This window comes from Lingula anatina, chromosome 7 (assembly GCF_051362555.1).
Source record: "Lingula anatina isolate TDL-2025a chromosome 7, LinAna3.0, whole genome shotgun sequence".
Classification (NCBI taxonomy): Eukaryota; Metazoa; Brachiopoda; class Lingulata; order Lingulida; family Lingulidae; genus Lingula; species Lingula anatina.
Genome location: NC_141773.1, coordinates 3,451,399 through 3,714,220, shown reverse-complemented (window position 1 = coordinate 3,714,220; position 262,822 = coordinate 3,451,399). Strand labels below are relative to the sequence as shown.

Here is a 262,822-nt window from a genome sequence, read left to right as displayed (position 1 = left end):
ATTCCCGTTTCGAAGTCGGTTATCTATTTTTATCAGACTGAACACTGATAACGTAAGGGTTCATTTCTAATCAAACTTTCGTTCTACATGAATCGATCAATGGTGCTGAGTAGAATACAGAAAAATCCGGTGATCATACAAACACGTTAGAAATAAGTGGAGGCGCGCTAATCTGTTAAACTGATTGCCTTGGCCGAGAGCACCTGCAGAGTTTGATCGATCTACTTAGAACAATTATTTCAGTGGGAATGAGCACACTCAGTCTACAGTGTAACAGGCGCCTAATTATGATAACACTTTGTTGCATAACTTTTGTTTTAACTATTTCTTAGCTTGATAAAACTTCGTGCTGTTAATTGCCCGTATGTTCTGCTCTGTTCTCAAGTCAGTTTTCTGAGTTTTGGGCTACTTCATATTAACCCTAAAATTTAAAAGTGTATGTGTTAGTTGATAGAGAGATGCGTAACCAGTAGTCCACTAGCTGTCATTCAGCAGTAAGAGAGGCCCAGGGTTGTAAAATGAATCAAACAGAAAAAAATTAATTAGAAAACATATTTATCCAATAACAAAAGATCCTCAACACGTGTAGATACAGTGTATCTCACATGTAACTTCATCGACTTTGGATAAACAAAACCTTATCTTAGAATTAGCGCCTGCGCTCTAGCTGTGGAATAATAACTAGGTCTCGATGAATCAGCAACTCCCTACACCTGCATGAACAAAATAACTGGGTGAAACATTTCCCATCCCCATAGATAGCAGACACACTGACATAACTCCCAATGACACAAAATATACTGACATCAGACTAACTTTCTTAATGGCATTACTTGAACATGTGCACCCCGCTGTTTGTAAACAAACCACTGCACCGCTCACAGTCAGTAGCTCCCTCCGCCAGAGGTCTCACGACTGCACGACTGCACGACACCTGTGCCCATGGTCCTGAAAAAAAATGGCAGTAGTTCACACCACAGCTTGTTAGTTGACACCAAAATTAACCCTAGCAACACACAAGAAAAGCCAGGAAAAACGAAAAAAAAAACATTTTCTATTTTCATTTTCATTTTCTTTTTTTAGTTAATAGCCCTTTTAATTGAATGCTCAAGTCTTATTTGCTTCAGTGCGCGAGGAAGCTGAAATCTTAAAATGTATAAAATCATTGCAAAACCTTGGTTGGTATTTTATACAGAATGCATCGATCATTTGAGGTTCTTTTCTACTTCTACTACTATTTTAACTACATGTACTACTCCCATAAAGTGAATTAATTTGTACTCGTAGAATATAGTAAAGTGGAATGTAGGCCTATATGTAAATACCGGGGCATTTGATTAGGCTTTTGTGAGTCGAAAAAAATATAGTTATTTTTTCGTCAAAAGATTCATCAAAATAGAAATTCAGTAAGTCTTCTAATTGATATGCTATAATATAACATTTATAACACAGTTACTTATATTTTTCTTGATATCTGTGCCTTAGTCTGTCAATGCCACGTACAATTTGTCGAGAAGCCCATTCAGAGAATGGTGCAGAAGGCCAGTATTATTAACGGACTGGGCAGTGACTAAATCGACGTAGTCACTGTATGAATATTCATCAAATGTCAAACCATTGTAAATAAGTACACACACACAAACACACACACACACACGTGCAAGTGTATTTTGAAAGCTTTTCAAATCTTCGCTAGCAAATCTTCGCTGAGCAAAATAATATTAACGCATCACGTACATGCAATACTTTAAACGTTTTATGAGCATTACGGCTATATATATAATCATACGAAATTAATTGTTCAATGTGCTACAGATAACTGTCCTTACCCAATTACAAGTTACATAAGTAATCCACATGGGGTGTTTATATTTTGCTAAGTGTATATATTTTGTCACATTTTTACGATTTGATGACCTGATTAATAACCTCAGTAAATATAGCACCCTCACGCTATTTGTAAGGGGTCAGGTCGTAGAGGCTCGGGCTTCGAGGAAGGCAGTTATTTTTATCTGTCGCATTTTCCCAGCATGGTACACACAAGGCACGTTTTACAAAAAAAAAAAAAAAAAAATTTTAAATACTTCGTATAATTTTATTGAAAGACTGGGGTATTTAGTACAATTCTAAAACAAAAGTTAAGAGGTGATTATACCTACATTCATGTGATTTTGCCCCAGTATAAAACTTTGAACTGTTTTGTTTTTGATATCCAGTATATTGACCAAAAAGAGAACAAAGACTCCCAGATCTCCGAACTGGTATGTCAGTTTATGTAAACAGATCTGGAGACTCATAGAGTTGCTGAGGGTGTCTAGACCATAGATTCATGGCAAGCTATGCACAGTTAGAAAACAGTAAACGTAAAATTAAACCTTCTTGTCAGTTGGAAATTTACCTACATGTAATCAGCCTTACAGCAAAATAGGGGCATTTTAGGTTAATCATGTAAATACGGTACATGTATATTTGGTTTATTTTCTCATTAAAAAAGTTTTTAAATCATAGAACTCTATAATAATATGGCGCATGTCGGCAAGGACACAGGTATTGAATTATTTTCTGTATCACTTTAAGCAAATTGCGTTAGGGGTGACACTCTTTTGCTGGGGGAGTAAATACCACAGTACAGAGTTAAAATACTTAATATGGAATTTTTTTATCATTTTCATTTTTGAGTACAGATAATTTTTTTTGGCTTTATTTATGAAAAATGTGTGTCATTGAATGATATATTCAGTCTTCTATTGTGAGATATTTTAGTCAGTGATATCAAATGTGACATAAGATGTCATTCCAAAGAAAAGAACACCGCCAGAAAACCATATCAACAGTTTGATGTCAGTATTTACTTTAAGCTAAGATATTAAAGAAAATGATAGCCTCAGGACAGTGCTATGCTACACAGTCAAATAATTCATTACACTAAATCAAGTAGTAACCAACAGCGGGTAAGACCAGCAGCCGCTTGCAGCGCCCTCGCACTACATGGCATACCCTGTGACAAGTTTTTCAGAGATTGGATGGGGATATCATTCCGCGCAGTGATATTTGCCTGCTATAGGGAGTTACAACCGCCCACACTGATTTTCAATCGGTTTTATATCTGAGGAGTTTTCAGGCCAGGGTAGTTGCTGAACCCCTTAGTTTTGAAAAAAAAAAAAAAAAAAAAAAACAGTGATTCTGCGAGCTCGATGTGGGGGTACGTAGTCATCTTGGTACACAAAAGAAGATGACTCTTACATTGTTAACATTGTTTTTGTAGAATGTTTCTGTAGGAATCCTGTTTGAGGTTGCCTTAAAAAAAAAAAAAACGGGTTTTGGCAACGGCATGAAATGCTCCCCAAACAGAGACGCTACCACCCCTGCTTGCACCCAAGGCAGTAAACAATTGTCGTTATATACCTCTCGTACACGTCGGCATATACGGATTCGACTCTCAACTCTAAATACTCCATATTTGGCCTCATCACTGAAAACGACGTGTTTACAGTGGTTTGGCTGCAAACGCACGTGGTCCCCAGACCACTACAGATGTCGCTGTACAATGTATATGAACTGCTGTTAACAGCGGTTTCCGCACTGGTCGTGTAAAATAACCAGCTTGCAATAATCTCTTGTTCACGAGGGACCTTTAAACTTTAGCGTTTGAATAAATGCCGAGAAAAGTGTTCATCTACTGCGCACACAGGGCTTAGCCGTAGACAGATGCATGGCTACATGTGGACGAGAATCACGTTCCTCTGACGGCTCTGGTGTGCGAAGCACTGCGCATGCTTGGAAACACCCCCGAGCCTTCAAGAAAGGCTAAGAAGAAAAGTCTGAGCCAAAAGGCTATATTGGCATTTTCAACCTTCAGCTCTTTCTTGCCAAACCTTTATCTATATGCAGTCAAGATACACAAAATTGTTCGAACTGAAGATGTGAAAGGATCGTCAAATCTTATTAGGTATCGATCCCGCCATTCTGAAGCCGGAATACGGGACATATTCCTTCGGTATCCATCTCGTCGAGGACGAAGAAAAATGTCTCAGGTATTTCAACAACATTAAAAAAACATTAGATAATACTGACGAAGAAACCTTTGGTATTGGTTACGGCAACGAAATACACCTAGCAGAGTATGCAATGGGAACCAAACATGGGGTGGAGGTCGTCATGTTTCGAGGAGAGATTTTAGCGGCATTCATCTCTGATTGTGGACCTACCCGCTTTCCTCTCTTTTTTAAGACTTCATCGTGTATTCCGTTATGTTTACCCCTTGACAAGCAAGGATAGATGGTAATGAACTGGATACTAGCCGTCTTCGAAACAGATATCCTTTTCCTAAATTTCTTAATTGCGTGTGGGATACAACCCAGCGTCCGGCCATTGGAGCCAAGGTGCCAGCTCATAGGGGTCATGTGTACCACAACAGCCCACGCCAAGGCACTATCGCGGCCGGGCATTGCTACACTGGAGATCCTTGCTGAGGCTCATGAAAAAGGAGAAATAATTTTCTTTCCAACAGAGCCCAACTTGGAGGAAAATGAGCCTTTTGAGAAGCCGTTATGTCATGTAGCTGTTAAGGGGAAATCTGTAGATGAAGCGAAGAAAAAGCTAGCTGTTGGCAGTTTGCAGGAAATATGGGATAAACAACCAACAGTATCCAGTGGAACGCTTTCTGTCCCCTTTCGTGGAGTTATCTTGGCCATGAAAGACAGTGACCCAACCGTAAGGAATGCAGGGTGTGTTTCAATGAAAACTATCAGAATGCATTTTAACACAAATCCATTAAATATCAGCCTAGATAAGTAACTACAACATCATTGAATGAGCGAGAACCAAGGTTATTTTATGCGTTTTACAATGCTGTTAATTGCACCATTATCTGACTAAATATCACAGATGAAAACTTCTATCCTTTATAGACTCTGTCTCCATAGCCTTTGATTTCTGCTACAGTAGTTTAATAGCTAGCATACTTGAGTAAAACCTAAGACGCTGCAACTTTTCCACTTTTCATTCGTACTGTACTGTCAACGCCTGTTTATTCCCCTCGTGATCATTGTTTTTAGTAGTAGTCGCAGGTAGTACTACTAGTGGTGCCCTTTTAACAAACATTGCAATGTGGATGTGGGCAGTAAGCAGTACATAGAGGGGCAAACCTAGGATCGGCAGTCTTTTTTTTTTTTTTACTCCGAGGTATGTAATCTTTATTGTACTATAATACGCTATATAACTATATGACGCAACGGCATTATTGGTTGTGACCAGCGCAATGCTACATGTGGATGGCATTTTTTTAAGTTTATTTCATGTTGTACTTCATGAAAGGAGGCATAGAAATTAATTTTTTCTTAAAATAAACAAAAGAAGTTAGACGGAGAATTTATGTCACAATTAAGTTAGCAATTAACAGGGGTAGCTATCTTCTAAACCGCCCAAGATATACCAACATGTTACATATCAATAGAAAGCTTATTTCAACAGCTTTTCATTTCATATCCTTATTTTATTATGTAATCGTTACGTAATGAGATATAATGCTTAATAGGTGTGCTCAACATGATCTTAACACCTTAAAAACTAGAAGTCCACTTCAAATGGACATGTGTAGACAGCTTGACTCGTGAGCCCTCACTTGGATCAACAAGGATGCGCCTCAAATTAGCGACATGTTTTAAATTAGCAGAGATATCAAAATAAACCTGCTTTCCAGTTCAACGAGACCCCCTAGTCTAACTAAAGCACGCGTAAGTTGAAAACAGAGCTGATGTTATGAAATCCCAGAAACATATTTTAAGACAAACCTTAGATCTAACGAATGAATGCCAGCTTTCTTCGGTTGAGAGTTCTAATTAATTTTGACACTGGTCTAAATCGTTCTCTTTAAGCCATAAACTGAAGCAGAGAAATCAGCCTTTTAGTGCTCCCCGGAGATTCCAACGAGATATAACCAGTGAGCTGCATTGGCAAGCTGAGAAATTTAGTTATTTATACTGGTTCAACCCTCTACTCACTGCCTATGTAACTGCCACTATGACTTTCATCCATTTTCAACATTATTATTGAACATTTTCAACCGGAGGCCCCCTCCATGCATTGACAGCAGCCACCATGTTAGTCGTGACGTCAGCCTTCTTCACCACGTGACACCTAGGGGGATTGCCTTTGCCCATATACGTCTCATCTATATGTCTGCTTTTTAGAGCTTTAGTAGATCGTCAGAATTAAGTTCACTGATAAATTCAAAATGAAAAGTATTGTTTGGCAAGCGAAAGCGGGACGTTACTCACAGAATGTGAAAGGCTTAGCAGCAATCTAGTACGGGGAAATATACAGCTGCCGGTGGAGCTGCCTATCAAACACATATATGGTCAAGTGTGACCTACTTTAAAACTCAGACACGCTACCACAGGGGTAAATCAGCAATTAGGCTAAAATTACGGGTTTATTTGTAAACTTCCATTATTTTAAGATAGGCTGATATGTAGTTGATATTTCATCTATCTAATACTGACAAATTCAGAAAAACACCCACATTTTGGCCATTTACTGTTAATTGCTACCTTAAGTGTCAAATAAAAATATTACTTTTGCGGCTAGGTTTGTTTGGATCATTTAGCATAAATGAGAAATAGTTGCGACATTTGACATACAGTGTAAAAGGTCAATATTTCTATGTAAGTGCTCGTCATTTCTTGAAAAAATGTTTATATATTATATTATATTATATTATATTATATTATATTATATTATATTATATCCGAAGAATATACTCAGTTTGCTTAAGATTTTTAGGTGGCAAAAAGGGTCTTCAGAAGAATATACGAGGTAACTGTACCATAACCGTGGATTAAAAACAGATGAAACGTTTTTGGAGTTCATAGATTGCATATTTCAAGAAACTCCATAAACTTAAAACTTAAAAACTGATTACATATAAACTTGTAACATGATAACCTTGAAAACTTTAATTACATTGATAGCTGTGAAAACTGGAGAAAAACTTGATAACAACATGGTCCGGAGAGTCCATGAGGTTGAACTGAATGCATATACAGTAACAGGGCGTTTGAATATGTGGGGAAAGTTATGTCACACATGTGAACACATCTCTCTATAGAGAGAATCACTAGCTTTATACCGGGGGAATGTACCAAATACCAAGCGTATATGAATATGAATTCCTTTTCAATAAATAACATAACCATACACTTAGGAATATCAAATCGACACACCTATGTTGATCATTGAAATTATTAATTATTATTAAGTTCATGTTTTTGTGGAAATAAACATCTCTAATTTACAAAGAGCCGATTGTACCACCTGCATGGTTACAAAGTGTGTAGTGCATGCGCAAACTGATTGTGACATTTACACGTTGGCAGTCTCATCACTGTGTTTAGATATTAATAATATCGGCACAGCGCAAGAAGTCTGAGTCTTAAGGTTGAGGGCGACATATTACTTTCTGAAGACCCGGGAGACGTTTTCAATGCTCTTTACTTAACAACAAGGTAAGAATTTTAAACTAAAATATGGGTTATTTTTTCCATGATTTTGCCATTTTCAATTCCGATATATTGACATAGTTAGGGTCCCATCCCATACCTTAATATAAGTATTACAATATGGGCAATACTAAAATTTTTGAATGTATGAATGAATGTACGTGTCATTCTACATGTATACATGTACAGGGAACAGACAGCATTTGGCAATTTCATACCCATGTGAGAGTTATATTATATTTATCATGAAATACCATTTTTAAACCCATTTTCTCTCAATAGTTTGTAGTGCAGTTTGCGAATGAAAACATGAGTGTTCATAAAGTAATGTGACGTTATACAGCAACTTCGAGCTTTGAAGCCAAAACATTTTTTAAGAATGGTTCATAGTCTAAGACACTGTGTCTATTGTAAAGCATGATCTGGAAGACTCGAGAACGGATCGTTTCAAATCAGACGTAAATTTTGCCATTTGAGGGTTAACATTTTGCCCAACCTAAGTCATTGTTTAATAGGCAGCAACCCCTAGGATCTACATGCACTTTGTATTCTAGCTGTCTGCCTTGTACTCTTCGAAATAAAAAATGCCTGAAACTGAAAAATAATCACCAAAACGGCTGCTTTCACAAATGCATTATTTGGCTTCTAAGGTATGACGGTACCTCTATGTTCTATTTGGTTATGTATTAGACTTCATTACATTGATCCAAATCCAATTCCCATTTGTTCTCAACCCTTATGGATATCCTTCCGCGAATTAGAAAAAATGCTGTAACATACAAATGGCTGTATACTGTCTTTAATCCTACTGGTCCCATTTAAAGACAACCTGTTTATCATAAACAAGATGAATGTGTCTGGTTTTAACCACAACATGAAAATACCGAGGTATCGATCTGCCTTGCATACGAAAACTGTTGTAAAAATCTGAGGAGAACGTTCTGTCGTTCCCTATCTAGCGCTGTTAACCAAAATCAACATCATTATTTCAGGGATAATAGATACATATGTACATATGCCACTTTTTATAAGCTAAGTGTCGCTCTTTATAAATGAAAAATATCATCATTTTAATAGTGCGAACATCTAAGTGCCATGGGAGTTCGTTTCGTTACAATGGTAATCAGTTGCAATTCAATATGGTACGATGTAATCCGTTTCAACCTTCACACCTAAACATTTTTCCTTGTCTAAGTTGTGACCTATCCTATAAACGTAATAAAAATCTGTCCATGGCATTTGCATAATGCTGCAAAAATAAAAATTAACTAACTGAACCACAAACATAACTTCCTTCTCAGAGGTAAAAACACTATTTAAAATGTCTTTGTTTTACAAATATTAAATATCATAATTTCATAACATTTACCCTTTGTCTCCTATTCAGACATGTAACGTATTATGAAAAGGGCATCTGATGTGGTGTAAATGCCAGCAAGTACTAGTACTTTATGAGAAAATAGATTTAAACGCGATAGGTGAGTGCAAGCTAATGAAGGGAAATGGTGTGTTAACAGAAGTTATTGCATATTCCAATAAAAATAGTGCAGTAAATGATGCAGTATTATCTATTGATATGAACATTTACCCTAATAGGCACGTAAAATGGACCACTGCTCTTTACTCGAAGAAATTAAGAAAAGTCAGTTTTGGTATGATTTGCAGCAAGGACTGGGATTTTACGACTTGCCAGAAACCATAGAGAGAATGCAGGTAATAATGTGAAATTATCAAAATACCATAAGTTAATCCAGAAAGGCCCAAGTGAACCCTTCAATCAACGTTCATAAAAATGGGTCTTTTTCGTCCATCTAGCTTGCATCTTATTTCTTTCAGTCAAAAGAATGGAAGAAAATTATCTGCTAATGTTAAAATAGTACATTTTCATGTGTATTCCTACAGTATGTCACTGCCACTTGCAAATTTTTACAGAATCGGCGGACTAAATCTACGATTGAAGAGATCACGATGGTGGTACTGGGGGAACCTCTCACCTGTCTGAACCTGTGTTTAGAGGGTGGGAAGCAGTGTCCTGGTGGTATGTTACTGGTACCCTCTTTAACATGGCTTCAGAAAGAACCCACCAATGAAGGAGATCTGCAAACCTTACGAGTACACAAGGCTGTCACATTTGACTCTTGTGGTCGGACATTTTTGGACATCTTCACTCCACCTCGCCGTGTCACTTACTTTATTAACCTTTCCATAGGTATGATATCCAGAAGTTAAATATAGCATTGTGTGACAACATCGGTTAACTTCACTCTCATTTATTTATCAATTCATTTTTAAGATACTTGTTTAAAAGATGTATTATATATAATATTTGTTTACTTTTTCATTTTTATTTCTCTTATTGCAGATGAGGAGATATCGGATGTACGCTTGCACAGTGAAAGTCACACCAGTGTCGAATTTGAGAAAAAATTAGATTGCCCACTAGGAGTCACGCAAGATTTGATGAAGTATTTGGATGATCGAATTCTCACTCGTATTCTGGTAGCGGACGCTGGTGTTGCCTTTCCCGATACGTTGGCGTTCGTGTTCAGATCACGAATGCCTTATTACTCGGAGAGAAATAATATTTCCGTTGTCACTGTTGACGATAAAGAAGACGGAAAAGAGGCAACGAAGAAGGAGTTGGATGTTTTTATTAGTTCTTTGTCTACAAAAGAGATTAAAGCGGTACGTTTATCAGCGGATCCCTCTTTTTATGTGTTTGTAAACTGTATATGTGTTTGTGTGTGTGTTGAGAGAGAGAAAGAGAGAGAGAGAGAGAGAGAATTCCTTCTACAAAAATAATAATGGGTAAAATTATTAAAGTTGACAACCTTTCTTTTCAGTCACCCGCTGTTCCAAGTTGATATTGCTCCCGATCTTTCATATGTATAAATACGTGTTTGGTGGTTTAATATGTTTAGAGTTTGACGGGCTGACAACAATTTTCACAAAATATTTTTACTGTCTAGGTAGTTGTCAAGGCAGGTGAGCCTGCGTCACGAAGTGTTACCTACCATTCTGCCAAAGACGTAGAGAACATCTACAGCGCCGTATGTCAAGGTCTGGCTGTTCTGGAAGATGGGGAGAGTATCATAGTGGAGGCATTTTGTGAGACTCTTAAACCACTACCTGTCCCTCATCTTGACTATGAGGAACAGGCAGGTACGTTTCTTTACAGGTTAAATATATACAGCAAATGCCAGTATTTATAAAATATGTATGAGTGCATGGAATGGTTGTGTGAGCCTTTTATATTTAAAGAATATACCCCATGTATTTTCTCATAAAGGAATCACGCGACCAGTTTACTGACATCTTTGTTCTGCTTTTCTTTCAGTCGGCATCAAGTCAAAGGCATTGTCCTGCACAATACGAGCTGTCGTCTGCTGCACTCCTGATGGGAATCAGCTGGTTTCAGACATTGTCTGCGGCATTGGTCACGCGGACAGAACGCTCCATTGCAACAATACTTTACCATTGTCTCTGGAAAGCTTTCTGATTCAGTGGGGGTTACAGAATAAATCCAAAATTGGAAAGGTGGGTCTTTGAAGTAACTTAGTTAAAAAGCTGAGATCCCTGCAGAAGCAATGAGGTAATGGCAATACATTTAAGCCACAAAATCTGTAAAAAATAGAATTTATATTATGTACATGATTTACAGATACGTTCAATGATTAAAGAAAAAGCGGAGGATATATTGGGAAATTGGATGAAGCACGAGAACTGTCTCAACAAAGAACGCGGTGGATTATTGGCAGAAACAGGCATTATAGGTAAATATTTGAATAATTTAAGATTTAAAACAATATTGTGTATATCTCTAAAGTTAACATTTTTTTGAATGCAAATAATATACTGCTCAAAAGGGCGTAAACGACACCCGCCTTTTAAGACGCAAAAGTTTGAGACATACCTACTATTATGAAATTTAAGCAATTCTAAGACAAAGTCGTCATTATGTATTGGATGTCAGTGTTGCAATTCAAATATTTTTTGCTCGCTAAAAGTAAATATTATTATTTTTATAATGGCGGGTGAAAAAAGTAAAAATAAAGATAAAATTGCATACGTTCAAACACAATGCACGATTTAAATTTTTTTATGGTAAACAATAAAAATCTATAATTTGTAATTTTTACGCTTACAGTTATTGAACAGTAAACTTTCTTTCTTAACATCAGCTGTTCTAAACGTTCCCTAACTTCTTTTAAGTAGTGTATATGAGATAACAGGCTTATTTTGGTGGGTGAAATAAGTAAAAAATAAATAAATAAACAAATTACTTGGCTTCAAATACAATTCACGATTATTAAAATATAATGGTAAACAATTATAATTTTATGGTTTAAGTTATTGAACAGTAAACTTTATATCTAAACATCAGCTGTTCTAAGCGTACCATAACTTCTTTTAAGTAGTGTATATGAGATAACAGGCTTACGCAGTACAAAGACGACTCAGAAATGGTGGTAACTAGATTCGCTTGCTCTGGCTTTATTGCATGATAAAAAGCTACATTTTTTTTTAGATATATTTATATTTTTCAGGAGTCAATTTTGTCTTGACTCAGCAAGAAGCCGGCAGTTATGAGGCCGTTGCTGTCAGTGTCAATAACAGCAGGAAAATCATTGAAAACACACAGATGTGCGAATTGCAGAACCCTGCCGAGCTTGGAAGCAGCGTGCGCCCCCTGGTGGCAACCATGGTCAACCGTAGTCAGCGATTTCTTCTTCGAGGAAAGAAAATCCTCCTTATTGGTGGAGGAGAAAGGATACGTAAAGAGTTCGTTTGGAGAGCTGCCGAGGAGTACAATGTTAAGGTAAATGTTTTCAGCAGTAGAAATACATATTTAACACTTGAATTTAGAGGGTCCGTGATTTGAAAAAAATGTTATACATTTTTTTTATTTACTTTACTTTAAATATATATCATGTCGTAAACTTGCCGTTTAAAGTCTATATGAAATTTATTTTTATAAGAAGTTTTATTAGAAAAGTATCAGAATTGTTATTGATATCAAGGTAATAGTCGTACCTACCTTGAAATGAAGTCTTGTTAAAGAATGCTCCTTAATGCATGTGCGTCTTTTAACTCATTTCAGATCATTTTGATTGACCCTGATCCTAACCACAGTGCGGTGAAAAGGGTATACAAGTTTATCCAATGTGATATAGAAGACCACAGCCACGATGATGAAAATACCAAGAAAATTGTCCATCTACTGCGCACACAAGGCCTAGACGTAGACGGATGCATGACAGTGGACGAGAATTACGTTCCTCTGACGGCTTTGGTGTGCGAAGCACTGCGCATGCTTGGAAATACCCCCGAGGCTTCAAGAATGGCTAAGAAGAAAAGTTTGAGCCAAAATGCTTTGTTGGCATCGTCGACCTGCAGCTCTTTCTTGCCAAAACCTCATCTATATGCAGTCAAGATACACGAAATTGTCCGACCTGAAGATGTGAAGGGATCCTCAAATCTTATTAGGTATCCCGCCATTCTGAAGCCGGAATACGGGGCATATTCCTTCGGTATCCATCTGGTAAAAGACGAGAAAGAGTGTCTGAAATACTTCAACAGCATTCAGAAAACATTACAGAACACGGATGAAAAAGCGTTTGGCATTGGTTACGGCAAGGAAATGCACCTAGCAGAGTATTCACTAGGAACAAAACATGGGGTGGAGGTCGTCATGTTTCGAGGAAAGATTTTAGCGGCATTCATCTCTGATTGTGGACCTACCCGCTTTCCTCTCTTTTTTGAGACTTCATCGTGTATGCCGTCATGTTTACCCCTTGACAAGCAGCGGCAGATGGTAATGGCCACAAAGCAGTGTGTTGACGCGGTTGGTCTCACAGATGGAGTGTATAGTGTCGAGTTTAAAATGGCGCCGACGGGACCGAAACTGATCGAGATCAACGGACGAGTAACCGGCGCCCATTACCGGAACTGGATACGCACCGTCTTCGAAACAGATATCCTTTTCCTAAATTTCTTGATTGCATGTGGGATACAACCACGCGTCTGGCCATTGGAGCCAAGGTGTCAGCTGATAGGGGTCATGTGTACCACAACAGCCCACGCCAAGGCACTATCGCGACCGGGCATTGCCACACTGGAGATCCTTGCTGAGGCTCATGAAAAAGGGGAAATAATATTATTTCCAATGGAGTCCGAGTTGAAAGAAAATGAGCCCTCTGAGAACTTGTTATGCCAGGTAGCTGTAAAGGGGAAATCTGTAAATGAGGCAAAGAAAAATCTGTTGGCTGTTTGCAGGAAATATGGGATAGACAACCAACAGTATCCAGTGGAACGCTTTCTGTCCCCTTTCGTGGAGTTATCTTGGCAATGAAAGACGAGTAAATAAGTTGTTATTGTCATATTCATTTTCACACAAATACACACACACACACACACACACGACGAAGGTGCGGTGATGACAATCCTTGCACTTGGGCATCGGTCTCCGTGTAATAACTTTTGTTTTCCCATTAATACTATTATAAAGCATCACGAACGTTTCTTTCTTTCATTCTCATTGCATTTTCATCTGTTTATTTTCATTATTATAAACATTTTGAAAAAAGGTGCACCATAAACATTACTCAGTTCATATATGGTTTCATGAATAGTATATGTTGTTTTCTTGGAGTTGTTTTCGTGGTGTTGTCCTGGTAATATAGTAATGGTACAGCTGTCAAGAAAACAGAGTGGGTAGTACAGATAACCATTATATTAGAAAAATATAGTTATGTCAAAAATGTTCTAGGCATCAACGTATATATATGTTACTATTACCTATAAGTGCGTGAATAAAAAATAACAATAACGTTTTATATAATTATTTCCCTGGTGATCATTATCTTTAGTAGTAGTTGTACCAGCACAGGTTTTAGTACACGTAGTAAAAGTAGTACTAGAAATAGTAGTATCCTTTTGCCACACGTTGCAATGAAGGCAGTACGTAATCCAAACATAGGGGCGGTAGTGTTTTTTGAAGATTGGTACACAGAGGTATTTTTAAAATCTTTATTGAACTGTAATATATATCGCAAAACTATTAAAGATTGTGACCGGTACACTGGTACATGTAAATGCCATTCTATTAAGTTGCTTTCATGTTGTACTTTATGAGAAATGGCACAGAAATTGGAATATTCTTTAAATGAAAAACAAAGAAAGTTAAAGAAGGTCAATTTAGGTTAGATTACTGGGCTAATTATCCTCACAATTGCAAGTTAGTGTCAAATAAAACAAATTAAAACTTCCGACGTGATTTGTTTCAATACATTTAAATGCAAAATGAACGAAATTAGACTTAAACTATGGACATCGCAAAATGATTGACAACTAGTAGAGAAAACGTCGTTTAAAAGTGCAGTGTATGTACCCTTAGTGGTATCTCGATTGGCCGAGACGTAGTCGTAATTACGTTTAAAAATCAGTATCTTTCATTTTGGTAGTCAGTCCGGATTTCTAAAAAAACAGGCAATATATTTCAAAATTGCTGCATGGTGCGGGTCCATTGAAAGTGGTATAGGCATAAGTCTAAAATTACTAGCATTTACAAGGGGCAATGGTTCAAATCACGAGCATTTTGAAACCTCAAATTATTTTGAATTTCATCATTTTATGGATTATAGTCACTAAATAACATGAAAATTGCTGTTAAGAAAACCATATCGACGCACCTATTTTAATAATTTAAATTATCCTAAATTAATATTCTGTAGGGATTTGCGCTATTTAAATCTCCTAAAGTTGACTGTGTAACCCAGTTACTTAACGCATGCGCAATGTGATCATGACATTTAACACGTTGGTGGTCTCATCACTGTGTTTTTATATAAGTAACATCAGCAGAGCGTAAATTGTTCAGAAGTCGGTGCTCAAGCTTGAACTGCCATTTTTTTAAGACCCGAGAGGCGTTTTCCATTTTCTTTACTGCTTCAAGCTTGAACTGCCATTTTTTTAAGACCCGGAAGGCGTTTTCCATTTTCCTTACTTTTCGTGAAATCGAACAACAAGGTAGGTAGGACCTTTTTTTGTGAACTTTCTTTCTTAAATATTTTGTCCTGTTTTCAGTACCGATATATGGACATATCTACTACCTAAACCATCCCATTCCTTTATATTACCATTACCAGGCGAGCAGTAATAATTTTTGTTGCACATCACTTCTAGCGTAATATCTCTATTCTTATATGTATTTTCACGTTTGGTGTATTTTTTAATGAAGGTTTCTATCATTTTGTACACGTAGTCTACAAACAACAGGCAGCATTTAGCACATGCGTATCCATCATCATAAACTTACACATTTAAGCCTTTTAAACTGTCTCTCACGGTTGGTAGTGCAGTTCGAGAGGGAAACTGAATTGTGAACAAAACACACATGATCCACCAAAGAAAGAGACGTTATAATGCAAAATTAACATTTTAATGGAATTAAGTGTCTTAAAAAAGGCAGAGAAGAAAATTCTTATCTTACATTTCAAGGGTGTGCCATTATCCACAAAACTGTGTACTGCAGGATGCCAAAAGATCGAAAACAGACCGTTACAAAGTAAAAGTAAATCACTGGGAGTAAACACATTGTCCAATTTTTTATATAATTGTTTGATAGGAGTAAATACAAGGAAGATGACAACGTCGCGCAGCCACCCAAACGTTTTACATTGCTGTCTTTCTCGTCCTCTTTTGTTTCCCTCTACTTAAAATAAATATCAGCGTAAATGATAATACGTAGAGGAGTGAGACATAGATGTGTGCTGTCACCTGACCTCTTTAATATCCATAGTGAAATAATTCTAAGCAACATCTCTGATCATGATGGAATAATAGTTAATGAACAAAACATCAACAATCAAAGGTATCAAGAGAACGGTCCTCATTGTAGATTATGGTAACAACTCCTAAGAATTCTGAATACACAGAAAAGAATACAGTCAAAAGAAAACAGGAAAATGAGACTGGAACTATATGCCAAATAAATTGAATACATGGTAGTATCAAAGCAAAAACAAATACTTAAATGTAAACTTAGCAAAGAAATAAAATTAAAACAACTATACCAATTTAAATATCTCGGGTTCATGTTGACATCAGATGCGAAATGTGACACAGAAATAAAGAAACGTACAGCAATGTCAAAAGACACACTTAATAAGATGAGCCAAAGACCAAGGAACACGAATAATTTACTTGACACAAAAATAAGAACATTGAAATCCTACGTCTGGTGAGTCTTCTTGCATTATTGTGAATACTGGGATATCTTCAACAACACAGAGAAGAAACTGGAAGCTACGGACATGTTGAGAATATCCAGGACAGAAAGAAAGACTGAAGAATTGTTACAACTTGCAGGAGTACAGCGCTCACTGATGAAAACAATCAGAAAAAGACAAATGAAATCTCTGAGCCATACCATCAGAAAAGACGGGACACAATACTCGTACTCTGCGGAAAAACTGAAAGAAGAAGAAGAAGTGGAAGACAAGGAACTTCATGCGCCGACAGCCTTAGGCCTTTGCAACAAGCCAACGACTGTCCAACAACGAGCTCATCCAATGGACCGAAAAAAGAATAAACTGAAGTACCATGATCGTTGATGTATGAACGCCGTGACATGACACTTGAATAATATGAGTGATAAATAATAAAGTTACTGCTTTCATAAACGCTTGCATTTTGATATTTGAATAACGGTACCAGTATGTTGTATATGACAACATATAGAAATTCATTACATTCATCCTGTATCTACACATTGAATTCTCAGCCCAGATACATCACTTCCAAGGATTTGAAAAATACTGGTATACTACTACAGGGGTAGGTTCACCTTCCTGTAAGTCTTAAAGGTCAGCCATCATAGCTAATTGATATATAAAGCTGCATTAACCGTTGTAGGATTAATGTATCTGGTTAATTTCAATGGCAGAAAAGTCGAACTTGGCAAAATAAAGACCCCATTTCCATAGATTTTAGATCGATCTATCCCTGTGGGGAGTTTCACTAGATTACTGTCAGCTTAGCCTGCTTAAGCGTCTGTCCCGCCAACTAAAAGCTGTTAAGGGGTAATTAACTATGGTGCGCGCTCGGCTGACTGCAATTTAGCGTGAACCCCCATGGAGTTAGGTCGATCTAAATCTTAATCTCAGGATAGATCTAAATCTCTGGGAATGCACCCAATGATACCAAGACTGTGTATCGCTTTAGTGCAAATTGTTCATTACAAATTCAACACCCATCATTTTGAGCTTAAAAATAGATAAATATACAGTATAAACAGTTTACCGTTCACGGTAGTTTAAATTCAAACTTAGCAAAGAAATAAAATTAAAACAACTATACCAATTTAAATATCTCGGGTTCATGTTGACATCAGATGCGAAATGTGACACAGAAATAAAGAAACGTACAGCAATGTCAAAAGACACACTTAATAAGATGAGCCAAAGACCAAGGAACACGAATAATTTACTTGACACAAAAATAAGAACATTGAAATTTAGTTCTGAAACAAGGAGCAGAACTGTGCTAACGCATATCCCCTACTAAAAACAGTTTTAACATATATTTAAAAGAGACATTTGAAAAAAAAACAGGTGAAAATTGGGAAGGCCCATGAACAGTAAGATGATAGTAGTAAGAGAGGATGTTTTCAGGCACGGTACACTTTTTAAATGCAATTTTTTAATCTTAGTAAGCTGCTTTTTTTAGCCACCGACTGGCTCTGATTTACAATTCTTGCTATCTTTAGCAGGAGCTGTAAACAGGAGCTGTTTTTAACTATCTATTTGGATTAGGTAGAAGTAGCTTCCCGTTTTATTTTATTATTTTTTTTAATTATAGATCAAACTGTTTTATAACCACAGCTTAGTGCATCTGCGCCCAATGACCACTGGGCTGTTGATGTAAACACAAAATGCATACCCCTGTAGGTTATAGTGTATGTGTGAATGGGGAGCGTGCTAAGAATAACAACAACGTCTCAAAACCAAATTCTTAATTTATTTATATATTGCATTATTCTATTATTTTACTCTGTATATTGCTCCAAAAGGAAAATGATTTCCGATTTTTATAATTGGCTAATTAAACTCTTATCTTATCTTATCTTATCTTCAGATTAATAAAAGAGAACGAACAATCACCGTCCCGTAGACTTTGACAGCACTGGCCGTCGTTTGTTTAAACTAAACGTGTAACCCCACGGATCGTAGTGCTGGTCATTTTAGTATGTGTGTCTTCTCGAAACTTCTCATTGTAATTTTAAATCCCCTTTGCTAGCAAATTTTAATGACGATTATTTTATTACATAAAACGTTTTGTCATTATCATTTCTTCTCTGTTGCCGGACCCACGGGTCATAGCACTGGTCATTGTAACTTTAAAGTTTTGAAGCTTTAGAAAACGGTTATAATTCATTTCTATTGTCCGACCCCACGTCCCACCGTCTACATCAGTCAAATGTATGACAATTGACATTGAAACATACAGAAAGTTCGTTTTGTCCACTTCAAACCTCATTGTCAGCGAATTTTAATGACGATTATTTTCTATTATTTAAAAATTCGTTCTTTCAAATACCTCCCCTATGGCAGATTTCCCTTTATCTGTCAAAGCACGAGTGCCAATTCCTGCGAAATTATGTGTGAGTTCTGGGACATCTAGTTATAATTCGAAAATTTTCATTACAAAATCAAACGTGTACCATTGACATGACCCTTCCTCCAGTCCTTTCGTTTTTAAAAGAGTCAAACACGTAGACGGGTTTATTACTGTCCACCGCCATTTGCACTGCCCACCCTGTTCCACCGTCAACCATCTTGTTCATGATAACTTTTCCGACAGCAAAAACAGCGTCGGGATTTTTCACCTGATACCAGTTACGTTGAAGTAAACTGTCGACAAAAGTCTTGCCCGTGGGAAACTTTCTGTGCAGTGACTTGTTGGCTTTAAGCAAATGCACGTTAGAATCTTTAGTTCTTTTTTGTTCAGAACTTTTCTAAAAGGATTGCTTGTAGCGTGGCCTGAGAATAAATACACAACTGACACGCAGAAGAAATTGAAGAGGTCTTTTTAGAGGAGCAAGTTTAAGCAGTTCCGTTCTGCGATGGCTACACGTTGTCGTTAGACGACAAAAGATCCCCTGTTAGAATCAGCTACGCAGAGGGTGATTCCGTTGCCGCGGTCATCGAGATGGGGTATACAGATTGGTTGGCGTTCTTGCGGCTGTTCCCGAAGTTCGACGTAGCTCTAGGCAAGAAAAAAAGACGCCGCCGCCGGTCCACCGCCAGGTACAGATATTGTGCGCCTTATCTACAGCTATTTCGTAACGAAGAAAATCGTGCAACTGATGAGTGAAAATTGCTGCGCCATCGATCTCCCCAGCCAAAAGCAACTTGCTTGTATCGAACCAGTATGGAGCGTTTCGGTTTATGCGTTTATTGAAGAAGCAGTTCGACATGTCGACAGCAGCGTCATACTACTACAGACTTGACATTTAATATGGAATATTTCAGTTTCGAAGGTGTGCCTAGGTAGAAATGCGTTCTTTTTTCAAAAAACTAAGATCTCATATAAGATATGTGAATGGAGAAGTGTGTAGTCAGGTGTGTCGCTTCCAATTAACTGAATACCAGGTTTGTTACGCTGCTGCATTATGTAATATGAAGTAATTTAATTGGGTAGTGCTCCTTTTGGCAGGTCAAAGCTTGGCTTTGGCAAAGCACGGTTCTGTCAAAAAAGTATCCATATGTCGGCAACTACTGCATAGAAGAATTTGAAATTTTGCATGCAAGTGTTCGGTTTTGCAGTGTGTAAAATGAGCTATGCAGTGCTTTGCAAGTTTGTTAATCTGTGGCAAAATGGCGCGAAAAAGACAGACATTGCCAGACAGTTAATTGCGCCAAACGAAACGGTCCGCACAGTTTTATAGAGTAATGCCCAGACTGATGTACCTACATAGAGGCAACACCCAATGTATTAAAATCTTACCACCAGAGTACAGGACCCACTGTCTTTCAGGATATGCTATAGCAACTAAACAAAAACCACCCAGTCCGTTCAGAATGAGGGGTAAATAGCCACCAAAACGCATTTTTCAAGGCCCTTAGCGAACACCAAACTGGTTTTAGCAGGTTAGAATACCAGACGACCTCCGAGGAACCCACTGTAAACAGCAAAACATCGTTGTATGTTTCTCTAATGAATTAGGGACCATGACCGTTTCTGGGTTGAGCACTAAAACCTCGTGGCTTTCTTTATTGAGGTCAGATTTCACCTGTACCGCTCAACTAGTCAAAACAGAGTTTACAGACATCCAGAAGAGGCCAACGACGAAGTGTGTGCCGCCTCTAAAGTGACTTAGGTCATTAACAGCGTCAGTATTTGAAGTGGATACCACATTGGTGCCAAAACACCAATGGCAGTCATCGACGAAAACCTGAACCAGATTAAATAAAGGAATAATCTGGGAAACACTTGACTATCATTTGATAGGGGGCACCTTAAGAACAATTTTAGGTTGTACGGTGGGATTGCCGGTTCACACAGAGCACTTTTAATAACAGATTACTTAGAGAACCAAGGGAATGAACAGCTACCTTGGTCATCAAAACCGCCATATTTGAACCACGTAGACAATATGTGGGTAGGCCATTACTCGCCAAATGAATGGCCTACATGTCCTACAACAAAACTGGGCCAAATTGGACAGATTTCGACCGATGCCTGGAATGTTATTCCAGATTGAACTCTAAAAACATATCCCAAGGAATGCCTTGCCGCTTGAGAGCGCTGGTAGCAGCCAGAAGAGGTCAGGCGTAACAGCGACTGTTACTGTGAATAGACACTGACATGAGGGTCCTTTGTGGAGCGTGTAACTCTTTTACAGATAATAATTTGGAAAATATGGAGATCCAAAATATCTCATTTAATGGTTGTCGTATGAAGTAGAAAAGGCAATGTGTTTTTGTTTGCTTCTCTGGCGAATTCCATTAATGAACTGATGTCACAATGACAACAAAGAGATAATTAAAAGTTATTAGAACACGATTTTAATCCTTATTTTCATTTATCAGTCAGTAAAATAGGAAAAAAACTGATGAAAAATGATTTGGAAAAAATATTCCATATTAAATGTCAAGTCTGTATATACGGGCCTACGAGATTTATTGCTCTACTAAACTCTGAAGGACGACCCTTAATCCAGCGCGTACAGTAACTCCGGGTCGCGAGAAACTTATACACGACGTGATAATAGGCCTTCGCAGGGTCAGAAGCAATATATATATTACTAACGTCGGTGATAAAATGTTTGCGTTAAACGCGTGCTTAATGGATTCTCACTGTTGCACTTAATCCTCACCTAGCTTTAAAAAATAACGAAGTAAAGATTTTTTCAACTGATTTATTGTGATAAAAACTCATTTGTGTTGCAAGGGGCAGTTATGCAATGTTCGCCTTCAAAAACTGCCCGAGCGGTTTAACCTATTGTGCTTGTGAGAAAAGATTTGTATTATTCTATTCCATGTATGAGCGTCTTGCGCAGTCACTATTAGGACGAGGTATACGGCATTCTCCAGCAAGTCTCATGAACACAAAGGTACGTTAGAGCTGTTCTCTGTTCATCATCTCTGAAAAAAAAGGAAAATTAAAAGCTTTTGAGCTATAAGCATGGTATAATTGTTCTCTGTCTACCCGCAAATGACGAATTAACATTCACATGTTCTTATGTAAAACGTTTTAGCATGCAGTGCTGTCAAAGTCTACGGGACGGTCATTGTTCGTTCTCTTTTATTAAGACGTTGTTGTTATTCTTACGCACACTCCCCATTCACATATACACTATAACCTACAGGGGTATGCATTTTGTGTTTACATCAACAGCCCATTGGTCATTGGGCGCAGATGCACTAAGTTTTGGTTATAAAACAGTTTGATCTATAATTTTTTTTTTTAAATAAAATAAAACGGGAAGCTACTTCTTCCTAATCCAAGTAAATAGTTAAAAACAGCTCCTGATTACAGCTCTTGCTAATAATAGCAAGAACTGTAAATTAGACCCAGTCGGTGGCTAAAAATACCAGCTTTTTAAGACTAAAAAATTGCATTGGTTGCTTAAAATAACAACTTATACTAAGACCAAAAAATTGCATTTAAAAGTGTACCGTGCCGTAGAGTTCGGGGCTTGAAAACCTCCTTTCTAACTATAATAATATGATATCTAAGAAATAGTGCGATAGAAATATGTACTGAAAATTGATACGAATATTTATGCTATTAAAAGGTACAAATGGATGCGTGCGCAATCAAAGAAACCAACACAAGTCTATTTTGGCAGGATTTGCAGCAAGGACTGAGTTTTTACAACTTGCCGGAAACTGTAGAGAGAACGCAGGTAAGACGAAATTTTTCAAACATCAAAGGTAAATCCAGAGATCCATGTCATCACGACACCTTATCAAAAGTCGGTCCTCTTCGTCAACTCACATCCAAAAGCGACACTGCAGCACACGGATGTAATTTTTCATGTGTAGCAAATACCTGAAATTTCGCATTTCAATCCCAATATCACACTCTTCCATGACAGTGCGTTGGGTGCCCCGCGGAGATCCTGGATTTGCCCGGGGGGATACCTTGTAGTTTATTTCTTTCAGTCATAAAAGGATGAACAATTAATTTGCTGTTCGATATCTATTCACGAAGAGATATGTACAGAGTATATTTTGTTGTGTGTTCCTGCGGTATGTCACCGTCCGTATCGTATGTAAAATAAACAAAGTCTTGAATATGGGGACAGCTCATTTGCTATTCTTTGTAAATGATGCGAAATATTTATTGGGGATTAGGCATGTATGATGAAACCTATATTTTAAAATTGTGGATGACGCTGCTCTAAAACGTGTGCATTTTTTTTACAGAACCCACGACCAAAGTCAACGGTTGAAGAGATCACGATGGTGGTACTGGGGGAACCTCTCACCTGTCTGAACCTGTGTTTAGAGGGTGGGAAGCAGTGTCCTGATGGTATGTTACTGGTACCCTCTTTAACATGGCTTCAGAAAGAACCCACCAATGAAGGAGAACTGCAAACCTTACGAGTACACAAGGCTGTCACATTTGACTCTTGTGGTCGAACATTTTTGGACATCTTCACTCCACCTCGTCGTGTCACTTACTTCATGAACCTTGCTACAGGTATAATATCCAGAAGTTAAATATTACATCATGTGACAATAGCTGTCATCGTGTATTAATCTGTATTCATTCGTCGTTCTGTTTGACTATTCATATTTCGTATATATTTTAAAGCCTATAGCAATGTCTTATTAATTTTTTCAAACCACACGCTTATTATCTTATCAATTAATTGTTTCAAGTATCTTTCTATTCAGTTGTATTTCTTTCTATTTATTTATGCAATTTTATATGATAAATTATATAATTTTTTGCATTTCTAAACCCGAAAATTCATTCACTGGATTAGAATTTTTTTGCAAAAAATTTGAAATACATATCCTATTGCAGATGATGAGAAAACAAATGTTTGCATGCGCAGTTACAACGTGGATTATGAAAAAGATTTAGAATGCCCACTGGGAGTCACGCAAGATTTGATGAAGTGTTTGGATGATCGAATTCTCACTCGTGTTCTGGTTGCGGACGCTGGTGTTGCCTATCCCGATACGCTGGCATTTTTGTACAGATCACGAACGCCTTACAACCAGGAGAGACGCAATATTTATGTGGTCGCTATTGAAAATAGAGAAGACGGAAAAGAAAAGATCAAAAAGGAACTGCCTGTATTAATAAGTTCTTTGCTTGGAAAAGGGATGAAAAAGGTAAATGTTAATAATAAGCGAGTCTCCTCTCTCTCTCTCTCTCTCTCTCTCAAAAACAATAAAAGAGAATATTAAGTGAATTGTTTTTACCATATTTGCATTCTTTTAAATAATAGGATATTTTTCTTTATCTGTGAGAGGAGAAAAAAACGCACAAGCATGTGGATATGTTATTAGTGGATATATATATATAAGGCGGGCGAATAAGATGTATTTCCTCGAAACTCAATTATCGACGATCATTAAATTAACATTCAGTCACCCACTCTTCCCACTTGATCGTGCCAAGATCTCAAAATGTTATATGCTTTTTGTGCATGCGCATGTCCGGTGTTCATCCATACAATCCTCACAAAATAACTTCTTATTGTTTAGGTAGTTGTCAAGGCAGGCGCGAGTGCTTCACGAAGAGTGTCCTACATTTCTGTCAATGACCAAGCTGGCGTCTACAGTGCCGTATGTCAAGGTCTGGATGTTCTGGAAGAGGGGGAGAGCATAGTTGTGGAGGCATTTTGTGAGACCCTTAAACCATTACCAGTCCCTCATCTTGACTACGAGGAACAGGCAGGTACGTTTCGCTATAGGAAACGGCAAAATACTAGCATTTTTAAATCTGTCCATTTCTAAAACTATCCATAATCAGTTAATATTATGGTTGCGCTTTCCAATTTCATGTTTATCTAAAATATAAGTCACATGCTTTTACTCATAACGAGATCACACAACAGCTTAATCAGCATTATTATTTTTTCTACTGTTAGTGCAAATCATTTATTTTTAGTCAGCATCAAGAGCAAGGACTTATCCTGCACAATACGAGCTGTCGTCTGCGGCACTCCTGATGGGAATCAGCTGGTTTCAGACATCGTCTGCGGCATTGGTCAGGCGGACAGAACGCTCCATTGCGACAATACTTTACCACTGTCTCTGGAAAGCTTTCTTATCCAGTGGGGGATACAGAAGAGATCCGAAATTGACAAGGTGAGTCGTTGAAGTAACTTAATTAAAGTGCTGATATCCCTGCAGAAGCAAAGAGGTGATGGCAACACATTTATGCAACAAAATCTGTAAAAGCCCATCTAATTCATATCATGATTTGCAGATACGTTCAATGATCAAGGAAAAAGCGGAGGATATATTGGGAAATTGGATGAAGCACGAGGAGTGTCTCAACAAAGAAGAACGCGGAGGATTATTAGCAAGAACAGGCATTATAGGTAAATCATGGAATAATTTAAGATTTAAAACAATATTGTGTATATCTCTAAAGTTAACATTTTTTATTGAATGCGAATAATATACTAATAAAAAAGGCGTAGGGGACACCCGCTATATAAGGCGCAAAAGTTTGAAATATGACCATGCACTGTTATTAAATTTTAGCAATTCTAAGTCAAATTCGTCATTCTGTATTGGATGTCATTTCTGTACTTAATTGTGTTGCAATACAAATAATTTTTGCTTGTTAAAAGAAAACATTAGTGTTATAATTATTATTTTGGCGGGTGAATAAAGTAAAAATAAAGATAAAATTACATGGCTTCAAACACAATGCATGATTTTTTTAAATATTGTGGCAAACAATTATAATTTATAATTTGCAATTTTTACGCTTAAAGTTATTGAACAGTAAACCTTCTTTCTTAACATCAGCTGTTCTAAACATTTCCTAACTTCTTTTAAGTAGTGTATATGAGGTAACAGGCTTGCGCAGTACAAAGACGACTCAGAAATGGTGATAACTAGATTCGCTTGCTCTGGCTTTATTGCATGATAAAAAGTTACATTTTTCTAGATAGATTTATTATATTTTTCAGGAGTCAATTTTGTCTTGACTTAGCAAGAAGCCGGCAGTTATGAGGCCGTTGCTGTCAGTGTCAATAACAGCAGGAAAATCATTGCAAACACACAGATGTGGGAATTGCAGAACCCTGCCGAGCTTGGAAGCAGCGTGCGGTCCCTGGTGGCAACCATGGTCAACCGTAGTCAGCGATTTCTTCTTCGAGGAAAGAAAATCCTCCTTATTGGAGGAGGAGAAGGGATACGCAAAGAGTTCGTTTGGAGAGCTGCCGAGGAGTACAATGTTAAGGTTAATTTTTTCAGCAGTAGAAATACAAATTTAACACTTGTATTTAGAGGGTTCGTGATTTGAAAAAAATGTTATACGTTTTGCTTATTTAATTTACTTTAAATATATATCATGTCGTAAACTTACCGTTTAAAGTATATATGAAATTTATTTTTATAAGAACTTCTATTAGAAAAGTATCAGAATTGTTATTGGTATCAAGGTAATGGTCATAGCTTTCTTAAAATGAAGTCTTGTTAATGAATGCTCCTTAATGCATGTGCGTGTTTTTAACCCATTTCAGATCATTTTGATTGACCCAGATCCTAATCACAGTGCGGTGAAAAGGGTATACAAGTTTATCCAATGTGATATAGAAGACCACAGCCACGATGATGAAAATACCAAGAAAATTGTCCATCTACTGCGCACACAAGGCCTAGACGTAGACGGATGCATGACTGTGGACGAGAATTACGTTCCTCTGACGGCTCTGGTGTGCGAAGCACTGCGCATGCTTGGAAATACCCCCGAGGCTTCAAGAAAGGCTAAGAAGAAAAGTTTGAGCCAAAATGCTTTATTGGCATCGTCAACCTACAGCTCTTTCTTGCCAAAACCTCATCTATATGCCGTCAAGATACGCGAAATTGTCCGACCTGAAGATGTGAAGGGATCGTCAAATCTCATAAGGTATCCCGCCATTCTGAAGCCGGAATACGGGGCATATTCCTTCGGTGTCCATCTGGTCAAAGACGAGGAAGAATGTCTGAAATGCTTCAACAGCATTCAGAAAACATTAAAGAACACAGATGAAAAAGCGTTTGGTATTGGTTACGGCAAGGAAATGCACCTAGCAGAGTATGCACTAGGAACCAAACATGGAGTCGAGGTCGTCATGTTTCGAGGAAAGATTTTAGCGGCATTCATCTCTGATTGTGGACCTACCCGCTTTCCTCTCTTTTTTGAGACTTCGTCATGTATGCCGTCAAGTTTACCCCTTGACAAGCAGCGACAGATGGTAATGGCCACAAAGCAGTGTGTTGACGCGGTTGGTCTCACTGAGGGAGTGTATAGTGTAGAGTTTAAAATGGCGCCGACGGGACCGAAACTGATCGAGATCAACGGACGTGTAACCGGCGCCCATTACCGGAACTGGGTACGCACCGTCTTCGAAACAGATATCCTTTTCCTAAATTTCTTAATTGCGTGTGGGATACAGCCCAGCGTCCGACCGTTGGAGCCAAGGTGCCAGCTCATAGGGGTCATGTGTACCACAACAGCCCACGCCAAGGCACTATCGCGACCGGGCATTGCTACACTGGAGATCCTTGCCGAGGCTCATGAAAAAGGGGAAATAATTTTGTTTTCAATGGAGTCCGAGTTGAAAGAAAATGAGCCCTTTGAGAACCTGTTATGCCAGGTAGCTGTAAAGGGGAAATCTGTAAATGAGGCGAAGAAAAAGCTGTTGGCTGTTTGCAGGAAATATGGAATAGACAACCAACAGTATCCAGTGGAGCGCTTTCTGTCCCCTTTCCTGGCAATGAAAGGCGACGACGCAGCTGTAGGGAATACGGGAATGTGTTTTTATGAAACAATTTGACAGTTGACAGTTTTCATTTTATGGCATTGGTAAAATCCATTCCATGGTAATTGGATTTCATTCTTTTATTTAATTCTATTCACCTTATTTCTAAACGGTAATTTTAGTATAGTTTCTTATATATATTAAGCAAAATAGAGGACTCTTAACTGTGTAAAGGGAGAGACATCTCTAGTACTCATAATGACTTGTTTATATTCAATCATTTTGTGTATTTATTTGTGCTGAGACAGGATTGCTCTTCAAAATGAAAAGAAGGAAAACTGGCATTAGATAAACTTTTCAGCTTTTGCTTTCCTCGTGCTTGTGCTGCACAAATGAAAATGCATCGATGTCTGTTTTCATTATTTTAATGTGGAGCATATATATATATGAAAGTTCATAAATGTTGTGGTTACCAATAAATTTTCATAGAAGTAAACAAAGCTTTGTCGTTTTATTTGAATTTAATTGAAATTTTTTTACAAAGGCCAAATCTAAATCAGTTTAAAATCTCAAAATATAATTATCTATTCAATTTCCGTCCTAGCACTTTTTCGAGCACGTAGTGATGTGCAAATAATTTTACGCATATCGCCTAATGCTATGAAGCTTGGCAATATTTTTCATACTGAAGATTTAAAAGGCTAATATCATCTTTTAAATTAATTTACAAACTACAAAGGAATTGTCATGATTAATATTGCCACGAGCTATAACTGACTGATAACTTGAGACCACTGTGTCGAAAAAAAAATTTCCACAATTTATAACCTGGTCTGTTATCCACTAGGACCCCCCCCCCCCAAACTTGGGCTCTCCCGACAAGACCGATTCTGCTTGAGGTCAAGAGACCGGTGAGCGTGTTTCCAAATTTCTGCAATACGCTAGCTAGATGTTCTCAGGAGAAACAGATACAATGACTTATGTTCACAAACTTCGTGATTTCTTTGTTGGTTTATATTTATCCAACACAATGATACCATATGGCGTTTTCAGATTCCGCACAAATTAGATTTTTTATATATGTGGAAAACGACTCAATGGCTAACATACACCAGAATACTTTTATTCATCTGAATAAAAATTCGACTGAATCACAAACAATGAATAATATTTCTAACCCTTTAAATAAATATTTCATTCTTTTTAACACGTATATCACATGTACATATATACACACGCCGTGTGAAGCTTCAGAAAAAAAAGTGAGAAAATGCATTGCACTCTCTCTCTCTCTCTCTCTCTCACTCTTTCTCTCATCACGCTTAGCTCATTTTCAGTTTAAAGCAATAATAACTCTTCGTTTCGGCCAAAAAATGAATTTTCCTGGAGTAAACAACAATTTTCCCATACTTACCAATGGTTAATGAATCCATTTTTACATTCAAAGTTAGTCCCTGGTTTTTTTCTAAAAAGTTTGGTTTTTTGTTAAAATCTCTTAAGAGATTTTAACAGAGTATAGACATCAGTGGAGGTCACGTGGTCTAAAGACAAGTTCAGATATCAGAATAAAAGCTATAACTGCTGTTTTTGTGGTAAAACAGAATATATTATATTTCTATGAGTTATTCACAAGGTTTTTATTGTGAAATATAGATCTCATATGAAGAGTTATTATCCCTTTAAATAACGTATGTGGGCTGTGTTCATACAAGTTCCTTTCTTGGAGTCTGATTGCTGTCAGTCGAACTAAACGAGTTATTCAAACCTCCATCTGCCATCAATTTTGGACCAAAGAAGTCCACGTGTGTACTTAAATCACTGTAACCGTCGTTATTGTCATCACATGAACTCGGCCCTGTCCCGCCTGGTCGTGATATATCTGGCAAGATATTCCACTCCAGTGGGGAGGAAAAGTTGACTGGGTTTGTCTCAGATCTCTGTTCATAATCTTCACACTTCCTGAGCTGTGTATCAAGCTCGTTGTACGTCCCAGGTAATATTACATCAGAGACTACAGATTCTGTGTCAGATAAGCAACATCGAGTATTGAGATACGGGTTCGTCACATATCGTTCCTTTAGTGACGATGGGTAATTGGGAAAGAGCATTGGACCCGCTTTTGCACAGTGCAGTGGCGTTTTAATAGATGCCGTTTTTGGTCGCACGGATTGTTCTAAACGCTCGGCCACAGTAAGTTTTGATCGTTTTGCTTTCTTGTCGCTTGTTTTTGGCGCCGACTCCTGTTTGGACTTGGTGACTTGCACAGTTGTGCCGATAGCCTCGACCTCAGAAGTGTGTGTTTGATGGTACGTTACTGAGGGATTGGCCTCTGTGACTTGAGGTAAACTTGACGTTTTAGACTCTCTCGAATAATTTTCATTCGCACTGTTTTCAGCAAGTTCTGTAGAATATAAGAAAATATTTTTGAAACACAAACATAATATAAAAAAGGTAATTGAATGAATATACAAACAAATGAACGCTTTAAATGGGTGAACAAATCATATTATATATTGCACTTTTGTTAATATATAATTCCTTTTATTGATATTTTAGTAGATATTGCGAAACAAAATAGGAGTTAACACGTCTGTATATATAGTGCTAAGGATCAACTAACATACTTTTGGGCAACTTCTGTCCTGTTCGGTTCGCGACAAATTCCTCTGTGAACGGCAGAAGCGCTATCTTTTCATTATTTGGATTGCAGTCAGCCTTGCCACGTCTGATAAGAGGAGCACCCACATTTCGCATTGCCATGGGAGTCGACGTATATCCTGAAAGAGAGGTCAGTGATTATTAGAGGTCAAGAAGACAATCGATTACGAAGTGCACCCCGCAAAAAGATTCATTATTCAAATGGCTCATATTTTAGATAGTCCATATCATCACTATTAAAATCTGCTTGACATTTATATCTTTTTTTTATTCGTGCACCTCGGTGACAATTTTTATTCAACACACACAACGCAATTCAATGCTGCTTACAGATTTCCTTACAGAGGTTTACAGACAATACATCACGTTGTGATAAGTAGAAAAATACACTTACACAAAACACTGCATAATGACACTGACGCTCACGCACACACATTGATATTTAATATGTATGCTTAATGTATTGAAAGCAATATTAATGCACAATAAACCTTGCTTTCTGTGCTACTCAAGACAATTTCCCCACTGTCGTAAGTTGAAACACGTTTAATAGTCATAGCGTAAGTATGGTGTAAGTATGGTTAGGAAAATCGCCACAAAAACAGAAAAAATAAATACATCCTTAATGTTTTAGGTTATTTCATATTTCTAAGACGGGTCTATACATTAAGAAGATGTATTCGTAGAGTCTTATTATACCTGTCCGTGCTGCCATGTCTTCTTTACTGCAACCATTCTGTAAGTTGACCAGTGATAACGCATTTTTCTGTAATTTGGGTGGTAGCCTACTGAATTCCTTCGCTTCTATTTTCTCTGAAAATGAAATCTAAAAAAGTGAATTATTTCATGTGCTCTTTATAACCGTTATCAAAGGTCTTCGAGGAGTATATTAAGCTCTTTGTGTTCAGAGGAATACCATGTACATTCAAACTATCGAAAAGTTAAATCTCAAAACATTCAGTTATTAATTACAGGTAACCACAGCGCCACCCAATCGGAGCAGAATGACTAAAAATGAACATTTCCATTAAATATGACTGTACAATTGTGTTGCCTGGTATCTGTTTGAAAAGGAGAATAAATTCCGTTATACCCGCTCTCTCGTCGTCGGCGAGACCCTCTTCTCCTAATGACCGCAGTCTATCTTCCCTAAGAACTTCTAGCAATCCACCTGCTTTGTACAAATGTTCACTGCCATTCAACTCGGTCCCTTAAAGAAAATAAGGAAAGAGACAGATCACATTTAAGGCAGGTGAAAATGGTTGCGTTTGTGCTATAGCGGGCGCTTGGTTCAATTTTTGAATATCTGGTTGGGGTAGGAAAGATGATCACCATTTATTAGGTTTGCTAGATATGAAAATAACTGTCATAACAGGTGAAGAAACAACAATAATTAATATTATGTGTGATGTAGAAATTAAAGCAAATCAAAGGGCAAAAGTAATGTAATGTCAAATTTGAGTCATTTTCGGGAAGAAATTAACCCATAAGTTATTTCATTAAAGTGAATGGAAATGAAAAATAATGTTTTAGATTATTTCTAGTAAATAAGTCTATATTTAAGGGATATTATAATATTTAGACAGAGGCCTGAAAATCATTCAAATTTGACCGCATGTGAACTTTGACCTACTTTAAAGCTAGATTGCACAATAACATTTTTGTTACTTTACCTATTAGAACAATTTTTCAGCTAAATAAATGAGCCTAACTTCTATTCATACCTTCATGTAGCAAACCTATTAAATGGTGAGTATTTTCCTCCCATATCCCCTAATTCAAAAACACTTCAAGTATTTGTGTGATCCATAAATGTCTCATACTGTACAGTAAACTGTCAAATCTCATGAAATCTCTTTCATGAGGGCAGAAATTATCAGAAATTACCATGCCCTTAATATTGACTAACAGTCTCTTTAAAAATAACTTCACAAGTTTATTTTTCATAAAAATGCCTCAAATTTGACCTCAGGTGACCTCTGACGTCATTTGTTAACAGGTTACTCAATATTACGAAACTAACTTTACTTATTTCTTGAAAATGCATATATTGACGCAAAAGTGTTGCTTTATATCATATGTTTTCACTATATGGATGTTTATACTCTCATCTGTTAGGGTGTTACCGTATATAATGACTACAAACATAATGAAAGCTTCTGATTTGAGAGTGCTACCACACATAATCTGACTCCTGGCTAAATTTATGAGATTCCATATGATACCAATGAACCTAAGTCACCCACTTCGTACCGATCGACCCCTCTACCTGACAAACTAAACGGTGTGGATTGAACCATTATCGTAGCGTATTCGTCAATCAGAATAAATCCTGGTTCCACTTGTAAGGCTGTTTATTCAAAGTCTTTTGTTGATTTTACGCATTTAATGCACTTATATGGCCGTGTATGTCCCAACGTGTATCTAGGTCAGTCGTCATATTTAACGGTTTGATCTCGCCAATAAGTGGACCCGTGCTAATTTGAAGATTGTGCTTTTTAGTCATCCAATTATTATTATTATTATTATTATGACAAGACACATACAGGACTTACCTACAGCTATGATGTGTAGGGGCACGCCTTCACACTTTTCTACTAATTCCTCAAGTTGGTCATTTCTGAACTTGACCGAGTCGCACACCTCCTGCAGCAATGACCCTCCTTCTTCGGTGGTCAATCGAGACAATCGGACTGGGTGATAAACTCTGCCTAGGGAGGCAAAGTTAAAACTGTATTTTGATACCAATAATACCCATAGGTTTTGGCATTGCTTGACTAGGTCTCCAATCAGATTCAGTAGCAATGTTTGGATGGGCCTATCCTGATGCAGATAGTCAGGGTCGGTATCCGTATCCTCTTTCGTACCGGCTGTTAAGTCATTCTGAAGCTTGGACTCAGTAAAATTCTTTTCATCAGCAACGACAACGTGCTCGCAATTATCTATTAAGATGACGTATCTCTTGCACACCTTATCAAAATGGTTCTTTATATGCGCAGCCAAGTCGTGCTTCCAGTTAAACTGCGACGCCTCGTCGAAAGGGTCATGGTAGTTGAACGATGTAGGAAACTTCGTGGCTAGATTGAATCGTTCAATAATCTGGAGTGCAGATTGTACTCCTGTGAGATCCACCCTCGCCACATAAAGGGGCACTATTTTGTCATTATCTGTTCGATCAATTTCGCAGTGGCTGGTTTTCCCAGGCGGCAGGCATCTTGCTACAGACCTCTCTTCCCTGTAGCGCTTGTCAACTTCTCGTACGACTCTCTCGGCAAATTCGGTCTTGCCGATGGCAGGTTGGCCGTAGATTCCAAATATGCGAAACTTTTCCCATCGATTCAAAACTTCGTCCATCTCCAATTCACGACCAACAAACGTGTACCCCAACTGTGTCATGGTTCCTCTCTATCCCTCTGCGCCAATTCTGAATTTTGGAATCAGTTAATCTGAACAATCTATATTTAGCTTACGCCAAAGTTCCCAGTTTCTATATTGGCAGTTTCTGCATATGATTATGATTATTATATGAAATTTATGAGTCATCGGAGATTGATCTAGGTCACTCTTTCTTATGGCCTACAAACAAATTAAATCAACCGGCTTTATCAACTTCTGACAGAGTTCCCTAAAAGTGTACACAAGCCATACGTCCATTGTGACATTGTTCACTCATTAAAGATATCTTTCATTTATTTCTGCATTACAATGCTGTACACTGATACACGCTATATATGCTAGTGATTATACCGACAGTCACATATGTAGCTCATGTAAACATGTTCTAATACTTTTCCAGTAGAATAGGCACTTGTAGACGGTAGTGTTGTTTCACAAAACACCACACTTCTCGCTCTATTCATGGTTTAAAATGCCAATCTATGTTAAGATCTGCAATGAATAAGCAGATTTCCCTAGCATTTCGCTATTTAGACTATTTAGGTCAATGCTGCATGTGTCCATTTATATGTGATAGGCTAGAGATAAATACATGCGCGTACCTGCAAGACACCAATGTCTGGGTTGGCACACTATACCCGTGCAGGAGCATTATCCACTCAGCACATTTTTCAATCACGTCAGTTTTTTCATAGTATATATTGTACGTACGTATATATTGTGCGTATGCACAAGGACCGAAACGAGGCTACAGGAAATTAACTCGCTAGCGCAGTTTTTTTTCTATATATCCATGTCTGCCCATTCCCCCAACACTCAATTAAAATAGGATCCCTATGTGACTGCCAGAAATTTTCGTGGGCACGTACAAGTACATTGCCCAATTTAGACATGGGTACATTTTCATATATTTCACCACTTAATGACAACACTATGTTGATACAGAATAGGCCTTTGCTGACTTGTGTATCATTTCAAAAGCTGTAAATAACATACTCTGTGGTATCCCAACTAAAAGATAATAATGCCAGTACCTCTGTACTTTGACATATGGGTGTGTTACGTTAAACAGCCCTAGTTCATAAAAGGACCAACTGCACGCACTCGCACTGCTGGTTCTTTTGTTGCAGAAAGGTCACATTTTCTTTGCATCACGTGTCAATAGTAAACAACATGGCGTTCAATTTAGAGCACCCTATTTTCTTCGGGCGAGAAAAGGAAATAAAGCTTATAACAGATTCTTGGACACAGCATCGGATATTTGGTATCTATGGCCCTCCCGGGATTGGTAAGGCAAGCTTAACGAGGGAGATTTTGAGACAGGTGTCTGCGAAGGCGTATAATGGTGACCTATGCACTACATTCTTGTCGATGCAAAGAGTAAACAGTGCAAAAGACTTCTTTAAGTACGTTGCTCTCGAATTATTAGAAGACAAAGTGCCTTTGCTTACCGGCGATTCCACCCCTGAGCTGCTGCAGCAACAAATCATTGAGCATTTAAAAAATATTGCTCCCTGTGTGTTGATTTTTGAAAAATGCGAACACATCGCCGTGTCTGAGGCAACCACGAGAAACGTCAGTCATGACCTGCAGAATGTGCTGCTCACGTTTGTTTTTGACGTCATAACCCAGTGCCCTGACGTGAGGGTCTTCATCGTTTCCCGCACCAAGTTTCAGTTTGCAAGACTGAGCAGAGAATATTTTCAGCTGAGTTTAATGCCACTCTGTATTTCAGATGCAAAGGCGTTATTACTCGACACTTTTTCTCACTCCCATGCAGAAAATGAAAGTCCATTTATAGATGAAGATACTTTGACCAAACTTGCAGAACAATGTACAAGATTGCCCCTTGCTTTAACCATTGTAGGTAAGTTGAATTTATATATATTTCCGGGAAGTAATATTTTGGGCAATTAAGAAAGTAGATTTTTAAACTTCATTGTCATAATCTATTTATTTATTCATCCAATTATTGTACTGTAATGTTATGTTGAGAATACCTCGAATTTTCTAGCCATTAAGAGAGAGGATATTATTAACTTTCTAAACATTACTTATTTATCTATAATTTTTTTTCATTTCGTTAAAACATTCTCTTGAGAATATATACCTCGAATGTTTGTAGGGAGCATGCTACGTGATGGTAATCTGAGCCCAAGTGAAATGTTGGACCTCATGAAGGAAGAACGCCTGAAAGCTCTCAGTGACAAGAGTTTCTCTGACTCTGAGAGAATAGGTGGGTTTACTTTGGAGAAAGGTATATATTGGATGACAAAAACGTGTTTAGGAAAATATTGAAAGGCATATCTATTGAGATAATTATTTCTCCCTTTCTAGTTACTTTGTCTCTCTTTAAAAGTGGCCAAATACAATGTAGAAAAAAAGATAATAGAATATTGTTTTTTAATGATAATTTCGGAAAAACCAAGACAATATAATTGTTTTATTTATTTTCTTTTTCAATTTAAGATAAAGTGATAACAAATCACCTTGCACGACTGACAGAAGTTTTCAGACAGCACTTAGCGGCCATTGGTTATATCCCTGGTCACTTCAGCAAAGAAGCCGTTGCTGCAGTTTTGGGTATGGGTATATAATTGCATGTCTTTTATTTATTTATTTATTTATTTATTTATTTATTTATTTATTGCAATTGTGTACAAATGCTCCGGACTGTTGAGCACTCTGTTCCACACTCACGCTTGTTATATATATATAGCATTATAGCATTATATCATGTAGGCATCAAGCAAGACACTGGTGGCGTTAAAGTCGTGAAAGAACTGTCAAGAGTGTCCATTATACATGAAGAATCAGCAGGATTGTCTTTAGTACTGAGACAAAAGATGAGATATGACATCAACTCGTTGATGAGGGAATATGTGGAAAAGCATGTGCGGATAAGGGAATTACCAGGTTAGTTCTGTCAAAGTATTAAAAGGTTTCTGAACACAGGTAGATGATGTCGGTTTTATCTGCGGTTTAAGAAATTACTGAGCTTATGGTAATATCAAAGAAATAGAAGCGAAATACACATTTAGAGGACTAAATCGTGTTGAGTATGAGTACATCAATTCATTACCACGAGAACTCTAGAGTCTCTAAAGTCAACATAATGTGTTCTTTTCAGAGGTAAGGCTACGTTATAGTAAGTTTTTCGCAGATATTCTTCAGTGCGTTAATGTCCAAATGCAGTCCAAGAACTCAAAGACTGCCACTGCCACCATGAACGTGGAATGGAAGAACTTGGAGAAGCTGCTCACTCAGGCGATGCATTGTACTGAAGACAGCTACAAGAGTTTTATAAAAGTAGCTGTGCTGGCAGAATACCCTATCATCAACTTTTTCCAAAGTATGTTATTTTTTAAGTGTGTCAAGTCACAAGTATAATTTCACTGTAGTAAATTTGTTTCATTTGGTGTTTTGTATCTATAGTATTAAGTCTTATTCATTTCAAAGTATTTGATGATTTCATTGTGAATATGTATTTCCTGATTTTTGCCATGACATCTACATGACGAAATGAATTTATTCAGTTGTAAAAACGTCATTTTAAAATGGAGCCAAGGTTGCGTTAGTTGTTTATACATGAAGGACATTTATTTGGGCGAATTAAAGCATACAGATATTATTAACAGAACAATCATTCAAAAATCTCAAGTATAAAACTTATTTTAATATTTTTATAAACAGTTTTGTTATCACGATTATGGGTTAGTTGCTTATTATGCAGAGGATAGCATTGGCTTCTATAAAGACATGATGGAACAGGCTAGAATGTTTGATGGTGCCGACCACAGACATCATGGACTTATGTTATCAGCATATGCACAGGCGGTGACCAATATTGAGGTAAATAAATAAATAAATAATCAGTTTAAGGTATATAATTTGCATGACTTTCCAAATGTATATGAGACCATATATAATAAATGTTATTTTTGAATCCGATGTGTCTTACAGCTCACCATGAGTGGTTAGTTAAGATGAGGTATTTTGTATTCACTTCTAACTTAGATGTTGTACGTTTTGTGTTCTGCTAGGTTTAAATCTGCTACTTATTTTCTGTCATTCTATTACTGTACTTCTCTTTATTAGTTTCGGTATTTCATCTATTTATTTTTTATCTCATTATTTGTCACCAGGATGTTGCTTTGCGTATGCACTCGTACCCATATGTCAAACACAAAGCCTTTTCATTTAATTGCAATAACATGTATATTCCATCATTATTCCAGTTATGCTGAACGGTTGTATTTACGACAAATAAGGTCATAAACAGTTAGTATTGTAGTTCTGGCTTTGTAATATTTCAGGGAGATATACAAAAAGGCATAGATTATTATGAGAAGGCGAGGGTAATTCTTTCCGTCAAGGGAACTCCTATAGACATGGCCTCTCTGTATCAGCACCTGGGTTGGAATTACTACAAGACTGGTGACCTGAATAAGTCACAATGGTAGGTTAAGGATGAGCTTTAGCTTTTGCGCCAACCCACTCTGTGATGGAATTAATTTTTGTTGAATCTATCAGTGTTCTAATAAGGTGATTACATTTAAGACTCGATCGTTTCTTCCAAGATAAAACAATTTTTTTACATTTGACACATAACTTTCTGGTATTCCTATAGAGTCCTGTTGGTCGTTTCATTGGAAATTAGCCCAAAAACCTCTGGGGTCCTATAGAGCATGTCTTCTGAATAGGAAGTCTATAGGACGCGCAATATCATTTCTTTAGGGTCCCATAGTGTCCTATAGGACTCATGTAGGATGTTGGCTTTTAGTTACATAAGTAATGTAACCTTTAAGATGCATATAAAGTCAATGTTTTGCAACAAAAGCCAACCAAATATCAGCATATAGTTTCAAAACAGTATAACTAGGAGAATTACCCAAATTTATTGTTTAATATTACCCGAAAATCATATTTGAGCGGATTTTTCTCCTAGCTTTCTATGCTGTATTTAAAAGGGGCAGAAAAAAAGGGTTAGATAAGAAGTTAAACGTCTGACCAAAACTTTAAAGAAGGGAGTACTCTAAAGCTCTAATATGGGTGATCGGGTGGTTTAATCAGTTTATCCCTTGGCATATATCGAAGTTATTTGAGTTGTATAAGAAACTACAGGTAGTAGAATTGGTTTATATGTGTTACTGGGAATCCATGCTCCACCGGTTCATATGTACCTTTAAATATAGATGATGTTGTATTTACAGGTACCTTCAGAAAGCATTCAAATTGGAAACGGATGGTGGTATGCACACAAACCTTGTTATGTGTCAAACCCTTTCGACCTTGGGCCTCGTCTTTACAGGGATGGGTGAGTAGTAAAATCATCACTTTATATACACGTGCAGAATTTTAGCGCCTTTGAACTACAGTGTAGAGCATAAAATTGGAAATGAACACAGTTGTGTGATAAAGGCTACCAGTATGTGTGGTACATTTAGGAGTATACGTACACACACTGGACAAAAGAAGTGTCACCCCCTAACTCAGAGTAATGAAAGTAGGCAGATCTTGGGTATTTATAATGCCTGGTCTACTTATAATGTGACTAATGAGTATAAAACCGCTATACCATGGAATTGTATTGTTGGTCTTGTACATGTACAGCAAATGTTATTCCTGTCTTCCTCCAATATGGCAAGATACAGGCAATTATCTAACGGCTATAGGTGCAAGTTATTAACCTCAAGAGGCGGAATATAAGCAATGTCAGAATATCGATACAATTGAATTGTTCAGTCAAAACCGTGCAGAGGGTCTGGTCTCGGTATAGAAACACTGGATCAAGAGACAAATTGCCTCTGATGGGTCGTCCAAGAAATAATACTGGCTGTGAAGACCGACGACTGATTTTGATGTCGAGGTTGTCAAAGTTCGACACTGCTTGTCAGTTGACAACACAGTGGAACAATTTCACACATAAGAATGTGTCTGTGAAAATTGCTAGGCGTCGGTTACATGCTCAGAGAGCGTACAGCAGGGTAGCAAGACTGAAACCTCTTATATCGTTACAAAACAGGCAACGTAAAGTAAACTAGGGTCAACAGGATCTGGAACTGGGCAGTTCATGACAATTGGTCCTATATATTTTTTCTGATGAGTGTCGCTTTGGTCTGACCTCTGATGACAAACGGGTACTATGCTGGCAAACTGCTGGTAAAGTATTTGAACCACATGCACTGAATTTTCGAACCCTAAGCAGCATATTCATCACGGCGTGGGGCTGCATCAGCATCCATGGCTTGGGCGAATTGATAGTGGTTAGTGGAAACATGAATCACTAGAAATATATCGATGTTTTGGAGTCAGGCTTTCTACCATCTATTACTAACATGTTTGGTGACAGGAATTATCCATTTGTTCACCAGGATGACAATGCTCCTTGTCACAGGCCCAGAGCAGTTGATGATTGGTTTGACCAACAGGACATTCGCAGGGTGATGTGGCCTGCCCAGAGTCCGGATGCAAACATAATAGAAAATGTGTTGAATGATATGTCAAAACTTTTTACAAATGCCCGACTAACCAGCAAAAAACTATATTCAGTGTTTCATGCTTGGGCCAGCATAAGCCCTGAACGCATCAGACAATTATATGAAACCTTGCTTCGTAGACTGGCACCTATTATTAGGTCACGTGGCTATGCCACTAAGTACTAATTTTGGACTTGAAACTGCATATTTTGGTAGAATGTATATTTTGTTCTCATTTTGTGATTTTTTGTGAATTTTGATGTTAATAAAATGATACCAGGAGCATATCATTCCACAGTCATTTATCTCCCCCATAGTATTGGCTCAGTAGGGGTGACACTTCTTTTGTCCAGTGTGTGTATATGAATTTCAGCTCGTTTTTTATATTTTATAAGCTAAAAAATGATTGATATCACAATTGCCCTTATTATAATAATTTCAGGAAAGCTTAAAGAGGCCATACGCTATTTTATGCACTCCTTTGAGTTACGCGTATCCAGCTTTGGAGAACATCCTTCCATCGGTGGTATGTACAACAATATGGGAATGGCATATCTTGAGCAGGGAGATGATGACCGAGCACTCAAGAATTTTGAACTTGGTCTGAAATACAAACGAAAATTTATGAAACAGCCCAATTTAGCCGTGGTTGACTCACTAAGTAACACAGCGATGTTTTACGTCAGAAAGGGGGATACTGAGAGAGCTTTGCCTATGCTGCAGGAGGCATTAGCTATGTGTCAGCGAATTGGAAAGACGACAGAAATAGCTCTCATTTATGATGATTTTGGACTTGTTTGTATGAAGAAAAAGGAGTTTCCTGAAGCTGAGGATTATTTTCAGAAAGCTGTTGACACCCGAAGGGAACATACCCCTAATCATTTCACATTGGCTGAGCACCTGCTGCATTTAGGACAGGCACAGGCTGAGCAAATATACGAGGCAGTGGCTCAGCGAATCGACCAAGAAAACGTGGCACCAAATGGACAGACTGTGATAACTGAAAACAACAGCAAAGGGTGTGAGCAAGTGTTTGGATACCACGATGGCATTTTGTCCACGAATAAACATAACACTATGCCCAAGGCGACTGGTAGGCCAAACCAAAAAGTTCTAAACTGTGATCAGTATCGAAATCTATATGAACAAAGTCTGTTCAACTTTGAAAAAGCTGCTGAATTAACTCCGCAGGTTCATGAGCAATTCCCAAGGTCTAAAACGCCGTTCATAGTTTATAAGGAACTGGCAAAGCTTTACAAGATGGCTGGTGAGGTCAAAGCATCGACGAAAAACGAAATGTTGGCAAAAATGGAAGTGACGCGTTTGAATGGACTTGGTGTACAAGTTGATAGAGATTTTTAAGTAAGGAAGCAAAAATGTTTTTTCGAAAATTTGATCGGGTTTGGGTCAACATGACTGCATTAAATGTTTTGTTTTTTTTTTTTCTTTGAAAAACAGCTCAACTGTGCTAGTACAAAAATTAAGTAACGGCTTGAAACTGGGTTTTGAATGGCATTTTAATTGAGTAGATTGAAGAAAATTACTTGACCAGCTGAGCATACAACAAAGCCTGCCGTTGTCTCTTTAAGATAATAATCATTATTCAAAGCGTCCGAGAACAACCTGGCTGGCGCAGGCTGCGGAGCACAAAGATTTTGAAAAATAGTTTGAGGAGTTCTTTATATAAAGTAAGTCTTCTTCAATCTCAGTTCATAAGCGTCTTAGAGAGATCCCAGGGCGATCCAAATAATACTCTACCATGTATATTTTACACCTAAAACAGCCCCCCCCCCCCCCCCCCCATCAATTGTAATTGGTTGGCTACTGGCCCTGAGGCATACCTAAAGTAATCTGCTTCTGTCCGCCGATTCTGACATGACAACAGTGAAAGGATTAATCAATATATTCGTTTTGATATCCACCGAAATGTCAACTATTATTCCTGACATGCATGTCCTTTCTAAATGTCTTTTATTATCCAATATTTATAATTTATATTTGTATGAGACGATTGTTTCTTTTTAACTTTATATTTTCTGACTGGCGGTCGAATACTCTAAAATAAGTTTTATCTTGTGTGATACTTATGTAATCAAGTCTCCAGAGCATCAAACAAATATCAGACAAAAATATGACTGTATTTAAATGCACTGGACTGTACTATGGGACCATGAAAAACGAAAATTCATTAAAATATGTTGGTCCTGGTGGCACAACTTTTTGCTTATACATGTGTTAGGGCTAGTAAGTGCTGCAATCCCAATACAATAAATAGATTAATAACTAATAATGCTTTGTTTCTGCGTGACTTTGATTAAATTGTATTTTGACATATTTGCATAATGATATAAATTTGTACAATATTTTTTAAGTTTTATTTTTGTATCTGTGTTCATTTCGTAAATGCGTTACAAGCCTTAATCCATGTACCTCAGTCAACAAGATCTACTTAACTCCAAGTTCCATGTAAGGAGCATAGAATTCTCAAAATATTTGTCAAAGTACATATAGTGTTAACTGATTACTCAAAGGAACCTCTATGTGAGACCACAAAATTAATTAATATTAATATGGAAGATGTTCATATCCATATAATGTAATATAACTAAAGCATAGATTCCATTCACACGGGCGCCGTGCGATGAAATTGTCGGTACGATTATTTTAAAACGTAAAGAGCTACGGGTTACGCCGAGTATGTCTTCATTACGTGCCCTTAAATCCGTACGACCGTGTGATTTCGCACGGCCCCCGTCTACTTCCGCTTAGACGGCGTACGAAAAGGGTGTTACGGGCAGTATACGTGCACCGCACGGGCATCGAATTTCAAACGTAATCTAAGATTAAAATGGCTTTGTTTGGGCGTGATTAATGTATTCAGAATTTAAAATTGTGACTTCGATTTGAATCTGGCCTGCGACATATACCAATACGTGTACTCGTATGAAGAAAAGACGCTGGTAAACATTAGCATTGTTTACACCTACCACACCTTTATTCATAGTTTGAAAAGCCCATGTATTTTTAGATCCGTGACAAATAAGCGGATTTCCCTATGTTTTCGATGTAGGCCTTGTGCATTAATAGGCTGGAAATAAATACATGCGCGCACCTGCAAGACACCAATGTCTGGGTTGGCACACTGTACTTATTTTATTTGCATCAGGTGTCGAATGGTAAACAACATGGCGATCCATTTAGAACTCCCTACCTTTATCGGCCGAGAAAAAGAAATAAAATTTGTAACGGATTCTTGGACACAGCATCGGATATTTGGCATTTATGGCCCTCCCGGCATTGGTAAGGCGAGCTTAACGCGGGAGATTTTGAGACAGGTGTCTACAAAGAGGTATAATGGTGAACTATGTACTAAGTTCGTGTGTATGCAAAGTGTAAACAATGCAAAAGACTTATTTAAGTATGTTGCTCTCGAATTATCAGAAGACAGAGTGCCTTTGCTTGCCGACGAATCAACCCCTAAGCGCATGCTGCAGCGACAAATCATTACACATTTGAAAACAAGTTCGCCTTCTGTGTTGATCTTTGAAAAATGCGAGCACATTGCTGAGTCTGAGGCAACTACGAGAAGCGTCAGCCATTACCTGCAGAATGTGCTGCTCACGTTTGTGTTTGATGTTATAAAACAGTGCCCTGATGTAAGGGTCTTCATCGTTTCCCGCACCAAGTTTCAGTTTGAAAGACTGAATAGAGTATATTTTGAGCAGAGTTTAATGCCACTTTGTATTTCAGACGCAAAAGCGTTATTACTCGACACTTTTTCTCACTCACATGCAGAAAATGAAGGTCCATTTATAGATGAAAATACTTTGACTAAACTTGCAGAACAATGTGCAAGATTGCCTCTTGCTATAATCATCGTAGGTAAGTCGAATATATGAGCATTATCTAAAATGTAATATAAAGACACAATTAAGGACGTTGATCTTTAAACTTTAATATTATAATTATATATTTATTCTTATTGTTATTTTTTGTGAAATATACTGAAAATACCTCGAATTTTCCCAGGGAGCATACTACGCGACGGTAGTCTGAGCCCAAGTGAAATGTTGGAGCTCATGAAGGAAGAGCGGTTGAAAGCTCTTAGCGACGAGAGTTTCTCGGACTTTGAGAGAATAGGTAGGATTACTTTGGATAATGAAACGCTCAGGGACAAATTATTTTATGCATTTAAACCAAGGTAGATACTGGACGACAAAAAATGTGTTTAGGAAAATCTTGAAAGGCATATCTATTGAGGAAATTATTTCCCCCCTTTCAAGTTACGTTGTCTCTCTTTAAAAGTGATCAAATGTAATGTAGAAGAAATTTAATAAAGTATTCTTTTTATTTAATGATCACATCGAAAAAATCACACGTCAACATTTTATCTAAGTAAAAATAAGATAAAGACAATATATAAAATGGTTATATTTAGTTAGTACATCTGATATGTGTGTGTGTGTTTTTTTATTTTTTATTTTTTTCTAAGATAAAGTGATAAGAAATCACCTTGCACGACTGACGGAAGTTTTCAGACAGCACTTAGCGGCCATTGGTTATATCCCTGGTCATTTCAGCGAAGAGGCCGTTGCTGCAGTTTTGGGTATGGATAGATGCATCTTGAATGTATGATTCTGTATAATATACAGCCATCAGAGTACTAAGACGACTTGTGAAATCATTATTATATTTGATGAAAGTTTGTGACACTGATGAAGCAAAGACCTGGGAAGCTTGAATTACAGTTTTTTTTTTTTTTCTGTATGGTTTTATATCATCTGTGTCATTTCGAAAGAACATATATACCCGAATGAAACGGTGTGATCTGACCGATGTAAAACAGTGTAAGATAAATGGTATAAAAAAAGATATTACTGCCTCTGAAGAAAATCTCTGCTTATTATATTACATGATACATATGGATTGTATAAGTGTCTAGTTTCTTCGCTATTGACGTAAACCTAACCTTAACGGCTGTTTCACGATCAGGGTGAACAATTAAATGTGGTTAATGTTACAAGTGTCTGATAAATTAACAATTTATGATTGGAGATTGCTGATAGACTGATACCAAAGACACTGCTCATAGGAGCAAAATAAAAAAAGAATTATAATAATCGGACTACAATTTACAAAAAAATGACCTATTATGTGTCCAAAAAGTACCTATTTCTAGCTGTTACGATGGGTCATTTGCAACTTAGGTCATACATATGATGCACTAGCTCTTTATGTCAATGATTTATGGTGAATATGATATTGGTATATAATTCCCACAACATATGTCTTCTCTTCTAGCAGGTTCTTCCAAAGATATGTTCTGAGAAAAAAATTATTTTAACCATTTTGCTGAAACAGGCTTTTGTACACATTTTACTTATTTTTGTTAATGCAATGAAAAACATATTTGATAAGGCCAAATATTACTTTGAAATCACCTATGTGATAATAAGATGAATTTACCATGTTATGACTTAAACATAAGAAAGGAGTTGTGCATATGTAACCTTTATTATTAATGCTATGGTATTTATAATCATGAACCCCTTGGTGTCTCCTATTTTTTGTAGTGTCCGTACCCCCCTATCTATTTTATTTAGGAATCACAGCATATTCTGTCTGATTTTATTATTCTATAATGTCTACACTGACATTTATTTTGCAGGAAAAAAATTGCACATAACCCCTTATTATTAAAAGATATGCACAAATTTCGTGCCAAATGTAGTGTCCGTACCCCTATTGTAGTGTCCGTACCCCCAAGTTATACATTATCCATTGGATAACTGACTACTGTTCAATGATGCTAAAACTTCAAAATATGGCACAAAATATTGTTCTAAATTATATACAATGTATTCATGTCTAATGCTTAGATAAAAATATGGAAAATAAATATATATGATAAAATAATACTAATTAATTAAAGCCAAGCAAGAAAAATTCTGCAAAGAAATAATATCAATAAAGATGCTATTGTTTGCATTAAAATTAAAAACATTGATTTAATTATATTGCCAAATATACCCGATATTTATATTGAAAAACGCACAGCATACAACATCTTGAAGTCAGTAGTTTTCAAAAGCGGCAAATACAGGCAGAGGGCCAATCTGAGCAAACATCTTGAAGTGAAGTCCAAACAGTCACAGTTAAGGGATACACACTGGTGGAAAACAAAAAAACGGACTCCAAGAAAAGACAGGATACCAGAAAGTGTCCAAGAAAGGGTGAGAAACTTCTACTTGAGCGCTGAAATAAGCCGAGAGGTTCCAGACAAGAGAGCAGCGATGAAAGTTGGCTCGGAGTTGGTTCAAAGACATTATGTGACACTAACTTTGGAAGATGCTTTTGCAAACAACTACACCCAGGAGATAAGATAGGGCTGACATCATTCTGTAAGCTACGTCCAAAGCAAGTACAAAAAGTCTCTGAGACTAATCGGAGGACATGTCTTTGTCAGCCTTGTTGTAACGCTGCGCTCAAAGCAAAAGGTCTGAAGAAGTTTGCTGCAGAGTTCTGTAAAGACCAAACTGACCTTTATTTTCATTATATACTAATTTAATATTTTAGTTTTTTTCAGTTTCTTAACTGACCTCTTACATGGTAAATATTTGTTTTAGTTACTGTTGATATTGCCATGGCAATTTTGTGTTTACCGTGATTTTCTACTTAAATTCCGAAAAAAGTAAGTGTAAAATCATTCATATGTTATATTTCTGTATTAATAAGTTTTAAAGGAAATTACCTTGAAACACACACACACGTGTATATTTATTTATATATATTTGATTTTGTGTTAAGGTTCAAGATGTTGAGAATGATGAGACTCAAGTTACGTTCATAGTCATCCATCCATCCATCCAAGGTGGAAAACCCAAAACCTTTGCCAGTTGTCACTATGGGATGTCCTTTCCTGAGTCTTTGGATAGCCTTGTTCTTCTCGATCCATATCTGATGCCAGGCATTAGCACAAACAGCCATGATTTATTTAAATTGACCCTAAAGACATTACAAATGAAAGAATACATTTAACTGTTTATCTGGAGTGCGGTGATTCTCCAAAAACTTCCTTTTTTTGTTTTATTTTTATTTCTTTTCAATTGTTGGATCTTTATTTTAATATTTTTCATTTGATATTGACACAAATAGCAGGAAAAAATATATTATTTCAGTTATAAAAGCATCAGTTTCTTGCACGTGAAGTGTCCGTACCCCCTAATCATAGCCAAAGGGGTGTCATGTTAATTTGAACATAACACATAAACTAATTGTTGTTGTGCTCTACAATTTTGGGTTTTCATAGTTAAGATGTTATTCTTTTTGCTTGTTACAAAATAAAACACATGCATCAAGGATGATTTTTCACTCAAGGTGACCCCTATTTTGTACCCCTGATCGTGAAACAGCCGTTAAACCTAACTCTATCCCTCTCTTTTTTCTTTCTTTCTCTTTCGCTCTCACAGTAAACAATAAACTTTCATTTTATACAAGTAAAGACATGGTGCATGTTGAAGGTTAAAAGCCTTCTATTATATCGTGTATCGTATTGCACATGGTAAGAGTTGACGAAGCTTGCACTAGTGCTCCTGATTTGGTCTTAAAGTGCAATTTCAGATCAGAACTGGTCTGACGTGGTCTTTAGGATTATCAGAGTGATCTTAAAATGGACGGGATCTGTATTTAAGTTCAACAACGACCTAACTCCCAGTGAGAAAAGCCTATAATTAGTCCAACTTTCACTACAGTGGTAAAGCAATTATTCCCCCTCACACATTCAGCCAACCAGAGGGCCATTGTGTGAGTTGATAAAAGGTGGTCTCTTGTCAAGTAAGTGCTAATTGTCCAATTGCCAAAGGGTGATTTTCAAACATCATTTAAGACCAAATCTTTCGCGCTAGTGAATTAGTTAGTATTCACATCAAGACTAACACTGTTTCTAATACACGTCAATAAAAATTAAATGTGCGAACTTGTGTTCCCAATGTAAATGTCAGCTTGCATTTACTGTTGTACCATTGTTATTCGTAATTAATATGGAAAATATATATATCATAGACATCAAGCAAGAAACTGGTGGCGTTAAAGTCGTGAAAGAACTATCAAGAGTGTCAATTATACAAGAAGAATCAACAGGATTGTCCATAGTGCAGAGACAAAAGATGAGATACGACATCAACTCGTTGATACGAGAATATGTGGAAAAGCATGTGCGGATAAGGGAAATGCCAGGTAAGTTTTATCAAAGTATTAAAAGGTTTCTGAATACAAGTAGATGATGTCAATTTTATCTGCAGTTTAGGAAATTACTGAGCTTATGGTAATATCAAAGGAATAGAAGCAAAATTCACATTTAGAGGACTAAATCGTTTTGAGCATAAGGGTTCATTTCCAACGAAACTGTTGTTTTACGTAGATGGATCCAACTCCATGGGATCTCTCGCTAAATGCGACCAGATCAACAGATTAACACAACCCCCTTGCCTTTGCGAAGAATACAAGAAAGCTGGCGATTGTACGGGTATGTTGGAAACAAGGAGAGGCATGCTTATCTGTTAATCTGATATCATATAGCAAGAGTCTTGACGGAGCTGGATCGATCTACATAAAACAATACCTTCACTGGAAATAAGCCCTCATTACCACGAGAACTCTAGAGTCTCTAAAGTCAACATACTGTGTTCTTTTCAGAGGTAAGGCTACGTTATAGTAAGTTTTTCGCAGATATTCTTCAGTGTGTTAATGTCCAAATGCAGTCCAAGAACTCAAAGACTGCCACTGCCACAATGGACGTGGAATGGAAGAACTTGGAGAAGCTGCTCACACAGGCGATGCATTGTACTGAAGACAGCTACAAAAGTTTTATCAAAGTGGCTGTGCTTGCAGAATACCCTATCATCAACTTTTTCCAAAGTATGTTGTTTCATTTTAAATTCAGGCGTAGAAATGTGTCGAGTATACTACCACTGTAGTTAATTTGTTTGATTTTGTGTTTTGACTTTTTGGTAACATGTCACCTGTTGTAGATGAAAAAATTAATTTAAGTTGTGAAAACATCCATTTAAAATGGAGTCACGGTTGTGTTAGTTGTTTGTAAGACATTTAGTACGGCAAATCATAGCATGTAGATGTTATTAACAGTACAATCAGTTATAAATCTCAAGTATAACTTTTGTTTTAATATTTTTAGAAACAGCATTGTTATCACGATTATCAATTAGTTATTTATTATGCAGAGGATAGTATTGGCTTCTATGAAGACATGATGGAGCAGGCTAGAATGTTTGATGGTGCCGACCACAGACATCATGGACTTATGCTATCTGCATATGCACAGGCTGTTACAAATATTGAGGTATATAAAAATCATTGTAAGATATTTAATTTGCATGGCTTTCTAAATTTATATAGAAATATTTATAATATTTATTCAAATCTAAATTTCTAAAATTTAATAGACCACGTCCACGATACAGGTCCCCACTTCTTTTGCGTGTAACTCACGAAAAACGACTTCATGTCAACGCTATTTAACCACCAATTCAGGATTACAGGGAGCTTTTCCAACTCTGTGTAGTTAATTCTTCTGTAGTTGATTCTTCCCTGATAATTTTTATGTGTGTTTATTGTTACATTTTCCAAACTTAATTTTAACAAATCTACGTTAACATATTTTAGAAGCTCTTGATAAAAAGAAAAACAATAATTTAAATTGATACATATAGAGCTAATGAAACTCTTCTCTCATCTACGTTAATAATTTTCTAGTTTTTAAACATGTTGAAACTTTTATTAACAATAAAAACAAACAATGCCGATCCTTGTCACAATGCTAAACAACCCAGAAAGATGACTAATTACAGATATATATATATATATATATATATATATATATATATATATATATATATATATATATATACACAATGATAGAGGTAAACATAACATCACTTAGCACCAGACAAGATGTCGCATGTTAAAACTAAAATTCTTAACTATAATTTTAACAAATCTACGTTAACAAATTTTTAGTTTTTAAACATGTTGAAACTTTTATTAACAATAAAAACAATACCAAATAAAGAGAATTAACGTAAAAAATATATTTAAGATTACAAATGACAACTTGAGAACAATGACTAATTTTTGAAGCAGTCCATTAAAACCATCTGTATATTAAAGATGCAAAGGTATCATTAAACTCCGATTAATTTTACTGCGGCTGAACAACAAAACTGACAGAGTCCTCAAAAAAGTTGTAACAAGTTATAACGAACCACTGATCATTTGGCGAGAATAATCTTTAGGAGGTTTATCATGCACATAACTGTTCATAAAAACAGATCTTGTTTTCCAACGTCCAAGTTTCATTACAGTATCTGGTGTGCAATGTTGAACTGCATGAGTTGCACCAGTAGGTCTGAAGGACTTTGCCGAAAACCCTTGATTTTCTCGTCCTGCCAGTTTAATGGCTTTGTTTAAAACACAGCAATTTGAGTTGCTGTTAATGCTTTGCTTGGATTATTTAGGTTAATGAACAGAGCCTTGCCTCCTGGTTTTCTAAGACATTCAGTCCTATTAATATAACATCTCAACACTGTCACAGGGTTTAACTTTGCACACTTTTTCATCAACATCAATGGTTATCTCAAATCCTGACCGATCGCTGTCATTTTTTATTCCCATGAATAAAACCTTAAAACAATCATCATTTTCTGATAACCACAATTGATCTAAATTAAATGTTTTATTATCCACTTTACGCAGCACAGGATCAAATGTTTTAGCTGTGGGTGCGATATCTGATGGTCGACACATACATAATATGGATAGCAGAACAATGCATTTAAGCTGAAGTAGTTCCAGGCTTAATGTTTCATTGTCACTCCAACTTCTAAACATACCCGTGAATGCTGAAATTGGCATTACTCTAGATCTACATCTGGCTGCTTTTGTCTGAGATTTTAGGCATGATTTCTGGCATAGTTATTAAGTTATCTATATTATATTCTTCATATAAATGGAAGAGAGCGGCATGAACAATAGCCAGCTGTGACTTTGGTCTTTCCGAGGAATCAGCAACAGAACAGAAGAAATCCACTATGGTGTTAAAATGTATAGAAGGGAAATCATCCTCTTTCATAACACAAAACTTTTTTAATTTGTTTATAGCTCTTTTGTATGTCATTAAAGTGGATTCTGTCCATGCGAACCTTAATTGTGTTGCTGCACGATCTGACCACCCTTTATTCACAAGTTTTCGCCGCCATATATCCTCCAGGCATATATGTTCCATTTCCTGTTTTTCACTGGTTCTGGATATATGAGTGGCTTCACATTCTTGTACAAGGCTTTTTGTTTTCGTAGTTTGAAAGGTGGCGACACTGAGAGATTCTGTAGAACCTGAAACCATGGTTGGGATGGCCACCATGGAGCTACTACTGTTGCCCAAGCTTTTTGTTTTACAATTACTTGCAGCACTTGGTTTAGTAGGAATAATGGTGCACTTACCCAATTGTTGTGGTTGACACAGTCTTGTTGAGCTAGGGCATCTATATCCCACTTGTGAGTGGGTCTGCGTACAAACTGTTGTAATTTTGTGTCAGCGCATTTAACATACTGGTGAACCGATCGCAAGAGTGCGGTCCCCATCTCTGGTCGAGGCAATGAAACATCCTTGGGTTTAATTGCCATTCGTAGGGACCCTCGTAACGACTGAGTCTGTCGGCTCCCTGATTTTGTATTCCAGGAAGATGTTTTGCCGATATGTGCATTTTGCTGTGGAATGCTAGGGACCATATTGAGGCTGCCAGTTCTGTTAAAAGTTTCGCTGGCCTTCCTAAATGATTTAAATAGGCTACTGTACTGATATTGTCTGACAGAATTTGCAAATGTTTGGTCTGAACTTGTGAACGGAATGAGTGAAGGCCCATTAATACTGCCATTAGTTCGCGGGCGTTGGAGTGCATGGGCTGTCCCACTGTCCTTGGGCTTCTTGACCATTTAGTATTGCTCCCCATCCTATGTGGCTGGCATGGGTTACCATTTGAAGATCCACTGGTTTGCACAAAATATTTAACTGTTCCCTCATCTAACGTTAGTACATCATCCCAGCCTTCCCGTGTGCCAAGTAGACGATAAGTATTTCTTAGCAATAGTTTACCAGGTAAGATTGCTTTAGTCATAGCAACACAGGTACCTGCAATCTTTGCAATTCTACGTGCAGTTAGATGACGTGTCTCTACTGCATACTTTATAAGTCGATGTAGATTTCTTATACAGGTACAGGGAACTTTTATAATAGGAACCCCCTCTTTCGTCTTTGTAATTATTCGATATCCTATATATTCCACTGAATAACAGGGCTGTAATAAACACTTGTCCCAATTAATTTTCCAACTGAAGTTTTGTAATACTTGAGTCACAATGTTTTTGTGTTCCTGAATGACATCTAATTGTCCGCAAATAAGAAAATGATCAACATATAATGATAGGCGGATGTTTAAATGTCTCAAGTATGTAATGACATGTCTAATTATCTTGTTGAAGTAAAACGGACTGTACACACACTGGACAATAGAAGTGTCACCCCTACTGAAACAATACTATGGGGGAGATAAATGAATGTGGAATGATATGCTACTGGTATCATTTTATTAACATCAAATTTCACAAAAAAATCACAAAATGAGAACAAAATATACATTCTACCAAAATATGCAGCTTCAAGTCCAAAATTAGTACTTAGTGGCATAACCACGTGACCTAATAATAGGTGCCAGTCTACGAGGCAAGGATTCATATAATTGTCTGATGCGTTCAGGGCTTATGCTGACCCAAGCATGAAACACTGAATATAACAGAGTTTCTCTGCTGGTTAGACGGGCATTTGTCAAAAGTTTTGACATATCATTCCACACATTTTCTATTATGTTTGCATCCGGACTCTGGGCAGGCCACATCACCCTGCGAATGTCCTGTTGGTCAAACCAATCATCAATTGCTCTGGGTCTGTGACAAGGAGCATTGTCATCCTGGTGAACAAATGGATAATTCCTGTCACCAAACATGTTAGTAATAGATGGTAGCAAGCCTGGGGCCGGTTTCACAAAGCAGTAGTTAGTTAGAACAACTAACTACTGAACTACCTCGCTAACGAGCAAACTTAGCGATTTTCGAGGGGTGTTTCACGAAGCAGTAGTTAAAGGGTTTGCTTCATGCCGTCAGAATGGCCTGAACGGAACATATTCTTCAGAAAACATGCCCAACTAACGATATCTTTATCCAAATACACAAATTAAAAGCTCATTTTGTAAATTTTTGGCTTTAAAAAACGTCCTATTTGCTCGGCCTGGGAGTTAATGAGCTACGTGGTCACGTGGTCCAATGACGACAATCGAGCCACTGGAGAACAGAGCGTGCTTAGCTGTCAAACTGAGCTGCATTGTCTACCTGTAAGATGACTTCTCTGGCTTCTGATAAAAGTTTATACTCATTCAAATCTCTTACCCGAGGGGTCTAAATCCTCGTGAAGCTGTGTAAAACCATTTCCCGTCTAGTCATTTCTTTAACAAGCATTTCATTATGGTTATCCCAAGTTGTATAAAACACTGCATTTGAATGAGTTAAGGGAAATGTTGATTATTGCATATGAGGTCCATGTTATTTGTGAAATTCATTTTATTTTATCCGTCTTGCATGCTTTTCTTAAACTGAGGTAAACGATGCCCGTTACCTTTACAAGTCCCATCTTAATCATCCATCTAACTGGAACTTCCTTTACCTCTTAATTAGAGGGTTAAATGGCATTCAATTTGTCTTGCTTGTATCGAACGCACACTCTATCTAAGCTTTACTCCAGTTATCTCAGGTAAAATTCTACCTGTGCGTCAGTTACAAAGCGCAGCTCCCGTAGACCTGGGGGTACTAGATAAAATCTGAACACCAGGTTTATCGAGGAGCTAGAGAAAGAAAGGAAGAATTTTTCCTGCACAACTTCATAGGAATTTTAACACGGACTTGATCCAGCTTAGACCTCCAAACTAACAGGGTGACATGGGCAATTTTCACAAACAAATCATAAAACTATATTTCAGTTAACCGCCTTTAAAATAAATATACCGTTCTGGGTAAATTAAAATAGTTATTAAATCGCAAGAATATTTTTGACTTAAATGATGATTTTATTATTAATGGAAATTAAGCTACTATATGAGGTACATTTGCTGTGATTACGCTGTCCTTCATGTTTTGCGTAAGTCTACATTTTGCTGTATGTGCTTGTAATCTTTTTAAATATGTGCGTACAATTTTTGCAGGTCTGGTTACCCCCCTGTTATGTGATGAGATTATTAATTTGGCAATTAGTTCCTTAGCTTATTTGAATAGAATTGCAGTGTAAAATTTTCAACAAGATGTTGGCGAAATAGCCCATTACTCTTTGTAGGTATTTCCCCCGTCAAAGTTTGTCTAAAATTATCTTTCAATCTTTACTCTTTCAAAGACAGTATAAAGTTACCTGACATATTTTCGTGTAAACTTAATGACAAGCCAAGTGTCTCCAGTTCATTCCGTACTCAATTTTACCCAAGCAAATTTTTTTCTTGAGTAGATCTTTATAGCACGGTGTTATAAGCTTACAAATTTGCAAAAAAAAAAAAATTGCGTACTGACGCAGAATTTGCGTTTCAAGTTATAAAATAATCAATCTTTTAAATTATTTAATATTTCAGATGAAATAATCTTCAGAAACAAATCCTCAAAGCATAAACGAATTAGGATAACGAACCATTTTATTATAGCAGTTCCCATTTTTTCTTTAATATAACGCTCTTTTTCCTGTTTTTCCTCAACACGTTTTCTTCCACGGAAGCTTCAAGATACCCTGAGAGCAATTTCTTTTATTAATGTTCGCGACCGTGTTTGAACTTAATTGTTTAAGTATTGATATTTAACGTCATTTACAAATACCAATAAAATCACCCCTTGAAATAAATGAGATATTTTGAAAAATATGAAAGCCCACCAAGACGAGTTTCATACCTGTTATTACCTGGCTTGGGAATTGCAGCGGTGCATAATTAACAGGTTTGTTGTAAACGAGCTTTTGGTCAACTACAATGCATTTAAAATGCATCAGCAATCAGTAAGTTTGCCAACTGATGACAATTAATCTGAAAGACTACCAGCTCTTGATATGATCTAAACCACCTGAGGTGACCATGATCTAGAGCATCGCAACTATTGTCACCGAAGTTAGTAAGTAAGTCACGGAAGACCGTCACAGACAAAGAAAGATTGTCAACGAGAGCTGCAATATTGGTGAATCCCACGGCAACACACCGAGGCATAACGAAAATTCCTCAACTCCGTTCAACACAACTTTCCTTAACTTCTCCGTCTGTATGCAGCTCAGTTGAGTCTCATAGACCTTTATCGTGATTGTCGTCACAGTACCACGTGACCCAGATCTGTTGCTTCATTTTTGCATATTGAGGTGAGGTTTACTAAAACGCTTTTTTTTCAACTAATAGATTGTTTTTATAATTTTTAAATGGCGGGGATCGATTAAAACATACCTCTAGTGTATAGATTGAGTGCTGTATCTTCAAAATTCGAGAAATGGATTTTTACATGAACATTGTCCTTTAACTCATCGCTAAGTTCAGTCGTAAAGTTCGGTCGTTAGTTCTCTCGTTACTCACCGTAGTCTCGAAACCGTCTACCGGAAGTGGAACTCTTGCGTAAAAGTGTCACGAAAGCACTAACTCTCCAATTTTTGGTGGCTGGAAATGCATAAGAACGTCTGCTTTGAGGTCGTCGTAAAGCATCTCCACCACCTTTTTGCCGCTCTTTTTGTCACAGCTAGGCGCAACCTCTCGTAAATTGCATCATCGTGTGTATATTCTAATAGATTCTGCCTTTCATGAAAACATCGTACATTTGTAGTCTACGTTGCCGTCTGGCGGTACGGTTAGCAAGAAAGGTAGCCGCCATATTGGATACAAAGACAAACGACAGACAACGGTAACTAAGCAACCTTTTTATTTCACTCATTACGCATGCGTACGATGAAACTCTAGAGTTAGCGACTGGTCTGACCAGTCGTTAAATATCCAAGGCAACAACGAGACAATAACGAGCGAGAGAACTAGCGACTGCTTCGTGAAACAGCACTCTAACTAGCGAGAGGCTAACTACCGATCGCTAACTAACTACTGCTTTGTGAAACCGGCCCCTGACTCCAAAACATCGATATATTTCTAGTGATTCATGTTTCCATCAACTACTATCAATTCGCCAACGCGATGCTGATGCAGCCCCACACCATGATGAATATGCTGCTCCGGGTTCGAAAATTCAGTGCTTTTGGTTCAAATGCTTTACCAGCAGTTCGCCAGCATCGTAACCGTCTGTCATCAGAGGTCAGACCAAAGCGACACTCATCAGAAAAAATATATATAGGACCAATTGTCATGGACTGTTCAGTTCCAGATCCTGTTGACCCTAGTTCACTCTACGTTGCCCGTTTTGTAACGATATAAGAGGTTTCGGTCTTGCTACCCTGCTGTACACACTATGAGCATGTAACCGACGCCTAGCAATTTTCACAGACACATTCTTATGTGTGAAATTGTTCCACTATGTTGTCAACTGACAAGCAGTGTCGAACTTTGACAACCTGGACATCAAAATCAGTCGTCGGTCTTCACGGCCAGTAGTTTTTCTTGGACGACCCATAAGAGGCAATTTGTCTCTTGATCCAGTGTTTCTATACCGAGACCAGGGACCGGTTTCACAAAGCAGTAGTTAGTTAGAACAACTAACTACTGAACTACCTCGCTAACGAGCAAACTTAGCGATTTTCGAGGGGTGTTTCACGAAGCAGTCGTTAACTCATCGCTAAGTTCAGTCGTAAAGTTCGGTCGTTAGTTCTCTCGTTACTCACCGTAGTCTCGAAACCGTCTGCCGGAAGTGGAACTCTTGCGTAAAAGTGTCACGAAAGCACTAACTCTCCAATTTTTGGTGGCTGGAAATGCATAAGAACGTCTGCTTTGAGGTCGTCGTAAAGGATCTCCACCACCTTTTTGCCGCTCTTTTTGTCACAGCTAGGCGCAACCTCTCGTAAATTGCATCATCGTGTGTATATTCTAATAGATTCTGCCTTTCATGAAAACGTCGTAGTCTACGTTGCCATCTGGCGGTACGGATAGCAAGAAAAGTAGCCGCCATATTGGATACAAAGACAAACGACAGACAACGGTAACTAAGCAATCTTTTTATTTCACTCATTACGCATGCGTACGATGAAACTCTAGAGTTAGCGACTGGTCTGATCAGTCGTTAAATATCCAAGGCAACAACGAGACAATAACGAGCGAGAGAACTAGCGACTGCTTCGTGAAACGGCACTCCAACTAGCGATAGGCTAACTACCGATCGCTAACTAACTACTGCTTTGTGAAACCGGCCCCAGACCCTCTGCACGGTTCTGACTGAACAATTCAATTGTATCGATATTCTGACATTGCTTATATTCCGCCTCTTCAGGTTAATAACTTGCACCTATAACCGTTAGATAATTTCTTGTATCTAGCCATATTGGAGGAAAACAGGAATAACATTTGCTGTACATGTACAAGATCAACAATACAATTCCATGGACCAGGTATTATAACTACCCAAGATCTGCCTACTTTTATTACTCTGAGTTAGGGGGTGACACTTCTATTGTCCAGTGTGTGTAGTTCCAGCCAAAAGGCAGCACTTTCCACACATAATATTTTTGGTTTAAAAAGAATCCAAAAAAAAACTTTCTAAAATCTTTATGGATTGGTACATGAAAAAAAAAACATCTTTAATATCCAGAGTTACCAACTCATCATTAGCCTGTATAATCTTCTTGACACTGATTATTAATCCTCGTTGACAAACTTTGGAGGGTTGCACGACTTATTGAGTTTGCGCAAGTCTGTTATAAGTCTATAATTTCCTTTCTTTTTTTTGGTATACAGTATATAATAGATACGCAGTGTGGTTTTTCATTACATAGAGATACATACCCCGACTTAAATAGTGAATTGATTACTGTAGTTAAAAAGACATGTGCTTGTTCAGTTATTGGCCTATTTGGCAACTCATATTGCTCTGGGGTACCTTGAAATTTTACCTTAACGCATTCAAGTATGACAGACAGTATAAAGTCAGATGCACCAGTCTTTATCCAATAATCAATATTCTTGGAAAGTGAAGTCATTTTAGTCACCTGGGGCTACTGTCCATGATCCAGTTCAGACTGATCATTTGCTTGATTGACAGGTTTTACAAATCTGTTATAGTAATTGTCCCTGCCTCTGCCACCACGGTAAGGGTAGCCTCTGCCAATACCACGCTGTTTGTCTCTGGAGTCGGTAGCTTTATTTATTTCAGCTGCCGTTTTGAGTCTGTCACATACCTCGGGTGTGAAGGTAGACGTATTTTTTCCTATATTTCGAAACCACTTTGCAATGCCATCAGGGCATTGGCTTTGCACCAGCAGAGTGGCATTCTTCCTGCAGATATTTCATGTGAGCGCACTGAATCATTAAAATATTCCCCAATTCTTCTTCTGTTGTTCAAAGTGAGGCTCTTTGTTTCATCTGGTGAGTTCAGGGATGCTAGGAGTTTCATAGTCGTTTCCACATATAACGAGCGCTTTTAGCTACGATGTTATTAGCTGTGAGTTCTTTAGGCTACCCCCTGTCGGGTTTTATTTAATTTTAGTTCATTTTGAAGACGTACCTTCTGTACCTTCTTTCCCTGTAGCTCCTCACCGAGAGCACCGTTGGATATAGCCTACTGGTGGGCCTCGGTTCTTCCAGTGATGCAAACCCACGTGGTTGCTCAATGCCCGCAGTTGCGGAGGCCTCTGAGGCTTCTAAACGTTTCAACCTTACTTTTGTTCGTACCAGAACATTGTGTATATTTGCTGTTTCACTATCTAGGTTATAGAATCACAAGCCATCTCATACAAAATTTACCGTTTTCTCCCCTTTTTTCGCTGCGCCGAACGCGCTGACCTTTCTGGGATCGCTTAGCACCAGACAAGATGTCGCTTACTGCATGTTAAACTCAAATTCTTAACTATAATGAATATGAAGCAAAACACGGGTAGCCTATATTATAAAAGGAGAGCGTGCAAACAAGAGGGGATTTCATCTTGTTGATTATAAACTGTCGATTCAGTGTGCTTTCTTAACTCTGTGAAGTTAAGTGTACTCTTTCCTGATCATTTTTGTATGTGTTTTTAAATTAAATTGTTACATTTTCAAAAATGTATGAATATAAAGCAAAATACGATGCATATCCTAAGCGGAAGGCGTGCTCACGAGATCGACTCCTGTGCTGTTACACAGTTTCGTGGACGGGCATATATATATATATATATATATATATATATAGGGCCTATATATATATATATATATATAATAGGGCCTACCTCGATGTGTGTTTCAGCTCACCATGAGTGGGAAGTAATAATGAGGTATTTTGTATTCGTCTCTATCTTAGATGTCGTACGTTTTGTGTTCTGGTAGGATTAAATTTGCTACTTATTTTCTGTCATTCAGTTACTTCTCCTATTAATTTCGGTGTTTCATCTATTTATTTTTATCTCATTATTTGTCACCAGGATATTGCTTTGCGTATACACTCGTGCCCATACCGTATGTCAGACATAAAGCCTTTGCATTTAATTTCAATAACATGTATATTCCATCATTATTTCAGTTATGCTGAACGGTTGTATTTACGACGAATAAGGTCATAAATAGTAAATATTGTAGTTCTGGCTTTGTAATATTTCAGGGAGATATACAAAAAGGCATAGATTATTATGAGAAGGCGAGGGTAATTCTTTCCGTCAAGGGAACTCCTATAGACATGGCCTCTCTGTATCAGCACCTGGGTTGGAATTACTACAAGACTGGTGACCTGAATAAGTCACAATGGTAGGTTAAGGATGAGCTTTAGCTTTTGCGCCAACCCACTCTGTGATGGAATTAATTTTTGTTGAATCTATCAGTGTTCTAATAAGGTGATTACATTTAAGACTCGATCGTTTCTTCCAAGATAAAACAATTTTTTTACATTTGACACATCACTTTCTGGTATTCCTATAGGGTCTTGTTGGTCGTTCCATTGGAAATTGGCCCAAAAAACCTCTGGGGTCCTATAGAGCATGTCTTCTGAATAGGAAGTCTATAGGACGCGCAATATCATTTCTTTAGGGTCCCATAGTGTCCTATAGGACTCATGTAGGATATTGGCTTTTAGTTATATAAGTAATGTAACCTTTAAGCTGCATATAAAGTCGATATTTTGCCACAGAAGCCAACCAAATGCCAGCTTATAATTTCAAACAGTATCACTAGGAGAATTACCAGAATACATTGTCTAATATTACCCGTAAAGTGATATTTGAGCGGATTTTTCTGCTAGCTTTCTCTGCTGTATTTAAAAGGGGCAGAAAAAAGGTTAGATAAGTAGGATTACTTCTGACCAAATTTTTAAAGAAGGGAGCAAACTAAAGCTCTATTATGGCTGATTGGGTGATTTAATCAGTTTATTCCTTGGCATATCGAATTCATTTGAGTTGTATAAGAAACTACAGGTGGTAGAATTGGTTTATATGTGTTACTGGGAATCCACGCTCCAACGGTTCATATGTACCTTTAAATATAGATGATGTTGTATTTACAGGTACCTTCAGAAAGCATTCAAATTGGAAACGGATGGTGGAATGCACACAAACCTTGTTATGTGTCAAACCCTTTCGACCTTGGGCCTCGTTTTTACAGGGATAGGTGAGTAAAATCATCACATCACACATTCAGAATTTTAGCGCTTTTGAACTAGAGCATAAAATTGGAAATGAACACAGTTGTATGATAAAGGCTACCAGTATGTGTGGTACATGTATTAGTATACGTATATGAAATTCAGCTGTTTTTTTTTGTTTTTTTTTTGTTTTTTTTTGTTTTTTTTTTGTTGTATTTTATAAGCTAAAAAAATGAATGACATCACAATGCCCTAATTCATGATAATTTCAGGAAAGCTTAAAGAGGCCATACGCTATTTTATGCACTCCTTAGAGTTACGCATATCCAACTTTGGAGAACATCCTTCCATCGGTGGTATGTACAACAACATGGGAATGGCATATCTTGAGCAGGGAGATGATGACCGAGCACTAAAGAATTTTGAACTTGGTCTGAGATACAAACAAAAATTTATGAAACAACCCAATTTAGCCGTGGTTCTCTCTTTGAGTAACACAGCGATGTTTTACGTCAGAAAGGGGGATACTGAGAGAGCTTTGCCTATGCTTCAAGAGGCATTAGCTATGTGCCAGAAAATTGGAAAGACGACAGAAATAGCTCTCATTTATGATGATTTTGGACTTGTTTGTATGAAGAAAAAGGAGTTTCCTGAAGCTGAGGATTATTTTCAGAAAGCTGTTGACACCCGAAGGGAACATACCCCTAATCATTTCACATTGGCTGAGCACCTGCTGCATTTAGGACAGGCACAGGCTGAGCAAATATACGAGGCAGTGGCTCAACAAGTTGACCCTGAAAACGTGGCACCAAATAGACAGACAGCGATTACTGAAAATAGAAGCAATGAATGTGAACAAGTGTTTGAACACCATGCTGGTATTTTGCCCAAAAATGAACAGAACACCATGCCCAAGGCGACAGTTAGACCACACCAAGGGGTTCTTTGCTGTGATCAGTATCGCAATTTATATGAACAAAGTCGGTCCAACTTTCAAGAAGCTGCCAAATTAACTCCTCAGGTTCATGAGCAATTCCCAAGGTCTAAAACGCCGTTCACAGTTTATATGGAACTGGCAAAGCTTTACAAGATGGCTGGTGAGGTCAAAGCATCGACGAAAAACGAAATGTTGGCAAAGATGGAAGTGACGCGTTTGAATAGACTTGGTGTACAAGTTGATGAAGATTTTTCGATGGAGGAAGCATGACATTTGCTCCAAGAATAAAGACAATTGGCAGTTTAGGGATGGGTGTCTGTAGGATTCAAATCTGTTATATCGTATATACCACTACCGTGTATTTGATAGTGACAAAAATGTTTTTTTTTTTCGAAAACAAAAAAATATGTTCAGGTTAGTATTAAACGGTTTTGTTCTTTGAAAAACTGTTCAGCGGTGCTAGTACAAAAAAAGTACAGAATGAAACTGGGGTCCCATTACAAACAGCTTCTGATTGGCATTTTAATTGAGTGGATTGAACAAAATGACCGGCTGAACATACAACATAGCCTGCTGTTGTGTTATGCTCCTAGAACAACTCGGGGCTTAGGCTGCGGGGTACTGAGATTTTGAAAAAAAATCTGAAGAGTTCTTTTAAAAATATAAGACTTCTTCAATCTCTCGGTCATTAAGCGTCTTAGAAAGATCCAAGGGCAATCTAAATAACATTATACCATGTATATTGTGGACCTAAAACAGGTACCCCCTCTCCAATTATAATTGCTTCGCCACCAGCCCTGAGACACATCTAACGCAATCTGCTTCTTTCCTCCTATTGTGATACGACAACTGTGACAGGATGACACAAAATATCCGCTTTGATATCCACCGAAATCCGAACTATTATTCCTGGCATACATCTCCTTTCAAAATGTCTTGTATTATCCAATATTTATAATTGTATGAGATGATTGTTTATTTTTTCTCTTTCTTTATCTTATCTGACTGGCAGTCCAAGACTAAAATAAGTTTTGTCTTGTGTGGCGTACATGTACTTGTGCAATCATGTCACTAGAACAGCTGCATCAAACAAATATCAAACAAAAAATGACTGTATTGTAATGCGCTGCACGATACCATGGGACTATTCCAAATGAAAAAAAGTTTTACTACATATGATATAATGAAATTAGTTAGTAGTTCAAGTCGTCTTTTGGCTGTCTCTGAAGAGTAATATTAATAATATTAGAAATGTTATCATTAAAATACGTTGGCCTTTGTGGCAAAACAGCTTTTTGCTTGTACATGTATTAAAGCTAGTAAGCGCTGTGTTCCCAATACAATTAATAGATATGAATAGTGATAAACGAAACTTTGTTTCTTCGTGACTTTGATTCAATTGTATTTTGACATATTTACAAAATGATATAAATTTGTACAATATTTTCAGAATATTATTTTAGTATTTGTGTTCATTTCTTAAATGCGTCACAAGCCTTAATCCATGAACCTCAGTCAACAAAATCTACTGAGAGTACATCCCAGTTTAACTCGAAGAACCATGTAAGAAGCACAGAAATTTCAAAATGTTTTTTAAAAGTACTATGTACATGCCATGCTAACAGATTAGTTAAAAGAACCTCTATGTGAGAAAAAAAAATTAAAATCAAGTTATACCCATATGGAAAATATTTGATCAAAGATGTTCTAATCCATTGACTGTAAAACTCAAATGGTTTTGTTGGGGTGTGATTAATATATTTACAATTTGGACTTGAATTTCAACCTGGCCTACGACATATAACCTGTAAAAGTACTTGTATCAAGTGTCGGTATATTCGCTTGTAGACATAAGGTAGAGCAGATAATTGGCGAGGCGAAGCCGAGACAATTATCTGCTCTATTTCGCGTAAAGCTCAGCGCCGAGTGCTTTATCTGGCTTAAAGCATGAGTAATTAACCCTGTGCACTGGTGCGTGGAACGCATTCGTGGTGACGTGACTTTACACGAAATAAAGCACGGCGCGACCTATTGTCTTTTGACAGGAGAGTGCTTTAAGCATTGTTTACGCTCACCACACTTCTATTCATAATTTAAAAAGCCCATGTATTTTTAGAACTGTGACAAATAAGTGGACTTCCCTATGGTTTCGCTATTTAGGCCATGACCAAATGTGTAGCATTGATTTGCAATAGGCTAGAGATAAATACAGGTGAGTTCAGACATCAATGTCTGGGCTGGTATATAAGGTACATTTACTGGTAGGTCTAAGAGCAGTATCATCTCCCATACATTTTCAGCCACGTGAGTCACATTTTTAGTACATTGAACGCACTAAGAACCAGAGGATGGAAAAAAAGATGTTCGCGTTCTCTTACCTTTATTCTAAATGGTAAAAATATTTCGCTTTCTGTTAGCTTTTTCTCTGAATTGTACCCCCTCCAACCCTCACTTAAAATTTGCTTCCTATGCTACTGATCATGATAGAAGTCAATGTAGGTACATACCGGTCCAATATAACGCACGTATTTAACCCAACTTAATCATCGGCCCAATCTTCCTATAGATATTACCCCTAGAAGACAACCCTATATTGATACATTCTAAATTGTCTCCTGCATCCTTTCGAAAACTGTAAATTTACATTTATTTTGGTCTTCCAACTAAAATATTATCACCTTTATACCCCTTACATGTAGGTGTGCTAGTTCACAAGGCAGGAACCTACTGCACGCAGTTGAACTGAATGATCACAGCTGATTCTTTTGTTGCAGAAAGGTCAAATTTCCTTTGCATCACGTGTCAATAGTAAACAACATGGCGTTCCATTTAGAACACCCTACTTTCTTCGGCCGAGAAAAGGAAATAAAACTTATAACAGATACTTGGACACAGCATCGGATATTTGGTATCTATGGCCCTCCCGGCATTGGTAAGGCAAGCTTAACGCGGGAGATTTTGAGACAGGTGTCTGCAAAGGCGTATAATGGTGACCTATGCACTATGTTCGTGTCGATGCAAAGTGTAAACAGTGCAAAAGACTTCTTTAAGTACGTTGCTCTCGAATTATTAGAAGACAAAGTGCCTTTGCTTACCGACGATTCAACCCCTGAGCTGCTGCAGCAACAAAGCATCGCACATTTAAAAAATATTGCTCCCTGTGTGTTAATTTTTGAAAAATGCGAACACATTGCCGTGTCTGAGGCAACTACGAGAAACGTCAGTCATAACCTGCAGAATGTGCTGCTCACGTTTGTGTTTGACGTCATAAACCAGTGCCCTGATGTGAGGATCTTCATCGTTTCTCGCACCAAGTTTCAGTTCGCAAGACTGAATAGAGTATATTTTGAACAGAGTTTAATGCCACTTTGTGTTTCGGACGCAAAAGCCTTATTGCTTGACACTTTTCCTCACTCCGATGCAGAAAATGAAGGTCCATTTATAGATGATAATACTTTAACTCAACTTGCAGAACAATGTGCAAGATTGCCCCTTGCTCTAATCATTGTAGGTAAGTCGAATTTATATACATTTCCGGGAAGTTATATGTTACACAATTACGAAAGTGGATTTTTAAACTTTATTGTCGTTATGTATTTGTCCATTCATCCATTTAATGTGTTGAAGTATTATCTTGAGAACACCTCGAATTTTCTAGACAAAAAGAGACTGGGTATTATTTACTTTCTAACCATTACTTATTTATCTATCAAATAATATTTTTTTCATTTTGTTTAAATATTTTCTTGAGAATATATACCTCGAATTTTCCCAGGGAGCATTCTACGTGATGGTAATCTGAGCCCAAGTGAAATGTTGGACCTCATGAAGGAAGAACGGCTGAAAGCTCTCAGTGACGAGAGTTTCTCTGACTCTGAGAGAATAGGTAGGTTTACTATGGAAAATAAATGTTTAGGTAGAAATATTGTCATACTGTGAAATACTTTGACAAAAAAAAAAAAAAAAAAAAAAAAAAAAAAAAAAAAAACCAAGGCAGATATAGGCCTACAATAACATTTTTTTTCGAAAAATCTTTTCAAGCCTATACTGAGATAACGATTTCCCCTTGTCGAGTTACTTTGACTCTCTTGAAGTTTTGGTCACTTTTTAAAAATATGTTAAGTTAAAGAAAATGTGGACAAGTGACCAAATAGAAAAAATGTGATAAGTTTTTGTTTTTTATTAATGATTCTCTCGGAAAAATCACACGAGAACAGTTTAACTAAGTAAAAATAAAAAAGACCAAAGTAAGACGCATTTCATTAGTTTCTCTTTCCCACGTTTTTTTTTTTTTTTTTTTTTTTTTCAGATAAAGTGATTAGAAACCACCTTGCACGACTGACTGACGTTTTCAGACAGCACTTAGCGGCCATTGGTTATATCCCTGGTCATTTCAGCAAAGAGGCCGTTGCTGCAGTTTTGGGTAAGGATAGCATGCTTGAGTCTTTGAGATTCTGTCCAATGTATGTAGTAGTCTGGGACTGAAGAAAGAAGACAACTTTAAACAACATTATATTTTATATTCGCTGTGACATTGCTATTTAGTGAAGTACTGGTCAAATGGCAGTATATTTTTGAGTAAAATGACTAGTAAGATGAATTACATATAGATCCGGCTGTTTTCAAAGGAAATATGTCAATATATTGATATCCTCGTGCATTTCATATGTTACAGTCTGTAGCTTCTGCACACGTTCAAGGTTAAAATTGTACTTGTTTCTAATAAAGTAAGGGGATGAAGTTTTCATTAGTCCACAAGTTTTGCCCCCCCCCCCCCCCCCCCCCCCCCCAAAAGCAATATGAGGACAAATAGTACAAATGTCCATTCCTACAAGTATGCCGGAATTATTATAAAATTGCCAAATCTGAAAATATATCATAGGCTTCAAGCAGGAAACTGGTGGCGGTCAAGTCGTGAAAGAACTATTAAGAGTGTCCATGATACAGGAAGAATCAACAGGATTGTCCATGGCACAAAGACACAGGATGAGATACGACATCCAATCTCTGAGAAGAGAATACTTGGAAAAGCACGTACCGTTAAAGGAATTACCTGGTAGGTGCTTAAAGTTACTACACACAGGTAAATTTCACGAGGCAATGCGTGTACCGATTCTGACTCAATTCTCCTGGACAATGTCCCCGTAAGACTACCCATCCAATGGACAATTCTCTCCCAAGACAATTCTTTCCCTACCCCCACCCCCGACGATTCAACCAAGACAACCCCCTTTTGAAATTTCTATTTTAGGCGTGTATTCATTTCTTGAATATTTTACTAAAAATAACAAATGAGAGAGAAAACATAAAGCAAAAATATAGGCTGAATGCCCTAATTTGTTGATAATTTAAGCTGCGATACACTGAAACTATTTAAGGAATTCATCCAAATGAAATTAAAATTTAGCGGATTGTACCATATCTTCTAAGAATTTTCTCATTATAAAATCAACAATATTGTGTTATTTTCAGTGGTGAGGCTCCGTTATAGTAAGTTTTTCGCAGATATTCTTCAGTGTGTTAATAACCAAATGCTGTCCAAGAACTCAATGTTTGCCACTGCCACCATGGACGTGGAATGGAAGAACTTGGAGAAGCTGCTCACACAGGCGATGCATTGTAATGAAGACAGCTACAAAAGTTTTATCAAAGTGGCTGTGCTGGCAGAATACCCTATCATTAGTTTCTTCCAAAGTATGTTATTGAATTATTTTTATTATTTATTTTTTCTTTATTGAAAAACTAACAAGTATACTAGAGTTTGTCTTTGTAGATCTGCATATTTCAATTTTTTTAACATTTTGCATGTGCATGTATTACTTTGCTTTCTGTATAATGTAAAATGCTTCATTCTTTGCAGCGTGTGTATATATTTATGTGGGTAGCTGAAAATGTACATTAGAAATGTAAAATGTCCGAGAACCAATGAAGATTATTATTTTGTCGGTAAAAATTAATCTATTGGGAAAGTACCCGTTAATAACGGAGGCACGGTCGGGCAAGATGATACTGTACAAAGTAAACACATTTTAACAAGACGGTTGTTCAAAAATATCAAATATATAATATAGGCCCAGTATCTATAAAACATATTTCTCAATCACGTTAACGGACTAGCTATTTTTGCAGAAGAAAGCATTGGCTTTTACGAAGACATGATGGAGCAGTCTAGAATGTTTGACGGTGCTGACCACAGACATCATGGACTTATGCTATCAGCATACGCACAGGCAGTGACCAATATTGAGGTACATAAATAATTATTGAAAGGTATACGATTTGCATGACTTTCTATATTTATAAAAGAAGACGCACCGTTTCTTTTAACATTGGATCCGTTGGGTATGCCTATTTAAAGATTGCAACTTATTGGCTCTAATGTTATTACTTCATTTATGATTTAAGGTCATTTGCTCATTTTTTCTTTTTCAGTTTTGTGTAAAGTGGTTTCATTTGTGCACGTGTGTCTATATGACAGTTGCTATGCATATTTCAGGGTGATATACAAAAAGGCATAGATTATTATGAGAAGGCGAGGGTAATTCTTTCCCTCAAGGGTACTCCTGTAGACATGGCCTCTCTGTACCAGCATCTGGGTTGGAACTACTACAAATATGGCCACCTGAATAAGTCACAGAGGTAAGTCTTAAAGATGAATTAAAGGTTTTGCACCAAACACATTCTAAAGAGAAATATGCATCTTTTATTTTCTCCTGTTAAAAGATATCAGTGTCAAACAGTTTCTAAAGAGACCTGCCATGTGAATCCCGACTCTCATATATTTTGGACTATGAATCTTTGAGTAGAGGTTATATTATAATGACAGGTACCTTCAGAAAGCATACAAACTGGAAGAAGAGGGGGGTATGCAAGCAAGCCTTCTTATGAGTCAAACCCTTTCGACCCAGGGCCTCGTCTTTTCTATAATGGGTGAGTGAGGTTATCACGTTACGAAATCTTCGTCGTTTTAAAATAGGAGCGTGATCTATTTAAGGAGCAAATAAACTGAAGAACGGCTGAAATTGAAAAGAGTCAATTTTCTTAGGAAATTAAGCTATTTCGCAAGCTGTAAGTGTATACGTAATACGTCATTGGCAGTGTGCCACTACCTGTATTAGTTAACTCATGCGCCTTTGTGCAAAAACCAATAATGGTATCAACATTGCCCTTATTCATGGTAATTGCAGGAGAGAAAGAAAAAGCCATAAAATATTTTGAGGATACCCTTGACTTACGCATATCTAACTTTGGAGAGCATCATCCTTCCATTGGGGCTGTCTACAACAATATGGGTCTGACATATCGCGAGTTGGGAGAGGATGATAATGCACTGAAGAACTTCGAATGTGGTCTTAGATGCAAACGAAGATGTATGAAACAAGCCAACCTGTCCATCGTTTACTCTCTAAGTAATACAGCAATGCTCTATGTCAAAACGGGGAATTTTGACAGAGCTATGTCTATGCTGCAAGATGCTTTTTCTATGTGTCAGAAGATTGGAAAGACGACAGATATAGCTCTCATTTATGATGACTTTGGACTTGTTTGTATGAAGAAAAAAGAGTTTCCTGAAGCTGTGGATTATTTTCAGAAAGCTGTTGACATCCGTAGAGAACATACACCTATTCATTTCACATTGGTTGAGCACCTGCTTCATTTAGGACAGGCACAGGCTGAGCAAATATACGAGGCAGTGGCTCAACGAGTTGACCAAGAAAACGTGGCACCAAATGGACAGACTGTGGTTACTGAAAATAACAGCAATAAATGTGAACAAGCATTTGAACATCATGATAGTAATTTGTCCACGAATGAACAAAACACAATGCCCAAGGCGACTGGTAGACCGCGCCAAGGGGCTCTACGCTGTGATCAATATCGAAATCTATATGAACAAAGTCGGTCCAACTTGCAAGAAGCTGCTGAATTAACTCCTCAGGTTCATGAGCAATTCCCAAAATCTAAAATGCCGTTGACAGTATACAAGGAACTGGCAAAGCTTTACAGGGTGGCTGGTGAGGTCAAAGGATCGACGAAAAACGAAATGTTGGCAAAGATGGAAGTGACGCGTTTGAATAGACTTGGTGTACAAGTTGATGAAGATTTTTCGGTAGAGGAAGTTTGACATTTGCTCAAAGAAAACAGCCAAATGGCAGTTTAGAAACGGATGTCTGTAAGATTCAAAACAATTATATTGTTTATGTACCAGAAGGTCCCCCATGACATACATGTAGAGTCCGCTTCCCATTTATTTGTACAGGTGAGCCTCGCCCTAGATTTTGACCCACTCAGATCAAAGTAACCAGAACCATTATAACTATATGGAGGACGGACTTTCTGTCACACAGACCCTCAGTTTCGCGCCCCCTATACCGAGTATTTGATAGTGACAAAAACTGAAGAAATATGGTTTAGATCAACATGACTGGATACATAGTAGAGGCCATGACACAAGCACCTGTGGTTCAGTATTATGACATTCAAAAACCAGTCACAGTGCAGTGCGATGCATCAGAGAAAGGAGTTGGGATGACGCTACTTCAGGAATTGAGAAACGCCTGTGGCATTTGCGTCACGAGCATTGTCACAAACAGAGCAAGGATATGCAGAAATAGAAAAAGAGCGATTTGACCAACATATATTTGCATGGTCGTGAAGTTATAAATGTGAAAACTGATCATAAGCCATTAATTTCCATATTCAAAAAAGCAATTCACTCAACACCCACCAAAGAGATTACAGAGAATGCTGATGCGTTTGCAGAAATATAATTTGAATTTGAAATACTTACCTGGATCAAAAATGCACATAGCAGATATGCTGTCAAGAGCATATGCCCCGCCGAGCGCTAAATTGAAGTAAAAATAAGTTCCAAGATGTTACATATTCCAAATGTCTGAGGAAGACAAGTTGTGTGAGGACATAGAAAACATTAAACAGAAGGAGCACGTGTCTCTGCCACATCCTACGGATAGGCAGATACAGCAAAGAACGCAGTCAGATGCTTTGTCCTGGAGCAAAGTAGGCCAAGATTTGTTTACTTTGCGAGGAGAGAACTATTTAGTAACTGTTGACTATTTTAGTGACTTATTTTAATTAGATAAGCTGGAGGACAAGTAGCACGGTAATTGAAGCTACTAGTACTAAAGCTCACTTTGCAAGACATGGTATTCCGGAAGAAGTCATTTCGGTTAATGGACCACAGTTTATCAGTCAAGATTATGAGAAATTTTCAAAAGAATGGGGTTTTGAATATAAAACAAGCTCTCCATACCATAGCCAAGCGAATGGCAAAGCAGTCAAGATTGCAGAAAGACTAAGGAAAAAATGCAAACAAGACTTGCACGTAGCTATTTAAGAATGGGGTAATACTAATACACCAGGATACATGCCTATACGTCCCCGCACCGATACTCCCCCGCTTCTTTACATCCCCGCATCCATACTCCCCCGCTCTGATACTCCCACGTACCGATACTCCGCAAAAACACTTCTAAAAACCCTTTCTATAATGCTGTTTTTCAAGATGCACCATCCTCTTGGGACCCAAAGTTGACACATTTTATTCGAAATATATTGGGGAAAATAAAAAACGTTTCACGAAGTCGATCTCAGACTTAGTGTGCACCATGACAGTACGTAGGCCTACAGCTCTTCCTTGTGATTTTTGAGAAATGTTTTTTGCAAAATTAATATCGTTCTCCTACTGTAGTTACCGTATATATTATACGTCCTTTTATTTATTTATTTATTTATTTATTTATTTATTTATTTACTTAAAGCAAAGTTAGTTTTTATCTAAGATAACGCAGCTATGTCTTTTCTTCAGGCAATGATAAATTCGTTAAATTATTAAGTAATAAAAAAGCAGTGCTAAAGCGCTTCGTTTTCTGTCTTCTTCCTCCAACCTTCTTTTCTGCTCTTTAAGCTTCTTTCCCTTGTCTTTTGGAGGCATATTAGAATCTGAATTGAGCAAAATTCAAAATTTTTGCACAACGAAATTGTAGAGACACGAGCATGCGTCGTGAGCACGCCTTTTATACTCGCAGTCCCGCCGTGTTTTCGACTTATTTCGTTATAGATGTGAGGGCGTGCGCCGTGCTCAACACGCAAAGGGCACTTCTCCTTCATTGCTTGCGACGTGCATCTTGGACCACGCAAGTCTCACTTGCAACCTCAGGGATTATATGGTAAAAGGGCCACTTTTTCAGAAAAAGAACCCCCCTTTTGAAATTGCTGGCTACGGGCCTGAACCTACTAGCAAACTCCTTTCGAAGGGAGCAAGTTTCGCCTCGTTAGGCCTATATATAGGGCCTACACATACATACATTATGGTAATTGTTTAAAGCTGCATAATACAAGTTAAAATTGTTCTAGATATAGTATGTTTCAGAAAAAGAAAAAAATGGTAATTTTTAAAGGCAAGGAGATTAAGCAGAGTTTTAAAGGAAAGGAGATATTGTGCAGTTGACTGTCTTGATTAGTTATTTGAGTACTCTCTAGTACAAGGAGATTGAAATAAAGTGTTGAACGTGAAACTTGCGTTTTCTGGATTCATGTGTGAAACCGCGTGTCGAGCTAAAGAAGCAACGACGAACAGCATGAAATCCAAGCAGGTATCAAATTTGAACAACGTGGTGAGTGTTTATTATAAAATTCTTAATTTAGGAAATATCCTTGAACGTTTTCATTGCAAATTTAATGAAGTTAAGCGCTTTTTGCTAGTGGCAAACTCGGGGAATCCCAGCTTGGGGAATCCCACAAGAGAAGCCAAATCCGATTCCTGTGCCTATGCGTCAGCGGAAACGTATTCAATGTGAGTCAATTTCCCGATGAAAACTTGAAAGAAAATGCTGGGGCACGTCCTTCTGAATGGTTTTCAATATATTTCAAGAGACTTTTGTGTCTAGTTGAACGTTTTATCGACGCAAACCACGTCACGGGGGTTAGTCATAAACCGAAGGTCACTTCCGGAAAGTTACGTGAAGTTACAACATGTTGTAGGTCGAAGAGTTAAAAAGTTTCGAGAATATATCGTGTAAGTCCAAGTTACAAGTTAAGTTACAAATTAAATAGTTACAAGTTGTTGTAAGTTACAACCTGTCGAGAATACGACCACTGTTCTTTTACAGATGTGTATATCTCTATGTGTGTTCATTTTCAGAACAGGCAATTTCAGAACCCGAGAGTGATCAAGAAAAAGCTGGGGGTTATGAAACGACAGGAAAGCAGTGATTGCGAAAGCCGTCGGACCACGGCCATATGCCGGCAAAAATTCTGTGGGCTGGAAAACCCTTTTAACTCATCGGCCCACATGTCCGACGGACTAAAGTCGGTTTCTTTAACAGACACCTCGCCTCATATTTGAACTTATCGTAGAGCTCTAAGTGCGCAAGTAAAACTTTAACTTGCGCCATACTGGTGCGTACAAATAGCAAACACTATTTTTTGTAATAAAGGTCTATGTACATTTAATGTCGCTCGAAGTGTGCGTAGTGATGGTGTGAGGGCTGACATGTGACCCGTTTCACAAAAAATGTATCGAAACTGAAACAACTACAGGTCAATGAAAATCGTAAACAGGTCGCTCAAACTGCTTACGACAGGCCACGCGCGGACCTCTGAGAACACCTAACTACACGTGCTGGGTAAACAAGTATGGCTTCCGTCGGACTGCATGTTGAGTAAACGATAAGTGAAAAGGAGAAATATTCATTTGCTTTTTAGATGGGTGCTCTTAACTAATTTTAACGGATATTTAAGTAATATTGCACCTTTAGCGGTGCTATATGTCAAAATGAGGGACAACATCATTTTCAATGCGGAAAATCCGCAATGGCACAGTCAGGGTGCAAAACTGTCCATTATATTCATCTAAACGAACTAGCTTAGATATTGAATAAAGATTCTTTTCAGACTCTGGCCCGTACCCAGGGATGGTTCAGGGGTTTCGAAAGAACCGCCTCTTATGCTGACAAAAGGTCCACTCTTGGTAAAATTTGATCTAGGTACATGGCGTTTTTATGGAAAAAGACCCTCCCCCTTTTAAAATTGCTGGCTACGGGCCTGCTATGAGAGCAATAGCTTTATTTTACAATAAAAATGGAATTTGTCTACCTTTTCCATGTAGTGCAATTATTTGGCATAGTGCAATTATCAATTCTGAAGATTTTTTCATTAAATACAGTTTTTACTGTACAATTTTTCGGACAGTATGTTTCTTTTGGAAGATTTTTCCACACACTACAATTATTTAGGACTTCAGAGTAGTAGCATCAAGCCTTTTTTCATTGAATTTAATCATATAAAAAATATTGAAATACAATGAGTTTTCTTTAAATAATTCATGGCACACATTTTAAAAAAATGGCCAAGTGGTCCAAAATGGCCCGACCAGATTCTGACCCAGGACAATCCCTGCTAACAAACAGACAAGCATTTTTCCAAGAGTGAAAATCTAAAAAAAGTTAGATAAGTTGGAAGCTCCACTTCACTATGACTTATATTTTAATTTTAGTCAAAAATTGGAATAAAATTTACAAAGGATACATGATCTTGTGTTAAAAGATTAGAAATTAAGATAAGCAACCCAGATATAAAAAGGATAAAACTTAAATGCCAGAAAGCAACCAAAATGAAAGACGTTTAAACTTAAACCTTTAAATATCCTATTACATCTGGCCTGAAAATTTAAAAGCAGCGATTTAAAATGCCAGACAATAATATTCATCAAAAATGAAGTGAAAATAAACAGCTTAATTATTTTGTTGTGGGCCGGTAAAAAAAGGTGTGGGCTGACAAAATTTAATTTGCTCCAGCCCACATGTCTGGTAAGTGTTCAATCTCTTTCGCAATCACTGGGAAAGATGAAGAAAACAGGTAATTTCACCAACTGAGTTATTTTTTCCCAAAGTTTATTACATTAAGTGTTTATTTCACACTATTTTCAAATTGAGTAGTGTTGGGCAGATGTTGGGTTTGTGAAAAAAAATTAAAGGGCCACCTAAAAATTCATGATGTTTAAAATGTAATTGCATATACATGTACAAAGGTAGTCATGGTATTTGAAATATGCAAAGAAGTGTACTTAGAAAAGAAAGTAGAAAATTGTTCATAACAGTTGTCCCTTTAACGTGTGTGTTTATTCTCAGAGCCTACATGTACATTATCAGAAACAAGGAAAGCAGGGAATGCTACTCAAGAATCTGAAGGGGATGAGGAGTAAGTTTTTACCTTAAAATTAATTGTATTGTTATGAGCTTGTAAAAAGTTTCAGGGCTGAATTTTGTAAGAGAGGAGAAATTGCAAGCCTGATATTAAAGTTACACAAATGTACCTAAATTTTCCTGAGGTTTATGACAGTCATCCTATCCTCACATCTTTGCTGTTATACTACACATTGCTACTGTTTAATACTTTTCTACATTTATAGATTTGATTTGGCACTGGAAAATTTTTCTGATGAAGAAGAGACTTTGTTAGTTGCTTTATCTTTGGTGGTAGACACTTTAATGTCGATTTATATTATTTATTTTGTCGTAGAAGACGCAGAAGACCCAGAAGACGGCCTAAATCCGCCCCTGCTAACTCCCTGGGGGTTCACGCTTAATTGCAGTCAGCCGAGCGGGCACCATAGTTAATTACTCCCTTACAGCTTTTAGTAGGTGGGACAGATGCTTAAGCCGGCCAAGCTGACAGTAATCTAGTGAGACTATGGAAATGGGGTGTAGGATAGGCCTAAACCACAGCATATGAGTTGCAGCAAGTGCATATGATTGCTGCTATTGCAGGCGTGTTATTTGAAGGTCAATATTAAGTGTGGAATCGAGACAAGCAGTGTTTATTTGTATGTGTATTTTGTATGTGTTAATAGCTACTTAACTGGTATGTATAATGCCATTTTATTACTTGCAGAGCTTGTAATGCTAAAGGCTACCCGGAGGTTGCCCAGAAGCAGCCAAGACGAGTACAGGTAACAAATTCATATATTGTTCTTTGCAATACTAATCGGTTAATTGAGTCTCATATAAGTTAAAAATTTTTATAGATATTGTGGATATCAAAAAAGTGAGTGGTAAATGTTTGCAGTTGTTCTAATACATTTTTTTCAGAAGCCATTTTTTATTTCTCATCTTTTGACAAAAATGCACATGTATTTTGTCATAAAATCACTTGTGCTACCAACAAAAAATATAAAGATGTAAATTATGTGGGGTTTTTATAAGTAGCTGTTGGTGTAATGTGGAAGAATGAATATCCAATGTTATGATTTGTCCTTCCAGAAGTATTGATTGTGATAACTGTGATTGCTGCTATTGCAGGCATGTTATTTGAAGGTCGATACAGTACATGTATTAAGTGTGGAATCGAGACAAGCAGTGTTTATTTGGATGTGTATTTTGTATGTGTTAATAGCTACAAAAATGGTATTTATAATGCCATTTTATCACTTGCAGAGCTTGTAATGCTAAGGGCTACCCGGAGGTTGCCCAGAAGCAACCAAGACAGTTCAGGTAACAAATTCATATATTGTTCTTTGCAATCCTAACAGGTTAAAAGGATAATAACTCTTCATTTTGGCCAAAAAATGAATTTTCCTGAAGTAAAAAACAATTTTCCCATACTTACCAATGGTTAATGAATCCATTTTTACATTCAAAGTTAGTCCCTGGTTTTTTTCTAAAAAGTTTGGTTTTTTGTTAAAATCTCTTAAGAGATAATAACAGAGTATAGCCATCAATGGAGGTCACATGGTCTGAAGACAAGCTCAGATATCAGAATAATAGCTATAATAGCTTTAATTTGTCGTAAAACAGAATATATTATATATTATAATTTCTGTTATTCACAATGTTTTTATTGTGATATATAAACCTCATAAGAAGAGTTATTATCCCTTTAATTGAGTCTCAGATAAATATGTGCTATTAATTTTTATACATATTGTGGATAACGAAAAAGTGAATGGTAAATGTTTGCAGTTGCTCTAATACATTTTTTTCAGAAGCCATTTCCTTATTTTTCATCTTTTGACAAAAATGCACATTTATTTTGTCATAAAATCACTTGTGCTATAAACAAAAATATAAAGATGTAAATTCGTGTGGGGGTTTTATAATGAGCATTTGATGTAATGTTGAAGAATGAATATCCATTGTTATGATTTGTCCTTCCAGAAGTATTGATTGTGATAATTGTAGACGTTTAAAGCGTAGTGAGTATAGCTTAAATGCTGGTCTTTCAAAAGACTTGAGTTGATCTGAACAGCCATTTGTGTAAATCGTTAAAACACCAGAAGCACATATGCATTATATAAAAGTGCACTAATTCATTGTTCAATTAGCAATATTTAGTTACCGTGCTCTAAGGGTACCTAAGACATTTTAAAGTGGAAGTAAATGATGTCAATGTATTTCTGACATGGGGATAAACCTAGTTAATATGATTTAAACGTAGCACAAGCGTCGCCTGCTTTAGTTAAGCCCTGTGACGTAGTACATATTCTGCCTGTACCCTTAACCTGCACAAGGCCTTAAGCCAGGCCACTTCTATGGCTTAATTCAAAGCTAGCTTGAGTTGTGCAGCAGCATACGCATAGCCTCCCTCGCGTATTATATCACTGATTCCCACCCACCCGCCCTGTTGCTTGTTTACTTAGTCTTTTGCATCTGTGTGAAAAGTAATGCACCTTATATATATATATATATATATATATATATATATATATATATATATAATATGCATGCTTATGTATCAGCTTCATTACCTCTCTTGGAGGACTTTATATTTTTATTAAAGAATTGTTATTGGTTGTAGTTTTAGGTGTAAGTCCTAGAGTAGTTTGTAACCAATAAACTTTTTAAAGCCGGTGCAGTGTGTTGTTGTTAAATGGTTAAATGATAGTAAATTGTGACATTGAAGGTAGAGTGGAAAACATATTGGAACTAATGATTTGATCTGAATCTATTTTAAGCATATTATCCAAGTGTAGGGTGGTTCAAGCCGTGAGACCTGACTGATGAGATTTAAATAATGCTTCTTGTATTTCCAGAGGTGGCAAAACTACGGAAAAGAGTAAAGACATTGGAACATAGTAAGGGATACATAGGTAGGTTGTTATACAGCAATTCTTTTTTTGGTTACTTTTCAGTTTAAATATGGCAACCTCCACTTACATAGATGTTTCAAGAAACAGCATGTTCAAAACCTGTAGGTCTATGGGCTATCATGTCGATCAGTTTAAAAAGCACTGCACTGGCCTCACTTTAAGCCAGGTTTTATTTTAATACTTAGTTTCTGCCCTTGACGCTTTAAAAGTAGTGCCAAACTTGCTTACTGAAGTTTATAGAACAACTGTTATAACAAGCAGCATAGCTGTAATAACTAACCTTAAAACAGAGAAATTTGGTCCAGTGGAATGGAATATGATACCAGTTTAAATACTAAATGTACACACATTGTGCTGAATATACATGAGGATTTTTTGGTTTGTTTTCAGAGGATGATTATGCAATTCCTAGGCCAGGTCCCCTACCAAAGAAAATTGGAGAAAAATATAAGGTATGTGTTTTAATATTTATACAAATTTGCCTCTAGTACCGGTATGTCCATTGACATGTGTCATTGTTAAAGGGATAATAACTCTTCGTTTTGACAAAAAAAAAAAAAAAAAAGAATTTTCCTAGAGTAAACAACAATTTTCCCATGCTTACCAATGTTAAATGAATCCATTTCTACATTCAAAGTTAGTCCCTGTTTTTTTCCTAAAAAGTTTGGTTTTATGTTATAATTAAGAGATTATTACAGAGTATAGCCATCTATGGATGTCACATGGTCCGATAACAAGCTTAGATATCAGAATGATAGCTGTAACTGCCGTTTTTGTGGTAAAACAGAATATATTATATTGCAATGTTTTTATTGTGAAATATAGATCTCATACGAAGATTTATTATCCCTATAACTCTATTTTAGCTCATTTACTCTATGGTGCTTGTGTTTCTCTTTGATGATAAGCAAAATGTTACCATCCAACATTCCTGTGGGTTTGTTGTTTGATGTAAATAATTATTTATCATATCTTGTTCCTTTCTGATTATTTGTATGAGAGTGATTTATAAAACAATTAGTTTAAATCATATTTCTGATTATGTCTTTTCACTAGATGGTTGAGCTGGTCCCAGGCAGCTCGATATATATTCATTGCCCGGACCTTGTTTCTTGTTTCAAACCTGGGAAGATGAAGAAAGGTAGTGTGAAATATGGTTTGAGGATGGCTAGGCGGCTAATGTCAGTTTTCTTTAGCAGTGAAGAAATAGCAAATGGCACTCTACATAGCTCTACTGAGGGGAAGAAGCAGCTGAATCCCAGGACAATTAAAGCAATAATAGGTACATAACTTATGGTCTAATTTAGTAGTCTAATTGCACATATACCCTTGAAGTAATGGAAACTTGTTGATTTTGAATCTTCCATTTTTAACTCACAAATGTTGCAAGTATAATGTAGACTTAAGGGTAGTGTTAGCTATATCTTTCTTAATCTGTTTTTATCTATTGTATGTTTCAGACATCTGTTCAAAAAACAGTCCAGCCACCCCTGGCCAACTGCGCCAGGCCATAGCCTGCAAAATTACATCATTTTCCTGTAAATCAAGAAAAAACAAAAAGGTGTGTATATATGTACCCACTTCAGAATTATATTATTTATTAATCCAGTTAATGAATGGTAGTGTTGTTTAAGGCGCTTTTAATTTCCTTGGCTGCTATTAAAGTTATAGACTTCTAGAAAATCAACCAAATGGACTGGAATTGTAATATCAATTGTTTTATTTGATTTGATAGAGCCCAGGTAAAACCACAGAAGACTGAATGAATAGGATATTTGTCATCAGAGAACAACAATAGGTGTGTGTTTTGAGCTGAAGTATTTTCAACACTTAATGCAAGTCATTGTTGTAAAAGGTGTTTTTAATTATCTTGCATGGTTGCTATTAAAGTTGAGGTCTTCCCAGAAAAACAATCAAGCGAACCAGAACTGAGATATTTATTTTGTCTTATTTGTTTTTTAGGACACCAGATCAGATCACACTTGTCAAGAGAAATTGATGTTCCAAGGAACAGCATATTCAAAATCAAAGTCTTTTGAAAATGAAATTTTGTATGAAAAATGTGTAAATAATAAACTATGAAAGAAACTTCAATCTGTCTTTTTTTATATATAGACCTCAAGGATGAAGCTACTGAATATCTGCTGACTGTCAATTTATTGGTGCCTGTTGAAATTACTGTATATATACTCCAAAACTACCTCCCCACAGCAGTACGCGAGCATTGCTTTTTTCTTATATACCCAAAACTACTTCCATGGATCAGTACGCGAGTTGCTTTTTTTTATATACCCAAAACTGCCTTCACGCAGCAGTACGCGAGCATTGCTTTTTTTTTTTCTTATATTCTCCGATCTACCTCAGTGGAGCAGTACGCGAGCATTGCTTTTTTTTCTCATATACTCCTAATCTACTTCCGTGGAGCAACACGCGAGCATTTTTTTTTTTTTTTTTTTTTTTTTTTTGTCTCACATAGTCCAAATCTACCTCCGTGGAGCAGTGCGCGAGCATTGCTTTTTTCTCATATATCCCAAAAAGCGTGTATCCCTGCGTGGATGAGCATTGTTTACCACTTAAATTATCATTTTATATTTTTATTAGGCCACACTTTTATTTTTATGGATGACATTCTCTGGACACCCAGAAATCGGTGCGAGAGGGCGAAAAAAAAAAAACAGTCCAAAAAAATACTGTTTAAGTAAAGGAATGCTGTCAGTACACAGCTTGAAACACAAATTTACCACAGAAACACGTATCAAACTGACAATATGTCTTTATCCATGCTCTCAGCACTGTGAATACTTCGTAGAAAGGTAAAAAAAAGTCATGAATAGATATGCTGCATATTACCAAATCTATTTGAGATAATTTAATGCATTTTGTTGGTATACCAGTCAATAAAACAAATATTGAACAAACAGTATGTCTTTATTTGTGCTCTCAGAATATTAAAGCATTATGAACACTTCACAGAAATATTTAAAAATGATGCAAAGATGTGCTTAATACTACATGTACCAAGTCTATTAAAGGTCATTTCGGTAGATGCCGTTTTGTCTACTTTGATTCGCACGAAGCAACCAAACTGTCGGGTGGCCTGTCCGACCTTCAGCCCACCAAATACCTCGACGCCTTTGTCGACCCAGTTTTCTCTAAAAAAAAACCTGGTATGTGCTGCTTTGGACTGAATGTCACTGAAATTTTCGGGCGATAATCGCTGGCCGCCGCCAGCCTTTCGTATAATTGTAGAAAGATGATATCTCCATGCCAAATATCAATGGCATACCAATCCAAAACGACGGCCTCCGTCCTCTTTATGACTTTAATTGTCGTGTAATTTGACAGTAATCCTAGAGATGAATTTGACGACAAAGCCGCCAATTTCCACGTGGCGATAATAGGCATGCGCAGAAAGCTCATTTTCCGGCAAAATTCAATAAGGACGTTAGCGACAACCGACTTTTTTTTTTTTTAGAACGGACGAAAATCGGTGCGCGCGTAGGATGTCATCCATAAAAAAAAGTGTGGCCTTGGTTAGAGAGCCTGTAAATGTAAACCATTTCTTTGTGCTCAATAAATTATTAAAACTACCTCCGCTGAGCATTGCTTTTTTCTCATCTACTCCAAATCTACCTCCGTGGAGCAGTGCGTGAGCATGGCTTTTTTTTTCTCATATACTCCAAATCTACCTCCGTAGAGCAGTATGCGAGCATTGGTTTTTTCTCATATACTCCAAACCTACATGTACCTCCGTGGAGCAGTGCGCGAGCATCGATTTTTTCTTATACTCTTTGAAGTATACGATGCGCGCCAGTGCAGTACAGCATAAGCATAATGCTTTTCCTCTGCTTCATCGGAGTAGATTTGGAAGCTAATTAGCATATTTGAAACATGCTTCTATCATGCTGCTAATCTTCTGCATTAATGCTCCCCACTGTACAACCCTATGTAATTTTTGGAGTAGAATTGCAGTAAGCTATACTTCATTTCTACTGGACATATTCTCCACACCACTACTGCACTAATGCTTCTTTGCTACTTCGATACTACTGCATTTTCGTGCGTGTATGCATCTCAAAAATATAAAACTTTCTTAGCATTGCTATATATGATATAACATTTAACATATGATATTCATTTTATACTTATTGCATGCATGCATGTATATATACTAGTCGTCGTAGAATAGTGAGCCTGCAAATGCCAAATCATGTACACATTTAGTGCTCAATAAACATTATTATTGTTGTGACGTCTTTTAGTTGTTCAAGTCGCACTTGTTTTTGAAGAGCAATGTATATCATAAGTGTATTTAATTATTGAAACAATGTTAGCCCTTGAAACACAACGGTTTATTAGTCCTATTTTCTCACTAAAGAATAGTGACTTACTAACTAAGCATAGTTTTTTCTGAGTTTGTTTCAATTTTATCATATTTACATAATGACATACATTTGTGGGATATTTTAAAAATTTTATTTTGTTATTTTTTCTTCATTTCTGAAATACTTAACAAGCTTCAATGTCTCAGTCACCATCTTCTTAGATGATCTACTTAGACCCCATTCCCATGGATTTTAGATCGATCTATCCCTGTGGGGAGTCAGCTTAGCCGGCTAAAGCGTCTGTCCGCCTACTAAAAGCTGTAAGTAGGTAATTAACTATGGTGCGCGCTTGGCTGACTGCAATTTAGCGTGAAACCCCAGGGAGTTATGTCGATCTAAATCTAGATCTCTGGGAATGTACCCTTAGAGTAGCTCGCCAGCTGACGCCGTTGCTAGCAACAAATCAATATTCTATACCGAAATATCTACCAACCAAAAAGGCCACAATGCTAATTCTATGGCAAATAGATACACATGTATCTGTCCTTATGTCACCCGGGACCAGGTCTATTTAAATACACTTTAGCCTTCTTTAATTTGTTTTTTAAGGTGAAATGTAACATTGACATTACCAATGAAATATATACCTGAAAGCGATACGACTAACAATGCACCTAGCAGAAAAAGACTGCGTACATCAAATGAATAGTGTTTACGATACTGTTTTCTCTGGGACACTTTGTGATTTCCCTATCCATCATCCTCTGACAGCAAATAACATGCCACAAGGTGTCATGGTGGCACACGTGCTAGCAAAGGTGAAAACAACAAGTTAAACGTATCTTGGATTTACAAATAAAAAACAGGTGATTTTTTTTATGTTGGGAAGTTTTTATAGACGTTTTTAAGAAGTTGCATCTTGCTGTCCAACAAAATCTCACTCGTATTATTACAGAAAAAAAAAAAGCTTCCAGCCTCGAACGTAAATAGATACATGAAAATTGCCATATGTCTGTTGTAGATTATTTGACCAGAAAAGCAGGTATGAACGCGATAATTAATTTTGATTAATAAATGTTGAATTACTTCAATAAATATTTTATTAATTGGTTTTTAAAATGTTTAAATAATCTAAGTTAAATGCACTACAGTACGTTCTTTTGCTCATGTTGATTCATGTAAAAGTTTGTTTATATTTAAATATTGACAAACAACGCAATGTTTTTTAATCAATTTAGCTTTATTTTAACATATTTACATATATATACACTTGTACAATCAAAACATAATTTTGGATGATAATTTTACATTAATATTGTTAATACTATTTTTTCTTGAATCTTTTGGCCTGCACTTATTAGTTTTTTATATTGAACTATGTGGATATTTTACAGTCCGATCAAACGTCACATTCTGGATTACAGTCATCAAAATAATATTAAAACGAATTTGTATTAAATCTAAACTTAAAAATCGAAAACTTATTAATGAGAAAAAAGATTAATACACAATGGCTTAAATGTTTTTGTTTTTCTGTTTAAATACTGTACACTCAACATCATTTCGAAATTAACGTATTATATGTCAGTAGCTATAACGGATGAGCCAAAAATGCACGTCATATTTTGAATTGATTCTTTGTTCACGATGCCGGGATTTAGCCATCTACCCCGTCTAATAAATAAATAAATGTCTGCAACAAGCTGTATTCAAACTATATTTATATTGGAGATCAGGTCCAAAGCACACTTCAACGTGTCCCTTAACATGCTCTCTGGGTTGTCTGAAACATGACACAACGTACTGAGTTCGCATAAACGGCCCGGTACCCATGTCCTGCCACAAGTGACAGTCAGTCTCTGAACCCACTAGAGGTCAGGAACTTGTTTAGGGGGTCCTCTCTGCCTCACCCGGGCAGTTCCCTTTCTCTCCCGAGCTGCTCCTTCGTCTTAGTCCTGAAATAACACCGTCTCAGTAAATAAATTGCATAATTTGCTAATTATTCTGAAATTCACTGAGCACGAAATGAACCTTTTAATATCTGTTTTTGTTCATAATGTTACTCAGTTATTAAGCACAGTGCACTGATGAGTTGAGTTTCTAAGGCAAGCGTCTTATTTTAATTCGACAATGTTTTTGAAAACATATCCCGTTGCATTCCTTGCCCTGTTTTGCTTCAGTAATTCGGCTAGTAGCGCAAGCATCCAAACAAACAATCCTTCCCCTATCAAAACATCGATTCATAAAGAAGAATCAGTCTTTTTCCTTTGTCAGACAAGATTCATAAGTTGTTTTTAGTAGGTGATCTCGGTAACTAGATCGTTCCACAATTGTGGCAGGAGCTATGAGTTACGTTATAGATATACCGCCAATAGTGTCACGTAGCTATGTTTACATTCATATTGTGACCTGAGGTGTATGCATTCGTAAGACAGATAAATCCTTGGCCTTCAAGCAGAGAATTGTGCCGAACAAATGGTATTTTTTTTGCATATGTTGATGATATTTTTACATATCTATTCTATTTTTAGCTTCTTTTCTTGTCAATTTTAACATTTTGAATACATTGCTCTCTCTGTCTATAGTCAAAGTGTAGTCTTTTTGCAACTGAGATTTTGCAAAAACTGTGGCCTTCAATATGTTATAATCCTCACATCACCTTATACACTGTAGTCGACTTAAATGAAAGACACTGCAGTTTCGTTTTTTTTTTTTTTTTTCAAATCGAATTGCTTTATAATGTTTAAGTTGTATGGCCAATTTGCCATAATGTTTGATGTGTATGCGTATATGCAGTGTCTGACAAGATACAATTGACATATATAACTTATGTGCAGATCTGGAGATGATCATAAATGATAAAATATTTACATAACACATCTGTCCCGCATTTAAAAGACATTCATAATTATCATGAAAAGATGCTGGTAGAGATGTTTAAAAACTGTTACAACTAAAAAAGTGCCATATTTACTGAGACAAAACCTTTCTTTGAGAAATTGTAAACTTTTGTTAAGTCAATACATGTGTCTATCTCAGCTATTTCATAACCCTAATAATTATCAGTAAATATATTAAACTAAGTACAAAATAAGGAAAAAAGAAAATTTTGTAATAATTCGCACTTCGGTTTGGCATTTTGTCCAAACATTAATAGCAATCAACCTATCTGTTGTGTTTGTTACCTCATATCTCACATGATATGGAGGACATATAAATAGCTATTTAATAATTCTCAAATATGAATTGGCTCAACACTTACGCCCAAAACGAAAGAAGTTGAATATCTTCTTGGAGTGTTTTATGGGTGAGGTGGCCCCTGGACACTGTGTCTCGGCGGCAAGGTCCCCTAGAGAATGCTCCTCATTGTAGTGCAGTGTGACGTCAGAATACAGGGGGCAGACCCCCAGCGAAGACTGTATTGGCCACAGAGACGCCATTCTGTGAAATGCTGAAAATAAGAGAAATTCAAAGACAGGAATAAAATTTTCAAATAGTTACATGCATGCACTTGTCACACTTACAAAGATCCCATAACCAAATGACATCCACAGCCCCTGGTCTTTGCCAAGAGAGGAGACATTTTTAATTTAAGCCCCAAGGAAGTTCTGTTCGCACACCAAAATAAATGAACATATGAAAACAAAATAGTCAAGTAAAATATGAAACCCCTCCCATTGCTACATATACTGATCCGGTAGCGGATAGACCGTGAAGATATGCAATTCATCCAGTTGCCAGTTTTTTTGTTTGTGTTCTTTTTATCGCCATTAACATTTTATATAGTCAGCGTTTAGATAGGAAAGTTATAGTTTGTAAGGCGCGTTTACACTTTTTGGAATGTGCCATAACATGACTCATTGTTATTTTTATTATTATCTTGCCAATTCATCGTGCTTAACTGCCTAACACGTGCACACCACACTGTTCAACCAGCGGGTCATTCTACTGCCTTGTACACTGTAATCTTTCCAGTGGTGGGCGGCATTACCGGTACCACTGAATGTTCAAGTCGTCAGTCACGGAGTTTCACTCTCCACCCATGTGATATAGTGTAGCACGGGCCATCCACACAACATGAGCTTTAAGACGCTGCATTGCCATCCACACAACATGTGATTTTGACATAACGCACTAAACTGTCCACAACCGATAATTATCCTACGTTTACTTGGGGGAGGCAGTGGCGCTTAACAAATAACCATATATCAGGCACTACTTTACATTCGAGTCATGTGTGGAAGTGTTATTTGGCACGCAAGAACTACCAACAGTGTGCTTCGATCACCCATCTGTGTTCTTTTGTGATGGCATTATAAAGCAGATGTACTGGCACTGAATGGCGAAAGCTATTGGCCAATGCTTGCAATAGCACTTGGTACTGTGCTAGCAATTATACCGCCTAGAAGTCATTTCCACGATTGTGCCTTGTAGAAATTTCATCGACTTCAATTTTAATTAAAATTAATTACTGGTTTACGTAGACAACACCTGAGTTGAATTTAGTATGGAGGAACAGTGCAAGAGTTCTACATGCACGCTTATATCTGACGTATGAGACTTTTATAATAAGTTTGCTTCATATTTTTATTATACTGAAATCTCCTTATATACTTAAATATCCCCCCTTCTTATGGTGTTTTCACTGAAAATTTGTACCAACCAATAAATTAACTAACTTACTAACTACAGCGTGTAACTAACGTACTTACTTACTACCTAACTAATTAACTAACACTGCGGCTCTTTGCCTTTACACCTTCTTTTATGTTCATGCGTTATGTTACCTGAACGTTGTTACTGTGCTTGTATTTGGCTTTTCAAACGATATACAGACTTTGCCGCTTACATGACACCTGTTCAACACACTCACCTACAGAGTACCTATTGGATCTGATCTCGTGCATACATTGAAGCACATCACATAATTCTGATAATACTGCAGCCCATACATATATATATATATATATATATATATATATATATATATATATATATATATATACTCGTTACTTATCGATAAGGGCCATTGTCAAAATTATCGATTTTATTGTAAACTCGACTGATTACCCACAGTATCATTATGCAGATACTAATTTGGTTCTTCCTATAAATTATTTCTGAACGCGCGACTGTGATCAGTGCACATATCAAAACAGTTTTGTCTTATAATAGTCATAAAAATAATAAAAATCAGCGCTCAGTATCCTCATGACTTAAAGTAATTAGTTTTTTCTTTATCCAGAAGTGCACTAGCATACCCCCTACCCCATGCTCTTTACAGGGTCTACCTTATAATAAAAACGAATGGGTGTGAATTAATACACAATTTTAATAACATACCTTTCAAGTCTAATGCGCACTGGACAATGTCTCAACGTCAATTCTAACACAGCTGTGTCTCGAACTCTACGTTGCTGCCGTATGGGGATGTCCTTGCCAGGCCTCGTTTTTATTTACTTTTTTGTGTCACGGTCGACCTGTTTTCCTCTGATAGGAAAGAGGATAGCGGCAAGAAACCGCTTTAAAATCCGAATAATAAGAAGGCGGTGACACGGGGACGCCTAGGACATGTTTACACGCGACAAACGATCGGCCGTTTTCGGTTGGTCTGATCGGGGTGGTAATGTTTGTGTAAGTTGGTATTGTAAGTTAACTTTAGAATCATTGTCCTATAAACGGCCTAACTGGTGTCGTCAGAGGATAGATTGTTCACAGAAACGTGACCTGGGTTTGCCTGATAAAGCCTTTTAGACACATGTCCAACCACACTGAACATCGGTCTGGACTCACTCCCATGATACCCCCTCACCCGACTCCGACCCCCTCCCCCATTCCCACCCCCATTCCCACCCCACCCCTTCGTGACAACCATAACTTGCAATCAAGTAGCCGCTTCCAGCGTCGCGCTATCAGGCTTATTTTAAATCATGCAAACAACCAAAAACCAACGGTAGATACCCATATTCAGCGCTGGTCTTGGTATTGATATGTGTGTGAACGTCCCCATTGACAGAGTATCAGTTTCCACGTGTACTTACACGTGTTGAAAAAAAAAACATCCACCTTGATTGGACAGTGACGATGCTGCAATAACCTGTCATCTCTGTACGCATGCTGCAGTCACGTGTAATTGGCCATGGCTTTGGCCATGATGACGAATGCAATTTCCCATTTTCACAATTAAATACGTTTCGCTTTTAGTCGACATGATATGAAGCAAAAAGCGATTTTAATATCATGTGTAAATTATTAAAACCGACTAGAACACTTGGCAATTAATGGAAACGATGTCTTGTGCCAGAGTTGTACAATGTACGCGAAGCAAATACTTATTGCAGATAAATTGCACGATGGCAATTTGCGAATAAATAAGAAGTGAATTTTATATGCGATAACAAATTTCCTATCTGTCAGAAACGAAAAGAAAAATCTGTCAACTTGGGTATTTTACGCCAGCGTTTTGCCTTTTGTATCGGTGTCTTAAGAAGACACCCCCGATTGTATATATTTTTTCTAATTCATTATCATAATGTCAAGCCTAATTTTATATGGACACATGTGCTTGGTTTTACATTATCTGTTCAAGCAAAACACACACATACACATTGTGTCTTTGAGAATTTAGGCTACAGAAATGTCCTTGCGCGTGTCCTCAGGAAAGCTGTCACCTCACGTTAGAGGTTAGTTCCAAGTAAAGAATATTTTTGTTCAATAGGGATGAAATTAAGCCCTGTTGTTTACGTGGTATAATCTTACAGCAAGTACGTGACCGTAATGGCAAAATGTCCCGACTACAGACTCGTCATTTACGAAGGAGGGATGATTCACAAAGTTCTCTTCGTTTTCTCTTCTCAAATTTCTTGAACTTTTTAAAGAGCAGACCACATAACTTCATTTAAATTAACTATTACTGATCTATCCTCAGTCAAACTAGACCAAAATTGTAAAGTTTAAATAATTCGTGACTGCTGTCCTTTTAATCGATTGATTTGAGATATGTCATGTTTGCGATTATGCAAAACCTCAAAAAAGACCAGTTTTCAAACCTTAAAGTTTAATTTCTCGCAAAGTAATTTTACAAAGTTTAAAAGATAACAAAAGAAATTAGAAAAAATTAGTTGCTAAACCTAAACGGTATCAGTTCTTGAATGATTTAGCAGCGACATGTATCAACTCTTATTTTTAATACGATTTGAAAACAGTACTTTTGTCTTTAAAGGGATAAGTTCAGAGTTTTATTTATTTATTTATTTATTCTATTGTTTTTAATTTTTTTATTTTATTTCATTTTTTGTTTTGTTTTGAAAAAGACGTGACGTACATTTTGCATAGTGGTACAGTTTATATCTTAGTATTTGGTAACGCAGGTGCTCGTTCAAGTACACCCTACCTTCAGGGAACCCTTTCAAAGATCTGGGTCACCGACATATTCACCGTGCTGTGCAGAACGTTCACATGTTCTAATTTTTTTGTTCTTTTTTGATAAACAACATGGGCAAAGAGCCTTCACATTTAAACACCTTTTTTTTCAAATTTATAAAACGGATTCGACGCACCGAAGATAATAACGACACAAGGTACGCTTCAGAAAAACTTTTTTAATCAATTTTAAGGGTTTTATTGTCCTAAGAGTCTGAATAGTGAAATATCATGATCGATCAGATGCTTTGACAAGACTTGAATATGATGTGGGGGATTTTCAAACGAGTGGAGGAAACTTCTAAAATTACATTTTGACGGGAAAATATCCCATGGAGTGACCCTTATAACAGATAAACACGCTTCTTATTGTTTCCAACGTATTCCTAAAATCAACAGCTTTTCTATGTTCTATTCAACGCCAGAAGGTGGGGGCTGCTAAACTGATTGTATTCAACGAGAGTCCCCGCGGAGTTAGATTCATCAACGTAGACCAATAGTATCAATGGGAATGAGCCCTAATCGTCAGGCCAGGACTAGATTTTAAAATCTTTATCTATGTGGAATACGACTGAAGTTCAGGGCAACTTCCGGACTACAGTTGGGTTCTTTTATTAAAAAAAAGACTCCTAGGCCTACAACGGTGTTCAGGTCTACTAGACACATTAACACGCTCTTTACATTGGCTATATTTAGATGATCTTCGCCCCGATCCTCTTACACGTCTTTTGCACCATTTTTCTATCCCAATACTTCCTTGGAGAAAAGAGCTGCCGTGTATCATTTATCAGGTCACCGCACCAGGTTCGTTGTCAACGGGGCACCCAGATTACTCGGTATATGACATTTTTAAAATGGCATGCGTACTTGACTTAGTTTCACACTGTGTCTGGTGCAAAATAATACCAAAAAGTTCAGGACTTTACAGATTCAAATAATGGCAGTATGCACATAGTTGTCCTTTATGTCCTCCAAAATAAATGCACTTTGTCAGAAACCAGAATCTTAGAGGATGAAAATCTAATTAAGACGACAACTTCCTCAGAAGTCACAATTTAAAGGTGGGTGCGACTAGCCTACTTCTATCTTAGAAAGGCTGCACAACACAAGTTTCGTTTGCTATGTAATAAGCGTGCCTACAGAGTGTAACTGAGAACCTTTATATACAGAGTGCGACATAACATAAGAAAATATTTTGAATTTCATTGTTTCATAGACGTGGCTTTAAACAAATGCTCTCAGCAGCTTTTGGACCAATATCGCACTTAAATATAATTATAAACAAAATCAAATACAGATTACTCAAAATAAATCAATAAATATATTAATAAATAAATAAAACAAACAGTCATAAAAGAATTATTTTAATTATTTTTTAAAAAATTACAAATTGTTTGCACATTGAAACATGTACTGAAATGGGGATGTCATTGTGATTTGTTAATGAAAATAAAAACCTCAGAAAATTATTTGTAAAATTGGGATATCCGAATAACGCTTTAACTTTATTTTATTTTTTTTTTACTTAAAATCAGTCATGCGTTTTTGGTTGCTTCACTGATGGTGCGTCTGCTTTGTAGCTGTGACTACAAACTAGTAAATTTTCTACGTAGTTTATTGAGGCATATTGCGTTGGTGAGGGTGATCTCACCTAGCACAGTCTACTTACTGAGCTCTTATGTAACGTAAGACTCGAAACGTAAGAACGTCACGCGCCACAGTGAACCATGCGGGTCTTCCACGTGCAGGGCCAGAAGGAAGGGAAACTTGAATAGAAGTAGGTTTTCGCCCGGTCTTGTTAAGTTTTAGTCGTTAGTGGTCTCATTGTAAGTGCCCCAAGATATGAGATACTTGCTTGCATAAATTACTAACGTTTTGCTGGATTAGGGTTTTAAAACCATTGGAAACGAAAAAAAAGTGTTTGGACATTCTTCTGACCGTCTGCAAATAGAAATTAAGTACATATATTGTGCATTTCATTTTTCTAAATTGCATAAGTCACGATTTTCAGTATTAAATTATTCACTGTACCTACTTAATGAATAGAGTCTTTTCCACGGTCACGTGACTTCCGCTAAATTATCCGTGGGAACGCGAGATTTTGCGGGATTTGAAGTTTCAGGGGGAAAGTGTGGAGTGTACACGACGGACGCCATATCGAGGAGTGCTCATTTCAATCTGAATTTTCAAAGTTTCGTAACATGTTAATACCTGATTTTTTTCGAAAACATTCATGGGAGCAGTTGGAATAGAAATTTAGCAGAAGTACCTGATGACTTTTCAATGAAAGAACTAAAAACGTACCTCATCGACAGCAAAGATAGGACATTCGGTACTTTTGTAGTATACCCCCCCCCCCCACCCTGTAACTTCCTGAAACTTTCATTTTTCAAACATTTTTTTACAGTGTCTTTTGCACCTATGTCAAAGCTGTTGAAATAAAATGTTTTTGTAATTACCTGTGGTCTTTTTTATTAGTTTTAATCACGTTTAATCCACCCCATTGAAAAACAATGTGAAAATTTACAATGTAACCGCAGCTTGCTGCGTTTTCGTTGGCTAACTCTACATGTACCTTATTTTATGTGAACATAGGATTGATACATTGTATACTTGGATTTCCTCTGTGAAATTATTATGAGCTACTTGTTCACATAAAATTATCTTAGGGTTAGCCAACGAAAATGCGGCAAGTTATTGACTGCGAGTGTAAATTGAAGATTCTAACTTTGTATTTCAATGGGCTGGATTAAACGTGATTAACACTAATAAAAAGTCCACAGGTAATTACAAAAGCATTTTATTTCAACAGCTTTGACATAGATAAACAATAAAATGTAAAAAACTGTTTGAAAAGTGAAAGTTACAGAAAGTTACAGGGTGGGGGGGGTATACTACAAAAGTACCGAAGGCCCCTTCTACTCTTTCCCCCTGAGAAACAGTCCCGCACAAAATGGCGCGAACTGCGCATGCTCACGATTTCGTGGAAAAGACTCTATTGGTGAGTGATCACTGGCTATTGTTAGGCTTTTGACAGAATATTTGGGATCGTCGATCTTGACACGTCCGATTTGGAGTGGAGGATCTGAGACAATGGATGTGTGACAGTTATGATGTCACAATGTAGACAATCTCCTGCAGGGGGCGTGCTGTCCCCACCTGGCCTAACTCACTCACCTGTGGTGGCCTATCTTGGCGCATGAAGAGCAGACCAGGTGAAGGAAGGAAAAAACTCTGATCACAATGTTCAGCATTTTGACTTCACACTTTCTTAACAAGGGCATCTATTTCTTTGTTTATGGCTGGCATTGCCAGTGAGACATGGCGTAATATTCCAATACTAAAACACTGTTGACTTTCAGTGTTAAAGTGAACCCGAGTGGCTAAATTCACTTATTCTTGTGACAACTACAGTCTAACTAGCAGTGATGCACAAAGGCGGTTGCCACACCCTGATCGGGGGTGTGAACAACTTACCATAAATTTTCCACCTTTAGGACTCCTATGAGATCTCCAAATAGCTCCTAGCCTGTCTCTACTATATACACCAAGTGGCTTGATGCAGTAGGATGAGCTTAGGAATGTTGGCTGATTGAAGAATAGCTGCACAGGATGAGTTGCCTCTGTGGCGGTCTCTCAGTGGAGTGAATCTGAGTGAATCTCTTCTTAAATTTTCCGCTGCTCTTTTTCTTTCTCATAGGTGGCGCACTGTCCACTGCACAATCCACAACCACAACAGTGTAGTCTATGTGGAGTTATTTGAAATATATATTTTTTTTGTTGTGAAAGATGAGCTGGCTGTGGATAAATTGTCCCCCCCCCCCCCAGAGGCACATGCCCTGCCTCTTGCCATTATAATAGTGTTTTTCTTGGTCCCCAATGAGTGACATGAGAAACCTCCCCGGTATTAACCCTCATGCCAGTTGCCAAGCTGCCAATGATTGACTGGTGTTCTATAAAATTTCTCTTATTCTTATTTAACCATGCTTTGCACAATGAATGGGATGAAACTGTGAAACATGGATACCATGTGTTTTTTCTATTTTCTTATTCGTATTTATATGTACAATTGCCAAGTTTTATTAAAAACGTTAAAAAATTTCACTTCCAGTGTTCATTGATCTCATGTAGACGATGTTTTTTTCAAAAAGTCAGATTTTTCTTTTAATCCTGCAATGATCAGTTCTTCCAGATCACTAGTGTATATCCTTACACTTCATTCTTCAATAATTCTAAGAAGACATTTTCCCTCAAAAAGGTAATGTATGAAATTACTTCAGATTTTTTAACATCCATGATAAAACATATTACATTGCTCTAGTGTAATGGGTATAACCAATACAAATCAGTTGTTCATTCAATTCACTTCTCAGTTTACTTCTCATCTGTTACAAAACTGAATGTATTATAAGGGTACTTGCTTCACAGTTAAACCGCAATTTCCCCAGCCTGCAGTTACCATGTGAAGTGACTTCAAAATATCTGTAAAGACATCAACAGTGCATGTAGTAGCACAAACGGAGCATCAGTAACTCTTAGAGCACCAATTTCATTATGTATGGGCCTGAAATCATTTCTCCTATCAAGGGAACAGTTGTGCCATTTTCTTAAATATACATAATATATATTATTAAATTTCAGTTGATGAAAAGTAAGGAAGGCAATTTTATTTATGTATGGTCAATTATATAAGATGATGTGTGATGAGTTTACATAAACCAAATGATTTGTGATGTTATGTTGAATAATTTTTTCATTTGCCAAGGGGCTCTGTAAAGTGGAAGACTTTTGAAATGGTGTGTGACACATTAATGCATTTTCACTGTGACATTTCGCATTTTTGGTGATGCTTCTGGGTGATATGCAAGGCAAGTTACTGCACTGATGAAGATGAGGGGGCTGGATTGGAGGGATCTTTTACCTCTGCTGTGTTCAAGTCTACAAACCCTACCAGGTCATTAGTTTTTGAAGATCAGACAAGTCCATCTTTAATTTTCATCTTGTCAAATGCAAGAGCACCCACCTGGGCTACTGAAGACATTTTAGTAATTTAATGTGGTGTTGGCTACCACTGATGCAAGAAGATACAGACATTCCTTCTAAAAAAAATGGTCTTTCCAGGTTTTTGCCGTATGAATGTATTGTTCGTTCTCTTTTCTCATTGATGGCAATGCAATTTTTCTATATGTACACATAAAGGGTTTTCTTTGTTGAATTAAGCAAAGTATAGGTGTGGATCATGAGGTATCTTATAAAGTATGTTATACATGAGGGAAATTGCGTCCTTTTCAATGTCAAAGACCTTGCTATTCTGCATTCCATTCTTTCTTCCTTTATTGTTTTGGAAGGCTTACACATGTCCTGATCTTTTGACAAGAAAGATATTATGACAGTAAGTGCCATGATTTCTTTAGGGTTGCTGATAACAATGGGCAGTGGTCCTGACTTACCCATTATCTTAGCATCTTCACAACTTTAATGTAATATTAAATGAGACTACTGTATGTGTCATAATGAACCCCAGTACATGGTTGAGTCCATTCAAGGCATTGAAGTGTTTCAATGATGTGTTTTGTACCACTGATGCTAGGAAGTATTCTTTCTAGAATAAAAACTGGCCTTTCAAGGTTTTGGTGGTAATGTGAATGTATTGTCCATTCTCTTTATGAGATATTAGTGAACTTCATGGTCCTTTGAGTCGAGGCAGTAGATTGTAGATTCCCTTAGTTTGAACTATAGGAGGGGGACTCTTGTTGTAGGCCTGAATAGATCTCATGTGTAGTTGTCCAACATTCTTCTTAATGCTCTACAGTTACTTTATGTGAATAATTTAATTTCTTTCCATGTCTACATTAAGGCCCATCCAGATAACAGATATATATCCGTTTCTCAAGAATTTCTGACTGCTGCCAGTTGTTTATTTGTATGAAACTAATGCTGTCTTCTGTTGAAAGTTTAAATAAATTTTGGGGTATTTCATATGTATCCTCATTTCTGTTGATGACATGGCTGCAGCTGTTGTGTAATATTAATTAAAAATTGTTTTAAAATACTATATGAAAAAATGGCATAAAAATGTTCATGTTTTCAGTGGCATTTCAAATGTATATAAATACAAGAGAAAAAAAAACATTTTAATATTCAAAGTTTATCATATTATGTAACAAGGTTCCCTTCCACGAGTGAATACATATCGCAGGCTCAATCCTAATTCAGGCAGATTCATATACATGTATTATTGAGCATAATGCATTTTTAAAAGCAGAAGTTTATAAGTAAGGTGCATGTTACTATTTTACAGGTTAGAGACTCATTTACACTAGGTCAGAGGCCAGTTTGCGTTGGTGTCCTTTGCAATGGCATATATACAAAGCAGCATTGAATTTACTAATAGTTTAAATGGAATATTCCATTTCATTTGCTTTCTTTGATCAAATTATATGGCAATCAGGTCTTACTAAAAATTAAACTCCAAATCACTGGTAACCATTTTCTTACCTGTAAATTAGTTAAAATATAGGGTTGTGCTGCTTTTAACAGTAAGTGTATTATGCCAAATTGGGATTGGTGCATTTAGGATGTGCCTGGATTGGGACTGTGCCTGTGACATGTAGTGGTATACTTGCAGAAATGTTCAAGCAAACTCCACAAGGTGAACTGTGCAATACAGTCCCTGTTGCTAACAAAAAGAGGGGTCAGTCAAGAAACCCCCAGGAGAAGAGAGATGGAGGTTGAAACCAGAGATTTTAGATGAATTGGAACAGATTGGAGTGGTGATGGGTGGCTCTTGTAGGTGGTGTGTCACCTTACACCTTGAAGGCAAGTAGAGTCCCTTGCAAGAATTGTCATGGAATCATGGAGTAAGTGTCCTACTTAGTTGTCTTATATTTATTTTTCTTTTGTCATTGCCATTTTCAATTCAGTCAGTTGCCAACGTTTCTCTTGATTTTATTAGTTTAATTACCAATTTTCCTTTTCTTATCTTGTGTAAGTTCTGTAAAGAGAGGCTCATAGAAGTTAGATTCTTCCCAGAAATCCTTGGATTTTTCTGGATTATAAAAGTTGGATACTTTTTAGAAATTCCTAGATTCTTCTAGTTGATAGAAGTTAGATTTTTTAAAACTTTCTCTTCTTGTTTCTTATTTTTCATACAGTACAATATAAATTTCTGATAACATATTAAATACACAGACTGAAAAATAAAACAGCAATTTGGTGTATAAATTGTGTAATATTGTATGCTGTACATAGGCAAAATGCCTTTTCAAGTTTTTCTCTTAGTTTCAAAGAGAAAGAAAAATTGTTACTCAATCAATAGTGACTGCACATTTTAGAATATTGCTTACTACTTTCAGTGTACAAGGACTGAGGATCAGCTTGCACTTGGACAGATTAAAGGACTTGCTAGGACTTGTACAGGAGTAGCAACAAGCAATGTGCACTTAATTGCATAAGTTGCACAACATTTGAACCGTCAAGTGTGAAGAACATGAAAAAGTTGATATCAAATAGAGGAAATGGGAAATACTTACAGAATATTGAAATTAGCAAATGATGGAAATATTATTTCTAAATTGATGGTAATTAAAAGATTGAGGCAATTACTAATCAAAATTTGTGTTTCTGAACTGTCAAGATCAAAAGGCACTTGGACAGGTTAAAAGATTGGCAGAAAGAGCAACAAGCAGTGTCCTTGTGATATTTACAAGCAAGAAAAAGGTCAGATAGAAGAATGTGACAAAAAGTTGAAATGTAAATAATAGTGATCAATCTAGAAATTTTGATGTGATATATGACCCATGTGCTCTTTTTTCCCTTGGTCATTTTGAGAGTATGGTACATCAAGGTATTGAAAATATGAATTGGAATCTTCAATTTTAGACAACAGGCGGTGTATCCAGACTTAAGCAAATTTTAATAATTAAATTATTTACATGTATGTCAGTGTATTGGCGATGAACCTGGATTGCCACTCAAGTAACAAGTTCATTCCATGCACTTACAAAAAAATCAGATTGTGTTATTTTAATAATAAATCCGAGTAATGCCTCAATGTGAAGGACTGCAAACGTTTTAATCCAGAAAGAACATGTTAATAGTGTTTAGATAATGTTGAAGTAAATATCGTCTTTTTTTACCACTCCAGGGTTCTAAGTATCACTCCCTGCATGTCAAATATATATTTTAAAGTAATATAACTATCTACGCTGTACATGTATGTCTTTAAACTGAAAGCAGTTGATTGTACATTCAGATTATCATAAAATGCTACCAGGGTGCATTCTCTTACCTTCCACCCGTTAGCCAGTTCGACCCATTAAAATCAGTTGCAAGTTGTACAAGTGAAAATATTTTTTTAAATTAATTACATATCTGCGTCCAGATTTCAAATTAGAATTTGAATTGAAATAAAATTTACGGTAATATGCCAAACAATTCGACCAAGATTAATTAATTAATTTCATGGAAATGTCAGTTTGGTCGTACGCTGATCATAGAAGTGGCCAAATATGGAGCTCAATGAAACTAGCCAGTTTTTCTGTGTTAAACTAATTGTCTGAATTATATAAATGCAATAGTGCATTTGCAGCAAATTAATTTGTAATCAAACTGAATATAGATGTTAAATGTTGATGGTGATTTTACAGTATTCCTGGACCCTTAGAAGATGTCACGATGAGCTCTACTTGTTTCACGCGATCAGATAGTAAAATCTGGTTGGCTGCCTCTCGGCCTGTTGACACCGCCCTCTCCATCAACGCGGAAGGATACGCCGTTTTTAACCAATCACCGGCAAGATGCAAATTTGGCAGACCACATTCCATTGGGAAGGACGAATTAGGCCGGAACATCTGCAAGTTGAGTTCAAAAGATGAAAAGTTCTCAAACGAGTTGACATGGTAGCCTAAAATATTGAACATCCTTTCGAAAATCTCTGGATAAATCAGCTTCACCGTGGGAGAAATTATTGTCCACACTTGATCGTCTGTAACGTCGCCGTGCGCCCATTTGTAAAGGTGGAATTCCAGTACAGAACCACCGGTCTTGTTGGCCCAGGCGCTGGCCTCTTGTTCCAGGCGGTGGTACTGCGCCACGAGGTTGACTGGGGTGTGTTGGGGAGTCTCGAGAATATCTGGTGTGGACGCGTTGAGCTGCTTGTCGAACCAAACACGGAGAACCTGGCGGAAAGGGGTGCAAAAATATAATCAGGTTTGCTCTCTTTTTTCTTTCTGATAAATTAGGTCTGAAATAAGTATCCTTTATGTGTGAATATAAATTTTAAAAGCAGTATTCACTTTGTATTTGAATCATCAGGCGTTTGAGTGTCCGCTTAACGTGTACAACTGACAATGCTTCATCAGAAAACGATGATATCAGACGAGCTTTTTAGAAGATATGTATTTGAATGAAGTAATCGCCAAAATGTTACCTTTTCAAAAGAAGTCTGTAATTGCATAATTGTAGAGAACGTTAACTGTGCCTACCTTATAAGGTGGGGCTAACTTCATGCGAGACACTTTACTCCATAGTTTAGACAGACTATCCGTTATTATGGGTTTATTGCCGTAATAAGACAAAGTCGCATTCAGAACGCTTTGCGTGCCCACGATGTCCATCGCTGAAACCACGTGATCATACACGACAGCGTCCTTGCTATCACCGGTCACCTGTCCTTGGTCACTTATGGTTAGACGCTCAACTGAATAGTTGGAATGCAACCTGTTAGAATAGGAACACGTGTACAGCTGTAGACTGACGGTCTTTCATGTTAACATAATATTGCAAAGAACTGTATTCCTATTCATTGCGCGTTAAATATAAATTAATGATTTTTGTGTCTGGATTATCAATGGTGTAAAACATTTTATTCGAAATTTCACGCAAGATTTATTTAAACTAATTGACATTTTTAATTCTGTCTATGTCTCTTAGATTTTATTTAAATATATATATGTTTTTTAATAAGATTGATTTTTAGTAGTGTAAATTTTAAATGGTTTCCAATGAGAGTTTATGATTAAAATATTGTAGTCATTTTAATGATTTTAGTATATTAGCCATTATTGTAAGGCGCCTTGAGATAGAATGTAAGGCGCCATATAAGAATCTTATTATTATTATTATTGATAGTCCCCTGCTCACACTATAATGTAAAATAGTACCTTACCCATGCGCTGTTCAGATTCTTACAGGCCCGTAGCCAGCAATTTCAAAAGGTTTTTTTTTTTTCTGAAAAAGTGGACCTTTTTCCATAAAAAAACTTCATGTACCTCGATTATATTTTACCCAGAGTGGACCTTTTCCCAGCAAAAGGGGTGGTTCTTTCGAACCCCCTTGGCTACGGGCCTGTTCTTACAAACATTTTTTATAAAAAAATTAATTACTTCACATGGAGCTCGGACAGCCGATCAAGCCAGGGCTGCAGGATGGCTTTCCCAAAGCTGTATATGGTCACCTCGCGGTGGTCAGCCTCCGCATTGGTCAGGAAATAGAGCTGCATGTACCTATGTTAAAATATGCTTCAAATCTGATAATTTATTCATCTATGGAGCACAAATTACACTAAATTTTACCTGTATTAATTTAATAGGAAATATTGCGCCCCCTCTCCACTTACTAGATTGGTCTTAATTGAAACGGGGAAACAGGTAAAATATTCCTAGTATCAAAAATATATGCCTTTTTGAACATTACTTTTATTAAACACCAGAGGTGCCAGAGGTATTAAATGTCAACAATAAACTATAAACCATAGCGAATAATTTGAGATACGTGTTCCGGTATAAAGCATACATGTATACATCACTTTTGAAGTTCAGTCGGGGCATTATTTATTTTTAATCAAACCCTCTATACACCAAAACTTCAAACCCAATATTGTTATTTTAAAGTTAGTTTTCCGTTTTATTAAGCATTCTTTAAGTTATAATCATAAATCATATAAGTATAATTACATGAGCATCTCAGCTGCACTGATGGCCCTGGGTTCGTTCAAGGTCACAGAGAGGGCGGGACGAAGGAGAATATCGTTCAGATCTCGTTGCACGCCACGCATGGTGGCCCACTGGTCAAATGTTATGTTATCATACCTTAAAAACAATGATATTATTGTTATTATTCCACAGATCATTTTTCGTCATGTGGGTATCTTATTTGTTTGCGTATATTATTCTTGGAAAATATCCTTTTTGTGTCACTTTGGTCAAAAGACAAAATCATCATCACATTTTGAGGCAAAAGTTACTTTATGCAACAGCATATGTACAAGACGAGACAGTGTAATGGTGCTAAAATCGCTAATCCAATAACTTTGTCAAAAACCTTCCAGTCTACAGGTACAATAAATGCCAATGTGATAAATTATAAATTGATAATAAAAACAGACAGTGCCCTAATGTTTTAAACAAAGCCGTTGTCTATAAAAGATTAATGAATCAATTTTCTTACAAAGACCCGGATGCAGACTTAACTTTCAGTACTTACTTTTGATACACTGTGTCGTAGTCGAAAAAATCCAGATCTGGCAACATTAGACTGGAGAGAATAGCGTCCGTCAGTTTGATATTGGGGCTCCTACTGATAATGCCTAGAATGATATAATAAATAAAGGCACTACGTGCTTTAAGATTAATCAAAAGAATGGAAATAACCTTATCATTTTCAGCATTAAATGAAACACAGGCTGCTATTGGTCAAAGCTTAATCTTTCTTATTTCGAACACCCAACCGTATTAGTTAATTATTTAGTTGCTAGTATTGCCACTAGTATCCATATATTTTTTCATTGGCCATATATTATATTTAATTCAAATTCGCTCATATTGTTATATCATATCAAAATATAAATAATTCAATAATTAAGCATTGTGTCTTGAAACCTTTAGTATGTGATTGAAGTACAGCATAGTAGGGCATTGAGGATAATGGTATACCACTTACTACAGGAGAGGAGCAGCAAAATCATCACATCTATAATAATAATAATAAGCAAAAATCCCCGATATGTCGGATCGATCTATGTGGAACGATAGTTTCGTTGGGAATGAGCCCTTAGTCACGTGGCGTCAAGTCATTTGAGACCTTGACAATCTGATTAAAGGCCCTTGATAACAAGATGAAAGGCAGTCGGCCTTGTTTGACGACACCTCTAGACTACGCCCCGACCAATTTAAGTGGATCTATTTACTGAACCTGATAAAGTGACGACTGCTTCCTTTGTCATAAGAGATGAGGACACTGGTGCATACAATCCAGGGCAAGATGGTTACCTGAAAGGTCATTTGGTGTCCGTTGGACACAATGGTGTCAGGCTGATGTAACAAAACTTCAGGGCCTCATCTTGGACATAATAACGAATTTATGTCCAAGGTCTCATTAATACTCTGAGTCCCGTGTAACACAAGATCTAAAGTTGGGATTGTAACACAAGGGCTGAATATTACGCATAATTTCTTTGACCCAGTCAATGAGTGACAATGAGTATTTTAGTAGAAAAAGTGAAGGAAATAGTGTGCCCTGGTCTTTAGAACTTCAGTGTCCCTAGTTTCGGATATGCCCTCTCCATAAGTCCGATAGTCTCTAGCCTACCCATGGGTTGAACGAATATGCCCCATCCCAAATTCCATTTGGTTTAAGCTCACCCACACCAGTAGCTTAAACGAAAATGCCCCCACTCCATTCGTTGGGTTTAAGTTGGTTGAACGTATACGCCCCATCCTAATGTTCACTAGTTTCTAGCTAACGGATACGCCCCTCTCTCTTTCTTTTTTTTTTCATACAATAGTTACGTGTGTTAAAAAGCTAAATTTTTGATTAACATTATTTTATATATAGAAACTGTGGTCTCTAGCTTACCTAAAAGGTTGAGCGGATAAGGTCCCTCGCTGTAAATCGTCTCCGGCTTGTAGTCCAAGAAGATGTAGTGGACGGCCTTCCATACCCGAAAATTGTTGTCGATTTTCAGACGCTGGCGAATGTCTTTGAATTGATGGTAATTAAAGAACCATGCTACGGAATGGCAAATTATAAATAGATTGTGAAATGAGAATGTGAACTGAGAAAAAATGTATTTTAAAACAAAACTATGTAGAATAGGGTCTTGAGAGGAACATATTGATTAGTCCACTTATAAAGATTTTTTCCAAGGATTAATGAATAACGCATATTTAATGAAAAATATAAGTCGTTTGATAACTTAGAAAGCCCGTATAGGTCGTTTTCTGAACGATTCGTCTGAATAGCAATTTGTTAGCAAATCTGTGTTCTGTCTTACCTCAACCTGATCTGATTTTCTTTCACAAATAATCTCCCCCAACCCCTCCCAAAACTTTTCTTTTTCATTTTGAAGAATTTAGAGAACAATTATTTTATGGACCCTTTAAAAAACATTTAATTTGACGCCGACCCGAGGGCTGAATAATGCCCAGTCCCTGCAGCCCCCTACCATGAAAGCCATGCTCGACGTCAAAAGCTCCAAGCCCTGGAATGTCGACCCTTCTGGTAAACAATTTCCCGCCGAACACGTCACTCTTCTCCTTAACTGTGACGTCATAGCCACGTTCCGCGAGCTCTAGTGCAGCTGAGAGGCCAGCTAAGCCCCCACCTTGGTAAAGTGCGTATAAAAATAGTTCATTCCATAAGAAAGCCTGTACGGTGCGGTTGCGTCACTTTAGTTTAAATCGTGCTTCATAAAATATGGGTAAGATACGTTTAAAACGTTGTTATTCAACAATAATGAAAACATACACGATATGAAACGAAATAGATAGATCCTATGATTGCAGTAACAAAAATTAAATAGATGTATGGTATGAACATGCTCTACTAATGAATGGATGTATTCAGTCATCCAGTAGAATTAGAGTGACAAATATGTATATAAATCTGATACTGGAACTAGTGAGAGAACAATTTATCAGGTTACAAACGTAAGTTCCAGGATCAAAAATACAGTACAAAATGCATTAATAAGAGGCACCGATCGAGATAGGCCTATAGGTTCGCAGATAGCTCTGAGTTAACTCCTTTTTAAACTCCTTTTGAAAACTTACCTAGAACGAGAACTCGTTTTTGTATGCCATCCGGCAGACGGCCAGGGTCGCTGGGGTTCGCGGGCGGTATGGTTCGAGGAGGTTTGGGGAACGCCCAGACGCTAACCAACAGTACTAGCGCTACAATACAATGGTGCAGTTACGCGTTAGAAGCATGTCACGTACCAAAGCCCCTAGTGATACGGGATACCATTGATTTGTACATGTAAACTTCATCCTAGATATGACCCACCTACGTCACGATAACCCTAACCTGTACGAATTTAATGGAGGGCGGACGCTCTGTTACCATGACCCTCGTTTTTTTTAGCACTGCCCATTTAACCTTGTATCTTCAAATAAACTTTTTATTCACCCTTTTGTTTTTAGAAACAGTACGGATTTCAATGCCTTTTTAGTTCAAGAGTGAGGGAATCTAAAACCAATATCTTACACATTAAATAGAGAAACAAATTGTGCATGTCACGTAAGAAAATGCAATTGAGTGAGAAACCGTAAATCAATATCTTTTAAATTAAATGGAGAAACAAACAGTACAAATCACACAAGAAAATGCAATCAGTTGCAGAATTACGGCCTAGTTTCTGACAGGAGGAGGAGCTGCATCTATAAATTGTGTAATAAATGGACATTGAGATAACTTACCTAGAGAACACTCACGGATGATCATGACTTATACACTGTTCCTATCAGCCTGATATAATCTGGCCAAACAATGTGGCAGGTATCTTTATATTTACATCAGTTTAGGACTTTAATCCTTACACAATATGATATAAGTTTGCGTACATGAGATATATATCTTATCAAAGGTTAAGAGAGGTAAACACTTCGTTGATGGGGTATAATTCGTTTGAGGACCAATGGGTCAATGAAAATGCCCTTTACCCTCGTTTTAAGCGGTGGTTTTTCAAATTCTGCCATCCATTCGATTTCAATTCTCGCGCCGGCTTCCAGATCACGCGCGATTTCAAAGATGGTTGACGAGCGGCAAGGTTTACCAGGAGGTAAATACCCTTTGTTTTACTTCACTAATCAAACGGATCAATGTTCCAGTGATAGGTTTCCACGAAGTCGGGGAATCAGTTTATTTTCTTTTTGAGTTTTCTTCATATTTACTGTATTTATTTAGTAATTTGCCATAGTGTTCGTTAGCCCTTCAAGTTAAAGTAAATATCGCTATAACAGAAGACACACTTCCATTATTTACCGTGGACTAAGCAACAACAACAACAACAACAACAACAATAATAATAATTATAATAATAATAATAATAAATATAACAGGCGCTAGTCTTAAAGGAAACTAAATGACTCCGCAAACCAATGCCGGCAAGCTGATCCCTCAGACGTAAACACATTCTCACTTATATTTACTAGGCGTCTTCAGGAACTTTTTACATTTCACAAATCTTTTCATAGCAAGTATTAAGGACCGCCAGCACGCTACTTTTACCTTATACCCATCACACGTAAACCCTAATTAGGAAGAGAAGCAATAAATAAATAAGACTAATCATATAAGTAATTTCTTTCTTCACTAATATTAAATATAAATTTCCAATAATTATGTATAATTTGAACCAAAATAAAAATAGAAATGATTTTTTGTAAGGGTCCATTCGCTGACCCTATCGTACTAACTGTGGATCGATCTATCTGCAAGGGGGGTTCTCGCTAAATTGCTTTCCGCTTAAGCGGCTTAGATGTCTGTCACGCCTACTGAAGCTGTGAGGGGATAATTAATTATCGTTTAACAGCTTCAGTAGGTGTGCCAGAAATATAAGACGCTTAAGTGGAAAGCAATTTAATGAGAAACCATTTGGAGATGGATCGATCCTGTGAGATCGATGTAGGTATGGGAACCCAGTATAAATGTCGTTTGCGACAAAGCACGTGCTCGTGTGTGTCTGGTCCTGTGCAATCATTTGGAAGGCACATTCCCTTTAAATTAGTCCAACCGATGATGACTCTAGTCAAGTATCTGGAACTAACCGACCAATTAGACCTGTATCTAATAGGTTAATCACTGCTGCAACGCCGACATTGTCAAACAATGTCTTCTATGTGGAGTTTTAAGTCCGTAAAATCTGCCGGGCTTATGACCCCGTTTGAACGTTCGGACCTCGATTTTGGCCTGCTATTGTCATAACTCAGATCTGTACTGACATAATCCACTTTATTGCTTGCAAACACCCATCGAGAAAAGTTTACCCTAAAACCAGACGCTGGTTTTCGTTTCTTTGGCAATAATAAATGCAAGTGGTCCCAGAAGTTGTTTTCAGTCCTAGGCCTTCTCTCAGATGGCCACCGCACTGGTTTGGCGATCTTAAGTATATTTCTGAGATCTTTGTCTGTGGAACTTATTTTGCTTATGTCCTCATATATCAAAGGTATAATGCTGTGCTTGGATTGAAGCATTTCCAACTGCGCGCTAAGAAAGTGAAATCTGCACCAGCCGTTCTCGATAAATCTCGGAGAGAGAACGAGAATTGTTCTTCGACTTGATTCCACGGCTTCTATAACACTGACACTTAGGACTAAAAGTATGAATAAAATAAGAAAGAAAAACATTATAAGATAAACGGAAACTAGTCATTTATGTTAATATTAACGTCTTCCATTATTATTGCAAAATGAAATATTGGTGCACTAAATATGCGAGTTATGTCAGTTCATGTGCACAGATGCGCGAGCGTACGTGCGAGTATGTGTGTGCGCGCGCACGTGTGTGTGTGTGTGTGTGAGAGAGAGAGAGAGAGAATGACAGAAGGAGAGCAGGATGAAGGTGACTTAACATTCAAAGAAAATTTTCCAGTAAGGATCTCGGACCATCCAATTTTCAGAAAACCCACCTTCTCCAGGCAAAAACTCCTTGTAGTCAACACACACTCGCATATTATATGTCTGTTCCAGTTTAGGAACCAGTGTTCGAACTACGAATATTTCGTCTACCGAGTCTGGGCAGTAAGATACGAATACATCATAAAGCTTATCATCTGCAAAATACAAAATTAAAATAATGTCATGTCATGAAAAACAGCAGCGTTAGAGAGAGAGAGAGAGAGAGAGAGAGAGATTAATAAACATCCACGGAAAAATCTCAAGGAAAATATATTTAAATACAGGTACAGAAAAAAAAATAATGTATTAAAAGAAAAGCAAACAATTAACACAATTTACCTGTATCTTCGTACTTTCCAAAATACCTCTTCGCTCTCAGTTTTATGATAAACCGTTTCTGGTACACGACCCAAGGCAAAACCACCACTGTCACCACAAACAACAACGCCAGGCCAGTGATGGTCGCTATGGCGGCACGGTTGTCAATATGAAAAGGTTCGTTAGTACCAAGTGGCTCAGATACCAAGAGCTCTGCAACAACAACAAAAAAATTAATAATAATAAATAAATAATAATAATAATAATAATAATAATAATAATAATCACCAAAATGTAGGTATTAATAACACCTTAATAAATTCTACAGTGGAATTCAGATGTACACATGGTTGGCTTGACGATGAATAATTTGTCAAAAAATAAACAAAAAGGTAGGTCTAAATGAACGTCAAGAACCAGTGGTGTAAAAGATTTGCATCCAAACACACACAAAGGCATGCACATCAATTTAAAACCCTAATATCAAATAAATTCCTTCAAACACGCACACACCAAGGCAGTCACAATCTTTCTCACCTCTTATCTCAACTGACACATTACTGGACGCCGTCTGCGTGCTTGCCACACACACGTACTCCCCCACGTCCGTCCTATTCAGTGGCGAGATTTTCAGGACATTTAGAAAACGGGTCCTTCCTTTGCCGCTGTAGAAATTCTCGTGGAAGCGAGAGCTGATCTTGCTGATTCGCTGTCCATGGCGTAGCCACTAAAATAGAGAACGAATATAAAGAAACAAATACAAAATACCTTTCTTTGATAAAAATTGATGAATATTTTTACCACAGCCAGGTCGAACTTTGCCGCCAGTCAGCTGTCTTTTAAGACAGTTTAACTTTTAACGTGCTGATTCCTAATGACATTGTAGAGCCCGAAGGGTGGGCGGAATTTGAAAACCATCGTTATGTGTGGGCTAAGGCCTACTTAATTTTCCCAGATTCCTACAGAGTTATGGCGTATGTCAGAAAAGGTAGAGAAAAGTTTGGTTAGTCTTTCATTATACTGCAGTTTTTTTCTGTGGGGGGAATCAATAACAGTCACTGATACATGTTCGTGTTATCTGTCGCAGTGGGCATGATAACGGATTTTCTGCATACACGTATAGCGTCAGGTGGTTCACACAACACACGCCACCTTCCTTAACGACCCAGGCATTTCCATTGACAAAGCTGCGCTTTATTCTCGTTAACTCAACAGCAGTGCTTGTCCGGTAAAGAAGTCAATTTAGATGTGCATTTCTACCAGTGTAAGTTAAGTTTTCAAAACAATTTGTAGTCGGAGCGGAACTGCAAAATGGTATCTCGTTGTGTGTTTTGTTCCTGTTCTATCTTAGATACCGCGCTGTCCTTTGACGGGTTCCTTTCTACGCAAGGCAGTAGCTTAAATTACAAAAATATACTGAAAATTCCGTGATGTTATTCTGCTAAACGGTTGCATTATTGTCACCGCATCAAACCGATCGTGACATTTTTCGATTCAACAGTAAGTTACTTTGACTAAAAAAGCCTTTGCGCGTGCTCCAGACGATGTCGAAAAGCATTAAGCAAGGCACACGCCTCGGCTTATTTATCAAACCGCAAACAAAACACGTGACAGTTTTAAGGACAGCACCTGTACTAGCCAGTAGAAACACGTCACATGTGAGGAGAATCCAGGGGAATTCCCCATAAGGAAGTACCTTTGGTATTCCGTTCATGCATGAGCAGGTTTCATTGGTTTACGTTCCATGTCATTTATCTTTTAGGATAAGATAAGTGGCTTAGTGATCGAGGTAGGTGGGACCAGCTTTGCGGTAAACACTGCTGCTGCATGTGCAAACAGACAGCAAAAGTTAGGTTAATTTGACTGTATGTAAGGGGTTAAAAGACCTCACAAATTTTAAGCGTTCATATGTCCAATTTCAAGCGGCACATAAACTTCTGTTTAAGTGTCCATTCAAACATACACTATACATACACTACATACACTTACCTTCAATTCACACGTCTTGCTATCGAAAGGGCGATGAAAATCAAACTCACAGAGGAAGAGGAGCTCTTCGCTTATATTTCTAGACAAAAAGGAGATAGTAACATCTGAAGACAGGTGAATTAGCGTTGGTGTTACACCGTCCGTTTCGCCCGCGGTAGTCACAGCTGACCACACGCTAGGTGATGTCAAGTGGCCCTTATCGCCTGCGGTTGTCCATTCGCCTCGTGCATCAAGGGTGGTTGTCGTATATTTCTCCTCGTGTGTCGTAGCTGACGTAGTTGGTGACGTTTGCAAACTCGGTGACCACGAGGAGGTCACGCTGACATTGAAATGGGTTACCCCAGACCCTTGGTCTGGCACATACCGTGTTGGGACATCCGTCCACGAAGAGGGGGTCTTGTCGGGTGGTTTGGGTTGCGGCGTCACAGTACTGGGTGAAGGAGTGACAACTGTCCCTGGCCTTGGTACTGCAGTACGTGGCGATGGCGATGGCGTTGGCGATAGCGTGGTCGCTGGCATGGGCGTTGGCCTTACAGTACGTGGCGGTATCCAAGGCGTTGGCTCTAGCCCCGGAAACACTGATGGAGTAGGCCTTTTTGGAGTTTCTGGCATGGGCGTTGGCCCTGCAGTTCGTGGCGGTATCCAAGGCGTTGGCTCTAGCCCCGGAAACACTGATGGAGTAGGCCTTTTTGGAGTTTCTGGCATGGGCGTTGGCTGTGGCCCCGGTCCTTTTGTTGGGGTAGGCCTTCTTGGAGTTTGTGGCGTGGGCGTTGGCTCTGCAGTACGTGACGGCATTAGTGAAGGTCTTGGTATTGGTGTTGAAGATGGCGTCGGCCCGGGCCAAGTCGTCGGCCGTAGCCCTGTAGGACTAGGTCGCAGTGCTGTTGGCATTGGCGTCAGTATTGGCGTCGGTCTTAAGGTTGGAGTTGCAGGTGCCTTTACAGTAGAATTCGTTCCTGGGGTTCCTCTTGCCGTAGTCTGACCAGATAATCCTGGCGTGGAGTCCGTACCTGTACTGGGCCAGAGGTCCTGCGTGGGTATGAGAACCTTTGTTGGCTTCCTAAAGCTCGTACTGCTGTGTTCTGAGGAGGTTCCAGGAGATTTTGACACTGTCACGATTATTGGGGGTGGCCTGGTCATTGTAGAAGTAGGAGTAGTGGACGGGGAACTTGACACTGTGGAAGTAATTAAACTTTGATCTGGAAGAGTATGAATCGAGTTCATAACTAGAATGTCTTCCGTATGAGGAAACGTTCTATTCCAATCTGAAATATCTTCAGCTGGCTTTTTAAACTTAAGATTTTCAAGAAAAGAAATATAGCTGAATTTTGACATAAAACTGTAGGCTTACCATTTAATAATAATCACGAGAACTAAGTACTGTTTAGTTTTTTCATTTTTCAAACTATAAAGATACTTGTATTCGTTACACAAGAAAAACATTACGTCATTTCTTTACACAGATTCTATTCGGGGAATTTTAAATAGATCCACAATGGTCTATTTGCACCTATGATAGGAAAGACCATGCAACTTGTCTTTTACAACTGAATGCTCCGATGGACAGTTTTCAATTGACACATAACACTACAACTTACAACAATGTGGCTCACCAACATATGCAGACGGCCACAGTTGTCGAAAGAGAAATTCATTTCATAACTCGATGGCTGATAGCAAACAAGTGATGTTGATTAATATTTATTAGGAATACGTACCGCAAAGCTCCCCTGTCCAGTTCTCGCAGCATCGTTTCCGAAGTCTCGTTGCCAGGCGGGTTGCGGTCACGTGACGAGTCTTTGTAATACGTCTATAAAAGACAAAATACACGAGGAATTTAGATTTAATTGTCTTTATATCATGGGCACTATTCAAGAATTGGACAAATATCTCCTTAAATTGTCTAAAGTAAGCAATCTTTTTCCAAAAGGTCATTGTACTATCCAGATATTTCATCCGGCCGAAACAATACTTTGATATTTTTCTACTTAAAAGATTTTATGTAATCTCAGTAGATCTTAATTGTTTGGCATCTTAGCCATTCAGGGTAGCCGCGTGTATTTCCTCCTATTACAGGGGTATCCCGCGAGTTATCTTTTTTTAAACAACTTCACATGGCACAAACTGAATTTCCTATAGAAAGGTCAACGTGCCCCCTCCATCACCGAGGTACTTCATATCAAATACAATTGACATACCCCCGATCTATAAACTTGTTTCACTATTCCGATTCGCTCTCATAGTGGGGATGGAATCTGTTGAAATCAACTTCTATTCGTAAAATAAACAAATGTAAAAGGACTTCCAATAAAGTACAGAGATCGCGATTTTCAAGACAGATTTGGATAGGAGATACATGTACCTTGGGATGAAAAGAAACTGGAATAATTTCCAGAAAATATTATTATTTTATTTTCTTAAGTTAGCCATTCATTGCTAATCAAGTGACAAAGTACTAGGCAATTGCTGGTACAAAAATTGCTAAAACTATTCGACGAGTGTACAGACATGTAACAAAACCACAGACACACGTACTTAAGCGTATTCAGACGCATTTCCTGAATAAAATGATTTACATCACAATGTCTAAATGTAGATCATAGTTGCACAGGTTATGTTCTATGTCATCATTAAGTCAAATTTGACCGTGCAGCACTTGCAGTTTCGTGCATTTTTCTTTTTCATATTAATTAACATCCGATTATTGTGTGTTAAAAAAATCATTATACAATCGGTATGTGATATTGCACTCGGCTAACCTCGGCTAATTCCGTATATTTACCCGAGGTTACATTCAAATTACGTAATCCGTGGAGGACCTGGAATGTGAATTACCTTTGCACGCGGCATCTGCCCCACCCAAATATACCACAGGACTGAGTGACGGAGACATGGGTGACCACGGGTTCGGCCCTCAAGTACGTTTCCTGGTACCTGTAAACAATACAATGCTATTATGTTAATTTAAAACAGTTTTCGTCATTTTTGTTTACATTAATAATAATAATAATAATAAATTCAATGGTATCTTTATGTATATTGTGAGGAGTTTCAAACATAAAGTATAGGTTTCGGCCTATGGAGGACGTTGTCTGGTTGATTAGCTATATGACCGGTTGAATGATACCCATGTGACAACTTTTTAGTAATGTTCTCTTTTTCTCTATAAAATGCAAAAAAAAGACGTCTTTGGTGTAGTCCTTATAATGCTCAAATGCAATGAAATTTATACAGTTATGTTATGTGTATCATTACACAGGTCATTAATATCTATACATTGACCTAAACAAATTCGTCATGACCTCTCTGACTCAAGTCGATTAATAAATGATAATATCGATTGTCTAAGTAATCCCGATCTAAGACCCCATTCCCACAAATTTTAGATCGATCTATCCCTGTGGAGAGTCTCAATAGATTACTGTCAGCTTAGCCGGCTTAAGCGTCTGTCCCGCCTACTAAAAGCTGTAAGGGAGTAATTAACTATGGTGCCCGCTCGGCTGACTGCAATTTAGCGTGAACCCCCAGGGAGTTAGGTCGATCCGGATGGATCGATCTAAATTTCTGGGAATGCACTCTAACACTGGGTCTGTTAGATCTGTTAGTCTGCGGATCAACTAAGGTTGTGAATGCAGCCTATTACAGATAACGTGATCTAGAGTACACATTTTAATCATTTCTTAACCTGATTAGGTATTTAAATCAGTTCAACACTAATGCATGCCTAATATGACTAACACGTACATTCTTGTTGTTATTATAATCTACTCAGAACTGGGAGAAAGGGCAATCTACATGTATAGATCTACCGCTGTCTATTATACTAGAGGCCTACTAAGTGATGATATTAAATCCACACCAACATTCTCGACAGGGGAAAATTGTTTTAGATTTAGCCACAGACATATCCCTAAATATCCAGTGAAAAAACAATCTGTGGGCCTGGCGGTGTAGGGGGTGTGTGAGAAAATGGGGCTTTGTAATTACTGAGACGACAAACGCAAACAAACAATAACCCATCCTTAGAAAAGAAGCGTATTTCAAACATTAATACTTTGCTGTAGAATTGATTAAAATGTGAATCTTTTAACTCATGAAATAGATAACATGTGACCTGGTAATAATAAAGGCAGACCTGGTTACGTGCCTTTTGTAGGTAAAGTCATATATGTCGCCTGCCACATAATTTGAAAACTGTACTCATAACAGACGACAGCGACAGAAATAAGATGTTGATGCAGCGATACTCTCTGACCGCAGGGTACGCTAGTAATTAATCTGACACAAAAATGTTGAAGGTCCACACTGACTGTGATTTTGTATAGTACATGTATTTTAGGGGTCCCTATTATCATAAGGTAATGCAGAAATATCTATCGACATCCTGGTTACCGATTATAAGCAGGTATGCTAACTACATCAATCTGGTTATGCTTTTTTGTCCTCAGCGTCTGGATGCGTGCTAGTTTCTATCATGGACAAAACTGCGAATTAACTTTTGCGAGAAACTTGAAGAGACATTTTTGAAAGAAATGTATGCAGAATGCGTACAATTGCGGACGCCAGTGGCATGTGCAACGACTACAGGTATGACTTCCTTGATCTTCCTTTTCATCTTTTGATTTATTACGAGTCACCTTGAGTAATTTAAACACAATTAACATATAACGAGTCACCTTGAGGCATTTAAACACAACATATTTCATGGATCACTTTGAGAGAGAGAGAGAGAGAGAGAGAGAGAGAGAGAGAGAGAGAGACCTGCTAAAATATCAAAACACCGTGCTTCTGTTAAAAACACTGAGCCATGCACAACCATAGTAGTGGATGTCCTACTTACACCTCGGCGTACTCCTCAAAACATCCCCCTTCCGCCAGCGCCAGCGTCCTCTTCTCCAAGCTGACCGTCACCCAGCAGAGCGCTAGCCAGATTTCAAACCACCTCATGTTCTCAGTAATACCCCCATGCTGTATCACACACGAACTGGTCTCAAAAGTAACATTACGCTCTCTAAATCTGTTTAAAACAAAGTATTAGGAGTGTCTAACTAAATATACACCAAGCACTTTAACCTTCCGTGTTATTTCCATGCGTGACGTGACCGCGAACTCACCGCCGGAGGCATGTTTGGCAGTCTCTTCCACCCAGGCGGGGGATGTGATGAGATCACTCCCGATATTCTTTTGATATGAGTCCCCTAATTAATCAAATTAGAGCGATAAAGAGTAAGACTGCTACAACTCCGGCCAGTACAACCGAGCGATAAACCATGGTTATCTTTGTGAGCGGATGGATACGGAAGGAGACGGGCGGATAATATTTTCATTGATAACTATATATACCGCGGTATAAGGCCTATCGTGCAAAAAATATTCTAAGAAATATTGCGTTGATTTTATTTAATTGTCTACATTTCTTTAAGTAAGTAAACGGAGATTTGTTCTGCGTGATAAATGTTAAACATAGCATTTTTAAAAAAACGAAATCTTGTCTAAAATTTGGCAAATGACAATTTTAAAAAATTAGAGAAAAAACACAATATCGTCTATCGATTGGGAGAAGCAATTTAAATGAGGGTGCATTGTTCAGGCCTTTACATTTTTCATATCTTTTAAACATTAATTAAACCTGTGAACTGCATGTAACTACAAAAACTGTACATAATCGTTTATACAGTATTTAATTGTCCAAAAAAGTTATATAACCTCTTCTCCCCGCCCAAAACACACACACACAAACACACACACACACACCAGGCCCGTAGCCAGGGGGGGTTCGGGGGGTTCGAAAGAACCTTTTGCTGGGAAAGGTCCACTCTGGGTAATATTTGATCTAGGTACATGGAGTTTTTGAGGAAAAAGGTCCACTTTTTCAGAAAAAGAACCCCCCTTTTGAAATTGCTGGCTACGGGCCTGCACACACACACATGCGGAAACAAACACACTCACACACACCACGGAGAATAAACACGTCCAAAAAGGAGACTACTAGTAGGCCTACATGTAGAATTAATGAAATACAGTTGGTGTTGTGCTGACCCTAATTCACAACACCCATCAACTAACTTTGTATTATTCGAGGGTTTGTCCGCACCTACCATGGCCCATAGGAGCCTACGCGTGCGTCTTTTAGACGCCCCTTTACATGCGAAAACGACAAGGCCTATGCCGAGTTCGTCTTTTACTACAGAGCTTTGAGAGCCGAAAATGACATGGCTGTGTCTCTTTTGCCACTTACTGAACTCCACAGATGCGAGATTGACACGACCCATGTCGCGTTCGTCTCTCAAATGACACTGTTATAAAACATGAAAAAGGCATAACGTGTGATTTTCGCAGCTGAATAAGTAGACCCTTATAAACGAAGTTGACGTAACTTGAGAGTCATGTCGCTTTCAACTCTTACAAACCTCCAACAAAATCTATCTCCACACAGACGCGCGTGACATGTACCAATCATTGCGGCTGTTTGCGTCTTTTCGTGGCTTCAATTTTTTCAGCGTACAACCTCAAAACTGTAGGAAAGTCTCCAGAATATTTATCTTTTTGCAGTTAGGAGTCCGCGTGTCTAAGGTGTATTTGGTACAGAACAATTTTGTCATTGGCAACGTTTTTGAATAAGTATTTAAGTAAAGAAATTGATTCTTTTTAAAATCAAATAATCCGTTTTCAGTAGGTCATCAGAGGAAATCTTCAGTATAGCTAAAAACGAGGCTGCTGACACTGTGCGACGTCATACAGAAGTAGAAAACTCTCCAGAAAACACGTGAGCTGGGGATAACCTTTATAATGAGTGTTCAAGTCCTGGGAATATCGTCTTAGAAAACAATGCAAAAGCAACAAGCAAAATATGGTGAATACGTTGTGTATAATACGATTTCGCCAGAACTGAACTGAAAACCAGAAATATAACCAGGAATAATTATAAATTCTGACAGTTTTTGCTCGCTTTTACGAGAGACTTCGAGGTCGCAAGACTTTGAATTCTCTCGAATGTTTACCATAACATTGGAATGAGGAAATAATTCTAAACTTCCAGAAAGAAATACCTAGCCTCCTAGGGATTGCACGTACCTCGCGCAGTTGTGATATCTAATACTTTTGGGATTAAGATAAAGTAACTTTCCGGACACCTTCTAAATCCACCTTCTTGTACACAGATTAATTGGTCGAAATGCACTGTATGGTCTCAAGACGCATGACATGGAGAATTTACGCGTAAGAGAAAGGCTATTTTTGGACTTAAACAACATTTTTAAATAACACCTTTACATGACATTTTTAGAGTCTTAAGAGCATAACATGTACACTGTACCTTATACAGTAGGTATGCAGCGTATAAGGTTTATAGCGACTTTAAAAGATATAAAAAGGGCAAGTTATGTCAAACCATGTCCTTCGTTATACTCCAGCAAATCAACAATAAAGAATAGTAGTCCGTGAAAATTAAAAGACCTAAAAGACTGTTTATGAAATTACAAAAGACGGAAGCTTCATTAAAACAGGGAGCATGCGCGCCATCTGCATTTTTCGTGTATCTTTTTGATAATTTTTAATCTCTGGTTACTGGTATTTATATCATTGCTAACCCTATCCAATTCCATTATCTTGTAGTAATCGCTCAGTTCTTTAACAAATTGAATATTTTTATGTCACCAGCTGTTAAATTCCTGTAAAATTAGTTTCACCATTCGTAAACTAATTCATATCAAACCTTGTAATAAAGCATCGAATATAGGTGAAAGGGGAGCTCTCTGAGGCATCATAGCTTCCCTTTTGTTCACAGAAAACGGAACACCAGTGAGTAAAAATGAACGAAAAACACTTCAAAACACTAATCATGAGACGGTGCTTCTAAATCTTAACTGTTTATTGTGCAGTGTTTTCCTTCAAAAACTGAAACAGTGCTACAGTATATCCTATACCAGTATATCACATTTAACACAAACACACTATCCAATCTCAATATGAGATACACAATTACATATCTCATTACACATACATGTATTATCACATTCACATATAAATTAACCATTAAAAAAATTAAAATAAATTTATAGCCATTTTTGTAAGTGTCATTAAACTTTAAAATAATTAAAACATTTTAATGATCACTAATGAAGAGTCGGTCAACAGTTTTCAGCAACTTGTAAACTGAACATATATATTCAAGTTTTGAATAATAATAATAATAATAATAATAATAATAATGACTCTTAACTATATAAAAAGTTGGCAGGAAACAAGATTTATAGCTAATTTGCCACTAACTATTATTCATCAGAAACGGTTTGTAAGAAGAAGCAATTCATGGAAAATTAATATAAATATTTTTATTTATTAACTTATTTTCAATTTATCATAATAGTCTTATTTTGGTATGATTTCAGATCAAGCAAGTTCACTGATAAAATTAAAATAAATTGTAGTTAAATACTAGTTGAAATTGCCATTAAACTTAAAAATAATCGCAATTAATAAATACTTGTCATTATTAAATAATAACAATGATATATGCTGTTGTCATCAATATAATTATTACTACAAATCATCAAATATCATAGAATTGGCTCGACTTTGTAAATAGCTCATGAGGACTCAAAAAAAATATTAGTACAATAACATCATCTTTGATGCATTAATTAGGAGGCAGGAAATACTTTTCACAAAATAAATAAATAAATAAATAAATAAATAAATAAATAAAAATGTACTGCTTCACCTTAATATAGCCACAGCTGTCATTGTAATTCTTTTCAACTGTGGCACTGTAGTACAAATAAATAAATGTTTCTCTTCAACCTCTCTAGGATAAAATAGCTGAAAAACCACCTCCTCAGTTTAATTCAATGATGAAAATACAGTTTCTCATCAAAAAATTTCTTTGCAACATATTCTATACTTAGTCTTAAATAATTTGTTGATTTATTTCTTCGAAATACATAATTCTAGTACAGACTGCATCCATTCTTGATATTTGTAGTGTTAGACTAAGACATGAACACAGTGTATAAGTAAAAGAAAAATCACAATTTTAACAAATTCTAAAGCAATGTAACCCCTCACCGAAATGTCTGAAGATAGTTTCTTTTCCTTAGAATTTAAAGCAATTAATATGTGCCATCACGTTTCCAAATGAATCCATTTACAAAGAATATGATCCTGATAGGAGCAGCTTATATAAAGTCACACACAGTAGTTTACTAAACATACCGGTATTTGTTTATAAAATAGAGAGAGAGAAATTGTTGAGAAAATAGAGATAGAGAAATTGCTAAGAAAATAGAGAGAGAGAAATTTTTGGAAAAAAAAGAGGGAAATTTCTCCAACAGCCCTACTGTCTATCAGTCTATCAGTTTTTCTCTTAGACTGAGAAAACTTCCAAGGCAAAATAACATCTGGTTTCTGTTCTTTTTTTTTGTTCTTTTACTAAGCATCTCCATTTTCTTTACAATTATCTTGCAATGGAGCATCCTGGAGCTGCTTAAGAGCCCAGTCTTTCAGCGCCTTGAGAATAAAAAACACATCCGATCAAATTTTGAAATACAAGACATGTAATATAAAAACTGTTTTGAGTCAATTTGCAATGCTTTTCATATTCTTCAATTTGCTTTTGGAAAAGTAAAGTACCATATTTTTTTACATACATGGGAGCCACAGTTTTACAACAAAGGGTAAATATGTAAAAAGATTAGGGGAAGCTGGCAGTGAGTGGCATGCGATCCATGTGACCACCATGTCTGTGTAAACAGGTGCAAATAGCGAATTGCATTTGTGTGGCAACTCACTGAATAATTCAAACTGTATGCAACTCGTGCAACCCAATGAATTTGAATGCCAAATCTTAAAACATGATATTAAAATGATAACAAAGATTTCATATTCACTTCTTTTGAGAGGTTTTTTTGTAAAAACCAAATAGAGCAAAAGATAACACCAAACCCCTCACCTGTATCCCGTCGTACAGATCCACACAGAACTCTTTCACAAAATCCCTGGGGAGTGGCTTGTCCAGGCCGATTCTGTGACTCTCTTCCAGTGCCACTTTCCCATTAAAGAACACGAAGCAGAGCCGGGTGGTCAGCTCCTCTACTGGACGTAGGAAGGCAGGACCACCGGCTATCAGCTGGAATAAAGGTCATTTTCATTCTTTACAATCATGAACAATTAATTAGAGTTTGGTCAATATAAAAGCATCCTGGAAGGTATCTTACAGATTCTATACATATTTAAAAATGTCCACAAGTAATTTTTTGTCTCAATCTCCAGTAAAGTTACTTGTCTTTATTGATTCCAACATTAAAAATGACAACCTAAAACAGAAGTACTGTTGACATTTTCCTCCTGATAAAAATTAAATTTTGCACAAAACTGTCCAAGCCTCAAACAACGTACATGTGCCTTAATTTATATGATGTGTTTATTATTGATGTGTGTGAAGATCTGTAACTGCTTGGGATGGAGGGGATAGAAATGCTTACTGTGACAGCTGCCTCATCCAACAACGCAGCACACATCTGCGCCCCCGTCCTGATGCCTCTCCGGTTCAGGGCAGGTCGAAGAATTTCAAAGTCTGGAAACATGTAAAAGCTTCCTTCTGGTTTCACACATTTTACCCCTATAGAGGTCAGCTCACTGCAAGATGAAACTTATACTATATTGGATCATAATGAAAGACTTTTAAAATTCATCACTATATATAGAATTTGTGGTGCTTTTACTGCATATAATAAAACTATTGGGTCACCTGCTTTTCAATTTTGTTGCCACCTTTCAATAGGAATATTCTGATTTTAAGAATTTATGACTTACAAAAATACTTCTATCTGTAAAATTCCTAATTTTTCCAATTGAAAAGACTGAGTCATTACCAAAAATGATTCGGGACAAAAAGAAATCATTACATACGTGTATGTGTGCTCTGCCACTGCCTCATAGATGCGTCTGGTGTGAGAAATATAGTCATCACAGTGTTCTGTGTGATTGAACATCTAGAAATTAGAAAAAACTACCATTTTCACGTTTTCTGCCTGCTTTAAGGAAAGTGTTTAAAGATCAAAAACATTCATTATATAATTATAGCAATTGTCAGGAAATGGCACCATTAATAATATGCATTATGCATAGGTTTTTTAGGCCGCTGTTTATTAATACTTAATTTTTTTTAATTTCTAGGTAAATAAATTAGATAAGGCCACACTTTTTTATTTTTATGGATGACATCCTCTGGGGACCCCAAAATCGGTGCGAGCGGGCGAAAAAAAAAAAAAACAGTCCAAAAAAAAAAAACTGCTTAAGAAAAGTTATGTTTTCAGTACACAGCTGGAAACACTAATTTACCACAGAAACACGTATCAAACTAACAACATGTCTTTATCCATGCTCTCAAAATATTAAAGCATTGTGAATAGGGCCTACTTTGTAGAAAGGTAAAAAGTCATGAATAGGCCTATATATATGCTGCATATTACCAAATCTATTTAAGGTTATTTCATGCATTCTGTTGGTATAGCAATCAATAAAACAAATATCAAATAAACAGCGTGTCTTTATTTGTACTCTCAGAAAATTTAAGCATTGTGAACACTTCACAGAATTGTTAAAAAATGAAGCAAAGATAGGCCTATGCTTCCTACTACCAAATCTAAAAAAGGTAATTTCGGTCGATGCCATTTTGTCTACTTCGACTCACACGTAGCAGCCAACTATTGGGTGGCCTGTCCGACCTTCAGTCCACCAAATACCAAGACGCTCTTGTCGACCCTTTTTTTGCTACAAAAAAAACCCTGGTAAGCCTATGTGCTGCTTTGGACAGAATGTCACTGAAATTTTCCGGGCGATGATTGCTGGCCGCGGCCAGCCTTTCGTATAATTGTAAAAAGGTGATATCTCCATGTCCAATATCAATGGCAAACCAATCCAAAACGATGGCCCCCGTTCTCTTTATGACTTTAATTGTCATGTATTTTGAAAGTAATGCTAGAGATGAATTTGACGGCAAAGCGGCCATATTTCCACGTGGTGACAATACGCATGCGCAGAAAGCTCATTTTCCGCACTCGGAACTACTCGGATGTCTCCACAGTCGACAATGACAGCATGGAGCTTGCGGAATTAGCCGAAGATTGCCGATTGCATTTTCCGGCAAATTCAATAACGACGTTTGCAACAACCGACTTCCTTGGGGGGGGATTTTTTTTTTTTTTTTTTTTTTTTTGGAGAACGGACGAAAATCGGTGCGCGCGCAGGATGTCATCCATAAAATTAAAAAAGTGTGGCCTAATACATATATTATGATTCAGAAACAAAATTAACCTCATAACAGGTACAAAGAGCATATTTCACTTGCTGAAGAGGAAGAATAACTAAACAGAGGCAGTTGCTACTTTAGAATATCACATTTGTCCATTAAATATATTTCAAACAAATTTACATGCAAATTTTGCCCGATTCTGAGGGGATTAGTTGACTCATATTCCACAGGGAATCTACTCACAGTTATATTCCCAAGAAACATGACCTTATAATTTACCCATGATGATCTAATCTTACAATAGGTGTACCTGCAGCCATTAATTATGGAAGCTAAAGGTTACTATACTCACCTTAGCAGCAGCGTACTGTATGGGAGCAGGGGCACAGGAATAACTGTGAGTGGCAGCACTTTTAACAGCATCTCTTAAGGATTTTAACTCGGCAGGAAAAATGTGGTAACCAAGCTGAAGAATGAGACATCATAAATTTCATGCTAAATACAGTGTATGATTTAATTTATAAAATTCAAAATTAAATCTTTTGCTTAAGAGTCATCATTGAGAGGCTTCAAAATGATGACGAGTTAAGTTATTTATGGCAAAAAAATGACTAGTTGTCCATCTTATGAGTTTAATTGAGATGTAAATGTATATATAAATATTATTTTTCTTCTTTTAAGTGCATTAACCCATGGTCATAAACTGATGTTTTTTTATCACAATTATAAAATAGTTCTGGAACCTTATAACACACAACTGATAACATTCTAGCACTCAAATAAAATTTGGTCACCTGAGTAATTGCCCACAAAGCTTGATAGAAATTTCTTAATCAAATCAGAAAAATCTTTAAAAAAACAGTGAATCTGTTTTTCATCTGAATATGGGAAAGGAAAAACTCTCAAATATGGACACCAGTGTAAAAACATATGTTATATGTAACATGCATGCACACAAAATCACACACATACACATTATAGGTCTTAATTATTGTTATAATACATCATTGTGAACTTACTCTCCATCCTCCGGCACTGGCCCACTTAGATAACCCTGTGCTGATAATGGTGCCCTCGGGATAGAACTGAGAAAACAAAACAGCACGAATTGCAATTTTTTTAATCCCCTGATGTGCAAAAACACATGAAATATATATCACCACATAACACTTACGTAACTGCCTTGTACCTGGTGAAAATCTTTAATTTAACTCATGTACATGTAGTTTAACTATTTAGTTTAACCTATGTCTTCATGGAATGAGCTGCAGGATAATCACAACTGACTCCATGCACACTCAGACAAAGCGATTTTTAAAAGATATATATAGATATATAGATATATATATATACAAAGAAGCCATTTCCTTTTTTACCTTTCCAATGGATTCATGTTTCCCATCAAACTTCGTCCTGGCGTAGATCTCATCGGAGAGAACTATGATGTTGTGCTTACGGCAGACCTCACTAAAAGTAAACAAACAACAAAATAAACGTTCTTTTGGAGTGTAACGTGAACACATCTACACTGACTGTTATATTACCTTAAATTTAGACTAATAAACAATGATCAGTTCTTAGATTATTATTTGACTCATTTTAAATACTTGGATGGTAGTTTTGGCAATGAGGGTGGTATGGCAGATTTAATAATTAAGAAACATATGAAAATGAAATTGATATAGAAAAGATGGACTAAAAGTATTTGCTCTATTTATCACATACACATGTATACATCAGACAAACAGCAGTCCAGACTTGATTTAAGTTAGTTTAAGACTTGCTAAATTAGGCTTTAAAATCATAAAATAATATTATTCCAAATCAAATCCAATTTATCAAATTTGTTTTTATCTTAATTTTGAATGAAAACTATAAAAGAGTTCCATGCACATCTAAAGAAGATTACTCTTTTTAATAAATGTTGTATTTATTCTGAGATCAACAAAACAATAGTCACCATTAATTTTCAACTTTTTTAGAAGCAAATTAAAAGCAATTCTATGATAAAATATCTTTGAAACTCTTATCTGAATTTACATTTTAATTACCATTACTACCTTTTAACAATGACTGAAAAATGACCTGTCAACTTCGAATTGTGAATTTATTTATTTATTTACCATATTACTTTATTATTTCCCATAATTCCCTTTGTTCTTTTATTTCTTATTTGTTTTTGTTACTTTCTTTTTCTCTATACCTAAACATGATTTTGAATCCATAGGGGAAGTATGTGACGACTTTTTTAGAAAGAAAAAGCACTGTATGAAAGGACTTTCAGATGAAGTTACTCGATACATTTCAATTATTATTATCATCACCTTTTAAGATAAAAGAGGAAAAGAAAAAGTGTAATTGCATCAAATGATTCCTTTAAAGATATAAACACCACTTCTGTTCATTTATTTATTCATTTATTGTTTATTTACTTCTTTCTTTGTCATTATTTCACTAATTATTTTATTTATTATTTTTGCTTTGCTTCTACCTATTTAGTAAACAGATGATTTTGAATCTGTAATAGTAATAAATACTCTAATTAAAAATTCACCCTTTCTTTACCATATTAACACATTATATAGATTCTAATACCATAAAAACTAAAATACACCAAAAAACAAAATGCTCATAAAAAGTAACCTGATTCTATGAAGCTGGGCTTTTGTGTAGCACACGCCAGCTGGAAAGAAACCATAGCAATAGGAAGGGGACACGCTCTCGCAGGCACGTCATGCATGCCTCCGTGACACGTATCATGCAGAGTTGGCAGCCGGCAACGATCCGCTTGCAGGTGCTTGCAGATCGTCATGAATGCACCACATCTGGCATGTACGCGCAGTAGACAATCCAAAACTGGATCGTCCTTTCTCTTAAAGCCTCCACATTATATACATGTAACCTATTATGACTGTATAGTCTGCAGACTTACATTGTATTAAATAACAGTATATATCTACAATGTAGCACTATAGACAACAGAAAAGTTCACAGCAGACTTTTACATAAGCATGTTATTAGATCAATTACAAATGTGAGATATATGCAGTTGCATGTTTACTCTACACTTTCAAGGTGATTTTCAGAATAACCTCCCCTGTCCAAGTCACTTAAAATTTATTTCAGTTGATACTGGGTACATACGTAGCCTGGTGACTATGGTGCTCTCACTTTAGTAACTCTACTGACACCATTTTAATTTATTTATCTTTATGAAAAAAAAACTTTCTATACAGTCCTCCTTCAACAAAATATGTCAAAAAGAAAATTGATTATTGGTCCTTGATAGCAACCCCCTTAACTGCATCATCCACCCCCTTTAATTTCTCTGACCAAGAACTGTTTTTTTCTTGAACATGTTCCCCAATAAATAAGCTGCAGACTACAAAGCCATATGAACCAATATCTCATACACCTTTCCTGCTTCACGCTGAAAAACCAAGAGTAGATAACGAGGCATCGTCATACAGACACAAGTTATGACAACTGATTAAATTGACCAATCAAAGGACAGCTTACAGCCAAGGCAAGGCTCACACTGGCATGATAATTCAGCCAGCAACCAAAGCAATTTAAAAAGGAAACATTTTGATCAGATGCATTTTGCAAAAAAAAAAAAAAAAAGCACTTAATATATCTATTCATCTATTACATTTTAAGCCAAAATAATAATACAAACATTCCGCGGGCAAATGTTCCGAATTAAAATCATGCAAGTGGAAGCTCAAGCCTTGTACAATTATGTAATCCAGCAGATTTCATAAAAGTTCATCTAAATATGTATACATAGATTTCAGTAGTATGTTAGTATATAGTATGTAATTGTGTGTTTTAATTTGGGTTAAAAAATAAAGTTTGTCATAACAATCAGTGTTGCTAATCTTGTTCATGTAGGCAATATCAATGGCATAAGACCACGTTATACTGTTATACATGTATATGCTTCCAAATGCATTTTTTAAGTTGAACACTTACTCAATATAACTTCAGATTAGATAGGTCCAAAGTTAATTGCATTTTCTGAAGTGGATACCCAAACAATTCTTGAATTGGTGCTGTAGTCTTTTCATTGTCTTTTGTAAATAACGATGGTAAAAACTTCCAAAGCTCATTGTCATGAATTAAGGCAGGGTTAAAATGCTCAACCCTGATCATAAGGTTTAAAATGTTTCATCTTTTTAGAAACTATTTATTTTTTCAGACTTCTACACTCAATCAACATAGCAATGCTGAAACAAATTTTATTGATCTTAAAAGAGCAAAGGAAGGGAAGCCAGTTCAAATCTGTCAATACAATGACAGTGAAAAACATTACTTAACAAGAAATAAATAAGACTCACAGGTGTCCAACCAGAAATTTAGAACATTTCTAGCAGGTGTCCAAACAGAAATTTGGAACATTTCTAGAGGAGAGACAGGCAAGACCCCCCCTCCCCCCCCCCCCTCCCCAACCCATAATAGCAAGAACAACTGTGTTAAATTATGGGAATGGCATCTTTTTCTCAACTGGGGAACCTGTATGTGATATTATATGCCCCCCTGAAGCAGACATAGAAGCAAACTGGTTGTTATGACATTGTAAATTGTCTGTTACTATTGTGCTTGTACGTAAAGATGAGCTGTGCATGAGGTTTTAAGGTGCAACCGCATCCTACATGAGCTGTCAGTATTTATAACTTTCTCTAACACTATAAATCTTTCAAAAATTGTTACAAAACTCATTTTATTATTTAAAATCAGTCATAATGCAGTTCAACCTCATAGTTAAGAAAATTGTTTGGGTAAAAATATGATATGTTATCATTTATACCCAAAATATCGGCTGAAATATAGCTCCAAGAAATTCAATATTTTTGTCTTTAATGCTGCAGAAACAGTATACAGATATCAGTTTATAACTTTTACTGGTAGTGGACTTTTGACACACTGTCAGTTATAACTCTGTCAAAACGTTTCTTGCCTCTATTCCCATATTTGTATTAATTTACCAACAGCTGCATGTAGTAAACATTGATGCAGGGGCGCCTGTTTGTATATTATGAACCTGCATTTCTCTTAGTGCTAATGAATGTGTGAGAATGTGTAAACTAAACCCTCAGGGTGCCATAACTTACTTGGATTATCAGGGTTACACATGATCATCAGACGGTTCTGCTTGAGATTATTTTCATTCACCACCTGCATATATAAATAAATAGAAAAAATGTCGAACTTTAGAAAATAATAAAATTAATATAAATATAATAATTATGTTTTTACTTGAATTTCTCATCAGATCAACAAACTATGAAAATATAGCAGTCTAGATGACAAAAATATACAAGTTATATACACTGTTGCTTTGAAACAAACATTGTACTATATTATCAAAATATATACATTTAAACTCTGTACTCATTTAACTCTGAAACTGTGGGAAAAGAAAATGTGTTTGAGTTTTAAAATTAAAAGATTAAAATTAGGCAATGCCAGTAGAGTTTAACTAATACATGTACTAATGAAAGAAATATATGTTCCAGCAGATATGTCTGAATTTTAATGGTAAAATATAAAGGTGACATTCGAGTTGCACAGTGTCTACAGGCTGGCATGTACAGTAGTATAGTATTTACATGTAGTGCAGTATATACTCAATGAGCACATGGGCATTTCCCATAATTCATCTGTAATTCGTTACCTTTTCAATGGCCTCCGGGGTGACCCTCCATCCCCTCTGAGCACAGCTGTCTATCAGGAAGTGACGATGATGTGTTAACACAGACTGCGGCTGGTAGGTTGTCCATGCAGGAGACAGGATCAGAATGTCTGTGGACAGTAAAATACAGTAAAATATTTACCATTATACATGTAAGTGCATGCAATATCTGTATCTAATGAGTATCAACTCACTACATTTAATATATATTGCTGCTTAATGCACTGGTTGATGTAAGAGTTTTGCTTAAAGGATGGGGTAACAAGGATTAAGAGAATTTGCCTCGCCATGTTCAATGACTCATGATGTACATTGTACTTAGTAAAACAGTAGACGTTACCAATGTTACGTAAGACACAGGAATGGATAAATTGGCTGAATTCATCCTGTCTCACAAGTTATACACTGTGTATTTCTGAGGGAGGAGGATAAGGTTGTACCTGAGGAGCTAAGGGAGGGTGCCAGGTTCATACCTGTATTACATCTGTACTAGCATTTAAGTGGGCCTTTCAAATCTTAACTAGCAAATTCAATTATAAAGCTCAACTAACATATCCAATTATATCTCAACTAACACATTCAATTTTATCTCAACCAGCACAATTGACATGAATCAACCAACACAACCAATGGTAATTAAGTACTACGGTATCTTCTTTGTGGATTACTGATGAGTTCCCTATTATTTTGATTAATTAAAACACAAAGAAATTTCAAAGGAATTTCACTTTTTAAAGTCTAGCTGATTTTTCACAATAATATCTAAATCATGGGCACACAGTGGCTCAGAGAAAATCATCAGTTTTCTAGTGCAATTTACCTGCATATTCCTCTTACCTCCATTGAATATACTCATTAGCAGGAATATAAGTTCTTTGCTTCCTGGAGCTACCACAATATTATCTGGGTCAATGTCAAGGTCATCGTGTCTGCTGTGGAACCTGCTAATACCCTTCCTCAGCTCTGCTATACCTGAGAAGACAAAAATCAATGTTTTCAAAAATCCAATTAATTTACCCAGCTAGTGATTAATTGGTGCTTCAACTCATTTGGATAAGCACACATGTAAACCCAAAACCACACAGAAAAAAATTCATATCAATTTTCTACTGGTGATTCTCACAATTTTGATATATCATACATATTTTACATCTTTTTTAGAATTCACCTAACAAATAAGCAGTAATTAAAGATATTTTTTCAGTAAATGACAACGAAAAAAGTATTTCAATCAGTGATATCATTTTCCCATATTCTGAAAAATCAAAGTAACCTTGAGTGGCGAGATAAGCCGTCTCCTCTGCATGCTCCCGGAGTCCCTCAGCAGCACAGGGTAGAAGGGGAAACGGGGCCTGACCAAAACCAAAGTGGTACACCTTCTTACCTTCCTTCAACAGCTGCCTGATGTGCTGGATGGAGAAAAAAAGAAACAAGGTTAATGTACATCAGCAAGCTGCATTTGGCTATATATGGATTTCAATTTATCAATTAATTTTCATTACTTAAAATTACACTGTGCATTTCTTATCATCCAAAGGCTATAATCAGGTTGAATTAAACTTAAATGATCAGGAAATGTTAATTTAAACATCAACATGAGGAAAAAAATTTGTGTGTACATATTATATACCAATCAGATCATGAAAAGTTTGGAGAAAATGTCTGCATCTGTTATCAGTAAGCGCAGGCCTAGCATAGGATGTGTGCAGTGGGAGCAACAGTACATTCAAACTACATATATACACAGGTGGACTGCAAACAAATCTATGGCAATGGCAATTAAACTAATAACATGTCATTTATCTCAAGCAGGGCAAGGAGCTATAGTTATAGGTAGTTTTTGCATGAATTACTGTGAACAAGAATGTTGAACTTGTACATTTTAAATGTAATTCGAATTGTACTATTAGTCTAGTGTAAGTTTGTTGCGGACTAATTGTGGGAACATTTCATTCATATCATTACAGTAATTAAAAAAAATATGATGATTAAATTAAATTTTTCTTCAAATATTGTTGGATTTTGTCATCAGAAAAATAGACCATATCATTTTAGAAAACAATTACACATGCTTTATGTAGATATCTGTACGGCCCAAGACATGAATTTTAACTCAAGTCATAACTCAATCCACTAAATTTTGTCTAGTGTGAATGTTCCCAATAAGTTAAAGCAGGATCAATAATGTTATCTATCCATAAGTAGGTCACTAGTAAATGCACTAGTGTACTGATCTCTATATGACTCTCAAAATACATGTCCTATAAAACCCCTATGTAATATATGGGAAAAAGGAAACAAACTTGATAGAAAAAAAACTTAACAGAAACCATAACATACAATGTTGCATGCATAAGTAACCTTTACTTACATGTATTAGCATAAAATAGTAGACATAGATATATATGTATTAGGGTCACTGATATATATATATATATATATATATATACACAACTGAACAAAGTGTATTCATAACAAAAAGAAAATGAATAAATGATACAGATGCTATATCTCAGAAGCAAGACTTTGTTTGAGACTGCTATCTGTACATGTCCTTAGGAGGCACCCATAAATTAAGAGACCAAAGATTTCACGGTTCACCAAATCTTCAAGGGCTGCCCTAGCTGTTCAGTACACAGATAATGTGAGCACCACGACATGTGGTTTACAAAAACAGGGTCTCATGCTCTAGCTTTGTTCATCTGATGGGTAATTTTCAAATTTTAGGGACTTTTTTAATCAAACACGAAGGAACTTAAATAGCTAGTGCTGTCATCTGTGGACCTACTTGAACTTGCCATCCATGAAACTGCATGCAGCATTGGAGTGCTTTTTTTTTTTTTTTGCTTAGTCATGGTTTATCTATGATTACGTATGTTTTCATGTATATACAGGTAGCTAGCTTACAATGCTGGCATATTTATATCATACATCATTCTGAGGTTTTGATTTGTTTTCAGGCTAATGCAAGAGATGCTACTTAATTCTAAGAACTAAATGTAGTATCAAAACACATTTCAATATAAATATGTCACATTTAACATATACATAAAGAACAGTAATAATAATGAAAAAAAAAAATTCGGAATACTGAAGCTCTCATAATTGTTATTAATACCCGAAAACAAAAACTCCTCTAATTCTAATTACCTCATTTTGTGCCAAATTAGCAGCTGCAGAATAATTCCCCAGATCAGGCCGCACAAGATTACAGAATTCTCGCTTTTCTATCTCCATCTTGGCACTTAAACTGTTATCTTCAAGGTCGCTGGTATCTTGATCCTGTGTGTTGTGCAAACCAATATAAAGGTCGCTGGGTAATTTGTCAACGCCCTTACCATCTACTCTGGCCAATGAAATTCCAGCCATTCTTAGACTCGATTAATTTTCCACAACTTGTCGAGAATGGTCTACTAGAACAGTTGGATGACTGACAAAGTGATAATCAATTATATGCACAAGTGCTGGAATCTAATCTGTAAAGACAAAATAAATCAATCATATTATACAGATAATGGCTAGAACAAACACTACAATTAAGCTGTTTGTTTTCAATTTATAAACAAATAAAGTTTCATTTTTCAACTGCTTCAGAAAAAAATTTAATGCCTATCACACCCTCATTTTCCTGATGAATTCTGGCAGTCAGCAAACAATTTTGTACCTACTGACAAATGAAACTTTATTTACTTACAAGTAATGGCTTCTTTTTGAAAATTAAAACAAATAAAATACAAGTTGCCAATTTTTCAAGGGTGTAAAAAATCGATTTGATTTTGTGTCCAAAAATTTGTTTAATTTGAGTGGATTATAGTCTTAACTAGACAGCATATATTACATGTATAAAGGGGGAAAATAAGCAAAATGCATAACTTCAGAAAATCACACTATTTCCCCTCTGTACCATATGACAGCATCAACAGCTGGTAAGTCAGCTTTTGAGCTTTTCTCTCACAGTGCAAACATATTAAGCATACAATAATGTCCTTAATGTTTCCCATACATCAGTTTTCAAGCAGTGTGCATCACTTCACAAGTGTGCACTAAATAGTGTGCATGAATCTTAATTACAAACACTGACCCAGCAACTCTCATTTCTTACAGTATTTTATTTCATTCCTCTAAATTCTATTCAAAACATAAATATACCTTACTTTCTTTTCTGCTTAACATAATTTACTAATCTATCAATTTTTCTAATCATTTATTTATTTATATGATTTGTCATTATCTAATATCTCATATATTCCTGAATCCCTGAAATGCATTAACATAATGACCTGTCAGATGTATTGTCATTGCCAAGTGCCATATACTCCTATATACATGTACAATAACTCAGCATCTCAAATACTATATTGATTTTTTGAGAGATTTCCATTTGCCTTTATTTCCCTGAGGATATATGTGATATAAACAGCAATATCTACTCAAACTACAATAATGGATGCATTGATTCAAGGTTACAGAAACACTAGGTGTGGTAGAAATATATACCTCTCTCTCTCTCTCTCTCTCTCTCTCAGTAACCCTCATGACCCTCACGATATGTACCTCACACAAAATTAAAGTATCACATTTTTCCCCAGTCGATTGAAATAAAATTGGAGCACATCTCTGAACTTGAACTCACCTCAAACCGTTTTGTAAACCGACTGCAATAGAAATTAGGGTAGTACTCGTCTATATATATACAAATACTGCCTTTCATGTAGTAAGTATTGAACAAGGTTTACGTATTGACCTGTACACTATTCCAAATGTCAGCAAGCCATATGTAAAATGCTGTAGTCTACCTGAACATAGATCTGATATATGCAGATACAGTTACTGTACACTTCCTGCACTGGTATACGCACATTAGGGATGTAATATTCGTATCTCTGAATAAAAAATTTTGTAGGTTAATTTTCTTTACTTTTATTATTTCTCCTTTTTTCAACCGAGATTTATAATCAATTTCTGCACTGATAAAAATCTGCTAAAAGACTAATGCATATCATTGACTGTAGCTGTGGAGTCAAATGAATATATTCTGATGCAAGTATTTCAATGTCATATTGAATTCTTAATATTTATATAATATATATGCTAATGACATTTGATAAGAGAGAATCAATTAAATGGGAACTACCTGTGTGCTCACTGCCAGAAACAATTTAATAAACATGTTAATATCACCAACATATGGGCCATGCAGCTGCTGTGACAATATTGACAGTGAGTTACCATGGATCACGCCAGTCAACAGGGTATTATGCCTAAAAACTGGTTCTGGAGGCAGAAAGTGCAGGTGACCTAGCCAACTTAGCTGACCTAGATGCCAGGTTATAAAACATTTTCTTTGCAGAGCTGTTTTGTGAAATTGCAAAATTGGGATGTTAAATACACGAGTAGCTAAATGTTTGAAGGCATAAATAATCTGTATATGACTCTCACTTGAACTTGCATATGTCTAATGGAAATTTTACCACTCTTAAAAAAGAGGTACAAACCTCAAACCACAAAAACCACAAGGAGGTATGCCTGGTCTAAACATAATTTAGAAAAAAGACAAGTATTGCAGGGGGGGGGGGGGACAAATGACGGACTGAATTGTGAAGCTGGTCATCGGTTGACTGTCCTGGGTTTGTGCCCAAGATGTAACTGACTAATTCCCCTTCAGAAAGTAAACTGGCAACCCTGCCCCCCTCCCAATCCCTGCACCCCCCCCCCCCCCCACACACACACACACATGCATAACTTCCTGTGCTTTGGATGTATGTTTTTTAAGAAGGTGGTCAGTTGCTGACCTTAATACCCCCCTTGACGGGGTCGTCTCGATAGTCCGAAGGTTCATTGGTTCGAAAAGTGGTAACATTTTCATCGATTTTTTAATCAAGGGTTCATTGGTCCGAAGGTTCTACAGTGAACATTCGGACCAATGAACCTTCGGACTATTGAACCTTTGGACTATTGCTACGCCCCCCCCCCCTTGACCACAACCCCTGGCTCCAATAGATGACTATATTATGTAGAATCTAAGGCAAACCTAGATCTGTGACCTTCATTGTGTAGGGGTCCACTTCCACCCTACCCAGGTTCTTCTAATATTTTACTTGTCACTGATGCATGGGAGAGGGAATATATAACTACAAACTCACATCTTCAAAGTTCCAAGTCTAAAAGTCCTTTATTAAGTCCAAGCATTCAGCCTTTATACACATTATCACCAGAGAATCTATCTGCCTGCCACAGTGGCAGCAACTCATTTAAATACTAATTGCAATGCAATAGATAACAATTGAGGGCTTCTACTTTTAAGTTATATCAGTTCTACTTATCAGGTATACCTATACAGAGGATGATAAATATTCATTCAAGACTGAAGTAAGGTGAATGATAATATGCTGACTGATTACAAGTATAAACATAATATGTAAATGAGTGATTTCATCACATGCATTTAGTGGACCTTAACAATTGATATTACCAGTAAGTACAAGAAAAAAAGAAATATGCAATACTGCCAGCATGCATGCTTCTATAACTAATACATTTACATTTAAACCAGCAGGAAAAGAATCTGCATGCTTGCCATATGCTTATACTGCTGCCATTAAAGCATTTCAAATGTGTGCTTTCAGCTGTGCCTTGATCCACTAACCCCACATTAAGACATTTTACAAGGTCACCTAAGCTATTAGTACTCAGGTACTCAGTACATACAGTATGTTCTACAAAACTCATATGTACTACACTTACTAGTGCGTTTATAAGTCTACAGTCTTATTAGGGCTGTGTTGTACTTGCAGCAGCATCTTTCAATGTGTTTGGGCGATATTTAGCATGTAGGCCAAACATAATATAATGTACTCTGATTGAGCTGGCAATTCACGTGACAGTACTAAAAATACATATACCAGGTAGATCTATTGATTATAATGTCTTATTAGCAGTTATATGAATCCATATATGAATCATGTATGTCTGAACACAATGGGAATGCCTGCACGTCTTACATAAGACCTAACAATACTCCGAGGTGGCAACACAGCAAGGATCAATGCAAGTGCTATTATATTATGAAAAAAAAGCAAATAATAATAAAAAACAAACAGTGGCTACTACCAACTGGATCTGGCGCACGTTCATATAAATGCATAAACGTAAATAAAACTAGCTTAACATTATCTTTTAATTTTCACAGCCTTAGGATAAATGCGCCTATCAAACAGCCACTACAATTAAAGTGTTGCCTTTTTACTGCATTTGAAAAGACTAATGAAACCAATATGCCGTTGATTCAAGTCTGCATGCTTTACCGTACGCGTACGTGAAGATTTGCTGCTTACCCAAAATTTTCAGCACGTGAAAATTCCAACAGTCTTTAGCTCATACACACATTTAACTCAGTTCTATACATGTACACTTAGTATCTTTTCTATAATTCATGTGCTCATATGGCCGATTTGTGAGTGGTTATGACACTGCAGCAGAACACAAAGCAAAGGAAGTAAAGAAAATCGATGATCCCGCGTTTAACTTACCCGAGCTGTTCTGATCTGAAGTGAGTAGTTTCACTGTTGCCAGCGAACAGACTGGTGCCAATATACGACGTCACGCACCACGCACACGTGCCAGCTCCCGTGTTGTGTTTTGGTATTATCTAAACTTTCAACAACATTGCAAGGACAATAATTATATATATATTGTACACGTGAGGATATTTCTGCAAGCACAAAGCATGTTTATTTGGGTATCGACCTGTCAGAACCGGTCAGCCACCAGTTTACTATAAGTTGTTTATTTTCAGTCCCAAATTGAAAACATACCGATATGTAAGGCTACATGTACAATGCAGGGGCTGATCCAGGATTATTTGAAGGGGGGTGTTGCGGATGCAAAGCCGACCCCCCCCCCCCCCATGCAGTTGGTTAAACCAACGATTGTTTTATCTATATAATTTACTCATTTTTCTCTCTATCGCATTTTTATCATAATCATTTGCGTGATTTTAATTTAGATGGATTTATCAATCACGTTGAATTTTAATTGACACTATAATCATTAATGTTACTTTAATTTTTATTCTTTCTTGCTTTATTTTTTCACATTATGGTCGCCTAGTGTGGCTTATATCCGTTTTCAGACGAAACAGCACGTATTCAGGAGGCAGCCGGCAAAGAAGGTGCCACAGTGCGTAAGATTCACAACCTGTCCCTCCCTCGTATCAACGACTGCGACACGAATGCGTCATTCACAACTAGCACAATTGGCGGGCCTAGTACAAAGGGTATCATTTCAATTTTAAAAAAAATTTATTGGTAAAACTAGGCAAATATTAATCAGTGGACGAGCTTCTTACCATTATATGTAGCACAATAGGATACGTAGGTCACATGGATGGAATTTTTGTCGTTTTGTTGATTATGCTATATTATTGGGAGGGAAAAAGCGTGCTTTCTACGCTAATTTCTTGCCCATAAACATCCCAATACTTGACTTGTACAATCATAAGTTGGATTTATAAGAAAGACATGAGCACGTGCATCTTCGCCAACAATATTTTTTAATGTGTTAATTTTTTCCTTTTTTAATATGTGCTATATAAAACTACTTAAGGTGCGTAAAAGATACAAGGGTCCTTGTATGAAATTCCTGAACATTTGTTATATAAACGCTTGATTCTGTAAAAATATAAAAATGCACATGTATATAAAAGTAAATTTAACAGTTAAACATTATTTTCCGATAAGTTTTGGGCGAGACAAATTTAAGAAGTCTACACATTGGTTGTCAGATAGGGACATTTGAAACCTCACTAACAAATCTTTCCTGAATCGTTCTGGTCCCATCGCAAGCAATACTCTATAGGGCGATTTGCAGAGAAATGCTACTTATTAATGTGATTATTTATTTTGTCGTCGACTGCGATATTTACATGTATACGTTCATTGAGAACCAAAGTCACGCTTTGTCAAGACATGAAATACAGAGATTATCGTCTAGTCAATTTCGTCAAATCCGCCTTCCAAATCATTTCTGTCAACCACTGTATTACCTAAAAGAAATAAACAGTTCTGTGAAGTACTGTGATTATTCTTCTTTTAAAAGTACAAAGGGGGTTGGTCATTTGAATAGAAAGGGTACATCAAGTATAACAAGTATACATCATTTTTACCTAAATTCACAGTAAAAAGGGTTAATACAGCAGTCAATAACTTTTTACACTCTCTTGAAACTGACATTAAACACCTTATAACTGCAATATTATGACGTCACCTTTTTACGGCTACATGACGTCACCGCTGACGTTGAATTTTAAAGTGACGTAAGCTTAAACACTGTACAGAAGTAACATACCTTCCAAGCAACGGTTCTGCTCCCGGTATTCTGGGTGTTGTGCCTCGTATTCTCGCCTGTAACGCGCCAAGGCCGCCTCTCGTCTGCTCTTCATCTGAGACATGGCAGTTTGTTGGAACATTGACAGCTGAAGTGGAAGCGAAATGACGTATTGAGATGGCAGCCTTCGAATATTTTTACCACATGATTACTATCTAATGGCGGTGTGCGTTAAAATCACTTATGAGAAATCTACATGATTATGTACGTTGTATCATGCAAGAGGCATTTAGTACATATACTAAGATACTAGTATTAACCTGTCTCTTCAGCAGTTCAATCTCCTCCTCCAAGTCTCGTATTCGTGCTTGTGCCCGTTCTCTGTCTTTCCTCTCGGCCTCGAAGTCCTCTGTGCATATCTGGATCTTGGTGCGGAGGAGCCCCGCCGTGGTGGGGGAGCTGGGCGGGCTCTGGCGTTCCACCTGCGTCTCCAGTTCCTTAATATGGCGATCCTTAACGTCGCAGAGCTCCTTAAAGTGCATGAGCTCGTCTTTTAACTGGCAAAGATAAAGGGCAGTCATAACTTGTAATTTCCCAAACCAATGAGGTATATTCTCTGACTGTACTATTTTATGTTTTGTTTGATTTTACAATTTTACTGTACATGCGAACCGTGAATTTTGGTTACCGTATTTCACTTGGTAGTGCCCGCGGCCTCTTATCACTGTTAAGGATTTTTGGGGAGATCTCTAAAGCAATTGCTTTATTTTTAAGAACATTTCAAAACATGCATAATAAACATACCAGTATAGGTAATTACTGCATCGACGTTTACTTAGCAACGCGATTACAGAAAGGGACTTAAATCTAGGCATGAACTTCTATTTACGTTTAAAGGATGCGTGTGTGTGGGGGGGGGGGCGCGTCTACTTATGCAATGGCTTTCTTTTCTTTTAAAATTCGGCAAAATGCAGTGTTAAATAAACAATTACAGGTTTGACATTTCGTAATAAAAACTACATTAAATTTTAAAACCCTGATATCGCTTTATCAAACGCTGAAAGATGGAATGCCGAGTTAACCAACGATGGTCGAAAACTGGGTGAGAAAGTGTGTTTATGTGTGTGTGTGTGTGTGTGCGTGTGCATATGCGCGCGCATGCTGTATAGCGTACCACTTCCTTTTCTCGATGAATCTCGTCAATTTTCGCCTTAACACTGGCAATCGTCCTCTCGGCGTCCTCTCGCATTTCCTCGTCGCAAGTTCCCGCGTGTTTCTCGTGGGACTCGGAGACCTCGAGCTTCAGGTGATCCAGCTGTTGCATGAGGGTGTTGACGTAGTGGTCCCTCTGAGTGTTGTACACCTGCCAGTGCATGTTACCGCCCATCACCTGGAGGGAAAATAAATAGGTAACTGACAGTGCACAGCTTGAAAAATAATCACAGTTATGAAAAAATGTTTGGAAGGACCTGTCACCTTCGCCATTGTTAACCGTGTGGGCCGTATGTGCTGTGCTGCCCGACCTCCACAGGCGACATCTTACGGAGCAAGCGTGCATAATCCGGAGTGCAACTTTAAATAGCCTTGTCATTATTATATACAACAATTTTGCAAATGCCGTACCCGACTGACCCATTACTTATACACGATAAATAAAAAAATCAATATGAAAGAAATAACATATGCTGATTTACCGTGTGAAGTTTTTTGTTCAGAACTTGTATCTCTTCCTCAGTTTGTTTCTTTTCCTGTCGATAAGAAAAATAATGCCATGAACATGAAAACATATTGAAATAATAATGTTACAGCATCAGTATTCGCATCGTGCTTACAGAAAATTCAAGGTTTCATTTTCAAAATAATAATAATAATAAATAGAAAAAGACCTTTTCAACAGCACTTGTGGTAGTCTTTTGCTTCAGTTTTTCCAGTTTTTCAAGTTTCTGAGCCATGTCTTTTGCAATCTGAGATGTTTTCAGCAGCTGCTCCTTTAGCGTTTTTCCTTCGATGAGCGTTGATTCTTTTTCCTTTACAGAATCATACATCAACGACTTCATGGATTTCAATTCCTCCCTCAACCTGAGGATTTCTTTTAATTTCTCATCATTCGACAAGTGAATAATCTCGTTTAGTTTGTCGATCTCCTCAACGCACTTCTGGTGTTTATGCTGCAAAAGAAATGTCCATTTATTATCAAGAAATATCTTTTCGATCATTGAAGGATCACTCCAAAGAAAAAAAACTAAAAACTTTTTTTTAATACCGCTTATTGCACATCAAATATTGATCCTGTAAAAAACCTTCGTCAATAGATTTCAAAATTAAGTCGTTGGTTCTTGAGTTATAAGCTAAGCTAGCTGTTAAGTTCGTGCTTGTGCTAGCCACAGCTAGCACGCACACTATATTACTGTGATTGTTGGCCAAAAACCTTTAATTAAAGAGGCATTAGGAATCAAATTTTTGCCACAAAACCCGACCAAATACTATCATACAGTTTCAACTAACATAACTAGAATAAGAAAAATCAAATGGTATATCGTTTCACATTTCCCGAAAAGTGTATATTTTGCTTTCTTTCTGTGCTATATATAACCCTTGGTCATATTCGGCAACTAATTTGAATATCTGTGCTATAGTGCCCGCAGCAATGCACTGTACATTACGCCAGTTTGACAGACTGACGAAAAGGAGGGACGGATAAATAAGGCAAATTTACGACCAAGAATATGGAGAAGGTGCAGCTTTTAAGCTTTTTATGGCTGATTTAGTGATTTATTCGATTTATCCCTTGGCAAGTCGACTTCATTTGAGTCGTGTGAGAAACTAGTTAGTGGTTTACATGCAATGCAATATAGGGAATCCGCCCTCGCTTCATATGTAAATTTAAAGACAGTTAAAAGGTTCATCTCCGTTTCCTGCTACAGTTGTGAACTCCTTAAAATAACTATCTCCAAAATCTCACCAGCATTTCAGACAATTTTAGTCCTCTGCAACTCTCAGAATGGCAGTACGCTGGATGACCGGTAGACGTCGCTGCACTCGCGCCTCTGTCATCGGCAGTCTCACGCTTGGCCACCTTATGTTCACGTGGTTGGGTCATAGATGGCGCCACAGCACGCTTTTTATCCATAGTGAGGGGACGTGGAATATGGACGAGATTCTCTGGTGTATTGTCTTGGTTGTTAGCTCTCTTGGAAAGTTCCTATACACCTGAAAAGATTATATTGCGAACACGTCAGACCAAACAACTGAACGAATAAAAATGAAAGACAATATAAAAAAAAATCTGTAACGAGTTTATAATATTAGCTGTTGTATGAAGCAAATGTGAGATAATACACTGTCACCCGAGCGATATATGCCATAACACCTCGAGCGTCAGCTACGCACTCGTGTATGCCACATAACCCTCGCTGACGACGGATCTATCTTATTTACACCCCATTTCCATAGATTAGATCGACCTACTTTAGATCGACCTAACTCCCTGGGGGTTCACGCTAAATAGCTGTCAGCCGGGCGGACACGAAAGTTAATTACACCCTTACAGCTTGTAGTAGGCGGGACGGACATTTAAGTCGGATTATCTGAAAGTAATCTAGTGAGACTCCCCGCGGGAATAGATCGATCTAAAATCTATGGGAATAGAGCCTTAGACCACGGTCCATTAGCGGGTTATGCGAGTTACACCACGTCTGAGTCTTTTGTTCATCACTTCCACCGTGGTCTAATGAACAGGCCTAACCAACTACCAGACTCAGCACCTAAGGATCCTGAATTAACCGGTATATCGGACCAGACTACCCGTTTTCAAGGTGTGTATCAGATCACATTTCGGAGTATCAGTCAGAACACCGACAGGATGAGTCCATGCTCGGCTGCCACCTTGATTGGATAGTAAACGATTGTCGTATTTAATCGCTATATGATTTTAAAACCGGGTGCATAAATTTGAAAGCCACTTAGATGAATCTTACACTGCCACATTAATCTAATACAATGCAAAAAAGCCCTATCAAAAGTGGTTAAAACATTCAAACCGAATGTCGTAAAGTCCCCATATACCCCACAGTGACAATGAAATAGAGCACTCTAAAAGTAAGAGTACAGTTTAAGGTTGTTCAGCCGAGCGTGGATGAGCCCGCAGTCGTCCTACAAAATTTGTTCTGGGATATGATACTCCGAAATGCGATCTGACACACACCTTGAAAACGGGTAGCGTGGTCCGATATACCGGTTAATTCAGGATCCTTAGGTGCCGAGTCTGGTAGTTGGGTAGGCCTGATGAATAAAAACGCACAATAAATTGTTTCTATAATAGCCGACACGTTGGCCTACATTACATGAGTACGCCATATAGGGTATTCATGCAGGTATAGGGCCTACGTAAAAAAGAGGCTGTCGGTACTGCTTGACGTCGGATTTTTATTTGGGAGATATGGGAGGGTATCTCAAAGTTAATGTATAAAACCCTCAAAAATTGGTGAAATCAAGGCAACGATCACAGCGAAAATCAGGAAAAATCCCAGAAGAGGAATGTGTTCGTTACTTGCGCGACGTAGGCCTACACATGCAAGTGTGTCTCCAACGCCGCGCGCGGAGGCGATTTGGAGCATATATTTGTTAAAGAGCATAAATTTTAGGCGAATTAAGCTACCAAGATAACTGAAACTTTGGGGAATGGCCGTGTTCTATACTTAAAATCTGTATACTATTTTTTTTTTTGGGGGGGGGGGGCTGATATCAGAGAGCACAACATGTAGGCTACATGTACACCACATATACTTTGTCTAAGGCTCTGTTCTCACAACTTTTAGATCGATCTATCACCGCGGGGAGTCTCACTAGATTACTGTCAGATAATCCGCCTTAAGTGTCCGTCCCCGCCTACTACAAGCAGAAAGGGATAATTAACTTTCATGTCCGCCCGGCTGACAGCTATTTAGCGTGAACCCCCAGGGAGTTAGGTCGATCCAATGTAGGTCGATCTAATCTATGAGAATGGGGTGTAAGAAAGTAATAATAATAATAATATAATAATAATAATAATAATAATTTATTTTTCTATGGCGCATTCCATTAAAAATCTCAATGCGCCTTACAACATTCACTTAAAAGAGCTAAATAACACAATACTAATATAAGAACACATTACAATTTTAAAGGACTAAGAACTAATTTAAAGAACCAATTATTCATATTCTAAAATGATAAGAACCTAAAGTGACAACATTTAAAATTAATCATAAAATTACAGTACACCTTATTAAAAACTAAAATTAACTATATGATAGCTACTGATAGGCTATTCTAAAAATATGAGTTTTCAAAAGCTTTTTAAAAGTATCTATGTCACCTGCTGCTCGTATTTCAGAGGGTAAAGTGTTCCAAACTTTGGGTGCATATATCATCAAGTAGCATAGGCTGTGCACAGATTAGGCCTACATGTAGACCTATTAAATATGCTGAATAAGCCCTAAAGTTTACGGGAGGTAAGCAAGCGTTGTACAGTTGTTTACAGTCCTTAACAGCCGTTGGCGACCGGAAGAAGGAATTCCCTTTATCCCCACCCACCGCTTTACCCGAATGACTTAATTGTAGTTGAAGAACATGGGGAGTTAGCCCCCCACCCCCACCCCAACCCGCCAGTGCCCACGCCCATATAGGCCTATGGTCTTACCTACAGCCCCAGCCCTATATTCTGGTATATACGCACGACATGCTTCTGTCAGAGAGTTAGGATATGGAGGGATCAAATAGTGTTGCTGTGACGGTGGACCTCGTTGTTTACAAAGGAGGAAATGTGAAAGCTTTAATAGGGCGGATAGATACGTACGTAGGCCTACGGTTCGATGACACCCCCCCCCCCCACCCACCCACCCACCCCAGCACCCCCACTACCCCAACCAGCCCCACCAACAACCCCAGTTCTATACGCTGTACCCAAAAGTGAATAACATCACCAATTTTCAGTTAATGTACCTAAAGAATACTGTACCTGGTTGGAGCTTCGCTTACTATGACCCTGACCCCGTCACCTTGACCGTAGAAAAGTACGTCGCATTAATTGGGGAATCCCCTTTTCCGCACAACAAATATTTGACTTGAATACAGAAGCATGTGCTTGGTAGCCGAAGAATGCCGTATCGGGTCTTTCCATCGACAGCATGCTGTGTGAAATGTATGCCTGTTGGTAGTGATGTCAACCTATGCCATTTTAATTGAAACTTAGATCATTATTAGTACCGCGCATCTTGAAATGTCGTACGTATGTGCCTGAGACAAACTTTTCTGTTGTTATGGAAAGGTAGCTATAGGTTTTCTGTGTTATCTTCATGTGACTTTTTTGGACTTTGTTATTGTAATCTTCTTATTATTACAATACACACCTGTTAACACAGGGACCAACCCGTAACCCTATCGTACTAGCAGGATCGATCTATCTCCGAGGGGTTTCCCGCTAAATTGCTATCAGTTTAAACGTGCACGAAAATGAACACCTCCCCCCCCCCTCCCCCAGCAGCTCCAGTGGGCGTGACAGACATTTTAGCCGCTTAAACTAAATACAATTTAGGAGTTAGATCGATCGTGTTAGTGCGGAACCCAGTCATAGACTATATACTGTTAGAACAGGAGATTCCCTCGCACGCCCTACGGCCCACACCCTGGCACACACACACACACACACGCGCGCGCTCGCGCTCGCGCGCGCGCGAAGAGGGGGTCAGGACACCCCCTGACACCCCCTAAATCTGCCACTCCACATACACACACAAAATTACTCTACCCCAAAAATTACTGACTGAATTTTCAGAATATATATAATCCAATACTCAAGTAACTCTACCTATACCAAAAAAGGTATTGCTTAGTTGGCCTTACGAGCCTGTCTTCAATCATTTATCTGTTTTGATTGCAAAATAAAATTTATTTTTACATAAGAAGGTACTCACAAGGCAAACCTATTTGGGAGGTTTGATATCCTCCATTAGATGTTTGGTAAATACATAATTATATCATATAATTAGTCACTCAGTCAGTACACTTCAAATATAATTTTTAATGAAGCAAGCTATGCTCACGGCTACGGCGCTGGCTACGGATACGGTAAATATTAAGGTATTCAAGTAAAGTAAGCAGCGATAATAGTTCTTTTTCTGATTTTTTTGTCGCCCGGCCCGCTTTTATTAAATGTAATTAGCGATTTAAAGTTTGCAGTAAATATTAAGAATTTGCATGGTTAAACGCTTTGAATCTCACCAGTAGATCTTGAATTTTATCAGCACAGCAAGTTACTGTAGGTTTTCCAGTTAAGCGAAAGACAGCTCAATATTAATCTTGAAAGAGCGGCAAATAACAAGCTCTATTATAACAGTGCAAATGTAACATCTTTATACAGCAGTTTTGGATGAGAAAACGAACTGGTACTGGATAAAACAGTAAATACACTTATCCCACATTGCAGGGTATCCCAATGTTTTGGGCACAAGGCCGTACAAGATGATTTACATCGTTTTTGCCCAGTTTATTGGAAGTATATGTAACAAAACGTCGAACCAGCAGCTTGAAAAAAGATGAATAATTCATTTATGAAATACGTCTACTTGCTTTTAAATCCATTTATTAGCATGCATGTTTTCACTTAAATTCGTCTCACCATCTTACTGTATGGGAATCCTTTTTTATTGTGCCAATAAAAGTGTATAACATTTTATAAACTGTTTGGTGGTTTGATGGCGTTGATGCTTTCATTTAAGACCCCATTTCCAGAGATTAGATCGATCTACTTTAGATCGACCTAACTCCCTGGGGGTTCACGCTAAATAGCTGTCAGCCGGGCGGACACGAAAGTTAATTACCCCCTTACAGCTTGTAGTAGGCGGGACGGACATTTAAGCCGGATTATCTGACAGTAATCTAATGAGACTCCCCGCGGGGATAGATCGATCTCTGGGAATACAGCCTAAGTCACTTTGTCATGGTGTTCACAGCTACTAGCACAACAGCCAAAACCTTTATCATCTCTGGAGTTCCTAAGACTCCGTTTTTGCCATTAATTACTTCTTTATATCTATTAACAACTAAGTATAAGTTGCTTAAATATTAATGTGGTCTGTTTGGGTCATAATTCAGTTATCGAGACCAGTTTTCCGATGTCTCTGTGGGAAATCTCAGCACAAGGAATGTAAACACAGTATGTATCACCTGGTCGTCGTAACTGTGGTAGGCCTATGGTGACTGCGGCACACTAGTCGATGCAGCATGGACATGAACAAACACCATGTCAAATATTATTATCTATTACGTTCCTGCCTGCTGAAACGATTTCTCTTCATAAAGTTCCATTTGGTTAGGAATACATCTTCAGATACATGGTGAAGCAGATCGCGGTGAACATGAGAACGGCCAGCAGTGTCGCAGGTTGGGGGTGGGTGGCCGCGTTACATAGGTCGGAGTTACATATACACGCTGCCTTCTCCCCGCCGGCAGTGTTGACCTTTGCGCATATCGGTTTCTCATTGTGAGAGCAACCTCTGGTCACGCCGTCTGGAATGAAATAACAATGATGAGTTTCGCCTGTAGCCACGTGGAGTCTAACCCTCTCCGGTAATGTGCCAGAGTTTGGCTCGACCCTCACCTCTCTATTGTGTTAGCGGAGTCTCTCGTACACAATATGTGCCAGAGTAGTGCACGATGTTAATTTCTCTATTGTGTTAGCGGAGTCTCCCTGTACACAATTTTGCCAGTGTAGTGCACGATGTTAATTTCTCAATTTCCTGTACATTTCGTGTACAGCGTCATCATTCAATAGATTTGCTAACTTTGAACTTGTTAGTCTGATGTTGTGAATTAGGCCTAACAGATCCGCGGATCAAATATGGCCGACCCACTTGAATGCTTGTTGTCTGTCCTCCACGGCGAATCTATTCAGTACCCGCTGATTTGTTAGAGCGTGTTCTGAACAGTGGACTAACAGATCCGCAGAGCAAACATGGCGACCCACTAAAAAGCATGCTGCTCAATGCAGGATTAGACACTGAATAGATTTCCTGCAAGGATTACGCAACAAGCATTCAAGTGGATGGGTCATTCTGGATCCGCGGATCTGTTAGTCCCTGTTCTGAACAAGCTTTTAGGCTTCGTTCATATGGAATGTCTATTTTCTAAAAATCTATTTTCTATTCGCGCTATCTTATGATCACGGTCTGTGCCCTGAATATCCCGCCGCGTAATTACTGGCAGCGCGAGCCAGTTACTTATAGTAACTTATAGTAACTGGCTCGCGCTGCCAGTAATTACGCCGCGGGATATTCAGGGCACAGACCGTGATCATAAGACATACCGCGAATAGGAAATAGAATTTAGAAAATAGACATTGCATGTTAATGAAGCCTTAGTCCGCTGGTCTGAATAAGCTCAGAGAGAGAGAGAGAGAGAGAGAGAGAGAGAGAGAGAGAGAGAGAGGTGGGAATCACCTGTAGTGACGAGCTTGGCACAACCATATTCGCAGAGGACGGTTTCGTCGTCGGTGTCAATTAAGTTTGGGTAGTAGGGGTCTTTACAGAATGAGCTGGTGGGGGAGCACTGGTAACATTTGACCGCAGACGCTGTAAAGACAGTTCAAGTTAGAAACCGTTCTACGCCAGCACGGTGTCGGTTGCATGAATACGAATATAAAAATGTAGTATATACATGTATATTGTAAGCTTAAGGCGTCTGTAACGTTTAAAGGGATAATAACTCTTCATTTTGGCCCAAAAATGAATTTTCCTGGAGTAAACAACAATTTTCCCATACTTGCCAATGGTAAATGAATCCATTTTTACATTCAAACTTAGTCCCTGTTTTTTTGTTTTTTTTTACCTAAAAAGTTTGTTTTTCTTTTCTTTTTTTTTTTTTTTTTTTTTTTTGGTTATAATCTCGTAACAGAGTAACAGAGTATAGCCATCAGTGGAGGTCACGTGGTCTAAAGATAAGCTCAGATATTAGAATAATAGCTATAACTACCGTTTTTGTGGTACAACAGAATTTATTATATTTCTATGAGTTGTTCACAATGTTTTAATTGTGAAATATAGTTCTCATACGAAGAGTTATTATCCCTTTAAGCCACAGCTGTGAAACTTTAGATTTACTCTTCCTTTGAACAGCGAGATCCCGATCAAAAGAATACCATTGGAATTGCAACGCAAGTGCCCAACCATAATTAGAAGTTACAGACGCAAGAGGAACTCTCGCCTCAGCATTACAGCCTACCTGTATGGACGTATAAGATCATAAAAACTAAGGAAATCATCCACGTCTTCATTTTGTATGTTCCCATGGTCTGGCCAACACTATCCTAGCTGAGTGTCAGTGCACAGTAAAAGCTAGCTTGTTAAATATTAAAATATACCTTGTGATGGGGTCGCTTTTACTTCTTATTGCTGATATGGGTTAAATATGAAATCAAGATCGAGCTGGCAATACGGAAATCTAGAACCTAGGGTAGCCAACACTGTCACAGGGTGGGATTCCAGGCGTATAATGTCACCCAGATAATAAACAGTATTTCCTGCATTCTATAAAGATGGAGACTGTAGATATTTCGAGCCACTAATATTTTGAGGTATTAAATACTGCAAAACAATCTTTAACAAAAGACGGTTGACAGATAACTTATTCTTTTTATTAATATTTGTTTTAAATAATATTTCATAGAAATTCATTTTATTCATTTTACGGTAACTAATGTAAACTTATCAAATGATATTGCAAATAAAATATGACTTCTTGCACACCCGGCACTTTCTTATGTAGTGACTTCGGTTACAGCCCATTTATGTGGAGCTCTGGGCTGAAGATAATTCTAGCTATGAGCACCTCTATGTAAATTGCTATTAAGATACCAGACCCTTTAATAGCTTACGCTGCTGTCAGTTCAAAAATACATTTAAAAACGAAAAGAATCTGGATGTTGAAGATGCTGAAAAAGAAAAAGCCTAAGTCGTTTACTGCTGTAAAGACAAAATTGAAGATGAAAGACAAAACGTGCCTCCTATGCAACGAACCATATTAACGTACAAAGTATTGACAAAACATAACACAAACTTTGGCCTCAGAACAATTGATGAAAAGTTTACTATCATTTTAATATCCCAATATGAAGAGACCCTCATTGCATTAGCTCAGTTTCTCTCCTTTGCTTTGCTACAGCTGTGTGTGTGTGTGTGTGTGTGTGGGGGGGGGGGGGGGGGGGGAATAGAAACCAATGCTGCACTTATCGGAGCAGTAGTAATAGTTAATAGTAACTTCGATTAAACAATTGTCTTTAATAAGTTAATTAGTAGTCATGCCCCTTGTAATTGGTTGATAGCATGCTCATTTAAATCTAAATTACATTAATATTGTCATGTTCATCCATCCAGGTGTATCCATACGTTACAATGAACAAACCTAATTGAACTAAGCTAAACTACGCTGTCTACATGTTATGCGCAGTGAACGCCGACAGTGATAATGATAAGGGTGACTACGATGGGCAACAATGGTCGCTCACAGCGAGGGCGCTACCACCGCTGTTTAAGACGTAATTTAACCGTAAGAGCGACGGAAGCGATTTTTGTTATTATTAGACACATAATAAACAAATAAACATACCATGAAATCGAAAAATTAAATTGGGAACAGGCAATATATCACAGGATTTGTGAAAATATACACCAGGGGCCAATTCCATAAAAGCATTCTAACTTAGAATCATACAAGGCCTTAGAATGTTTTTCCTGTGTTTTCACTAAATATATGGAGAGCCCGTCTCCGAAAGGGAACAGGACATTTCTGTGTAGTGCACCGATTTACAAGCAGTTCTGCAGACAATGTGTCATTTTATTTGTTCCCGAAATCGAGACGCCTCACACCGCGTGAGCTGCGTTGCACACGGCTACAAATGGATATATCAGATCAGAACTGTTAGACTGACACGTGGAATAAAGACCTCAAGGAAATTACAGCATCAAATGAATATATATGAAAAATTAATTAACTCGAGCGCCTCGAGGAAACTTAAATTTGGTTTGAAATAAAATTACAGTAAACAAGGCTTATCTATCTTGAAAATAAATTAAAGATTGTTTATTTATTTATTTCATTTTTTTTTTTTTTTTTGAAAGAAAAGAAAACTGTAAACGCCGATTTTTTTTTTACTTTTTATTACATGATTATTATATCATATTGCATGTTATCTGCATAATAAATAAATAAAATATTTTCTTTTAAGCTACAAAAGGTCCCCAAAACAGTTTTGCCGGAGTATCCATGGTGCTGTGATAAAACGATACTCCTGCGTTCACGAACTCTTGTCTGGTGATCACCCCGTCACTATCCATGTCAAGGGCCTGAAACGACGGAGTGACAGATAACGGATGAACGCCAAAAATTCTTAGAAATGTCGCATATTCATGTAAAGTCGCATAGCCGTCGCCATTGGCGTCCGCAACTCCATCGAAATAAGCTGTCATCCACTTTCTCAGTTCTTCATCAAAATTTGGATCGCCAAATGCGCGCAGGAAGTTTTTTGTTACATAATCAATTGTAACCTCTTCTCTCTTTTCTGGCCCAGCCCAGAAGTATTCCCATCCACCACTGATTAACCCCTTGAAGACCTCCAGTTGACCTTGACCTAGATGCCCTTTCGCATTTTCCAGACACCAGTCCACCATGTCTTCTCTGCGAACAACGCCGTCAAGGTCGTGATCAAAAGTCACAAAGAAAGAACGAATCTTGCGATGCCAAAACGGGGTTGCGCTATGACCAGCGGACATATTGGATACCTTTACTGGATAAAGAACAAAACTGCACTAAATATTATCGTTAAAGTTGAAAACTAAGCCAATCTAAATATCTCATCTTTATTGTTTAAAACGTGCACTACTTTATTCTTTGATAAACGCAAATAGTTAGAACAGTGCTCTGAAATCTTGATATAGAAAATATTGTACATTCTTCGAAAAATGTCTTATGCTGCACTTGCCTTGTGATATGCCCACTTGGAATATTCCCTCGGCTAGCAATAAAACCGTGAATACTAAAAACGTAAGAACAATTCGCAGATTGTCTCCCGCGCTTTACTTCAAGCACACAAATTTAATTTTCACGTTATACGGGTAAAGGAAAATTTAGCGCTCACGTTATGGTAATTCAATAGTAAGTCAAATGGGCATTGCTTTAATGTTCTGCATTTTAAAGATAGCCGTTACGCGGTGATGGTGAAAACATTTTACACGTGAATTTCATTATTCGGTCTGGTTGCGTCTGGTTAATTTAAGTGAAAAGTTCGGTTCTTATATACCACACTGCATTATATTCATTTATGCACGGTTTACAATAAGACCTTGGTGAAATTTTACAATGGACTGGTCATTTTTGGCCAAGATAAAGACTGGATGTTGACGCTCTCGCCTCCCTGAGGAGGAGCCGATCACGTACCAAGTTGCACCTACAACGACAACGATCAAAATTAGCATTTATTCAGACAGACACAACGTATCAGTTGGGTCGGTTCAACTATGCTGGGGATTCTAAGTAGGCCTACAATCAGTGAAATCAGCTTGATTGCCTGCCACGCCTCCAGGTGCTGATATGGGATAATTTATTAATTATTGTGCGCTCGGCTTCCAGAGCCTCTGAGGCTACCTGGACCTGGACACGTTTCATTCAGTTTAGTCGACTGCACGTAGCGAGAGCCCCCGCAGAGTTGGACTGACCCCACTGGCACGATGTGTCTATCTGAATGCTCCAAAAACCTTCCCTCTTCTGGGGCCACAGATTGATCTTTCGCTGGATTTTTTAGAGATATTTCTCTGGCAAATTCTTGAGCACTTTCCATTGTATCCAGGGAGAATTGCAAAGAAATTAATGTCAACACTCAGCCGCAGGCCTCTAGTATAAAGTAACCAAAACCCTAGATGCGGGCTTTATTGCCACACGTCCTGAAGTCCCCATCGTATACGTGACATCAAAACCTTTTTGCATGACTCCCACAGAAATAATTTGGGGGTCACTCCCGAATTTAAACTTGGATCTTATAATATTTTATAAGGGATTCAATGTTTAATTTACTTTGATTCACTCGAGCCCTTATTGTTGTCTGCATCATCTTACTTCCAACTCAGAGGGTGCCAGGGCGCAGACACAGAGTATAAAGAGAGGTTATAATCATGTGCGATTAATGCCTTGATTAATGTAGGCTAAGGACAGTCATGGGCGGTTTATTTTAAGTTCTTGGAAGTGATTAACACGTTTCGCTAGATGAATGTCATGAAATGAATATCTAATTTGACAAATATATAATTATAATACCACAATATATAATACCACAATTGAGAAAAAGTTTAATTTTCGCACTTTCTTTATTTTAGGGCGTAATGCAACAATGTAGTATACCGGGTATATATTTTATGAAAGTATTTTAATGCTAAAGTAGCCTTCTTTGTGAGGTTCGAGTTCCGGAAATAAATTTATCCAAACATTAAAAATTTCACAAGAAGTCTTAGAAAACACTTGCCAAGTTGGGGGATATGCATTCTTGTAAACACAAAAAAATAATAATAGTAAAAAAAGTAATAATTTAAAAAGAATTCTTTTCAGCATGACTTTATAAACTTGTTTACTCCGTTTGATTCATTTTTTTCCACCAGAAAGAAAATATTTGCTCATCTTATTATTACAACTAATTCAAAACTAGTTTAACCTTTTTTCTGACCAATGGGTATTAAATGAATAAAAACACAAAGTCCAGAGGGTTGACATGTCTTTATGAAATATAAATAAATAAGAGGAACGTCAACCGTTCATCCCACACATAACTGTGTACACAGTAATTGAGCCCAAAATTAACAAAACACAAACACAGTGGAAGACAGACAGCCATCCAAACTGTGCAGCACATCCAGCTTTCTGGCCATTATAAATCTACGAGTCTCAACACATCCACCAGTATCATAACACAATATCAATCTACCAAGACAGGGGGGGGGGGGGGGGGGGGGGCGGGGACACTAATCTAGAAGCCTTATAGAACATGAGTGTTATACTCAAGCAATATAGCTGTACTGGTACATTTTGAGGGGTTCTATGATGTGGTTCCGCTACAGAGAACTTTACAACTTTTCACAAATTCTCCAAAGTTTCACTTCTAGTTCGTAAGGTCTGGCCGAAAATACACGTACGCCTAGAAATGAGCATGCAATTCCATTTTTGCAAGTGTGAAATATTGTGAGTGTTATGATCCCTAAAAGCCACAAAACAATAACTTATGGGTCTGGTAACTCCACATTCCATGCCAATATTTCTTAACATATCTTTTTATCAACGCTATTCCAACTGCATATTTCTGTTAACCTGTTTAGTGCGGGCCCCCACTTGGAATGGATGATTTTGTTATAGCCAGGATATTAAGTTAATTTCTCCAAACTTATCAAACTTGGAAAAAAGTCATGGCGGCACAGCTTATTGTGATGTGAACACATCATATTGCCCTCAACATATTTGCTTAATAAGACCGTGGTGACCACCAACTTTCCCTTAGGTAACTATACCTGTCCAAAGGGTCAGCCCCCCTAGCACTCCTGTCCACGTGTTTCTTTTAATTTACTGATTGTACCAGCCCTCGCGTGAATGTGAACATTGCTGGGGGGGGCACCAAACGATAACTTTACCCATTTGACAGGGGAGCTTAGGGCATGTCAGGTAGGGTACACACAACAGCTGAAGGGGGGGGGGGGGGGGGTACGTTATTCTTGAAATGTTTTTGTTGAACATCAAATTCCTAATGTTTTGCATGTATCGTTTTTAATAATGCTCTGAAAACTATTTCAGTACTTGCATGGCATTTTCCCCTGTTGACAGTACCACTATATATGAGTAAAGTGTCATCACGAGTCTTGCTTATTTGACCATGTTAAGGAAAACATGACACAGCCCCACCCACTTTGCCATGGCCAGTTTCATTATAACCTCAACACTTAAAGTCTTTCTACTTCTACACCTTGATCAGTCCCATTGTGTTTCTCCCTTGTTTTATAGCTGTCAGCGAAAACATTTTTATCACTATATAAACTCTGACACTATTTCTGTCTGCTCAAAATCTTTTCAGTTACGGCTACAAGTCCCCTTCTTTCTACAGAGTCTTTTAACTTGTTGATCTGAAAGACTGCCTCCTTGCAGTGTTGTCTGGCCATGCTTCGTGTGTGCTCAAGGCCGTCACTCTGAAAAACACAAAGATATTATAAGTAAAAAAAAATAATTATATATAGTGAAATATAAGTGTTTACAGCAAACAGAAAAAACTTTGTCTATCTGGTCGTCATGTTATACAGAGTGAACCTAAAAAAATTAAATACTGCAAAGGTCCATCAAAGACAATTTGTATCAGAGCAACCCTCACAAGGTGGGTGAACTGTGGGGAGCAATCACATAAAAATTCAAGGAAATCCCGAAGGATGAATGTGCTTGAGAAATTGACAATTTTTTCATGACGTATGCAAGTGTGCCCATTTGGAGCATATTTTAAAAAAACATTATAACATTTATGCAAAGTGGCCAAAAAAACTGAAACTTTGGGGAATGGTCATGCACATATTGCAGTTTAAGTCCAGCAAATGTCTTGATATTTGATGGACCTTTGTAGAATTTAATAATTTCTTTCTCTTTTTTTTTTTTTTTTTTGGAGGGAGGGGGGAACCTGTATTATATATTCAGGGTTGGTCATATTAAATAATATAGAACTATTCTAGATCTTGGTGTTATGATATGAAAAATGACATAAAATATCACCCTGTCAGTGAAACTACCTTCAGACTTATTCACCAACATCCAAGCTATTTCCACCCCAAACAAACTTATAAATAAACACCCTTACCCACCTTATTCACCAGCTGCCAGGCTTTCTCCACATCTCCAGGTTCATTGAACCGCCTCATGATCATAGCATGGAGCTCTGGATACTAGAAAATATATTTTTCAAAATAACAAAAATTCTGTTTTTTTTTTTTTTTTTTTTTTTTTTTTTTTTTTTTTTTTTTTTTTTGGTAAATGAAACGATGATCCAATTTCCTCTGCCTTTTAGCCATTCCCGTAAGGGATCATAAATTGTAAAGGAATGAAGGGACAACACAGACTAACTGCATGTCTTTAGTCAGAGATGATATCATGATTTGAGGTCTTTTGTTCACGTGATAATCAGGTAAAACAGACAATTAAATATTGCTTGAAGGTATCATAAATCCATGAAAGCTGTCTATTAAAAATATCAAGCAATCCTAGACTCATGTCTGCGAGATATATAGTCTCACCAAATGAATAAGACCACTGAACAATAAGATATAACTAACTAAACACTGAAATGTATCTTTTAAGGAAATTGAGTGTACCTGCTGTGATGCAAATAACACGGGGGCTGTGGCCAGTCCTAATTTTAAGTCAGCAGCAGCAGGTTTTCCTAACAGTTCTTCATTTGATATGAAGTCTAAAAGGTCATCTATCAGCTGAATGAAATATAATACAACCGATGATCAATACCAATTAACATTTCAGTTTAAATTCTACATAACAACAGCCAGTCACAATAATATGTTAATCATTGTTAAATCATAAATCACCACTTACAACATGCATCTGAATATGACTTTGATTTTAGACTGATATCAAATTTAAAAATAAATAAAACAGACATAAATGTTTCAAACTCCAACCTTTAACCTTGAATTCTGGTCCTAAGAAGTCACCCACCTGGAAGGCTATCCCTGCGTGTTTACCATAGTTATATAAAACTTCAACTATTTCATCAGAGCAGTTGCTAAGTATTGCCACCTAGAAATGTTTGAAGAAAAGAAACTGGAGGTGCCTGGTACTCGTAAATTATCTTTAAAACCTCTAACTAAACTGATTACATTCCACTGGCAGAAGACAAAGGTTGGTGTGGCAATTTTTTATTTAAATGTTCAACTTTTAAGGTACACATTAATGACATGCTTGTTGTTGGCAATGTATGGGCAGGGCCGTAGCCTGAGCAAAATGCCAGGGGGGGCAGTAAGCGGACACAAAGGGGCGAAGCTACCGAGGGGGGTGGGTGTGGTGTGTAAAATTCCAAATTCCAGGGGGGGCAGCTGCCCCCCCCTGTCCCCCAGGAGGCTACGGCCCTGATGGGGGGCAGTCCTTTTGTGAAAAACTACGCTTTACTACATAGCATAGAACCTAAATCAAATTTGGATTCAGAGTGAATCTCTTCTAACCAAAAGGATGGCTGGGTGGGAATTTATGTGATTGAATAAGAATTTGCGACTACAGATATTCCACTTATTTAGAAAAATGTGTACTGTTTAAGTATTTATTTAACAAAATATCTTTCAATAAATCATGTATTGGATATAATTCAAAACCATTAAAAAGACAACTTACTGATTTACAGCTGTTTGCTATCAAACTAGCAGTTTTCTTGTATGTTTTTTTGAGGTAGTGGTTGAATCTTTTCTCCTCATCCTCCTTCGATCCAAGTTGCATAAATTCCCCTAAAATAACATCATTGTAGTTATTGGGTATTTTTTTTTAAATTTTGACATCACCAGTCAATGCTGGATATGTAACCAATTTAGGCATTTTGATGATAGATTCAACAAAACTTCTGCATTAACTTTTTTTACCTGGCATTTTTCTTTTATTAAAGAAAACCTTTTTATAAATTTGTCCTATATTTTTTTTCTAAAATAATTAATCAGAATAATTTTAACAGTGCCAATAAACACTCATGATGACTGATCTGTACAGATTACTACCTTTTCTTATTTAAGTCCACAAATGTTAAACAACCATTTTAGGTAAAACAGGCACTTGCTTTGAGTAAATACACCCAGCAAATACACACCCAAACTAATATTGTGCCAGTGACCATGCATTATTCATACAGTATAATAGATTAAAACCTCAGAAAAAAATCACTATTGCTGATATTAAAAATCAATAGCCCCTACGTACCTCGTACTAAATCATCAAGAATAAGTGACATCACACCAACAACTTCCTTATTTCCTATCCTTGCTAAAACTTGGGAAGAAACAGACAGGATAAAATCTCCTGTTAGAATTGCCTGAAATTATAATCATTTCATGATAGAAATTTTGCAAAGAAAAAAGTTTCCATCACATAAAACTATCATCTGCAAGCTAGGTAATAAAAACAGTAAATCTGAAAGAAATTAAACATAAATAGATTTTCCAGCATTCATAAAATACCGGTATTTGAAGCATAAGTTTTTGTTTAACTTCAACTCCTTAATACAAATATTTAGTACTCTGAACAATTTCAGTAAATAACTTCCACTTTTACATGAACATGATTACTACTAAAATCAACACTGAAGCAGAACTGAATCCAGCATGCAGTAAAGTGACTACTGTAAGTTGACACGACTTACTTTTCTTTGGCCCCAAAGTTTAAAAACACTAGGTTTGCCTCTCCTTGTGTCAGAAGCATCTATAACATCGTCATGAACCAGAGACGCAGTGTGGATCATTTCAGCTACCATGCCAATCTTTTGTTGGCTAGGTAATATACTGGAAATATTTTTAAAAATACAATTGTTTTCTTGAAGTCTAACTTAAATTAAGGACATAACAGTGCTTTTTTTCATCATTCTAAAACTATATTCGTTCTTCCCATTTATAACATAAGTTAAAAAGTGCATACCAATTGTCTACTTTTTCAACAATTACACTTAGAGTAAAGAACTACCTGGAACAAAAGTATTTCAATTTTTGAGTAATCACTGCAATTACCACTTTCAGATATTTGTTTCATCTTTAACGAATGCATTGACCATTACCTATTGATCCCTTCGTGAATATTACAAGCTTTTGCAGCTAAGAGAACTACCATTGGCCTGAGAGATTTCCCTTTGCCATCAAAGTGGTACTGAGCTGGCTCCAAGATATCCCCTGATCCAGCACTATTGTAAAGCTCCTTCAACAAAAACAGTAATTTAAATTTTTATTAAAATAAATAACAGACGATAAATACCTGAAACAAGATATCAAGGATGGAGAAAAGAGTATTTTAAAAATTACATGTAGGTCCTGTGACAATATAGTAACAATTCTTTCTCAATAACAAAATTAATTTTACAAAGTTAACATAAAAAAAACTGTCAATTCTGCCTCTGGCATTATATATCCATACGTGAAAGATATATAGTAGGTTTAAACTATCAAAAACCATTTTAAAAATAGGCACTATTTCCCTAAATTCACAACCCATTCAAATTCAAAAGAAATCTGCCGTGAAGTCTTGCACAAATGAAAGAAAATAATTAAGTGGAAATAAAAATTTTAATCAGGGACATATATGCAAGTGACTAACCTTTTGTATATCATCTGTCAGCAGTGACACTTCTTTTTCTACTAATTTAAATGGATCTACATGTGAAGGCAGTTGTTCTGGTATATGAGGTATATGTTGAGATGAAGAGTAAGATCGTGTTTGATGGCTAAAGCTCTGTCTGTGTTGATCCTTCTTCATTGCACCAACATTTTTAGAAAAAACTGGTAAACCCTGTAAAAAGATGATAAAAGAAAAGAATGTTATGTATTTGCACATGGGTATCATGCTGATGAAAAAGAGCAAATTTTGAGTTAGTTCAGTGAAATTTTGAGTTAGTTCAAATATTAAAAAATATATATATGAATGTAAATGTATTCAAAATAAATAAATATAAACCCATTCCAAAATATTTCAGTATTCACCTCCTTCTCCACTCTGTAACTCTCTAATTTTCAATGTTCATCAAAATTATGTTGTGTGGTGAGAGTACTGCTCAATGTCCCCATTATTCAATTGGATAAATTTTGATTTAACTTAATTTTAATGTTGAAGTTTAATTATTCACGATTTTCATTTTTTGTCTTTTTCATGAGAAAATATAAAAAGGCAGATATTGCCTCTTCATCTATGTAAATCCTACAATTTGAAGTTAAATGTCGAAAAGATATTTGAAACTTTTTATTTCATATTCAAATATCAGTTAATTCAAAAACTTGAAAAGTAAGAAAATGCTAGTTTTACTCGTCTAAAGGGAACAGATATTTGAAACGCTTGCAATCGGCAATTTTCAATTTTCCCAGTGCCATTCAGCGGCTATTCATATTCCCAAAAATTTTAATATCTTATTAATAACAGAAAAACCAAAGTTTAATAATTTTTAAAAAATTAATTCGTCTGCCACTGCCAGAACGAGAGTAGTTTCGTAAGGAACTCTTTACCTGATTCACTACTGCATTATTTCTTGTTGACCATTGAATATGACGTCTGTTGAAGCCAAGAAGAAATGTACAAAACTGTCCTGATTGTAAATATCCAGTTGCCAAGTTTCGTTTAAAACTTGGTAAAATTTGAGTGCACCGACATTTCAGACACACGCGACTCGCCATGGCCGGCAGTGACCTTGACGCAACTACCCTGACATCCGAAGCTAGCCTCTACACATGTCTGTAGTTTCTATATTTTTTGATTACTTTCGTACATTAAATCATTCTACTGAAAAGAAGATAGGTTTAAAATTATTAAAGAATTTTCTTCCATATTGAGTGTTATTGGAATATGTTTATTACTTATATGACTACTGTAGGTATATTCCACATAAAACTTGTAAACAAAAGAACATATATTTTCAGCGCTCTACATGTCAAGAAGTACCCGGACATTTAGCTTTACGAAACACTAGTGAACATTACAGAAGAGGGCTAAGTTATTGGTGATTAATGTTTACACTGCGCAACATACTTGTAAGGTATGGAAGCAGTAATGGAAGTAAACAAGCTATTGTAATGGGAACGCTGTTCTCTTCCAGAACAGTCAACAGCGACCGACCTTCATCTGAACTCTTGTGTTCAACACGTTCATTTTGTAAACAAACCCCACGTGTTTGGGAGGCAGGCGAAATGGCAACCTTAGAAAACCTGCAGTTTGACAACCTTGCGCTACGCGCACTGCCCATTGATACCGAGAAGAAAAACTTTGTAAGGCAAGTCCGTGGTGCCTGTTTCTCCAGAGTAGAGCCGACACCTGTGACAAACCCAGAAGTTGTGTGCGTGTCGGCGAAAGCAATGGCCTTGCTGGACTTGCCAGAGAGCCAGCTACGGAGGGAGGATTTTGCCGAATATTTTTCAGGCAATAAACTTTTACCTGGTGCCGAAACTGCTGCCCATTGTTACTGCGGCCACCAGTTTGGACAATTTGCTGGTCAACTTGGAGATGGAGCTACAATGTAGGCATTCATTTCATCCCCATTTTGGGAAGAAAGTGTGGAAAGTAATTCTGAAATATTAAAATTTTATTTTAAAAAATTGCCCTTTTAATAGGTTACCATCGGTCATTTCTGCATTAACCTTTCTGCTTGACAAACAGTGCACAAAAAATATGAAATGAAAGGTTTGGCCCCATTACTGCCGGAAGGTGTTAAAAATTGTTAATTGCTGAATATATTGTTAAGGTTCAAAATAAATCAGTTGAAAATGTGGGAAGACTTTTTATTTTATAAACATTTTAACATAAATGACCTTAAAGAACTAAATGCAAATGCACTTCAATAATAGTGATGTTGACATTTCAGGTATCTTGGTGAGGTGATCAATAAGAAAGGGGAAAGGTGGGAAATACAATTTAAAGGAGCTGGAAAGACACCTTTTTCTAGGATGGCAGATGGCAGGAAAGTGCTGAGGTCTAGCATAAGGGAGTTTCTATGTAGTGAGGTAATACCACTCGGGTATTCTGATAGTTTTATGACATTTTTCTTTCTGAAATATTTTTCATGTTGCATAAGCCAAGTTTTCTTGTGAAGTTTAGTTGACCAAAAGAGTATTTCACAAAGACTGCTTCCTTTTGAAGACCTGCAAATTAAATGAACTACTTAGCTGAGTCTTTTGTAAACATTGTCCACACATTTTTGCCTTTATTTCAGGCAATACATAACCTGGGTATTCCTACCACCAGGGCTGGAACGTGTGTCACAAGTGATGATGTCGTGATGAGAGACATATTCTATGATGGCAATCTCAAGGATGAAAAGTGCACAATAATTCTCAGGATAGCTCCAACTTTTATCAGGTATATTTGTAAGATATTGCTTTTAAGCTTGTGAATTTTACAACATTTAATAAGGCTCATAAATTGATTTAAATTCAGAATTTGAAAAGAAACGCTGTGCTAGCTGTCATATTGAATTGAATGATAATAATTTTTTGGCAGATTTTACAAAGAACTTATTAAGTTTATTATAATTGATATCATTAATTTCTTTCAACTATAATAGCCAGTATTGCATACATCCATTATTGAACAAGTCCTCATTTCTGCCTGTTGTCTGCACATTTGACAACTTTGCTGCCTTTCTTAAAGGTTTGGTTCCTTTGAGATATTCAAAGCAATGGGGACCAATGGCAGACAGGGACCCAGTGTTGGAATGAAGGAAATACTTCTGCAGTTACTGGACTATGTGATCAGTACTTTTTACCCAGAGGTAAGTCGGTATAGGCAGTGTGATGTGTCACAGTTTTTACCCAGAGGTATGTCATCATAGATATTTTGAAATGTCCCAGTTGAGATCCACATGGACTGATGGTGTCTGTGGGAATGGGGTCTAAGTCTATGACTTTGTATTAATTATTCTATTAATAATTTTTACTTATTATATACCTATAAAAAGTTTGATTTGGAAGTTGCCTTAAATATTACAGAAAACATAATCTCTCATTAATCTGTTTTGTTTACCTCCAGATATGGGCAGCTCACACTGAAGATAAGCAGAAAATGTACTATGAGTTCTACAAGGAGGTTGTTCTGAGAACGGCTCGCATGGTGGCCCAGTGGCAGTGTGTGGGCTGGTGTCATGGGTATGTAAAGGATTACTGACATGGTGGCCCAAAGGCAATGTGTTGGCTGGTGTCATGATTTGTTTAAATTTTCCCTTTTACTTTTTTTTCCACTCAACATGTTACCTCAGTTTAGGTCACCATGACAGGATTTCCTTTTTTGCTATGAAATTTACAGAAAATGATAGTTTTATGTTTCTCATATGCCTTTAAGAATGCGTTTCACTCCTTTGGACAACATTGTGTATCTTTCAGTATAAGGGTCATTTCACACAAAGTGAACATTTGAGTCTCATCAGTGTAATGTTGTTGATTTCTTTCCATATCAGATGGTAGTATGGTATAAAACATTTTAAATGATGGAGCAACTTGTCCAAATTATAGAAATATTACACAAAATGTGTGTGTCACTAGCTTGATTCACATGTTGACTTTTTCTGTGGACCTATTGTTGTTGTATTTCAGAGTGTTGAATACAGACAACATGAGTATTTTAGGACTGACCATTGACTATGGGCCTTATGGGTTCATGGACAGATTTGACAAAGACTTTGTGTGCAATGGATCAGGTATGAAGTCTGCTTCTTTGAAATGTTTTCTTTTGCAAATCAAACTATCAAAGGCCATGCAGTTTTGGTATTGCAAGATATAAGAATGTTTATTTTAGTTTCTGTTAAATCAGATCATTGACTTATCAAGTTCCAAACTAAAAAATTCCTACAGTAAGAAAAAAACTTAAAAAAAAAAAGAAAGAAAAAATACACTTATTAAATACAAAATTTTCATTTGTTGACTGTCTCATTCCAGATGCAAACGGCAGGTACTCCTACAAAAACCAGCCCAAGATATGTAAGTGGAACTGTGCAAAGTTGGCCGAGGCCATCAGTGAGGCTATCCCTCTAGAAACCACCAGGTCCGCCCTGGTCATGTTTGACGAGGAATATGAGAAAGCGTACATGGGGGAGATGAGGAAGAAGGTATTATTATCATGTTAAAAAATTGTTTGGTATTATGTCACTTATAAGTGTTGGGTTTTGATACATTTGAATCATGTGTACAGTACCTTTGAAGGTCAAATTTTGTTTTTTGTAATTGGGTTATTTGAGCAATAATTTGATAAAGATAATTATTAAGGCCATGTAAAGTCAGTGGATGTGTTACAGTTGTCATTTGAAATTATTTCTTTTCCAGTTGGGACTTCTACAGGAAAATCTACCTGAAGATGAGTAAGCATTGCTTTTTTTTCTTTGCTTAAAGAAATCAAATCCACAATTAGTTTGAGAAAAATGAAACGAGACTTTATCAAGTACGTAATTAAAGCCAGAACATAAAAGTTTTTTTCTGTTGCAATTGTTAAGCTGAATAAGATATAGTTTATAGTATAGTTTCATTAAAATTTCCAGTGATTTAGTCAAATCATTTCTGAGCACCATGCAAGCTACAGGGGCAGACTTCACCAACAGTTTCCGCTGTCTCAGTCAACTACCACTCCCAGGCTCGGAACACTTCCAGGATAAGATGGCCGAAGTGAAAAGATTTCTCGTAAGTCAGTGCTGCTCTCTGGAGGAGTTTCGACAAGGATGTAAACCTCTGATGCCCCCCGCGTAAGTAGTTTGTCTATTCATGTGGGTTAAAGCTAGGATTTTGCAGTTATTATTATTATTATTGTTGCTGTTTTCAAGAAATGCTTCCAGAATTAGTAAATTTTATATTTGAATCCTGTAGATTGTTGTTGCTGAGAACAAGGAGACAAATCATGTCTTGGCAGTTTCCTTTCTACTTCTTTTGAAGTACTTAAAAGACACTTGGTATAAATTGGAATAGTATTATACATTATTCAGTGTGACAACATCTCTGTTATTGTTTTAACAGAATTATTTCAAGTTGCAATCCATGCATTTTTAATTTAAGGTGTGCTGCAACAGCTGCCATGATCAAGTTAATTCATCCTTTTTGTTAGTAATATTCATGATGACTTTATTTCAGTCAGCTGAATATGCTCCTTCAGATGGAGCAAATACATCCAGGGTTGGTGCAGCATTTAGGGTTAACTGCTGAAGACCTGGCAGAGGAACTGAATAAGGCAAACAAGGTGGAAGAACTCAAGGTGAAGGTCATGGTGTGGATGATGCTTGGTGAAGGTCACAGTGTGGAGGAGGAGGATTTGTTTTGGTCACAGTGTGGAGGATGATGATTGGTGAAGGTCACAGTGTGGAGGAGGAGGATTTGTTTTGGTCACAGTGTGGAGGAGGATTGGTGAAGGTCACAGTGTGGATAAGTGAAGGACATTGTGGATGATGGTTGTATGCAATTTAGTGATAGCTGCCTGATAGTATTTGGATAGCAGTTTTTTTTTTTTTTTTTTTTTTTTTTTTTTTCTGCAATAAAATTTGTTTTTTATGGCCAACTCATCTCTTTGTTACTTCAAGGACTACACCCCAGAACGTAAGCGTGGAGAGGATGAGGAGGCGTGGTCAACCTGGCTGGAGACGTACTCAGAGAGGCTGCAGAAGGAGGTAGAGGAGGGAGCTGATGTAGCAGCACTGAATGAAGAAAGGGTGAAGACCATGAATTCTCACAACCCTAAGTAAGTTGTCTGTGCTACTTAAGTATAGTAGCACTGTTTTGAAGGAAAAAGAACAAAAGTCAGTGTGCCACACTAACAGATTGGTGTTGAATGTTACATTCACTTTAGCAGAATAAAGTTGTTTAAGCCATAGGTCATAAATGAGAGAGCCATCCTGTTACTTATTGGTGGCTCTTAATACACACTGTGCGGTGTTAAAAATAAATCATGAATTGCTTTTCCCTTTGCCTTGTGATCACAAGTTGTTTTTATACAGATCAAATAGTTTTATTGTTACAGTATTGATTTATGATCAACAAAAGTTATCTGGAATTGTTTGTTGCAAAGGTGGTCAGCAGATTTCATGTTTGCTATTGTATTCAACACACTGCTCAATATAAGATGACTCTTACTCTTTGAATTATTACTCACACTAGTTAAATTTTTGGTTACTATTCTTGTGATATGTATATCAGAGGCATACATGTAGTGGATTCTTTTAGAAATGTTCATCAGTTCACCCTGAATCTCTTGGTTCGTGGTTTCTAGGTTTGTCTTGAGAAATTTCATAGCACAGCATGCCATCACCCAGGCAGAGAAGGGGGACTACACTGAGGTCCGCAGGGTGCTAAAGGTGCTGGAGAACCCCTACAGTGAGAGTGTGGACCTGGAGGATGTGGCCACAGCTGCCAGACCTTCAGAAAATACACAGTATGATGCAGGTGAGAATAAATTTTTGTTGATATTTTATGTTTCCTTTGTTTTGTTTTGCTAGGAAATTGTGCCACATGCTTACTATCATACACTATGTGTACACATACATAACCCCAGCCCATAAAAACACAACCTTCAACTAAAATGTGTGAGCCAACTTAGACACACACCAAAATATTGGCCCTATTCAGAGTAGCTAAATCATATTAGGTACTGACAGATTATCCTTATTTGCTAGTAAATTAATTTTATTCCTGTATTTATCTAGATGCCGGCACATCATCACCAGCAAGTGAAGCTGCGGCCTGCTCTGCGTCATCTTCACGGCCAGTCTTCTCCTATGAAAGTCGACCACCTGACTGGGCCATTGGTCTCACAGTCACATGATCTTCGTAAACGCCTTGTGTCCACTGCAGGCTGGTGGTGGCTGACCAGATGAGATGGACAGTGTTTAGACATGCTAATGACTAGTTGGCACAAGTATCAGTGGAACAGTAGAAATATTGTCCTAGTTGGTAGTCACTGTAAAACACTCCATCATAAGCCAGTAGTGATCCACTCAAGTACAGAAACAATCAGGCAAAATTTCAGATACTTCTGTTTCTTCATTTCGGCGGAAAATGACTGATTTGTCATGGGTTGAAGAAAACTAAGATTTAAACTCAAACATCAATTGAATCTCTGTGAAACTAGGGACCAGATCCCAGTCTATGAATGTGGCTAACAACGAGTTATTTTCCTGTTACTAAATTGAAAAGAGCTTTGCTAACTGTAGGACTCCATATTACCACTGTTCACACCTACAAGAAATTCCAAATACAGTTATACCACTGTTAACAGTTTTTTGTGGAACTATCCCATTCTTGGTGACTTGTTTGGAAAATAACACTCCTTACAGCATGAAAACAAGCCAAGAGAGTGCAGCAATCCATAACCAGCCTGCTGAAAGTGGACACAAGGTCAACAGCACATGTTGCTTACTGGAGGACATGGTCAAGAAATCTAGGTAATATACAGACTTCTTTGGTTGTGACAGCGTTGTCACAACTACGTGGAGTGTATTGTGATGTGGATTGATTGACTATGTCATTGATGACGGTTGTTACTACAAACCATGTGGTCAGTAGCAACTTGAGGATCCAGCTAAGCAGCATGGTGTGGCCATCTGTTTTTATTAATTTATGGCCATAGTTTTTACATGTCAGTTAGTCATTTATAAGATGCATAGTAATTTCAAGGGAGGAGGTAATAATAGATTTAAAAAAAATGATAAAAAATTATTAATCTGCTTCTTCAATTGAAGAACAGTCCATGATATACAGGTATATCTTTTAGTTTAAATGTACTAATTTTGTAAAAATTTAATGTGGATAAAAAGTCCTGTCTTCCAAATTTTCAGTTTTATTGAAATTTTACATCTCAAAGCTGTGGTTGTGTATCTGCTTACAGAAAAGGAAATATAACTCCTCATTTAAAAATAATCTCTTAAAGTCAGTTATTTAGAAGCATATCTTTTAATGTTAAAAGAGAAAAGACTTCAGTACTGTGTACTGTGATTGATATCATGTAATATGCGCACAATAAATTGATATCTCTTTTACATTTTATTTTTTCCTGAATAAAAGGTGCATGTAATATTTTGATACTGTTTTTTTTCACTTCTATTTCTTCCCTATAAATAAATGACCAGAGTTACTGAGTAGGTCACATAAGAACAGAAATGAAAGTCCAATTATTTTAAACATGGCCTTGCGTAAGTATACAGATGAACCATTTTCTACATAATTCAAATTCTGGAATCCTTATATCAATTCTGACAGGACTGTTGGCATGCCCAAATCCCAGCATAATAAGTGTTTTACCCCTTAAAAATTTGTTAATTTGTTTCATTATTATTTCTTTTTTCTTAGACGAGGTTCATGTCTGAGTTTTCATTCTATTTACAATATTACAAAGGAAAAAAGATTAAATCAGATAAAAACTTCAAAGACTGAAATCGAGGTATGCAATGGTTATGGTGAGCCACAGCTAGTTCAGATATGCCATGTTTACAAATAGTGTGGGGGAAGCCCCCTGTTAGGGAATTCCCGGTCTCGTTCTCGTGTAATGTGACGTCATTTAGCAGACATCAACAAGACAAGATGGCCACACCAAAGATGGACTACCTTCGGTCTCCTCTGGATAATATCTACAAGGTGGTCCCACAGGGCGACGAATCAGCACTGAAGCAAGCATTTTACAACGCAGGTGCCACTCTATTCGTGATTCTCGTCTGCAGCGCGGCAGTCTCAGTTTATTTCGTTCTGGAAATATTCCTTCGCCCCCTGATGTGGGCTTTGCTGTGTGGAACTGTACTACACCCAGTTAAAAACAGCCTTACGTCTTGCTTAAGAGGGTGGTTGAAAGGACTCACGGAATCAGGGACTCCTTTTGTCATAGGGGTGGTGGTTTTACCCCTGAATGTAATTGACAATGCATCGCAGACAATCGCAGGAGCTATAAAACGGCACATCAAGGCCATAGTTATCATCGGCATTGGTTTCCCGGTGACTTATTTATTGTATCATTTTGGGCCTTTAGTAAAGATTTTCAATTTACTGAAGGCTATTTTCTGGCTTGCATATCAGGCACTGGGTCTTTTTAGCTCATTCTGGGTAAGTTGTGGACGCCAAGTTTATTGATTCAAAAGTGCTTGGCTGTCACTAGCACGAAATCCATGCGCAATATCACTCTTATTGACTATTGAAGATTCTGATCCATGTATATACAGGCTATGCTAACAAAGTGTACATTTCAAAATCATTCTGATGACGCATTAATTTTGTGATAGCTAGGTTGTCACCTTCATTGGTTAATGAATTTATGTACATTTAAAAGTTAAAACCACAAAATACGACTTGAGAGTACGGCACAAGTCTACTTGGTACTGTAATGATTAAAAAAAATGGTAGAGTATTATTAAAGAAGTTGATAAAATCACCATACATATGCCACTCTAGTAAATGTACCGATGCAGTATGGTATATCCCATAGTCAACAGTGTGCACTGATATTCCAGTCATGCACAGTACTGTATACCAGTATTCTTGAGTCATTCACATCAAACCAACATCAGGTGTTCACAAACTTGTATTGATTATTAAGAAGTGTTACAACCCAGTAATGATTCTTCATATTCACAAGAAGCCACTCAAGAGTCTAGAGTGAATGGAGATGATATATGGCTGTGTAATGAGATACTCTCAGTCCAAAGTCTCACTAGTTGTTACTGATTTCATTATTAATTTAAAAAAAGTACTGGTTATTCCTTATTCTGAAATTGCTGCCAAGGCATTTATGATAATTTCACCTAGCAGTAAAAGGGTGTGACCCATATGAATAAACTCAAAATTGCATGATTTTTATGTTCATCAGCTGACATTAGACCAGATTTGACAAGTGAGTCATAATTTCTGTAATAAACAGCATCAACTAATGAATTTTATTTTACGTCTATAGGAGTTGACTAAGATAAGTTTATCATTAAGCAAAAATTACTAATAACCTTGTTTATAAATAGGAATATTGGGATGAGGAATTTCCTGATGCAACAGATAAGGATTATTGGGTTGCTGATTATGATGTGCCTGCAGCAGTGTACTAGCACTATATATATATATACACAATTGTTTGACATAACACATTTGTTTATAACCAGTGTTCAAGGGCATTCCCTTTTGGCACAAAGGGCGTATTCCCATATATTTTAGATTGATCTATCCCCGTGGGGAGTCTCACTAGATTACTGTCAGATAATCCGGCTTAAAAGTCCGTTCTGCCTACTACAAGCTGTAAGGGGGTAATTAACTTTCGTGCCCGCTTGGCTGACAGCTATTTAGCGTGAACCCCCAGAGAGTTAGGTTGATCTAGTTTGGCTCGATCTAATCTCTGGGAATAGGGTCAAAGATTTCAAATGTCAAACTTTTCTAGCAGGGTTCAGTTGGTCTTCATACTACAAAGCAGATGACCTTTTAGAAAGTTTATAGTCTGTAGTTCTGATAACATTAAAGCTGGTGAAAAAATCAGTTTTAAATTTGAATTCCAGAGTGTATTTGCATAATTTTTAATATGACTGACATCTGGATTTTTGCCAAAATCTCCTGTTAATCCATACACCATAAACAACACCATGGCTATGATCAGAATTTCCTTTTACCAGCAGCAAATCTTGGAGCTTAATGAAATATTTTATTCAGAGTGTAAGAAAAAATAATACTGTTTAAAAACTAACTACAATTATACCAAAAAGTAAAAAAATAATGTAATTTCTTCTTGACATTAGGAAATGCATACTTATATTTTCACCTCTGACATCTTCAACTTGTAGACTTCCAGCTGAGGGCTTGGTTTAAAGATGTCTGAGCTCATTAATATCATGTGGTTTCTAACTTCAGAAAAAAAAAGGCGCAAGGGATACTAGTTCAGTACTTGGGCAGAGTAGTGCTTTATGTGCATCACAGATGTGTGTGTGTGTGTGTGTGTGTGTGTGTGCAGGTTCATGTTTGTGCTTGTTTCAGCCACAATTAGTACAAGTTGTTACATAATAGCCTATTAGTAAATGTAATCATTACTTTCAATTCACAATTAATTTAACCTCTGACATGCATATGATACCTCTGCCTTTGAATGATCATGACCTGATACCATTCTCTTTAAATATTACAGATCTGGACATTTGTGATAGCTTATTTCCTAGCTGTAGTGTTCTACTGGAACAAGCAGTCCAGTTCTGTGCTCCGCTATCTCTCTGTACCTATATGGATCGCGATACTGTTCCACCTGGCCACCAACGCTGGCGCCCTGAGGATCCCCATAGTGGTCATGGTGGTCACCGCCATGAGTGTGGGACTCGGGGCAGAAATCAAGGAGGCAAAGCTTAAGAAGAGAAAAAATGGTGAAGGTACACTCTTTATTTTACAGAGTACAAATAATATGTGTTAGTGATTTTAAGAGTAAATTTATCGATTCATGAAATTTTGTCATTGATGTTTGTGAAGTTAAAATTTAGGTTCTTGATGGTTTTTCTTTTCTACTGTGCATTTTGTATAGATTATTTATTTTTTGGTGATATAACTGGTGTCATATTTTGTGCATTAATTTGTTTAATTCACCAGTAAAGCATGAATTTAAAACAAAGCAAATAGATTAAAAAGTGTTAAATGATAATATAGTATGCCAAAAAAAGTATAATTACTCTTTTCAGAGCAAGACTTGCCTGATGTTTCTCCAACTGAGAAATTAAAAGAAGCCTTGTGGCGAGTTATCTCCGGAAGAAACAGAATGGAGTCTAGGACAAATTCCTCTATCGCCTCCTTCGATACCAGCCAGTCTGACTCATTGCAGGAGAGCCATCATTCTGACGAGGAAAATGCCAATGTTCAGCCAAACAGACCTCCGGGAGCCGAGGTTGGTTTGCCAATGGAAGAAGCCCGAAAACCAAAGACCTTGAACTTGAACACTGATGGCCAAGGTCAGTCAAAAGGTCAAAGTCAGACTGAAGGTCAAGGACCAGACTCCTCACAATCAAAGCCAAAGAAGGCACCAGCCAGGAAGAAGCGCTCATTGAGTGACCACTGTTTTATCTGGCTATTGTGGGCTCTGGGGCTGGTTCATATTTGGAGGCATTTCTGGCTGGTACAGCTGTTACCTGTCCTACTGGCTGTTTGGATTATTAAGACGCTTGGTAAGCAAGGGGGAGAATGTTTGCTAATTTTGATTCACTTTTTTGGTTTTGTGTTGTTTGTATTCTAAATAACCTTGGATAGAATAAGAGGTACTATGTATCAGTTAAAAGTTGGGTTCCCCCCCCCCCCCCCCCTTTTTTTTTTTTTTGTGAATACCAAAAATATGTGGGTAATTACTTGCATGAATAAGTTTTTCTGTTTGAATCAACATCTCAGTAATTTATGATACATGTACCTGTATATGCACTGCAGTAGTATAGCCTCTATAACGGCAAATCTTTTCAGAGTCAAATAAAGCATACTGCCTATACTTTTGCTGTCCATCACTGATGATGATGATGATGATGATGATGATGATTATTGTTATTATTATTATTATTATTATTATTATTATTATTATTATTATTACCTGATTTCAAGTACATTTTATTTTACTAGTCAAAATTGCACTCAGCAATGACGGATTCAAGGAAAAATTAACAGAAGTTCAAAGCAAGACCACTGCATGGGTGGATGACCGCAAAGACGCACTGGTCCCTGTACCCATACAAGGTCTGACCAAACTGGCCATCAGAGGAGACCGCAAGGTATGGGGTCAGAATGACAGGTGGCAGCACGCTTCATGATAAGCTTTGATGCTTATTTGTGTATAAAGGAGAATTTGTGATAACCTGTTTAAATTTATATTTCATCTGAATGACAGCCACAGGTAAAGCATTTGATGTTTAAAAAATACAAGTCTATTCACATAAAATAATGTGAATTTTAGGGATTGTTTTAGATTTATTATTTTTTTCTTTACTAGTTTTTAGTTTTCATCTTCAGAATGAGTCTACTCAGTCTACTTATTCAAAGCCATATAATTGAGGTCTGCTGCTCCAAGTGAGCAGTAGGTAAGACATTAAGGCACAGATTGTTGCAGAGTTATAAAATTGTGACCAGGCAGAAGTTCATTCTTTATTATTATAATTGTTTTAGATTACCTCAGGGCTGGAGTCGTCCATGGATGCCATCATGAGTACTATGGTTATCCTTGGTGTGCTCATAGGCACTGTGCTGTTTACTATTTTTATGGCCGTACAGGTATCAGGATTTTTGTCACTTAATACTGGTTCACACTTTATTTAGTAGAACCTAGAGAGTAGAGCTAGAGTGCAGACATCTGTCAGGGAAAAACACAACTTTTTAAAAATCTTTTAAGACAATAGGTTCAGTAGAAACGTTGTATTCCCTGCTTTCACTCCACTTCTTGCAGTCCACATTCATTGTAAATGCAAGGTAAGGAACTAAAAATTGTAAGTACAAAAGGGGGGGGGGGAGATAAGGGAGGGAACATGGAGGGCGTCTACACACTTATTATGCTAACACTGACATATGTCTTTGCGGCCATTCTGTAATCTGGTTATATTTTGATTTTCAATTTTAGGTTCATCAGGAAAGTATGCATCTTGTCAAAGTAACCAGTGATGTCCTCAACAACTCCCTCCATCCTGAGTTCAAACAGTAAGTAGTCTTAAGAGTTCATGTGTTATTTAAGGCTCAAAGAAGTTTGCAGAAGCAGAAAAAAAATTATAAAAACATTGCTGAAATAATTTGCGCTGCATCTTGGTGTTGAAATAATTTGTCCTGCATCTCAAAAGCCCTAATCTTCAGTCATTTGAAATCAGAAAGTATTTTAATTTACAGTACTTCAAGATAAGTAAAAAGGTTAATTTTTGACAATAGAACTGTTAATTTGATTTATTTAGGCAAAATTGGCAAAACATCACTTTTTGTAGTTTATTATGCAGATGTCATCAATTACGAAAATGATAATGAGTAGTCAGTACTCATTTTCCAAGTTGGCCATCAGTTTGGTGGTCAGTTTGATGAGTCAGAAGATTGACTTATTAATATGCTACTCCTGGCATAATCACCTGGCTTTATGCAGAAAACTAATATTTATTCTACTATTTTCACTCCAGTTGGCTTCCAGAGAGTGAACAAGTACAGAAGGCAATGGACTCCATGGTTGGCAATGCCTATGTGTATGGAAGGCAGTGGATATCCACACAGGTATGTGTATGGAAGGCAGTGGATATCCACACAGGTATGTGTATAAAAGGCAGTGGATATCCACACAGGTATGTTTATGGAAGGTGGCGGATATCCACACAGGTATGTGTATGGGAGGGTGTTGTGTCATTGTAAATTAAAATAGCAATTAGTTTTAAGGGCTTGATTGGATTTTTAATGTTGAATAAAAGATTTTAAACTTTGTGCATTAATGCATTTTCTACACATATATCCATTGCAGGTGCTGTTTTGTTGTTGATTGCATGTTAAACAATAGATCATTGCTTTTGAGTACAATTCTATAAATATTTTATCGCAAAAATGAACCAGAAGCAAGTGTAGTGTCATACTTGCATACAGATCTGTGAATGAATCCTAATGTGTGGCCATTGTATTCCAGGTAAATTATATAGCTGGGGAGAATGCCAATAAGACCCATGTGGAGGCCCAGGCTCTGGCTCTATATGACAGACTGTATGAGTCCTGGTTTTCTACCAAGGTGGGAGGACACATTACTTTATAGCCATATATCGCTACTTTTCTATGAGAAAAATTTAAGAAAACTGATCTGTCTTTACAATTTTTTTCAGAAAAGAGTACATGTTGTTAGGATTCAGTTGTGTTAAAGAACATGATAACAGTTCACTTTGACTCATACATTTTAAAATAACCATCATGATAATTACTTTAATTTGTTCTCTAGACATATTTTATGATCAGCAAATATTGATTTTATACTTCATTTTGTGTCAAAAGAAAAGATTTAAATTGATTTGTTAATTTGAACTTTCAATCAAATAGTTCATTTACAACAGCAATTTAATAATCAATATACACATGTTGCAGAACACCACAGCAGTGAGGAAGACGGGCACTTTGACAAGGAGTCCTTCATTTTCTGACCTGTCCATGACAAACCTCACCAGTGCGTGGTCTGTCATGAAAAACACAGATTTCTCTGGAGTTGTCAGCTTTGTGCAGGACAATATTGGAACTCTCAAGTCGGTGAGTCTTGTGTGTTTCTGTGTGTGACTGGTGTGTATTTCAGTAAAAAAATTCAGTATACTATCATTATACTCTTAAGAAAAACTCTGGTTCCCTGTGAATTACTGTAACATTAACTGATCTTCAACAAATGCAACTGGATTTTTCATTGTAAATTTGACCTCAAAAACATGTTTGATTTCTTTGACTAAAAGGCAATAATAATAATAATAATAATAATAATAATAATAATAATAATAATAATAATAATGCCTAGCATTTTATACATGAACATACAATATTAACTGATTCCAGGTGTTAGAATCTCTGTGGATCTTCATCAAGGGGAACATGAATCTTGCCCTGAGTGTCCTGTGGACCACCATCTCACTGCTGTTTGGGGGAGGAACAGCTCTGCTCAACTTTGTGCTGTCTGCTGTAGGTTTGAAATTATAATAATTGAAAATAAAAGAAAGAGCTGACTTAGCTTTTAAGCATGTTTAGCACGAAAAATGCTTGATACTTACAAAATTAAATTAATGAAACTGCCTTGGTCCAGATGGTGTAGCTAGAGGGTGCAATTTCCCAAAGGTTCATCTTAAACCATTTCTGCAAAATGGTGGTTTTAAATGCAATTGTTTGATATTTATTTTGAGCAACAAAAATCTGAAATTGAAAAAATAAATATATTTTAAATGAGATAAATTTTCATATCTGTGAAATCTTGTAGTCTGCAAAATGGCAATTGTTAGATATTAATTTTTAGCAAAAAAAATTATTAAATAAATATATATATATATTTTTATTAGATACATTTTCATATCCACGGGACTGCAAAGACATTTCAGTCATTGTTAAATTTATCTGTCTGTCTGTCAGTCATACTATTTCCGTCCACTTCCAGGTGGTATTCTTGACCACGTTGTTCTACCTGCTGTCGTCCAGCGGGGAGCACTACAAGCCAATAGATTGGCTGGTCAGTATAAGTCCAACAGGCTCGGACAGCACCAGTAAACTGGGGGAGGCCGTAGAGGAGGGAATTAGGTGAGATATAAAGTCACATGGGACTTCTTGTGATCCAAAATGCATTCCAATGCAGCATTCACAGCCAGTTGATCTGTGGACTAACATATCCCCAGGTCAAATATGGCCAACCCACCTGAAAGCTTGCCACATAATATCCTAACATTGGATGGTAAGATCAGACAAATATAAGTAGCTATAGACAAAAGAATCTTCACAAGTCTGTTATAATAACATAGCTAATGAAACTGTACAACACTAACAAACACTGTTGTTAAAAAGATACTTTGTGTTTTTCTTTCAGCGGTGTATTCAAGGCTTCCATGAAGATGGCAACCTTCTATGGGCTGTATACTTGGCTTACTCATACTGTGTTTGGGATAAATATCGTCTTTATTCCATCAGGTAGTGTTGGCAATTTAGCAACACCAGCTACTTTAATTTTTTTTTATGAAATAGATAGTATTTGAATACTGTTGACAAAAGTTTAGCTTCGAGAAGAGCCATCCAAAATATGGTGTAATTTTTTTTTTAAGATTAAAAAACTTAAATTATTTTTTTTTTCAAAATTCAAGTGATATGGTTTACAATAAATTTATACCAGTGCTGGAGCATTTAAAGAGCAGTTTTAAAGAACTTGTTTTATTATTAATGTTATTATTATTATTATTATTATTATTATTATTATTATTATTATTATAAGAAGAAACTGGTTTCGCTGTTCCAGCCCTGGCAGCCATATTTGGTGCTATACCTTTCCTGGGTACATACTGGGCCGCCCTGCCCGCAGTCATAGAACTGTGGCTGGTCCAGGGAGAGCTAGTCATGGCCGTCACGCTCTTCGTCTGTCAGCTGCTACCCACCATGTTTGTAGATACTGCCATATACAGTGATATTAAAGGGTAAGAGAGTATGTATGGGTTACAGGGAAATGTTAGTATGGTCTTCCTTCATTTTAGGGCAAGTACTTATGACCTGGTTTGTTTTTTGATTGGATGTTGATGGAGAGGGATGCCTTTCAATGTGGTCAAGTTTTCAAGGCTTCCTCTATTGGAAGATCCTCTATTCTTTTTGATTATGTGTGTGGGTGTGTGTGTGTGTGTGTGTGTGTGTGTTCATTCATTCATTCATTCATTTTTATATTTCCATTCCAGTGGAGGTCACCCCTATCTGACGGGTCTAGCCATAGCAGGAGGGATGTATTGTTTTGGTCTGGAGGGGGCTATTATAGGCCCTATCTTGCTCTGCTGTCTGGTAGTGGCAGTTAATGTCTACAGCACCATGCTCAAACAGCCAGCGCCAGGCGGCGTACAGGGAAATAGACGTAAGTAGGAGTTACTTATTTATTTTTATTTATTATATTTTTATATGTGATTTTTTTTCAAATAATGGATTGAAACAAAAATGTGAAATTTAAAAATAAGGTGATTTTTTTTTATCCGAGACTAACAGATTCCAGTAACACAAAGATTAATCTTAAGTTATTATATCTATATGAAAGGATTTGCGGGGCCTTTGCTTGATGGGAAGATTTGAGAGAAAAATCTTTTTTTGATTTAAATGTAAATCTTAAAAATACAAGTAATACAGTTGCATTTGGACCATAGGTTGCTTTGTTTTATTTCTGAGAATTTGTCCAAATTAAGCACTGAAACAGTTTAAAATTTGGGACCTTTTTCATGCTTACCAGATGTGTCAATTATATTAAAGGAATAACTACAGAGACATCACTTTTGATTGAAACTGATCAAAATTAAGGTAAAATATAAAGGATATATAATAACTGTATATTGCAGAAGCTCACGGGATTTTTTTTTTTTTTTTTGGCATGAAAATTGTAATGTATTTGACATCACAGACAGCTTTCGTGTAGATCACAATATCACGAATATGCTTATATTACACTTGTCATGTTGGAATGTGAGACAAAGAGTATTTAAGTTACATATTAATGGTCATATTTATTGTGATGCATGTCCTAATATTTTTGCATGGCTGTTCTTTTCTGTTGTTGGTGGCATGCCTTTCTCTCTGTCACATTTTGTGTTGTAAATCATGCATTCAAGGTGTACATATAAGCCCAATGAATACAACTATTTTTTTTGCTTTTTTTATCATTTTACATTTGCAAAAGACAGTCTTTTACCCATTGAGCTCATCAGTTAGATCCGTCAGAAAATTAAAGCACAACATGACTATTTTTGTTGCTGTTGTTCATTTTTTTAAGGATCACTGTCAAGCGTCACAAAGCTCCATCTTGTTTTAACTACGATGACTCACAAGAGCTGAAATAGCATCTAGTCTTTTAGGCACCAGCAGGTATTAAGATATATTAAATTTGGCATTCTAAATATTCCATAGTATATTGCACTGCATTTTAAAAGAGATTTTATTATTATTTTATAATGGGTACTTACTGTGATAACACAATGCTGGCTTTCTCTGAACTGTAGGTCACATGTATTATGTTGCCCAGCTTGTTCAGTTTACTCACAGGTATATACTAAACTATGGTGTTGGCACATCAGGGGTACTTGGAACCTTCCTTTCTCCCATGCTTAGGGTTGAGAAAGGAAATCAGAAAGAAAGAATTAAAGAAAGAGAAGGGAGTTAATTTATAATCTGATTCATCTAGTCTTAAATGTATTGGGATTGTGGATTTTGGTCACAAAAGTTCAGAGTTTAGTGAAAACTATACAACCTTTATTGTCAACATATCTGGAGTTGTCATTTCTGGTGACAAAGCATCAAGGCACACTGATAATGAAGGTTATTGTTTCTGGCAAACTCTGAAACTAACCAGGATTCCAAAGGACAAGGTAATGGAAACATACTGCTCTATCTACCTGTGGATGTGGTCGGGGTTTTAAGGTTTAGCCAGAGTGGGTCCAAGGTTTATCATTAAGATGCTGGGGTGGCAGTGCAAGTGAGAATGCCCTGTATAATAGAAGTACATGTACGTGGATATAACAGGAACGCTTTCCCACCAAGTTTTGACTGTGCTGTGGTAGGAAAAATATGATAAAGCTCCTCTGATATTCAGGGCCTGTTCATGTAGGATATTATCATGGTAAACAACACGCAGAAAATCTTGAAAAAAAAGTCTCTCAAGTAGCTGATTGGGATGGTTTTCTTCTATTGGTGATTGTTCTCGACTACATGTCTTTCTAGCTGTGACAGATCTAGCAGTTACAAAATAATAAATTATATATAATTTATTATAAATATGAATAAATTATAACTATTTCAGTAATTTGTAGAACAGCTAGAAGGGTGTCTGTTAGAGAGCTGCTATGGACAGGCACTGGTGTGGTCTCTGGAGAATGGGAAAATATGGTTAGGGTGGTGAAAATGAAAGGGAAATTTGTGAAAACAATACTGTGGTAGTTAGAAGTGCTGTAAGCCAAATGTAAAGAAAATGGCTGAGTAATGAGAGTAATTCAGTGGAATAATACTACATGATATACATTAATCTTATCATTCTTAAATTTGGTTTTGGTGACATTCAATCTTTTATTGCATTTTGTCAGTCCTTCAAGTTATCATACTTAGTATAATCCTTTGTCATGTTCATAACACTGCTTGTATGTGCCTGTAATTTAATGTGGTGTATCTCCTACATCACTCTCCAGTATTACAAAGCTCTTCTTTTCAGTGTATATGTTTTGGTTCAATATGAAAAAAAAAAATACAAAGAAGATATAGATCTGCTTAAATGTCCTAAAATGACCAGACTTTCTGAAGAATTTTGGGTTCTTACATAAGACAAAAAAAAATTGCACTCTCTCACATATTTTACTATAATTCCTTTTCAGGGTTATAAAATGGCAAAAATGTTGCTTCATCCTAGGACCCATCACACAAGTGTGACGGGTCCAAGCTTTGTATTGAGCCTTGTATCTAAATGTGTTTGTTTCTTCCTGTGATGTGTGTGACTGTGCAAGCATGTGCTTTTTCTAGGCCACTCCACAGCTTCCTTGGGCAGGGTGCCACTTAACAAGAAATTAACTAGGAACTTTTCAAGGTATAGCACGCTTACTCTATCGGAGCATTCAGATAAACCCATCAGACTAACTGGATCGAATTAACTCTGCATGAGATTCTCCCTAAGTGCAATCACCGTAATCAGTTTAAATATCTGACAGGCCTCCTCAAGCTGCTAGGGGATAGCCCACACCAAAGTTAATTACCACCTTACTGTTCCAGGAGGCATGTCAGACAATTAAGTTGATTACACTAAATGCAATTTAGTGAGAATCCCCAGAAGAATTGGATAGATCCAGCTAGTCCGTTTGAATCTGACTGCAGCTTATGAAGCACTTTAGCACCATACTAGCCAATTGCACAGAGACCATCTGCTTGACCCATGGCTTTACAAGAAAGGCAAAGCCTGTTGGTCCATTCTCATTGAAACTGTCATTTTACAAAGATTGATGGGGACTCTTGCTGAATGCAATCAGATTAACACACCTCTTGTTTACAGTGTATAATCACCAGCTTTTGTATTCTACTCAATGCTAGGAGGAGGCCTGTAAGTCAGTTAATCTGATTGCAATCAACGAGAATCTCCATGGGGTGGGAAAGAACAATGTTTTATTGGGAATAGGCCTTATATTGTTGTACCACCAACGTTAGCACTGGCGGTACACATGGTTTCGGTCCCGTCCGGATCGTTCTGCCGGCTCCGCCGGACGGCTACCGTTACTGCTTCTCCTCCTAGACGGTAAGGGCCCCCGTACCCATCTCATGGATTTAGGTCACCTATAATCTCAACTCGTTCCACGTAAAATTTGGGCTTTGTCGGTATTGGGGTCTGGGTGTGGCACTCATTGCAATGCACCCTTGTCTAAAAATGGCAAAATTAAATGCTAATTATCTACCCTACGGAAGGAGTTATGGGAAAAATTTCTATAGACGGCTTTCCAAAAGTCATATGTGTAGATTTCAAATATACCCTTGGATTTGACCTTTGACCTCTACTTCAAGGTCAAATGGGCCAAAATTTTCAAAAAAATGAAATTTTTTACGAAAAAAATTTTTTTTGCCCTGTTATTCAGACACCACACAGACTTAACCAATAATATTATTGGAAAGTGTTACCCTTCAGGTCATCTTTCATCTCCATGAATTTGGGGTCAATCGGTGCATTTTCACGGAAGTAGCGGCCATAAGATACTGAAACTGAAAACTGTCTCTAATTCGGGAACCGTTAATGCTAGAGACCCAATCTTTTTTGCATTTTGTAGAGCATGTAAAGCCCAACACTGGAGGTGGTCTCGGTTTTTTTGTATTCCATACGGTTTTCGAGTTACGCTGTATCAAAAAGTACATATTGGTGGTAAAAGCAAAATGTGCAGTACGGTAATGGATAATAAATTTTGAACTGTGGAAAAATAAAACATAAGGCTTGGCAAAGCAGACAACTTGTGTTCAAAAATGACATTATTTCATCAAATTTGAAATTCTGAAACTTCAGAGCACCTCCTATTTCAAGAATTTTGACCAAAATGACATTTTCTTTATTTTAATTAATTTTTTCTGTACGAAATTTAAGGCACATTATGGTAACTCCAAAATTATAACATCTAGTCCCTTATATCTCCAAAACTGGCAGAGATAGGTCCATAGTTACTATTGAAGTTGAATAGGAAGTCATATACTGGCAATCTTACTTTGACCTTGAAATTGACCTTTGACCTACTTTTCACCATGAACTGAACTTTGCAAATTTTTCTTCCCTTTTATCTCCAAAACTGGCAGAGATAGGTCCATAGTTACTATTGAACTTGAATAGGAAGTCATATACTGGCAATCTAAATGTGACCTTAAAATTGACCTTTGACCTACTTTACACCATGAACTGAATTTTGCAAATTTTGCTTTCCTTTTATCTCCAAAACTGGCAGAGATAGGTCCGTAGTTACTATTGAACTTGAATAGGAAGTCATATACTGGCAATCTATATGTGACATTAAAATTGACCTTTGACCTACTTTTCACCATGAACTGAATTTTGCAAATTTTGCTTTCCTTTTATCTCCGAAACTGGCAGAGATAGGTCCATAGTTACTATTGAACTTGAATAGGAAGTCATATACTGGCAATCTAAATGTGACCTTGAAATTGACCTTTGACCTACTTTTCACCATAAACTGAACTTTGCAAACTTTTCTGCCCTTTTATCTCCAAAACTGGCAGAGATAGGTCCATAGTTACTATTGAACTTGAATAGGAAGTCACATACTGGCAATCTAAATGTGACCTTAAAATTGACCTTTGACCTACTTTACACCATGAACTGAATTTTGCAAATTTTGCTTTCCTTTTATCTCCAAAACTGGCTGAGATAGGTCCGTAGTTACTATTGAACTTGAATAGGAAGTCATATACTGCCATTATAAATGTGACATTAAAATTGACCTTTGTCCTACTTTTCACCATAAACTGAACTTTGCAAATTTTGCTTCCCTTTTATCTCCAAAACTGGCAGAGATAGGTCCATAGTTACTATTGATCTTGAATAGAAAGTCATATACTGGCAATGTAAATGTGACCTTGAAATTGACCTTTGACCTACTTTTCACCATGAACTGAATTTTGCAAATTTTGCTTCCCTTTTATCTCCAAAACTGGCTGAGATAGGTCCGTAGTTACTATTGAACTTGAATAGGAAGTCCTATACTGGCAATCTAAGTGTGACCTTGAAATTGACCTTTGACCTACTTTTTATCATGAACTGAACTCTGCTAATTTCTTTCTCTTTTAACTTCAAACTTGACAGAGATAGGTCCATAGTTACTCTTGAACTTGAATAGGAAGTCATATACTGGCAATTTACTGTGACCTTGAAATTGACCCTTGACCTACCTTACGAAGAACTTAAATTTGATTGTACCATATATATTTTTTGCAATAGTTAAAAAATTCTTGTTGATTGCATTTTTACAGCTTGTCAAGCACAAAACTGGTGGCTGTGTCCCTTATTTTGTGTATGTGGGGGTCTATACGAATGCGTTTGCTCCAGCTGGTGGTACAATATTTGGAGGCGGTATCGCCTCTCTGATCCTCTAGTTTTGGTCAAGGAAGTAGATGTCTTTTCCTTGGTTTGAAATGTTTACTGGTAACTCTTGCTGAATTGTTCAGTACTTCCTCTTTGCTTTCATTTCTGAATGTTTTACTTGACTTTCATGAATTTCCCTTGCCATTCACACAGAGGTGATACATGGTATCATTTACATGTAGAGTGACAGGTGAAAGTTGGGTAATTAGTAATGGTTGGAATATCAGACCTGTAGCCAGCAATTTCAAAGGAGGGGTATTTATTTCTAAAAAAAAACTGAATCCTTTTTTTTTCTTTTTGCCCATGCAGTTGACCCAGGTTGAGAAATGGAAATTAATTTTGATTGAGAGTGGGCTTTGGCTTTCCTTTTCCTTCAAAGCCCTAAAACCCCCTCCTGCCTACAGGCCTGAAATAAAGTAGTATCATTGTGTTTGTAGAATGATGTCAAATAAGCAGATTTCGAAAAAAATAAAATAAAATTTTCTATTATCATTTCAGAGCTTTAAGTGAGGATGGTTGGTGACAGTCAAATGGCAGTTTGTTCAGGATTTTCCATTGACCTCTGACCCAGCGATGACCCAGTTAAGCTGTGTCACCTGACCCAGTGGTTCCCCAGTTGGCCTACCATTTGTACTACTTTACAGGGACTATTCACCATCTTATGCCATACGTTATCCCAAATATAGAATACAGGCGATTCCAACTGAAGTTTTGAAGTCAGTAAGGAAGTATGTTGGTTAGGAAGCCTTGGGTTTTTGTTATGACAATAATCAAAACATGTTAAAGTTGAACTCAAAATTATATACAATTTTTGTCAAAAAAAATGAGAGAGAGAGAGAGAGAGAGAGAGGGTTGGTTAAATGTTCTAGTCAAATCTCCTGAACAGAGATTCTGGTGGAATTATCCTCACAAATTGTACTGGTGCTGGCAGCATATTTTTTGTCATTTCCTTATGTGTATCTCATGTTTATATATTTTTCAATTCCATATTTTAAGTCTGATTTTATTTTAGTGTATGTATTATAAATTTGTGTAATTTACAGGTTGTCCTAGGAGGGATTCTTGTGAATTTTAGTATAAAATTTACCAGATGTAAGTTTTGGAGTTTAAATAATATCTTTGATATGCTAGATTAACAAGTATGTTTCTTAACATAATGGTTATTAATTTATTTATTAAATATTTTATATTGGTAAAAAGGCCTATGTTTTGTTGGCATGTTTTCCACACTGTATTGTTTGTAAATCCTGTGTGCTTGTTTCTTGAATGCCACATGCATAACATGTGGCATTCAAGAAACAAGTTCAGGGTGGATGTCTGGGATAATCTTTGAGGATGCACATTTCCCTTTTGTATATTTTCTTCACATCTTTTAACTTTTTGTGCCATATTTTGCAGTTGAAGGGAAGATGGACCCCTTTTTTGTCATTAACAGTTGAACAAATAATGTCATCTCTGAAGTTTTTTCCAATAATGTTGTAGTTTAACAAGGAGTTATCTACTACTCTCAGTCCGATTGCTGAAACTCCAGTTTAGGGACAAATCCTTTTATGCTTTCATTTATCATGGTAACTTTCATGTACTATTTTGTGCACTATTAAATGGAATTACATATTCTGGCTTTGTATCCACAATGTGGCAATCTACGTCGTCTTGTTGACAATTGTAGCCATTTGATATAGGTTCAGAAAAATTTGTAGTATAAAAAAAAAGACTTGAATTACAATTATAGTTTTTTGTATGTTTTTAACATTTTCTGCAATTTCTGTTAGTGCTACGCATATATGTGCAGTAAATAAACATTTTATTTGTAAACCACTATTTATGCACCAAAAGTTATAGCAATTACTAGGAGCTATCCTGTATTATAACCTGCATATTCTACACTTACAGGATATTTTCCAGTATTCTCTTGAACTGTGTACTATCTGAGCAGCTTACAGCACATTGGGATTGATAATACTCTAAATGGATTGTTAAATATAAATGTATTTGTTTTCTTGTGGGAATAAATTATAAATTTCAGGAAGGATATTTTTTGCATTTTTTCTGCTATGGAATCGGTTGAATAAAAGCAGAACATAAAAACTCAGCAAATCTTGATAGAATTTAATCATGGTTCCTTGTGAAATAACATAGACGGGACAATGTACATATACCAGTAAAAAAGTTTAGAACACAAGCATATTATTACATGTACAAAATTCAATAAATAGCACCACATAAAAATATCTATCATCCTTCGAATGGACTTTTTTCTCCTTTTCATTTGCTATTTCATATATTTATATTTACATTATTTGATTCTAGGACAGCTGCCTAGAACGATTAATAGGTATCTCCAGATTTACACGTGGTTAGTTTCCGTTATTTTACAGAAAACTAAGTCTGGATAAACAAAAACTACCATTATAGTAACTTCTATTACTAACAGCAGAGTATCCTTGCAAAGGTTATCTTTATGAAAATTTGTACTTCAGTAAAATTATATTCTTTCTACAATTTCAGACTGTAAAAAAGAGTTACAGATTTACTTCTACTGACAATTTTGACCATTATTTCATCAACCTAACATTTTTTGCTCAGAAAGGTTAAAACCTCTAACCTTATGCACATTTTATTTTGCACTGGTCTACAATAAGAAAAAGTTCTCAAATTTGACGTAACAGTAGCACTACTTTCACTAAAACAATAAAATACAACCTGACAGGGGCCCACACATATATCACTAATGCATGGTTCTTCACATATTTTAAAACTGAATGATTTAATATTTAAAAAACCTTATTCTGATAAGAGCCTAACCCACTCTGTATTTCCACCCTGATATTCATACAGAATTAGTCAAGTCGCTCAATCAATACTCAATATCATTTATAGATAAATCTACTTTCACCGGCTATAATAATTCTCAAAACAAACAAAATTTATCTACAAAGCCATGGTATCACAACTTACAGCATAGATGCCCATGCATGCTGCTGCCCTGCATTTGCTATGTACATGCTACAATTCTTCCCGATTTATCTGACCCAAACTGGTCTCACGCAAGTGACATCATCTAGTCTTAATCCCTCTTGCCAACCAAGGGTATACTTAAATCGACCAGTTCACTGTGAGAGACCCTTAAAGTACCTCTGTCTGGAAAAGGGCTTTAACAGCCTTGCAAAGGTCCCCACCTCTACTTTTAAACAGCGCCAATAATTTTTTAAAAAGAAAGAAAGAAAAAAGTTGAAATCAACCACCCCCACCCTGCCAAAAATTGGAGATCGTATTAACCCTTTTCACTAGAGGCTCCAAAGGGGCAGACAAGCCAGAGCTTTGCCCTCAGCAGGTAAGGAGCAGCACTGTCCTCAAATGGAGTTATAAAGTAATAATTTGTTTCTAGAAAGCAAGCAATTAAGGGACTTGGTAATAAGTTGAGTAAGTCACAGGTATGTTATGCAAAAAGTTCTAATATCAAAGGGAATAATTCCTGAATATAGTATACGCTTAGTGGTATGGCATTCCGATATTCAACTGATACTTGTGACAATATATGAAACCTCTTCAGGAAAAATTAAAGAATTTCTAACGGGAAGAGGTGTGGGAAAAAGCATACTGCTCAAACAAAAAAGGGTTTAAAATTTGAATGTTACCATATAACTGGAGGATTTTACATATAACTGAACTGTTCTAACCAGTACGGAAAAAAAGCTGTACTCCATAAAAGGACCTACTGATATCAACTAAAACCCTACACACACACACACAGGTACAACAGCACAACACCAAATTCAGTGACCTAAAATACAGGAACAAGTGCACATCACTCAATGTACTCCTACCAGAAGTCAAACCAACAAAACAAGTACACGGAGGCTAAGTCTACACAGAGAACATAATCTAAATATTTTGATTAATTCCCATCATGATAACTGTTGACTAGTAATCTGTCTGTAGCCTGAAATATTTCAAGTTCCATTAGGTAAAAAAAATTCCATACTTATTTTGTGTTATATATCTATATAATTTTATCTAGTCTCTGTATAGCACACATACTAGTTCTGACTAACAATGTACCCGCATTGCTCTGTGACATAGCTACCATTACATATAATCATCATCAGCTAACACAGGACTTGCTTATCACATCAACAGTGGCTACACAGCGCAGAGAAGCAGAAACAAAAGCTCAGTCCCATCACTATGAAACATCAGTCTCCACAAATTGTGCACTCTGTTCCGTCATTTCTCCAGATAGTCTTTTCAACAAGCAAACGCCCTCTCCACCCAAACCCCACCCCTAAAAACCTGCAGTCTTCCACACTTGCGTGTCTCCATCACATAAGTTGTCATGGCGATGCAGATTACCAGGGCCTCCATTCCTCAAATATTTCTAAGTTGTAGTGCAGGAATCATACTTGTAAGGGTGCCAAACAATACATAGAACTGTCCATAACTGTCCAGATATCATAATTTCCCCAGTGCTTTCTAGGCAGATAATTTCCAATCCCGTACTAATTGTTAAGAGCCTCCTTGTGTGTGCATCATGCCATGACCTGCCCTGGGGTGGTACTGTCCATGCTGCCCAGGCCACTGGGGATGGAACCCCCCCTGGTTGGCCTCAAAACCCCTCTGAATCAACTGTGGGTTCACAGTCATGTTCAGATGCTGGGGGAACCTCCCTTCTTGATGAATGAACTCACTGTTCTGAAACTGGTTAGATGCATATGTGTACTTCAGACTCGGTGGTGAGGGTCCCACAGATTGGGAATATGGCGGTGTCCCCATCGGGTAGCCATTATGGTAACTGACTGGTGTCCCTGGGGTGAGGGGTCGCTCTTGGCCCTGGGGAAACCAGGGCCGCGCGCTGGGCAATGGCGACTGCATGGGCGACTGTGCATGCACGGGCATGTGTCCTGGAAGAGGCGACTGCGCATGCATAGGGGAGCGCGGGTTGAGAGGCGAGTGCTGGTGAGGAGAGGGCGGGATGTGATCCCCGGCCAGAACTGCCCCGTTAACAGCGTGAGGCGACACGTTGGCGTGCCCGTTGCCAAAATGTCCCGGCGAGGTCCTGTGAGGCACCATGACCTGACCCTCGGGCTGGTAGATCTGCTGAGAAGGATGTGAATATTGTCTCTGTATGTAACCTGGATGCTGCTGCTGCTGTTGTGGTGGTGGTTGCTGTTGCTGAGGCAGTCCCTGACCTCCCATATAGATCCCATTACTCAATGCACTCTGTATCTGAGAAAAGTGACCTTGACCTGGATACATTTGACCTTGGCCTTGCGCATGCACCTGGCCATGGGGCCTGTGAGAGTACGTCTGTGATTCTGACACCATGCTATTGTTTGTGAACACTGGAGTGGAGCTTGCAGTCTGCGCCATAGCTTTGAATTCATTGGCCGATATACTATGTGCCAAAGAGGCGAGCTGGTTCAGATTTTCATTGCTCAAGTCACCAAAAGAAGCATTGAGGTTTTCAGTCTCGAGGATAGTATCTGTTATCCTGTCAGTTAATTCCTCCTCAGTCATTTCTGGGAGGTCTTTCTCCATATTTTCCAAGGAGTCTTTGGAATAGCCAGAAGCAGCTGCCAAGGCCCTCTCTAGTTCCTCCGTTGTTGGTTCAAATTCACCATTTTTACCTAGGAAACAGATTTTCAAAGAAATATAGATTTTTTAAAAATAATATTATGATGATTTTTCTCTTGTCGTAGTTGGATTTTTTTTTTTATTCACCATAATCTCATAAGCCCCATTCAGAATAGGGGGCAATTATACCCCCTCAATCCTACTTTTTACTGTGGATCTGCACAAGTAGGGTAAAATATTATCAGATCTAAAAATAGACAGTAATCAGCCAATATATCATGCAACTGTTTACACCAGTTTCCACACAGCATAGAGACAGAGACCCTGTAGTTGTCATACCTGAGAAAAGATCCAAGTCATCTGGAAGCTTATTAAGGACTTCATGGATGTCATTGTCATCTAACAGCTTGGAGGCCTGGTCCAGGGGGAGGTCAAATGACTTATCAATTGCACCTAGTAAAAATAGGAATTATAGGAGATAATGTCAATTATGACAAGTAATTTCAGAGATTTTTGTCAATTGCACCTAGTAAAAATAGGAAAAGTGATTTATAGCATATCACAAAATATTAAAATTATTATGACACTAATTTTCATAGAGCTCTCCTTTTTAAAAACTTCCCTATACTGGTACCCATTTTCAGATAAATTAAAAGTTAAAAAGTGACAAAATAAAAATCTGAACAATTTAAAACCTTGTATACCTGGTGATAAAACTTCTTCAAGGTCAGCTTCAAGGCCACCCTGAAGGTCATCACTAATGTCATTGGCTGCAGCAGCAAGAGGAGCCGGTGCCCCACCACCAGAGGGCAGTTTTGTTCCCCCTCCTGATCTCTGTGGAGGCAGCTGATCTCGCGAGTGGTCCAGTGCCGGGTGATGTTCTGGGCTACCTGGTTCATGCCCGTCTGGAAGGAATTGTGAAAGGTTGTGAAATATTGTTTACAGAGGATATCACATCCTTCCCCTTCTTCCCTTTGTCTCTCTCTTCCTCTTTAATAGTAATAATTTATTTTTCAAATTAATTAATTACTATTATTATTTTCGTGGGTGGGGGTGGGGGGTTGTTGCTCTCACAGGAAAAGACCTTATTTTCTCCCTGTCCCAAAGACATAATTATCTCCCCCTTTTTTATGGATGGGTATCAAAACCGCACTAACATTAAATCTGGTGAAAACCCTGAGTGGCAACTGCCTACCAATTTATACAAGGAGACATAGACTTGCTAAACTCATTATTAAGTATATGACACGTTGTTGTGAAAAAAGTACAACCCTTTGTTTATCATCATTCATTTTTATATAACTTTAAGACTCATATATTCAACAAGATAAAATTATTATACACAGCCTGGATTAAATCTAAATGTCTCACCATCTGACTCCTCTTGCAGAGCTGTGACTTCTTCAGGGCGGACATTGGGTACTTTTTTCTTCTTCTTGGTTTTCCTGGTGAGTGCAGAGGGCTTGGTCTTCTTCCTGGGTCTTTTTAAAAGCTCAGTTTCCGGCACAGGCTCTGGGACATAATTATCCTGCAATATAAAAATATTATATAAATGATTGCTTGGGGCTAAATTTGCCTAAAAGACTTTTTTTTCTTTTCCTTAACTAGCTGAAACTTTGCAACATTTTATTATTATCGCCCAGATTTCTGCATAACTGCATAACAAATTCACTCTGTGTCTACCTTATGCATCAATCTAAACTTGTTAACCAGACCCAGTCAAATCCATTAACAAGAACAGGGAGGATGAAAAAACCAAACTTACGGCGCTCTTCCCGTGTTGCATGCAGAGAGGCATGTCGTGCCGTAGGTCAAAGGTCGGGAAACAGCACTGAGTATTGTCGGCTGTTTTGGCCGTACAGTAGTCGAACAACTGCTGGTCTACATTATACATTATATCTGGAGAGGCTGATTAAGGAAACACACAGTCTCTATAGATACACGCACAGTCTCTAGAGATGATAATATTAGTTATTGAAATTACTGAAACTGTACAACTATTGTACTATTATTAATTGTAGTACTGAAACATAAATAATCTTTTTGAACATTTCTCTGTAAAATTGAATCCAAGAAGTTAATGTGAACCCTGATATTTTGTTAGCACTGCTTGTCAATTTGTCTGTTAGGTTAAGGATACGTTTGATACAATGATTGGTATATGGCAATGCTGTGTTATTGCACTGTTCGTTCCGGTCTTCATTCTTGTATAGGCAGCTGCGCTTCTGGAGGCCCTTGTCCACCTCGCTGAAAATTCAAAATCCAAAACTTAACAATGAATTCCCCTTTTACAAATACAGAAGATTAAAAAGCAGGATAAATTGGTCATTCAGACAACTCTTGTGTCAGAACTATTGTGTACATGATGGTTCACGTGTTACCAATGTTCAAAACTTCAGCAGTGCGGTCCTTCTTAAACCTGTATTTGTAAGTCATACTTCCAGTCATGTTGGACTGACCCAAGATCCCAAATTTACTGATTCAAATGGTTTAAGTAGTGGGCTAAATTATAATACTAAGTAAGACAATAAATTCTTAATTAACTGCTTTCCTGACTTGTACCTTTGGCCATCTAGGTCTTTCTACTGACACAAGACTTTATTTCCCAAAGATAACAGGCTACACATTCACTTCTTCCTTCTCCTTCTTCTTCCTTACTCCCTCCATCCACTTGCCCAAGTTCAGTGCCCCCCCCCACCCACCCCCACATCATAAACCCCAACAATATACCTTTTCACTCTCTTCTTTCTCTTCCTTCTCCTCCTCTCCGTCCTCCCATCTACCTCCAGCACCGCCTTGACGGCGGCGGCAGGGCTCTCCCTGGCTGCCTGGAGTAAAGCCTGAGCAAACGTCCTCCTGTAGTCCTGGAGGGCAGAGTTGGAATGTTGAGCCTTGCACAGCTGGCCGTACTGGCGCCGGATGTCAGAGGTATGCTGGGATAGCTTGATCAGACGCATCGTGCCTAGGTCCTCGCTGAAAATAGGAAAATAGGAGATATATGATTTGCATATAATGAAGTAGTAGGAGGAGAAGAGAGAGAGAGAGACGAGACTGCCACTTAGGAAAAAAGCCTGGAAAAACAGTACGGGGTTCAGTATGCTGCCCAGGCCATTTTTTTGCCTCAAACTATCGGAAATTTGCCAAAAGTCGGAAAAATCTCATCCCTGTAAATATATATCAAAGTTTCATGACAAAATCATGTTTAGACACTCTTACAGCTTCACATTCACCAAGATGCATCACCACACGCATCACTGCTTTCAACTACATTTAAACTTACTCTTCTGAGCTGACAGACTCCTCTGCCTCCTCGTCTGAAGACAGACCCAGCCAATGGTTTTGTCTTGGTAATAAGTCTTCTTCATCTTCAGATGTATCTACATCTGCAACCAAATGAAAATTACATAAAATTTAGAAGAATTATCTTATACTGCCAATTTTTTTCTGAGGATAGGCTTAACCTGGTTGATAACAGAGTTTCATATGTTTGGAAAGCCAGTAGCTGTTCAAGTCTGATCTACATCCAGTCTCTTTCTTAAAACTATAATTTCAAAACACCACCACAAATACTAAAATGGGTACTTTAAAACTATCCCCTTTTCTTTTCTCGATTTCAAATCAATTCTTACCATATTGCAACAGCTCTGAATCAAACAGCCTTTTCTGTATGTGTTGTGCTAGTACTGCCATGGCGGTGTCCGTACGCAGCCTCTTCCTGGCCTCCTCTTCAGACAGAATATTCCTCGGTCGTTTCAGCCGCGTGGTCAGTATATGACTTTTAGAGTGATTAGAGTAAGGAGGAGGTGGGTAGTTCATAGGCTGGCTCAACCCCCCAGAATGGGGTGAGGGTTGAGAGTGGGGGTGTGGGTAGGGTGGGGGAGGGAGATTCATGTTAACGCCCCCCACTGGAGAGGCCTGAGGAGGCATGAGAGGGTGAAGCATACGTGGCAGTAACTGCGATAACGTAGCATTGGGATGATATGAGGTGGCAGAGTTCTGTAATGGCGGCATCTGCTGCGACAAAGGGTGGGTCATGCCCAGGTGACCCTGTAATGCGGCAAATGAGAGGTGAGGATTGCGCACCGCAAACTGAGGCTTTTCTCCGCCCCCTCCTCCTCCAGCAGGAGAGCGAGGCACTGCGGGATTGGGAGATCTGCCCTGACTTTCAGGTGTTGAATGATTCGACTGTTCCTGCCCTTTTTTGGCTTTGATTCGATTCTGAGCAATTCGTGTTTGTAACTGGTTCATAGTCCGGGAGCTTTTCGTCCCACTGAGTTTAGTTTTATGATCACTTTTATTTTTCACCCTTTCTAGTTTCTCGGCCAGTTCTGGATATAACTTTGCAATAGAAGATACAGGTTCCTGGGGAGGGCGGAAAGACAGATGACCGCCGCCATTGCCTGGCATGGGAAGATCTTGCTGTGGTCCAACAGAGGCTGCTCCAGGACTATAGCTTGGTTTTGGTGGTTGGGGAGGTTCGTCATCGTCAGCGGGAAATGCGTATGGATCATCCGGGTCATCCATGGAATTATCATTATTCACTGGTTCAGTAGACATCAAACTGAATTTGGGCTTTGATTTTAACCGCCCCTCCAAGGCTGGCTTGCTATCGTGAAGACTATCGGGCGTCACATGGCGCTGGTTTTTCCTTTCTCGTCTTGGCATCATTCCTAACACTTGCATATGTGCGTTACAATAGCTGGAAAAGAGAACACACAAACATGCATTTAAACATGTGACATAACAGAAAAACTTCATTTCCGAATAATTCACAGTTTTGCCTAACAGTTTTCATACAATATTTTATAGCTAACTAGGTGATTAAAAGCTAATGCTACAGATCTAAAGAGAGCTAATAAACACACCTCACCCTTTCCACATCTCACATTAAAAAATAATTATCATTATCTAATTATCAGAAAATGCCACTTTCCTTTTTGCGTCATTTCTCTCTGTATGTAAACAGAAACCATGGCACACTTCCCTTCAATAAGCAGCATATAAGCCACATTTACCAACTCAGAAAGTCTTTTAGGGTACATTCCCAATGAAACTATTGTTCTAGGTAGATAGATCCCACTCCCCGGGGAAACTCACTGAATGCACTCAGATTAATAGGCCTCCTGGTGTTGAGTAGAATACGGAAAAGCTGGCAATTATAGTTACCTGACAGTTGAATTTATCTATGTTAAACATTAGTTCCATTGGGAATGAGCCTTCACTCAAAAACCAATACTGAGGTAATGTTCAGTCCTCAGCTTTAAAAATTATGTCCAAAATATTCCTCTCCCAACGAAATGAACTACATAAGCTCCTCTGGCACATGGCTTATTTTATTTTGTCAATTTTCTTTTTTCAATTACTATTTAACAAAAGTCACTAGTGATCATAATCACCAGTCTGTACATACAGTGCACACCAGTAGCTGATATGCTGGGGTCCAGCCCACCTTGCTTCCAATATAAAATAAATAAATAAATAAATAAATAAATAAATAAATATATATATATATATATATATATATATATATATATATATATATATATATATATATAATAATTTGACATACGGAAACAACTTACTCTCTTTCCTCACTCTCTGGTATTGCTTGGGTGCACTTCTGTTTGTTGTACTTGTTCACATAGGCACATTGTTTGAAGGGGGCAGACAAATCCTCCAGGATGTGCCGCACACAGAAGCCATAGTGATTCAGGCGATGCTGCTTACAGAGCTTGCTGCTGAAGGAACACAATGGCTTGTTGTCAACGGGAGAGTAGTGGATGTTCTTGCCTTCGTACATCTCACTGAAACAGCTGGCGCTGCTGCTGCGATGATAGCATGCTGGCGTGACGTGGGGGTGGAAGATTCCAGCTCCTTCTTCAACTGGGGCCTGCTATCATTCTGAAAAGAAATATCAAAAGCTTCATGATTCTGGCTTTTGTATCACAACGATTAACACCAATAGACACAGCTTTCTGTACTACTTTAACACATCTCACTTGTGGATACACATACAAGCAAAAATCCTTAAAAGATGCAACAGACATACTATAACTAAATGTAAACAACAAGGCAAAATATGGCCTACTTGTTTGTTGAACTTTAAATATTGTTGCATACGCCCCCGAATTTGCAAATTTATCTATCAAGTCTGGTATCTATTTCTGACAATTCAACATAAAATATTCAGTTAAAAGTAAATCAAATCTAGAAGCTGGTTTCTATTGCTCCATCTATATATCAATCCATTTATAATTCATGCCATGATGTTAGACAAGACATGACTATTTTCCCCTCGTAGTATTGATTATGACTCGATTTTCCCTGTTCATAGACAATAATTTCAAATTCATCACCAAGTTACCAACTAGCTTGTTTTCCCCTAGAGAATTCAAACCCAATTTTTGTGAGTATACCAGGAGTCTGTTTTTTTTTTTTTTTTGTTTGTTTGTTTGTTTGGTTTTTTTTTTCAGGTTGTTGTTGTTTAACTTAACTCGCATATCTTTCAAGCAAAGACTAAAAACCTGCTCCATGGATGGCTAGACTAAATATATGAGCACACTTTCTCGAAGCTGTTGAGCCATTTTTTTTTTAAAGCAGCAACAAATTCATTTTTTCACATCAATTTATAATACCAGATGGTTACACATACAAACATACGTGTCGCTATTTTTGCATAAAATGCTAGTCTGAGACAAGAGTTCACAAAGTGTACATGCCACATCAGATAATCAGTTCTTATACCTTCTTAACTTTGTCTTAACCAAACAAGGTCTATATATATCTAGACAATAAGATAATACAATACAGCACAATGTGAAAAGTAAACCCGACTATCTCTGAATGCAGTAATATTTGGTAATGTGTACAATAAGCTACATTTGCATGGAAATCTAACAACACCTAGAGCAGACCCAAGGGGTAAACGTAAATTTACAGACTAAAATAACTAAATGACAGAAACAACCTTTGTGGGCAAATTTCAGTTTAATTAATGCTTTATCTCTAGTACAAACAATTAGCTTTCTGGTTGTAATCACTATCAAATATGTCTTAATGTACAGTGTTTTCAATGCAAACAAAACACCTTTTAAATGGAAGGTAAAGAGGACTCAGTGTAAACACACCTTTTTTATGTTGATCATCATTCTGAGGTTTAATCATAGTTGATAATACTGTCCACAGAATGAGTAATTATGTAAATAGTGCTCAATAAATGCCTACTATAAGGCAGACAGGTGTGAAAACCTCCAACCTGGATAAATAAGTTGAACGGAGAGACATAAAAGAGCTTGTGACACATAATTCCTTAGATATTTTATCATAGTATTTCTTGGAAACTTGCTCACTCAGACTGCTCTATCTTTCAAATAGTCTTTAAATCCAATAAATTATATTTATTTCCTAAACCAGAACAGAAAACTATATCCTTGCTTGTCTCACATATAACTGAGTGCAGAAACTTTAATTCAATTGTCTAAATGGTTGAGCCTGCAAATGCTGGTTAAATCTTTGGTAGTTTAAACCATTACTGCAGTGCTTGCGTACTTTAATTATGCTTAATATCACTGTACCAATGAACTTCCTGAAAAAGGTGAAGATTATGTACAGTCACACTTGCTGCCATGATAAGATTCCTCACAAACGGTGCCCACACTAAAATAAATTTTACAGGCTTGGGTACAGCTTTTGGTAGGATTTTTCAAAAATGATTACCTGAAAGCTTGCACTAAAAATAATAGAAATATGTAAGCTATTCATTCATCTGAATCCTACATTCAGGCTCTAAAATGCATATATCAGAGGGTTTTTTTTAATCTTGATCTGAAAAACATATGTAAACTGTCATTTTTGCCCTATCTTGCTATCAATGTGAGCAAATAGTGATGTGTTGGAAAATATGCAACAGCAATGTGAAATTGTGAAATGTAACATCGATGTACTAGTACCTTTATTTGTCTAAATGGCAACATTTGATCCTAAAGCTAAAGGCAATTTCTGATATTTTTCACTACCATTGCCTTTAATAGGTACAACTTGTGACATGTAGTGGTAAATAACTTCTTTCTGAGGGTTATTTAAAAGCAATAATAATATACCTATAAAACCTATAATCCCTTCACTCTTCACTCTGACAGTTCAATGAAGGTTTTTAATTCTTTTAGGTAAGATTCGGAAAAGGTGCTTTCTTAAAAGAGAGGTCTCTGCATCTTCAACCAAGGGTTTGAATATTTTTCAACTTACTTACACAAACTATGTATTGATTTTTCCACTGTGGAATGTGAAATTACGAGGGCAATTAGTACTACCCGACCATTACATATATCAACCATTCTTTCCTAGATATATAGTTTTCATACTTAACTAGGTTAGGGATAACTTAATTATCTCAAAAGAATTTGTTTTGATGTGTTTAACTTACTGGTTAAAATGTAATAGGTCATGTAAGGTAATTCTGATACTTATCCAATGACCTACGGTTCAACACAAAACAAAGATCGTCCCTAATTTGATTTTGATTCAAGTTCACGTATTGCCTTAAAATTAACATAAGGCCCATCCTTTGGATAAGACTGTAGTTCTTTTTTAATCTGACAGAATTATAACGTTATGGCTACAAAATAAAATGCAATATGTACAGACGGCAATAATATTCACAATATTTCTAAAAGGAAAATTGTCGGTCATAAGACCTACCAATTTCTCATAAAATATCCTTTTTAGAAACGAATTTGAAAGTTCGGGTAATCTCCTATATAATTCGCCGATCATTTACATACCTTAAAATATATACATCGCGTAGTTACCGTCCAAAATTCGTTGAAATTACAGATTGCAAATGTCTTCCTTCAAAATGGCTGCCCTATTTCGGATGTAAACTCATGCATATTGATGAGGATGACGTCACGCTTGTTTGACCCAATTTCATAAATCATGCCTGCACTTTCAAGGAAAAGTCCCTTTCACCAGATTACTTTGAAATACGCCGGCCGGTTTGTCATTTGACTGATATTCCTTAACAAACGAAGGTCTCTATCTCTCATGTTCAACTTGATCATCCGTTCTATGCTAGGTAGAAGCAAATTCTGAAGTCGTGAGGTGAGAGGAAATTTTGCACCAAGACGACCGTCAGGAGCACGACTTCGACCCATTTGTCAGTCAACAACAACTTTCCCAGCGTCCGTGTCGACATGTGGCACTGAATTACACACAGAATAAAGTCATTTCTACCTTTTCCATCGCTCCTTGAAAAGATTATATCGAATATCTACTGAGAAGCGTGACCCTGGAAAATGAGCGCGCTTATTGAATGAGACATTGTTCCTTTTATCCATCTTGGAAAAGAAACCTGTCATGGCAGATGTGGAATCACTCGGGTCCGGGCGACGAAATTGCTCTAAAATCCAAAAATTCCCTTTATAACACTCGCAAATGTGCTGTATCCGGTAGCTCGGTGTATGGACTGGCCTTTCTACGATCTCATATTTGCACAGGCTGTATTAAACGCTGGACTCGGTGAGTTGAGAGCTGTAACCCTCTAGCAGACAGCATCTTGTCCAGGGACATAGCACAACCTCGAGACCGCAGCTGATTGGCTGGCTGCTGAGAAGACGTGTTGTGATTGGCTGAAAAATATGATTGACACTTAATAGAAAGCAGGTGCTTGATAAACATGGAGGAGCAGTAAACGGCAGCACGGATTGAATTTTGGGAATTTTGCTGACGACTGAGAAATCTGACATAGTGGTAGTCGAAGGTTTGTGTTTGTTTACCACTCGTAGGGAGTATGGAGTCGGTACACGGAAGTTTGGGTTTTTAAGAAAAGGCGCTGAGAGGCGGAGATGTATTTTGACATGAATGTTGTGGTGTGTTATGAATGATGATGTGATGAACTGCTGAGGGTACTATTAATGATAGTATGACCTTAAATCTGGCACCCTATGAAGACTAATGTGTGGTCAGAGACAGATTCGGTGGGTGTTCGATCCCCTGGAGATCTCTCACAGCCCCTAAAATGAGTGCTTAATCTTATAAACGAACGCTTTTATACTATGATACATAATTATATACTTTAGATAATAATACATAAAATTATTTTGTGACCCCATGCCCAACTTGAACTGTTATCAATGTGTTATCAGTTGCTCATCTTACCAACATCAGTGGATCTGATATTCCTGAATTGCTCCTGTAGATTATTAAAATAACTGATGAGAATAAATTATTAATAATTAGTTAATATGCTTTGAACACACATTATATATGAATGCACAATCACCATGAACTAAGCTAGGGTTGCTGGGGACTTGCCTGCCAGTGTGTTATCAGCATACATCTGCAGGTTAAAGTTGGAATGATTTTTTAAACACTTCCTCAAAAAGCACCTAATTACTCAATTATGTCAGAACTTTATGCAGTAAAATTAAATGACAGTATTGATAGAATGTTTCACTTATGTGGCAATCAGAAGTCTCCCCCCCCCCCCCCAAAAAAAAAAAAAAAAAAAACTGAAAGTGCATTGTTTAAGCAATGTTATAAGAATGATGTGATTTTTTTCTTCAGTCAACAGCTAATATTGAGATAGGTTTTACCTCCAATATTTCGATGTCTATCACATGGAGGTAAAACCTATCTCAGTATTAGCTGTTGACTGAAGAAAAAATCACATCATTCTTATAACTTTACACAGCTGATGAAATTTTTCTCTGTCAAGCAATGTTACGTACAAGGAACAAAAGTCATTTCATTGAGGGTCAGTAGAGAAATTCTCTTGTTTCACTGCACATGTACACTGACAAGTGGCAGCAATGAGCACAGACATGAATGATATTTTAGTAGAAGTTGAGTGATACTCAGCAAAAAATTCCAAGATAATGATGCAGTACTGTAAACCCAGACTATTATAATGTTGTTATGATAACTGGATTTAAAAAAAAAGATAAATCTGTTTATTTACATATGTCATGCTATAAGAGAACTTGTCATTTCAGAAAGCACTAAGATGCCCACAGATAGTGTTGGTGTAAAGGAGAAGAGAAAAGATCTGAATCTGAGGCGGAATCGTAGCAGTGCTGAGGGGTCAGTTTTCAGGCGTTTCAATGAAGGGGAATCCCTTCTGCCTGCCGAACTCAGGTAGGTGAATGGAATGAATCTGTGGATGAAAGTTGCTTAGTTGCAGTGGAATTTCCCATACTTTTGTAGCACCTTACTAGGGTAATTTTTATCACAGCATTTTACCCTAGCTATAGGATTAAGATGGTGGCTTACAACTCTCTCTCTCTCTCTCTCTCTCTCTCTCTCTCTCTCTCTCTCTCTCTCTCTCTCTCTCTCTCTCTCTCTCTCTCTCTCTCTCTCTCTCTCTCATATGCAGTGGACAGAATTCCAGGGGCAGGGGTGGAGATAAAGGTGTTTTTCATCAGTTATCTTCCTACTAGGGTTGGACAAATATTGTCCCAACTAAAATATTCTGTACTGATATAAAGTTTATATGGCAGATATTAGAAAACAAAAGATCCTGGATCAAACTTATTATACATTTGCAGCTGCTGTGGCTATATGCTTTGACATTTAACTCCATATGTTAACACTCCTTTGGTTTCATGTGTTCCAAGAATCCACTGCCTAGTGAATTTCATCATATTTTGCAGCTGACATGTTTGAGTCATTTTCCAGTCTAGAGAGATTTAGGACTAGGTTCCCCAGCAAATGTAGGTAGATGCTGATCCAGGCACAGGAAATATTTAAACCAATGGGCTGCATGAGTTAACTAGTTGGTGAACAGGTCTCCTGTAACACATATGAGATATCAGATGTATCTTAGTTGAGTGAGTTGTATTTTGTTTTATTTATTTATTTATTTATTTATTTATTTATTTATTTGTTAGTTATTTATTTATTTATTTATTTATTTATTTATTTATTTATATAACAGTCAAGCTTTTAGAAACACAGCAAGGTTTAATATCAATTTCACAATCATATTGTAAATCATGGAAGCGTAAGGACGTGCTAAGTAACCTTGGGTGGTGAGAATATACGTATGTACCTTATGAGCATCAGTGAAAAGAAGTTGCTGAGAAATGACATACTACTTAAACTGCCCTCCCCCTACCTTAAAAAGTGAATTATTTCTAAGGGCTCATTCCCAATGTAACTATGGTTATAGGTTGTTTCATCCAACTCCATGGGGACTCCTGCTGAATGCAGTCAGATGAATAGATTACTAGTAACACACCACTTCTAGTTTTTCAATGTGCTCATATAATCACCAGCTTTTCTGTATTCTACTCAGTGCCAAGAGGAGGCATGTTTATCTGGTTGCATTCAGCAAGAGTCCCCATGGAGTTGGATCAATCTCCATAGACCAAGTGTTTCATTGTAAGTTTGGGCCATTGATACCCAGCCTGACACTGGCATAGCCATACTGGGGTGGCACTAGCACTTGCCAATTTATCCACATGATAAAACTGACTTAAATTGGCTTAAGAAAATGGGGTTGATTTGACTTGTTTTTGTCAAATTAAAACCAATAGGAGAAAAAAAAGTGATGAAAAAGTAGTGATTTGGCTGAGAGAAAAAAAATTGCCAGCACTACCCAGCTATAGTTTACTGTAAACCCCATACCTCCATATAGCTGACTCGTTTTGTGAGTGTTTGCCTAACCAAGCCTTCATTTGAATGGGTAATTTGACTCCAGCATAATGTGATTTTAGCATTATAAGATTTTTTAAATAGCTCCCTAGAGTAGCAAACAAACAAGCAATGTGTCAGGTTCTGTAGGACTTTGAGTGCTGGGTATTTAACTTAAGTGCACTGCATAATAGTGAGTTGATTTGTCTTACATCTCAATAAACATCTTAATTAAATTAAAAGCCTAAGATAAGATGTAGTAACAGTATTTTTTAGTGATGGACTAAATGCACTTTATCAAGTTTAAATTCTGGTGTACAACATCATGTTACTGCTGTTAGATGGTTTAACATTTACGCCCCTCCCCCCCCCCCCCCCCCCTATTTAACTTCAGTGAATATGACTGTTTACTTACAGACCATCAGTTTCTGCAAACAAAAGGCTAATTTGGTTAGAGAGTGCCAACTTTTTCTTATATATATTTGTAGCATGTTCTCTGAGTGATGCCATATAGTTGTTGAATGTCCAAAAATCTTTTTGAATTGCTAGGGATTTATCCGCACTAAGTATTGACAATTTTTTTCTGTTAATTGTAGCCTTCATATGAGAAGGCTGATACAAAGGTAAATTAACTTTCACAGCACACTACTGTCTAGTTATGTCCTGTAGACATGTTATGAACCACTATGCTACTTGCCAGATTACACCTACACTAGAGTATGTATAACTTGTCACCTTAAAACTCAAGTGATTGTCTTTGTCAAACAAAACTCGTTGAACAGATGTTTTTTTTTTTTTTTTTTTTTTTTTTTGACAATCTGAAACTTATTACCTAACTTGAATCTTGTGCAACTCTAACAGAGTACTGTTACTAGTATACGTCTCTTTTCATCCCTTATAGCAGAATAAGATTATTCTGCACTTAACGGCTATTGACACACTCATCTGAGATAGATGACAGTGTAAACAGCCTCTTTGAAAAAATACCCGAGTACACAAAAAAAAAACTTGGCATGCTGTCATAAGTAGACTGTTTTCTGATATCACATCTCTATCCTTACTCTCTTGTCTTCAAGTGGGTCTATGCTATTTTCAGAAAAATTTCCATTTTCTTGTTTTTCATTTCAGAGGCAGGCTTCACGACTTGTTTGCACTAATTGAAGATGAATATGAGAAGCTTTATGTAGAAAACCAGACATGTGAGTATGCGATTTGACTGGGTATTGATCCCCCTGTACTTCAGATATTGATCACCCTGTAGATCAGAAAAATATTTCATTTAGCCAATAAATACATTAAAAATACAATATCAGGCAGACATTGCCCTGTAAAAGGCATTGATGTGTTAAAACATTTTAAGTAGTAAAAATAAAATAAGGTCTGATCAGATCAGTGGCAGAGCACTGCTACAATTGTGCTCACTTATATATTCTGTTGGGTAATGCTGAGGAATGAAACCATATTCTTAATACCTGTAACTAAGGGTGGTATTGAGAAAAGTCTAGGGGCTGATGTTGCCATTGATATTACCATGGAACCAATAACACAGCGTGCTGTCTGTGACCAACTTTCAGTTTTAAATATATCGGGCATGATAATCATTTTGATCCCTCCAAAACCAAATTCTTTTAAATCATGCAGGTGATGAAATTATTTCTTCATAAAGTGTTGATTTTCATTACCGTCTTTGATATTTTATGGTATTTTACGTCTTACTTTTATGTGCAGTACATGAAAAACTGGAACACTATCGCAGCACAGCTGGGGACAAGGCGGAGGGGGTTGACTCTGGAGATGGAACAAAGGCTCCTAAAAAATGTAAGAATAAGAGGCAACAGGGCTCAGTTTATCAAAAGAGCTTCAATCGAATGTTATTCTTCACTTCGAGACAGGTTTTGAAAGTAAGAGACAACGGAGTATTATTTAGTCAAAACTATTGTCTAGAGACAAAAGTCTTATCTGATAGTAGCCCTTTTCTTATGTGTATGTAGTACATGTTATCTGTATTTCTATTGAGTTAGTTATCTGATATGGCTGCTGAATTTCTGATAAAACATATTATATATTAAGTTCTTTGTGATCTTGTGTCACGTTATTATCGTGTTCTTTTACAGCTTCCAGTCAAATCTCTCAGAAGATAAAAGACACATACAAGACATCAACAAGCAGAATTGTTTCTACATTCAAAAACCAATCTGCTGGCAGCCATTTTGTCCGCGAGTTTTCTGGTCATGGCGACGGTGTATGGGACGTCAGTGTCTCCAAACTGCATCAGGTGACGATAGTTGGAACGTCATCAGCAGGTAAAAGATAACAAGCTTCAATGACTTTAAGCTAGATTTTAACTGTCTGGCTTGAAAACACAGTCAATATAATGCACAAACCATGCTGATAAATGGTCTCAGCTCACATTTGTTGAATGACAACATTTGCTAAGAAAGTGCAGTAATATGCTGCTTCTAATGACCAAAGAAATATAATATACTCTAATAGATCATATGAATTTAACAAAGGGATGCGCAAGAGAAATTGAAAATTTGCCTTCACGAAAAGTGCACCTAGCAGCCTTGTATTTGTTTAGATATTGAAATTATATATTTTTTGGTGCCTTATTTCTTCAGATGGTGCTGCAAAACTATGGTCATCAGAAACAGGAGAGTGTGTGACTAATTACTTTGGCCACAAAGGCTCAGTGAACTCCCTGCGTTTTCATCCTAGTCAGGACCACGTAGTTACTGCGTCAGGAGACCAGACAGCACACGTGTGGAAGGCACAAATTAGCCTGCCTTTAGAGGTATGTCCATAAACTTTAAGAAGTTAGGGCAATTACTTGTGAATTAAATAATAATATGTCGTCTGTTTATTTAGTAATTTAAGCTTTTCATTTTCAATTATTCACAAGAGCCTATTGTGTGAAATGAACCACACTCTCCTATTCGGACTTTTTAAAGAATTTTTAAAAAAATTCAATGATAAAAATACTGCCTTTGAAAATATAATTAATCAGATTTGTTTAAATATAAGAAGTAATTAACATATACTACTGGTTGTTGACATAACTGTTCAAAGTCCTCTTATTTAGTGACGTAAGTCTATCATGACATCAGGTACAAATCTCCAATTTGTTTAAAAACTTATTTAAATTTATTTGTATCATGTTTTAGTTTCTTAATTCAGATAAGATTCTGTTTGATCGATCATTTGCCTTCAGTTCCACAGATATCCAATTTTCTGAAATATAACTATATAGTATAAATATAAATAATTAGTATATCTGCAGTGTGGACTAGTCATTAGTGTTACATAACACCATCTGTGAGAAAGGTTCTTCACACAATCATATCATAACTTTCTTTCTTTGTTATTTCATCAATGTGCATTTTCTGATGTGAAACAATATTGATTTTCTGTCTACACAGAAAAGGGCACCATCTGACGATGAGCTGGAGCTCTCAGAAAAGGAGGAATTGGATGGTGAGCAATATCCTGTCTTTTTTCTTTTTCAAGGCTTCTTCAGTGTGTATGCTTGGAGTTGGTTTATTTTTGTTGCTTGTAATCAAGGCAAATGGATAACAATAAAATACCAATTCAGACTAATGCATTTATCTTCCATTTGATTGTAATCATGCCAATCCTGATTTATATTTGGCGGCAGATGTTTTCAATCTCATTGACACTAATGATGTAGAAAGACAATAGACAGACAGACAGACTGATTGGTGTAAAAAAGTAATAATTATGAAATAATAATAATAATAACTATACAAGCACTCCAAGAACGCAGACCCCGCCAAGGCAGCAGTTTTTTATTATTATTGATTATTGATCTGGATCACCACCAAATACTAATCACTTCTAAGTTAACCCATTTCTGACCTACCCTGAAAATTTCATCAAAATTGGTCCATAACTTCTTGAGTTATGTTGATGACAGACAAACAAACAGACAAACAGTGGTGAAAACATAACCTCCTTGGCGGAGGTAATAATAATAACAAAGTGTAATTTTTCTTTGAGAAACTAGTATTGCAAAATATGTTTTTTGAGGAGTTCCATTTGCACCAACATATTACTGTAATATTATTAATATGAAAATAGTTTAATGCAAAAAGAGACAGATATCTCATACACTCTCATAATGACCAACCATCACCAATGCACATATTTATGGATAACTTATGGACCTCTTTCTAGCTTCGGATGAATACCACATGTTTGACGCCAATGTGATCCGTGTACCACAGACGGATCTCACAGGTCACAGCAATGTAGTGGTGGCAGCTGATTGGATGGCTGGGGGTCGAGAGGTCATCACAGCATCATGGGATAGGACCGCCATCTTGTACGATGTGGACACAGGCGCTATACTCAATACTCTTCAAGGTCAGTGACCAGACATAATTATGCAAAATGAATTTTTTTGTTTTTGATTTTATTTAGGCAGCATCCAAGCAGTCTGAAAGGTCTGTACCAGAACTATGGCAAACATTTCATCTGGGCCAGTAAAATTTGGTTCATATGTTGTGTAAGGCTTCGTTCACATGCAATGTCTATTTTCTAAAAATCTATTTTCTATTCACGGTATCTTATGATCATGGTCAGTGCCCTGAATATCCCGCGGCGTAATTACCGGCAGCGCGAGCCAGTTACTTAAAGTAACTTATAGTAACTGGCTCGCGCTGCCAGTAATTACGCGGCGGGATATTCAGGGCACAGACCGTGATCATAAGACATACCGCAAATAGAAAATAGAATTTAGAAAATAGACATTGCATGTGAACGAAGCCTTACTTGCTGCTGTATCTCTTTTGTGGCAGTAGATTAATGGACTTTGAATGGCCCAAACACAAAAACTGCTGATATTTTTAAAAATATTATTTGTATAATCCTATTTCTTCCCATCAGGTCATGAGAAGGAACTGACCAATGTGTGCACCCACCCAGTCCAGAAACTAGTGGTCACCTCCTCCAAGGACACCACTTTCAGACTGTGGGACTTCAGGAATCCCTCCATGCAGCTGAATGTCTTCCAGGGACATACAGAGTGGGTAGTTCTTTAGTGGACTGTGAAAAATTCCTTGCATCCAGTCATGGTTTAAAGCTCAAGAACTGATTCAAGTAGTAAACATTTAACAATAGAGAGTGCTCCTTTATTTCATGCTCCATCAAATGGACTATAAAATTGCTCAGTAAAGTTGATAAAGTAACTTGAAATAATTTTTTAAAAAACAAAATTAGGTGTGCTATATATTCTGTGTTTAAACTCTGTGTATCTGTCACAACACTTTCATGTTTAAACATTTGATTTAAATTTCTGTGAAAAAAATTGGTATATTTTAGTAGAGCAAGAAAAAAAAGAAACATATGCACCCAGCCTTCAGCATGTGATTATTAACTTAAATTGGTGTTGAAATGGCTGGTATATGATTCAGTTTTATCATTTCAGACCAGTGACTACTGCAGTCTTTGTTGCTGCAGATAAGATTGTGTCCGGGAGTGATGACAGATCCGTGAAGATTTGGGACCTGAAGAACATGAGATCCCCCATGGAAACTATCAGGACAGATGCTCCCGTAAACAGGTAAATAGGTTTCTACGGAGACTTTCAGAACAGATGCTCCTGTAAACAGGTAAATAGGTTTCCATGGAGACTGTCAGGATAGATGCCCCTGTAAACAGGTAAATAGGTTTCCATGGATACTATCAGAGCAGATGCACCTTTACACAGGTTAAGGGGTTTATTACAATGAGGTTATTCATGAAAAAAGAACGATAAGTATTTTAAAATAGAGCAGTCAGCATTACTTTTCTTATGCTAACTGATTATATATGTGCCAGCACTGCTGCCTTATTATTTCATAGCTTTTGATAATGCAACTTAAGCTTTTGATAATGCAACTTAGTTTTGGGGTTAGATGTGTCACGAAATCATCAGACATAAGCCGAGGTTTCTGTATACCAAGAATTGATAGCAATGCAAGAAGAGAACCACCTTTACTTGACCATTGGTGTAACATGACTTATGATATATATATGATGTGACTCTTCAGGTTAGCTGTGTCCCCCAGTCACCAGATCCTGGCCATCCCACAGGACAACAGACACATCCGGCTGTATGACATCAATGGAGTCAGACTGGGAAGACTGCCCAGGAGCAACAGAGTTGTACGTTGTCCGGCTTTTCTTTTTATCACTAAGTGTTGTCAAGGAGAATCATTATCCCTCCATTTTCCTTCTCTCTCTCTCTTTCAGCCTTATTTCCTTTTCCTCTCTGTCATGCTCAATCTTTCTCAGTCATGGTCTTATTGTTTATTCATGTTTAATACATACTTATAATAGAGTAAAAACAATAAAAACCAATATTACAGCATGTCGAGTATCATTAATCAGAGACAGGGCCCACTTTAATTGCAGTTAACATTACATTTTTGCCATTTTACACTATTCTTATCTACATGTCTTGTTGTCAAGGGTCACAGCAGGATGGTATGTGCTGCAGCATGGGATGAAGACAGTCCGACGTGTAACTTGTTCACCTGTGGCTTTGATCGACTTGTGTTGGGTTGGTATGTCAACCCCCAGAGGAAAGACGCAAAGGATGAAAAATAAGAAAAAAAACTAACTTAAAGATACTTGTCAACTAATCCAAGTATTGGAACCCTAAAAGGAAATGTGCCAAGGATGGATATTTAGGTTATTGTCAAAGTATTTCAAATCTGGGAAAGATGCAAAGAATAAAGACTAAGATGTAAATTGACAAACTTCACTAAGGTGTAGGCTAAAACTTTTGAGAATATTAAGGCTGAGAAATTGACTGGCTGGACAATTTGGGAAAAGTTGCTGCATTTCTTTCCATTTTTGGTTCTCTTTCTCTCTGTACATCTGATAGTGGAAATATGAAAGTTTTTATCGAAGAGGACCTGTGCTGGAAAAAAAAAAGATTGCCACGTCACCTCGAATTCTGTGCGATTAATCAAAGAGAAAGAAATATTTGAGTTCCAATCCTATTTTGGAATAGCATCTATTTGATATATCCAAGAAAACATTCAGTGACATTTATTTATTTACTTGAGCAAGGTTTGGGTGAACAGCTATTGTTAATTTCTGTAAACTATCAGCTTTGTGTAAGACTTGCCCTCATGAATATTATTTATATTTCTCTGAAGAAGAGTAGAAATATTTGTCTCACTTTGGCCAAAAAGGATGAAAAAATACCTGTAATATTTGTACATAGATTCAGATGTCTGACTGTGCCATTAAATGTTGCCTTAAATATATGGCTTCCAGTAATAAATGATCTAAAACTGAGAACTGGAATTTGTTAAAAAAACGAGTAAATGCTTGGGTCAGTTTGAAGGGCCTTTGGTCCTATTCACATGGAGCAGTATGTTAAAGTGACCCATTTCACCTTGCAGATGGACAACTCGGGAGCCTGACTTTTACATAGGAAAGCCCTCCACCCGACCCGCACTGAATGCTAGTCCTCTACAAGGCCACTTCCAACTGTAAGGTCAATTAACTTTACGGCCAGAAGTGGTCTTGTGGAATACTTGTGAAAGGAAGGAAATTCCCCGGTAGGGTAATTACGTTTGGACCTCCTAAATTGGACCAGTCCAGTTATATGTATTGCTAACTCCCCAGGGAGGCGAGAGCGACAACCTATAGTGTGCAACAGGGCCAAAATTGACCAGGCTTTTGTCTTAAAATAAATTTAAAAAAAAGTAATTATATATATATATATATATATATATATATATATATATATATATATATATGTAACTTCAACCTTCAGGTTGCCATATTTCAATGAAGATTATTTATAACTATAAATATACTGAAAAACAAAATAATAATAATAACAATTGAGCTGTTTTTTTTTAACTTGCTTTTTATGAGTATTCATCAGTTTTGTAAGTTTGAAGACAATAGGTGAAATAGTTTTCATGTCATCATGTTATCTGTGGAAGTGCACAGAAATGACAGACAGGTGACAGCTATATGCACAGATAAATCTGTGTCTGTACATAAAAAGGTGCTTTGCTGAGCCTCAGTAAACCTCAAGGTTTTTGTGCCAACAGCTCAGCTTGGGGTTGCTTAGCAACTGGATACCATCAAAATGTCTGCTTCCTGCAAAAATCCTCAGGTTTTAACCTGTTCTGTTGAATCATTTGTAATAATTTTAGAACACTGTAACAGCTTCCATCTTTGACACTACTAGGAGCCTACACACACAGTGTCTGCAGATTATATTACATTTTCATTTGGGAAATTAATGAACCTCTTGTACTTCAGCATCCCGTGTTCTCAATTCAAAATAAACAAGGGTATCACATTTTCAAAAGAGGGTCGCTTTTTTGTGTCTTTGATTTCATATGATATGCTCTTCTCAAGTTTCTAGCATTATAAAATGCAAACTTTATTTATTTGATAAAAGTTGGGTTACACACTTGTGACAACCACTGTCAGATTTGGAATCATTTCCGTGTCATACCTCCAGTCAGCAAAGCAATTATTTGAACAACTTTTAATACGACTGACTTAAGAGCTTGCTCTTCTCAAGATACTGGCATCATAAAATGCAAACATTTTTTTTTTTTTTATAAAAGTTTGGTTACACCTTTTTGTCAGCCACTGTCAGATCCAGATCTTGAACAATTCCTGCATCATGTTTTCAGTCGGCAAGGCGATGATATAAAAATAATATATAAATAAATTCCACAACTGACATTAGACCTGGCTGTGCAGCAAATCCATTTTTAAACACAGGTTTGTAAAAATCGATTTTTAAGGAAATTATTCTCAAACAATGTACAATTGCCACTTCTTTGCAACAGTACGTTACTGGCAACTGAAGTGCCGACTCCAACTATTTACAGAAGTTATCTATAGTCGATATCAAGTGTAACAATACATCTCCACTTCCGAGTCCCATTACTTTGGCCGCTGTTTATAAATAGCGTTACTGTCCCTGAGCTGGACTACTGGGAGCGTCTGGTATTTCCATTTCTTCCAGCAATTTTGCTTCTTCTAACTGTTTCTGGTTATATCTCTCCAGGAGCATGTCACACTTTTTTCTGTGTAAAGGTGCATAATCTGAAAGAGAAATAGGAGTTAAGCAGTTTCTCATTAAAGCCATTCAATAGGTCTTTGTTTTCCTCTCCGTAAACCTCGCGGATGAGATATTTCTGACAACTGGGTGATTTTCTGACTTTTTGGGAGCCATATTTTCTGTCTGTATCCCTAAATGACAGTCTCATCACTGAAACCTGGAAATAAGGCAGTTCTGACATGACTTAATTCAATGATTAACTAACAAACTAGGGGCACATGTCACTCTGTTCAAGGACACTTAGAACTGAACTCCAAATTTCTGTAGGCCAAAAATGTACTCAGTAATTGCAAGGAACTTTTGTATCGATTTTAGCAGTATTCCCAACACCCAACTCACCATACAAGCCTTTCATATTATTTTCCAAATTCTCGTAAAATATAAGTGTGAAGAAGTTTATATGTAATTGTGTTAAAGGGGAAATAATTTAACATTTGTTTTGGTATAACTTGATGTAAATTGTATATCAGACCAAGAGGTGCTGCCCTCTTTTGTTAGCAGCAGGGTATCTATAAGGTCATGCAGAGGTGTTTCCTTTTAAATGCTATTCCATTATTTTACAAATTACGTTGAATCTTGTAAACTCTTGTAAACTCTGCCAGATCTTCCAAAAGTGTATGTTTTCAACAAGTCACTCCCTACACGTAAGATGGAAAACTTACATGTCTTTAAAGCATATACGCTGTATGCTAAGTATCCTAAGCATCCTGAAGAAAGAGCAAGTAGCAAATTCACACCGCTACTCCATATGACGTCGTAGATTCTGTGTTTGTTCCACCTCCCCGGTTTGTGGGCCCAGTACTCCACCAGGCGGCGCCTGATCATTGTAACACTGAAACTAATATTATAACTGGTTAACTACAATGAATACTATATCAAGAAATGGTAGTATATATGCATAAAGGTCTTTAGGAACCAAATCTCATTTCCTAGATATTGTCTAAACATTTTTTCTTGTTTGGAGAATGAAATGGTACATAATAACCACATACATTTGAATCATGAAGAACTGGTGCATTTAATTAGAAACGGTACAGCAAAAATGAAGCCTAGTGCAGGGACAGCTTACATAATAATTTTATTAGAGAAAATTGCATTTTTCTCGACTCAAATTAGAAATTAGATTTGGTGCAAAACCTTGTATAGAATTAATGTATTACCTAAGAAAGGCACTCCCGAACACTTAAATTTTCTCACAAATGCACGAAACCTGTTACCTCAGAATGGAACTGCTTACTTTAAATTCTCAAATAGTTAAATTAAATAGATTTCTCTTTCCAAACACTGAAACTTGCACATTTGCAAAATAAATTATTGTGTGTGTTTCAGAGATTTTTTACAACATCCTGTCGGGCTTTAAGGTGGTTCTGTAACATATTTCAGTGTGCCCTTAATTCAGAAGAGAAAGAGTGCCAATAAACTCGGGATATGTCATTTAAACTTACATCCGAACTCACTGGACAGTCCTAGAGGGCAAATCGTGCTGTTTGTGTAAGAGTTGGCTGTACTTTTCCTATTTAGTTTACAATAAAAATGGATGATTTAGCTAACATGTAAATATATAAAAACGATTTTAACAGATAAAATGACATATAGAAATATATTTCAGTCATTTGTGAGATGAATAAATTAGAAATGTGTCGTTTTATGCACAAAAATGGAGTGTAATCTAACTATTAGTATTCAATATTATAGCTTTGTATGCTTATCAAACTGGCTGCATCCTAAGTATGTTTCACGTCAGATTACAAGATGGCGGTAATATGGCATCTTAGACAATGCATTAACTGTCATATCAGGCTTGGGAGTTTTACACCAAAATACTCTTTCCTATGCCAAATGACTGAAACTGGTACCCTTTGTATTTTATTCTGATATCATATGGAATAGTCTTATTAAATTTGTCATTTTAATAATGATTTGATGTGGGTCATTTTTTTCACAGAAATAACTACATCTATACATGTACAGTAGTTAGCACCCTTCATTCATAATAAATTGAACAGCGTTTTTCTACCCTTATAAATATTAGATGGTGTATTAATTTAAATTCGTATTCTATTCCAGGCCTCTAGCCAGCAATTTCAATTTCTGGAAGAAGATGGACATTTTTGCCACCTTAATCGACCAGACAAGAGAAATGGCATAGAATCTACTGGTAGACTTAATTTTGATAGGTAGCAGTTGTAGCCCGCTAAGCTTATTTCCAGTATGCATGTGCGCTTAGCCAGTAGATAACCACTTGCTGTCTTAATAATGTGTTATGCAAGATGCTAGAGAACGGGTTCGTTAGTTCTGTGCCCTATACATTTAGTATTAAACATACATAATATTCTTTTTTGTCATGAGATGAAAAAAAAACTTATAAGTGAATTGGATCTTATCAGCAATCCCCAGATAAGAAAGGCTGACATCTGCAGAACTATTGAAGGTTACATCTTATGATTTTTCATTTATTTTAAGAATATTTGGCATTTTTCACCTAAAAGACAAAGTTGATTTTGCGTGATGAACTGAAAAAGAGTTCTCTATATTGAGACTGCACGCAGCGAGACAATCTTTCCGTTTTTGTATACAGCAACGACTCATGATGTATCTAATAAGATATAAAAAGAAATAATTCATAAATTTGTGATCAGAAGTAATTAAAATGAGATGTTCAATTGGAAATTATGTAAACCTGTTCTGTAAAAAATTGCGAATTCGTACCCTTACCCCAGAATGGCGTGCTGAAAGAGGAGCAGCAGTGATGATAAAATGCGGTAGTTGAGACGACTCCAATATTTGACACATTGACTCCAAGGAAGGTTGTGACAATCTATTACACTGTTTCACCCTGCACAAGTTGATGTTATATAAATCGTTTTTGGACTGCAAGGCGTTTACATTCCATTTCATTAGTTGACTTATGTACTTCTAGGCTTTTTCAGGAAATTCTGACAAAATAAAAAAAAAACGAAAGATATCAAATGATACGTGTTTCACGAAAGAACCATTTTGTAGTCGGTCTCATCTCATTACCATAGACGGTATTGTCGTTTAATATTTTGGATCCTAGATTAAGCGAGTAATGAAAGAATTATATTGTCATATAACCAGTAAGGTAAATTTTCTAAAGGGTCTAAAGCGAGAACGCTACCCCTGCCAGTATCTCCCCCTTTAACAAAACCCCGAATTTGCAACGATTCAAACAAAAGAGACAGTACTTTCTTCATTTTATTATATTTTATTCAACAATTAACAAGGAATGTACACATGTACAAGGTTATATACAGTGGATAAGTTACTAATAATGCAAGTAAACGCTTGTTTTAAACAAATCTCTGCAATAAGCTTCAACATAATAATGTGGAAAAGCTTTCAATAAAATATACTCAAGAGGTATTTTATAGTAACTGCCTCACAGAAATATTTTGTCATCCAGCGACAATGGAGGCCAGAGAAAGTGACATAATTAAGTCTAAATACAAGAAACACAACAACTTTGGCGTGCTACAGATGCGCGAAGTCTAAAGTGCAATACTGAACGTACATATACAACCAAACCGCCTGGGCAGAGATCGTATCCGATCTACGGCAAAATCTTACTGAGACAATGTCATAATTCTAAAAAATAATAATACATTCAGAAACAGGCCTACTGTAAAGCTATTGAAATACTGCGATTTATGACTTCCGTAAAGATATTACAGAGACAATGTCATAATCCAAAAATATAATATAAAATACTGTAAAGCTATCATAATACTGCGTGAAAATGGCGTACAAAATGAGATCAGCATCTTGCAATTTCCAGCCGCAACCGCAGTGGACCCATTTGATGTACTTTTCTTTTGTAACCGACGTCCAAGTTTGAGCAGTCGGAAAAAATCTGTCCAACAAGGGTGTGTCTTGATTTTCAACCAATCAGAAGTCAGTTTTCATCACTAGCCACACCCACTGCATCGTGTCCAGTACTTCTCGGTCACTCACCAATGACGGAATGACATGTTGCGGAACGTTGGGCAAAATTTCATAAATTAATTGAGCGTCTGTTGAAGTAGCAATCAACCCGTGATGTCAGTTGGAATAGCCACGCCCTCTTTTTCGAAAACGAACTTAACGCCTTCGTAAACATCGGGCGAGAACTGGCCGGGGAGTTTTAATGTGACGTCGCTCTCAATGTCCCTGTGGCCGTAGCTTGGCTTCGTAGTATCACGGAGGTCAGTGGTCGTGGGGTTGTACACGCCAGTCCCGACCAGAATGCCCTCGCACGCGTCTGCCGTCTGCTCGCTAAACTCGACACCTTTCGGTATTCTTCGGGATTTTACGGGAATAGCCTCTTCCTCGATGCTCCCCTGAGCAAGCAAGTCGTGGTGATGGTGGTGGTGGTGGTTGTTGTTACTGTGATCTGACTCCTCGTCGCTGGACTCGCTGCTACTGCTACTACTGCTGGTGTCGCTAAGCCTGTGTGTACATTTGATGTATTTATCGTACAAGCTGGCGCCCACGATGTCAACTTCGGGGTTGTCACTGAAAAAATACAATACAAGACATGGTTAGGTTGTGTGGCCAGACTGACAAAGACGTGCCTCCATATTACGAGTATTTATCCAGTACTTATAACTTGGTGGAAATATTGAGTGAGTGGATACGTCACATTACTAGATACCAGCATAAGTAGACTTGTTAAATAATTCACTTACAATGAAGCAAAAATACAAAATAGATATATTATAATATTACAAAAATCATATTAACTCATATCAAAACTTACCCAAACATGTACAATTTCCTAAGTGGTTTCTTGATGCCCAAACCTTTGGCCAGTGTTGCTAGCACGTGCTCTGCATGGCGGTAGGTGATTTCACTTGGCTTGCCAATTAGTGCGGTATATTCCAGCTCACTGCCGGTGATTTTCTGAAATATAAAATGAACCGATCGTTCACCTGTATGTTCTTAGTCATCTTACTGGATCTCTTAGGTACAACTGTTTGCAGGGATACAGATAACTTACACGTTACGATAATTTTCTATTTTTTTTTTCTTCTTATTGAGACATAACGCGATGAAAAGAATTCTTTGAGAAATTTACTTAACCTTGAACGATAGGGTATAAAGAACTAGACCACTTGACCCACTGCCTCTAACGTCAACCCAGGACGAGTTAAGTTATGCCCCCAAGTGATAACTAAGGTTTAAGCCAATACAAGTGCATCCTTAACCCCGCGTTTTTGTTTGTTTAAAGTTAAACGCCAAAGTCAAAACAGTATCTCTCATTTCTTCCTCGCATCACAAACAAAGCCTACTTTGTGACCGGGTGTACAAAATACTATTTTCGCACGTTTTCTCCTTTACTTCATTTTTTTCTCCTATTTATGTATTTTTTTTTTCAGTGGATGTAGACAGACGTTTGTTAGGAAGAATTGGGATAGAAAAAAACAAACATAAAGATACCTGCTTTTTTCCACCCGTCCCTTCCTAAGAAATTAGACAATAAAAAACAATCGTCCGTACCTTGTATAAAGCTTCCAGACAGATCAGGAACGCGCCATTGCCGTAGCGAGGCATGCAGGCCTCCGCCATAAAAACTAGGTCCATGTTGCAGGCCAGGATGGGAAGATTGTGCTCGGGGAACGCCTTTGGTGGCTGCGTTGGCATACCGTCAGTGATCAAGAGGTCGATGAGCAGCTGAAGGTGGCAGTCCCAACGGTCTGGTTCACCTATGATCACCATAGCCTCGACTCTTGGAAATGTTTTTCCCGAAGGGTGTTCTCTGGCCTGGAAAATGAGATTTTATGGTATAGAATATAATATTAAATTTTTCGTCCGCAAATAAGATTATTAAAATTAAAAAAGTGTTCTCTTGCCATGGATGATGTTAAGTGACCGTTAAATACCGTGATGCCATCGTAACGTGTTTTGGTGCGTTTTTATGTCAATTTTCCCGATGTGAGTGATTGAAATTTATGACGTGAAACATTACGAACAGAAATAAGATTACTGAAATAAAAATAATACTAAGCTTCATCTTTGTATAACTCTAGTGTCGTATCACGATTCATGACAGTTGGAAAATATCTACAGCGCAACAATAACGAAAAAACTATAAGAGACCAAGGGGAAATAATAAGATTACTTACTATTCTTTTTCTGTTTTCGTGGTTGACCACGTCCAAAAGTGGATAAGCCTCGCAAACATCGTCCATTGTGCAGACATTTGTAAAACCCAATCTAGTCACTGAGTTAAGGAAATGTTTGCAACAGAATTTTAATATAAAGCAACTGTTCTGTTGCTATTAGTTATGCACACGAATAAGTAACTGTATGACATGTTCGTAGACATTAAATAAAAATAATGTGACCAGCTGTTTATGGTATAAAAAGTATTCGTTTCTGTGTGAACCTGCAAATAAATATTTAGATGAAGCATATGTGTTTACGGGTTCCGTAAAAGTTCTCAAACACTTTAAGATGTGACCCCCTTGTGTCAATATTGAATTAAAGTACTAAAAATAACCTCCAAATAATATGACCGGAGACTTTTCAATCGCATGCACTCATTTTCAGATAAGCCTCAAACTGCTAAAAGTTTAGTCAACAACAACGGTCATTGCACTGTCTTCCAGCACCCTGAGTTTAAGACTCCAAATGCAGTTCGTATGCTTATCTACAAACCCAGCAGCTACATTTCTCTATCCAATGTTGCAAGGAACGGAGGGCGTGTGTTCACTGATGGGTCGAGGTGGGGCACTGACAATATGCTTCAACTCAGGGTGATTGGGGGGTGGGGGGGGGGGGGAGGGGAAATAAAGTCAACGTGATCGCCTCAGAACTCAGGGTGTGTCCCAGGCACCATGACACCCTACGTAATTGATAAAACGCCAATGTATACTCTAGAAAAACTCCGCACAAACAAAAGGTTGATACCCTTTCCTTTTGATAGAATGTTGGCATAAATTTTGACATCTCTAAATGTCAAACTAAAAGTTATATTTAGGCCTACTAGCGCTTTCGCACTCCACATTTGGACTTGTACCTTAATTTCTGTCATAATCTTAGAGCTGATCACGTCCTTGACCCTGGGTCAAACTGTTCGAGTTGTTTATTGACATTTACTGACCCGCTTCCTTATGTCAATGTTTCTATTATCCTAAAAATAATTCAGGTTGCATAAAGGGGGCTGATGTTATTAACCCCCGTGATCTAGTTTGAGGCCATAATTTCTTATGTAACAAATCGGGGCAGCTGATATTAATTATTAATTATCTACTAAACTTACTGCTATACTGGGTATATCTTGGCTGGTATAAACTTAATTTTGACAGCCTGAGCGTATATATATTACTGTCAGTCAAAATATTTTGTCACTTCTGACAAAATCCAAATTTTGAAAGATTATCACTACCTGAGTGAAATAATTACCGACAACGCTGGTCATTGGCTAGACACCTTGACTGAGCCGACTAGTATAAAAAGCCTATAAGGGCTGTACTATCTGACCAAGTCGACTGAACTCTCTCATAATTTGCCTTTCCTACTACAATAAACTAAGTAGATCAGGGGAAATAATCAAAGTTAGACTGACATCGTATGAAGTGTAAAAGGATACTCTTTAGCTTGCTCTCGGAGGGGTCCCTGACCTAGGAACAGTATGTGTTTGTCGTGCCATTCTTTGAACATGGACAGCGGGGCCTGGGCGTTTATGATCTGCTCGGGAACGACCTGAAACGACGCAACAAAGGGCGCTTTAAAGAAAAAGTTGTATTAGCTGATTCGGTCATTTTCATTTGATATTTACTACAACGATTTACTGCAGAGATCAACGCTAGAAACATGCCGCATTGTAGAGAATTTTGCACAAGCTTTGGAGTATAAATAAGTAACATGGTAAAAGGTCGCAAGGACTTTGCATAAGATAGTGAAGACTGGATCAAACCTGCTGTATGTAAACTGTTTGATCTCATTCAGTTCAAATAGTGAGGCAAATATGACCTTCCAAAATCATGCAGGCAAAGCATGACGACTAGGAGAACTGGATAAAAATAAATGTTGCTCGAAATTATCAAATTACATTTTTACGTCGCTAGTTTATAAGGTTTAAATTAATTAATTACGAATAAATTAATGCTTACTGTAACACCCAATCCCTCAGACAAGGACTTTGCTTTGTCGGCTCTGGGACTGCAAGAGTTTGTCACAAAGGTTGTTGGGACAATCATATGACCATTAGCGTCGTACAACAGCTTCATCATTTTCTTAGCTGCCTCGAGGATGGCCGAGCCGCGCGCTATCACGCCGTCGACGTCAAACATCAGGCCGAAGTCGATCTGCAGTAAATGATGGGATAATTGTATTAATCACTTTGGAAAAAGCGCTTTTAATATAAAATATTTTGTCCTCATGTTGTATGATATTTTTAAGCTTTAATTTCAGCGCTTTTGCATCGATATTTACTAAGTAAAAGATTATACTTTGCGCTTTTCTGTTGCATTGATGCGGAAAATGAGCAAATCTGGAATACTGAGTCTTACTGCTACAGTGCATATTTCAGGTATGCTTCAGCACGCACAATATATGAGGTTACATACTTCGCTCAGCTACAACAAGCCTAAACGTTTCAGTGCAACAGCTGTTTTACAGGTCACGTGCTACATTTGTTTACATTTTTTATAGTAGAACGAGTTTCGAGGCGCTGACCTCAAAAGTACGCAGCTGATGCACCGAGAAAGTAGGTCAACTTACTACGAATCCTTACCATCCTACATTTTGGGTGAACTTATACATTTTCCATTATTGTCTATGGGCAACTCAACAGAACAACAGGATCGTATGTAAGCTCATTTTTATGCATGCTGATTGAGCCGCGAATCAATTATGAAATTTCATATGCATCCCTTATATGCCAACTCCAAAGTGCATGCTTTATTAATTAGCGAATGAAACCAATAACAGATATATGAAAACTCACGTTTTCTGGCGCAGGCAACTTCTTTTTCGTAAAGCAGTTGTGGTTGTCACAAGTTTTCAGGCCCATTTTATCTGCAACGGGATGCACAATCTGTAAAACTGCTTCCACTCTCTGAATAATCACGGAAATCCTTTTCCTTGTGTTTACAAACAAATTGAAGCTCGAAGTATCTCTTAGTGCTTGTAACTGTAATCAAAGTTCTCCTTTTCTGCAAAGTATAGTAATAACTCTCCTGAGTTCTCTTGTTGCTTCTTAGTGCTTGTTCTAGATCGCTTTGTGTCTTCTGGAGTCCAGCCTTGGACCACCTTGCTTTTATACCTGCCGCACGTTGTAAACACATTGTTGATAAGATGTCAGAAAAGCCGTGGTCTCGGAAAAGTGTCATGCTTACCCTCTGTCAATTAACCGACTTTTCCAGCTGGTAAATACAGATACGGGGTCACGGATGAGCCAGCTGACTGCTCTGTGCTAACTTTGCGCGTGCTGAAGGTGACCTTGCCAAAGCCGAACGCGCTTGCCTAGGAATAGGGGGAACCGCGGGGAAGACTTTTGGTTATTGTCATGCAAACGAATCTTACTGGAAAGTTCTTTCTTTTTTTCTAACAGAAGCAGTATTTCATATCAAAAGACATTGAATATTTATATCAGAAAATATTGAATATTTTAATATGCTGCATAACCATGTGCAAATATATCATGGTAAATTTTGTTCATTGGATTTGACACGACATATATGTATAGTATGCTGGGGTTATGATTCGGTGCATTTTTAGGAGGTTAGGTCCTAACCTCTCGCCTTTTGACTGGACCCATAGATTATAAGTTTAATTATAGCATTACCAGGAAAGAAACTGGAATAATCCGACTCAACTAAACCAGAAAATTCCGGAAAGAAATGCTCAGAGGAATGAGAACTAATTTTCTATTAAATATTTTTCTAGAAACAAATTCTGGGGTAGAACTTACTAAGATTTAAGAGATGAACAAAAAATTGCAGTGTTCTTTCCAGTACCGAATACTTTGATGAAAATCGTTTTTAAGAGGTGGCAAAAACAAAACAATGGCATTGCTCTGCAGTGCAGATCAAAAATAAAAAAGATGAAATTATGACAAAATGCATAAGTTTTCAATTTTAGATGACATTCAGTTTTTCATACGATATCCCTATTTTCAATTTTCATCTTAAATTGGCTTTCTAAAGCACAGTTATTGGTGCATTTCACTTATTTTTATGCTATCAGAGGTAGAAAGAGCTTGTGTGTTTCCGAATTACAATAGAAAGCACGCTCACAACTCACAAGATTATTTCAGCTACACGTGAAAAGTGACAGAATTCTACCTGAAAAAAAAAGCATAAAATGCCTTATTCCAAACTTCACCCACAGTTAAAAAACGCAGCCTACTTTTAAAAACTTATCTTTAAACTTAAAACGTGTGTTTATTTACATTAATTTTCCTGCTTTCTCCCCCAATTATTTTGGACCTCTGTGGTTCACACGGGGTCTTGATTGGTCAAGGGTTAAACCGCCGTGTTTCTGAGCTTATTTCTCACCACGGTCTGGAAATGATACTTGTTGTCCAGAACTCTGACGTCATAGCGTTTGTTGATTCTGACATTAAATGGGTCAGTTTTGTTCGATGACGAATGTGTTGTGTCAGATTGGTATGTAGATGGACATATCATATCACGCCTGAGTAAAGATGCACAAAAACACAACAAATTGCTGGTAACTTGAATAATCGTTAATAACGTCCTTGTCACTGAAGCCTTACGTGGATGAGTTAGTCTGGATTATGGACCCTTTATAAGTAAATAATCTACTGAATTATGTTGTCGGTCATATTTCGGTGTCGCACTGCGTGAATGTGATCTAACAATGGGAAATCGGGTTATGCTGCCTTGGTTATCCCAGCGGAGACGTCAATCTTTTTAAAAATCAAATCCCAGCTTATCCCTGCACTTCATAATTAAATTTATTACACTGAAAAAAAATTGTGCATCTTATGACGGGGTCTTTCTATTGAAACGACATCTCATTACATTCGTAGGTCTGTAATGAAGATCGAAGTTAAGAACACACCTGTCTGTAGTAGAAATGGGGCGTGTGTACTTTGTATTAATTAATTAATTAATTCATTTATTTATCTATAAATTGATTGAATAAATGGACAAAGCTGAACACAAGTAAGTACCCTTTCTATATCATAAAAAGAAAAGACCTGGTGTCTTTATTAATGTTTTATGCAATATATGAACGCGGGCAAACACTTAAATAGGACTTAAATAAAAAAATTAAAAAACATCACAGTTAAAGACATCACGTTTCAGGCGTCTGATTGTCACAAGGCTTCCCGCAGATACTGACGGTTGTTCGTGACCGTGTTCCTGATTTTGTCGAGTCGACGAATAACCTTGCCTTAATTTCGTTTCCAGACGGGTCTTTCTAGGTGGCTTCATTTTTAATACTTGAAACGAGTTTTTTCCTCCCGAGATGAAAGACAAACCTATCAATGTGATAGTCCAAACTGGTTTAAGGACTGAAAGGAGGGCGTGATGATATTTTGGGAAGGGTGTTGTAAGATTTTGCACAGCCTGTCGCAGGGAGGGGGGGTGAGGGGGGTCGTATTGAGACACCCATAATGCGTTGGCAATGAATAAGATGAGCTCTTCACCTCGCAACAAGCTCTCAAAACATCAGCCTGCCTGATAATTTATTCAAAAACGTTTCATTAAATCACAAAAAACCTTTAAACATCACCGAAACATATAAATAAGGAGAAAATATACATCACTGAGACGAGCAGTAATGAGGATACGCACCCGGTCATCCCGTACTCGGTGTACACGGTCTATGCAGACTCAGTTTTCCGGGTATTTCTGGGTAGCATTCGCAGTAAAGAACCGTGCACCTATTGCTACACTGCACTAGCAAAATAAATGTTCCGAATGTTAAGTGGTTTGTACAGGTTGCCATTATCATCTATGCATTAATTTGCACTTCATACATCTGCACACATGCTTTTTTTATCTTTAATAATAAGTAGTATGCTCTGTATAATCTCACTATGTATATAATTATATTCCATCGTTGAAATATAACATGCTAGTATATTCGGTATATTTTTAATCTGCATGTGCACATATATATGATATCCATTATAATGAACTGTGTGAAATCAATATAATTAATACAATTATCATCGAACGGATTAAAAATTGCTTTCCTCTGAACAAAGAAGCACTGTGAAACTTAACCTGTCTGCAATTCCTGATATTGACCACATCAGAGCAGGTATCAATAATAGTACTTCTCAGGTCACAGTAAAGGTATTTCACCTTTGACAGCATCCCCAAAATGAGGTCACCCACTTTTCTCTCTCGCTGGCCTTGGTGTGTTTTTGTTTGGTGTTTACAGAGAGCGGAACCAGCAGCATGTTGTGCTCGCTTTCTGCTAAGTTCAGCATCGAACCTGCTGTGACAGCAAAAAAATCTAGCTGCCTCCTGTTTGATTTCTGTCTCAGTTCTCCTAATGACTGAGTTTATTTTAAATTGTAAAAAAGATAACTCTGTGTTTATAATGTAATATTATTTTGATACGAGTTATGATAAAGAGTTGTACCTTATTTTGCACCAGTCATTGATTAAAAAAAAATAAAAAATACTCTTTCAAGTTTACAGATTTTTAGCTAAAATACCGATAGACACTAATGCTACTCGAATCTGTTAATCAGTGATCAGTAAAACATTTCATGATTTTTTACAACATTCTAGTTTCTGAACTCTGCGAAAGGATCAGCTCAAAGCAAAAGTCCTTGAATGCGAGAGGTTTGTGAAAAACAAATCAAATTCTGACAACAAGCATCACAGGGCAAATCAGTGCATTTCTTCCATTTGTATAAATACTCAATGCAGTTCAGAGTATGCAAACAAGCAAGTCGTCTGACTAGGCTGCAAGGAAGGGGGGGGGGAGGCTGGGAAAAAGGAGGGTCAGGGGACAGTTTGACCCTTCCCCCACCCCCACCCCCAACCCCACTCACTTCCCCGAAAATTCCAAAACAAAATGCTGGATCTTTCTTGTTTTCTGTAGCGTTGGTGTTGTATTTTTCCATTATTTTTTTACTTTCCTTCAGCCAGCGAGTTGAGGAGCCCGGGCGTTAACCTGCTCGCATGTATTGTACATGTATGCCTTCAACAGCTGCGCCAAGCATTTTATTTTACCACTGGACATTTAAACAAACGCAGTATAAAAAAGAAGGGAATTCAACGCACATTTTACAGTGTGAATCACACCTCTTTAATCGAAGTATATATGTACCTGTACAGTGACTACCATATCTGCAATATGCATGCCCTCGTTGACTCACAACAGCGAAGTTCAATGCACAGAGCTACAGTGATATTTCTATTAAAAAACAAAGAAGCACCTGTCGTTTTGATGTCTGGGACTGAGTAATTCTAGAATCGTTAACCTATGAGATAACCAAATCAAGACAAGTAAACAGTTTTTTAGGGGTCTGTTGAGCGACCAGGAAACGGACTGTAGACGCTTTGGCAGTAACCACATACACACGAACCGTTAAAGAATGTTGAGACAGCCTCGGTTATATTAGTATAAATTCAGCCACGAATAAAATGTTTTGTGGTATGTGTACGAGGCTGCTTGGCGATTGTCAAAGCGTGATCATCACGACGTCAGTAGTGGTAGACGTACGTACATGTATCTCTATGTCGTTAAATAGAAGGCATGTGAAATACTCGTGATAAAAAATCTGTTGAAAAGTGTGGAAACTTCTGCTAAGATCGTTTCACAAATTTATCATGCAGTGCTGAACAGTCAAACTGTTGTCGCGCAATACTGAGGGGTGGGGGGGGGGGGGGCGATACGAGGCACATGATCATAAATTGAAATCAAATATCAAAGAACACAGAAAGTAAAACTTGGAAGACACATTTCACGGATAATAAATTCCAGAATGCTTTCTTAAATGTGCATACCTTATCACTGACAGCGTACGTATAGCTCTATTATGCATGCGTGCGCTTGATTGCGTGTCTCAGAGAGAGAGAGAGAGAGAGAGAGAGAGAGAGAGAGAGAGAGAGGGAGAGAGAGAAACGGACTGAAATAGAGTTACAGAGAAGGGTGTAAGAAAAGATTTGAAAAGTATCATAGTGTTGCACAAAGTGAAGGAAGAAGAAAATCTTTAGTTTGACAGACCTAGAGTGACAAAACAGTTCTGTCTGGTGAGCATTTTGACAGTTGGAAAATAAAGTAATTAAAAGAATGATCTAATTTCTAAATTAGTCAGTAATCAAACACGTTCTACTAGTGCTTCAGGCAATGGCGGGTCCATGGGGGTGGTGGGGGGGGGGGGAGAGAGAGCACCTGCAACTTTTTTTAAATCCTGATGCACCCCCCCCCCCCCATCTCTTCTCTTCCCCCCCCCCCCCAACTCCCAGCACTTGTAAAGCAACTGTCTGTGATAGGTTTTATACCGTGTACATAAACCAGATTAATGCATTGATAGTGTTTTTTGCCAAATAGTAGGGCCTACGTGATATGAAAGACTTAATAAGGGGGTCAAATTTAAAAAAAAACGTACTAACACGAGCCAGGTAAACATAAACAGGTAAACCCAAATCTGGGCAATCACGTGACCTCAACAAATATTGTCTTCTGCAGCGTAATGTTTGCTTATCCTTGTATGTCTCTATGTCTTTAAAAGGTAATTTTAAAATGGTCTTGTGATTACTTTTATAAATACAGAAATACGCTGGGATTGAGCGCAGAACACAAATAAAATAATGTCTATAACTGGACCGTGACACCCAGGGCACTTCCTGCGAAGAGAATTAATAGTCTTTGGCTGGAAATCAGTGAAACTCGGTGTATTCTGTGAATTCCTGATGCAGTTCAGAGATTACTCAGAACCAGTACTGGACCTGCGCCAGATTGGAGTTGGTAGTATCAAGCACCAACTACCTGGTTTTCAAGAAATAGCTACAGGTTAGGACAGTCTGTCAGTCTTAGTGAAAGGTAGAAAATTTGCAAAGGTGAATAAAACGTACCGTATTGTATGAGACCGAGAAATGCATCACCTGTAGGGCCTACTTAAAAGTTTTTATTTCAACCAAAATGTCAGTGTTATTGTTATGTGAGGATATTCTGTTTAATGCATACTGGGTGTTTAGCACCATAGCACATATCATATTGAAATCAAGTTAACGTAGTTTCTTATGGACAAATTCCCAGTAACATCTACCAGTATATATATAATTGTTTTGATTTGGGGTAATGAATGTGTAATCACCGACCAAAATCACTGCTGATACGGTACCCAGCAAAGTTGTGTGTGATTCTAAATGGCCTCAAAATATAATAGGCCTACCAAAGTTAGTGAAACATTTTATATGGCCTCGTCGTAGAAGTGGAGAAAAATACAGCAATAGTTATAGTCGACACTTACTGTGGATGTAGATAGTCTTGAAGAATTCACAATCTTTGGCAAAGGAAATCTTTACAATCTTTGGCAAAGGTGACAATTAAAACTGAAAGAAATCACCTCACTCACCCTGGTAGATGTTATGTAAACCTAGTACATTGTTAATAAGGACAGTTTACTATATAGGACGCAGGACGGTAAATGTATTGGTTTTGCATTTTATCGCTTGATATGCGGTGTGTGTGTGTGTGTGTGCTCGTACATGTGTGCGTGCATGGGTGTGTTTTTATGTTTCAAGGTGAAGGAAGTACCTCAGCATATATGAGTGACGTGACATTGTTACTAATATGATGAAAATTTCAAAGCTCATTTAACAAAACAAATCAGATAGGCCTACCGAGCACGCTTAGTCTGTTTGGTTAAGTCTTTAGTATTTTTAAAGTCAGCTTACCGACGTTACATTTATTTCAGAATTCTCAAACATAAGAAGTGTTCGTGTTTAAAAATGCAATGCATGTGTCAAAAAGGAAAAAAAGGCGAGACAGACAGGTGTCAAATAGGCCTCCATTTACTAAGTTCACCATGAATCTGAACGGCACGCAGACTGTGTTAGGAGTTCTGGCAGCTAGTTCTGGCGGACATTGAAAGGGCTAATTTTTATCCCCTTAGCGCAAGGAGTTATAATTTAATTTCTTGGGGTTATTAGCTTGTGATCATGAATCTTGATATTCTATAAAAATTTAGTTGTAAGTTGTTCATTTATGTGGTGAACATTATTTCAGTCAAGTCATAACAAGACACATTAAACTTCACTGCGTAATTCCATAATGTCTACATGGATACTAGTAGTTCATAATGCTATTATTATGTTTTTTTTTTTCTAACCTACAGGTTTCTCTCTTTTCTGAGTGGCATGGCATTGGCAGGCAGAAGAAAAGGTCCTGAAGAAATTCTCACTTGAGTTGTCCTTTTGGAGAAGAAACTGGATAAGACTGGCCAACAGAGATTGCATTTTATTTATAGTGCTCCTTATGACATTTTAAAATACTTTCAGTCACCTAACTGACTCTATACATTTCAAAAGTTGACATAAATTTTATGTTACTGTCACGTGGAAAAAAATTCAAAACCTATATATAATTTGTTGAGTGCCATGGTATAACAGTCTACTTGATTGCAAGTAAAATTTGGACTGTTTCAGTGAAATTTCTTTAAAGCAGTCACTTACTGGCCCAGTTAATTTTTTCAGCTGTAACATGTACTCCAGTTCATTTGATAAATGTTCTTACTTAGTGTTGTCTTGATTTATGATAACCTTTTGAAAATCCCATGTTTTTTTATCCTATTTGTAAGAATTAGCCACTTTATCTTCTAGGTTTTTTTTTCATTCAGCCCATTAGATTCTCAGACCTTGCTGGCCTTCGAGTGGAATAGTATCTGGCACAGACTGGTATCAGCAAGTCAGATAAAAAAGAATATAATTATTTCTATTTGCACGGTTGAAAAAAATGCCAACATAGACTGCATAAAACTGGAAAACTATAGCAACTTAATCATTCTTATGACTTCATTAATTACTGCCTATGTGTAAAATTTTGTTTTTGTTCTTCTATTGATATAATAAAATGGTTTTACTCACAGATGCTACTATCATGATGCTTGAGTATAGAGTTGACTTAAAAGATATTTTAAGTTAATATAGTAAATAATAGTTTGAAACTCAAAATTCTCATCTTTATTAGTTTCACTTTAAAGAACTCAGTTCATACTAAAATTTCTGATATATTTTTTACCTAAATATATTTATAAATGAATAAAAATTATTCTTAATGTTTAGCACTGTGCACTTGTTTACCGACAAATATGAAGTGTTAGTATATGTCAAAATAATCCTGAAAAAAATGGATAAAGAATTTTATAACGAGTATTTAGTAAACTGACATCTCGTGGCATTGCCTCAACCTTTGATTAAAATTTCACTTTAATGCATTATGATATTAAAATTATAGGCCTACCGAGTGAGAGAAAAAATACTTAAAGAAATTAAAAACCAGTCACAAAGCTAAGGCACTGTCTCAATGTATATGTTTATGGGACCCAAGGCCAAGGGGGTCCAAACGTTTATGTATTAATATTATGCCCTTTGGCAGTGAGGACAGACGTTCACTTGAATGTCATTTTCACAAACCACAGTTGGGACGTTTTCTTTTGACTTATCCTTTCACTGTGTTGTGCAAAAGAAAAGCCATCTATCACCGACTCAAAAAACTCATGGCGACCATCCTCAGTCACCACCTTATAATCGCTTTCTATGATATCGTTCCCTCCCAGCACATCGTCCAAATAACTACCTGTGAAAAAAATCGTCAGCATACAGCGCCGCTTTGACACTACTGATTTCGAATTCTAACGCGAAATAACGCATATAAAATCAATCTCCGAGCGGAGGAGAGCGACGCAGACAGGAGGCCCCCCGTAGCTAGCTCCGCCCACCGTAACAGACATCGGACAATAGAGAGGCTTGCGTGTAATCTCCTTCTGTTATAACTCCTTGCTTAGCGCAAGTGCCGCACTTGTTTTAAACTGTTGGCATCTGTTTCTCAGTTAAAGGAGATTTTTCTAACTTATTTGTATGCATTAAAACTTGAATGGACTAAAATTTTTGAATGTCGCAAAAGACCGTACTGACCCGCAAGTACCCGTTTACATATGGGCTTTCTGTGCATTATATTTTTAAAGACTGACAAAGGCAATCGATTGATTATAAGGTCATATAAGCATATTGCTCGTGTGCATATATACGACAAAATGGCGGTGTTGGTTGGAAACACAACAAGATGTAGAGACCATATCCCCTGTAGCGTTGTTCACTAGTAGGCCCTACAACCCTAACTGTATTCGAAAGCGACGGCACTTCCTTGTTAGATTCGCTTGACAATAGGAGCCAAAATATTTATAGGCCTACATGCGGTGGTAGGACACCTTACACAAGAAGATTGAACTCCCAAACCAGTAGGCCTATCTGAGATATGTCGGCCAGTTTCAGAGTAGAGCCTTACAGGTATGACGTTTACTTGTTGGGCTATGATCGTGCACTGGCGACAGGAGACGCAGACGAGGAAGCTATAGGGAGAAGTGAAGACTTTGCGTGTGCGCTCGTAGAATATTTGGAAACAAAATGTAACCTGAATGTATATTTTGACTGCAGAGACGTGAACCCTGGACAGAGTGTTTTTGACGCACTTTTTGATGGTTTAGAAAAGTCAAAGTTTATTGTACCAGTCATGTGCCCGGCTTTCATCCAAGACTGCTGGAGCAAATATATTGCTGAAAGTGCCTTTCTAGATCGGTTGGGAAGTGTCCAGTTTATACCCGTATGTGCCCTTGGCGTAACCGTACAAGATATTAGAGACAAGTTGAAGAAATATAGAGTTATAAGATGTCTTTACTTTGGGGCTGACGCAGTCCTACCAGAAGATGACCCAGAAGCGCTGGATAAGCTGCGGAGAGCGCTGACTGCTGGTGTTTCACAGCCGGTACAAGGTCGGTAGCAGAAATAAAGAATTTGACTGTTCTCTCTATATATATGTATTATAAATTACATTGATAGATGAGAATATAAAGAAAAACAACTTGATGAATGAATAAATAGATCACTGGATAAATATATAAATACAGAAAACTCAGATCACTGCTAATAACCGTGATCGCAAAGTTGTTTGTAAACCCTTTTGTATAGAATTCGTCCGAGCGAGGGCCCTTTTATTATTATTATTATTATTATTATTATTATTATATTGTCAAATCAGGGGATTTCAAATGAGTCATGGACTGAGTCGAGTTGTGTTACAGTACGCTGACAAAGAAACCAACGGGACTTTTTAATATAATATTATTTTTCTGTTATAAATATAGCCTTCTAGTAGCTATATAAGAATACCCTGCAACGTAAAAGTGATCAATTAAAAAATGTAAATGACCATGGGTCCATAGTTTTTACAAACCAACGTTTAATTTTTTCTGGAAAAGTGACCGACGGTGTTCTCATCTTTACTAAATGGATAATGAATCTGTTCCGACATTCAAAGTTAGTCGATTGCATGCTTTTTTAAGTGTGTAGGGTAGCCATCTAGGAAGGTCCACGATGTCTGATGGCAATCAGATTTCAGAATAATTGCGATAGCCACCGTTTTGGTTGTAAAGTGAAATTTATAATGTTTCTGTGTTGCTTACAATGTATTCATTGTGGAATTTTGAATTTCATATGAAGAGCTGGTATCCCTTTAATAAAAAATAATACTATAAAACAAAACTTCTTTTTATCCTTATGCACATACAGTACATGTAGCTGTCATCACGTAAAACCTGGGATTAAAAAAGGGTTACTCAGCAGAAGGGGATAGGGTGTAATCAAGCGCCATATTTACATTTGTTCTTGACTTAGAGTTTTAAATAGGTCTGAGACACAAGGGGATCTTTCTGCCACACACTCTCTGGTCAGAGGTCACCCTACGCTCACCTTATTGCTTGTACATAGACCTAGTTGGAAACGAGGAACTTTCCTGTCTCTCTCTCTATCTTTTTTTCTTTTTTTTTTCTTTTTGTAATAAAATTCAAAATATTAACTGAATTTGGCCTATCACTTACTTTTAATGTATTTACAGATGACAGGAATAACGAGGGACACGTCGATGAAAACCATGGAAAAATAAGTCAACCACAGGAAGAGTCAGCTCCGCCATATGAAGTCATATGTTCACGAGATGATGTCACGTAAGTCTTTACCATTACGCGCTGTACTCCTCTCCGATGGACAGGGTAATTACCTTGATATAGAGCTGAATCAAGTGTAAATTGCATCTTGATTATATGTAGAATAATCTGATAATCACAAGCAGAGGGCTACAGAGAGCCCCTCGTCCTCCTGCTTCGTTTTGTCAAATTTTTAATTTAAGTTGGCTTTTTCTCTGAAAATAGTTTGCATAGTGAAGTGACATTTTATTTTACTCAAAAACTAATGAGAATTACCAAACATTAGCTATTTCGACCCCCTCCCATTTATTAAATAAGAGAGAGAGAAAGAGAGAGAGATAACTGGGAAGGAATTGATAAAATCGTTGTTACTTAAGATTATTTTAAGTTTAAATTATTTTCATTTTCTATATTTTTTCAGGGGTCACCAACCTCTCCCTGTTCTCCAGAGACAGACTGGCCGCGTGGAATGCCGACAAGAGGTATATAGATGTAGCTTTATGAACAATAGTTAATTCAGGTTTAATTACGAGATATTCTACTTCGAATATCTGCAATGACAATATATATACCGCAATCGAAAGTTGCACGACTATGGGCTGGGATTTTTAAACGTTTTGGTTAAATTGCATGTTCTCACATTGATTTGTTTTTCGTATTTGTTTTGCTCTTGTCCTGATAGGAGCCCCAAATGCACTTGAATAGGGATGTCGTCATTTCAGCATTTACACTCTAAAATATACTATTGTGATACATAAATATACTGAATAATTCATTATTCCTTTCAAAACAAGGGGATGGAGACACAGGATGGAACATGTCGGACTGGAGACGAAGGCCCACATGGACCACACTTCAGCGACGAAACTGTGGAAGGACAACCTCAACCGGGTCCTAGTTCTCTCGGTGACAATGGCCTCCCGAGTCAGGACTCTCCACTACTACTACTACCACCACCACCACCACCAACACCAACACCACCACCACCACCACCACCACCACTAGCGCTCGTTGACACAAGTCACATCCGTGACTCCGGATTTGCGGACGCTCCTAAAGACCTTGCGGCCTGGTACAGCCCCGTCTCACCTGTGTCTCAAACACAGTGGGGAGTTTTTGAGGGCCTTAACCGTGAAGACAGGGGTTGTGAGGCCATGGGCGAAGACACGGCCGAAGAGAGACAGGGCCAAGACGCTGTGGAGGATGCAAGCAGCGAGAATTCTGTGCGAGGTTGGATGGGTTCACTGTCATCTTTTCTTAGAGATGTTGCCCCAGCCCTCTGGACCTGTATATTGTATACAGAGAACTCGACACCACAGCTGTTCCCAGCCAAATCAGATGACTGACCAATGCAAAGACTGACTGATGCTAAGACTGACTAATGGTAAAACTTGCTAACGCTCGTGTACATTCCACATTCCAGTGATTTAAGACCCCGTTCCCACAGATTTTAGATCGATATATCCCTGTGGGGAGGCTGACTAGATTACTGTCAGCTTAGCCGGCTTAAGCGTCTGTCAAGGCTACTAAAAGCTGTAAGTGGATAATAGGGCCTGTCAGATTTCTCGTCGTGGGGGCAAAATTTCCCCGTGATTTTACGATTTTACGTCTTGAGGTAGGGTTAAAATGTGATGACCACGAGGAAGTAGAGCAGCGATTTCTTTACTTAGTATAGGGGACTGGATAACCTCACAAGCAAACTCTGGGCTAAAGATGGATCACATTGCTTGGCAAATGTAAACCAGTCTAGATTGACTTATATCCTCTAGCTGCAGGGATGGATTTTGAAGATCAAATGTCTTAGACCCCATTCCCAGAGATTAGATCGATCCAACTAGATCGACCTAACTCCCTGGGGGTTCACGCTAAATTGCTGTCAGCCAAACGGGCACGAAAGTTAATTACCCCCTTACAGTTTGTAGCAGGTGGGACGGACATTTATGTCGGATTATCTGACAGTAATCTAGTGAGACTCCCCACGGGGATAGATCGATCTAAAATCTATGGGAATGAACTCTTAGTGTACATAAAAATTTAACAAATCTTGTTTATATATCAGGGACATATTGTTATACATTTTGAATAGGAGTGATGGACTTTCACAGTTATATTTAATCACCGTCATAGCCTTTGTAGAGATTCGTTTGCAGCCTTTTTGTCACTTTATGGAATTGGCGTTACTGTTTTGCATTCAGATCAATGTTGAAAGTAGATCCATGTACATTCTACAAGAATTGGACATTTGTAAATAAAATAATCCAGTGCTATGAAGGGTTTACTTTTTTTGAGCCGCGCACGCCAACGGCAGCGCTGTGCCTGACCTATCCGCTCACAGTTTTACTTTTTATAGCAATAAAATACAATTTTTAAAAATCATATCTAGCAAAAATACTGCATTTAGCACTGTAGCATTCGAACCCTCGTACAAGGGTATAGCTGTGTTTAAGCCAGCGGAATTAGCACGGAACAGCAGGAGCTTAGTTGTTAGGTCTTATATCAAATGCAAACTTTCTACATGTGCCTTGGATTCTAGGATAATCCCCCCCCCCCCCAATTTTCCCCGGACAATTCCTCCCCCAAAGAATATATATTTATATACCGGTACAAATATAAAGTAAAGAGTACAAAGTTCAACACATTTCATCCATTACATTTATATTTTCAGTGTGATAATACAATTTCATCATTAAACAAATTATTTTATAACAAATTCCTTTTTTATTGAGTACAAGTAGAGAAAGTATAATAATAAGTATAATAATAATAATAATAATAATTACTACATTTAAAATTATCACTTATCAATAAAACACATAAAAAAGGGTATTACATATAAAAATTTTCAAACCCTCTCTTTGTTGTTATATTAGAAGTCGTGAAAGTTCTTGAATTCTTTGAATTCTTGGTAACCCCGTGTAACTTAACAGCCTTTAGTTTCTTTTTCCATAACTTCATGTTTAAAGTCTTTTCTTTCTTTTTAGGTCCCTACTCTTCAATTTTTTCTTCGGATCTTCATAATGTTTTTTTATTTCGTGCATTGTTTTCCCCTGAGTTCTATTTGCCGATACTTCGTTAGATCCGTTGATTAACTAAGCATTCCTCTTTTTTATTTAAGCGTCGTTGATCTCCTAACATTATAGGTTTTCTTCCCGCCTTCGAAATGTTCGGCGCAAACGCGGTGCCCTGCTTTTGATCCAAACCTGCTATATTTTCCTTTCTTTCTGCCATATTTTTCATTCTAACGGGTTTTTTGGGAACTTACTAAAACTCATGTGTCGATCTCGCTAACTGTTATTGTAGCAGCGGGACACAAAGTACGTAAACCCAGGCATGATTTTCAACACCGCTATAAGTGTTTCGACATAGCAAGGACTCACTTTCCCACAATGCAATTTCCAACGATGAAAAGATGAAAAGAGTCAATATACAAACCAGATTAATGCATTGATTGTGTATTTGGCCAAATAGTGCGTGTCATGAAAGACTCAATAAGGGGGCCAAAGAAAAAACGCACTAACACGTTTTTGGATGTAAATGTCGGATAAACATATGTTTGATATGCAGTGTGTGTGTGTATGTGTGTGTGTGTGTGTGTGTGTGTGTGTAAATAAAAAGGCGAAACAGACAGATGTTAAATAGACCTCCATTTACTAAGTTCACCATGAATCTGAACGGCAAGCAGACTGTGTTAAGAGTTCTAGCGGAAATTGAGAGGGCTAAATTTAATCACCCCAACGCAAGTGCCGCAATTGTTTTAGACTGTTGGTATCTGTATCTGAGATAAAGGAGAGTTTTCTTACTTATTTTTCATATTTAATATTGAATGGACTGAAATTTGTGGATGTCGCAATAGACTCGTTTTAGACAAGTACTCGTTTTACACTGGGGCTTTTTTCAAAGATGGCTGATGCGATCAATTGATTATAATATCATTAAAGCATATTGCTCGTGTATATATATATATATATATTTATATATTACAGAACGGCGGCGTTGGAAACGCAACAAGATGTAGGGACGATATCCCCTGTAGTGTTGCCCACTAGTACAACCCAAAACTGTATTCGGACGCGACGGCACTTCCTTGTTCTTCGCTTGACAATAGGAGTTGAAAACCTCGTTGGCAGGACACCCTACACAAGAAGATTGAACTCCCAAACCAGTATCTGAGATATGGCGGCCAGTTTGAGTGTAGAGCCTTACATGTATGACGTTTACTTGTTGGGCTATGATCGTGCACTGGCGACAGGAAACGCAGGCGAGGAAGCTATAAGAAAAAATATTGACTTTGCGTGTGCCCTCGCAAAATATTTCGAAACAAAATGTAACCTGAAAGTGTTCTTTGACTGCAATGACGTGAACCCTGGACAGAGTGTTTTTGACGCACGTTTTGATGTTTTAGAAAAGTCGAAGTTTTTTGTACCAGTCATATGCCCGGCTTTCATCCAAGACTGCTGGAGCAAATGTATTGCTGACAGTGCCTTATTAGATCGGTTGGGAAGTGACCAGTTCATACCCGTATGTGCCCTCGGCGTTACCGTTCAAGATATTAACGACAAGATGAAGAAATATAGAGTTATAAAATGCCTTTACTTTGAAGCTGCCGCAGTCCTACCAGAAGATGACCCAGAAGCGCTGGATAAGTTGCGGAGAGCGCTGACTGCGGGTGTTGCACAGCCGGTACAAGGTCGGTAGTAGAAAAAGAGAGTTTGATTCTCTCTCTCTCTCTCTCGATATATTATAAACAAGACCTTCACCAAGGCAGCAAAGTCTCCATCCAATGCCGTTTCAACCCTAAAATTTCGATCACCACCAAAAACTAATCATCTGTACCTTGGCCCACTTCTGACAGTTCCTGAAAATTTCATCAAAATCGGTCCATAACTTTTTGAGTTATGTTGATGACAGACGGACAAACAAACAGGGGTGAAAACATAACCTCCTTGGCGGAGGTAATTTAATTTAATGTAATGTAATACATTGATACAAGAAAATATGAAGAAAAACAACTTGCTGAATGAATAAATAGATCATTGGACAAATATGTAAATTCAGAAAACTCAGATCACTGATAATAGCCGTGATCGCAAAGTTGTTTGTAAACTCTTTTGTATGGACTTCATCCGACTTTTATTATAATTATTATAATTATTATTATTATTGTTAATACCGTGGATTTCAAATGAGTCATGGGCTGAGTCGAGTTGTGTTACAGTACACACACTGGACAAAAGAAGTGTCACCCCCTAACTCAGAGTAATAAAAGTAGGCAGATCTTGGGTAATTATAATGCCTGGTCTACTTATAATGTGACTAATGAGTTTAAAACCGCTGTACCATGGGATTGTATTGTTGGTCTTGTAAATGTACAGCAAATGTTTTTCCTGTCTTCGTCCAATATGGCAAGATACAGGCAATTATCTAACGGTTATAGGTGCAAGTTATTAACCTGAAGAGGCGGAATATAAGCAATGTCAGTATATTGATACAATTGAATTGTTTAGTCAGAACCGTGCAGAGGGTCTGGTCTCGGTATAGAAACACTGGATCAAGAGACAAATTACCTCTGATGGGTCGTCCAAGAAAATCTACTGGCCGTGAAGACCGACGACTGATTTTGATGTCCAGGTTGTCAAAGTTCGACACTGCTTGTCAGTTGACAACACAGTGGAAAAATTTCACACATAAGAATGTGTCTGTGAAAATTGCTAGGCGTCGGTTACATGCTCATAGTAGCAGGGTAGCAAGACTGAAACCTCTTATATCGTTAGAAAAGTGGCAACGTAGAGTGAACTATGGCCAACAGGATCTGGAACTGGACAGCCCATGACAATTGGTCCTATATATTTTTTTCTGATGAGTGTCGCTTTGGTCTGACCTCTGTTGACAGACGGGTACGATGCTGGCGAACTGCTGGTAAAGCATTTGAACCACATGTACTGAATTTTCGAACCCGGAGCAGCATATTCATCATGGTGTGGGGCTGCATCAGCATCCATGGCGTGGGCGAATTGATTGTGGTTGATGAAAACATGAATCACTAGAAATATATCGATGTTTTGGAGTCAGACTTGCTACCATCTATTACTAACATGTTTGGTGACACGAATTATCCATTTGTTCACCAGGATGACAATGCTCCTTGTCACAGGCCCAGAGCAGTTGATGATTGGTTTGACCAACAGGGCATTCGCAGGGTGATGTGGCCCGCCCAGAGTCCGGAAGCAAACATAATAGAAAATGTGTGGAATGATATGTCAAAACTTTTGACAAATGCCCGTCTAACCAGCAGAGAAACTCTGTTATATTCAGTGTTTCATGCTTGGGCCAGCATAAGCCCTGAACGCAACAGACAATTATATGAATCCTTGCCTCGTAGACTGGCACCTATATTATTAGGTCACGTGGCTATGCCAATAAGTACTAATTTTGGACTTGAAACTGCATATTTTGGTAGAATGTATATTTTGTTCTCATTTTGTGATTTTTTGTGAAATTTGATGTTAATAAAATGATACCAGGAGCATATCATTCCACAGTCATTTATCTCCCCCATAGTATTGGCTCAGTAGGGGTGACACTTCTTTTGTCCAGTGTGTGTACGTTGACAAAGAAACCAACGGGGCTTTTTTTATATATAATATTGACCCTTTTGTAGGCTATAGATTTTTTCCAAGCGAGCGGCGTTTTTGTTATTGTCAATACAAATTAGTCATAGGCTGAGTCGAGTTCAGCACGTTGACAAAGAAACCAACAGTGGGTCTTTCCCGTTTTATATATAATATTATTTTCCAGATATTATATCAGAATACCTTGCAACGTAAAAGTGATCAATTAAAAAATGTAAATGACCATGGATCCATGGTGTTTACAGACCAAAGTTTAATTTTTTTTTCTGGAAAAGTGACCGACGGTGTTCCCATCTTTAGTAGTGGATAATGAATCTGCTTCAACATTCAAAGTTAGTCGATTGCATGATTTTTAAGTGTTTTTTTTGGGGGGTGGGGGTGGGGGGAGGGTCGTAGGGTAGCTAACTATGAAGGTCCACGATGTCCGATGGCAAGCAGATTTTAGAATAATTGCGCTAGCCACCGTTTTGGTTGTAGAATGGAATTTATAAGATTTCTCTGTGTTGCTTACAATGTACATGTATGCATTGTGGGCTTTTTAATTTGATATGAAGAGCTGTTATCTCTTTAATAAAAAATATTATAAAACAAAACATCCTTATCCTTATGCATATAACCGTCATCGCGAAAAAACTAGGTTACTTAGTGGACGGGGGTGGGGTGTAATCAAGCGCCATATTTACATTTGTTCTTGACTTAAAGATTGGAATAATCTGAGGTCACCATTCGCTCCCCATATTGCTTGTATACACACTTAGTTGCTTTTCTGTTGTTTTAGTCAATACAGAGGGTTTCAAATGTCTGATAGGCTGTTTATTTGTTGTCAGTTATTTGTTGGTCACCCAAACCCAATATAGAGGTGCATTTCACATGTTGAAGTGTCAAAAAATAAAAATGAATGAATTCAAAATTGTATTCAATATTTCAAAACATATATGTGTATAGAACAAAAATCCACGACTGTCTCAACTGAAATTCAATTTTTAATTTTTACCATATCTTTAACATTAAGCAAAGAGCCCTATATGGTAACGTATGTTCCAAAAAACGTACGGTAACGTATGTTCTTGCCACTTAATTTTCATTTTTATGCCGCGTTCCGATATGTTTTTTAGTGGTTCAGTCATGGTAAATTAGACATGACGTAAGGACGTTTTTAAAAATATTTAAAATGTATCTCAAGGGGCTTTGCGTCAAAGCTTATACTAGGTAACGTATGTTCCCTAGAAAAATTGTCAAAATGTTTAATTTTGTTCAAGTACTTGTGTGCAAGAGATACAATGTTTTCTTTTGCTGACCGAACAATATATTGTGGTTCCATGATAGTTTGACATTTCTGATATAATCTTTGGATCATGAAGGGAAACATGATTACTAAATGCTTATTTTACTGTCGGTAGGGTGAATTTTCCCCATTTTTTAATATTCTGTGACAAGCAAACTTAAGTCGCAAAAAAACAATTAACTGGTCTATACAGAAGATTATTATAATTTTTAGCAACGTTATACATGTAGGAGATAAATCAATGCACAAAACCAGTGATGACTGAATTTTCAAAGTCAGTAGAAGGCTTCACAGTTGGACGTTTTGTATTTGTAACAGTAACGTATGTTCCTTTTTGGGGTTAAACGATGAATTATTTTTAATTATTCATGGTTCCAGGAGAGTGAAACTTTTATACAAGCTTCTTCATGTGGGACCCTAAAATAATCAAACACAGTTAGCAATCTGTGCAGTAAATATTTTTAATAACATGCTTGTGACATCAATTACACCTCTATATTGGGTTTGGGTGTGGTACGTTGTTAAGGAAACCAGCCGCCGGAATACCGCGTTTTCTTTCTTTTTGCTCTTTTTTTAATATTTATTTTATTTTTTACACATTTTCAGTGGCTTTTCTATCCCATGAAACTGAATTACTTGGTGGTATTTCAATGTCCATGTTACCTGTAGTACATAATGTAAGAAGATAAGAGTGATTATGCTGTTACAAAGCATTATGTACCCGGAAACAGTACACTAAAATTGGTCAAAATATTATTTGGCGCACTCTTTTCTGTGTACTGAACATTTGTCAGCTTTGCTGCCTTGTTTCCTCTATGGTATCTGTATATTTCTCAGCTCTGCTGTCTAGTTTTTAAGTAGAATTTAGAATGTGAGTTGAATTTGGTCACAACTTTTGACGAACTTTTAAGGGATAAAAAAATATTTTTGAGCTGTGCTGGCTGTTGTTTATAATAATATTTATTGGTAATCAGTGTACCTAAATTTGTCATATTATCTTAGGTTTGAACCACCTAAAGAAAGGTGTATGCAGTCAAAAAGTACATTGTTTTTAGTTTAATATGCAAGTTTTTGCACACATGACATGGTTTGTAGACAAGTGCTATTTATTAAAGATTAATTAATTCAGATGCAAATATGAACTGATACTGGAACGCAGATAAATTTGTGAAATTTAATTTTTGGCTGAAATTGAAGAGTGCTCCAAGTTTTAAAAGAGAATTTAGTGTTCACTGGCTAACTGTCTAAAGTATGAAATAAAATAATCACCACATTAAAATAAAAACTAACCATTTTGGCCACATTCATGTATTTTTGCATTGCTTTAATCAATGTTGGGTGTAACAATATTGACATATTTTCATTGCTGGCACTTTGCTTTAGATGTTAATGTTATACAAGTTGCTCAAATGTTAAAATAAAGCAATATCAATCGATAAAAATATTTCTTTCATTTTTTCTTCTAATGAATTTTACCCGTTTACATGTGGCTTTCTCTGCACTATATTTTTAAAGACTGACAAATGCAATCATTGATTATTGGAATAAAGCATATTGTACTGTATAACAAATTGGCGGCGTTGGTTGGAAACGCAACAACATATAAACATATTCCCTGTATTGTTGTCCACACGACGGCACTTCAGTTTTCTCCGCTTGACAGTAAGGGGCCAAAATATATATAGGTTTACACACTGGCAGAGGTCGGAAAGCTCGTTGTTAGGACACTGTACACAAGAAGATTGAACTCACAAATCAATAGTCCTATCTGAGATATGGCGGCAAGTTGCAGATCGGAGCAGAGGAAATATGACGTTTTATTGTTGAGCTGTGATAGAACAATGTTAACAGGAAACGCAGACGAGGAAGCTATAACGAGAAGTGAAAAATTTACGGAAGCGCTCTTGGAATATTTGGAAAAAGAATGTAAACTTAAAGTATTCTATCCCCGCAGAGACGTGAACCCTGGGCAAAGAGTTTTTGAGGCACTTTTTAATGCTTTAAAAGAGTCAAAGTTTATTGTACCAGTCATGTGCCCGGCTTTCATCCAAGACTGCTGGAGCGAACATATTGCTGAAAGTGCCTTTCTAGATCGGTTGGGACGTCCCCAGTTCATACCCGTATGTGCTCTTGGCGTTACCGTACAAGATACTTTTAACAAGATGGAGAAATATAGAGCTATAAGACGCCTTTACTTTAATGCTAATGAAGTCCTTCCTAAAGATCAAAAAGCACTGGGTGATCTGCGGAGAGCGCTGACTGCGAGTGTTTCACAGCCGGAACAAGGTCGGTAGCACAAAATAGATGATTCGATCTTATCTATCTCTCTCTCCCTCTCCCTCGATGTATTATAATTTTTTTAGATGTATTTATTCTCCCAGAAAGAAAATGTTGTTACAAATTACATAAATTGTTCTCTCGCTCACTCACTCACTCCTCATTCATTCGTCTTCTTTCTGAAACAAGTGTATTAATGATGTCCATTTTTGTTTAACTTTTCTTTCTCACCTTTACTAATGTACCTGAATTTTTCTACTTCAATATACCACCTTATCATTTTTTCCAATTCATTAAAATTTAACTTAGTTTCTTTATTTCTTTTCCTATATATATAATATTTTACAATTAGTATTATTTGATGTAAATGTATTATAAATTGATATATGAAAATATAAAGAATGACAAATGGAATAATTAACAAATGGATCATTGGACAAATATATAAATATAGCATAAATTAATATAGTTTAAATACAAAATAGGTATGTTACTCAGGTTACAGCTAATGATCGTGATCGCAAAATTGTTTGTAGACCCTATTGTATAGACTTCATCCGAGGGCTTTTTTTTGTTATTGTCAATACAGGGGGTATCAAATGAGTCATGGGGTTTGTCGAGTTGTGTTTGTACGTTGACAAAGAAAACGACGGCGGGTCTATACGGGGCTTTTTTATATAATGTTATTTTTCCGTTATAAATATAGCCCTCTAGTAGCTATATCAGAATACCTTGCAACGTATAAGTGGTCAATTTAAACAAATGTACAATAACGCAAAATTTTAAAATCACAAAATGAGAATAAGATTAATAAAAGTGTTTATTGGTGGAGTGGGTTGGGCCTGCCTTATTCACATTTCTTCTTGACTTAAAGGTTTGAAATTAAAAGTTAAAACCTGGGACGCAATGGGATCTTTCTGCCTAACATCCTACGATTTGAGCTCACTACGCAGTCCCCTTATTCATACGTGCCCCATGTTTATAACACCCTGGCTGGGCCCATTCTTTAGTTCGTCTTTGCATTGTTAACAGCATAACGGGCAAGTTAAATGACCAAGTTAATTGGCCAAGTTGCCGGTTTGTTTGTATAGCATGTGCAGGGGATGTCTGATAGGCTGTTTATTTGTTGTCAGTTATTTGTTGGTACGTTGTTAAGGAAACCAGCCGCCGGAATACCGCGTTTTCTTTCTTTTTGCTATCTATATACAGACACATGTAATCCTGATTGGTGTGTCCTCGCTGTCGCTGTCGCTATCCGACACATGACCTTCGCCCCATAACTTCCAAACCGTATTTTTGTTTTACTTGAAATTTGCTGAGTGGCTTTCATTGGTAAAGAGGCAGGTCACTTTCGAAGATCGGCACGATCTGTTTTCATTTACGGCAATAATTCGTTTTTTTCACATTTTGGTGACGTTCGCCCCACAACTTCTAAACCTTATTTTTGTTTTGCTTTAAAGTTACTGAGTGGCTTTGTTTGGTAAATAATGAGGTTGCTTTCAAAAATCAGCATTATCGGTTATCAAACTATATTTTCGTTTTACTTTAAATTTACTTCGTGGCTTTATTTGATTAAAAGGCAGCTTGCTTTCAAAAATCGGCATGATAGGTTTACGTTTACGGTAATTAATCTTTTTTTTTTTTATATTTATTTTATTTTACACATTTTCAGTGGCTTTTCTATCCCATGAAACTGAATTACTTGGTAGTATTTCAATGTCCATGTTACCTGTAGTACATAATGTAAGAAGATAAGAGTATACTGTTTTAAAGCATTATGTACCCGGAAACAGTGCACTAAAATTGGTCAAAATATTATTTGGCGCACTCTTTTCTGTGTACTGAACATTTGTCAGCTTTGCTCCCTTGTTTCCTCTATGGTATCTGTATATTTCTCAGCTCTGCTGTCTAGTTTTTAAGTAGAATTTAGAATGTGAGTTGAATTTGGTCCCTTAAATATTGTTAATATATTTGCAGATGACGGGAATAACGAAGGACCAGGCGATGAAAGCAATGGAGAATTAAGTCGACCAAAGGAAGAGTCAGTTCCGCCATGCGACGGCGTCACGTATGTTAATATCTTAACCATAATGCATTGTACTCCTCTCCGAGTGGTTTCCATGATTGAGAGCTGAATGAGGTGTAAATTTAATCATAATTATATATGGAATAATATGATTATCAGATTATTCCATATATATATATAAAATTATATATAAAATAATCTGATAGTCAGAAGCATACCGAGAGGCAGATACACAGGGCTACAGGGAGCCCCCTCGTCCTCCTGCTTCGTTTTGTGAATTTTTAAATTTAAGTTTTATGTCTTTTATTATAATGGGTTTTCTTTAAAAATGGGTTGTATACTGAAGTAAGATTTTATTTAACTTAAAACCTAATGAGAAATACCAAACTTTACCTATTTCGACCCCTCCCATTTTCTAAATAAGAGAGAGAGAGAGAGAGAGAGAGAGAGGGAGAGAGAGAACTAAAAAGGAATTGATAAAATTGTTGTTATTTCAGCTTATTTCAAATTTCATATATTTTCATTTTCTTAATTTTTCAGGGGTGGCCAACCTCCCCCTCTTCTCCAGACACAGTCTGACGGCTTGGAATGCCAGCAAGAGGTATACATATCTAATTTTATGAACAATAGTTACTTCAGGTTTAATTACGTGATATACTACTCCGAATATCTGCAATGACAAAAAATATATACCACAATCGAAAGTTGCACGACAAATCAACGTTTTGGTTAAATTGCATGTTCTCACATGTAAATGATTTGTTTTTCATATTTGTTTTGCTCTTGATCTAATAGGAGACCTAAATGTGTATCATCCAAATACACTTGAATAACAGATGTCGTCATTTCAACATGTGCATTCTAAAACATATTATTTGTAATATAACAAATTAAATTAAATTATTTCTTTATTCCTTTCAAAACAAGGGAATGAAGACACTAGAACCTCGGGATGGAGTACGTCAGACAAGGGTCGAAAGCTCATATGGACCGCACTTCAACGACGATGTAAGGCACCAAACTGTGGAAGGACAACCTCAACCAGGTCCGAGTTCTCCCGGGGATAATCCGAGTCAGGATTTACCACCACGACCACTTGTGCATGTTGGCACCGGCCGTGACTCCGTTACAGCGCGACTGGAGCCATTAAATCAGAATTTCAGTGAGGGAAATGCGGCCGCTCCTGAAGACCGTGGTTCTTCCTCACCCCCTGTGGACTGGTACAGCCCCGTCTCACCTATGTCCAAAACACAGTCGAAAGTTTTTCAGGGCCCAAACCGTGAAGACAGGGATTGCGAAGCCATGGGCGAAGACACAGCCGAAGAGAGACAGGGCCAAGACGCTGTGGAGGATGCAAGCAGCGAGAATTCTGTGCGAGGTTGGATGGGTTCACTGTCATCTTTTCTTAGAGATGTTGCCCCAGTCTTCTGGATGTGTATTTTGTGTACAGAAAACTCGACACCACAGCTGTTCTCAGCTTAAAACAATGCTAAGAATGGCCATTGATAAGACTGACTAATGCAAAGACCGGCTAATGTTGAGTCTGGCTAATGCAAAGACTGACTAATGCTAGGTCTGGCTAATGCACAGACTGACTAATGGCACAATGTAAGGTTAATACTCGTGTACATTCCAGTAATTTAAGTGTAGACTGAGACCCATCAAATCTAATGTGTTGTGATCAAGTTTCTTCATAAAGAAACTTTGGCAAAAGTTTAAGAGAACTTTGATGTCCATCCAAATATTTCACCAGGATGAAGTAAGAGATGGCAGTTCATTAATGAACTGTTTATGGGCCTCAAACGGCGCATAAAATATCTTTTTTAAATACGACGTTCTGATATGTAAATTATGTGATGATATTAGACCTTGTTGAAGCCATAATAGAATGTAGATTGTAACAATAATAATTATAATAATAATAAAAATAAAAATAATTTGCAAAGGTAAATAGAACGTACCGTATTGTATGAAGTCGAGAAATGCATGACCTGTATTACTTAAAGCATTTTATTTAAACCAAAAACTCAGCGTTATTGTTATGTGAGGATATTCTGTTTATTGCTTACTGGGTATTTATGGCATAGCACTATCATACTAAAATCAAGTTTACGTAGTTTTTTTATCGACAAATACCCAGTATATATAATTGTTTTGATTTGGGGCAATGAATGTGTAATCACCGACCAAAATCACTGCTGATACCAGTACCCACAAAGTTGTTTGTAATTCTAAATGGCCTAAAAAGATTATAGGCCTACCAAAGTTAGTGAAACATTTTATATGGCCTCGTCTAGAAGTGGAGAAAAATGCAGCAACAGTTATAGTCGAGACCTACTGTAGATGTAGATAGTCTGGAAGAATTCACAATCTTTGGCAAAGGAAATCTTTACAATCTTTGGCAAAGGTGACAATTAAAACTGAAAGAAATCACCTCACTCACCCTGGTAGATGTTATGTAAACCTAATGTAGTACACTGTTAATAAGGACAGTTAACTAGTTATATAGGACACAGGACGGTAAATGTATTGGTTTTGCCTTTTATCGCTTAATGTGTGTGTGTGTGTGTGTGTGTGTGTGTGTGTGTGTGCTCATACATGTATGCATGCATGCATGCGTGTGTTTTTATGTTTTAAGATGGAAGGAGTACCTCTGCATTGGAGTGATGTGACATTGTTAGTCATATGATGAAAATTTCAAAGCTCATTTAACAAAACAAATCAGATACTCCAGTATACCTTTCGAGCACGCTTAGTCTGTTTGGTTAAGACAGTCTTTAACATTTTTAAAGTCAGCTTGGCGACGTTTCATATATTTCAGAATTCTCAAACATAAGAAGCGTTCGTGTTTAAAAATGCAATGCATGTGTCAAAAAGGAAAAAAAACGAGACAGACAGGTGTTAAATAGACCTACATTTAGTAAGTTCACCATGAATCTGAAAGGCACGCTGACTGTGTTAGAAGTTCTGGCTGAAAGGCCAATAATGCGCAGCTTTCACGCGATACGCGAGGGCGCTACAGTAGGGCTTCACGTGACTTAACTAGCCAATCACAGCACAACAATGTCATCGTACACAGACTCTGTGATAAGTGCTCGAGTGTTAGTTCGTAGTAACTAGCGTCTGACATGTGCAGAGGAGTTTATTGTAATATATATTGTTCTTATTGTTACATTATAAAAAATATAACTCTGTATCCAAGAAGTAACTATACTGTACCAAGTACTGATGGTGTGCAGAGGTCATATATTTCAGAATAAGCCATTACCACTAATTTATAACTATTATTTTTGTTTAATATGTTATTTATGAAAGAGTTCATGAAATATTATTTTAAGTTGTTAAATAGTGATCTTATTCTTTTTATATTCAAATAAATGAATAATTTGAGTAAAAATGGTCTTCCACTTCTATTTTGTATTTTTCCTTTTCTGCAAGATTATTTTGGAACAGTTGCAGCATGAAAAAATTAAAATAAATAGCAATCTGAAAGAAGAATTTTGCATAATTACTAAATGATGATAGGAATTTTGGATTAAGAGATTAATTAAATAGTGATATTGTCAGTCAATTTATGTAGAATCTGATAATATGATTGAAAATGATTGAATTCTTGGCCTTGCACTGGACAGTTTTACATTTGTGCCAAGTGCTTTTTTTTTTTTTTTTTTTTTTTTTTTTTTTTTTTTTTTGGACTCCATTGTACAGTGGTAAAAGTTCTTCAATTGCCATGAAAGTTTTAAAACAGACTCTGTATGGTGCTGCCATCTGCTGGTGCTATCGGCAACGAATTAGTTTGCCTTTGTTTCTGAGTGAATCTACAGTCTAAAATCACTATTTCTGAAAATAAATTCGTTTTGCTGAGGGTAGGCTAGGCAATGCACGGCAAACTTCTTAGTACGTGTGTACAACATAATTTTTTTAAACCCTATTGGTCAGGAGTTGCTTGAAGCATAGCACAGCGTTGCTGTCTATCGACAGCAGGCCGTTAGTTTGTCAAGTATCACGAATTACCCACGAATCGCGAACCCATTCATTTATCTATGGCAATCTAGCAACGTATTAAAAATGCACGCATGCGCAGTGGGCTATGCGTGACGTCATGCAGTCCATTTCTGGGGATGAATCACCTCAGCGCAAGTGCCCCACTTGTTTTAGACTATTGGTTTCTGTATATCAGATAAAGGAGAGTTTTCTAACTTATTTTTCATATTAAAACTTAAAAGAATGTCACAAAAGACCCGAAAGTACCCGTTTACATGTGGCTTTCTCTGCACTATATTTTTAAAGACTGACAAATGCAATCATTGATTATTGGAATAAAGCATAAATGTACTGTATAACAAATTGGCGGTGTTGGTTGGAAACGCAACAACATATAAACATATTCCCTGTATTGTTGTCCATACGACGGCACTTCAGTTTTCTCCGCTTGACAGTAAAGGGCCAAAATATATATAGGTTTACACACTGGCAGAGGTCGGAAAGCTCGTTGTTAGGACACTGTACACAAGAAGATTGAACTCACAAATCAATAGTCCTATCTGAGATATGGCGGCAAGTTGCAGATCGGAGCAGAGGAAATATGACGTTTTATTGTTGAGCTGTGATAGAACAATGTTAACAGGAAACGCAGACGAGGAAGCTATAACGAGAAGTGAAAAATTTACGGAAGCGCTCCTGTAGTGTTGCCCACTAGTACAACCCAAACTGTATTCGGACGCGACGGCACTTCCTTGTTCTTCGCTTGACAATAGGAGTCGAAAACCTCGTTGTCAGAACACCCTACTCAAGAATATTGCACTCCCAAACCAGTATCTGAGATATGGCGGCCAGTTTGAGTGTAGAGCCTTACATGTATGACGTTTACTTGTTGGGCTATGATCGTGAACTGGCGACAGGAAACGCAGGCGAGGAAGCTATAAGAAAAAATATTGACTTTGCGTGTGCCCTTGCAAAATATTTCGAAACAAAATGTAACCTGAAAGTGTTCTTTGACTGCAATGACGTGAACCCTGGACAGAGTGTTTTTGACGGACGTTTTGATGTTTTAAAAAAGTCGAAGTTTTTTGTACCAGTCATATGCCCGGCTTTCATCCAAGACTGCTGGAGCAAATATATTGCTGACAGTGCCTTATTAGATCGGTTGGGACGTGCCCAGTTCATACCCGTATGTGCCCTCGGCGTTACCGTTCAAGATATTAACGACAAGATGAAGAAATATAGAGTTATAAAATGCCTTTACTTTGAAGCTGCCGCAGTCCTACCAGAAGATGACCCAGAAGCGCTGGATAAGTTGCGGAGAGCGCTGACTGCGGGTGTTGCACAGCCGGTACAAGGTCGGTAGTAGAAAAAGAGAGTTTGATTCTCTCTCTCTCTCTCTCTCTCTCTCGATATATTATAAACAAGACCTTCACCAAGGCAGCAAAGTCTCCATCCAATGCCGTTTCAACCCTAAAATTTCGATCACCACCAAAAACTAATCATCTGTACCTTGGCCCACTTCTGACAGTTCCTGAAAATTTCATCAAAATCGGTCCATAACTTTTTGAGTTATGTTGATGACAGACGGACAAACAAACAGGGGTGAAAACATAACCTCCTTGGCGGAGGTAATTTAATTTAATGTAATGTAATACATTGATACAAGAAAATATGAAGAAAAACAACTTGCTGAATGAATAAATAGATCATTGGACAAATATGTAAATTCAGAAAACTCAGATCACTGATAATAGCCGTGATCGCAAAGTTGTTTGTAAACTCTTTTGTATGGACTTCATCCGACTTTTATTATAATTATTATAATTATTATTATTATTGTTAATACCGTGGATTTCAAATGAGTCATGGGCTGAGTCGAGTTGTGTTACAGTACGTTGACAAAGAAACCAACGGGGCTTTTTTTATATATAATATTGACCCTTTTGTAGGCTATAGATTTTTTTCCAAGCGAGCGGCTTTTTTGTTATTGTCAATACAAATTAGTCATAGGCTGAGTCGAGTTCAGCACGTTGACAAAGAAACCAACAGTGGGTCTTTCCCGTTTTATATATAATATTATTTTCCAGATATTATATCAGAATACCTTGCAACGTAAAAGTGATCAATTAAAAAATGTAAATGACCATGGGTCCATGGTGTTTACAGACCAAAGTTTAATTTTTTTTGACCGACGGTGTTCCCATCTTTAGTAGTGGATAATGAATCTGCTCCAACATTCAAAGTTAGTCGATTGCATGATTTTTAAGTGTTTTTTTTTTTGGGGTGGGGGTGGGGGGGAGGGTCGTAGGGTAGCTAACTATGAAGGTCCACGATGTCCGATGGCAAGCAGATTTCAGAATAATTGCGATGGCCACCGTTTTGGTTGTAGAATGGAATTTATAAGATTTCTCTGTGTTGCTTACAATGTATGCATTGTGGGATTTTTAATTTCAAATGAAGAGCTGTTATCTCTTTAATAAAAAATATTATAAAACAAAACATCCTTATCCTTATGCATATAACCGTCATCGCGAAAAAACTAGGTGGTAAAAACTAGGGTGTAATCAAGCGCCATATTTACATTTGTTCTTGACTTAGAGATTGGAATAATCTGAGGTCACCATAGTTACATACGCTCCCCATATTGCTTGTATACACACTTAGTTGCTTTTCTGTTGTTCTAGGCAATACAGGGGGTTTCAAATGTCTGATAGGCTGTTTATTTGTTGTCAGTTATTTGTTGGTACGTTGTTAAGGAAACCAGCCGCCGGAATACCGCGTTTTCTTTCTTTTTGCTATTTATATACAGACACATGTAATTCTGATTTGTGTGTCCTCGCTGTCGCTGTCGCTATCCGACACATGACCTTCGCCCCATAACTTCCAAACCGTATTTTTGTTTTACTTTAAATTTGCTGAGTGGCTTTAATTGGTAAAGAGGCAGGTCACTTTCGAAGATCGGCACGATCTGTTTTCATTTACGGCAATAATTCTTTTTTTTTCACATTTTGGTGACGTTCGCCCCACATCTTCCAGACCTTATTTTTGTTTACTTTAAATTTACTGAGTGGCTTTGTTCAATTGGTAAAGAAGCTGGTTGCTTTCGAAAATAAGCATGATCGGTTTACATTTATGGTAATTATTTTGTTTCTTTTTTTTCATAATTTTTGCCCCATAACTTCCTAACCGTACACTTTTGTTTTCTTGCAAAATGTTGGTGACGTTCATCCTTTAGTTTCTAAAACGTATTTTTGTTTTGCTTTAAAGTTACTGAGTGGCATTGTTTGGTAAAAAATCAGGTTGCTTTCAAAAATCAGCATTATCGGTTATCAAACTATATTTTCGTTTTACTTTAAATTTACTTCGTGGCTTTGTTTGATTAAAAGGCAGGTTGCTTTCAAAAATCGGCATGATAGGTTTATGTTTATGGTAATTAATCTTTTTTTTATATTTATTTTATTTTTTACACATTTTCAGTGGCTTTTCTATCCCATGAAACTGAATTACTTGCTAGTATTTCAATGTCCATGTTACCTGTAGTACATAATGTAATAGGGTAAGAGTGATTATGCTGTTATAAAGCATTATGTACCCGGAAACAGTGCACTAGAATTGGTCAAAATATTTGGCGCACTCTTTTCTGTGTACTGAACATTTGTCAGCTTTGCTGCCTTGTTTCCTCTATGGTATCTGTATATTTGACAGCTCTGCTGTCTAGTTTTTAAGTAGAATTTAGAATGTGAGTTGAATTTGGTCCCTTAAATATTGTTAATATATTTGCAGATGACGGGAATAACGAAGGACCAGGCGATGAAAGCAATGGAGAAATAAGTCGACCACAGGAAGAGTCAGTTCCGCCATGCGACGTCCTTTATTCACAAGATGACGTCACGTATGTTAATTTCTTTACCATAATGCATTGTACTCCTCTCCGAGTGGTTTCCATGATTGAGAGCTGAATGAGGTGTAAATTTAATCATAATTATATATTATTCCATATATATATAATTATATATAAAATAATCTGATAGTCAGATGCATACCGAGAGGCAGATACAGAGGGCTACAGGGAGCCCCCTCGTCCTCCTGCTTCGCTTTGTCAATTTTTAAATTTAAGTTTCATGTCTTTTATTAAAATGGTTTTTCTTTAAAAATGGGTTGTAAACTGAAGTAAGATTTTATTTAACTTAGAACCTAATGAGAAATACCAAACTTTACCTATTTCGACCCCCTCCCACTTTCTAAATAAGAGAGAGAGAGAGAGAGAGAGAGAGAGAGAGAGAGAGAAAACTAAAAAGGAACTGATAAAATTGTTGTAATTTTAGCTTATTTCAAATTTCATTTATTTTCATTTTCTTTATTTTTCAGGGGTGGCCAACCTCCCCCTCTTCTCCAGACACAGTCTGACGGCTTGGAATGCCAGCAAGAGGTATAAATATCTAATTTTATGAACAATAGTTAATTCAGGTTTAATTACGTGATATACTACTCCGAATATCTGCAATGACAAAAAATATACACCACAATCGAAAGTTGCACGATAAATCAACGTTTTGGTTAAATTGCATGTTCTCACATGTAAATGATTTGTTTTTCATATTTGTTTTGCTCTTGATCTAATAGGAGACCTAAATGTGTATCATCCAAATACACTTGAATAACAGATGTCGTCATTTCAACATGTGCATTCTAAAACATATTATTTGTAATATAACAAATTAAATTAAATTATTTCTTTATTCCTTTCAAAACAAGGGAATGAAGACACTAGAACCTCGGGATGGAGTACGTCAGACAAGGGTCGAAAGCTCATATGGACCGCACTTCAACGACGATGTAAGGCACCAAACTGTGGAAGGACAACCTCAACCAGGTCCGAGTTCTCCCGGGGATAATCCGAGTCAGGATTTACCACCACCACCACTTGTGCATGTTGGCACCGGCCGTGACTCCGTTACAGCGCGACTGGAGCCATTAAATCAGAATTTCAGTGAGGGAAATGCGGCCGCTCCTAAAGACCGTGGTTCTTCCTCACCCCCTGTGGACTGGTACAGTCCCGTCTCACCTATGTCCAAAACACAGTCGAAAGTTTTTCAGGGCCCAAACCGTGAAGACAGGGATTGCGAAGCCATGGGCGAAGACACAGCCGAAGAGAGACAGGGCCAAGACGCTGTGGAGGATGCAAGCAGCGAGAATTCTGTGCGAGGTTGGATGGGTCCACTGTCATCTTTTCTTAGAGATGTTGCCCCAGTCTTCTGGATGTGTATTTTGTGTACAGAAGACTCGACACCACAGCTGTTCTCAGCTTAAAACAATGCTAAGAATGGCCATTGATAAGACTGACTAATGCAAAGACCGGCTAATGTTGAGACTGGCTAATGCAAAGACTGACTAATGCTAAGTCTGGCTAATGCAAAGACTGACTAATGCTAGGTCTGGCTAATGCACAGACTGACTAATGGCACAATGTTAGGTTAATACTCGTGTACATATCAGTAATTTAAGTGTAGACTGAGACCCATCAAATCTAATGTGTTGTGATCAAGTTTCTTCATAAAGAAACTTTGGCAAAAGTTTAAGAGAACTTTGATGTCCATCCAAATATTTCACCAGGATGAAGTAAGAGATGGCAGTTTATTAATGAACTGTTTATGGGCCTCAAACGGCGCATAAAATATCTTTTTTAAATACGACGTTCTGATATGTAAATTATGTGATGATATTAGACCTTGTTGAAGCCATAATAGAATGTAGATTGTAACAATAATAATTATAATAATAATAAAAATAAAAATAATTTGCAAAGGTAAATAGAACGTACCGTATTGTATGAAGTCGAGAAATGCATGACCTGTATTACTTAAAGCATTTTATTTAAACCAAAAACTCAGCGTTATTGTTATGTGAGGATATTCTGTTTATTGCTTACTGGGTATTTATGGCATAGCACTATCATACTAAAATCAAGTTTACGTAGTTTTTTTATCGACAAATACCCAGTATATATAATTGTTTTGATTTGGGGCAATGAATGTGTAATCACCGACCAAAATCACTGCTGATACCAGTACCCACAAAGTTGTTTGTAATTCTAAATGGCCTAAAAATATTATAGGCCTACCAAAGTTAGTGAAACATTTTATATGGCCTCGTCTAGAAGTGGAGAAAAATGCAGCAATAGTTATAGTCGAGACCTACTGTAGATGTAGATAGTCTGGAAGAATTCACAATCTTTGGCAAAGGAAATCTTTACAATCTTTGGCAAAGGTGACAATTAAAACTGAAAGAAATCACCTCACTCACCCTGGTAGATGTTATGTAAACCTAATGTAGTACACTGTTAATAAGGACAGTTAACTAGTTATATAGGACACAGGACGGTAAATGTATTGGTTTTGCCTTTTATCGCTTAATGTGTGTGTGTGTGTGTGTGTGCTCATACATGTATGCATGCATGCATGCGTGTGTTTTTATGTTTTAAGATGGAAGGAGTACCTCTGCATTGGAGTGATGTGACATTGTTAGTCATATGATGAAAATTTCAAAGCTCATTTAACAAAACAAATCAGATACTCCAGTATACCTTTCGAGCACGCTTAGTCTGTTTGGTTAAGACAGTCTTTAACATTTTTAAAGTCAGCTTGGCGACGTTTCATATATTTCAGAATTCTCAAACATAAGAAGCGTTCGTGTTTAAAAATGCAATGCATGTGTCAAAAAGGAAAAAAAAACGAGACAGACAGGTGTTAAATAGACCTACATTTAGTAAGTTCACCATGAATCTGAAAGGCTCGCTGACTGTGTTAGAAGTTCTGGCTGAAAGGCCAATAATGCGCAGCTTTCACGCGATACGCGAGGGCGCTACAGTAGGGCTTCACGTGACTTAACTAGCCAATCACAGCACAACAATGTCATCGTACACAGACTCTGTGATAAGTGCTCGAGTGTTAGTTCGTAGTAACTAGCGTCTGACATGTGCAGAGGAGTTTATTGTAATATATATTGTTCTTATTGTTACATTATAAAAAATATAACTCTGTATCCAAGAAGTAACTATACTGTACCAAGTACTGATGGTGTGCAGAGGTCATATATTTCAGAATAAGCCATTACCACTAATTTATAACTATTATTTTTGTTTAATATGTTATTTATGAAAGAGTTCATGAAATATTATTTTAAGTTGTTAAATAGTGATCTTATTCTTTTTATATTCAAATAAATGAATAATTTGAGTAAAAATGGTCTTCCACTTCTATTTTGTATTTTTCCTTTTCTGCAAGATTATTTTGGAACAGTTGCAGCATGAAAAAATTAAAATAAATAGCAATCTGAAAGAAGAATTTTGCATAATTACTAAATGATGATAGGAATTTTGGATTAAGAGATTAATTAAATAGTGATATTGTCAGTCAATTTATGTAGAATCTGATAATATGATTGAAAATGATTGAATTCTTGGCCTTGCACTGGACAGTTTTACATTTGTGCCAAGTGCTTTTTTTTTTTTTTTTTTTTTTTTTTTGGACTCCATTGTACAGTGGTAAAAGTTCTTCAATTGCCATGAAAGTTTTAAAACAGACTCTGTATGGTGCTGCCATCTGCTGGTGCTATCGGCAACGAATTAGTTTGCCTTTGTTTCTGAGTGAATCTACAGTCTAAAATCACTATTTCTGAAAATAATTTCGTTTTGCTGAGGGTAGGCTAGGCAATGCACGGCAAACTTCTTAGTACGTGTGTACAACATAATTTTTTTAAACCCTATTGGTCAGGAGTTGCTTGAAGCATAGCACAGCGTTGCTGTCTATCGACAGCAGGCCGTTAGTTTGTCAAGTATCACGAATTACCCACGAATCGCGAACCCATTCATTTATCTATGGCAATCTAGCAACGTATTAAAAATGCACGCATGCGCAGTGGGCTATGCGTGACGTCATGCAGTCCATTTCTGGGGATGAATCACCTCAGCGCAAGTGCCCCACTTGTTTTAGACTATTGGTTTCTGTATATCAGATAAAGGAGAGTTTTCTAACTTATTTTTCATATTAAAACTTAAAAGAATGTCACAAAAGACCCGAAAGTACCCGTTTACATGTGGCTTTCTCTGCACTATATTTTTAAAGACTGACAAATGCAATCATTGATTATTGGAATAAAGCATAAATGTACTGTATAACAAATTGGCGGTGTTGGTTGGAAACGCAACAACATATAAACATATTCCCTGTATTGTTGTCCATACGACGGCACTTCAGTTTTCTCCGCTTGACAGTAAAGGGCCAAAATATATATAGGTTTACACACTGGCAGAGGTCGGAAAGCTCGTTGTTAGGACACTGTACACAAGAAGATTGAACTCGCAAATCAATAGTCCTATCTGAGATATGGCGGCAAGTTGCAGATCGGAGCAGAGGAAATATGACGTTTTATTGTTGAGCTGTGATAGAACAATGTTAACAGGAAACGCAGACGAGGAAGCTATAACGAGAAGTGAAAAATTTACGGAAGCGCTCCTGTAGTGTTGCCCACTAGTACAACCCAAACTGTATTCGGACGCGACGGCACTTCCTTGTTCTTCGCTTGACAATAGGAGTCGAAAACCTCGTTGTCAGAACACCCTACTCAAGAATATTGCACTCCCAAACCAGTATCTGAGATATGGCGGCCAGTTTGAGTGTAGAGCCTTACATGTATGACGTTTACGTGTTGGGCTATGATCGTGAACTGGCGACAGGAAACGCAGGCGAGGAAGCTATAAGAAAAAATATTGACTTTGCGTGTGCCCTTGCAAAATATTTCGAAACAAAATGTAACCTGAAAGTGTTCTTTGACTGCAATGACGTGAACCCTGGACAGAGTGTTTTTGACGGACGTTTTGATGTTTTAAAAAAGTCGAAGTTTTTTGTACCAGTCATATGCCCGGCTTTCATCCAAGACTGCTGGAGCAAATATATTGCTGACAGTGCCTTATTAGATCGGTTGGGACGTGCCCAGTTCATACCCGTATGTGCCCTCGGCGTTACCGTTCAAGATATTAACGACAAGATGAAGAAATATAGAGTTATAAAATGCCTTTACTTTGAAGCTGCCGCAGTCCTACCAGAAGATGACCCAGAAGCGCTGGATAAGTTGCGGAGAGCGCTGACTGCGGGTGTTGCACAGCCGGTACAAGGTCGGTAGTAGAAAAAGAGAGTTTGATTCTCTCTCTCTCTCTCTCTCTCTCTCTCTCTCTCTCGATATATTATAAACAAGACCTTCACCAAGGCAGCAAAGTCTCCATCCAATGCCGTTTCAACCCTAAAATTTCGATCACCACCAAAAACTAATCATCTGTACCTTGGCCCACTTCTGACAGTTCCTGAAAATTTCATCAAAATCGGTCCATAACTTTTTGAGTTATGTTGATGACAGACGGACAAACAAACAGGGGTGAAAACATAACCTCCTTGGCGGAGGTAATTTAATTTAATGTAATGTAATACATTGATACAAGAAAATATGAAGAAAAACAACTTGCTGAATGAATAAATAGATCATTGGACAAATATGTAAATTCAGAAAACTCAGATCACTGATAATAGCCGTGATCGCAAAGTTGTTTGTAAACTCTTTTGTATGGACTTCATCCGACTTTTATTATAATTATTATTATTATTGTTAATACCGTGGATTTCAAATGAGTCATGGGCTGAGTCGAGTTGTGTTACAGTACGTTGACAAAGAAACCAACGGGGCTTTTTTTATATATAATATTGACCCTTTTGTAGGCTAAAGATTTTTTTCCAAGCGAGCGGCTTTTTTGTTATTGTCAATACAAATTAGTCATAGGCTGAGTCGAGTTCAGCACGTTGACAAAGAAACCAACAGTGGGTCTTTCCCGTTTTATATATAATATTATTTTCCAGATATTATATCAGAATACCTTGCAACGTAAAAGTGATCAATTAAAAAATGTAAATGACCATGGGTCCATGGTGTTTACAGACCAAAGTTTAATTTTTTTTGACCGACGGTGTTCCCATCTTTAGTAGTGGATAATGAATCTGCTCCAACATTCAAAGTTAGTCGATTGCATGATTTTTAAGTGTTTTTTTTGGGGGGTGGGGGTGGGGGGGAGGGTCGTAGGGTAGCTAACTATGAAGGTCCACGATGTCCGATGGCAAGCAGATTTCAGAATAATTGCGATGGCCACCGTTTTGGTTGTAGAATGGAATTTATAAGATTTCTCTGTGTTGCTTACAATGTATGCATTGTGGGATTTTTAATTTCAAATGAAGAGCTGTTATCTCTTTAATAAAAAATATTATAAAACAAAACATCCTTATCCTTATGCATATAACCGTCATCGCGAAAAAACTAGGTGGTAAAAACTAGGGTGTAATCAAGCGCCATATTTACATTTGTTCTTGACTTAGAGATTGGAATAATCTGAGGTCACCATAGTTACATACGCTCCCCATATTGCTTGTATACACACTTAGTTGCTTTTCTGTTGTTCTAGGCAATACAGGGGGTTTCAAATGTCTGATAGGCTGTTTATTTGTTGTCAGTTATTTGTTGGTACGTTGTTAAGGAAACCAGCCGCCGGAATACCGCGTTTTCTTTCTTTTTGCTATTTATATACAGACACATGTAATTCTGATTTGTGTGTCCTCGCTGTCGCTGTCGCTATCCGACACATGACCTTCGCCCCATAACTTCCAAACCGTATTTTTGTTTTACTTTAAATTTGCTGAGTGGCTTTAATTGGTAAAGAGGCAGGTCACTTTCGAAGATCGGCACGATCTGTTTTCATTTACGGCAATAATTCTTTTTTTTTCACATTTTGGTGACGTTCGCCCCACATCTTCCAGACCTTATTTTTGTTTACTTTAAATTTACTGAGTGGCTTTGTTCAATTGGTAAAGAAGCTGGTTGCTTTCGAAAATAAGCATGATCGGTTTACATTTATGGTAATTATTTTGTTTCTTTTTTTTCATAATTTTTGCCCCATAACTTCCTAACCGTACACTTTTGTTTTCTTGCAAAATGTTGGTGACGTTCATCCTTTAGTTTCTAAAACGTATTTTTGTTTTGCTTTAAAGTTACTGAGTGGCATTGTTTGGTAAAAAATCAGGTTGCTTTCAAAAATCAGCATTATCGGTTATCAAACTATATTTTCGTTTTACTTTAAATTTACTTCGTGGCTTTGTTTGATTAAAAGGCAGGTTGCTTTCAAAAATCGGCATGATAGGTTTATGTTTATGGTAATTAATCTTTTTTTTATATTTATTTTATTTTTTACACATTTTCAGTGGCTTTTCTATCCCATGAAACTGAATTACTTGCTAGTATTTCAATGTCCATGTTACCTGTAGTACATAATGTAATAGGGTAAGAGTGATTATGCTGTTATAAAGCATTATGTACCCGGAAACAGTGCACTAGAATTGGTCAAAATATTTGGCGCACTCTTTTCTGTGTACTGAACATTTGTCAGCTTTGCTGCCTTGTTTCCTCTATGGTATCTGTATATTTGACAGCTCTGCTGTCTAGTTTTTAAGTAGAATTTAGAATGTGAGTTGAATTTGGTCCCTTAAATATTGTTAATATATTTGCAGATGACGGGAATAACGAAGGACCAGGCGATGAAAGCAATGGAGAAATAAGTCGACCACAGGAAGAGTCAGTTCCGCCATGCGACGTCCTTTATTCACAAGATGACGTCACGTATGTTAATATCTTTACCATAATGCATTGTACTCCTCTCCGAGTGGTTTCCATGATTGAGAGCTGAATGAGGTGTAAATTTAATCATAATTATATATTATTCCATATATATATAATTATATATAAAATAATCTGATAGTCAGATGCATACCGAGAGGCAGATACAGAGGGCTACAGGGAGCCCCCTCGTCCTCCTGCTTCGCTTTGTCAATTTTTAAATTTAAGTTTCATGTCTTTTATTAAAATGGTTTTTCTTTAAAAATGGGTTGTAAACTGAAGTAAGATTTTATTTAACTTAGAACCTAATGAGAAATACCAAACTTTACCTATTTCGACCCCCTCCCACTTTCTAAATAAGAGAGAGAGAGAGAGAGAGAGAGAGAGAGAGAGAGAGAGAGAGAGAGAGAAAACTAAAAAGGAACTGATAAAATTGTTGTAATTTTAGCTTATTTCAAATTTCATTTATTTTCATTTTCTTTATTTTTCAGGGGTGGCCAACCTCCCCCTCTTCTCCAGACACAGTCTGACGGCTTGGAATGCCAGCAAGAGGTATAAATATCTAATTTTATGAACAATAGTTAATTCAGGTTTAATTACGTGATATACTACTCCGAATATCTGCAATGACAAAAAATATACACCACAATCGAAAGTTGCACGATAAATCAACGTTTTGGTTAAATTGCATGTTCTCACATGTAAATGATTTGTTTTTCATATTTGTTTTGCTCTTGATCTAATAGGAGACCTAAATGTGTATCATCCAATTACACTTAAATAACAGATGTCGTCATTTCAACATGTGCATTCTAAAACATATTATTTGTAATATAACAAATTAAATTAAATTATTTCTTTATTCCTTTCAAAACAAGGGAATGAAGACACTAGAACCTCGGGATGGAGTACGTCAGACAAGGGTCGAAAGCTCATATGGACCGCACTTCAACGACGATGTAAGGCACCAAACTGTGGAAGGACAACCTCAACCAGGTCCGAGTTCTCCCGGGGATAATCCGAGTCAGGATTTACCACCACGACCACTTGTGCATGTTGGCACCGGCCGTGACTCCGTTACAGCGCGACTGGAGCCATTAAATCAGAATTTCAGTGAGGGAAATGCGGCCGCTCCTGAAGACCGTGGTTCTTCCTCACCCCCTGTGGACTGGTACAGCCCCGTCTCACCTATGTCCAAAACACAGTCGAAAGTTTTTCAGGGCCCAAACCGTGAAGACAGGGATTGCGAAGCCATGGGCGAAGACACAGCCGAAGAGAGACAGGGCCAAGACGCTGTGGAGGATGCAAGCAGCGAGAATTCTGTGCGAGGTTGGATGGGTCCACTGTCATCTTTTCTTAGAGATGTTGCCCCAGTCTTCTGGATGTGTATTTTGTGTACAGAAGACTCGACACCACAGCTGTTCTCAGCTTAAAACAATGCTAAGAATGGCCATTGATAAGACTGACTAATGCAAAGACCGGCTAATGTTGAGACTGGCTAATGCAAAGACTGACTAATGCTAAGTCTGGCTAATGCAAAGACTGACTAATGCTAGGTCTGGCTAATGCACAGACTGACTAATGGCACAATGTTAGGTTAATACTCGTGTACATATCAGTAATTTAAGTGTAGACTGAGACCCATCAAATCTAATGTGTTGTGATCAAGTTTCTTCATAAAGAAACTTTGGCAAAAGTTTAAGAGAACTTTGATGTCCATCCAAATATTTCACCAGGATGAAGTAAGAGATGGCAGTTCATTAATGAACTGTTTATGGGCCTCAAACGGCGCATAAAATATCTTTTTTAAATACGACGTTCTGATATGTAAATTATGTGATGATATAAGACCTTGTTGAAGCCATAATAGAATGTAGATTGTAACAATAATAATTATAATAATAATAAAAATAAAAATAATTTGCAAAGGTAAATAGAACGTACCGTATTGTATGAAGTCGAGAAATGCATGACCTGTATTACTTAAAGCATTTTATTTAAACCAAAAACTCAGCGTTATTGTTATGTGAGGATATTCTGTTTATTGCTTACTGGGTATTTATGGCATAGCACTATCATACTAAAATCAAGTTTACGTAGTTTTTTTATCGACAAATACCCAGTATATATAATTGTTTTGATTTGGGGCAATGAATGTGTAATCACCGACCAAAATCACTGCTGATACCAGTACCCACAAAGTTGTTTGTAATTCTAAATGGCCTAAAAATATTATAGGCCTACCAAAGTTAGTGAAACATTTTATATGGCCTCGTCTAGAAGTGGAGAAAAATGCAGCAATAGTTATAGTCGAGACCTACTGTAGATGTAGATAGTCTGGAAGAATTCACAATCTTTGGCAAAGGAAATCTTTACAATCTTTGGCAAAGGTGACAATTAAAACTGAAAGAAATCACCTCACTCACCCTGGTAGATGTTATGTAAACCTAATGTAGTACACTGTTAATAAGGACAGTTAACTAGTTATATAGGACACAGGACGGTAAATGTATTGGTTTTGCCTTTTATCGCTTAATGTGTGTGTGTGTGTGTGTGTGTGTGTGTGTGTGTGCTCATACATGTATGCATGCATGCATGCGTGTGTTTTTATGTTTTAAGATGGAAGGAGTACCTCTGCATTGGAGTGATGTGACATTGTTAGTCATATGATGAAAATTTCAAAGCTCATTTAACAAAACAAATCAGATACTCCAGTATACCTTTCGAGCACGCTTAGTCTGTTTGGTTAAGACAGTCTTTAACATTTTTAAAGTCAGCTTGGCGACGTTTCATATATTTCAGAATTCTCAAACATAAGAAGCGTTCGTGTTTAAAAATGCAATGCATGTGTCAAAAAGGAAAAAAATACGAGACAGACAGGTGTTAAATAGACCTACATTTAGTAAGTTCACCATGAATCTGAAAGGCTCGCTGACTGTGTTAGAAGTTCTGGCTGAAAGGCCAATAATGCGCAGCTTTCACGCGATACGCGAGGGCGCTACAGTAGGGCTTCACGTGACTTAACTAGCCAATCACAGCACAACAATGTCATCGTACACAGACTCTGTGATAAGTGCTCGAGTGTTAGTTCGTAGTAACTAGCGTCTGACATGTGCAGAGGAGTTTATTGTAATATATATTGTTCTTATTGTTACATTATAAAAAATATAACTCTGTATCCAAGAAGTAACTATACTGTACCAAGTACTGATGGTGTGCAGAGGTCATATATTTCAGAATAAGCCATTACCACTAATTTATAACTATTATTTTTGTTTAATATGTTATTTATGAAAGAGTTCATGAAATATTATTTTAAGTTGTTAAATAGTGATCTTATTCTTTTTATATTCAAATAAATGAATAATTTGAGTAAAAATGGTCTTCCACTTCTATTTTGTATTTTTCCTTTTCTGCAAGATTATTTTGGAACAGTTGCAGCATGAAAAAATTAAAATAAATAGCAATCTGAAAGAAGAATTTTGCATAATTACTAAATGATGATAGGAATTTTGGATTAAGAGATTAATTAAATAGTGATATTGTCAGTCAATTTATGTAGAATCTGATAATATGATTGAAAATGATTGAATTCTTGGCCTTGCACTGGACAGTTTTACATTTGTGCCAAGTGCTTTTTTTTTTTTTTTTTTTTTTTTTTTTTTTTTTGGACTCCATTGTACAGTGGTAAAAGTTCTTCAATTGCCATGAAAGTTTTAAAACAGACTCTGTATGGTGCTGCCATCTGCTGGTGCTATCGGCAACGAATTAGTTTGCCTTTGTTTCTGAGTGAATCTACAGTCTAAAATCACTATTTCTGAAAATAAATTCGTTTTGCTGAGGGTAGGCTAGGCAATGCACGGCAAACTTCTTAGTACGTGTGTACAACATAATTTTTTTAAACCCTATTGGTCAGGAGTTGCTTGAAGCATAGCACAGCGTTGCTGTCTATCGACAGCAGGCCGTTAGTTTGTCAAGTATCACGAATTACCCACGAATCGCGAACCCATTCATTTATCTATGGCAATCTAGCAACGTATTAAAAATGCACGCATGCGCAGTGGGCTATGCGTGACGTCATGCAGTCCATTTCTGGGGATGAATCACCTCAGCGCAAGTGCCCCACTTGTTTTAGACTATTGGTTTCTGTATATCAGATAAAGGAGAGTTTTCTAACTTATTTTTCATATTAAAACTTAAAAGAATGTCACAAAAGACCCGAAAGTACCCGTTTACATGTGGCTTTCTCTGCACTATATTTTTAAAGACTGACAAATGCAATCATTGATTATTGGAATAAAGCATAAATGTACTGTATAACAAAATGGCGGTGTTGGTTGGAAACGCAACAACATATAAACATATTCCCTGTATTGTTGTCCATACGACGGCACTTCAGTTTTCTCCGCTTGACAGTAAAGGGCCAAAATATATATAGGTTTACACACTGGCAGAGGTCGGAAAGCTCGTTGTTAGGACACTGTACACAAGAAGATTGAACTCACAAATCAATAGTCCTATCTGAGATATGGCGGCAAGTTGCAGATCGGAGCAGAGGAAATATGACGTTTTATTGTTGAGCTGTGATAGAACAATGTTAACAGGAAACGCAGACGAGGAAGCTATAACGAGAAGTGAAAAATTTACGGAAGCGCTCCTGTAGTGTTGCCCACTAGTACAACCCAAACTGTATTCGGACGCGACGGCACTTCCTTGTTCTTCGCTTGACAATAGGAGTCGAAAACCTCGTTGTCAGAACACCCTACTCAAGAATATTGCACTCCCAAACCAGTATCTGAGATATGGCGGCCAGTTTGAGTGTAGAGCCTTACATGTATGACGTTTACTTGTTGGGCTATGATCGTGAACTGGCGACAGGAAACGCAGGCGAGGAAGCTATAAGAAAAAATATTGACTTTGCGTGTGCCCTTGCAAAATATTTCGAAACAAAATGTAACCTGAAAGTGTTCTTTGACTGCAATGACGTGAACCCTGGACAGAGTGTTTTTGACGGACGTTTTGATGTTTTAAAAAAGTCGAAGTTTTTTGTACCAGTCATATGCCCGGCTTTCATCCAAGACTGCTGGAGCAAATGTATTGCTGACAGTGCCTTATTAGATCGGTTGGGACGTGCCCAGTTCATACCCGTATGTGCCCTCGGCGTTACCGTTCAAGATATTAACGACAAGATGAAGAAATATAGAGTTATAAAATGCCTTTACTTTGAAGCTGCCGCAGTCCTACCAGAAGATGACCCAGAAGCGCTGGATAAGTTGCGGAGAGCGCTGACTGCGGGTGTTGCACAGCCGGTACAAGGTCGGTAGTAGAAAAAGAGAGTTTGATTCTCTCTCTATCTCTCTCTCTCTTGATATATTATAAACAAGACCTTCACCAAGGCAGCAAAGTCTCCATCCAATGCCGTTTCAACCCTAAAATTTCGATCACCACCAAAAACTAATCATCTGTACCTTGGCCCACTTCTGACAGTTCCTGAAAATTTCATCAAAATCGGTCCATAACTTTTTGAGTTATGTTGATGACAGACGGACAAACAAACAGGGGTGAAAACATAACCTCCTTGGCGGAGGTAATTTAATTTAATGTAATGTAATACATTGATACAAGAAAATATGAAGAAAAACAACTTGCTGAATGAATAAATAGATCATTGGACAAATATGTAAATTCAGAAAACTCAGATCACTGATAATAGCCGTGATCGCAAAGTTGTTTGTAAACTCTTTTGTATGGACTTCATCCGACTTTTATTATAATTATTATAATTATTATTATTATTGTTAATACCGTGGATTTCAAATGAGTCATGGGCTGAGTCGAGTTGTGTTACAGTACGTTGACAAAGAAACCAACGGGGCTTTTTTTATATATAATATTGACCCTTTTGTAGGCTATAGATTTTTTTCCAAGCGAGCGGCTTTTTTGTTATTGTCAATACAAATTAGTCATAGGCTGAGTCGAGTTCAGCACGTTGACAAAGAAACCAACAGTGGGTCTTTCCCGTTTTATATATAATATTATTTTCCAGATATTATATCAGAATACCTTGCAACGTAAAAGTGATCAATTAAAAAATGTAAATGACCATGGTTCTATGGTGTTTACAGACCAAAGTTTAATTTTTTTTCTGGAAAAGTGACCGACGGTGTTCCCATCTTTAGTAGTGGATAATGAATCTGCTCCAACATTCAAAGTTAGTCGATTGCATGATTTTTAAGTGTTTTTTTTTTGGGGTGGGGGTGGGGGGGAGGGTCGTAGGGTAGCTAACTATGAAGGTCCACGATGTCCGATTTCAGAATAATTGCGATGGCCACCGTTTTGGTTGTAGAATGGAATTTATAAGATTTCTCTGTGTTGCTTACAATGTATGCATTGTGGGATTTTTAATTTCAAATGAAGAGCTGTTATCTCTTTAATAAAAAATATTATAAAACAAAACATCCTTATCCTTATGCATATAACCGTCATCGCGAAAAAACTAGGTGGTAAAAACTAGGGTGTAATCAAGCGCCATATTTACATTTGTTCTTGACTTAGAGATTGGAATAATCTGAGGTCACCATAGTTACATACGCTCCCCATATTGCTTGTATACACACTTAGTTGCTTTTCTGTTGTTCTAGGCAATGCAGGGGGTTTCAAATGTCTGATAGGCTGTTTATTTGTTGTCAGTTATTTGTTGGTACGTTGTTAAGGAAACCAGCCGCCGGAATACCGCGTTTTCTTTCTTTTTGCTATTTATATACAGACACATGTAATTCTGATTGGTGTGTCCTCGCTGTCGCTGTCGCTATCCGACACATGACCTTCGCCCCATAACTTCCAAACCGTATTTTTGTTTTACTTTAAATT

General features: G+C 37.2%; 21 protein-coding genes and 3 long non-coding RNA genes across 42 annotated transcripts; 13 read left to right on the top strand and 11 right to left on the bottom strand.

Annotated features, from left to right (window-relative positions):
• Window positions 1-4,401: 4,401 nt before the first annotated feature.
• Window positions 4,402-14,767, top strand: LOC106176029 (carnosine synthase 1-like). Its single transcript, XM_087017080.1, has 9 exons — window positions 4,402-4,713; window positions 9,096-9,212; window positions 9,432-9,708; window positions 9,862-10,184; window positions 10,469-10,661; window positions 10,837-11,036; window positions 11,161-11,272; window positions 12,047-12,318; window positions 12,601-14,767. The coding sequence occupies exons 1-9, from the start codon at window positions 4,402-4,404 to the stop codon at window positions 13,849-13,851; spliced, it is 3,057 nt and encodes a 1,018-aa protein (XP_086873206.1). The 3' UTR covers window positions 13,852-14,767.
• Window positions 14,768-23,470: 8,703 nt separating this feature from the next.
• On the top strand, window positions 23,471-26,195 carry LOC147760630 (carnosine synthase 1-like). The gene is made up of 6 exons (XM_087017079.1): window positions 23,471-23,711; window positions 24,042-24,355; window positions 24,731-24,923; window positions 25,137-25,336; window positions 25,458-25,572; window positions 26,173-26,195. Exons 1-6 carry the CDS (start codon window positions 23,471-23,473, stop codon window positions 26,193-26,195), a joined length of 1,086 nt encoding a protein of 361 aa, XP_086873205.1.
• LOC106176028 (carnosine synthase 1-like) lies at window positions 26,094-28,023 on the top strand. The gene is made up of 2 exons (XM_013558239.2): window positions 26,094-26,444; window positions 26,728-28,023. Exons 1-2 carry the CDS (start codon window positions 26,268-26,270, stop codon window positions 28,021-28,023), a joined length of 1,473 nt encoding a protein of 490 aa, XP_013413693.2. The 5' UTR covers window positions 26,094-26,267.
• A 1,601-nt stretch (window positions 28,024-29,624) lies between these two features.
• LOC106165845 (uncharacterized) lies at window positions 29,625-35,582 on the bottom strand. Of its 2 annotated transcripts, XM_087018136.1 has the most exons (6): window positions 35,454-35,582; window positions 33,162-34,030; window positions 31,700-31,816; window positions 31,306-31,419; window positions 30,573-30,725; window positions 29,625-30,349 (listed from the first exon to the last, which is right to left on the bottom strand). In XM_087018136.1, exons 2-6 carry the CDS (start codon window positions 34,000-34,002, stop codon window positions 29,652-29,654), a joined length of 1,923 nt encoding a protein of 640 aa, XP_086874262.1. In that variant the 5' UTR covers window positions 34,003-34,030; window positions 35,454-35,582; the 3' UTR covers window positions 29,625-29,651. The 2 variants fall into 2 exon arrangements, with proteins under 2 accessions (XP_086874262.1, XP_086874260.1); XM_087018134.1 differs by lacking the exon at window positions 35,454-35,582 and having other exon boundaries at window positions 33,162-34,334.
• On the top strand, window positions 34,623-42,798 carry LOC106179959 (uncharacterized). Its single transcript, XM_087018133.1, has 9 exons — window positions 34,623-35,869; window positions 36,128-36,238; window positions 36,472-36,585; window positions 36,745-36,918; window positions 37,133-37,354; window positions 37,736-37,854; window positions 38,319-38,461; window positions 39,216-39,319; window positions 40,924-42,798. Exons 1-9 carry the CDS (start codon window positions 35,176-35,178, stop codon window positions 41,841-41,843), a joined length of 2,601 nt encoding a protein of 866 aa, XP_086874259.1. The 5' UTR covers window positions 34,623-35,175; the 3' UTR covers window positions 41,844-42,798.
• Window positions 42,799-43,634: 836 nt separating this feature from the next.
• Window positions 43,635-63,577, top strand: LOC106165773 (uncharacterized). Its single transcript, XM_087018416.1, has 9 exons — window positions 43,635-44,363; window positions 44,511-44,621; window positions 44,974-45,087; window positions 48,543-48,716; window positions 49,176-49,397; window positions 49,721-49,839; window positions 60,330-60,472; window positions 61,224-61,327; window positions 61,574-63,577. The coding sequence occupies exons 1-9, from the start codon at window positions 43,655-43,657 to the stop codon at window positions 62,506-62,508; spliced, it is 2,631 nt and encodes an 876-aa protein (XP_086874542.1). The 5' UTR covers window positions 43,635-43,654; the 3' UTR covers window positions 62,509-63,577.
• Window positions 63,578-64,659: 1,082 nt separating this feature from the next.
• LOC106179958 (uncharacterized) lies at window positions 64,660-70,434 on the top strand. Its single transcript, XM_013563786.2, has 9 exons — window positions 64,660-65,749; window positions 66,014-66,124; window positions 66,548-66,661; window positions 67,121-67,294; window positions 67,711-67,932; window positions 68,368-68,486; window positions 68,735-68,877; window positions 69,065-69,168; window positions 69,426-70,434. The coding sequence occupies exons 1-9, from the start codon at window positions 65,056-65,058 to the stop codon at window positions 70,361-70,363; spliced, it is 2,619 nt and encodes an 872-aa protein (XP_013419240.2). The 5' UTR covers window positions 64,660-65,055; the 3' UTR covers window positions 70,364-70,434.
• A 2,066-nt stretch (window positions 70,435-72,500) lies between these two features.
• LOC106179974 (uncharacterized) lies at window positions 72,501-80,440 on the top strand. Of its 6 annotated transcripts, none has more exons than XM_013563802.2 (13): window positions 72,501-72,875; window positions 73,403-73,467; window positions 75,105-75,117; window positions 75,390-75,459; window positions 76,153-76,210; window positions 76,695-76,751; window positions 77,415-77,452; window positions 78,290-78,346; window positions 78,737-78,798; window positions 79,403-79,628; window positions 79,807-79,907; window positions 80,082-80,144; window positions 80,309-80,440. In XM_013563802.2, the coding sequence occupies exons 4-12, from the start codon at window positions 75,429-75,431 to the stop codon at window positions 80,106-80,108; spliced, it is 657 nt and encodes a 218-aa protein (XP_013419256.2). In that variant the 5' UTR covers window positions 72,501-72,875; window positions 73,403-73,467; window positions 75,105-75,117; window positions 75,390-75,428; the 3' UTR covers window positions 80,109-80,144; window positions 80,309-80,440. The 6 variants fall into 6 exon arrangements, with proteins under 6 accessions (XP_013419256.2, XP_086874047.1, XP_013419257.2 ...); XM_013563803.2 differs by lacking the exon at window positions 72,501-72,875 and adding an exon at window positions 72,908-73,276; XM_087017921.1 differs by lacking the exon at window positions 76,153-76,210.
• Window positions 80,441-83,890: 3,450 nt separating this feature from the next.
• Window positions 83,891-88,175, bottom strand: LOC106179952 (uncharacterized). Its single transcript, XR_001240082.2, has 3 exons — window positions 88,015-88,175; window positions 85,934-86,122; window positions 83,891-84,626 (listed from the first exon to the last, which is right to left on the bottom strand). It is a non-coding gene; the product is annotated as an uncharacterized LOC106179952 (long non-coding RNA).
• Window positions 88,176-91,749: 3,574 nt separating this feature from the next.
• LOC147760629 (uncharacterized) lies at window positions 91,750-117,142 on the top strand. Its single transcript, XR_015335366.1, has 5 exons — window positions 91,750-91,870; window positions 96,722-96,953; window positions 97,449-99,303; window positions 113,744-113,882; window positions 115,969-117,142. It is a non-coding gene; the product is annotated as an uncharacterized LOC147760629 (long non-coding RNA).
• On the bottom strand, window positions 97,990-105,209 carry LOC106165797 (uncharacterized). Its single transcript, XM_013544158.3, has 9 exons — window positions 104,790-105,209; window positions 104,145-104,264; window positions 103,538-103,696; window positions 102,949-103,101; window positions 101,578-101,680; window positions 101,049-101,183; window positions 100,479-100,598; window positions 99,579-99,813; window positions 97,990-99,272 (listed from the first exon to the last, which is right to left on the bottom strand). The coding sequence occupies exons 1-9, from the start codon at window positions 104,812-104,814 to the stop codon at window positions 98,736-98,738; spliced, it is 1,587 nt and encodes a 528-aa protein (XP_013399612.3). The 5' UTR covers window positions 104,815-105,209; the 3' UTR covers window positions 97,990-98,735.
• LOC106179956 (uncharacterized) lies at window positions 105,386-114,430 on the bottom strand. The gene is made up of 8 exons (XM_013563783.3): window positions 114,136-114,430; window positions 112,131-112,229; window positions 111,014-111,105; window positions 109,296-110,494; window positions 107,844-108,033; window positions 107,328-107,519; window positions 107,000-107,143; window positions 105,386-106,684 (listed from the first exon to the last, which is right to left on the bottom strand). Exons 1-8 carry the CDS (start codon window positions 114,240-114,242, stop codon window positions 106,194-106,196), a joined length of 2,514 nt encoding a protein of 837 aa, XP_013419237.2. The 5' UTR covers window positions 114,243-114,430; the 3' UTR covers window positions 105,386-106,193.
• A 5-nt stretch (window positions 117,143-117,147) lies between the features above and the next one.
• On the bottom strand, window positions 117,148-134,969 carry LOC106179955 (uncharacterized). Of its 3 annotated transcripts, none has more exons than XM_087016693.1 (14): window positions 134,773-134,969; window positions 130,394-130,719; window positions 128,517-128,652; window positions 128,081-128,215; window positions 127,226-127,353; window positions 126,663-126,726; window positions 124,192-124,231; window positions 122,925-123,015; window positions 122,568-122,633; window positions 121,901-122,014; window positions 120,204-120,286; window positions 119,777-119,930; window positions 119,245-119,421; window positions 117,148-118,802 (listed from the first exon to the last, which is right to left on the bottom strand). In XM_087016693.1, exons 2-14 carry the CDS (start codon window positions 130,610-130,612, stop codon window positions 118,725-118,727), a joined length of 1,485 nt encoding a protein of 494 aa, XP_086872819.1. In that variant the 5' UTR covers window positions 130,613-130,719; window positions 134,773-134,969; the 3' UTR covers window positions 117,148-118,724. The 3 variants fall into 3 exon arrangements, with proteins under 3 accessions (XP_086872819.1, XP_086872821.1, XP_086872820.1); XM_087016695.1 differs by having other exon boundaries at window positions 130,394-130,714; XM_087016694.1 differs by lacking the exon at window positions 134,773-134,969 and adding an exon at window positions 134,578-134,675.
• An 808-nt stretch (window positions 134,970-135,777) lies between these two features.
• On the bottom strand, window positions 135,778-142,741 carry LOC106165837 (uncharacterized). 2 transcript variants are annotated; one of them, XM_087016696.1, is made up of 8 exons: window positions 142,566-142,741; window positions 139,530-139,777; window positions 138,454-138,735; window positions 138,262-138,315; window positions 137,742-137,957; window positions 136,888-137,124; window positions 136,589-136,715; window positions 135,778-136,286 (listed from the first exon to the last, which is right to left on the bottom strand). In XM_087016696.1, the coding sequence occupies exons 2-8, from the start codon at window positions 139,695-139,697 to the stop codon at window positions 136,231-136,233; spliced, it is 1,140 nt and encodes a 379-aa protein (XP_086872822.1). In that variant the 5' UTR covers window positions 139,698-139,777; window positions 142,566-142,741; the 3' UTR covers window positions 135,778-136,230. The 2 variants fall into 2 exon arrangements, with proteins under 2 accessions (XP_086872822.1, XP_086872823.1); XM_087016697.1 differs by having other exon boundaries at window positions 142,550-142,653.
• Window positions 142,742-144,171: 1,430 nt separating this feature from the next.
• LOC106180003 (uncharacterized) lies at window positions 144,172-147,032 on the bottom strand. The gene is made up of 3 exons (XM_013563848.3): window positions 146,825-147,032; window positions 146,044-146,175; window positions 144,172-145,114 (listed from the first exon to the last, which is right to left on the bottom strand). Exons 1-3 carry the CDS (start codon window positions 146,889-146,891, stop codon window positions 144,918-144,920), a joined length of 396 nt encoding a protein of 131 aa, XP_013419302.2. The 5' UTR covers window positions 146,892-147,032; the 3' UTR covers window positions 144,172-144,917.
• Window positions 147,033-151,343: 4,311 nt separating this feature from the next.
• LOC106165829 (all trans-polyprenyl-diphosphate synthase PDSS1) lies at window positions 151,344-158,085 on the bottom strand. The gene is made up of 10 exons (XM_013544189.3): window positions 157,858-158,085; window positions 156,959-157,150; window positions 156,426-156,562; window positions 156,018-156,156; window positions 155,579-155,690; window positions 155,006-155,115; window positions 154,337-154,417; window positions 153,979-154,092; window positions 153,472-153,552; window positions 151,344-152,814 (listed from the first exon to the last, which is right to left on the bottom strand). The coding sequence occupies exons 1-10, from the start codon at window positions 158,023-158,025 to the stop codon at window positions 152,674-152,676; spliced, it is 1,275 nt and encodes a 424-aa protein (XP_013399643.2). The 5' UTR covers window positions 158,026-158,085; the 3' UTR covers window positions 151,344-152,673.
• Window positions 158,086-158,260: 175 nt separating this feature from the next.
• On the top strand, window positions 158,261-165,387 carry LOC106165877 (protein adenylyltransferase SelO, mitochondrial-like). Of its 2 annotated transcripts, XM_087018291.1 has the most exons (13): window positions 158,264-158,861; window positions 159,207-159,345; window positions 159,555-159,700; window positions 159,992-160,112; window positions 160,370-160,485; window positions 160,930-161,033; window positions 161,272-161,441; window positions 161,656-161,690; window positions 161,868-162,068; window positions 162,451-162,571; window positions 162,894-163,051; window positions 163,580-163,752; window positions 164,013-165,387. In XM_087018291.1, the coding sequence occupies exons 1-13, from the start codon at window positions 158,356-158,358 to the stop codon at window positions 164,129-164,131; spliced, it is 2,109 nt and encodes a 702-aa protein (XP_086874417.1). In that variant the 5' UTR covers window positions 158,264-158,355; the 3' UTR covers window positions 164,132-165,387. The 2 variants fall into 2 exon arrangements, with proteins under 2 accessions (XP_086874419.1, XP_086874417.1); XM_087018293.1 differs by lacking the exons at window positions 162,894-163,051; window positions 163,580-163,752; window positions 164,013-165,387 and adding an exon at window positions 162,668-162,777 and having other exon boundaries at window positions 158,261-158,861; window positions 162,451-162,605.
• Window positions 165,388-165,849: 462 nt separating this feature from the next.
• LOC106177434 (transmembrane protein 245) lies at window positions 165,850-182,614 on the top strand. 8 transcript variants are annotated; one of them, XR_015335551.1, is made up of 17 exons: window positions 165,850-166,398; window positions 168,449-168,683; window positions 168,987-169,466; window positions 169,906-170,054; window positions 170,446-170,550; window positions 170,894-170,970; window positions 171,432-171,522; window positions 171,923-172,021; window positions 172,369-172,527; window positions 172,822-172,944; window positions 173,411-173,550; window positions 173,834-173,934; window positions 174,257-174,431; window positions 174,684-174,853; window positions 175,757-175,848; window positions 177,490-177,553; window positions 181,088-182,614. XR_015335551.1 is itself a non-coding variant. In XM_087018285.1 (16 exons), the coding sequence occupies exons 1-16, from the start codon at window positions 165,886-165,888 to the stop codon at window positions 181,110-181,112; spliced, it is 2,706 nt and encodes a 901-aa protein (XP_086874411.1). In that variant the 5' UTR covers window positions 165,850-165,885; the 3' UTR covers window positions 181,113-182,614. The 8 variants fall into 8 exon arrangements, 6 of the variants coding, with proteins under 6 accessions (XP_086874411.1, XP_086874412.1, XP_086874413.1 ...); XR_015335552.1 differs by lacking the exon at window positions 175,757-175,848 and adding an exon at window positions 175,240-175,287; XM_087018285.1 differs by lacking the exon at window positions 175,757-175,848.
• A 69-nt stretch (window positions 182,615-182,683) lies between these two features.
• Window positions 182,684-195,694, bottom strand: LOC106177448 (INO80 complex subunit D). The gene is made up of 11 exons (XM_013560211.3): window positions 194,944-195,694; window positions 191,746-192,064; window positions 189,793-190,862; window positions 189,444-189,546; window positions 188,894-189,136; window positions 188,304-188,410; window positions 187,929-188,062; window positions 187,535-187,691; window positions 186,868-187,068; window positions 186,503-186,616; window positions 182,684-186,216 (listed from the first exon to the last, which is right to left on the bottom strand). Exons 2-11 carry the CDS (start codon window positions 191,961-191,963, stop codon window positions 185,096-185,098), a joined length of 3,468 nt encoding a protein of 1,155 aa, XP_013415665.2. The 5' UTR covers window positions 191,964-192,064; window positions 194,944-195,694; the 3' UTR covers window positions 182,684-185,095.
• A 39-nt stretch (window positions 195,695-195,733) lies between these two features.
• Window positions 195,734-206,104, top strand: LOC106164813 (WD repeat-containing protein 37-like). Of its 2 annotated transcripts, none has more exons than XM_087018294.1 (12): window positions 195,734-195,920; window positions 197,155-197,296; window positions 199,922-199,992; window positions 200,522-200,611; window positions 200,908-201,096; window positions 201,415-201,587; window positions 202,213-202,267; window positions 202,988-203,176; window positions 203,699-203,837; window positions 204,240-204,374; window positions 204,844-204,958; window positions 205,265-206,104. In XM_087018294.1, exons 2-12 carry the CDS (start codon window positions 197,166-197,168, stop codon window positions 205,400-205,402), a joined length of 1,425 nt encoding a protein of 474 aa, XP_086874420.1. In that variant the 5' UTR covers window positions 195,734-195,920; window positions 197,155-197,165; the 3' UTR covers window positions 205,403-206,104. The 2 variants fall into 2 exon arrangements, with proteins under 2 accessions (XP_086874420.1, XP_086874421.1); XM_087018295.1 differs by lacking the exon at window positions 195,734-195,920 and adding an exon at window positions 195,985-196,137.
• Window positions 206,105-207,176: 1,072 nt separating this feature from the next.
• LOC106177451 (uncharacterized) lies at window positions 207,177-209,492 on the bottom strand. Its single transcript, XR_001239834.2, has 3 exons — window positions 209,348-209,492; window positions 208,565-208,740; window positions 207,177-207,886 (listed from the first exon to the last, which is right to left on the bottom strand). It is a non-coding gene; the product is annotated as an uncharacterized LOC106177451 (long non-coding RNA).
• Window positions 209,493-211,105: 1,613 nt separating this feature from the next.
• On the bottom strand, window positions 211,106-217,159 carry LOC106177450 (haloacid dehalogenase-like hydrolase domain-containing 5). The gene is made up of 7 exons (XM_013560213.2): window positions 216,853-217,159; window positions 216,017-216,211; window positions 215,494-215,606; window positions 214,025-214,115; window positions 213,399-213,662; window positions 212,659-212,801; window positions 211,106-212,414 (listed from the first exon to the last, which is right to left on the bottom strand). The coding sequence occupies exons 1-7, from the start codon at window positions 216,916-216,918 to the stop codon at window positions 211,949-211,951; spliced, it is 1,338 nt and encodes a 445-aa protein (XP_013415667.2). The 5' UTR covers window positions 216,919-217,159; the 3' UTR covers window positions 211,106-211,948.
• An 8,836-nt stretch (window positions 217,160-225,995) lies between these two features.
• Window positions 225,996-230,279, top strand: LOC147760628 (uncharacterized). Its single transcript, XM_087016534.1, has 4 exons — window positions 225,996-226,836; window positions 227,958-228,066; window positions 228,467-228,527; window positions 228,840-230,279. The coding sequence occupies exons 1-4, from the start codon at window positions 226,323-226,325 to the stop codon at window positions 229,389-229,391; spliced, it is 1,236 nt and encodes a 411-aa protein (XP_086872660.1). The 5' UTR covers window positions 225,996-226,322; the 3' UTR covers window positions 229,392-230,279.
• Window positions 230,280-232,218: 1,939 nt separating this feature from the next.
• LOC147760627 (uncharacterized) lies at window positions 232,219-242,139 on the top strand. The gene is made up of 4 exons (XM_087017078.1): window positions 232,219-232,732; window positions 240,214-240,304; window positions 240,803-240,863; window positions 241,190-242,139. The coding sequence occupies exons 1-4, from the start codon at window positions 232,219-232,221 to the stop codon at window positions 241,742-241,744; spliced, it is 1,221 nt and encodes a 406-aa protein (XP_086873204.1). The 3' UTR covers window positions 241,745-242,139.
• Window positions 242,140-262,822: the final 20,683 nt, after the last annotated feature.

Coding starts and splice junctions, on each gene's coding strand:
- LOC106180003 (XM_013563848.3), bottom strand. CDS start 146,891: ATGGGAACATACAAAATGAAGACGTGGATGATTTCCTTAGTTTTTATG. Junction 146,176..146,824: donor GATCTTATACGTCCATACAG/GTAGGCTGTAAT, acceptor CTGTCTTTACAG/CGTCTGCGGTCAAATGTTAC. Junction 145,115..146,043: donor TGCCAAGCTCGTCACTACAG/GTGATTCCCACC, acceptor ATTTCATTCCAG/ACGGCGTGACCAGAGGTTGC.
- LOC147760627 (XM_087017078.1), top strand. CDS start 232,219: ATGGCGGCCAGTTTGAGTGTAGAGCCTTACATGTATGACGTTTACTTG. Junction 232,733..240,213: donor TGTTGCACAGCCGGTACAAG/GTCGGTAGTAGA, acceptor ATATATTTGCAG/ATGACGGGAATAACGAAGGA. Junction 240,864..241,189: donor GCTTGGAATGCCAGCAAGAG/GTATACATATCT, acceptor TTTCAAAACAAG/GGAATGAAGACACTAGAACC.
- LOC106165773 (XM_087018416.1), top strand. CDS start 43,655: ATGGTAAACAACATGGCGATCCATTTAGAACTCCCTACCTTTATCGGC. Junction 49,398..49,720: donor TATCATCAACTTTTTCCAAA/GTATGTTGTTTC, acceptor TTTATTATGCAG/AGGATAGTATTGGCTTCTAT. Junction 60,473..61,223: donor GACCTGAATAAGTCACAATG/GTAGGTTAAGGA, acceptor TTGTATTTACAG/GTACCTTCAGAAAGCATTCA.
- LOC106179956 (XM_013563783.3), bottom strand. CDS start 114,242: ATGAGGTGGTTTGAAATCTGGCTAGCGCTCTGCTGGGTGACGGTCAGC. Junction 108,034..109,295: donor GCAAGACGTGTGAATTGAAG/GTAAGTGTATGT, acceptor TCTCTATTTTAG/TGGCTACGCCATGGACAGCG. Junction 106,685..106,999: donor GGAGTTTTTGCCTGGAGAAG/GTGGGTTTTCTG, acceptor TCATACTTTTAG/TCCTAAGTGTCAGTGTTATA.
- LOC106165837 (XM_087016696.1), bottom strand. CDS start 139,697: ATGGATAAAAAGCGTGCTGTGGCGCCATCTATGACCCAACCACGTGAA. Junction 137,125..137,741: donor TTCATCGAGAAAAGGAAGTG/GTACGCTATACA, acceptor TATCTTTGCCAG/TTAAAAGACGAGCTCATGCA. Junction 136,716..136,887: donor TTGAACTGCTGAAGAGACAG/GTTAATACTAGT, acceptor CTTCCACTTCAG/CTGTCAATGTTCCAACAAAC.
- LOC147760630 (XM_087017079.1), top strand. CDS start 23,471: ATGGTGGTACTGGGGGAACCTCTCACCTGTCTGAACCTGTGTTTAGAG. Junction 23,712..24,041: donor CTTCATGAACCTTGCTACAG/GTATAATATCCA, acceptor ATCCTATTGCAG/ATGATGAGAAAACAAATGTT. Junction 25,573..26,172: donor AGCAAGAACAGGCATTATAG/GTAAATCATGGA, acceptor TATATTTTTCAG/GAGTCAATTTTGTCTTGACT.
- LOC106164813 (XM_087018294.1), top strand. CDS start 197,166: ATGCCCACAGATAGTGTTGGTGTAAAGGAGAAGAGAAAAGATCTGAAT. Junction 204,375..204,843: donor ACAGATGCTCCCGTAAACAG/GTAAATAGGTTT, acceptor GTGACTCTTCAG/GTTAGCTGTGTCCCCCAGTC. Junction 204,959..205,264: donor TGCCCAGGAGCAACAGAGTT/GTACGTTGTCCG, acceptor CTTGTTGTCAAG/GGTCACAGCAGGATGGTATG.
- LOC106177448 (XM_013560211.3), bottom strand. CDS start 191,963: ATGTACGAAGGCAAGAACATCCACTACTCTCCCGTTGACAACAAGCCA. Junction 190,863..191,745: donor CCAGAGAGTGAGGAAAGAGA/GTAAGTTGTTTC, acceptor TCTCTTTTCCAG/CTATTGTAACGCACATATGC. Junction 189,547..189,792: donor TTCAGAGCTGTTGCAATATG/GTAAGAATTGAT, acceptor ATTTGGTTGCAG/ATGTAGATACATCTGAAGAT.
- LOC106179959 (XM_087018133.1), top strand. CDS start 35,176: ATGGCGTTCAATTTAGAGCACCCTATTTTCTTCGGGCGAGAAAAGGAA. Junction 37,855..38,318: donor AGGCGGTGACCAATATTGAG/GTAAATAAATAA, acceptor GTAATATTTCAG/GGAGATATACAAAAAGGCAT. Junction 39,320..40,923: donor CCTCGTCTTTACAGGGATGG/GTGAGTAGTAAA, acceptor TAATAATTTCAG/GAAAGCTTAAAGAGGCCATA.
- LOC106165845 (XM_087018136.1), bottom strand. CDS start 34,002: ATGACACAGTTGGGGTACACGTTTGTTGGTCGTGAATTGGAGATGGAC. Junction 31,420..31,699: donor CGCCGACGACGAGAGAGCGG/GTATAACGGAAT, acceptor TTTCATTTTCAG/AGAAAATAGAAGCGAAGGAA. Junction 30,350..30,572: donor AGGACAGAAGTTGCCCAAAA/GTATGTTAGTTG, acceptor TATATTCTACAG/AACTTGCTGAAAACAGTGCG.
- LOC106177434 (XM_087018285.1), top strand. CDS start 165,886: ATGGCCACACCAAAGATGGACTACCTTCGGTCTCCTCTGGATAATATC. Junction 169,467..169,905: donor TTGGATTATTAAGACGCTTG/GTAAGCAAGGGG, acceptor TTATTTTACTAG/TCAAAATTGCACTCAGCAAT. Junction 172,022..172,368: donor AGTCCTGGTTTTCTACCAAG/GTGGGAGGACAC, acceptor CACATGTTGCAG/AACACCACAGCAGTGAGGAA.
- LOC106165877 (XM_087018291.1), top strand. CDS start 158,356: ATGTTTACACTGCGCAACATACTTGTAAGGTATGGAAGCAGTAATGGA. Junction 161,691..161,867: donor GAAAATCTACCTGAAGATGA/GTAAGCATTGCT, acceptor TAAAATTTCCAG/TGATTTAGTCAAATCATTTC. Junction 162,069..162,450: donor AAACCTCTGATGCCCCCCGC/GTAAGTAGTTTG, acceptor ACTTTATTTCAG/TCAGCTGAATATGCTCCTTC.
- LOC147760628 (XM_087016534.1), top strand. CDS start 226,323: ATGTCGGCCAGTTTCAGAGTAGAGCCTTACAGGTATGACGTTTACTTG. Junction 226,837..227,957: donor TGTTTCACAGCCGGTACAAG/GTCGGTAGCAGA, acceptor ATGTATTTACAG/ATGACAGGAATAACGAGGGA. Junction 228,528..228,839: donor GCGTGGAATGCCGACAAGAG/GTATATAGATGT, acceptor TTTCAAAACAAG/GGGATGGAGACACAGGATGG.
- LOC106176028 (XM_013558239.2), top strand. CDS start 26,268: ATGTGGGAATTGCAGAACCCTGCCGAGCTTGGAAGCAGCGTGCGGTCC. Junction 26,445..26,727: donor CCGAGGAGTACAATGTTAAG/GTTAATTTTTTC, acceptor AACCCATTTCAG/ATCATTTTGATTGACCCAGA.
- LOC106165797 (XM_013544158.3), bottom strand. CDS start 104,814: ATGATCATCCGTGAGTGTTCTCTAG. Junction 101,681..102,948: donor TTATCCGCTCAACCTTTTAG/GTAAGCTAGAGA, acceptor ATATCATTCTAG/GCATTATCAGTAGGAGCCCC. Junction 99,273..99,578: donor AGTTAGCCCCACCTTATAAG/GTAGGCACAGTT, acceptor CCTTTCCGCCAG/GTTCTCCGTGTTTGGTTCGA.
- LOC106179955 (XM_087016693.1), bottom strand. CDS start 130,612: ATGGCTGGAATTTCATTGGCCAGAGTAGATGGTAAGGGCGTTGACAAA. Junction 119,931..120,203: donor GTGGCAGAGCACACATACAC/GTATGTAATGAT, acceptor TTCATCTTGCAG/TGAGCTGACCTCTATAGGGG. Junction 119,422..119,776: donor TGGATGAGGCAGCTGTCACA/GTAAGCATTTCT, acceptor CCTTTATTCCAG/CTGATAGCCGGTGGTCCTGC.
- LOC106176029 (XM_087017080.1), top strand. CDS start 4,402: ATGTGTACCACAACAGCCCACGCCAAGGCACTATCGCGGCCGGGCATT. Junction 9,709..9,861: donor CTTTATTAACCTTTCCATAG/GTATGATATCCA, acceptor CTCTTATTGCAG/ATGAGGAGATATCGGATGTA. Junction 10,185..10,468: donor CTACAAAAGAGATTAAAGCG/GTACGTTTATCA, acceptor TTTACTGTCTAG/GTAGTTGTCAAGGCAGGTGA.
- LOC106177450 (XM_013560213.2), bottom strand. CDS start 216,918: ATGGGCCTGAAAACTTGTGACAACCACAACTGCTTTACGAAAAAGAAG. Junction 213,663..214,024: donor ACGAAAACAGAAAAAGAATA/GTAAGTAATCTT, acceptor CTCATTTTCCAG/GCCAGAGAACACCCTTCGGG. Junction 212,802..213,398: donor GTCTGGAAGCTTTATACAAG/GTACGGACGATT, acceptor TTTATATTTCAG/AAAATCACCGGCAGTGAGCT.
- LOC106179974 (XM_013563802.2), top strand. CDS start 75,429: ATGCTACTCAAGAATCTGAAGGGGATGAGGA. Junction 75,460..76,152: donor GAATCTGAAGGGGATGAGGA/GTAAGTTTTTAC, acceptor TATTACTTGCAG/AGCTTGTAATGCTAAAGGCT. Junction 79,908..80,081: donor AATCAAGAAAAAACAAAAAG/GTGTGTATATAT, acceptor TTGATTTGATAG/AGCCCAGGTAAAACCACAGA.
- LOC106179958 (XM_013563786.2), top strand. CDS start 65,056: ATGGCGTTCCATTTAGAACACCCTACTTTCTTCGGCCGAGAAAAGGAA. Junction 67,933..68,367: donor TATCATTAGTTTCTTCCAAA/GTATGTTATTGA, acceptor CTATTTTTGCAG/AAGAAAGCATTGGCTTTTAC. Junction 68,487..68,734: donor AGGCAGTGACCAATATTGAG/GTACATAAATAA, acceptor TGCATATTTCAG/GGTGATATACAAAAAGGCAT.
- LOC106165829 (XM_013544189.3), bottom strand. CDS start 158,025: ATGGCGAGTCGCGTGTGTCTGAAATGTCGGTGCACTCAAATTTTACCA. Junction 155,691..156,017: donor AACTTTGGGGCCAAAGAAAA/GTAAGTCGTGTC, acceptor TTATAATTTCAG/GCAATTCTAACAGGAGATTT. Junction 153,553..153,978: donor TGTTATTTGCATCACAGCAG/GTACACTCAATT, acceptor TATATTTTCTAG/TATCCAGAGCTCCATGCTAT.